General features: G+C 47.5%; 5 protein-coding genes across 11 annotated transcripts; 3 read left to right on the forward strand and 2 right to left on the reverse strand.

Annotated features, from left to right (window-relative positions):
* Positions 1–520: 520 nt before the first annotated feature.
* Ephx2 (epoxide hydrolase 2) lies at positions 521–37,231 on the reverse strand. The gene is made up of 19 exons (XM_041669942.1): positions 37,019–37,231; positions 31,484–31,568; positions 27,437–27,596; positions 25,930–26,120; positions 25,183–25,305; positions 23,338–23,406; positions 21,724–21,819; positions 21,184–21,262; positions 18,887–18,921; positions 15,936–15,962; positions 14,866–14,951; positions 13,285–13,396; positions 7,899–7,973; positions 6,485–6,518; positions 5,163–5,265; positions 4,410–4,479; positions 1,336–1,416; positions 906–964; positions 521–734 (listed from the first exon to the last, which is right to left on the reverse strand). The coding sequence occupies exons 1-19, from the start codon at positions 37,117–37,119 to the stop codon at positions 656–658; spliced, it is 1,665 nt and encodes a 554-aa protein (XP_041525876.1). The 5' UTR covers positions 37,120–37,231; the 3' UTR covers positions 521–655.
* An 18,184-nt stretch (positions 37,232–55,415) lies between these two features.
* Chrna2 (cholinergic receptor nicotinic alpha 2 subunit) lies at positions 55,416–66,470 on the forward strand. The gene is made up of 6 exons (XM_041669484.1): positions 55,416–55,488; positions 56,535–56,686; positions 57,095–57,139; positions 59,889–59,998; positions 62,347–63,370; positions 64,494–66,470. The coding sequence occupies exons 1-6, from the start codon at positions 55,416–55,418 to the stop codon at positions 64,617–64,619; spliced, it is 1,530 nt and encodes a 509-aa protein (XP_041525418.1). The 3' UTR covers positions 64,620–66,470.
* Positions 66,471–66,744: 274 nt separating this feature from the next.
* On the reverse strand, positions 66,745–189,333 carry Ptk2b (protein tyrosine kinase 2 beta). 4 transcript variants are annotated; one of them, XM_041663506.1, is made up of 31 exons: positions 189,168–189,333; positions 125,715–125,955; positions 105,526–105,704; positions 104,940–105,027; positions 103,217–103,296; positions 92,870–92,932; positions 92,624–92,678; positions 92,075–92,215; positions 91,741–91,815; positions 91,107–91,208; positions 90,081–90,198; positions 89,615–89,654; positions 89,180–89,226; positions 88,293–88,343; positions 87,789–87,886; positions 86,751–86,835; positions 86,331–86,431; positions 85,962–86,077; positions 84,882–84,982; positions 84,628–84,717; positions 83,656–83,860; positions 81,156–81,264; positions 79,538–79,603; positions 77,252–77,377; positions 72,517–72,663; positions 72,375–72,410; positions 72,033–72,057; positions 70,730–70,776; positions 69,997–70,134; positions 69,678–69,758; positions 66,745–67,744 (listed from the first exon to the last, which is right to left on the reverse strand). In XM_041663506.1, exons 2-31 carry the CDS (start codon positions 125,916–125,918, stop codon positions 67,529–67,531), a joined length of 3,030 nt encoding a protein of 1,009 aa, XP_041519440.1. In that variant the 5' UTR covers positions 125,919–125,955; positions 189,168–189,333; the 3' UTR covers positions 66,745–67,528. The 4 variants fall into 4 exon arrangements, with proteins under 4 accessions (XP_041519440.1, XP_041519434.1, XP_041519457.1 ...); XM_041663500.1 differs by having other exon boundaries at positions 72,015–72,057; XM_041663523.1 differs by lacking the exon at positions 77,252–77,377.
* Positions 189,334–204,290: 14,957 nt separating this feature from the next.
* Trim35 (tripartite motif containing 35) lies at positions 204,291–218,359 on the forward strand. The gene is made up of 6 exons (XM_041673580.1): positions 204,291–204,780; positions 208,245–208,340; positions 211,009–211,239; positions 213,968–213,990; positions 214,766–214,884; positions 215,669–218,359. Exons 1-6 carry the CDS (start codon positions 204,346–204,348, stop codon positions 216,268–216,270), a joined length of 1,506 nt encoding a protein of 501 aa, XP_041529514.1. The 5' UTR covers positions 204,291–204,345; the 3' UTR covers positions 216,271–218,359.
* Positions 218,360–250,579: 32,220 nt separating this feature from the next.
* Stmn4 (stathmin 4) lies at positions 250,580–266,334 on the forward strand. 4 transcript variants are annotated; one of them, XM_041675440.1, is made up of 8 exons: positions 250,580–250,712; positions 259,277–259,367; positions 260,519–260,614; positions 261,183–261,263; positions 261,603–261,811; positions 262,575–262,766; positions 263,409–263,461; positions 265,732–266,334. In XM_041675440.1, exons 2-7 carry the CDS (start codon positions 259,355–259,357, stop codon positions 263,427–263,429), a joined length of 612 nt encoding a protein of 203 aa, XP_041531374.1. In that variant the 5' UTR covers positions 250,580–250,712; positions 259,277–259,354; the 3' UTR covers positions 263,430–263,461; positions 265,732–266,334. The 4 variants fall into 4 exon arrangements, with proteins under 4 accessions (XP_041531374.1, XP_041531370.1, XP_041531389.1 ...); XM_041675436.1 differs by lacking the exon at positions 263,409–263,461 and having other exon boundaries at positions 250,581–250,712; XM_041675455.1 differs by lacking the exon at positions 261,183–261,263 and having other exon boundaries at positions 250,581–250,712.
* The last annotated feature ends 20,879 nt before the right edge of the window (positions 266,335–287,213 follow it).

Raw genomic sequence — 287,213 nt, forward strand, 5'->3', positions numbered from 1 at the left:
AGCCATCTTCCATTTGACAGGACATGCAGTCAGGAAAGGAGTCTTTCATATAGGTCACATTTGGGACCTTCAAAGATAAAGGGACATCCAGGCTCAGAGAACTGCCTTTGTTTTGCGTATGTATATAAACTGGAAACTTTGCAGAAAGAGAACAGCAGGAGAAGAATAAAGAAACGGATGCAGAGAAGTACATTGTGGAGACTTCATTTCACCTTCAGATTTAAGTCCCGTGCTTGCTGTGAGTCTTCTTCTCGATCCTGAAGGGACACCGAGGCTAGCACTCAGAGGTCCCCAGTACCCTCTCTAAGCAGTTGCCCGGAGTCTCAAGAACACAGAGAACCAGAAGACCAAGGTCTTAGCTTTATTGACGGTCCCAAATAGGCTGCTTCAAAAGGAGCAGGGTTGGATTTGACTGCAAAGCTACCAATGAGGGGTGGGGGCCCCCGCCTTCCTGGCAGGGTGTGATCTCTTCCTCGATGGTGCTCTCATCCTCAGAGAATTAGCCACACACACTTTCTCCTGGATCTAAGATGGCATTGCATCTGATCACTTTTATTTAAAGAAAATCACTGGCTGGCAAAAGAACGACGTTCCTGATTCTGAACAAGGCCATGTCCAGAAACCAAAATGTGTCCCTAGCAGAGGATGCTCCTGGCTAAATCTTGGAGGTCACTGGCGGATTCTTGACTTCAGTCTCCAGCCACTTGATGAGAATCTCGTTCACCTCAGCAGGTCTAGAAGGGAAACAAAGGCACGTCGACCTGTCTGAACCCACTGCCCACACCAAGGTAGCGTGAGAGAAACAACCTGGCAGACCTGAGCTGGGCAGAATTAAGCCTGCCAAGCTCATTGGCCAGGTGACCAGGGAATCATGCTCTCCTCACCCAGGGACCCAGTCTCCTTACTTCTCTATCTGTGTCCAGTGACCACAGTCCTCGATGTGTCCCCTTTTCAGGTTAGGGATCTGAAAGAGAGCACCCCCCCCCCATGCAGGACGATCAGCGGCAGAATGCTAACTGGGCCAGTTTGGAGTCAGTGTGACGCACAGCAGACGCCATCCTGGAGGGGACCCCTTCCTCTATGATGTCCATAGACCATTCTTGGAGGACCCTTGTATCATTTAGGACAGGATTGAGGAATGGCAGTTTATCAGCGTAGGGAAAGGGAGTGTCATGGGAGGGGATGGGGATGTCAGAGTGAAGCTGGGTCAGGGCAGAGCTTTAGCTGGTCCCCATCCAGCCTTTTGGGGATGTCCTCCTCTTCTGCCTCCCTCCTGGGCACCTATGCTCTCTTCCGTGGCCACTGATGCCCACTATTGTGGGGCCATTCTCTCACCCAGTTTTCCATGTTCTTGGACATCTGAGGACGGAGTACAATGTCCTTCTCAGCCGTGACCATCAGGGCTGGGACCAGGATCTGGGGAAAACAGGTAGTAAGGGAAGCAGGCACTCAGCCACCCTGGAGCCACCTGTGCCTAGGGAAGGATGCCTTGGGCGTCTGCCACTAACAGCCCTCACCTCCACCCCATGAGAAGACCTTTGTCCTGCCCTGGCTCTGCTTCCACCAAACTTTAATTGGAGGAGTCATCAAAATTTGGATCTAGTAATGCAGTATGTGTGTGTGTATGAGAGAGAGAGAGAGAGAGAGAGAGAGAGAGAGAGAGAGAGAGAGAGAGAGAGAGCGGGGGGAGGTGCGTGGGTAACTGACCTTGTATCTCAGCTCAAAGAACCAATTTAATGGCACCAGGAAGGAAGCTAGGGATCCTCTAATGGAGGACAAGACTCCTTTGGATTTTAAAAAGATATGTCAAGAGCTAAAGAGATGGACCAGTGGTTAAGAGCGCTTGCTGCTCTTCCAGAGGATCCATGCTCTAGTCTAAGGACCTGATTTTGGTTCCCAGTGCCCTATGGCAGCTGGCAACTATTTGTAACTGCATTTCCAGCTGATGGGTCACCCTCTGCTTGCACTCGAGGGCACTGTGTACATTCGCTGCACACAGAGACATGCAGGCAAAACACTTAGACACATAAAGGGAAATCCCACCCCACCCCTCTTCTTAAGGAGAAGTCAAGATCCAAGAGTATGAGGGGACAGCCATGACAGTTATCTGTGTGCTACGAGAAGGACAGAAATGAGCCCCTCCTGTGTACTGACAGACACAGTGAACCGCGGGGACGCTGCAAGCAGGAGAAAGCCTCACGGTTTCTCTTCTCACTCTTCCGTGCTCATCATTTTCTCTTCCTGTCTTTTTCCTTTCAGAGCTAAGTGTAGAACCCAGAGGCACACACGCACACACACACACACACGCGCACACACACACACACACACACACACACACTAGCAAGGGCTCTGCGTGGAACTGTGGCCTCCCCACTCTTAACTTTAGTCTGAGTCAGGGTCTTGCTGAGTAGGGATCTCCCGCCCCAGTCTCTGACGCAGCCGGGATTACACGCATGCGCCATTCCCCTGGCGTTTCCTTTTACGTCACTTCTCAGCAGTTTTAGCCTGGCCTAGCCAAGGACTCTGCAGAATGCCATGCTTCTCAACACGCCTCCGGGTCCTGTGATGTGCAAAGGTGAGGCTGAAATGAATTGCACCTTAAAATCCAGCCTTAGCACGACCTGGTCAAGCCCACAGCATTCTCCTAATTTCCCACCACACCGTGACCACTATGGTCTATGGAACTGCAGCTTAGCCATATGTGTTCGTCACAGATGACTGTGATGACAATGACATTGAGCATTAGCTGAACAACCACTGAAGAACTACTCTGCCAGGACCCTCTCTCAGAGCTTCGAGCACATCGAGCCACTTCCTGATCACACAGCTTTCTGAGGAAGACACTGGCTGGTCTTGCAGTTAGTTACTTTGCTGCAGAAAAGACAAGGGAGCATCAGCCTGATGGAGTGACCTTCCATGGTCACTCAGGGGTTAGATCAAGCCCACCTGTAAACACTACATTGTACGTAGTGAAGGAAGGAGGTCACTGGGCTCTTGAGGGAGCTGATGAAGGCCTGGTTCCTGAACTGTTGTTGTGATGGTTAAAAAAAAAAAATGCAAGTTTTGATTTTTAACATTTAGGATGCAAAATCATTCTCTTTATGGGCCCAGAGGCTAAAAACCACCACCTGAGAGACAAATGAGGAAACTGAAAGTCAGAGACAAAGCCAAAAGGTGACACAGTCAGAGGCAAAAGTCACATGTGTGTAAGAACTCGGCGTGTCTCTGTGGTTTGGTGTCATTGTCCTTATCACTACCACAAAGGACCCTGGCCAATCTGTGACCCTGACCTGGGTTACTGCCAGGAGACTTACACATCCCATATAATGTTGTCATTACCTGACCAGGACCCTGCTCGTCCTCAGTACCAGAACTCACCATTCCAGGGGTCTCACCAGCAAGAAGCTCTAACAGGAAGTAGAGTCCACCCCAATCTCAGAGGAAAGGAAGAAGCCAAGGTCCCTGTGCAGGACCCAGGTCCTGCCAGGTGGGAGCAACAGGAAGCCTTAAAGGCAGCTCTGTGAGGCCAACGTGTGTGTGTGGTGTGTCTTGTGCATATGTGTGTGTGGTGTCTCTGTGTGAGATGTGTGTATACACGTGTGTATATCTGGTGTCTGTGCATGCATGCATGTGTCTGGTGCATATGTGTGTGTGAATTTGGTGTCTGTGTGCAAGATGTGCATTTTTGATGTATATAAGTGCATGTGAGTATACATGCGCATGTCTGATGTGTATGTGTGTGTGTGTGTGTGTGTGTGTGTGTGTATTTGGTTTTGGTATCTTTGCTTGAGGTGTTGGTGTGCACGTAAACCTTGTGTGTGTGTGTGTGTATGTGTGTGGTGTCTCTCTCTCTGTGGTGGGGTCTGTCTGTGAAGTGTGTATGTTTGATGTATATAAGTGCATGCATACATACATATGTGTGTATGACTTGTGTGTGTGTGCATGCACGTGTATACATATATGTATCCAGTACATATATGTGTGTATTTGGTGTCAATGTGTATATTCTGGTGTGTGTATGTGTGCACACATGTGTATATGGCGGGTATGTGTGTGTGCATGCATGCGTGTGTCTGGTGAAAGAGTGTGTGTGTGTGTATGTGTGAATTTGGTGTCTGTGTGCAAGATGTGCATGTCTGGTATATATGTGTGTGTGTATGTGGTGTCTTTTCTTGAGATTTTGGTGTGTATGTAAGCCTGGTATATGCGTGTCTGGTGTCTGTGTGCAAAGTGTGTGTTTGGTGTGTGTATGTCTGGTTTGTATGTGTGTGTGTAGGGTCTTCATTCGAGGTGTATCTGTAGTTCTGGTGTGTGTGTCAGGGGTGTGTGTGTGTGTGTGTGTGTGTGTGCATGTGTGTGTGTGTCAGGGGTGTCTGTCTGTGTGCATAGGAGGAAGCCGCAGTGCTCACCTTCCGTCCCACTCCCTTACAGCCCCACTTCCAGTTTCTTTCTGTGTTCCGATACCAGTTCAGGGGACCTCTGTGGAGAGGGTCAGACAGTAAGGAAGGTGAGCTTCCAGGAACTGACCACTGTTGGCCCGCAGTGACCCAACTGACCCATGCTACTCAGACACACTATGCCAGGGAGGGTGAGTGCCGCAGGGCATGAGCGGGGGTCCCCAGACACACGATTCCTATCCACACCTGCTGCTTCCTCAGCAAGGCCGAATGCAAGAACTCTGTGCCACTAGGCTGGTGCCTATGAGGGGCTTTGGGGACCAACAGAAGCTGACCCTACAGCTTATCTTCATCCACGCCCAGAAGCCACTCTCCTGCCCCAGGAAACTCAGTGGGAAGGGACATGGTGGAAGAGAGATGGTGCAAAGGCACCAAACTGCGTGCACATTTGGGTTTGCGTGGTTTTGCTTCTCAGAAGACAGAATGCAGAGCTGTCTGATCATTGGAGGATCTGTAAACGCAAATCAATAAAAACCTCTGCCTTCTCGGGGGGGGGGGGACCCATAAACACAAGAAAGAACAAGCTAGTTACCCGCCCCTGCAAAAGGAAGCTGCCCAGCATAAGTGGTGAGCCTCCTGGCACTGGGGGCATTCAATCACAGACAGGTCACTGTGGTGCCCACAGGGGCTGTGGTGAGAGTAACTGCCCCATCCTCCAACAGCTGAGCACCCCATCCCCCTGTCTGGGGTTCCCTTCTTTTTTACCTGAAGCCAGTTTTCTTGAACTGCTGGACATAAAACTCGATTTCCTCCTCAGTAGTAATCTTGCTGAGGCTGGGATTTTCTGGGGTGTTCACAAGGAGTCCCCCTGCAAAAAGACACCCGTGTCCTTTCCCGCTGTGGGCTGAATGGTTCTAAAGCTGGTGTTACCAGCTCAGGCCGCCCCATCTGAACTTGGAGTGAAGGGATTGTATGTCTTTATGTCTGTCCATCTGCCATCTCTTCACTGACTTCCTCTTGGCCAGGAGGAACACCAACCCATGGGGCTGGGATCTTCCTTTCTGTGGGGTTCTCAATATAGAATTTCATATCATCTTAAGAGGCATGCAGTGTCCTGGCAGCGCCCTTAAAGGCTCCTCAGGGACAAACACATCATTTTCATTGTACAGTCCTTGAAGTAAAGGGTGCAATCACCCCAGGCTTCAAGGTCAAACGTCTTAAGAAACCAAGATGGTGCTTCCTGCCCTGCTGGGTCCTAGCCCCATTTGAGCATCCTGCCCCCATCTGCATATCTCACTTCTTTACTGCTCATCTGCCTCCCTGCACCACCCTGAGCTCTCTGTGGGCAGCACCACAGCCCAGGTCTCCTCAGCCGGGTACTCAGAACATGGAATCAACAAACTAGTATGGCACCGAAAAGAAAAGAAGGGAGGCAAGGAGGCAGATATCCTCAGAGGAGAAGACCTCTAGGGTCAGACCCCAGTTCAGCCTATTTGTCATCGAGGGGGCATATGAGAGGTCGTAGGTCAAGCACTCAGAGTGTCAGTGATCGTTGTAAAAGAAGCAGATGAATAATGGCTAGGAGGCCATGCTAGGAGGGAAGCAAGCATTTGTGGGGCCAGTCCTGGATGTTGGGGCATCAGGGATGAATCCAGACCTGATTTCAGTTAAATCCCACCCAGCAGGATGGTCAAGGTGGTCCTCCTGAGCGGGGACAAGAGTGACCAGAACAGAACCTCAGGGTGGAAGGGCAGTGGAGATTTATGTCTGTCTAGTGCAACCTGCCTTATGCACACTGGTGACTCTACAGCGGCCACCACTCCATCCTGGGACGGGTCCTTACAGAAAGGGGTGGATTGCCCCGGATACACTCCCCAAAGCATCTTAGGACTTTGACACTCAGCTCCCTGTAGGGCAGACTAGGGTAGTATCATTAATTGTTTAGGGGACCCCTGTTGGGCAAGTCAAGGCTCAGAACAGCAAGGCAAGCTTAGGGCTTCTTCAGGAGTAGAAGGGATAGACATCCATGAACATTCTGCTGATGGGGCCTGCTACTCCTCCCCTCCCCTCCCAGGGATACCTCTTACCCATTTCGGTGGCTTTATGCACAGCAAGCATACCCTGTGGGAAGAAAAGTTAGGGAGGATGTTGGGAATGAGGCAAAGACAGAAGATGACAACTCAGACCCCCATGACAGGACCTTCAGTGCACAAGGGCCATGGGAGAACCCTTTTGTGTGGGGATATGTGCTAAAATATACAGGCATTGGAAACCAAGGAAAGCACAGGGCACTGGATGCTGTACTCTGTGCATATTCTGTAATCAATGCCTATGATAATGTTTGATTCATTAATGAGGCACTACCACGAGATAACCAGAAATGTTAGCCAATGCTGGAGTAGAATAATTGCTTACAGCATTGCTGTCATGAGACCCCCCCCCCCCCGTGTCGATAGAGAGCAGATTCACACCGGTAGGCTGATGGGTGATTTTGTTATACTTCTCATTGTGGTGGACAATTTACACTGTACTTAGACACTATCTGTAGACTTTCCCCTTTTGATATTGTTGGATCATGGGTAACCAGGAATAACCGAAATCACAGAAAGTGAAATAGCAAATGGGGCTCTCCTATAACACACACGCGAATCTTGAAAAGCAGCAAAGGGGCCTCTCAGGGTCAGAGAAGCCAGCTGAAGCTTGCATCCCCAGCTGCTGCGGACACTTGCAGATCTGAGGAATGGCTTAGGCTTGTCAGCCAGTGTGAACAAGAGATGAGAACTCAGACTTATAGGAAGTGGGGAATTGGAGCAAGTGGCTCCCTGCCCTGACATAGGGGCAATCTGACAACCTAGGGAGGGCTCCGTAGTGTGCAGAAGCATCCATGAAAAGGTAAAACGAAAAAGTCTACCCATGACAGGCAGATGGAAAATGTATTTGCTTCAGCTCGGGACTAAGAGCAAACCGAAAGGTCCCCCTCCAATTCCGTCATCAGAGGCCTGCCTTCACAGGCATGCACATTTGATTTCACACTGTCGTGGGAGCAGGGAACTCCTGTGGTGTGAGGCAAACAAAGAAGTGAGCATGGTTTGTACTGGCAGTAGAATGTAGGACAAGAGAATGGGTCCAAAGTCCAAACAAGCAGGCTGCTACAGGTTAAATGTCACTAAAGAGGAGGTCATAAACCAAAATTATAACACACACACACACACACACACACGAATGCGCACACATGCACAAACATAAACACATGTGCGTGCACACAAGCACGAATGCACACAAACATACTCACATGCATGCATACACATGCACACATATGCACACACACAAACATACTCACATGCATGCATACACATGCACACATATGCACACACACAAGCATACTCGCATGCATACACATGCACACATATGCACACACACAAACATACTCGCATGCATACACATGCACACATATGCAAACACACACACACACATACATGTGCCCCATCTCCCATCTCTTACCAACTCATCGCTTGCTCGGAAGAAGGTTTTGAAAGTCCGACTCATGTTCTTTTCCAGTTCAGCCTCGGCCACTCCCTAAAACAGTCAAGAAAGCAAAGTTAAAGATCACGTCAAGAAGCCCTGGAAACTGTAGTGCTCTCCCACGTGACCAAAGGCCACGAGGCCCTGGTCTTCTGTCCCACCCAGCCCTCGTTTTGTTTGAATTATAATCCTTGGAATTTATTTTATTGTGAAATGTGTGTTAGAAAAAAAATTAGATAGCATATAAGATGTTAACGGCTGCTTCCAGGGAGGTGGGTTTGAGGATAATGCTGTTTTTATAATGCTGGGATTCCTGCAATCAGGTATGATTTGCAGGAATCAAGGAGGATGACCCAGATTTAAGGTGGCAGACAGGCTCCGAGAGGACACACGGTGAGACGTCTCTGTCCACAGCTTCCCTTCCCGGTTCTCAACTAGACTGTAGTAACTTCAGCCATCTTCTTCAATTGGGTCCTAATCATCACAGCCCTTTGGAATGCTATCAGGGCTGTCTCCCCAAGGACAGGGCAGCAAATTTCCTTTGTCAGGAGCTGGGGCACACGTCCTTGGTGGTAACAAATTGCCAGGTTCTTCTGTCTCGAGAGAGTGTTATTACAGATAATTGCTTATCTATTATAGGCTACAACAGGCTCTCTGACACCATGTGGTCTGGATGCCAGGCTGCAGGAATGAAGAATAAGTAGGTAGAAGGGAGCACAGAGGTCCACACCTCCCAATATCTCCTCTACTTACTTTCCCTCTGTATCATCCTTTCAAATATAACAACCATAACTATGAGCTTATTTTTGGCAAAGCAGAGATGTTCCTGTAATGTGGATGAGGGATTGGTCGCTGCAGAGACAGTCACACGTCAGAAATAGTACACCTGACGTTTCTTGGGAGTATCCATGTTCACTAACTCATCTTGTGACTGCTGTTTAATTCCATGATGTGGCAAAGGGTTCTTGGGGAGTCTGGCAGGTGGCAAACACCCTGAGAATAAAGTAGCAGGGAGGGTGGTAAAGGAAGTGACAGTTCATCCCGATCATCCAAAAGGCACCAGCTTGTTTCTGCTGAAAGGAGAACTCTGGAGCAGGCCTGGAGATGAGTGGGACTCGGCTGTGCAGATGGAGGAAGGGTATTCCGGCTTGATGAAAAAGTCCGGCGCACAGACTTGCTGGACTAGAGAATGGATGCCATGTTGAATGTTATGTCTGGAATGTGAAATGCCTCTCTCACCAGAGGGCTAAAGGGCCAGTTTAGCTGATAAACACTTGTCTTGAAAGAATGAGGACGTGAGTGTGATGTCTAAAACCCATACAAAGACGCAGAATGCAGCAACACACATTTGTAAGCCCGGTTATCACAAGGTGGTAGCAGTATCCCTGGAGCACACTGCCTAGCCAGTCGGTAAGCAAGTCCTGGGCCAATAAGATGAGAAAGAGGGGCTCTGAATAAAACAGCCAGGCACACTTAGGGTATCTTTCAGAAGAAGTTCTAGAACATCTTGGCATTGCCACAGAATTGGGTGTATGCATGACACTTTCTGGGCAAGAGACTGCAACTTTTGCTAAATCCTCCATAATTCAGTGGAGGCTTGATCCCAGGCTTTGTTGCTCCAGGTTTGGCATTGGGAACATCCCTTCTAGGGTCAATGCTGAGGATGCAGGTCCCCAGGAGCTCCACACAACCAGACTTCATTTTACCAACATCTCCAGTGCCTGCACCCCAGGTGCTAACGATGGTGCCTGCTCAGTGCAGAGGATGTCACGTGCTATCTGGCATCCACCACGCACCCATGAGTTTCAGTCCAACGTGAAGTCTTGATGCAGAACAGGAGCAGAAGGTCGCACTGGGTCACAGAGGCATAAATAGCCCAGCACTGGCCAACACTGACCACAGCTGATGATGTCATACAGTTCAGCACTGGCCAACACTGACCACAGCTGATGATGTCATACAGTTCGGCACTGGCCAACACTGACCACAGCTGATGATGTCATACAGTTCCTACAGCTGCCCAGGAATAAAACTAGCACAAAACAGGACCAACACCAAGGGCATGCCTACGGCTAAAGACTCTCCCCACCACGGCTGCCACATGAAAAAGGAGGTGACCTTCCCATCAGACACACAGGGACAGGACAAAAAAACTCGATTTTTGAAAACCCAGCTGGAGTCAACATCCCCTTCGTATTCCTTCCTTATATAGTTTCCGCTCCTACCTGCTCTGCTTTCCATCCACTGAGCCTTTTCTGGACACCTATTGACACCTTGCTTCTTCAGTAGGAAGGAAACGTGAGAATGGAGCAAGGGGGTGGGGCAGCCTGAGACAGGATGAGACAGAGAAAATGAAGGGGCAGAAAAGAGGAAAGAGACCTTCACTCCAGACCCTGGTTTCTAGTTCTCTTTGGCTGAGAGTTAAGAATGTCACCCAAGAAAACAAAAACAACACCACCCTCCAAAACCCATGGTGAAGCTGCCCCTTCTCTCAGAGACAAAAACAAAAACACCAGTCTCCAAAACCCATGGTGAAGATGCCTCTTCTCTCAAAAACAAAAACAAAAACATCAATCTCCAAAACCCACGGTGAAGCTGCCCCTTCTCTCAAAAACAAAAACAAAAACATCAATCTCCAAAACCCACGGTGAGGTGAAAATGCCCCTTCTCTCAGAGACAGCCCAAGGGAGAGTGCCAGGCCAGCTAAAAGACCCTGCCTACCTAGGGCCTCAATGCAGTCTTCAAGCTTAAGCTATTCCACGTCTCTGTCGTTCACAAACATGACTATGCCCTACACAGCCCACCTCACAGTGTCACTGACAGAAGGGCATTCTTAAAGATAAGAGGAAGGAGTAACCAAATCATTTTCATAAAAGCATTTGAAATTTAATTTTTTTTGAGACAGGGTTTCTCTGTGTAGTCCTGGATGTCCCGGAACTCACTTTGTAGAGCAGGCTGGTCTCGAACTCACAGAGATTTAGCTGTCTCTGCCTCCCGAGTGCTGGGATGAAAGGCGTGAGCAATTACACCTGGCTTGAAACTTACTTTTCAAAGTCCGCTTAATATTTGAGCCGGTTGTAAATTACACTTGTGACTATGTATAGACATTCAGCTGTCTCCCTCGGAACGTCTCTTTTTGATAAATCCCAACTCTGTTTCATTCTGACCAGGTGAGAAATTCTAAGGTCCCTAAGTCCTCACTCCTCAGGCTGCAGCTGACCATACTGGTTTGCATCTCCTGATAATACTGAAAACAAAAAAAAAACTCAGCAATTTTGGTGCCATGCCGAGCCTGTGTGTCTTGTCAGCACGATAAGAAACAGGCAGCTCTTTGCATCCTCACGAACCCCCATGTGGCATGACAGACCAACCCAGGCCTCGGAGAGCTAAGGTCATAGTCAGTACTGGGGCTTGAGCTCCGTGCATTGGGTTCTAAAGGCCACCCTTTAATGCTAGGCTCAGGAGCACAGAAGGGGCAGTCAGGACACTTACCTTGCCCTTGTGAAATGCAGCCTTTCTCTTTGATGACTAGAATAAGATAACACAGCTGGCGCATGCCCAGGAGCACAAGCCCTTTTATCCCCTCCTCTCTGGCCCTCACCTTTACACCCCTCCCTGTCCTCAGGATGGACTTTCCTGTCAGTGGGCAGAGCTATTTACCCACGCGCTCTCTGAGTCTGACCACCTCCTGGCATCTGTTTACTCTCCTAAGCGCCAGGTCAAAGCTCTGTGGAGTCCTCTGCAGGCCCCCGACACTGAAGTGCGCCCCTGTGCTCATCAACAGCAGCTGCTTTGGGGTGAGGTCGGCTCTCAATAAATAAGAATCCTGACCGAGGTCGACTCACAGGCAGGGCAGGCTGTCATCCATCACTGCGATCTACAGCCTCCCTTTGCTATTTCTTGCCTGGCATCCATCACCTCGCAGAAGGCGTCCATCGATTTTCCATTGTAATTGAATCTTACAAACGAGTGGGCTCGTAATTAACAAGCTAACATGGCTTTCATCAGAAACCTCCAACTGCAAGTTCAGCATGGGGGTGGGGGTGATGATCAATGTCTCCACATCTTCCTTGCATGGGCACAGACCGAGGGTCAGCCCACCTCAAGAGGCACAATGTGCAGAACCAAATGAGTAGACCTCTCCAAGAGTCCAAGGGCTCAGGGTCATGGTCAGCACGTGGCCTCTTGCCTGTGGCTGTGGGATCCTCCTTCCTGATAGCATTGGTTCAGCTCTACAGTACCCCAGGCATCTACAGATGCTGCAAGAGCAAGGTGAGCCAGGAGCACACACACAGCAACAGCAGGATCAAAGGCGCAGAGCTGTTTGGTGGTGGTGGAGGGAAGCAGGTCCTGAAGGAAGAGTGGCTTCCGGGGGGTGGGGGACTCCAGACTTGCTAAAACCATGGAAATGGCAAACAAAGTGCCTGCTTGGTTCAGAAGTCTTCCCACAATCCAGTTCAGCTGGTGCTGGGCTGTGTTGCTCATTGGTTAGAGTGCATTGTGAACGGACTCTTGTGATTTCTGCCCAGAGAGTTCCTGTCAAAGGTGGTGTCAGACCCCATCACCAGGATCAGCACAGTCCAGGGCTGTCTTTAAAAGGCATCTTTGTGGGACTTGTGCTGTACCCCCAAAACCCCCACTCTTCCAGTATTCTTGAAGTCCTGCTGTGGGGCTCTTTGACTGTTGGTGACATTTCACGAGACTCAGTTGTCAGTGAGCAGAGTACAAGGTCCTCAGCAGGAGCCTGAGGGCAGCAACTTCAAGAGAGTGTCCGGTTCTTGCTGTGCTATTTGCAGAAGCCAGTCTGGCATCATCCCCTGCTCCTCAGCCAGTCGCTACCCAGACAGACATAGGACACGTTCACCTACTCACAAAGGACATACTGGATCTGTGGTCAGGAGGCCTGAGCCTGTTTGCAATGTCATTTCTAATTAATGCCTCAGAATATTTAAGGGGCAGAACTAATCTGAAAGAGAGAGGGGCAGGGGAGAGGGAGAAAAAGAGAAAGAGGAGAGAAGAGAGGAGAGGAGGGGAGAGGGGAGGGGAAGGGAAGGGAGAGGAGAGGGGAGGGGAGAGGAGAGGGGTGGGGAGGGGAAAGGAGAGGGGAGGGAAGGGGAGGAGAGAGGAGAGGAGAGGGGAGGAGAGGAGAAGGGAAGAAAGGTGAGGGGAGGGGAAAGAAGAGGGGAAGGTGAGGGGAGGGGAAAGAAGAGGAGAAGGGAGGGGAGGGGAAGAGAGAGGGGAGAGGAGGAGAGGAGAGAGGAGAGGAGAGAAGAGGAGAGGAGAGGAGAGGAGAGGGGAGGAGAGGGAAAGAGGGAGGGGAGGGGAGGGGAGGAGAGAGGCAACAACTTTGGCGTCCCACACTTACTGGTTCCTGGAAGTACAGTTGATAATTGAAAACCGGGATAGATTTGATAACTTCCATAGGCGGCACCTCAGGATTTGCTGGCATTAACGGAGTGTTGAGACTGGCCACGGCTCTGCAGGAATGAGCAACATCAAAACAAAGAGCCTGTTGAGATGGACACGGCTCAGAAAGGGAAATGACACGCACGGGTCTCACTCCGGCCATGAGTGAGAGAACGGGATTAGAACTCAGGCGTTTTCATTCTTACCCTAGTAGGGTTTTCTCACTCTGTTGCCTTACACACACACACACACACACACACACACACACACACACACACCCTTCTGGGAGTGACTAGAAGCAATCTCTACAGAACTAAGGGTTAGAGTGCCTGAGACAGAACAAGGGGGGACCTGGAGATCAGGGCATGCTGGGAAGTCTCAGGTCTGATGCTATTCAGTAGAAACCTCCTTTCTGCCAGTAAAATGTTTCTAAATGTTTGCTGGGAAGAGACTAAATTGAGAAAAATAGCACATATGACCTTCCTTAAGCTACACATCCTGCTCATGGCTATATTCCCATGGTTTGTTTTCAACAGCATGTAATATGCTCATACAGTTACTTTTTGGTGAACCTGATTGTTTAAAAATTGTGGTAGTTTAAATGAAAATGGTTCCTTAGGCTCAGGGAGAGGCACTATTGGAGGTGTGACCTTGTTGGAGCAGGTGTGGCCTTGTTGGAGGAAGTATGTCACTGGGGGCTGGCTTTGAAGTTTCAGAGGCTCAAGCCAGGCCTAGTGGCTCACTCCCTCTTCCTGCTGCCTGCGGATGGAGATATAGAACTCTCAATTCCTTCCCCAGAACCATGCCTGCCTGCACGCTGCCATGTTTCCCGTCCTGATGACAATGGACTAAACCTCTGAACTGTAAGCCAGCCCCCAATTAAATGTTTTTCTTTATAAGAGTTGCCTTGGCCATGGTGTGCCTTTATAGTAATGGGAACCCTAACTAAGACAAGAATCAAACTCTTATTTTTGGTTTAAGTGAAACAGGAAAGAGAGGGAAGGAGGGAGTAGGGATGGGGGAGGAGAGGTCTGCTTGTAGTTTTGTAGTTGAAGAGACCAAGGGCTAGGAGGTGGTATGACTGTCACTGGTCACTTCAGGACAGAATTGAAAGCCTCTCTTGTTCTTACTCTCTTGTAGCCCAGGGTGACCTCAAACTCATAATCCTCCTGCTTCAGCCTCCTGACTGCTGGGATCATATGCCATGCACCACAACACCCAAAGGGCTCATTTTCTCACTCTTGGTCCAGGGTGAATGCTCTCCTTCTGTCTAATGCTGGGACACGATCACCCCTTATCACCCCTTTATCCACTCAGAGCCAGCCCTGTGCTCCCACAAGGCACCTCTGGCTCTGAACTACTTGCCTTGTTGTCGGTCATGGGGTCAGAGCTGTTCCTAGGAGTGCAGTAGGCCCGCCTCTGTCTGTTCACCTTCCCGGTTACATACTTGTTTCCTGAAGTTATGCAGAGCCGAGGTGCCTGTAGCAGTTCACGCAGGACTCTAAGCCCAGCCCGCTTTGCCAATCCTTACGCTGCTTACCTCACTCTCTCAGGGTAGAAGAGAGCCATGTTCCACACCAGGACACCAGCCCAGTCATGACCAATGAACACTGCTTGAGGGATCCCCTAGAGAAACAAGAAGAGACACGGTGAGGGTGGATTTCTGAGATGCAAAGGCCCCTTCTTGACAGCAGAGTGACTCCACCTGGAACCCCCAGACACTCCTCTGAGGCATGTGTCCTTATTAGCTCCACCTCTCACATACAACCCCTTCTCAGTCTCCACAAATGACTAGGCTTGAATTTCCTTGGAAGACAGGACCACTAGCCACAAGTTCCTTCTCTCTCTCTCTCTCTCTCTCTCTCTCTCTCTCCTTCTCTCCCTCCCTCCCTCTTGCACGCACACACACACATATGCACAAACACAAGGCACAGACGGCACTTCCTGACCCAATTCCATAGAGTGCAGACAGCCATCGTCCTCCCCTGTTTCCTGCACAGTGCCTACTGCTGAACCAGAAGTTAGTCGCCCGGCTTTCTCTCCATCGTATATCCAGTTAATAAGCTAGGCCGCACTGCTCTGGGGCTCTCTGTTCTCTCTCTCCATTGCCATTAGCCTAGAATATTCCTTCTCTCCAGTCTGCCCTATGATCTTTGCGTTCCCTTCCAGCCAATGCCATGAGGCAGAGGGCATGGCAGAGAGGTCTCGGGAATAGTACGTGTGCCACACAGTGGCCATGGCCACTTTCATTCCTGTGACCGAGTTTGATCTGAGATTGTCGGAAGAGACTTGAGTTTTAATGAACTATGAAGAACTATTTTCCCACACCTTTCCCTGATATTCAAGGTTCCCTTCCCTGGATGGAAGCCAACAAAGGCATCTCCCTTCACTTTCTTGAATGAACAGCAAAAACACCCTCTCTACCCTCCCCCTTGCCTATCTTTAATTTTGGGACCACCCCTTCCTCCTTCCTGCCTGAAGCCCATGTCTCCCCCTGCCCTGGTCCTCTCTGCTCATGGTCACCAACAGCTCCAAGGCATCCAGCTCTCCTTTCATTACCAAGATCCACACAGAATGCTCCAGAGAGATCAGCTCGAGGGAAAGACTCACCAGCTTATCCAGGAAGGACACCATCTCCTAAAAACAGAGCACACAGACTCGGCATCAGATGGGCAGGGTGGACAGAAACAGCCTGCCACAAGCCACACACTGTCAGGACAAGCCTCGGGAAAACGCCATTTTGAAGTGATGGGCTGTCACTGAGTAGATGATGTCATGAGCCCTTTCCTGAACCACAGCTTTCCCTCTGTCTCCCGAGACCTCTTGCAGTCTCTGATAGAAGCCATGGGTTCTCTCCTGGGGAAGCACACACGAACACCACTTCATACTCTGCCCTCACTTCTAGGAATTCAGGAGCTCCTAGAGATCACAGCAGCATGGGCGGCACACCCAGATGAACTACAGGAAACACCTTTTCACGTTCTAGCTCATCGGAGAGGGTTACAGTGAGTGCAGTGTCCTCTCCAGACTCTGTGAGCTGAGAATCATTCTTGGATCTTAAGGAACCTTGGAAAGCATACAGCCCCAGTCAGCCACTTCATCTTACACCTGAGAGCATGACCTACAACGGTTAAATCCCACACCAAAAGCCCCCCCCCACCAATATAAGGGTCGGTTGGGTGTAGACACATCTCCAAACACCACCGAACTTTAAAAAATATTATTGCTATGTTGCATCCAGAATTCTCAATTTGGAATATAAACATGCAGGAGGTTTATGGGACAGAACACAGACTCCCAATCTAAAATAAAAACCACTCATGTTTATTGCAGCATATTCATGGAAGCCAAAAGATGGCACCAACCTAAGTGTCCCCCGGTTGGTGAAAAATGCAGAAAATTAGGGGCCCATACACAAAGGGGCACAAGTCAGACACAAAAGGGTAGAATCAAGAATTTGTAGCAACATGGAGAACATGGTGCTATAAATGAGACGAGCCAAAGGAGGAGGCAGGTAGTGTGTGAGCTCATTCTCACGAGGTCTAGGGCAGTTATCTATGAAGCAGCGTTGAAGGACGGCTAGCAGAGGCAGAAACAGTGGACACGAGGAGGATGAGCATGGGCTTGATCAAGGGATAAATAATTACAATCTGAGAGGGAGAGGCGGGCTTCAAGAGCCCTGCTCCACAGCAAAGTGACTAAAATTAGTGGTGACATATTCTTGAGAGCTGTGGGGTGAGTGTCAGGTTGTCAGCATAAATGATGATGGCATGAGGTCACGCCTCTGTCAGGTACCTAGCTGTGATCATTGCAGAACGGATATTAAACATCAAAACACCTCGTTATGCATCTGTGTGAGGTCACGCCTCTGTCGGTTACCTAGATGTGACCGTTCTGCAGAGGATAGTAAACGTTTTGTGATGCATGACAAAACACATTACTTGTCAATTAAAAATTAAATAAGAGAAGAGTCCAGCTTCAGTAAAACTAAGGTTATGTGATGAACTGCCACCCAGATTTAGGAGTTGTGGTTGAGGGAAATTGTTTTGCAAAGTATTTGGGGAGTTATGATGAGAAAGTTTTCCAGGCACTTGAAGACAAGCGGTGTTATGGGCCTTAACTTCATTTTTTTTTTCTAACCTTGTATTTGAAGCCAGTGTCATCTTTTTAAATACAATTTTATGTTTAAATTATTGTGGCGACTTTTTAAAAAGAGCATTATGAATATAAGTCACATACCATTTAGTTAGCCCCTCCAAAGTCCACACTTCAGTGGGTTTAGTATAACCAGACTTGTGAAACAATCACCATCATACAGCATTAGAAAGTTTTCATTGCCATAAACATTTTAAACTTTCCAGGCTGGAGAGATAGCTCAGTGGTTAAGAGCACTAGCTATTCCTCCAGAGGTCCTGAGTTCAATTCCCAGCAACCACATGGTGGCTCACAACCATCCATAATGAGACCTGGTACCCTCTTCTGGTGTACAGACATACATGCAGACAGAATACTATATACATAATAAATAAATAAGTCTTTAAAAAAAAGTCTTAAACTCCCCTTTAGGCTTAATCCATCAGGCACCACTCTCTTTTCTTGTTCCCCTGTGTCTTGGCAGCCACTAATCTGAGCTCCCTCTGGATTGCCTGTTCTGAACACTCCATAGAGACGGAGTTAATTGGTATGCGGCCTTTTGTGGCTTCTGCTTGATGTTGTAGCTTCCAGATTCACTCACAAGGGGTTGTGCTCCACTGCACCATGGCTCTTCATACAACCTTCCGGGGCATGGATCGTGGCACAGAACCTGTCTACTCATTAGCGGATGGTGTTTGAGCTGTTCCCACTTTAGGTACTATAGATGGGGTTGCTTTGAATAGTGGGTTTTCTCATCATCAGGTCTCCTGGGCTAGTCTCTAGTAGCGGATGTACTAGTGATACTTCAAAGACACAAGGACAGAACTGTTCTCTTCATCTTATTCGTGTTGGTCTCAGGACCCCATGCAGGAACGCGGTTCTGTAAAGCACCCCAATGCACCCGCTGAGACCAGATTCCAGCAGAAATAAGGTGAGTGGGTGGTGGTGGGGTGCGAGAAGCTCCTACAGTGAGTGACTGGGAATTTGGTGGGGAGACCTGAGCAAGATCGGGAATAGGAGGAGAATCACAGCTGGGAAACAGGCAGGAGAACAGTCCAACCTAGAAGCTGGGCTTTTCTTTGAGCTTTGTGGCAGAGAAGCCATGGTTTACATGCAAAGCTGCTGATTGAAGACTCTCGGAATTGGATGAAGAGTGGAGAGTGGAAGGTTTCAAATCTAGGTCTACTGGCTGTCAACCTTGGGCAGCAACCTTAGGCTGTCCAGTTGTATTTGGAATCACACTTTATGCTTCATGCATGTTGGCCAACATTTAGAATTATCACCTTCATGTTCAGTGAGAGTCAATACCCAAAGGCTGTGTATTGTGCTTTCTTATGATTTAAATGGACACCCAAATTTCCGGCTTAGGCCAGGGAGAAACTCAGGATGGAAACGGCATTGTAGGTGCTACTGAAGAGGTTTCTTACCTTACATAACACTTCCATGGCATATTCCTCTATCTCTGTAATTAGAAATGAATGAATGAATAAACAAACAAATAAATAAATGCCAGGCATGTTTGTAGATACCTATAATCCCCAGTATTAAGGAGATAGAAACAGGCAGATCTCTGTGAATTTAAGGCTCTCCTGGTCTATTTAAAGAGACTCTGTCTTAACACACACACACACACACAAACACACACACACACACACACACACACACCCCACAGAGATATATAATGTGATTTTTAAATTTACAAACAAAAGTTCCTTTTACACAAACAAACAAACCAACCAAAAGCCGTAAAACCCTCCCAATATATTGATTCTGTTTACTTTTTAAGTCTATTTTGAGTTGGGTGTTGAATATCACAAAAGAGAAAAGCCCAATTTGATTTTGTTGGGTGTTCCTTACTGTCACTATTGAAGACCTAGGTCCTCCTTGAGGTGTGGTCCTGGCACCCTTGTCAAAGACTGGTTAACAGTGTGTGTGTGTGTGTGTGTGTGTGTGTGTGTGTGTGTGTGTGTATTTACTTCCAAGCTCTTTAATCTGCTCTACTTGTCTGGACCTCTGTCTCCATTCTGATATCACACCGCTTAACTTCTGTGAACTTGGAATAGTATTTGAAATCACAACACTTGATTTCAAATCCCTTCATCTTTGTGCTTTTTCTCAAAATGCGTTCATTTCATTGTGGATTTGTGTTGTTCTGCATGAAATGTAGAATCTCTTATTTCTGTCTAAAAGTATGCCATGGAGCACTTGGGAGGCGGAGCCAGGGAGTGAATTTAAGGCCAACTGAGTTAAACAGCAAATCCCTGTCTTGGGGGGAAAAGAAGCCATTGAACTTTTGATAAGGGCTGCAACGCCCTTGAAGACTGCTTGGGGAGTAAGTGGCTCTTTCTAAAACCAATCACAGCGATTCCAGTGAGCACAAAGAAAAAGAGATTTAAAAAAAAAAATCCAAATGGCGGAAATGTCAGAAAAATAACAAAATCAATCAATAAAAGTTCTAATCCTTCACTTTTCATAAGCTCCACTGAGGATGCGATGTTGCAGTGTTATCCGTGGCAGACTTTACTGAGCTAAGTTGAAAGCAAGTATTCTCATCATCAACCCTGAAAAGCAGATTTCCCCGGGCTCTACAGAGAAAGCCACCCTTGAGTCTACGCTCCAGTTTCGTGTCATCCAGGAGGCAAGAGTCACTGAGCCGACATTGCCACACTTAGGGAATAACCCGCCATGCACTCCAGGACAACATGTCAAGGGACCTGGAGGGTGGTTCAGTGAGTGGCCAAAGCCCCAGCCTAGGTCAGCAGGCTTCAGCCACGGGAGCCCACCATGTGATCACTGGAGTTAGAGGGTGTGAGAAGCAGCTTAGGGAGCCCAGCTGTCAACTGCAACACTGTCTTCTGGAGGAGCTGTGTTCATGTCTGGCTGCATCGTGCCCCTGTCTCCGCACCTGGGCTCTGCAGACCTCTGGACTAAGGATTCATTTGAACCTGATAAGAATGAAGAACTCTTCCTACCAGGAAAAAAATGCTCAGAACCCTACAAATGGCCTCAGGTTTGAGAGGCTATGTAAAGTTTACTCTTGGGTTCTGCAGCCATAGGGCTCAGATCTGACCTACAAGTGCTGCAGAATCCAGCAGTTCTAAAGAACGGAAGGAAGGGGTGTGCAGGTGTTGTGCACACGCCCATGTCCAGAGCAGTGCTATTCAAAGTAGCCAAAAGATGAAGTAATCTGGTATTCTTTGGTCACAGGCAGATGGTGGTTTGTACTCTGTGAGAACATTCATCCTGAAAGAGAGGAGGTGCTGCAATCCGATAAACACTGAAGTCACCATACTAGATGAGATCCTCCAGTCGTGAAAGGGGAGCTATCCTGTGAGCCCACTGACACGAGGTATCAGCAGCCACCTTCACGTGGAGAATGGGTGTGGCCAGGGCAGAGGGGAAGAAACACTGAGGAGCTGAATCTGGTCTTTCAGCTAGGTAGAGGAAAACCTTTCTAGAAATAGATGGTATGTTCCACATCCCGAATGACCAGCAGAGGGCTGCTTCTGGCTGGAGCCTGTGGGCCTCCTGGGTCCCTCAGAGTGTACAGAGCAGCTGTAACCCAAGCCCAAAGGGACAGAACACTGCAGGAGAGGATCAGGGCTTCACAGATGTGCTCAACCTGGACAGAGCAAGCTCATTGGGGCTGGAGAGCTCAGGGGCGCTAGAGATGCCAAACAGAGAAGCATGACAACACAGGACGTCTATAGGACAGTCAGCTCACCTGGAGGGGATGATGAGTCACCATAGCCTTTCATGTCTAAAGCCAGAACCCGGAAGCCCGCCTGGGCCAGAGCGGGGATCTGAAAAACAAAACAGTCCAAGGGCATGGGGGCATGGCAGTGTGGCCTCACCAGTCCTTCGCTAGTCTCCTTGTTTGCATCCCTTCCTCCCTCTCTCTTGTGAATGGATCCACCCAAAGTGCCATGTGGCACCTGTTAGTCTCCTTCCCATGGAGAGAGATGAAGCCCATCTCATAAAACTGCCATGGGCAGTTGCGGGGTTGTACACTGCAGCAAAGCCACATTGGGCAGAATATCCTTTCTGACAAAGTCCTTGCAAATTTCTGTGTTCATTACTAATATTTCCCAGCAAGAGGTGAAGAATGTCCTCAGGAAGTGGCCGCAGGATTAGTATGGCCCCAAGGCTGTTGAGGCCTTGTGGTCCCAATTTGCAGATGATTCGTCCACAACACCCCACGCTAGCCCACAGCATCTCTCTCTCCTCACCCTGACTGGGGAGCACCTTCCACAGTTTCCCTTACCTGGTACCTCCAAGAAAACCAGCTCTCAGGAAACCCATGGCAGAGGCACACGGCAGGGCCAGAGCCCATCTCCACGAAATGCAGACGGCTCCCAGGCTGTGAAAGAGAGTCGGGAGTGATAATAACCTTGATGCCAGGGTAGGCAGAACAGGGCTCACTTATGTAGCCGGTATTCCAGAAGCCATTGCAAGGGACAGCCAGACCTTGCCTGACCCAGCCACCTCAACTTGAGACCCAAAGGCTAGGTAACAATGGCTGGGGACTGTGAGTGACCCATGTGGGTGACACGCCAGGCAGTTTTCTCTACAACGTGAAAAGGTTATGCAGTTGGGAGCAAACAGAATCAAAACAGTTTAGTTTCCTCTTTGGCAATGTGCAGAATACTATGTTTATTTTATGAGAAACTATTTGCTTCGTGTGTGTGTGTGTATGGGCATGTATGTGATAGAACATATGCATGTATGCATGTTTGACACCCAGAGGTCAACTTTGAGTAATCTTTCTGTGGTGGTCTGAATGACAAGAACCCCCCAGAGGCCCATGTTTTTAATTAATTGGTCTCTAGTAGGTGGAAATGCTTGGGAAGGATTAGGAGGTGTGGCCTTGTTGGAGGAGGTGTGTTACAGAGGGTGAGCTTTAGGGTTTCAGAAGGTTTGGGTTATTCCCAGCATGCTCTCTCCATCTCCCACTTGTGGACCAAGCTGTGAGCTCTCAACTGCTGCTCCAGCCACTTGCCGCCCTACCTTTGTTCAACTATCAAAAACTCTAACCCTCTGCAACTGTAAGCCCAAACAATGTCTGCCTGCTATAAGTTGCCTTGGTCATGGTATTTTATCGCAGCAACAGAGTAGTAACTAAGACACATTTTCTAGAGCTGTCTACTGTATTTGTATTTACTTAACTTTAATTTGCTTGAGACAGAACCTCACCAAACAGGTTATCCTTGTTGGTCACCAAGCCCCAGGGATCTGTTTGTTTCTGCCTCCCAGCGATTGTGATGGCAAACACACACCGTCATGCCTAGCTCTGTGTTTTACACAGTAAGTGCTCTACTCACTGAGCCGTCTCCCCTCCCCAGAGGTCTGCTTCTTAAATAGGAATTGTTTGTACAGTCCTTTAGGGTGACTCTGTTGGCAAGATGACCCTGAGGGCTTTTAACGTCTGCATTATCCCTTCTCCCTGGCACATGCTGGCATTTTCTAGACATGCCTCCCCCTGGCAATAGTGATGTGGTCACAGGACAGAGTCCTGGCCCATCAGAAGACATGAATGCTGCAACAAGGGCTCGGTCACTCACCATGCTTTGTTCTCTTCTGTTTTTCTATCTGTGCACTGACGACTCAATGGCCCTCGCTATTCTGCATACACGGCCCTCGCTATTCCGCATACATGGCCCTCGCTATTCTGCATACACGGCCCTCGCTATTCTGCATACACGGCCCTCGCTATTCCGCATACACGGCCCTCGCTATTCTGCATACATGGCCCTCGCTATTCCGCATACATGACCCTCGCTATTCTGCATACATGGCCCTCGCTATTCCGCATACACGGCCCTCGCTATTCTGCATACCGTTTTACATGTTGTGGTCAGAGAGAACGTGGCTGACTTACCTTCACGGTTACATACCCATGGCTGACATCATTTGGATTGCAGGGGACTGGTAGAGGGGCCTCAGGAAACTGAAAGTATGATAGGCACAGTGTGAGACCCCAGACATCACCTCTGCCACCCCTCCTGAATGCGTCCTGGTGGTCCTCATGAACCAATCCCCTCCAGTTCGGGCATGGCTGGACTCCATGGGTTGTCTCAGTCCATGGAGTCTTGTGACTGAGTTCTGGCCAATGGAATGCAGACAGGAGTACATAGCCCCCTGGTTAAGCCAAGAAAACTCTCATAGACTCTCTACAGCACCTCATCTCCCATCTTTCAACTGGGCATCATGTGTGATTTTGAAAGCCCCCAGTGGAGGAAGTAGGCCCTCTAATAACTGGCTATATTCCAGAAAGGCCCTGGGGCTCCCAAATGAACGTTATATGAGCCAGAGAAACACAGACTTATAAATCTTTATGGATTCAGTCCATGCTTCACAGAAGTCCTCAGAAAGCTCAGGCTCAGGCCAGGCATAGCCGCTGTCTCTCTGTGATGCTCTGTCAGAAGGGGGTCTCCCTTCAGTCAGCTGCAGCCCAACTCTGTGCCTGTCTTAAACTGTTCAAGTTCCCACCGTAGAGTTCCACGGACTGGGCATTGTCAACAACAGACTGCTATCTCCTCAGTTTGGGAGGACAGAGGCCTTAGATGAAAGGTGTTAACAGGGCCAGTTAGTTTCTCCTGAGACCTGACTTAATGTTTATAGATAGCTATTGCCCTCTGTAGCCTCATGTGTCCCTCTGGGGGCCTGTGGCTTAGTTTCTACTTCTTTTTTTTAATGTTATTTATTTATTATTTATACAGTGTTCTGCCTGCATGTATTCTTGCACACCAGAAGAGGGCACCAGCTCTCGTTACAGATGGTTGTGAGCCACCATGTGGTTGCTGGGAATTAAACTCAGGACCCTTGGAAGAGCAGGTAGTGCTCTTAACCACTGAGCCATCTCTCCAGCCCTAGTTTCTGCTTCTTACATGAAAGGACCATGTCATATTAGGTTGCTGTTCTCCCTTCTGGTCTTCTGTTGCCTTAATCACCTCTTCTAAGGCTCTGCGTTCAAATCCAATCACATTCTGAGATACTGGGCATTGCCGTTTCAGTATATGAATTTCTGAGAGCCCATCCCATAACAGCCTGTGTCTTGGGCCTTGTCCTTGTCCACTAGAGACCTTGGACCTGTCTTTGGATAACATCTATGTAAGGAGGAAAGTTCCAGAACACTCTCTTCTTTACCTTACTGGTGTCAGTTCCCAAAGTATCAATAGCAGAGGATGAGCTACTGAGAACATGGGCCAGTCAGTCTCCTCCTGACTGAGCCCCGACTGCACAAGCTACACCTGCCGTCTCGAGTGCAGATGGGCCCACCTCAGAAAGCCGTCCTCTAAAGTGGGGGCTTAAACTCTGGAATCTAGTCCCCCTTGTCAGAGAGAACAGCTCAGAAAGTGAGTCCCATCCGGGTTATGCTACACTCTAGATGAATCTTAAGGGCATTACACCAAAGGGGAAACAAGCTAGAAATGAGAAGTCACACACTGTGTGAGCCTACGTATCAGAGGCACCTGGAAATCAGACTCATAGAAACAAGAAGCAGAGTGTAGATTGGGGGCCGTGTGAGTCGTTAATTAATGGGACAAGGTTTTGGTTTTTTTTTTTTTAAATGGAAGAGTTTGGTAGCAGATGGACTGGGCTCCACACCGTTCTGAACGTACCTAATGCCTCTGATCTCCTCACAGAGGAATGAGAGAGCACCTCGGTCTCCTTGCTGTCTTTTCCCCAAACACTACAGAAGGAAGCTCAGACATAAAGTTACCTGTGTCCCTGTGACCTTCTCCAGTTCTCTCAGAGCCGTGTCTGTGTCACGGACCAGGATGGTGACCATCCCCATTTCTCGGGCTGGCTTCAGATTGCTCCCAAAGTCATCTAGGAAAACAACCTGGACCCAAACAGTATGATCATCAGCCAGAGGAAGCATCTCGAGTGAGCAGAACATCAGAAGGAAACACCTGTGAATGGCTCCAGGGACAATCTCCTCAGGGATGGGGCTCTAGGTTTGTTTTGAGCATCTTGTGAGGTGGGTCCAGCAGGAGGAATGAACTTTAGTCCATGTGAAGGAGAGGGACTTTAGTCCAGTCAGCCTTTAAGATGAGAGAAGGTGAGCATAATACAGTGTTTCAGCAGAGAGACTCTCAGGACCCTTAATAAACAGAAGGATTCAAGTAGGCCAGGATTCTTGGACAGGGAGACTATGGCAGAAGGAGACCCACTCCCAATCACTAGCTTTGTGTTCTTGGCCAAGTCTCCCGGGGCCTCTGTTTCTTCATTAATAAACCTGGGAAGCTGCTCTAACATCATCTGATGGCATTGACACCGCACAAAGGGCCACATCAATGGTATGTTCTAGACTGAGCTATGGTCAAAAGCATCCCTCCTGACACAAGAGGATGGGCCTAAGACCAGGCTTCCAGGCCTCACGTGCACCCAGTCTGTCAGCTCCATCAGTCCCCTGTTGCAAGATCTCTGTGACACCCTTTCCCCTGAAAAGGGAGTGTCTACTCACCTCATTGGGTTGGGCCTTCAGGGTTTCCAGTACAAACTTGTAGATCTGAGGCTCGGGTTTTATCAGCCCAACCTGACAGGACTCGATCAGGAAGTCGAAATGCTGGCTCAGATCACACATCATCTGTGCCAAGCTGCCTCGCTTGCCACTGTCATCCAGCCAGTTGTTGGTGACAATGCAGGTTGTGAATCCTGAGCGGGGAAAAGGGGTTGCCAGGGAGGGGATCAGCTATAGGGAGCCATATTCTGGACGCTTCAAAGGGGTCCACGTGGTTGAGATAAGGATAAGTTTGGGGGACTCAAGTGTGGCTGGACCCTACAGATGGCACAGACCACCAGGCTATTAACTACATTTATTCCCAGCTTTCTGGGCAGAGAAGACGTATCCATCCTCCTGTGAAGAGACAACCTTGTGTGTTTAACACTCTTGGTTCCCCTAGTGCTTATCTGTGAGGGCAAAGACCTTGTGCCCTCTACAAAAACAAAAATGCCTGCCCTGAGCATTGTGAACTGAATTCCCATGTCAAAACTGGAGAGACAAAGACAGAGACGCATCATCTCCTGGCTCTGTCTACACAGCCAAGCAAGAAACAGGAGGTAATGGAAGTGAGACAGATGAGCCTATGGCGAGCGAAGAGCTCTGGATGTGGGATGGGCTATGGCTTGACTGTGTCTCCTAAAAGCTCGCGTTGCAAACTCAATTCCTACTGTCATAGTGCTAGTGGGCAGAGGTCTAACAAAATAGCTGGGTCACGAGAGCTCCGCCTTCATGACGGAAACCAGTGCTTGTTGTAACATAACAGGAGCTGCAGGTGAATATCTTGTCTTTCAGGCATTCACACTGTGTTCTGCCCTTCTCTTTCCCAGCCTGATGAGACACAGCAGGAAGACCCTCACAGATACAGCCCTCTTGATCTTGTGCTCCTTTGTAAACTCTCTAATCCCAGGTCTTCTGTTACAGCAGCACAGATGGACTGAGTCAGATGTCTTGACCACAAAGACATGAGTCTGATGTGATAGTTTCACTGATGCTCACGAAGAAGAGGCAGGCACTACAATAAAATGCCTGCCCATGCATGGATGTAACTTCGCATCTTAGACCGCATGACATCATCTCAACTCACACCAGTTCATAGCACGACTCTGACACCCAAAGACTGGAAAAATCAGAGTTGCTTAAAAGTCTCATTTTAAAATCTGTGGCAGAAGTTTGGCCATTTGGATAATTATTGATAGTAATTAGTAAAAATGAAAGGATAGAATTTTGTTCATAAAGCAGTAACTGATCATTGCTTTAATATATAAAATTATATCATTTCCCAGGGATCCTAAGAGTAAGCTAGTTAATAAGAGTTTTCTCAAGTAGTAACGCTGGTTCTGGAGGCTTGCTTTAAGGGTGTGTCAGATCTGTGACCTTGAGACGTACTTAGCTGTGTTCTAACCTCAGCTTTCCCAGGGCTCTGGTGTAGCCAGGCCACGCATGGAATGGGCAGCATAGAGTCTCTTACCTTTCTTTCTGAGAGCAATAGCCGCCTGGAGCATGGGGCGGTTGATGCTTCTTGCTGCCATGGCTTGATTGAATATTTGACTTATGGAGAAATCCTCAGGTAGGCTGGTTCCAGAGGCGCTGGAGCGCTTCCTGCAGCTCTCTTCTATGAGTGGGGCCCACTGTAAAGCAAACAGATGTGGGAGGTAAGCAGGGTCAGTGGTTGCAGCCTTGGAGAAGGCTCGGCAGCACCACGAAGTTGAAATGTGTGCGTTCCAATCCTGGGAGCAAGCTCCCCGAGAGAAAGGACGAAGGTGGGCTGCACTAGAATAACAGGAGCTGGGGAGCTCAGAAGCTGGCTAAACTCCTTCCCCCCAATTCTGAAGTCTGTGACGGTCAAAGTCAAGATGCAGACAGAATGGTGTCTGTTTCATAGACGGTGCTGCCGCTCAAAGGAGAAGGACCTAAGTAATCCTCTAGGGTCTCTTTTCCAATCTCTTCCTGAAGGGCTGTACTTCCTGTGAGTGGTCAGAAGCTTAACATACGAATGGGAGAATGTTGTGAAATATATGTTAAGTAGGCAAAGGTGTGTTATATTTGTTTATGCTGCATTTGTTCAATGATGAAAAGATGTGTTACATTTGTTTATACTGCAGTTGTTTAATTATGAAAAGACATGTTGCTGCTTCACCTTGCCTGCCTAAGGCGCCTGATTGGCTTAATAAAAAAGTTGAATGGCAAACAGCTATGCAAGAGAGGGATATGTGTCAGAGAGAATAAGTAGAAGGAGAAATCTAGTTTCGAGAGAGAAAGAGAGAAGAAGAAGAGAATGAGGGAGAAAGAGAGGGACATGCCTGGGGCCAGAAACCAGACATCTGCCAACACTGGACATCCAGCCAAACACTGGAGAAAAAAGGAAAGTAAAACATAAAGCAAAGACCTGAGGTGCAAGGTAGATAAAGAGAACCAGGTTAATTTAAGTCAAAAGAGCTAGCCAGAAATAAGCCTAGGCTAGGTCAAGCATTCATGACTGTTGGGACCAATTAAATCCTGGCCTTCAGCTGCTCTTCCCTGCTAGAGCCTTCTAATGGAAGTTACTAAAAGCTGTGTTTTGCCTAGAGGATCAGAGGATGGGATGTTCACCTGTTGGCCATTGACTGCAGGGTATTTAAGCCTCCACGGTGCTATTAAAGAGGTGCTCTTGTACCAGCGATTGGAGGTCCGTGTGTTGGTCTGTCTCTGTGTGTGTTTCCTCAACCTCCAGCCCCTTGCCCGAAGCTCGTGAACTGGGTTCTAGCGCATAGAGCACAGAGAGGGGGTGTGGTGCGTGGCACATGACTAATAATAAGTCCCCATGTGATGATCTGGGAGCTGGTTGGTGACTCAAAAGAAAGCCTGCCACAGGTCACAGACATTAAAATAACAGCCAGCCTTCAAAGAGAAACTACACTCGTGACTACTGATATGGTCTGAACAAACAATGTCCTCTCAAAACCGGAACATTGAAGTCCTTGAATCTTAGAATATGACTTTGGGGGACAACGGCTTTAAAGATGAGGTTTAGGCAAAATGAGGTCACTAGGATGAACTCTAACTCAATAAGGTGTACAACCTTAGAGAAGGGGATAAGAAGAGGCCGTGATGCTATCATTTAATAGCAGTACTAGCCTCCAAGTTTGATCCAAAGGGCTGCATTATTGGCGCCTTTGGGAGATATGGGGGTGAGAGGTCCTTATGTGATTGGGAGCCTATGCTAGGGATGGTAGGCTGGCAACTGCCCACCCTCTCTCTCCTAACTGGTCCATAAGCTGTGCAGCCTAAACCAGATGCCCAGCACTATGGAGCTGTCCAGTCTTGGACTGGACTCTTCTCTGTGAGATAAATAAATGTTTTCCCTTTGTAAGTTAATTGCGTCCGATATTTTATTCTAGCAACATAAAGCTAATCCACAGAGGGAAAACCATGCACTGATACAGCGAGAAACTGGCTGTCCGCAAAAAGAAACCCCAGAAGAAACCAATCCCTTTGTAATTCTAATCTAGAACTTTTCAGTTTGTTTCAGCTACTCAGTCGGAGGCATTTTACTATGGCAGTTTATGACGGACTAAATGTCTTCATCCCACTAAAAACGAGTGTGTTGAAGTCTTAACCTTCAGTGTATATTATCTGGAGGTCGGGGCTTTGGAAGATGACTGAGTCATGAGAGTAGATTCTCCATGCATGGAACCTTAAAAAGATATGGGAGCTTGCTTTTTCTCCTACAGGAGGAAGAGGGATTACTGGAATCCAGAAAGAGCACCCTCCCCAGGTACCTTGGGTTCTCTAGCCTCTAGAAGATTAAGAAATGAACACCTGATATTTGAGTCACCCAGTCTCCTGCTGTTTCTTTACAATAGCAGCCTAAGCTACAACAGAGCCCCAGTAATCTCACTGCAGAATGAATCACAGTATAATACCCCACTGCTACACTATTCATGAGACTCTCAATCTAAATCTGCCCAGAAGCCCAGCAATCTCAAGATACACAGAGTAGGGCACATGCATACAGTGGACCCCCAGTGAGCCCCAATAGTTGAAGAATAAACTATTGCTGCTAATGCCTGCAATAGCATCTATGAACACCACATAGACAAAGCCAAGCGAAATATGCCAAACAGCAAAGTTCCCTTTGTCCAGATGCTAGCACAGGCAAGAATGATGGAGGTTAGGACTGAGGCAGCAGCTGCTTGTGGAAAGGTCGTGTCCACAGGAACATAGAGAGAGGGTCCCACTATGCTCCCCATGTGTTTTGACCTGGTGCTAAAGTATGAGTGTGTTCAGTTTGGAAATCGTGGCCAGAGCTACATTGTGTGCACCCTTCTGTTCTCATCCTGCACACAAATGAAGTGAAGAGTCCAAGCTCACTTCTGCATTGGTTGGTTGTTTTTTTGTTTTGTTTTGTTTTTTGTTTTTGTCAACTTGAGACCAACTAGGTCATCTGGGAAGCGGGGGAACCTCAGTAAGAAAATCCCTTCATCGGGCTGGCCTGTGTGCAAATCTGTGGGGCATATTTTTGATTAATGATTGATGTGAGAGGATCCTGCCCACTTCAGCCAGTGCCACCTCTGGGCTGGTGGCCCTAGGTGCTACAGGAGAGGCAGCTGGTGTAGGCCCTGAGAATAAGCCAGTAAGTAGCAGCCCTTCATGGTCTCTGCTTCTGTTTCTACCTCCAGGTTCCTACCTATGTTTGAGTTTCTGCCCTGACTTTTCTCAGTGAAGGATGGTGACCTGTAAGCCACATAAACCCTTTCCTCCCCAAGTTGCTTTTGGTTAAGGTGTTTATCCCAATAGTAGAAAGCAAAGTAGAACAACTTCCAAAGAGAATTTTTTTTTTTGGTTTTTCAAGACAGGGTTTCTCTGTAGCTTTGGAACCTGTCCTGGAACTAGCTCTTGTAGACCAGGCTGGCCTCAAACTCCCAGAGATCCGCCTGCCTCGGCCTCCCGAGTGCTGGGATTAAAGGCGTGTGCCACCACCGCCCGGCGAGACTTTTCTTTTTTTAGAAGATTTTTTTCTTACTTTTTATGTGTATGGGTGTTTTGTCTGAGTACCATGCACGTGCCTGGTCCCACAGAAGCCAGAAGGGAGTATAGGATTCCCTGAGACTAGGTGACAGATGCTTGTAAGTTGTCGTGTGGGTCCTGAACACTGAACTTGGGTTCTCTGGACAAACAGACAATGCTCTTAACCGTAACCACTGAGCCATCTCTCCAGACCCAAGCTTTTTCTTTTAAAGAGTGTTGACATTTATATTTTGTTTTTGGCATTTGTCAGTGGCTTTTTTTTTAATGTATATCACAGGTATTACTCTATTATCCTTTTCAAGATTAGCTTGCAATTTCTTTTTCCAAATTTACTACAGTGCTGTCCAAAACACACTGTCCAGTGTCTTGCTGTTTTGTAAGTTATAGGAGGTTGTGTGGGGGGGGGTGACTTAACAAAACATGACCTTGCTCATGGTGAGTTGAAGGCCAGGTGGAAACTCAGTAAAGCATTGAGCCTCCCAAAGGGGTCCACACAGTGTGCCCTCACCTGGGAGAAGGTGATCTTCCCTCTCATGAGTTGCTCATTGGGTCCTTCTGGGGATTCCTTCTGGAAGACATCTATCAGGAAGCCTCTGGAAGACACAAGGAATATCACCATCACCAGCCGCCATTTACATTCACAGACAAACTGTTGTCAGAAAGACAGGAAGAAGTAAGCCAAGGTCAAGTTTGTCCACATGAAACCATCCTTAGCTCGCATTTTACAAAAGGAACAAATTTTTTTCCTGGAATTTACTATGTACATATAGTTCCCACTTTATCTTAATCTCTCATTTCTAAAAATATTTCCTGTGTTAAGGTCTGAAGTAGCTCACCTTCAAAATCCCCATGCTGAAGTTTTACCTTCCAGTACTTCACAATGGGGCTATATTTGGAGATGAAATCTTTAAAGTGATAATGAAGTTAATGAGGTCCTAATTTAACACAATTGGTATTCTAATAAAAAGAGGTTATTTAGACACAGATGCACACAGAGATGGTGCTAGCTTCAAGTCAAGGACAGATTTGTTGGAGGGAACCAACTGTCACAAATATAGAATGATATTTTGGATTAAGAATCTGTGGTTTCTGGTCAGTTGGGGCTGAAGAATCAGATATGATTAACAGGAGACCAGAATCACTGAGGTTAAATCTTCTGGGAGGTATTTCATCAGGGTCAGTACTCAGAAGCTTTTACTGGGGGCAGGGAAGGGCAAGGCTGCATCTCATACTGGCAACCAAGCCTGGCAATGTGTAAGAGTCTCCCAGATGGTATTAGTTTTGATGACATAAAAGCTGCAGGATTAAAGGGGCCATGAAAACAACTCAGCCTCAGTACTGTGTGGCAGGGTCAGCAGGGAGACCAGCCTCCATTGTAGTAGAGACGCCAGCATATTAGAAGTACCTGGACCATGCTACACCGGCCTAGGACAGCGATGGGTGTGCAGTGGAGCCAACCTGAGCCTGAGACAAACTGTGTGTGCTACGTCTGGCAGCACTGGGGAAGAAGAGCGTTTAAACCCACGGGAGCCCAGGAGATCATGAGTGAGTCCCAGATGTCAGAGACTGAACTCTTCACACTGTTGGAGTTTGTGTTTTCTTTGATCTGATTATACTGTGCTCTGGTTCTTCTCTCTTGGAATAAGAAAGTTATGTAAGTTGTTTTTAACTTTATAGGAGCTCACAGTTAAGAAATCTCTCGATTTTTAAAAAAGATCTTTAACTTTTAAGTGTTGAAAGATTTGAAGACTATGGGACTTTTAAAAGTAAGACTACATTTTATATTGTAATATTAACATGGAGATCTGGGTACAAGCCACGAAATGGGTATTACTCAAAGGGACATGCTTGTGCGTCAACATTGACATGGGGTAGATGAAACTGTCATAATTCGCTTTTGCCAAACTGGCACAGATCTAGACACATCTGGGTGGAGAACAGTTCAGTCGAGGAGCTGCCTCCATCAGACGGACCTGTTGCCAGGTCTGTGGAGCATTTTCTTGATTATTGATTGGTGTGTGAGAGTCCAGCCCACTGTGGGAAGACCATCCCTGGGCTGAATAAGAACAGCAGCTGAGAAAGTCAAGAATAGCAAGCCAGTAAGCAGCATTCCTCTGCTATTTGTGAGCCAGTTCCTGTCTCCAAGCTCCTGCTCTGAGTTCTCATTCTGGCTTTCCTAGGTGATGAGCTGTAACCATCACCAAACAAGTAAGCCAAACAAGCCCTTTCCCCCCCAAGCTGCTGGTTACCATGGTGTTTATCACAGCAAAAGAAAAACAACGAGAAGATCAACTTTTCTGAAGCCTTGGTCTTGGCCTTCTACCCTTCCAGAATGCTCTCCTACTAACCCAGCCAGTTTGTACTGTTGGCAGCCCTGATTAATGGACATACCTCGCCTGTTATCAGTTGCAATGCCAAGCCCTTTGCAGACATTTACCATCCCCAAGTGTGAGAATGATTATCTCCTACTTAAGAATTTTGTTTTTGATTATAGTGGAGGACTTTTTTTAAAGCAGATTAACCCTCTTTCAGGTAAAATCACCACCTCTGAGTTATCTATAAAAGACCTGTGCTTGAGATCTGTGGCCTTGTCCAGCTTCCTCGTAATAGTAACGGTTTCTGTTGTGCTTTGGACATAATATTTTCTGAACAATCTTATTAAGGTACAATTGACATCAAATTTACATGTTTTCAACATGTTATTCGATAATGCATAGTAAAGTCAAAGCGATGCAAATGTCACCTCACTCCTGTGACATAGCATTGCCGTCTCCTTACTGAGATTCCCCAGAGCCTTTAGCAGCTGTGCTGAAGTTTTAAAAACCAGAGTGTAGTTAGGTGCCACAAGCTTTTATTAGACAGCTAGGACGCGCAAGGCTGTGTGTTACCTGTGATGTAAAAGACGGGAAAATAACAATCCCATCCTTAGGAAACTCACAGTGACAAGTAAGCAGATAGCTGTATTATATGACCAAGAAGAAGAAACTAAAATGACTTATTCCTGCCTGAAGATCGGGGATTGACTAAAGAAGAACACCTAGGAAAAGCGTTGCTGCAAGAGGACATTGCTACATTTATACAGCAAGAGCAAGCAGGACTTATTTTGAAGTAGAAGCAATTTGACAAAACAAGACTATTCTTACCATTGGAAAACATGAGCACGATTTTTATTACATGTATTTATGCATACGTGTGTGTACTTGCACACTCATGCCACAGGGCACATGTATGGGTCAGAGGGCAACCCGAGGGAGTCAGTTCTCTCCCTCCACCATGTGGGTCCTGGGGATGGAATTCAGGTTGTTGTGTTTGGTGGCGAGCACCTCTGTCAGCTCAATCATCTCGCCAGCCCCTGAGCACTGTATTTTAAGATTGCGGTGGTGGCGCACGCCTTTAATCCCAGCACTCAGAAGGCATAGGCAGGTTGATTTCTATGAGTTCAGGAGAGCCCGGTCTACAGAGCGAGTGGCCGTACAGGCTCAAAAGTTACAGAGAAACCCATCCCGAGAAACAAACAAACAGACAGAATGCTTCATCAAGGCAGTGAATAGTGAAAGGCTCATGACAAAAAATGAAACTGGTGAATCAAGAGATACGAGAGGGGCTGGAGAGCATCAGCTGCTCATCCAGAGGACCTGGTTAGAGTCTCAGCCCCCACATGGTGGTTCAGTTCCACCTGGGACTCCCTTTCAAAAGGTTCTGACGCCCTCTTCTGGCCCCCATGGGCACCAGGCACGCACATAATACAGAGGTATACACACAGACAAAACACCCACAATATACAACATAAACAAAACACAATAAGAGACACAAGAAAATTCCCAAGAACTTGGTACTTCTCAGGGCACGGCTGTCAGCATGAACTTTGGTGGCCTGTGTGGGAGGAGTTGTTACATTTGCTGGCAAGCATGCTGAAAATACCCAGGGTGTGGAAGACGCTTTTTCTTCATTTGCTACCAGATTAGCTCACACATCTGATGAGTAAACAAACGCAATGCTTGCACTCCGACCTCCCACGTGCGGCTAGTTTTGTCATAACCTATTCTAGGGCACCCGAGAACAACCCTAACCACGGTCACAAAGGAACTGTGTGAGGGTGCCATCCAATGGTATTGCTCAGGGCACCACTGCAGGCATGGAGAACTTCTGTAAATAAAGGTGTATCAAAAGCACAGCTGCCCATCCACTTTCCATAGAAGCTAATTTAATCTTCACTCAAGATTCCTAAGAAAAGGCAATGTCTCTTAGGATGGTTGACAAGAAAGACAGGTTAAGCACACACCTGCACCCCTCCACACAAAGCATCCATCCATCCCCTCACACAAAAATGGCACCCACCCATGCACAAACTTCTTGGAAGCAAACTAATCATTCCTTTCTTATAACTCCCACTGGGCAAGCACAGCTTGGAGGTGGATGGCTTTTCATTTTCAAATATTGTTCTCTGTCAAATTCTACTTAACTGCAGTGTGACCACCTGATGGTGTACTTTGTAGTCTCTTGTTTATTTTTGCTTCTCAGTTGCTGGTGCATTTTATTTATTCACCCTAGACAGATACATTTCTAGAAGACATCCAGGGCAGACACAAAGGCACAGGGATGCAGAGAGAGAGGAACCTGCACTGGGTGAAGGAATACTGCTCCCAGAGCCACCAAGGGAATCTCCCCGCCACACCCCAGACTCTACATCTGAGAAGGTGCCTGCTTCTCAACCTTCCTAATGCTGCAACCCTTTAATACAGCTCTTCATGTGGTGGTGACCTCCAACCATAAAATTATTTTTGCTGCGACTTTATACCTGGAATTATGCCACTGAACGGTGTCTCGGTTCCTAAGACTATCAGAAATATGTGTTTTTCAATGGTCGTGACCCACAGGTTGAGAACTGCTGTTCTAGACATTGAGTCTCCTTTGGGTTGGCTTACATGATTTATATAGTATAAAAGATAAGCCCTGTTGATGTCATAAGAATTCTAGATTCATCAAATGAGGCACATTTCCAGATCACAGGCTGCCACTATGCTTCTTCCTCTCAGGGGTGGAATGACCCCTTCCTTCTTTCCTTTGAGTCCTACCGGAGTGACCTTTTGTCCTTTTTAACTTTTTTGTTTTGTTTTGTGTTTCGAGACAGGGTTTCTCTGTAGCTTTGGAGCCTGTCCTAGAACTAGCTTTGTAGACCAGGCTGGCCTTGAACTCACAGAGATCCACCTGCCTCTGCCTCCAGAGTACTGGGATTAAAGGCGTGCGCCACTACCGCCCAGCTCCTTTTTAACTTTTAAAAAATAAATATGCTTTCCTCCTTTCTGTTTATAAAACTCTTGTGAATGGAAAGAGAAACGTAGAGGGGAAATCATTCATGAGCTCAAGTACCATTAGTAACGTCTGGATCTTTAAAATACTTATTTTATTACTTTTTATATTATGTGTGTTTGTGTCGTCATCTGTGAATACAGACTCCCTAGGAGGCCAGAAGGGGGGGCGTCAGATCCCCTGGCACCATCTGACACGGGTGTGGGAAATCAAATGTTATTAACTGCAGCCTACCCTCCAGCAGCTTGTCTGGATATTTTGATATATTTTTTCTAGACATTTTTTTCTACAGGCCCCTGCTTCCTCCCTCTGCCATTTGAAACCGAGCCATTACTTTTGGTGTCAGCGAGTGCCTCCCAGCTCCTCACTTCCTCGGGCTGGGGGCCATTTCTCTAAATTACTACTGCGCTGGCCCTCTTGTAATGCTGGCCTTTGGACAGAACTTTCTTGTAAGTCTCAGTGAGCATTTTAAAGACCAGGTTCAACAGAATTAACCCCGTAGCAAATAGTTTAGTATCGCCTCCTTTTGCAAAGGGCAATTTTGAGGTTTTTAACAAAGCTTAATTACTTAGCATTTAGAAGGGCAATGGTATTTAGTACCAGACAATGATTTTGATCTTGCCCAGGCTCATCAGGAAAGCAATTTGAAACCTGAGCTGGATGTGTGGGCAGGACACCAGGCGGCTGGGGACTGCCTACTTGCGACACAGACCTAGTGCGCGGGTTCCCTTACCTGGGCAGCGCCAGGGCCTCCTCAGCGCGTCGGAGGGCGCCTGCGAGAGAGGGAAGGGCCAGCACTCCGTCAAGGTCGAACGCTGCCACACGCAGCGCCATGGTATCCTGGGCTGCAGGGCTAAGCAGACACAAACGTGGAGCTAGAAGGCTGCGGCCTTCACTGGAGAGAGTGGCTTAGGGACCTAAGATCAGAGTCTGCCAGGCTCAGCACAGCCCCCGCCACGCCCCACCACGCCATACCACGCCCACTACCAACGGAGCCCTGCCTACTCACCCGGTCCAGACTGGAGCGTCCAGCTGGAAGTTCCACCCAAGTGTCAAATCTGATCTTAGCCACTACCTCCTGCCTAAGAGCCCGTGTGTGTGTAAGACTCCCAGCTAAACTACCAACCCCGGTCTCCCCGATTCCTGGACTTTGACCTTTCTTAGGCTTGGTATGGGGGAAAGAGGGTTGATCTTGATAGGGGGGGGGGGGGGGAGAGGGACATAGTAAACATTCTCTCCTTCAGTATTCTGTCTTGTTTGACATCCCTTCTCTAAATGCTGCACACATCTTTGCAAACCCTTTCCCTCTGCCTGCTTCTCCAAGCAGTCTTCCTAGAAAACAATACAGCCCTCCAGTCATAGCGTGCCAACCCAGAGTACTTTCTTTCTTGTGGCTTAGAAGAAATAAATCGAGTGTGGTTCCCCTTTGAACGTTGTATTTGAAAGAACATAAAAGTGAGCTGGGCCTCTGGGAGTTTCTGGAAACCTCCTGCCCCTTGGCCCAGTGTTCTCCCTAGTTAAGAGGGAAAACAGAAACCTCATCCTTTAAGGAATTCAATTAACAAATCCACCGTTCAGTCCATGACTGTTGTGAAAAACTGTCTCCCTTATTGCAATGGGGAATTGAAGTCTTCCTTTGCTCTTGCGGCTGCCAGGTAGGAAACAGGCTTATGGTGGATTGATTTTTGTGGTCCTTTCTGGCACTTCTTCCTCTTGCCTCTGGTCTTACCTGGGACACTTTGTATTTTCTGAGATTTACACTTAAGAAGCAGAAAGTGGGTGAAAATGTAGGATGTTGCCCTTTGAACAGAAATGGCCTTTTGGGAGCCTTTGCAGTGGAGTTTTGGAGAAAGATGTGAGATGCACCTGGGCCCAGAGACAGGAAGAAAAGACAATATGAACTGGGTATCTTCCTGCATGCCTGTAATCCCAGCCTTCTGGGCACAGAAACAGAAGGTTCCAAGGTTCAATATCATCCTCAGCTACAAACCAAGTTCAAGACTAACCTGCGTTATAGGAGAGGCTGACTCACAAGATAAAGAAACAAGCAGGAAACACACACGCAGACTGAGACAGAGACAGGTAGAGATTCAGAGAGACAAACAGACACAGAGACATATAGACAGACATACAGATACACAAAAGACATACACAAAGGGAGACAGAGACAGACAGACAGACATACACACACACAAACACACACACACACGGACAGTGATTCTCTTCTTGGTTGTCAACTGACTGCATCTGAAACCTAAGTGCCTGGGTATACCTGTGAGGGACTTTTCTTAGTTAAATTATTTGAAGTAGGAAGACTTTTAATCTGGATATTTTGAGGTGGGAAGATCCATCTCTTAAATCTGGACCATGCCTTCTGCTGGCAGTCTATATAAGGATGTGGAAGAAGGAAGCTTGCTCTCTTTGCTTGCTTGCTCTCACTCTTGCTAGTTATTCCTTTGCTGCTTTAGAGCCTACGTCTTCAGGATTCCAGCCTATGCTGAAGACCAGCTGAGACACCCATCCTTGTGGTCTGAACAACTACTGGAATCTTACATTAATAGACAGCCATTGCTGGCTAAATTGAACTGTAAGCCATTCTAATAAATCAGGATCTTTTTTTTCTCTAGAGAACCCTGACATATGCGTGCGCGCACAGACACACACACAGACACACACATAGAGACACAGACACACACACACACAGATACAGACAGACAGATAAATAGTCACAGAGAAACATACGCAGACAGACACACACAGCAAAATAATTTTTTTAAAGCAAGTAATAATAAAAAGAATATAATATAGAACTCTGATTAACACAGTGGTCTCAAAAATAAAGTTGACTTTTTCCTTTTAACCAATGAATCAGATTGCATAATCTCTTAGCTATGAACCTGATTGATAGACTTTCCTTTGGGTTCCAGCTGTGCACAGCTACCTTCTTAGTGCCCACCTTTGCTTGACCGTGTGATGCTCCTCCTGACTAAGGCAGAACTCTGCTTTGTTCTGCTTTCAACAACTGCTCCTTCCAGGAACTTATGATTTGGTCAAGCCTCCTCCAAAGCCTTGGTTCTCAACCCATGGCATTATTAGGAGGTAACAGACCCTTGAAGACCCCATGGGAGGTCTTTGAGTCACTAGAAGTGTGTCCTTTGAGGGTGTATTGGGACTCTGACCCCTCACCTTTCCTCTCCCTTGCATCTTCTTTGTCACGGCCACCCTCGACCCCCAAGGATGACGTGAACACCGGAGCTCTTCTTGCAGCAGTTTTCAGGACTTTATTCACGGCAATCTATCTCCTCCTTCTTCTCTTTCTCTCTTCCCCCTCTCTCTTTGACCTCTCTTCCCTTGACCTCTCTCTCTGGGCAAACCTCTCTCCCTCTCCTCTTGACCTCTCTCCCAGCCCTTAAGTAGGCATGGGCTGCCAACCCCGAACTGCCAGGTGGGCACTGCCCATAGGTTCACGCATATGCAGGCAGCTGATAATCATTGCGTGATCATAGCATAGGTCAGACTTTAGCCATCTCAGGAGTTGATTATACATCTCCATCAGTTGTGATTCCACGCAGCTCGCTACACTTCTTCCTGAGTAGACTGCTTTTGCTATGTGCTGTTGCTATGGGCAATGGGACCAACCAATCACAGAATGACACCTCCAAATCTGTGAGCCAGACTAGACCTTTTCTCTTCCCAAACTAATTACCTTGGGTGCTTACTGCGGCAGTGGAAAGCTGACTCGCAAACAGGAGGTCCCTGTCTTACTAAGTAACATAACCCTTGGTTCAGCTGCTCAATCCAGAGACCTTGGAGTTGCTTGTTGATACCTGGCTTCCGACTGAGCCAAGTGCTCTGAAACTTTGTTCCAGGGCTGGTCAGCCAACTGGGGCAGAGGTGGTAGCTTCTAGATCCATAATGGTGTTTTTTCTTAAAGGTTTGGCTGCCTGGAAACAAATCCTTTCAGAGATTTTATTGGCCCGCCTCATTCCTCATACTTAATATGTTTGCCCCATCACCCATATTTAATACATCTGCCTGTTACTCATATTTAATCTGTCATGTCATCTCTTTGTAAGAGGTACAGTGATTTCTGTTGCATACATCTGCATTCTGACTGGTGGAGTGTTACTGAATCCATAAATGTGTTTATGAAAGTTACAAAACGAAGAAGAAAAGCGTGTCTACAAAAAATGGACTTCACAAACCATCTCATAAAAAGAAAAATATTAAGCCTTGAAAAATGGAATTCCACCTCCAAACAGGAATCACCCTTGGTTAGTGTGACGGTTAGGTTCAGCTGTCAGCTTGGCAGAACTTAGAATCACCTGTAGAGTGTTGCAGTGAAGAGTTGTTCTCATCAGGTTGGACTGGGGGTGTGTCTGGAGGGATTGTCTTGTCATAGTCGTTGAGGGGAGGCCTACCAAATGTGGATGGCCCAGATAAAAAGACACGGAAGGGCAAAGGTCAATGTTTTGGCTGTTGGCCTTCACTGTTGAGCAAGCTCGTCTTCCCTGTTGTTGGGGCTTCCAACTCTTTCACTAGAACGGAACCAGAGGCTTCAAGTTTGCCATGGGGACTGAAGACTTCTCTCTTCAGCTCTCCAGGCTCCTCAAGGGATTCGGTTTTGTCCCTCTAGAGAACACGTGACTGATACAAAGAAAGCTCCTTGCTGTCACACCTGCCTTTTGTTTATTTCTTGTGACCAGCTTGGCTCTTCAGTGTGTTATGACTCTCTGCCTTAAGTCATAACTCAATTTTATCCCTAGATGAATGAGCTCAGTTACATTCCCCTGTACTCTCATGGGCCACCCCATGTCAATGTGCCCCTTCTGTTTTAAGTCACCAAAGGCACAGGCAAATGAGTTGCTAGGTTTCTCCAAAGGATAAAGAAATGAGATTTCTTTTTGGGTTTAAAATGCTGATCCTCATTTCTGCTACGTTTAATGTTCATGTATGCTTTAGAAGCTAACAGAAAATATTATAAAAAACCTGGCTGGTACAATAGTGACATTTCATAAATGACACCAGGTGTCAATTACTATATTCCTAACAATTGTAGAGAGCTGTCTTAGTTAGGGTTTCTACTGCTGTGATGAGACACCGTGAACAGTGCAACTCTTTTAAAGAAAAACGTTTCATTGGGGCTGGCTTACAGTTCAGAGGTTTAGTCCATTATCATCATGGCGGGGAGCATGGCAGCACACAGGCAGACATGGTGCTGGGGAAGGAATTGAGAGTTCTATATCTCCATCCGCAGGCAGCAGGAAAGAGACTGTGTACCACACGGGGCCCGTGAGCTGTGCTCGCTTACTCAGGCGCATCAGCCCAGCCTCATACAGGACTGGTGAGCTAATGGAGGACATGGGAGAAGGGTCTCAAGGGGAAGCTTCATTCCGCTACCCTGCAGGCAGGGATGGTGCAGACCCCATGGATTCAGCAGTCAACTGCATGCAGCATTGTCATGGGACTGGTCCTGTGTGCCAATCTGGGCTGTGCCTATTACTCTTGCGTGGTTTCTAAGTTCAGTTCTCCAAGCTTCCATGGGCCCACATGGATATTCTGTCATGGCCAACAAAGACAGGTCTTACTCATGATCAGCACCCTACCTACCACACACACACACACACACACACACACACACACACACACACACCTTTCTATGGTATCTTCTGGGTCTCACTGTGCCTTCGGGAACTTCAGGACCATCATTAGGAAAATCCACCATGCCCTTGACCTTTCCCCTCTTCTTCCCCTCCTGTCACTCCCCCTCCTCCATTTCTCTTATTGCCAGCCTTATGGCTCTTACCTAAGGAACCTGCTTTCACTGAGGTTCCCTGTGTGCCCCCAGGGAGTGTGTGTGTGGGGGGGTACAAACAGGTGTGTGTCTGGATCCTTACCCTTGCTCCAGACCCCCAAGACACAGACATTAATATCACATCATCAGACTCTACCACTCCCAGCTGACCAATTAGCTATTACTTTTCTCTAATGTGGCTCCCTCTGATCTCCCAGAAGCCTATGGAAGCTCCCTTCCCTTCCCAGTCCCCAGGACCCTCTTGCTCTCAGTCAGTGCCTTTTCTTTCCTTGTTGTTTCGTGGAAGAGATTGACACTCCACCGCCTCCCAGGGCTCATCAGCCCACCGACGTCCACAGTGCCAATCTCCTCATTTTCTTCCTGCATAACCTTTGTTCAAGTTCAAGGCTAGACCTTCCAATGTGCTAGAGCTGGCACCCTAGGGGGGGGGGCACACAGACAGTCCTCTCAGCTCTCTCCGTATGGGTTTCCTAATCCCCACCCTGTAACTAAGCCAGAAACTGCAAAGCTTCTGCCCCCGCCTCTTGAAGTTTTAACATCGAAAGGGAACCATTTCGAGAAACACAGTAAAAAGACACACTGACGACCATCCAGATGGCTGAAGTCCAAGCTTGCATTTCAACCGCATTTCGATCCCGGGATTCTCTCCCTTGTTGCATTAGTTGAGTTCCCAGCTCTGACTGAGGAGAAATGAGACGTCAGCTCTAGGAAAATTGCTGTGAAGAATGGAGCTTGACGCCGAAAGCTGCTTCTAGCAGCCCTGGCTGAAAAACCCATAGCCGTCTCCTAACTCACCGTCCCTTCCTGTCTCCAGACCTGAGGATCTGTCATCAGATCCTCTCACGTCCCAGCAGACAGGGTCTAAAGAGGCGGCACTCAATAGCCCCTGTACCTACAGGACTTTCTTGCTTCTGCCCACAGTCTGGTGAGTGTGTATGTGCACAGATAGATTCCTGTGCTCTCAGACCCGGAAGGTTTAGCTGGTGTTTGGGGGGAACAACAGACAGGTTTTCTAAAGCTTTGGGGGTTAGTCTGTATGTTTGAACATCTACGTTATGTATGGGCTGGTGAGATGGCTCAGCTGATAAAGGGGCTTGCCGCTAAGCCAGACTTCTTGAGTTCAATATCTGGGGCCCCATGGTGAAAGAAACTCCTGAAAGTCGTCCTCTGATCCCTGCGTGAGTGCTGTGGCCTGCGCACATGTGCACACGTGACCAGACACGGTGTGGATGTTTTTCGTAGAGAGACAACAGCAGTAAGTTATACAGGTGACGGAAGACTAACTTTCTGTTTGTAAAGTCGGCTTCCCTCCCTGCTGACATAGAAAGAGCCCAGAGGGGCTTTCTCTCCAAAGGCTGAGAGGTATCCCGGCCTCCACTGGGACTGTGAGAAGTGCTTTTGACTTAGGGTGTTGAGGTTTAAACTAAGGGCATGCTATGTTCGGCTTAAGTGTTCCTTTAAGGTCCAACTGTAAAACCATGGTCCTCAGCCTGAGGAGGGGTCCTGAGAAGGGGTGAAAATTTTGGAAAAGTAGAGCCTAGTAGAAGGGAATTGGGTGGCTAGGGTGCACCCATGGAGGGCTATTGGACCATGGGCCCTTCCTGCTTTTCTCTTTGCCTCTCAGACTCCATGAGGTGAGCAGTTTTCTACACCACAGACTCCAAAGCAACAAAGCCAACCAACCAACCAGGGGCTGGTTGTGAATCAAGATTAACCTTTTTTTCTTAGATGTTGCTTTCCTCGGGTATTTCACCGCAGTAACCGAAGTCTGATTACTAGGAGATTTCGCAGCATATGAATTTTTATAGTCCTCAGTCTGCTAATGGAAGACCTTGGGTTGAGTTCCTTCCCACTCAAAGTAGTAAAGCCTAGTCCATGTCCTTGGGGTCACTAGGGTTATGGCCCATCTAGGTCAGTATAGGACCCTGAGGGAATGAACGTTTTATGGAGAGAAGATCATTAATAATAACAAACTGGAAGAAAAAACCAATACTCATTTGGGGGAATTTACACAAACAAGGCCCTGTTTTTACATTAACACTTTTAGCTTTGGAATGCTGTGAGTTTATTCATTCAAGACTGTTCTTATTTGAATTGGGAAAATTGGCTCTGGACTGATGACCCAGGACTAATGGCCCTGGTCTGTGTGCCTTTGATCTGCGTGGCCCTGGTCTGCATGGGTCTGGTCTGCATGGCCCTGGTCTGCATGGGTCTGGTCTGCATGGCCCTGGTCTGCTTGGCTCTGGTCTGCATGGCTCTAGTCTGCACGACCTTGGTCTGCTGGTCTGCATGACTCTGGCCTGCATGGGTCTGATCTGCATGGCTCTGGTTTGCATTACTCTGGTCTGCATTTTCTGGCCTAAAATGGCTTTGGTCTGCATGGCTCTGGTCTGCATGACTCTGGTCTGAATGGTCCTAGCTTGTGTGGCCTTGGTCTGCATGGTTCTGGTTTGCGTTACTCTGGTCTGCATGACCTTGGTCTGCATGGTTGAAGTCATGTAACTGGCAATTATCTGCACAGCAGCTCACACCAACTTTCCAGGTCTGTACACCACCTAGCCTGGCTGTTCTCCTTCACGGGGCATAAGTGGCTTTCAAGAAACTGTATCAAAGCTCATCCTAATTAAGTAGTGCGTCTCCTGCGTGGAGATCCTGTAGCATGTTGCCCTGTGCCATGGATGCCGTTGTGACTACTGCCTAGTCCACTGTCCTCCTAAAATTACCCCAAGGCTAGAATGAGCATTTTGTTTGTCTGAGGGATGTTTGTTGGAGTTCAATATTTTCTTCCATTACATCTGGACTTCACAGTCATGGGCAGACTGCAGACATAGCTGATGCTGCCTGTTGGCTGAGGCAGGCTCACACTGTTAGCTTTTTTTATACAGTTCATTCCCACCACCTGCCTGGGATATGGTACCACATACAGTGGAGTGGAACCTCCTACAGAAGTGAACAATCAAGACACTCCCCCAGCACAGACAGACAGATGGACAGACAGACAGACACACACACACATAACACACACACATGAAGCCAATCTGATGCAGGCAATCTCGCAAGTGAGACTCTCTTCCCAGATCATTTTAGTTTGCGTGAAGATAACAGTTAAAGCCGTCCAGGAAATGGGGCCCTCACCTTTAACCCCAACACTCCAGAAGCAGAGGGAAGGCAGACAGATCTCTGTGGGTTCTAGGTCTTGTCTCATTAAACACAAACAAACAGAAAGCAAACAACTACCCCTCGGAATCTAAACCTGTCTAGAACGGGGTGGGAGGTGCTTGTGAGCAAAGGCTTTCTCCTTTGTATCCCCTCCCTTCTGCCTACTCTGGCACCCTCCCATGCAGATCCATGTGGCCCACTGTGCCTCTTGTGTGCAGGGATCTATGAGTGTAAACTGTCTTGATGGTGGTCGTTCCCAGAATTAAGCCTGTATCTGACCAGGCTTAATTCAAACCAATTCCGTGTGTGAGTCTTTCAAACAAGCAGGGTTGAGTGGTTTTCACTGCGTGGCTGTGGAAAACTATGTGTATCTCCACACAGAGGGAATCTCTCATGGGGTGAAGGGCCTTCCCAGAACTTTACTCCTTTACATATTTTAGGAACCCTCCCACCAGTGAAGATACAAAGCTCACCTTCTTCCCAAGAACCTCCAGCGCAGATTCCTGCCTTATCAGCCTTCCTCACACCCAGTTCATGGGCACACAGTCAATTGCATGCACTTATCCTGACCTTTGTGTGAGGAGGGAGGGAGAGGGGAGGATTGATTGTGGCAGCAGCCACAGCAGTGGTGGCGGCAGCAGCAGCGGCTGATTTCCAAGGACAGCTGAGACAGCAGTACCAGCGATGCTTTGAGTTTGGATGCCTGGCACTGTAGCAGAGGCCCAGCAGACAAGCAACAAAGCTGCTCTGGACTGAGATGGAGCTGATGCCTCCCAGGCTCCCACCTGGCCTCCAAGAAGGCCCTCCAGCTTTGTAAGTGCTGCTGCAAGCTGCCTGCTGGCTTCATCTTCTTTATTTAAATGATGGTTGTTTCTATTGATTAGAGCCAATGATCTTGACAGATAAAATCTGATGCTTTCTTTCCCTCCATGCTTTCCCCTCCCTTCTCCTTCCTTCCTCCTTCCATCTCTTCCTCTTCCTCCTTCCCTCCATCTCTGCTTCTTTCTTCCCTCTCTTCTTCCTTATCTTTCAGTTTCCAGAAAGCGAATGCATGCAACCAGCTTTATTTTACATCTGCCAAGATGTTGCAGCAACATTTTCAATCATGGTTAGTGAGAATATCCTTTATGGTTTTAGCAATCAAATAAATGCTCAGCAATAAGTGTGATGTGTGCCAATGTTTGTGTCTGTACAAACATCACAGACACTCTCAATCTTGGAGGCAACTCACAGTGCTTGTACTCATGTCCTCCTCAGTGAAAGTCTATGGTGAGCCACCATCATTCACACCCTCCTTTGACTTGGGAAGAAACTGAGGCACAATCACCTTTTGAGACTTGCCTAAGGTCACAAAGTCATGTCTGAGAAGAACTGGAAGTCTAACTGGGCAGCTCATGCCCAGCAAAATCAGAGAGCTGACAGAATGAGCTATTCAATGGGGAGAGCTTGGAGTTGCTGGGATAAGAGGGGCTGAAGGGAGGGCACAGTGAGGAAGGAGGAACGAAGGCTCGAGAAAGTCTGTAGCTATTTAATGCGTGGGGATGCCACGGAGATCACAGTCAGCCTGGTGCACAGCCCTGGCGGTGATAACCTACAAACTGTAAAGGCATCAGAGGTCTGATTGTAGATTTGACAACCTGACGTGTCTAGAACGGAGGGTGAGAAGACATGCCCGAAGCCAAAGCAGGCAGGGTCTATCCCTGGCATCCTCAGACAGTGGCTGGACTGGGGCAGATAGCTTGCAGCAACTGGAGGGCAGAGGAAACTCTCAGCTGGGTGCTCCGTGGCTCACTCATATTTTGCTGATGACTGTGCATTGTTATGACAGATCGACCCACAGTTTTAGAGGACCTAGTCTGAGGTGTGTCCAGGGTTCCAAGGACACTTCAGGTGACAGTCCTGGAGTCTAGGGTCCTTCAGAGCCAGGAGCAAGCCATCATAGTAATTGTCTGAACAGAAGCCAGAGCTGCATCTGTCATCTGTCTGTACTGGACACAAAGTGGAAAGCCATAGACATAGACTCCTCCTCCTTCTAGTGTGTGTGTGTGTGTGTGTGTGTGTGTGTGAGAGAGAGAGAGAGAGAGAGAGAGAGAGAGAGAGAGAGAGAGAAGAGAGAGAGACAGAGAGAGAGAGAGACAGAGAGAGACAGAGAGGGACAGAGAGAGGGGGGGGAGAGGGAGGAGAAAAAGGGAGGGAGAGAGGGATGGAAGGATGGGGAGAAGGGGGAGGAGGGAGAGGGATGGAAGGATGGAGAGAGAGATGGGGAGAAGGGGGAGGAGAGAGAGAACAGAATGAGAGCACAGTATGAGATGAGTCTGCTTGCTTGCTTTGCCAGAGGTCTCTCCCAGGGCCAGGCTTGGACTTCACCTGAGGAAGCCCCGGAGCTGGTGGTTCTCCAAGATCGCCCCTTCAGTGGCACCCACGTGAAGCCTTCTCTGTCTTCTGGGGCTTCACAGCCCCAGGAAAACTGACCACTCTGTTGAGTGCCCCCCCCCCACCTCCAGGAAGCCAGCCTACATCCCTCATCCCAACAGTGCCTTCTAAACCCTCCGGGTTCTGCACCTGTGCAACCATCAGCTGAGACGGCTGAGCTCTATTCCACACCTGTCACTCTGCTTCCCAGGGACCCTCATCAGCTAGCCAGAGGTCTCCCAGCCGGTTGCTTTCCTGCATGCGTTGAGTGGCCTGTTTTCTTCTATGACCACAGGTAAGTAAGCAAGTTAATCCTGAGGCTTAGAGGAGACGTGCTGAGCATGCTGGGGAGACCATAGGTGTGAGCTCAGAAGGAAGTTAGCAATTTGTGAGTGCTTAGGAAATGGTCATGTCAGAATGCTAGAGGTCGCTTGCTGCTGGGCAGAGTTCAGCCTCCTGGTTGACCTTGCTGGACCCCTTCAGAGCATTGGGGAAGCAGAGGGTTGGAGTGACTATGGAGACTTCTGTCTTGTGGCATCTACTACTGTGTCCATTCTCTTGTTACTTTGTTTATTCACTCAGCCAATATTCTGCACACTTAACGTAAATCAGACACTGGCTAGGTGGGGGGATTTACTGATCTGAAAGGTAGCATGTCCTCACGGCTTGTGTGTATCGAGGCTGGAGTTACTTGACAGGGTACTGCATCAACTGATGAAGGTGCATGACCTTCAAGATTCCACCTGACCTTGAGCGCTCCTGTTAAGCTCCTGTGATGAGCAGGTCACTGAGCAGAGAAGCCGTGGAAGCAAAGAGTATGTTCTTCATCTCAGGAACATGACAGAGCAGTGTTATTTGGGAAAATGAACTCTTGACAACATTTCCTCTAACCTGGGTGTCTCGTTGGTGGAGAACTGGGACTTCCTGTGTGGTGTTGCATGAGAGGTTTCTGGATGGCACTCGGGAGGGGGAGCTAAGCATGTCTGGGGGAAGAGGCAGCACTTCTGGAAAGGGTAGACTGTGTTCTGATGAGTGAGCAGCTAAGAAGCAGCTGTAGTAGGAAGGCAGGCAGGGAAGAGGGTCCTAGTTGCACTGGTTTTAGTAGAACCGGACCTAGGCAGATGAACAAGGCTGCAAAGAGCCCCAGGGCAGTGGAGGGTGTACCAGACCCTGGTGAGCATCACCCCAATAGGAACGTTCACACCTGAGCCCTTTACACTCGCAATAATTTTTGTTTGTGTTTTCATTTGCATGGGCATCATTTACCCAGACTTAACACACAGCGACATCACTCTGCTGTCATCCGTATCCCAGAACTGCTAATTCAGCCATAGTGGGGCTCATGGTCCAGAGCTTTTCACTTTAAATATCTCTGTAACTAGTGGTGGAAGGTAACTCTAATTACTGCTGATTACCTGGAACAATTTCTCCTTTTGGCTTCCGGGTACAAATTAATGAAATGATCACAGTGGGCTAATTACAAAAGGTGGAGCTCGGAGGCAGCTCAAGCACATCCTCTGGAGTCAACTGCATCCCATTTGCTCATTGCTCCAGACGGCCCCTAACAGACATCCTCCCTGGATCTCTAAACAGGACAACTTCAGCATGGCTGCACCCCTGGCCTCAGTAATAGAAGGGAGCAGATCTTTATTCTGTGTGATACCCTCAGACCTCATCCTCGGAATCTGCAGCCTTGGTATCATTTGAAAGAGCCAGGGACCTGCATACACTTTGGATCCAGCTGAGCCCAGCTTCAGAATGAACGCCTCGTCTCTCACAGACTCCAGTCTCGATGTGGCTTGGCAGTGGTGGTCATAGCGTCAGGGTTTCTAGCACACAGTCAAGTACTGGTTGAGCTCTTACATGGTCACCCCTGTAGTTGATGGCATCGCTATATGACTTAGAAGTGGAGAGATTGCGTTTGTTCCCAGTTGTATCGATTTGAGCTCTGTGAACTCAGGTTAAGTCTGTCGACTTCTCTGAGTAGCAGCCTTTTAATTTCACACAGGAGACATTAGTACTCTTCCTCCACACCTTCCCGGGGTGATGTGAGTCCACAGGAGGGCAAGGGTACCACAGTGCTTTGTGAACCCGAGGGACATCAGTGGAAATTGTTCTCAGGAAGACCTTCTAGGAGTTAGCATAAAGGGAGACCCTGGAATGGTCCTTTCCAGCACGCACCCAGTCTGTTTCCCAACACAAGAACAAAACAGTGTGTTTTTATGCCCATAGGGTGCTGAATATAAGGGACTGAGGTTTTTAATTTTTTTATTATTTATTATTTTATGTGTATAACTGTTTTTTGGGCACGTATGTCTATGCACCGCATGCATGCCTGATTCATGCAGAAACCAGAAGAGGAATCAGACCCCCTGGAACTAGGGTCACAGCCCATTGTAAGCTGCCTGGTATAGATGGGTGCTGGAAACTGAACCCAGGTCTCAGCCACTGAGCCATCTCTTTGTGTCCAGGAACTGAGTTTTGTAACTGTTCTTTGTAACCCCTGGCTGGTTATGACAGTGGACGTGGGGCCTAAGTCACTCACACGTGCAGGTGCATTGAAGGCCTGGTGACCTTGAAGTCCCCCCACGGTAGAGAGAGAGGATGGGAGGAAAAGGACAAGCCACATACTCCAGGTCTCTCAGCTTAACCCAGCTGATGTCTTTCTGAGGTGTTTGCACAGAATCGGATGTAAGGAAGAGCTCCCCAAGCCGGAGGAACTAGGGGCGTCCCTAGATGTCTTTGGAACCAACAGGGGGACAAACAAACAAAATATATCAGGCAGCACACCAGGGTGTGCGTGACTGCTAAGTTATCTAGAGTTAGTCTCTCTTGTGGTCCCTCTCTGTCTTCCAAACGACTTTGTTCTCTGTCCCTACTACTCATTGTGCGCATTGCTGGCCTTGGCAAAGTGAGAGGTGGGGGAAAGACATGAATAAGGAAGAGGTAATTAGAAAGCCGGGGAGATGGCCTGATGCAAGTGTGCAGACTGGAGTTCAGAATCCAGGTAAAAGCCAGGCAGCTGTGGAGGCTGCTTATAACCCCGGCACTTCAGCTGCAGAGACCTGCGACCCCCGAGGGCAAGCTAGATATAGACTAACTGGAATTGGCGAGCCTCAGGTTCAGAGAGAGGCCCCGCTTCAATAAATAAAGTGGAGATTGATTGTGGGAAAACATCCAGTGTCAAACTCGCACCTCCACATGGATAGACACACGTGCATACACACGAGCAAACACATACAATAAAATGTACACATACAGAAGTGACACATGAGTTAAGTAACCAGGTTATAGCAGTGACCAGGTTATAGCAGTAACCAGGTTATAGCAGTGACCAGGTTATAGCAGTAACCAGGTTATAGCAGTAACCAGGTTATAGCAGTGACCAGGTTATAGCAGTGACCAGGTTATAGCAGTGACCAGGTTATAGCAGTGACCAGGTTATAGCAGTGACCAGGTTATAGCAGTGACCAGGTTATAGCAGTGACCAGGTTATAGCAGTGACCAGGTTATAGCAGTAGGTATTTCCCCTGGCCACATTCCCTAGCTCCAGTGGCAAGCCTTGGTCTTCCCCATCAGCTCTCCTGGCCTCCGTTCTCCTCAGGCACATTTTACAGGGGCCCAGAGTTAGCTGAGACCTTGGTCTTCATTTCCATATGCAAACTGGAAACAGGGCTTCTGAATCCTCACCCAAAGGAGGGACTTCACAGTAGAATTCTGCTCTACTTGGAGCCTCTGCTACCTTTGCCCCAGTTTTGGGGGCATGAGAGTTCAGATTTCTTAAACCTAGTGAGATTACAGATGGACCCAGATGGACTTTCGCTATTGTGATAAAATACAGGTTGTGTACCACGCCCTCAGCCTATCGACAGCAACATGGTGTCCTGCCATCACCTGTGTCTCCAGAACCAATGATGCTCCAGACTGTAAAGACTGGCTCCTCCCTCCTACCCCACTCTAGATTCTGTCTCTGGGAATCTGATGTCTCCTAGAAGTGGGGTTACTCAGTGTTTGTCTCCTTGGGTCCATCTTATCTAAAGTAGCATACTCTACTCAGGGTTCAGCTCTGACACAGCAACGCTCGGGACCACCCTTTTTTTTAAGGCTATATAATCATTCTCTGTCTGCACAGATGATATTTTCTTTCTTGTGTCTCTTGGGGACACGGGTTATTCCTCCCACCACACAATTCACTCTGATCGTTTATATCTATCCAGATGACAGACTGGAGTCTACGTTCTATGTGAATTTTGAGCGAGGCCACATCCGTGAGGCTGGAGGAGGACACAGACAACACACGGTGGGTGCTGTTCCATACTAGAAAGGCCTTTCAATGTTATGCTGAAGGTAGAAAATTTGGAAAATGTAGAAAAATGTCAAAACATTGTAAATGTCTCTAATCCTGATACCCAGAAGACACCAGGTGGCTCCAGGCCCATGGGAGAAAGACGCTGGCCCAGATCCTTTCCCTGGAGGTGGAGGAGCTGGGGCTGGGGAAACAGGTCCAGCTCTAGGCTGCTGTCACCGCAGAGGTGGCTGAGGATGGTGCCATGTGTGAGGGTGGCTTCCCTGTAGGGGGTGTTGTTCTGAAAGAGTTTTCCAGAGCTGATATCTTTTGGGAATCACTAGCCTTTTCTACCTGCTGCCTGGGGATGTTTGGGGAGGGCTCAGGACAAAGTCAGGCTCCAGAGAGAGAGAGAGAGAGAGAGAGAGAGAGAGAGCGCCTGTGTGTGGTCATGCTGTGTGCAACATACCACTGACATAAAAGTAACCGCTGACCAGGACAGTATTCTCCCATGGGAACAGAGGATAAATGAAAATGTCAATTTTTAAATTTTTTTCAAGATCATAATATAATCACATCATTTCTGCTTTCTCTTCCCTTACTCCAAACTTTCCCAAACACCTCCGCCCCTCATTCTTTTCCAAATTCATGACCTCTTTTAAAAATTGTTGATATATATTATATACATTCCTATATACATTAATACAACCTGCCTAGTCTGTATAGTGCTACATATATGTATGTTTTCAGGGCTAACAATTTGGTATGGGATAACTAACTGGTGTGCTCTTCTCAGGGAGACTATTTCTCCATCTCGGAAGGTTCCTTAGCTGTCTGTAGATCTTTGTGTAGGGAAGAGACTTCACGGCTTTTCCCCATCCATGTTGGCGTGTCTATCGTGGTCATCCTTGTTCAGCTCGTGTTCAGGCAGCCATGCTGGCGAGACTTCCTGAGTGTAGCTTCTGACATTTCTAGGAGACACAGTCTCAAGGCAAAACCCTGTTCCTCTAGCTGTTACAATCTTCCCACCCCATTCCCAATGGTCTGGCGCCTTAGGCCTAGGAGATAGATAGTCACAAATGTATCCGCTGTCTCTGCTGGGACCTGATGGTCTCTACATGTTGCAAAGAGAAATTTCCTTGATGAGGTATGGGCTAGATTGCAGAATCTGACTGCGTAAAGAGGTTGGATGTGGTGTGGGACGGACCTGTGGGTCAGGAGCTGAAAAATCTCCATTTTAATCAGTTTCTGAATTGAAATCTTTTGTGAAAATCAATGCAGGTGGATCTTTCCCCTGAAACACATCCGAAGCTGTCAATTATAATAGCAAATATTTCCCAGAAACCGCATCATGTTGACACTTTCCCTTGCTCACTCTTCCCTTACTTGGCACAGTCGCTTTGTATTGCCACTGGGTCAAGGTGCGTTGACCCTCACAGCAGCAGCCTAGCACCTGGCCCTCCTCTTTAGTGTTTTGGAGTTCACATATGGACACCTATGACCCCAGTGGTCTATGTACCTGTTCTGGGAGGTTCCAGCTATCCTACAGTTAAGCTGATTTGCCCTGGTGCTAGTGACATGGCCAGGAAGCAAAGTCATTTTGCAGACGGGGTAACAAGGGCAATGCAGAGGGATGACAGTATGGAGGAGAGACTGCAGCTTGCTGTACTGCTAGACTCTCTGCTGGTTCTTTGGGATGGGACAAGATAGACCAGAGGACAAGGACCAGAGAACAGTAGCTTCTCAGTTCCCTTGGTAACCGTTCTGATTCCTGCATGGGTGTGGCCCCTTCTGTGTTTCTATGAATAAGCAACCTGTTATTCATGCTTTTTGAAGCCATGGTTAAGTACACACAATAGGAAATTTACTGTTCATGGCATTCTGGGCTTTAAAAATGCTATGCACCTATCACTATTCTAAAACATCCCAGAATTTCCAAGTATATTTTCATTACTGTCAACAGGAAATCCCATGTCTGTGCTAAGAGCCCGAGTGCTGTCTCCAGGTCATATACACACAGTACCCCATGTGAACATTTGCATATATAAACTCTGTGTGTGTGGTGGTGCACATGTGCGTGGGTGCACATGTATGCACACATGTTTAGTGACCCAAGGTTGGCCTCAGATGTTCTTCAGATGTTGTCACCTTTTACTTTATTTTATTTTTGAGATAAGGTCTCTCACTGGGACCGGGGCTTGCTGACTAAGTTTGGCTGGGTGACCAGCAAGTCCCAGAGGTCACCTGTGTCTACCTCTCCTGTGCTGGGATTACAAGTGCATGCCCCGACACCCAGCATTTTAAGATAGGTACTGGGGCTCAAACTCAGGTCCCTGTGCTTGTAAAGCAAGCACTTCACCAACTTAACCATCTCCTCAAGACCTAAATATGTAAACTTTTAAAGGCAATAATACTTAGTGTCATTGTGGTCGTGTGATTGAGCCCTGTGCTATGCAATATAATTTACTAGTTTAGGATTCTGCTTCCCTCCAACTGTCAACTGTGTGAGACATTTTTAGCCATCATGAGGATCTGTCTTCCTCAGACCCAGGATCTTCCTGCATCAGCTCCAGGTTCACCATCCCAGAGCCAATAGAAGATAGCCACATCTTCCTAACCAAGAACATTTTTAAATAACAGTTTTTTGAAATATAATTCATCATGTCAAGCACAAGAGTTGTTCAATTTTATTGTGTTCACAGAATTGTGCAACCATCTCCATTACATCATTCTAGAACCTTCTCATATCCACACCCCACCCCTGAAGACAGCCCGTTGATCATCAAGATTCATTTCAATTCCCTGCTGAACTCACTCCTCCGCATCAAGTTTCCAGATCCACCTGGTCTGGAATACGCCCATCAACAAACTCCCGCAATATCTGGCTGGCTTCTTTCACCTCGCATGTTTTTGAAATCCATCCTGTCAATCACAGATGCCATCTTAGTACTTGATTTCTTCTCATGGCTGCCCTGTATTTCACTGTTTAGATATCCCATCCTTTGCTCAACTGTCCATCGCTCACGAGCACTAGTTCACCTGCATCATTGGGTCCTTGTTCCTAGGGGCCGTAGTCTTCTGCTGACCGCCCTTTCCAGTATGATTATCCCCACTTCGTAGATGAGGAGTTGAGGCCACCATGGAAGGAATGTGGTCCCTTCCTCTGTGAAGGTCAGTCGTGTCTCAGCTTGTCAGCGACTGAGTGACTCTGGAGAAGAGGAGAAAGAAGCTGTTCCTCTATGAGGCAGAGCAGCCAAGAAGCCCCGCACTCCAGCAGGCCTGTTGACAGCCAAGAGCTCAGCTTTCAACCCTTCCTGGAGTATGAAAGACAAAGACACTGCATGCCACATCACATGACCTAAGAGTCCTCCCCTCCCCCTATTCAATTGCAGAGGAGAGGCAGGGGCCTCACTGAAGCCAGCCCTAGTGGTCCAAGGGAGACCAGGACCCTCCGAAGCCATGAGCCCCTCCCATCCTGCTTTCCAGTCCTGGATATATCTTTCTCTCTGGGGTCTCCCTCTGATGCCAGCAGGTGAGTGGGTACCACCACTATCACTAGGACTTCATCTTACCCTTGTGCCCTCACAGACCACATGGTGGACTTTCCTGAAGGGCAAGTCACTTCATCTTCAGGGCTACATGGGACATTCAAGGTCATTTTCTGGGTGGCCAAAGGGCAAAGAAGACAAGGGGGTGTCTCAACTCTATCATGAGCAGCTTTGTCATCTTGAATGCCCCCAAGCCTTTCGATATTCTTGTCTACACAATGCAAATAGCATCATGGAACACTCATGATTACTATGGGGATGAAGGAAGCTTGCACCCAGCACATAGGCTGGGGCAGGTCTGTGGAGACACACATGGTGGCTGTGTGTGTTCATTGCTGTACTTTCTGTCTTAGCGGCTGCTGGCTGTAGGGTCTTTTTTTTTTTTTTTTTTTTTTTTCTGTGTAAGGTCATTCATTGCCTGCTCAGGCAGCAGAGCCCCAGAATGGGGAAGCTATTATGCAAAAACACAGTGGAAAGGGCATGATAAATTCCAGCAGACAGTTTGGCAGAGCTTTGCCCAGTGGATAAGAAATGGTCAGAGCTGGCGATTTAAGAGCTCAGGCTGGTACCCTGCATGGGAGATGTTCTCATGGACATCAGTAGCTTGTTGGAAGAGTGGATGGAAAGGAGAAAAGTCTCACCACCCGCCAGACTCACATCGGTAGCTGAAGCCCCTCTCAGCCACCCCTGAGCCCCCTTGGGGCTCTTTGGTTCTGGCTGAGACTGGTTTCTAGGTCTGAGCTTTCTTACTTGGCTGCGGGAGCCCTCACTCCCTGACTCCTCACTTGAAATCAGGAAGACCCTGCAAGCGCCTGCCTCTTGTATGGTGTCCTTAGGGCTGTATTCACCACTAATACACACTCATCTATGCAATCTCCAATGGTGTTTGAGATGTACTTCCTGTTTGCCTCCCCATACGAGGATATACAATGTTGAGTGTCTCTGCTTTGATGGACAATGGAAAGAAAACCACGGATTCAGCTCCTTGGCCTCATGTAGACTCTTTTTCTCTCCTATTCCTACTCCGCAGTGTTGGCCCAGCGAGGCTCACGCACCCAGGCTGAGGACCGCCTGTTCAAACACCTGTTTGGAGGCTACAATCGCTGGGCGCGGCCAGTATTCAATACCTCCGATGTGGTCATCGTGCGCTTTGGACTTTCCATTGCCCAGCTCATAGATGTGGTGAGTCTGCCCGCTCACTCTGTGTTCCCTTGATTAGCCCCCCAGCCCACTTACTTTTCTCATGGTCCTCCCTGGATTCGGCTCAGTCCTCTCCCAGCAGCCCTCAAAGCCACCCTAGCTACAGCTTGCAGCTACCTAGCCAGGTTAACATGGTGCCTTCCTTCCCAAGCCTTGGAGTCCCTAAGAGAATGGGCTGTCAAAAGAAAGTTTCTAAAACACATGTCCAAAGTCCTCCCTCATGCCCAAGGTGATCCTGAGGAATCTGAGTGCTGGTGACTGAGCCATGGGAGATGTCTGGGCTTGGGTGTCCTGTGAGTGGTCCCCCAAAGTACCTCTTATATATTCTGCTTTCTGGGCTGGCTTGTCAGTCACCCCAACTGCTGTTACTTTCTGTCTCTGCTACCCTAGGATGAGAAGAATCAAATGATGACCACCAATGTCTGGCTAAAGCAGGTAAGCCTTCCCTTGTAGGAGCTGACAGGAGTGTCCCCAGTCCTCAGCCCCTCCTAGGACCCCACTATTGAGGGAGCATGGAGCAGCAAAATGCTGAATTCATGGGTTGTGATCAGTAGTCAAACTTAAGGTTTGAGGTAATGCAGGATGCTCTCCTCGGGGGCTGATTTTGTATGGCCATGCCTTAGTCCACTGTCCTTGCCACCCATAGCACCAAGAAACCCTTTTCTAGAAGCAAGCATTTCATAGTTCTAGGTCCTGCAGCAAAGTTCACAGGACAGCTTACTGAATTATTACCCACTACCTCACAGAGCGAGGGGGTATTCAGATGTGGCCAGCTCCAAGACCCATCTCCTTCTGTGTGTGCTGCCTGACAAATGACCCCAGAGCTCACAGACATAAAGCAATGACCATTTACTTTATCACAATCATTTGTGGCCTGACGCTTAGTCAGCTTTCTTTGCTTTGAATGGTAACCAAAATACCAGTGTCATCTGGGCCAGTTGGGGTTAGTCCATTGCTGTCAAAAATGGCTTCCCTTACATGTCTGTCCCTTACAGAGGTGTTTGGAAGGTTCTGAAAGATTCTGAAAAACTTGGTTAATAGCTCTTCCATGCACACCCTCAGATTCCTTCCCTGGTGTCTCTGGGAGGAGAATTGATGGCTTTTCACTTGGTGGTTCAAGATTCCCATAGTGAAGGTCTTCCCAAGAGACAGAAAGTAGAAGTTGATAGTCATTTATGGCCCTAAAAAAGCCTCAACCTTATGCTATTCTACAGGCCCAGTCAGTAAATGAGCTGGAATCAGGAGGCGATAAAGATACCAGCTCTCCATGGAAGGAGAGCTGAAGAGTCTGTGGAGTTCTGGGAAGGGCCGCTGTTGGGCAGACTCAGGAACTAAGGCCTGATTAGAGCTGGAAGTCTACCTTACCCCTCCTGTCTGCCCAGCTAACCCCAAGGCCTTCAAGTGGAGATAGCAGATGAACATGGGAAAGGGAAGCTAGCCCCTGCCCCCAGCTTCTTACTCTGGCCCCTTGGGTACCTGACTGGTCCTGTCTCAGAGTTTAGCATGCAGAAAACCACAAGGACCAAGATGGTGACATCTCTAAGTCATTCAAATAGATCTCTTGCTCGCTGTGGGTGTCTTGTGCACAACCCCCAACTCACTGGGTCCTGGGTTGTGTCTGGTGTGTGATAGCTACTTCTAAATTAGATGCTTGGGTCAGAAGTTGCTCTGAGCCAATCACTTCTGACACTGTTGACCCTAAGAGTCATTAGAGGTTCTGTGTCTCATCTCTGCAGATGAACCAGTGGGAACCAGGTGAGGAAGAAGATTGGAAAGGCCTATAGTCATGTCATGGAAGGGGGAAGGTCCAGAAACTAGGTCACCACTATTGTCCTGGTCACCTGTATCAGGGCTGGTATAGGAGGAGAGGCGAGTGCACTGTGGTAGAACCAGGCCTTCTGTAGTTGCCTGGGACTAGCCTGAGATGCTAGAAAAGTTACTAATCTTCTGGGAGCCTCAGTTTCCCTATCTGTTATAGACAGAAGTCTCTGTCCTGTCTATTCAGTCCCAAATAAACACATAGAGGCTTATAATAATTATAAACTGTTTGGCCTATTGCTCAGGCTTATTACTAGCTAGCTCTTATGACTTAAATTCACCCATAATTCTGGTCTATGTTTAGCCATATGACTTGGTACCTTTTCTCAGTAAGGCATTCTTATCTTGCTTCCTCTGTGTCTGGCTGGGGACTGACTCTCTTCTGCCTTACCTCTTCCCAGAATTCTCATAGTCTGGTTTCCTCACCTATACTTCCTACCTGGCTACTGGCCAGTCAGCATTTTATTAAACCAATACGAGTGACAAATGTTTACAGTGTACAAGAGCATTATCCCACAGCAAAGTGGGTGACTCATTTACCATATGCCTATGATATTCAGATGTCCCCATTTGATGCCAGTGTCCCCAAAGGTATGAACCTGAAATCCTGAAGGATGGTCTAAACAGAGAATGAGAGCTCTGTTCTGGGAACCAAAGGGTATAACTTTGTTTGTTGCCATGCTTGCCTGCAAAGCCCTGGGCTTAATTCCCCAACAACCATCTAAGTTGGGTGTGGTGGCTCATGCATGCAGTCCTAGTACTTGAGAGGTGGAGGCTGAGGAGTAGAAGTTCAAGGTCATTTTACCATTGTAGCAAGTTGGAGGTGAGCTTGGTTCCTTAAAACACCAATAAACAGAACAAAACAAACAACAACAAACCACAATGAATCTGGCTTTAAAGCCCACTTGGACCCGTTCTGCTGCAAGCATAGTTGGGACCTAGAACATTCTCTTCCTGCTGGGAATCCAGGACTAGGAAGGTCTCTGGAGCATGATTTGAAGGTCCCAGGTAAGCTCCTTGCTTCACTGTCTAGTTCTGGCAGGCCCTGCATTGGAAATGAATGATGTTTAACAGATTTAAGAGGTAGGGAGTGTCAGAACAGGAACCAGAGGCAGGGCTAGAGTGCTAAGTGTGCTGGCTCTGGCATCCTGGGACTTTGGCTACCAAAGTCAGCGCAAAACAGGCTGGTTATCAGAGACGGCTTGCCTGGCTTCCACGTCAGAGTCTTTTTCCTGGCGTCATGGCCTCTTCTAATTCTGTGGGGCTAGGGGAGGGACTTGGCGACCTCTGATCCCACAGCTCGATTTAGATCATCTTGAGGCTCCCCATGCCGCAGTGCCCTGATGCGACCCCCTCCTCTGAGCAGGAGTGGAGTGACTACAAGCTGCGCTGGGACCCAGCTGAGTTTGGCAACGTCACCTCCCTCCGGGTCCCTTCAGAGATGATTTGGATCCCAGACATCGTTCTCTACAACAAGTAAGAAGCCATTTGTTAATTAAAATACATGTTAGGGAGATGGTTCAGTGAGTAAGAGTCTTGGCTGTAAAAGCAAGAAAGATCTGAATTTGAACCCTCAGCAGCCACATAAAAAGCTGGAAATGTGTGTGTGTGTATGTGAGTGATTTCATATATATATATATATATATATATATATATATATATATATATATATAGAGAGAGAGAGAGAGAGAGAGAGAGAGAAAGCCGGGGAGACAAATGGATCCGAGAAGCTCGTGCCCAGTCAGATTAGCCAAAATGGGAAGTCTAAGAATCTTGAGATCCTGTCTTAAGAAATAAAAGCAGGCTGGGCATGCCTTTAATCCCAGCACTCAGGAGGCAGAAGCAGGTAGGTAGACCTCTGAGTTCAAGGCCAGCTTGGTCTACAGAGTGAGTTCCGGGACAGCACTAGGGTCATACAAAGAAACCCTGTCTTGAAACCCCCCCCCCCCCACACACACAGAGGATGGAGCAAGATCAAGGAAAGGCACTTGACATCAGGCCCATATACACTCAATTATGCACCAGCACCCCCAACTTGTGTGCATACTCCACATACATCCACACATGTGCACCAGCACCCCCACATATGTGTATATACACCACACACACTCATACATATGTGCATAAACGTGCACACATATAAACAGTCTCTCTCACACACACATTTCTCATAAAAGAAACTAAAACTTGTTCTTTCCTTTCTGCTTAAGTAGGGTTTTGCTGAGAAGTCCAGACGTTCACACTTAAACAGAGGCAGTTTCTCCTGCTAATTCATGTCTAAAGCAGGTCTCTGGGACACACTGCTATTTTCTTGAAATACAAATGGTCATGGAAGGTTCTCGGTGGGGACAGGGAGAGGTCACATAAGTTTGGATAGCATTGTCAGTCACACCAGCACCCCCCGCTGGCAATCAACCCTCAAGTAGCTGCTGTTTGCTGTTGCTGCAGAGTCATGCCACCCCAGCCCCCACACCCCATCTCTGTGCCCTGAGCTGGACCTAGGATCCTTCCAGTTTCTGCTTCTGAGAGACAGAGATCAGGTGCAAAGTCCGAGCGGCGGGCGCGTCTGGGTTTTGAGATTGCCAAGATGTTGGTCACTGATCCCTGATGGCAACAAGAAGGTCTTCTGCTAGAACAAAGTCTAGTCCAACTGCTGTAGGCATTTTAAGTGTGTGCCCCATAAACACGCCTCCGGGTTAATAGGCAAAAGGTCAATGAAATCACTTGGTCTCCTGCCCCAAATGGGAGTCTGTTGCCATCTAGTGGTAGTTATGTGAAATGACCAAAATCATCACTACAGATTTGGGTTTAATATAGGAATTAGGGATGGAGTTTAAAGACTAGAATACATTCCCACCCAGGGAGACCCAGACTGAAGTCCTGCCTGCCAGTCTCCTCCTGTGAGCCCTTCTGCTTTTATACCCTTGTCTCATCTCCCAGCTAAATCCTACTGCCGTTGACAAGCCAAAGCCTTTTAAATGACTGCTTTTACCGCAACCCTGTTCAGCCCAGACGGAAGTCCTTCCAGGTCTCGGGAGTGTTCCAAATGCCCTTTTGTACAGTGATGCTGTGTGAATTCTTCTCATTTCCAGGTGGTTCCCCAAGGCCAGGGGTCACATTTTACATCCCGCAGGTACAGGTCCTGGTAGATAAAACTGGCCTCAAATACTCCGCAGAATGCACAGGCTGCAAGGAGTTTCCCCACTAGCCAAAACGTTAGGTCTCCTCTGGAAAGGAGCAGAACTTGGTGCCAAAGCCAGGGCCCTCCCCTTCTGGAGTTGACTTCCCATTGGCCAGTGACGGAAAACCCTAAAAGGTCATCCCCCTAGTCAGGTATGGTGGGGCATACCTGTAACCCCAGAATGTAGGCTACTGAGGTCAGAGGATCACAAGTTCAAATCCAGCCAGCAAATTGTGGACCAGCCTGTGCTTCGTAGTGAGACTGTCTCATAAAACAACAACAAAACCCAGAAGAACTTCAACACTCTAAATGGATAAAAATAGGGGTTCAGACTATAAATGTGCCGTGATTCAAAACATGTACAGTGGAAGTACAGTCCTTATGACAGTCAGATATGTAAGTACAATGTCAAAATGGCAATGATGATTCTTGTTTAATTCTTTAAAATTTTTGTTTCTGCAATTAAAAACAATGGTATTTGCAAAGACGACTCATGATACATCTGTCTACAGCAGAGATGCCCACACTCTATGAATAGCCCTACTTAGCCAGTCAATGGCTGACTTTGTTTACCCCGTTACCCTGCTGCCAGTTTCCTGAAGGAGGTAGGTATGCAGGACCCAAGCTTGTCTCCTCTCCTTAGTGCAGATGGGGAGTTTGCGGTGACCCACATGACCAAGGCCCAAATCTTCTTCACGGGCATCGTGCACTGGGTGCCCCCCGCCATCTACAAGAGCTCCTGCAGCATCGACGTGACCTTCTTCCCCTTCGACCAGCAGAACTGCAAGATGAAGTTTGGCTCCTGGACCTATGATAAGGCCAAGATTGATTTGGAGCAGATGGAGCAGACGGTGGACCTGAAGGAATACTGGGAGAGCGGCGAGTGGGCCATTATCAACGCCACGGGAACCTATAACAGCAAGAAGTACGACTGCTGCGCCGAGATCTACCCTGACGTCACCTACTACTTCGTGATCCGCCGGCTGCCCCTGTTTTACACCATCAACCTTATCATCCCGTGCCTGCTCATCTCCTGCCTCACCGTGCTGGTCTTCTACCTGCCCTCTGAGTGCGGGGAGAAAATCACCCTGTGCATCTCGGTGCTGCTCTCGCTCACCGTCTTCCTGCTGCTCATCACGGAGATCATCCCGTCCACCTCGCTGGTCATCCCGCTCATCGGCGAATACCTGCTCTTCACCATGATCTTCGTCACCCTCTCCATTGTCATCACGGTCTTCGTGCTCAATGTACACCACCGTTCCCCCAGCACCCACAACATGCCCCGCTGGGTGAGGGGGGCCCTGCTAGGCCGGGTGCCCCAGTGGCTGATGATGAACCGACCCTTGCCACCTATGGAGTTCCATGACTCTCCCGGTCTGAAGCTCAACCCTGCTTATCACTGGCTAGAGACCAACATGGATGCTGAAGGAAGGGAGGAGACAGAGGAAGAGGAGGAAGATGAAAATATTTGTACATGTGCAGGCTTCCCAGATGCTTCCATGGGTATCCTCTATGGCCATGGCAGCCTGCATCTGAGGGCCCTGGAGCCTGAGTTCAAGGCTCCCTCTCAGGATAGCGAGATCGTGCTGTCCCCTCAGATACAGAAAGCACTAGAAGGTGTACACTACATTGCTGACCATCTGAGGTCTGAGGATGCCGACTCTTCGGTGAGTTGGGTAGAGGGAGGGATTTCCCACCCCCCACCCCCCATGGGCGATTCTGCCAGCTTAGTAGGGAACAGTCCCGTCCCAGGGCATCAGTTTCGATAACCCCTTCCTTCCTGTAAGCACTTGTCTTCCCCAGTCTTTGTCTGAGGAGTCTAGACAATCACGAGAGAGACGCACTCTAGCCCGAGGTTAGCTGGTCACTTCCTGGCAGATGGCAGGATACCACAGGGCACATTGCCCTCTGCCCAACCTAACTGGGAGAGAGTGATTAGAGACTGCTCAGCTCAGCTGCTGGTCCCCCTCTGCTTTGACTTTGCTAATCAGCTTTTCGGGGGGGGGGGTAGGGAACAAGAGACAGAAACCAAGTACAAATGCATCAACTCAGTGCATTGCTGGCCTCCACACTCTCCTGCCATAGAAGGTCTCCTTCATCTGGGCTCTGAGCAGTTTGTGACCTTACCCTATTCACTCATAAGCCCTGCAGATTCTCAGCTGAGCCAGGGGGCTCCCCTCCCCAGTGCTGCCTATAGTACTTAGTGTTCAAAACCTGCTTATGTATGCCCTTGCCAACCAAGCGAGGGGTGAAAGACCTGAACTTACAATGGGGTGACCTTTTGAGTAGGTGAGAACATTAATTGTTCATTTGTAAATGTCTAAGAATTTAGACACTCTGGTTTGGCCTATGAGTGGAGGAGCCCCAGAACCCCAGCTCTTCCATGCTGGCCTGCCCTGGGCCACAAACTGCTTCTTCTGCCCCCTGCAGGTGGGTGGAAAGGTAGCATGGGATTTGGCAGCTACGTAACTACTGTGAGTTACATTTAAATTCTTCTGATTTGGAGGGTCCATGCCCTCTTGGTGGGCCTAGCACCTCCTTGTGTTCCTCGGACTCCTATACCTGGGAGCACATGGACATAGGGAAGGACAGAATGGGATTCCCAGGGATGTGTCAGCCTTGAGCTAAGCCTGTTTCTCCCTCCACCCATCTCTATGCTTGGGATGACCTCAACTGCTCAAGCCTTCAGTAGAGCTGGTGATGGCTGCCTCCATAGGGCTGGACATGGGAGGGACACATCCTCTTCCCAAAGCCTGGCTTTTGTTACTGTAAGCCTGATTCTAATTTCAGGTAAAGGAAGATTGGAAGTACGTGGCCATGGTGATAGACCGGATATTCCTCTGGCTGTTCATTATTGTCTGCTTCCTGGGGACCATCGGGCTCTTCCTCCCTCCATTCTTGGCTGGGATGATTTGATCTCAAGTCCCTTGTGTTGGCTCCAAGATGACTTCTGGCCTTCTCTAACTGAAGCCATCTCTAGAATGTTCTTTTGGGTCAATACCATCTGTCTGCAGTTTCTCCGAGGCCCCCAAACTAGTTTAGACTTTACACCCTCTTTGGAACAGCTCACAGTGATATTGTTGTGCCACGTGCTGAGACCACTCCACATGACACCTGCTTAGGGATGCTGGAGAACCAGAAACAGCGAAGACATTTGCTTTAAAGAAGCTGACAATGTGGTGGTGACATGAGGAAGAATAAGATATTCCTGAAAGAGGAATAGGAGCCATATATGACCAAAGGATCAAACAAAGGGACGGAGGGGTCAGACCAGGGCAAAGGGAATTAGAACACCACCCCAAGGATGGGCACGTGGGGACAAAGGGCCTGGTGCAGGAGAGTTCTGAACAGCACTTTGGATTCAGAGTGTCAGTCCAGACAAGCAGGGTGGGGAGTCTGGGAAGGCAGGGTGGGTATCTTTAATCCAGACCTCGGAAGAAGTTCGGGGTCTTCTCTGAACCTGTCTCCGTGTGCTTTGTGAGGCAAATATCAACAAGACAAGACTATTTCCAGAAGGAGTGAGGCACAGAAGTCCCCAACCTAAGGGTCTTGACCCCTTTTGCATATTAGATATCTTATATAGCAGGTATTTGTATTATGATTCCTACCAGTAGCAAAATTATAGTTATGAAGTAGCAATGAAATGATTTTATGATGGGGGGGTCATCACAACATAAGGAGTTTACTGTATTAAGGGTCACAGTACTAGGAAGGTTGAGAACCACTGGTCTAGAGGTCCTGGTGGAGGCTTGCGGCAGAGGAATGGCATGTGGCTGGGTGGAAGTGGCTGGGCTGTGATTCATCTGAAAGCACCTTTGAACCCCAGGTTGCCCTCAGCATCATGTCTCACGATTCTGTGCCACAAAGAGGATTAGTAATTGCTGCCAGGGATCAGGGCCACCTTCAAATCATCAGTGGACACACCAAGAAGTCAATCTCCACTGGGGGTACCCTCTTGTCACCCAAAGGCCCTGGTCTCCAATTCCCTGCTCTGTCAGCATGCCTTGCCTAGGAACTGAAGGTTTGCTTCAAGCTCTTTAGATTACACACTCCTTTAGGGCAGAACCTCTGCTTCTGTTTTCTCTCCAACCCAGCCCCACGCTGGGTGATGGAACTCAGCACCTGGACCATTCGTTCTGAGTAGTGGAAAGAAACGAGCCTGGCTACTCTGGGCCCCAGAACCACTGGATACCATCCAATGTTCAGGGACGTTTCTTCCCCAAGCAACCGTTCCGCAGTCCCATCAGGTGGCTAGCCGGCTCTGAACTGTTCTGTGCAGTTTACTCTTGCACTTGGAATATTACAAGGCCCTTCACTGCATAGGAGCCCAGGGGATCGGGCCTCTCACAACACTGTCCAGTCCCTGAGGAGTCAGACCTCAGAAGCTTACAGCAATGACATCCCTGATTGCTAATAGATATAGAGACCAAGGCAGGAAGCAGAGTAGGGCAAGCTTCTGGTGTGTCTGTCTCAGGGTATTCTCCTTCTGAACCCCACACACTGTGCTTTGACAGACCCAAGGGAAACCTGCTCACCAAAGGCCTCACTGGAACACTCTGCTATCAGTTCCCATGAGCCCCTAATCAGTCACTAATTCAGTTCTTGGCTCTTCCTTCCTCCAGTGAAGGCAGCCTGTGGCCTCCCGTCTACTTGTTCTAAGCCCTTGGATGTGATTTCCTGATGGGAGATACTTTGTTGCATGCTTGTCCACATCTCCCTCCTCCTTGCACGCGAGTGAAATGCTGAAATAAAGCTGAGATGGTTGCTCTCAAAACTGTCATGCCTTCCTGCCACCTCAGCTGTCACTGGCATCATCTAGTCCCCTCAGAGTCTAGGTGGTTTGGGGACAGTCTCAGGGGAGAAGTGTCCCACAGAGTGAACTACACGGTGTCTTCCTGGAAAGCTTCCTTTGGATGAGGTGCCACGACAGCCTACGTGGAGCAAAGGGCAGGAGGCCACCACCCACTTCTCATGGCCTGTGGTTCCAGGTCAGCTTCCTCCTACAAAGAGCAGATCCATTAAACAACACAGTCAAGCTAACCACAAAGCAAATGGCAATGATTTTAATTCAATCACAGATCAAAAAGAAGGGAGGTAAAGGAATGTTCTCCACAAACGTACGAGGAAGGAAAGGAGCAGGTGTGAAAAGGGACGAGAGAAAAAGAGGAGTAAGAAAAGAGGGGAGAAGAAAAGAGGGAGAAGAGGAAAGCAGGAAGGGCTCAAAGTCCCGTTCTGACCTCCGACTCTCTGCTTCTTCCCTGAGGCGCTGGGTTTGATAAAAACACAGAGCCCTGTGGCCAGAATGGTTTGTTCCTGGACGAAGGCCCATGGCTGTCCGTCCAGGCCAAACTCACATTAAATAAATTCCAATGTACACTGTACAAGAGAGCCAGGCCCAGCCCTCATCTCACCAGCCTCTCTACAATAAAGCCCCTCTTTGTCCCCTCTGCATCAGGGGTCCCCTGAGGGATAAAGAGGAAGAGGAATACTGGCTCTCAAATGTCCATGCAGAAAGCCATCATGGCTGGTAGGGGTACAACTGTGACCCCAATGGTACGCCAGCACCCAGGCTGGGGTAGGAGGGAGTGTCTGGCAGTAGTACCCCTATGAACTATGTCACCCCACCCTGTGTCTGTGCCCAGAGTCTTCTCTGTCCAGGTGCAGCCGGCGTAGCACAGTCTAGGGTGGGTGGGGGAAGGGGGACTCGTGCAAAATGGTGAGGGGAGGACTCTTCTCAGCCTTCCCTAGAGGACCAAAGGCAAGGCAAGGAAGGTACGCCATGACAGGTTGGGACAGAAGGTGCAGGCAGGCGGCCCCTCCCTCGATCACTCCGCGGGTGGATGGGCCAGGTTGGCCAGAACCTTGGCTTGGTCCACAGCATCCAGCAGGTTCTTGGCATCCACAGCCAGGGTGTGGGAAGCTGTGAGCATCTGGCGCTTACAGTCCTCGCTCAGGGATGTCACAGCATTCTGCTGAGCCAACCTCATCTTGTTGATGAGCTCTGCCAGGTCTTTGTTGAGCAGTTTCTGGGTCCCTTCGATCTGGCAGGCAAGCAGACAGGACAGGTTGAATGAGGGATGGGTTGGAAAGGCTAAGGCATCAGAAGCTCCCTGGGAGCCAGTTACTCCCCAACCTGGGCTGAATTCACCTTTCTGCATAGGCTAGAGTTGGTCTAGAAAGATCAATGCAGCAGATGCCCCAGACCCGAGCCAACCATGCGCCAGCCATGCCTGACTGAACAGGGGAGTGCCCTCCATTACAGCGGCAATCCCTGCATGCTGGGCAGAGGTCAAACACATTCACCTACTTTGATGGATAATCTTCGTTATCAAACTTATGGCATTGCCAGGCGGTGGTGGCGCACACCTTTAATCCCAGCACTCGGGAGGCAGAGGCAGGCGGATCTCTGTGAGTTCGAGACCAGCCTGGTCTACAGAGCTAGTTCCAGGACAGGCTCCAAAGCCACAGAGAAACCCTGTCTTATATAAAAAAAAAAAAAAAAAAAAAAAAAAAAAAGCAAACTGATGGCATTTAGAGTGACCATGGAAGCAAACCACAGGGCGCATTGGTGAGGGAGCTTCTAGGTAGAAGTGAGAGCCTCCTCGGATAGGGAAGACCACCCCCCACCCCACCCCCCGCCGCCCAATGTGGTGGCGCCATACCATGGGCTGAGGTCTGGAAATGAACAGACTGGAGAAAGTGAGTTGAGCACCAGAGTTTACCATTCTGCCTTCCCCACTCAGCTGTGATGTGAGCAGCCACCTCACACTGCGCCCACCGTACCTTCTCTACCACGACAAGCCAGATAAACCTTTCCTTTCTCTGGGCATTTTTCTGGAGTATTTGACACACTATGCTTTGACTGTCTGTTGTCAAGGTGAGAGACCAGATCCCATGTTTATTTACTTAACCATCGCATCGCTTGTGCTTAGCATGACGAACACACAGCACTATCGTTGTAAGCTATCTCCCAGCAGATCTGCACTGGGAAATTCACCCAGTGAGCTGTCCAGGTTCTCAGGAGCCATCTCAGTCCTCTGGTAGCACCTGCCCTGCTGGGACTCCTTCAGGTCACTGTTGCCACCCAGAGGATAGCCAGCCCTGCCCTTGTTCTGGTTTGCCTTAAGCAACCACAGGGAGAGGAGATCACACGATAGAATTGGCCACATAGATGACCGCTAGAAGTCAAGGCACCTATGCACTGCATTTGTCTAGACAAGGAACTGATCCGGTTCCCGTGGCTACAGGAAGACAGCTGTGAAAACTTTGCGTGTTCACTCTCCAACAGTCCTGGAGGTCAGAATCCTGACATGGGTCCTGTGGCGGGTCATCAACAGAGCTATGCTCCTGTTAGAGAGTCCAGGAGAGACTTCCTTGCTTTTTGCAGCTCTGAGGTTACCATCCTTAGCCATGGCCTCTTTCCAGCACTGGCATCCCTCTGACTTCAGCTGCTGCCCTCCCATTCCCTCAACTCTGACCCCCTCCCCATGGATACTCCATCATATCCTCTCCTTCTGAGAACCCTTAATTTTACCAGCTCAGTAAAGTTCCTTTTGCCATGTCAGATACTCTGTGTGTGGGTCCCATTTTTGGGACATTACTCTGCCTGCCACAGGTATCCTTCCATCAGAGAACCAGGACTTGCCCTTGACTTTAGCAGTAATGTGCTATCTATAATATATATGCCTTAAGCTAAGTGCAGAGGGTTGCTAGGTAAGGGATGGTGGCAGAGGAGAGAGGAAGGAGTGCTCCTCCATGCATCTACCCACTGAGACTATTTGAGACCTATACAGGGGTTCTCGCTGGGAACCAGAGCAGGTTCAGTTCGCTGGTGCTAACCACTCTGACACTCTGCAGAGGCAACTGTTGGGAGAAACGAGGCTTCCCAGGGGGCCTGCAGTAAGCCTCTGGAGGGAATTACAGCCAGGGACAGGAGGAGGCATAGGAGGCATGGCTGGAAACCAGGACACTCACCTCTGTTCTAGATGATGATGGCAAAGAGGGCAAGAGATCGTCCACACTACCGATGAGTTTCCGCAGGTTCAGTCCCACATTCTAAGAGAGCAAGAGCCGGGCAACTGTTCACTTGCCCTTTGAAAAAGCTTCTCCTCCGCACCCCAGGACTGCACTTGGGCATCTGTCCTCTGAGACTGCCTAGGACTGGATTCCCTAGGGATTCCCTTGTTCCTCTGGGGTCTGTGGGACTGGACAATGGGTGGGGCATAGGAGTTTTCCTTCTAGGGCCAGGGTGGGCAGCCCTACCTCCCTGACCCGCCCCCACCCTGTCAGTCACCTTGACCACCAGCACATAGTCCTCAGGGGGCAGCTGGCTGAGCCTGTTCTTGAGGTCCAGCACGGCCTCCACCAGTGTCATGACATTGTGGTACACGGCGTCATCGGTCCTGTCCAGGTTGGCTGTGGGCTGAATGGACTGAAAGGGAGGGATGGATGGCCAGAGGCCCATGGGGAGCCAGAAGGGTCCCCTATCACTATAATTCATTCCTGGGAATGCACAGATATCAACCCGTGTAAAGACCCCTGCTTTGCAACAAGCACTCTGTCCCAGGGGTAGAGCCCCCCCCCCCTTCTGCCTCTGGGATCATCGTTCTTCAACTGGGGAAGGCAAACAAAATGCTGGTGTGTTAACAAGACACAAAGTCACACCAGCTTGGTTTAAACATCGTCTGGTCTTTGGGTCCACACTGTCTTAACATTTCTCAGACGATTTTTCCAGTGGATAGTAGGATGCTGGAATATGGGGGAGAGCTCAGGAAGAGAAGAGGCCCTGATACTCCTGAGAGCAGACTGGACCAATGAGACCTTTTCCCTGGTCAGGGAAGAAACCAGGAACTAAAAAACTGGTCCCCTTTCCCCATTTTGTCATGAATTAGCTACGAGGCCTTAGGCGAGGTGCATCTGCTCTCTGGGACTTATCTCTGCAACAATGACACTGGACTGGATTATCTCCAAGAGCCTCTGAGCATCTCAGGTCTATGGTTTTGGGCAGTTGTAACCCCAATACGTACCTGTGCACCGAGCCGTGGTGGCTTCTGTGGGGGCCCTGTGAACTCCACTACAATAGGAAGGACAGGGAGTAAGTGAAGGTCTCAGTACCTGGTCTTTCTTTTTTTCTACTTTCTTATAATCAAGCCAACTGCCCTTCTCTACCATCAAGAGATCCCAAGAGTATAAAACCCAAACTCCAGGAAGATGACCAAGGAAACAGCGTCCCAGGCCTTCCTGACTTCCCAGTAGCTGGGGACAAGATCTGTCTATGGCATAGAAAGAAAAAGTCAAGGCAGGGAATAATGAATGCAGTAAGTATGGGAGACTCCAAGGCTTGATGTGCTCCCTCCAAGATGGGCAAGAAGCCCACAGTCTGCAGGCGGCAGCCTGTGCGGTCCACCCTGGTGCAGTGATTTAAGACTGTGTGATGGCGTGTCATACTGTTGACTCTCCTCTGAGGAGGAATGGCACATACAACCTGGGGGAGCTCTTGTGACAGGGAGCCAAGATGCAAGCCAGTAATCTTGCTTCTAACCACCACACAGGGGCTCATTCATCCAAGGCAGCCGCTTACACCCCCCAGTCTTAGTTTTCATCTGGAGAAGGAGCTCGTTGGCTCTGAAAGGACCTTTGAACCCAGAACGGCTGGTCTCAAATCCAAGCTGAGTTAATTAGTAAGTAGTCGGGTGCTATTAAACAGGCGGCTTCATGGTGGCAAGCCTCTGATTCATCTGTGACAGAAAGAGAGACTGCACCGGCCCCATAGTGTTGATAGAATACGAAGTAGTTTAACATTTGTGAGTGACTTAGGGCTGTGCTAAGTTCGTTGTGACTAGCAGCAGCAGCAGCAACAGCACCACTCTGCCCCTCCTTGCCTTCAGTAGAGGCTTCTGGAGAGGTCTTTGTGACTCTGACATTTCGATCCCTCTGGCCTGGAGAAGACCAGGGTCTGGGAAGGTAAGTCTAGACCTAACGAAGGGCTCCCCATAGGGTGAGTGGAAAACAGAAATGGGGAGGGCGTTCCAGGCTCAGTGAAGAAAGAAGACGGGAGGTGAGAGGAAAGGGGGACCAAAGGAGCTGCCAAGTACAGAAGCCTAGAAAGGGCAGAGGCTGATAGAGAGTGAGGGGCTGGGTGGAGCTGAAGGGGAGTCTCCTTCCCAAATCCAAGTGACTCCACACATTCAAAATAAAACAAGGTAAATGGTGACTTTTTCTTCTTAAATGTCAAAGACAGCCCTCTACTCCTTGCAGGACAGTGAGCAAGGCCAAGGCCAGACCCCCAACACACCCCAGGTGGAAACTGACCCCCAGGGAAGCACTCACTGTAGCCAGCCTCCTTCTCGGGGGTCTGTAAGGAAAGGAAGAGAGAAGGGAGTCACTACTATGCACAGGGAACATCTTATTTCCATCATCACATCCCCCTTCCAGTTTAGCCATTAGAGCCATGAACGGGGGGGGGGGGGACCCTAGAGCTCCTGACCCCAAATAACCTTTCTAGAGGCCCAAGACAGCACTAATATGAGTCCCACTGACTTTCAGGTGAAGAGAAGCATGGGTTCAACCTAAAGGGCAAAGACAGGCAGACCCATAGGTCTGGAAAAGGGGACCTGGGTGGATAAGGCTTTTGTAGGCTGTGGCTCTGACAGGCCTTTCATGGTAACTTACCAATGGGGACTTGTCATTCATATAAACCATAGGGTCCTGCAGAGAACACCAAAGCAGAGGACTTAGGGTCCAGAGTAGAAAGTCTGGAGAATGCTGGGGGAGCATCCCTCCGCCTGGGTAGGAAAAGAGGGGAGCCACTCACCAAGCATCTCTCCTCCCGCCTCAGCCACTGGGAATCTTCCACCATCTGCTTCTGCTGGCGGTCTAGAACCTGCCGCATCTTGACCTTCTCTGCCTCCCAGAGCTGCTGGGCCTCTTCTCGGCTACTGGGCCGGATAAAGTCCTCTTCCTGTGAGGACAACAGCTGCAATGAGCCCCGTCCTTGGGCCTGGACCAGCGAGGATCTGCTGAAGGGTCTCGGGGGAGCCAAACCTTGGCATTGCCTGCTGCTCTTCTCTTGTCTAGCCCTTACCCCACAATCACGGATGCGAATGCAGAGAGTTTTGCTCTGGTCTCAGCCTCATCCACACGCCTGGCAGCAACAGGATGCCAGATCCCAGAGCAGTGGGTTCAGACGGTCACATGATCTGTTCATTTGATTTTCAACCATCCACCCCTTTTCTTGGCTGGCATTTGTGGTGGCTACTGACATTTAATAGACGCAGAAAAACAAAGCCAGCTCCTAAACCATTTGGAATTCGTTTCCCCCTAAGCACTGTGATGGCAGGTCTGGAAGCTCCTACCTACAGTGGGGCCACCATGAGCTCCAGGCATACAGGACTGTTTGTGCCCATCAGCCATGCACTCTTGGGTAAGGTAACAGCTTGAATAGTATGACCAGAGGTTAAAAGAAAGGAATGAGCTAAGAGAGAAGGTGGATGATGGACCCTTCAGAAGCATGACTCCACAGACACAAGATGACGGCTGCTTCCTCCCCGCTAGTCCTAACCCCATCTTCACTCACCTGTGGGGCTTTGGACTTACTCTTGGTCTTATCACCCTATGTGGGTGTTGATGTTTCCTACTTTCCCTCAGGCTTTTCAGGGTGCATTTGTATAATTCTTTTCTCCGTCCCTCTGAACTACTTTGTGTTTTATCTACTGTGAGTGAGCACCTTGGCCTCTTGTGTCTACTGGAGGAAGAAGGCTGTGTGTGTCCTCTGCATGGCAAAACCCTGTACCAGTGACAGGGATCTTTTGTGACATGAACACCAGAGGTTCCTGCCACGGCTTGAATGTGGCCGCCCCCTAAAGTTCACGTGTCAGGAACTTGATTTCCAGTGCAACATTGCTGAGAGGTGGGGTGACTTAAAGATATGGAGGTGCTCACTTCTTGAACAAGTTAATGCCATTAACACATGAATGAACTAGTTACCCAGTCTCAGGTATCCTATTATGGTGAATCCACACAGCCCCTTCCCTTTGACGTGGCCAGTTTATAGGTCACTTAAAGAAAATGCTAAGTAAAAAAGTCATATATACTTAAACAAGCCACACGTCTACCAGGCCTCTGAAGCGTTCTCCACTAAGCCCTACAACACAGGCCTGATTGTTACAGTCCAGCTGCAAATAGCCATGCTGGGGTATGCTGCCCATCACTCAGGCAGATTTAATGACTGATGTACATTTCTTACAATAGTCATCTAAGCCAGCAGTTCTCAACCCGTGGGTCTTGACCCCTCTGGGCGGGGGGTGGGGGGAATCAAATGAGCCTTTCACAGGGGTCACTTAAGACCGCTGGATAACACAGATACTTACTTTATGTTTCATAACCATAGAAAAATTACAGTTAAGAAGTAGCAATGAAACATTTTATGGTTGGGGGGGTCACCACAACATGACTCTATTAAACTGTATTAAATGGTCACAACATAAGGAAAGCTGAGGATCACTCATCAATCCACTTGGCAGCTGTCAAGTAGCTATGTGGCAGCCATAGAGCTGGATGCTGGGAGAACAGAACTTTTAAAAACCGTTATGTCCCTGTTCTCACAGACAGAACATGGAATTTATGTCCCTAACACGGTGCTATCTACCATGATATAATGTGGCCAGGAAGCCCTCAGTGGAGCCCTGTGGGTGCCTGCCCATGTTCTTAGCACTCCAAAACTGAGCTAAATAAACCTTTTTTCTGTGTGACGTTCCAGCCTCAGGTATTTTGTTATAGGAAAAGAAAACAGACTCTAATGAAGGCAAACACTTTTTGTTTTGCTTTCGAGACACGATTTCTCTGTGTATCCCCGGCTGTCCTGGAACTCGCTCTGTAGACTAGGCTGATCTCAAACTCACAGAGATCCACCTGCCTCTGCCTCCCGAGTGCTGGAATCAAAGACATGCACCACCACTGCCTGGTAAAAGTAAAGTTAAAAATGTCTCCAGCTAAATCCAATGTGGGTGACTGTTAGGGTCTATAGCTACCTCAGGTTTTTAATAAATAGTGGGGCTTAAGTGTTAAAAGTTCTAAATACAGGGTTAGATACATAGACTGAATGAGATTAAATGATGATAGGGTGAGTTGCTGGAGTCCAAATCTACATATAATCTTACAGGTCTTAAGAGATTCCCATTGGGTATATGTGCTGTACGCCCCGGAGTTGACCTTAGCAAAGGTTTTAGCAAACACATGCTGAAAAGCTTGTTGTGATGCCTTATAATGACATAAAACAGGGTAAATGGAGAACCTGTTTGCTTTATCCTTAATCTGTGTAAGTATGTGCATACATGTCTGTATGCATGCTAGGAGTGTGTTACAGGAGCACACATGTGTGGAGGCTGGAGGTGGAGATGCCCACCTTCCTGTTGTTCTTCATATCCTTGAGTCATGGCACCTCTCTCTCTCTCTCTCTCCTGTACCAAGAGCTCATGGAGATGGGCTAGTCTACCAAGCCACCTAGTTCCTGGGATGCTCTGTGTTCTTAGAGCCAGAATGACAGGGGGGCCGCCACATCCGCCCAGCATTTTAGTGAGTTTAAGGCTCCAAACGCTGGTCCTCAGGCTAGTATGGCAAGTGCCTTATCCCCGGAGCCATCTCCCCAGCTCCAATACTTCTAATAATAGCAACCTCGAACCTCTTTACGCTGCAGTTTGGTCGAAATGCATTCTGGGTACTCTTCCTAGGCGACATACACCTACACTTCTTGGAAGGAATCAGGAACTTGGGCTACAGAATAGTGTTCACGAGTTCTTCTCTGTAATTTGCTTATGCCTCATCCTTCCTGCCTCATTTACACCTCCACATAAAACCTTCCTTGTTCTAGCAAAACAGTGCTCCCCCCCCCATAACTTTTTTCCACGGTCTTGCTGTTTTTTTGTTCATCCCCTGCATTCCAGTTTTTCCCTGTCCAAAGCTTCCCCGGGAGCAATACAGGTGAGTTTGCACCTGGGCCTGGAAGGCAAAGCCTCCCGGTTCATACTTCAGCACCCAGGACAGCACGCTGGTCCACCCTTCTGAACTTCATTACTGAATTGCAATATACTCAGGGAAGGAGATGGCTACTGTCATCCCCATGTGAGGTGCCACAGACTCCCAGATGAGCCGTGCTATAGAGGAAATCATTTTTTTTTTCCATCTCCGAATCTTCGTTAGATGCTTTTGGGAGTTCCATGGGAAACCTGTCATCTCTTGTCAGCAAGCCGCTAGAAAGATCCATTCTCATCTATACCATAAAATGGCGTTTAGACTTTTAACTTCTTTTCTTTAACTTACTTAAAGAAATTTTCATCATGCTCTTTCAGGCAGAGCTCCTGTAGGACAACCACTTCTAATCCCCTGCCACAGAAGGCTGCACAGGCTGCTTTTATGGAACTGAACAAAGTCCTGGCAGCGAAATCACAGTCAGACAAAGGCCGTGCTGCCCCTCACAGGCACTGAATAGCCTCTTTCCAAAAGAACGCCACTTTAAACAAAGCTTCCAAAACTTAATTAACTATAAATAAAGGGTCCAGGGTGGAGGGGGGGTGAGGTGAACATTGCCTAAATTATAACACATTCTCAAAACTGCGGGTTAATTATGATTAAGAACATATGAAGTCAAAATTTGGTTAACTTAATGTAAGAGAGAAAAATAGAGTGAGTTTGGGGAACTTTGATTTCATAACAGATCTTACTGCTTGGAATTCTAAATTATGCCCATTTCAAATTTCCACTAAATTAAGAATAACAGCCCAGAAGCATATCAACATAATCGCCTATGTTTCTCAAAGGTATTGGAATAAACATACATTTTTTCCCACATAGAGTGTTAGAGTTATGTCTCTTGAGTCAGAAATGTACATACATATAGAGCAAAAGCTAAAATGGTGTTTCAGTCTGTTTCATAACTTAGTAAAATATATCAGGCGCTCACAGCAACTGACCCACAAGGGAGATGGCTGGTGGGGGTGGACATCTGCTCGCAGGCAAAGATGCTCTGCACAGAAGACCGGACCATCTGGTCCATGAAGCCTTCAGGTCCTCAGCAGTCACTGAAGAGACAGAGGCTGCAGGGAGTGGACTCGTGAGCCTGTATCCACACCAGCCTCTACCCTTCACACCCACAAGTACCATTCACAGAAGCAGCAGGGAAAGCCACCGTGAGGAACTCTTTCCCCCAGGGATAGACTTCGCAACCACAGTAATCAGTCAGGAATGCAGCCCAGGGGGCAACCTCCAGGATCCTTTTATTCCACAGCAGCCCCAGGCCCTGCTATGCTCTGCCCACTGCCTGGAATACCTGATTCCTGGGACTCAGGAAAGAGAGACAGTCTGCCATCATTGGCCGCAGCACCAGTATGGACAAGAGCAGGTCCTGTCTGGCTGATGTATTTGCAAAGGGAAGAGGGCCACAGAAGCCCTCTGGAGTCTGCCTGGCACATGGAAACACAGAGCGCTTCCCAAGCCACCTCCCTCCAGCAGCCTCCTTGGCGAGACCGACACCCAGCATGCAGAGTCCTTCTTACCCGCATGCTGTGGCGCTTGAAGACATTGTGCCGGTGGAGAGGTGGGGTGTGCAGCGAGTTAACAGGAGATGGGTACTCCATAGGGCTGGTAAGTGTAGGAGAGCTGGCACACAGACCCTCAGGGACCTATTCATGAGAAGCAAAGAAGCACAAGGCACAGGAACAAGGCAAGAGGGTAGACAATTAGCTGCTACGAACAGGAGCACAAAAAAAGGACGAACGTGAACCATGGGAAGGAAGACTTGCTCCATGGCGGCGGATAAAGGACGGGGTGTGCTATTTTCCTGGTCCTGATGAAGAGGTGTGGCAGAGCAATGTGGCCTCTCATCTGCCAGACACTCCTCCTGCGCAGTGCTCTTCACACGGGGGGATGCTCACAGCCAACTCATCTTCTGAGACCAGGGGTGGGGCCTCAGGACCCTTTGCAAAGGGTTTGTTTCATAGTTGTGACATAGGTTATGATAAGTCTGTAGATAAATGAATGCACACGTGCGTGCGTGCACACACACACGTGGTTAGTCCTCAGTGTCCTAGGGATGTGTGGTTCCGGGATGTACCATAGATATGGAGTCCCTTAGTATAATGGTGTTATATTTGTCTATCTACAGCTGTCCTCCGATGTATTATAGAGCACTCTAGATTACTTATGATATTTAATACTATAGAAAGGCTATGTGAATGGCACACTATAGTGTTTAGGGAACAATGACAAGAAAAATCTGTACCTATTTCATGCAGATATGGGCTTTATTCTTTTCTTTTTTTCACATTTTCCATTATTGGTTGGTTGAACCCACAGGGTCAAAACCCAGAAGTGTGTGTGTGTGTGTGTGTGTGTGTGTGTGTGTGTGTGTGTGTGAATATGTCCTCTCTTTGTGTGTCTGGGGTATAATTATAATTATTTTGGTTAAAAACTTATTGTGCTTGAATTGTGTGCATTTGCATATTATTTGTATATGCATGTGCTCATATATTTGAATTATGCATGGAGGCCCTGGATTGATGTCAGGAATCATCCTTAATCACTATTCCACCTTATTCACTGAGGCATGGTCAAACTCAGAGCTTGTCTCAAAACCCTCCAGTTTGCTCTGGGAATTCCGCATCTCTGCCTTCTAAGACTGGAATTACAGACAGCCTCCATGTTCACCTGACATTTACGCGGGCTCCGAGGCTTCAGACTCCAACCCTCATGCCTTCCCAGCAAGTGCTTTAACCACAAAGCCACCTCTCCAGTCTAACAATAATTGCTTTAAATTTTTTCTTAAAACTTTGTGTGTGTGTGTCTATGTGTGTGTGTGTGCGCGCACGCGTGCACGCGCATGTGTGTAGTTACATGTGTACCATATAATGATTGTAGAGGTCAGAGGACAATTCTGGACATTGGATTTCTCCTTCCACCATGTTGGTTCTGGGGACCAAACTCAGGTCATCAGGTTTGGCAGCAGTGCCTTTACCCTCTGAACCATCTCACCAGCTCATATAGATATAGATATAGATGTATAGATATAGATATAGATAGATATGGCATGTTGTCACCTCCTACAAGACATGTCCATTTTCGGTTGGGCTTGTTTTTAACCCAGGGCCATCTCCCTGACAAGGAAATCATGGTTGGGGGCTCACTCCTCCTGTGTGGAGCATCAGCCGAGCTAACATTGATACTTGTTCCTTGGGATGCTCTGTTCTGAAGCCACAACTCTATGCTAGGGAAGGTAGGGACAGGAAAGGCAGGAGGCTGTGCGTATCTCACCCAGATGCAAGAGAGTGACACAGGGCAGGGGTACATGAGTCACACGCTACAGCCTTGGGCAGATTCAAGGCTGGCAATGATGAATGCAGACAGCTTAGATGGGCCCCCGCTCTCTTTTCACTGGCCACCTAGGTCCTGTCCAGAGCCTCTGCACAGAATCTTGGGAGACACTCAAGTTTACGGGACGTCATCCATCCCCAGCACCCTGGAATTCCTTCACAGAGGCTCTGTTCAGGGTAAGAGGTCAGGGAAGCCAGGGACACAGGAAGGCAGCTGCAGGCAGGCACAGGAAGCAGCAGACACTGCAGATGGCTGGACTGGGCTGCAGGCAGAACTTCTGGAAGAACTGAATTTCTGTTCTTTTGATATCAGTTGAAATTCTCTCTTGGCTACCAAGAAAGAGCCAACCCAGGCATCTCCATCCCCTAAGCAGGTGTTTGCTGCTGCACCCCAAAGGTGTAGGCATGGGACTTCAGGAAGGACCTTGAGGAGGGTGGAGTGCAAAGCTCCCCACTGTCTAGTTACACATTTACCTGGAACTGCAGCTTAGGAGCAAGGAGGTTGGTCTGCGGAGGGGGTCTATACTTGGGTCGGCTAGGCTAGAAAGAGAACACAGGGCGATGTCAGTCTAACTCTCAGCTTCAGCCAAAAGGATACACCAAAGCAACCATCAGGCCTGAGGCAGCTCTCCCTGTTTACCACGGAAAGACGAGAAGAGAACTACCCTTGAATTCACTTTGCAGCCATACACTGAGCATTAGTTACTTGGCTAGTGGTAGGCAGGAAAGAGGACAGCACATGCAGGAGAGACCACGAGAAAGGGCCTAGAACCAGACTGGGTACTTATATGGAGTCATCCTTTGCGCCCATTCCCAACTGCGCCTCTTTGTATACTGGCATCTTACCTCCCAGTGTGACAGTGTTATAAGGCACTGTCTTTGAGGGAGGAGTGAGGTCAGCCCATGATGGGATTCATGTACTAGAGACTAAAAGAGTCCTTCTCATTTTCTCTCATCTTCCCTGACAAGTGAGGCTATGGCAAGAACCATCTGAGAGCTAGGAAGGGACACCGTGACTGTTAATATTGATGGTCAATTTGACAGGTCCAGAATCCCCCAAAAGACAAGACTCTGGGTATGTCTTCTGGGGGAGGGGGGGTTCTATATTAAATTAACTGAGAGAAGATTCACTCTAGACATAGGGACATCATTCTGTGGGCTGGGATCTTGGACCACATAAAAAGGCAAAGTTACCTCATAGGCAGCATCCACCTCTCTGCTTCCTGACAGCAACTGTCATGTGACCTCAGACTGCCATGCCTTCCCTACTATTATAGACTCTAATCTCAAATGTAAAGTCCAAATAATTCCTTCCTTCCTTTGACTATTTTCGCTGGATGCCTCACCACAGCGATGAGGAAAACAGCAACCACAGACCCTCCCCAGAGACTAAGGCTGTGGACTTCCAAGTTCCTGATTCTGGGAGGGATGGATGTGTGTTATTCAAATCATTCTGCCTGTGGCATTCTGCTTTGTCAGCTCTAGCTAATACAGGATTGGTTTCTGGAAATCCAAGCATCTGGTGGTGGCTGGTAGGGTCCTGGATCCTGAGTCCAGGTTATCACTACAGGCTTGGACATAGAGCCTGTATCTCAGGAGCTCAGGCGATTCCCCTTCCTTGTTATACTGGGCTCTTGATCTGCCACCCCAGAAGCACACAGGCTGCCACAGGGAGCTCTAAAGGACAGCTCTTGAGGGCTGGAGAGATGGCTCAGTGGTTAAGAGCACTGCCTTCTCTTCGAAAGGTCCTGAGTTCAATTCCCAGCAACCACATGGTGGTTCACAACCATCTGTAATGAGATCTGGTGCCCTCTTCTGGCCTGAAGGCATACATGGAGGCAGAATATTGTATACATAATAATAAAGAAAACATTTTAAAAAATGGTTAAGGATAGCTCTTGATTCAGCTTCCCCATGGGCTGTGTGCTTGACTCAGCTCTCTCTTGCTGGGACACCTGTGGATGGTTGGTGGTTGGGTCCAGAGCTGAAAGAGGAGTACAGAAAAGCCAGCTCCTTGTGTTAGGAAAGGGCAGTTGGGCCACAAAGGGCTCTGCTGTGGCTGCAGGACTAACAAGACCCAGGCTTGACTTACCTTGGGTGGGGGTTCTTGAAAGGCAGTGGGCTCCAATATTTTGGGGGGTCTATAGCGAGCATTTCTTTCCTGCTCTATGGCGATGTCCTTCTCCATCTGATAAATGTCACTGTCAAGGAGTCCAGGCAGAGAGAGAGAAACAGGGTCAAAGGGGACACACTGAAGCCAGTAGAGGCTTAAATGAGAGCTACCAGATCCCACTTCCACCTACATGTTCCCCACTGAGAAGACTTGGGAGACCTCTCTGAGAGAGATTAGGATATGGATTTTGAGTTTACCCTTGCACCAAGGTTTGAGAGGATCACGTGAATGGACAATGGATAGAAATCCTTACAGAGCCAGCCCAACAGGTGGTAGAAGCTGGCTACAGAGCGACCTTCCCCACCTCCAGCCTTCCCGCATCTGCTATTGGCAACAAGCTCTGTGGATATTTCCAACGTCCCATCTGAATTTATGACCTGGGCCCGGATTTGCCATGGTGTTAGATACTCCCTGTCTTCCTCTGTAGCACACTCTGGGGCTGCAGTCCTCTCAGCTATCATGAAGTCCTGCCTTTCTCTCCTAGTGAAGTGCTTCTCATCCCAGAGACCCTTAGAATCACTGCATGATCTTCAAGTCCATGTGCTCAAAGGAACACTAAGTATTACATATTGTCAAATGTATACCATGTGGTATGTGCCTTCAAATTTACACACACACACACACACACACACACACACACACACACACTGTGTCCATATGTGTCCATAGCCTACTATGTATTTCATCAATTAGAAGATTCTGAAAGTTCACTAAGGTTTTGTGCAAAGTTCTCAAAGCTTGACACAAGACTGGGGAGTGCTAATTGGACCCTTTCTGAACCTGGAGGAAGGTCCACCATGTTGTGCCTGAAGGAGGCATCTGAGCTCTTCTAGGCTCCCAGTCTCTTCAAGTAGTGGGAGTGAGTGTCTACCCGGAGACAGGCAATGACCAAGACTCTCTGTGGTTCTCAAGACCCCACCTTTTCCCACCCCAGACCTTCTGTCTTTTCAGATTATATCTTTCAATTAATTTGGCTTTCTAAATCTTCCTTGGGAAGGACCCACAGCTGGTTCAGAACTATTCAGGAGCATCATGGAGGGAGGAGGCAGCAGATAGGTGTTCTAAGATTATGGTTTCACAGATCGTGTTAGAGACTTCGTGGCACAAACAAATGCAGGCTCATTCTCACCTGGGCATTCTTAAGTCTCTCCCTTCGGCCTCCCATCAGATTTTTAAATAAAAATATTTGTGCTGAGAATGATCTTGACCCTACTGTCTATATTTTACAAGTGTTGGGATTATAAGCACGCACTGCCTTGTCTTGCCTGTCGCTTATTTTCTTACCCTCATATAAAATCATTTGAGTTGGGAGTGTAGTTCAGTGGTAGAACTCTTGCATAACATTCGCCAAACACTGGGCTTGAACCCAATACACACTTACTCATACACACACACACACACACACACACACACACACACACAATGTTTGCTACATTATCTAAGATCATTAATCAAGCTTCCCTATGACAAAGGTCAGCAAATGGTGGCCACAGCTAAGCCTGCCCTCCTACCTATTTTTTGCATGGTCTCAAATTAATAATGGCCACCATGTTTTTTCATGATTGAATTTTGTAAAATTTATGACATGTAAAAGTATTGCCAAGTTTGGGTGTATGCAGATGTAATTTTATCAGAGACAGCCAGCTTCTTCCTCGAGCAGTGCTTCTGACTGCAATGGTAGAGACAAGTGGTTGCAACAGAGACTTTCACAGACTGCAAAGTCCCAAATATTTACTATCTGGGTCCTTAAAGGAAGTGTGCTGATCCCCACCCTAAAGGAAACCAAAACAAGTTGGGCCACTCATGAGTTGCAAGCAGAAACCCTGAACCTCTAAGAAGAGGGGAACCCTGAACCCCCAAGATAGATGACATCCTCCCACTAGTGACCCCCCGGCACTGGAGAAACAGCAGCTGGGCACTGAAAAGAAGCCAAGCCTTAGGCCACTGATGCCCAAACAAAACAGGCAGGCAACTCCTGGGGCACAGTCTTAATAACAGGTCAAAAGTACCCCTCTCTCTCATGACTGGGAAGGAATATGGAGTGGAGAGGAGAACAAGAAAGGTCATGGTCACGAGCAGTCTGCTCCATGAGGGATCTGAGTGAGCAAGGCTTCCCCACGCTGGCCTCATCTCTGAGCTTGCATGGGGCAGTGAACTTGGTCTCAACTTTCTGTCCTCCAACACTTTCTGGTACCCACCACACTTCTATTAAAAGAGAGGGCACCTACCCTGCAGTAATCAGGAGGGCATTCTACCTGTCACCACTAGGGGGTCAAGTCACCAGCTTTAACCTGAATTCTCCTGGCTGACAAGGGGGAACAAGGGCGCCCACTGCACAAGGCTAGAGGCTACAGCCCCATGTAACGTTGAAGGGCAGAAAGCCTCAGCCTCCACCCATAGCTCCACACCCTATGCTCACCTGAGACTGCACACGAGCTCCGTGAAGCGGGGCCGGTCGCTGGGGTCATAGTCCCAGCAGCGGGTCATGAGCGTGTAAAGGACAGGTGGACAGAGGTCGGGCTTGGGCAGCCTGTCCCCTTTCTCCAGCACCCCGATGACATCCTTGTTTTCAAGCCAGAAGAAAGGCTGCTTCCCAAAGCTGAGGATCTCCCACATACACACAGCTGAGAGCAGAGGGGGACGGCTCAGGGGAGGGGTCAGCTTGCCCTCCCCAGGGATAACTGCAGCCATTGAGATTGGTCCCCGCTGGAGGAGAAGCATTCTCCTCTGAGGGCTTGTCCACCGCAATGATCCACCCCAGACATCCATAGCCTATACTTGTAGTAAATGAACCGTGGTCTACTCCCAAGAACCTTCCACATGGAGTTACTAGGGTTCTGGGGATCCAGAAGAGGGCATATCTGGATTGTCAGAACTTTCTCATAGTGAAGTTATAAACTTAGTACAGACTCGTGTTGCCTGTGTGATCTTGGGCACACCCCCGACTCAGCTAAGTCTTAATTTCCTCAGGGGGAAGATGGGAAGGACAATGAGTGTCCCAGAAACAGCGGCAGGGCCAGTGGATCTTATACAGTGCGCTGTGTCCATCAGACCCAGCAGGGCCTTCTCTCTCCTTGGACATCTTCATCAGAAGAAACTGGCCAGTTTTCTTTGAATATCCCTTGAAGCTTTTCCCACATAGTCCTTAGGCATGGCAAGTGTAGTACTTGCTTGCCACGTGCGTTTACAAGGGAGATAAGCCCAGTTTGGCTCAACCAGGCCTCAGCCCTGTCTCTTCTGCTCTCCACTGACACTCTACCTTTGGGACTTCTCAGTGCCCCTGGGACCTGAAGGACACGTGTAAGACCTTCGTTCCCTGTGCTGTCCTCCTGCCCAGGTCACAGACAGGAGAATCATCACTTTTCTGGGTCCCCCCCGAATCACCACTCACCAAACATCCAGACATCACTGGCGGTGGTGAAGCGGCGAAAGTTGATGGACTCGGGGGACATCCATTTGATGGGGAGACGGGTCACAGAGGCTTTGCATGGACAAAGGGGTTTGCAGGAATTATTTAAGGACAAGAGATCTAAAATTGCATTTCTGCTCTCCCGAGACCACTAACCTAGGCTGCCTGAACCTCAGGCTTCCTTGCTCTGGGATTCTGAATTCTACGAACCATCCTGGTACCTGGGAAGCTCTCACCTTTGTAATAGTCCTCATCCTCGATGTACCGGGAGAGCCCAAAGTCCCCCAGCTTCACACACTCAGGGGAGGCCACCAGGATGTTCCGGACAGCAATGTCCCTGAAAGAAGGATTGAAGATTAGCGTGAGGCCCTGCCTTGGGACCCTGGTACAAGCGAGGAGAACCAAGCATCTGCCGGAAGGAACATCTCAGCAGGTTTCAGACAGGAAGAGAAACATAACTCCCGAAACTCCTAGGCGTCTGGCTCTGCTTGAGGAGTGCCTGTTGACACCGGCCACTTTAGAGTCACTACCAACCCCAAAGGCCCCACTTGCTTCTCACAGGCCATGCCACTTCCTGCTGCTTCTGCTACAGAAAAGATGGTTTTTTTAAAACACCCAACTTCAGCTAAATAAAGGAAATGACGCTAAGAGCACACAGCCTTGGCCCCCAGGCCATGTGCATCTCACATTTGACCTTCCTGCTTTGGAATGTGAGTTTTCCAAAGGGAAACATTCTTATTTCTCTTGACCATGGCTTTCTCCTATGTTCTAGAACACAGGCTGGTGCCGAGTGGATGCTCCACGGGACTCACTGGAGGCACGAGGGAATGTTTGTTTGGATCTCCTACATGGCCTGACACAGGCTCAGACTCAAAATCACACAGGCCTTGATGGTGGCATGCCGGACACCTTGGGGTGTTGAGTCTCCTTGGGGGCTCACAGTATCAAGAGAATAAGAATGAAGTCAGGTGGTGAGTCGGGAGGAGCCAACTACAGTCATAGTTCAAGCGGCTGGGGGGTGGAGGGGGTGGGGGTATTCTGGAATGAGGGTGGAGAGTGACAGACTCTCTGATGTTCCAGACACTTCTCCAGCCCCCTTCCTTCTTCCTAAGCCATGTGTCACCCAGTGGGCAAAGGGGAGGAGATGGAGCTCTGGGCAAGAGGGCAGCCATCCCCCGGCCCTCGCCAGAAGACACAAAGCTCCGGTGGGACCCTAGGGTAGGTGAGGAAATGTTCCATGGAGACTACCCACATGCTGAGGGCTGAGAGTATGCTCGGTTGCAGGCACAGGCCACGCTGTCTCTCGCGGTCCCTACCTGTGTACACAGTTGATGCTCTCCAGATAGGCCATGGCTTTGCACACTTGTAGAGAGTACAGGACCAGAGTGGGTACCTTCAGGGAGTTCTTATTTCGCTCCAGGTAGTGGCCCAGCTGCAGGAAGGGAGACCTGGCATCAGAACCACTCATTCTACCGCAGCATGGCACCAAGGCACCGGGCTGCCAGGAGCCAGTGACCCCTCCTTTCCATTAGGGGGGCAAAGGTAAAGGTGGCAATATGTTTTGGCAATTTCCTCTACCTAGCAGCTAAATATGGAAGGCAGGAAGCTGTGACGATGTCTCCCGTGACCTGCTCAACTGCAGCCCGGTTGTCACGTGGGGTTCCTCCTCCTCCCCTTGAGCTCACCTCCCCATAAGGATACAGTTCCATGATAATCCACGTGGGCTCCTCTTCAATGATGCCCATGAGCTTCACGATGTGAGGGTGGTCAAGTTTCTTCATGATCACTGCATGGGGCAAGGGGAGGTAGAGCAGGTCAAAGGTCATACAGAAAGTATTTGGTTTTCCTTCCTTGGTGCTGAGGATCAAACAGGGCCTCATGTATACCAGGCAAGTGTTCTACCACTGAGCTACACACCCGTCCCTGCCATACGAGAGAAAGGCAGTTTCCTGCCCCAGCTGCAAAGTATGCACCAAGAATTCTCTTATGATCAGGAGGGGAGATGGGTTCCCATTACTGTTCACACCCTCTCCTTCCCAGCCTCCAGGGCCCCTCATCCTTGAGGGCTGGAGCATCTCAGGGGCCCCTCCCCAGGGGACGCCTACCTGCCTCGCTCATGAACTTCTCCTTGTTGTCCTGGGTGCAGTCTTTCTTGCAGGTCTTGACGGCCACATTAATTTTTTCTCCTTTCTGCAATAGGAGCATATGGTCAAGGGCTCTGCCACGTTTAGAGCGAGTGTCCTTTCCCTATCCTCAGCATGACCGATGCGGCACTGGCTACCACCCTAGGGAAGGCAGATGGTGTAGCCCTTCCATGGCACCTCACCCCTGCCTACCCCACACCCCATTTTTGTATCTTTGCTCAAGCACTCCTCCTCTTTCCCTTCCTTCTGGGTCATTCTGTGTCAGAGCTAGAAAGGGCTTCAGAGACCATAAAGCTCAGTCCCTGTGTACAGATGAGGATACACAGTCACGTGATCTGTCCAAGGCCAGCAGGTATACGACAGAACACACGGGCTCCTTCAGAAGAAAGAAGGGCCTCCTTCTCTGTCCTTACTGTTGGCTTTCAACCATACTGCTCCCCTTGGGCTCTGCCTTCTCCAGCCTGCTGAAGTATAGCCACATAGGCAAGGCTCACCCAGGCTTCAGTGACCTGGACGCCAAGTCCTGCTGGAGCCACGCAGGCCCTGATCTAACTGCATCTTACCCTATTTCCCCTTCTGCATTCTCCCATCAGCCTCAGAGCCCACTGTGTTTCCACCCCTAGGATGCTGCTCCCCAATCTTGGGAATGACTTTTCACTCCCTGGGTGCTCCAGATACAGTCCTGGGCCATGTGGATGAGGCCCCACTGTGTATCAGACAGAGGTGAAAGAGGACCCACTGTGCATCAGCTGTGAATGAGGACCCACTGTGTGTCAGCTGTGAATGAGGACCCACTGTGTGTCGGCTGTGAAAGAGGACCCACTGTGCGTCAGCTGTGAATGAGGACCCACTGTGCATCAGCTGTGAATGAGGATCCACTGTGTGTCGGCTGTGAAAGAGGACCCACTGTGTGTCAGTCACCTTCAACCTCTCACCCAGCTCCTCTCTCACCCTTCAGACAGACAGATGAGGGATGCCAGGAAAGAGCCTGGGACTCACGTGATTCGTGTAGACCCCTTCATAGACCTCCCCAAAGAAGCCTTCACCAAGAATACGATTAAGAACCACATCTTCACGGGAAACACCATACTGTGGACCTGCATAGAGGGAGAAAATAGGGGTGGGGGATCCCAGAATCCTAAGTCCAGCTGGCCTCCCCAGGGAGCTTTGCAATGTGCAAACAGCAAAGATCTAAGGACTTGACTGAAAAATGACATCTAAATTGTCCCATTGTCTCAGATCCAGGGATATGTATCACCCTGCTCCCTGCTCCCTGGATTCACATTTTTAAGGCCCCCACTGAGCTACACAGGTCCACGTTAGGCTGATCTGCATAGAATCTCAGTTTTCAAACCAAGGGTCCCTCGGGTCTTCCCTGACAGAGCACATGCAGATGAGGATGAAGGTTCATCCCAGAAGTCCTTGTGATGTCACCTCCTGGGGCCCCGACTATGGTCACAGTGGTGGTAGGGTAACCATCCTCTTTAAGAACCCGGAACCTACCTCCTGGCCTTCGCAGCGTCTCATCGGGAATCTCTGCATAGATGTCTGATTCTGTAACGACAGAAAGGGGCCCGGCCCATGGGCCCAGTGTTTTTATTGAGCACAGCCAGGAACTAAGCCATGACTCCTACTTGGAAGCCAGGACAGGCAAAGGAGTGAGTAAAGGTGGGCCATGCAGGAGAGGCCAGGCTCTTGTACCAGGAGTCAAGGAAGACACCTCAGTTTGAAGCAATGCACACTCTCTGTTTTGCCAGTTTCAAGTAATGCATTACCCCTTTGACCTTATTATTAACTTGATGTTTTCACCTCTCCCAAATCCATATGCTGCAGCCCTATCCTATGGTACGATGGCTGGCGTGGGTCTCTGGGAAGTGATGAGAGTTAGGTGATGTCATGAGGAGGGGACTCCTATTACAAATTAGTGTTCTTAGAAGAAGAAGTGCTAGAGTTTGCTCTCTCTACCATGTGACCACACAGCAAGGAGGCACACACAGAAGAGAGACCCCACGAGACAGAATCTACAGAGGCCAGCCCTGCCAGCCCTCCAAAGCTGAGAGAAATAAATGACTGGTTTTAAGTCATTCAATCTATTGCATTATGTTTGTACCATGAGAGCTGACCAAGATCAACACAGTACTTTCGTAGGAACTATTCTGCTACGCAGTGGTGGCTCATGCCTTTCATACCAACACTCGGGAGGTAGAGGTGGGTGGATCTCTAAGTTCGAGGCCAGCTGCTAATGGTATTTTGAGCATCATTGAGAAATGATCGGGAAGGTAGTTCCCTGTGACTTGCAGAGAAGGCTTGGTAACATCAGGAGAGGAAGCAGAGGCGAGGAGGAAGCATGAGGAAGGGGCAGAGGCCAAGGTTACAGAGAGCATGCTTACCTATGCTACAACTCTCTGAGAGCTGGGACCGCCGAGCCTCCAGGTTTCTATAGTAGAAGAAGGTCAAAGGGCAGGTTGACCTCAGAGCCCTGCAACATTCCCCTCAGGCAGCCTCACTCTGCCTCCGTCCACCCACCCAGCTCTGGCTGGATCTGGAAAAGCAGCCGACCTGGCTGTCAGTGAGTTGGGAGTATAGCCCAGGACTCCAAAAAGCAAGAGTGGAAGGAAAGACAGAAGCTGACATCTCAAGACAGCATCAGGTGGAACAGGGACTAGCCCCACGCTTGTGTACGGAGAAGGAACACACACCACACTGGAGTGCCGAGACTCCAGTGTTCTCTTAGGAACAAGGGAGGTGGGGCTTCACCACGCTCTTTCAGGGCTAGCCTAGGGTCTGAGCTTAGGTCTCTACCCTGGCAACCCTCTCATACTCACAGCGTGGGGATCTGAGGCAGGCTGTTTCTTTTCTCACCATCTAGGAGAAAAATAGAGGAAGGGAGGCTTGGAACCAGGGACGTATGGGCCTGAATGGATGGTGGATGGGGTGCTGCTTCCAAGGCTGCACGACAGCACCGTAGTGGAAACGACTTGGGCTGGAACTAGAACCCTCCTTGTAAACTTCCTCCTGCCAGTATCACATGCTCCAGCCTTGCCCATTTCCTGAGCAGTCCCCAATCAGGGTCATGCAGAACAGAACAGTCATAAGCTAGCCAAGGCTCCTATACGCCAGCAGCGGCTGATGCAGCGCCTCCAGAAGTTACTTCCGGCTGCTGGCCACAGAGAACTGACTCGGTAGCACCTCCCCACCCTCCCAAAATCTTTGCTTCCACTCAAGGGCAAACGCCTGCCCTTCCCTCCGCTGTCTTCTGCTGGGCTATTCTATGTCCAGAGAGAAACCTACCTTTCTTGGCATTCATGATAAGAGAACCTTTGTGTTCTCCCTGCAGCCTGCAGTAGCCGTCTATGAGGTCAGCCATGTTTTCAGCCTCTGCCAGGGACGAAGTTTTGATGGACAGGGACTGTGGAGAAGAGGCCAGCCACCGGTGAGAAAGAAGAGCCTCCGCTACAGTCCATCCCACAAGGAGGAAGAAGAGGTTACAGGATCTGACCCTACCTCAGTGGGATTCCGCCCACACCTTTCCGGAGTTTTGTGTGTGCGTTGTTAGAGATAGCCACCAGGGGGCACACTGGCCATCCCTTCTGCTGGCTACCCAGGGCTCTTAGCTGCAAAGCTAGTTCTCGGTCCCTCTTCTGATCTCTGAGTAGGCAGCACAATGCCTTGTGTCTGGGGAGTGCTCAGTTTGTATGGGCAAAAACTAAGAAGTGGGAAGTGGGTAGGATTGGGGGCTCAACACAGACTGGTGAATGGAGAGAGACGAGTGTTTGGTGGTCTGAGGTCTCTCCTGTATTTCTACCTACAAATAAACCCCAGGTTCCTCAGGTCTTGATGTCTAAACCATTGCTAATTTGTTAAATGTTCAACTTCTGCTGTGTTCCTTATTTTCACTCACCTCTACCTAAAGCCTTTTCTACTACTTTCTTGATAAAGACATAAGTTTCTTATTTCCTTAAATCTTGTCACTATCATAGAACCTTGTTTGCATACTGGGTAGAGTTTTAGTTTGGTTTATACTGACTTCCTTATTAGGCGGTGGAGAAGAGAGGCCACCAAGTTGTCACTGTGTGAACATGGAGGTCAGAGGAAAAGCCACACAAGTCATTTCTCTCCTTCCACTATATGGGCTGGGGCCGGGGGATTGAACTTAAATTATTGGGTTGGTGGTAGGTGCCTTTATCTTGCCAGGCAAGGGTACAGTTTTCTTAACAAGACCCTTCAACAGAAAACCCCTAGTCCCTGTTGTACTCAGAGAGGCCAGATTGAATAAATTTCAACCACAGAACTCCCAGGTCCCCCAGAGAAGCTCACCTGGGGGGCGCCCTCGATGCCCAGTTGCAAGACCGCCTGGCCCTCTTCCAATGGGAGGCACCTGATGGACTTGATCTGCTTGAACTCAGCCAGGCAGGTAGGCTGTGAAAGAGGCAGGGAGAAACTGAAGGCCATTCAACCCCAGGATCTGACCAAGGGAACTGGTCAGGATGGGGGTGAGGAAGGATGAGGGGTGGGGAGTGGGCACTCTCTTTTGAGGATGGAGAGAATAAGGCTCGAAGGTCCCTCTCAGATGGCAGAAGAAGAGAGGGAGGTCCTCTTGTTATGCTCATGTGTCAAGTCGGCGGTAGAGCCGGAACTGGACCCGGGTCCCTAGGGAGTCCTGGGAGAGGCTCTGCCTTGTGCACTACAAGAATGGCAATGGCCTTCCTTTGCTCCTCACCCCACTTCCTGCAGCAGCGGCAACATGGCCAATAATGAACCATCTGGCACATGCTGCTAGCCCCAGATCCTCTCAGCAAATGTACACCAAGGGCCTGGCCTTATTAAGACTCTGCCCTGAGCAATGGGGAATGGGGGAGAAGAGCTGATGGGGAGACCGGAGGGTGGGCAGGGAAGAGGAAAAGACCTCTGGGCTGGAGCTACGTGAGACTTGCTCTCCGGCCCTCTCTACCTTTGTATCTTGACTTGTCAGCTGACGGATGCCTCTAGGGCCAATGACCAGGTCCACGGTAATGTTCCATCCTTGCTGGAATAATAGGAAAAAGGGGTCTGTTTCCTGTGCCACCTACCCACTTTCAGAAACTTAAAAAAAAAATCATATTAAGGTAGACTCAATACCGCCATCTCTCCCTTCCCTCCATCTTAAACCCCACCATACAGTTCACCTCTTCCCATCACTTTTCTCTCCCTACCACTTTCCTCCCTCCCCCACATTGGCCCCTTGGAGTCCTATCCCAGAGGCTTGGAGGTCAGGCAGCGTGAGGTTAAGAAGAAAAGGCCATTACAATGAGCTCGCAGCGATAGGTCTCTTGGTCGATGTTAGCAAAGCCTGCCAGGGTATTGAAGAACTTCATGACGCATTCTTCCTCCCGGAGTGAGGCATACTGCTGGAAGGTCTGCTGGATCATCTTCCGGAACTGCTTCGGCTGGAAGGGGTTGGGCAGTGCTGAGTCAGTTCAGGTTTCTGCCTTAGGACTTAGGGAGAGGCTGCCCGTTGCTGCAGCACGGCTTGCAGGGTCCCCACCATGACAGAAGCCCCAGATGTGTTCCCTAAAGCCCACAACTGTCTACAGAAGTTCACCCTCACCCTGGGAGGGAAGGCAGGAGACATGGAATCTTAGGACCCAGGTCATAAAATGAATCAAGCCACCGAGGCAGTCTTGAGCCAGGTGTATCTCATCCTGATTCCTGGAGAGCCTACCACACACACACATCAGCTGTCTTATGTCTGGTAGCCTAAGGCCATTGGTTCTCTACTCCCGTCACTACAGCTCTTATCCCAGGACACACACTGAGCAGGGCTTACCAGGCTCCTTGCCCTCTGCTTCCCTCACCTTTAAGTTTTCCTGCATCTGCTTCGGGAAAAACAGGTCCAAACCCACTTCTTTTCTGAAAGAAGGGAAAACAGAAGCTGCGTTTGACAGACACACTGGACTTCTGGCGAACCAGAAGGAGTTAAGAAGGCTTTGGAGTCTAAGGAAGTGGGCCCTAGGGCCCTGGGCTAGAGAGGTGGACAGGTGGACAGGACAGCAGGAAACTGGGGGAAGGGTGGGGGAGGCCATGCCCAACATGGAACTTACTCCAGGAGTTCAAAGTTGGACTTCTTGTCCAATGCATTGTGAGGCATGTCCTTGAAGAATCTCCTGTGGAGAGAGACAAAGATAGCCTAGAGAAGAAGGGCAGGTAGCTGGAGAGGGAAGCCCTCTGAGTAGGGCCTCCAGTGCCCATATGCTGGCCTGTAAGCAACTTTTTCTACCAGATAGCGGGACCACAGGGGTGGAGGTGGGGGGGGGGGGCAGATTCAAAGAGCAATAAAACCAGATATTTATGAAACTGTCAGGAAAGAGGAAGCCAGCGAATTTCATTCCTGGAAGACTCTAGCCTTTGCTTTGGGGCTTGGATTTCACAGTTGTACAACCAAGAGAGAAAATAGCTCTATCAGCATCAGTAGAGACAACCAAGCCTTGGGCTCTGAGGGCAACGGCACTTGCCACCAAGCCTGAGGACACACGGGATAGAAGGAGAGAACTGACTCCAATAAGTTGACCTCTTATTCCCACCACACACACGCATGTGTACATAGGAAATGTCTAAAAGCCATAATCCACAGCAGCTTTCAGCCCAGGGACATCATCCCCCAATGTGGGTGTGTGTATGTTTGCATTTCCATCTAGATAATTAACTGTCGTACATATAAAAGTTTAGAATTCACAAGAAAAAAATGAAAATAATAATTCTATTGCCAGGTACTGTAAAATATTTCCCATCTTTAAGTCATGCATCTATACCATAATAGACGCTATATGACTATATGAGGTAACGAGGACTACGCTATAAACAATAATGTGGAATATGATAGTATAAATTATAATAATAGCTTATTTGTAGCAATTGTGGTTTTAATGTGAGATGAAATAGACAGTGCCCCCAAGTACACCGGACTTCCTACACCATCAAGGTCACTGTGACTAGTAATCAATCATCAGCTATTGTAGACACTGCCCTGCTCTTGGTCTTCTATTAAAGTCCCTCAGGGTCCCTTTAGTGCAGATGGTCACAGGTACCTGGCGATCCTTCTGCACTAACACTGCGAGCAGACAGGTGTGTGGGAACACAAAACGGCCGCCCCAGCTCACGGGGACACAGACATGCTCTAGCTTAGCTTCCATTTTATTTATCTAGGATCTGTGTCTCCGTGTGTGCTGGCGCATGCATGCATGCCCTCTGCTGCCTGTGGAGGCCAGAATAGGGTGCCAGATGCCTTTGAACTAGAGTTCCAGGTCTTCGTGGGGGACTCGGTACGGGCGCAAATGGCTGAATTTCATTCTTTGATAGAATAGTAAGCACTCCCAACTCCTGAGACATCTCTCCAGACCGTACAGTGTTTCTTGGAAGATGTACACAAGGCTGTGTAAAAACTCAGGACCCCATGTATTCCCACACCCTGGCTAAAGAAAGAACACTACACCATGAATCATAGGAGAGAATGCACCCCACCCCCAACATGCAACATGGGTTGCTCAATCCTTACTCAGTAACTTGGAATATACTCTCAAACATACTATAAAGTCATAGAAATGGTTACCTCTTGAATATTAACAGTAATTTTAGAAAACCAAATGCATTGAAAACCTTCTGGATAGAATTGCCTCTTGCTGAGGCCATCCCAGGTTAAGTGAATTTCAGGTACTTTTAGGGAGCTTTTTTCTTTTCCATTCCTGCATGTTCTTAGCATTCCATAGTAAATTAGCATTACTTGTTCACATGGAAAAAATTAAGGTAGTAAGTATCATAAGACCAGGGGCTATGTAAACCTCCCAAGGTCATGGTCTTGAGAGGAAGTCTGCCCACCATTACATATGGACTTCATGGATTGCCCTATTTCTTCCCCTTAGTGATACCCTGGGGCAATGAACACTAAGATCCACCCCTTTCTTAGATGTCAGATATCTGAAGGAAATGCTTTTCTATGAACTTCACCAAACGGTCATTTACACTTCCCTCCCACCTTACACACACACACACACACACACACACACACACACACACACACGGCCATTACATGCATTTGTTTTCACTGCTTGCCATAGAAGAATAAAAGTGACACAGATTGAAAAAGAGTGAGGGGAACGAGCCCATGGTGAGAGAGGCTCAGTGTGGCAGGAGCCTCACACCGGCCATGTTTAAAATGCCTCGGGTGGAATGGAGTAGAGAAGAAAATTAAAACTCTCTTATTTTTTTTATTCAATCAAGAAGGGGCACATTTGACTGAGTATAGTGTGGCCAGGACAATTCATGACTGCCTGGGGAATACCACTGAATTCTAGTTAACAACAGTGGAATAAACCTCCATCCTACCTTCTTCCAAGCAGAGAGAAGAGGTAGAAAGTCTTAAACCATATCAAATGTCTGGAAGCCAGGAAATGAAACAAAGAAATAAGGTTACACCTGGAATCTTAGCATGTAGCAGGAGGATCGAAAGTCTGAGGCTAGCCTGGACCATAGAGTGTGTTCCAGGTAAGGCTGGGGTACACAGTGAGTCCTTGCCTCAAAACTAAACTAAACTAAACTAAACTAAACTAAACTAAACTAAAACCTGTAGTTGTGTTGTATATGCTTAATTAACCAAACAAATTCCTTGCCTGGGCCTAAGTGCCCTCAATGGGGGCAACTTGACACTATTCCCTCCCTCCCCCAGCCTGAAATACTTATCTATATCTGGAGGTGCTTTCGATTGCTGCACGTGGTGCTGACAGCATCTAGATATGTGTGCTACAGCTTGTACACATGGAGACCTCACTGTGACAAGAAATCACCCAGCCCTAAGTGTCCCTAAATGAGCACTTAGAAAATGAAGAACCATGGCTCTTTCCCTCCCCCACTTCTCTCTTTGGGTTTGGATAGAGCAGTGCCTGGAAAGGTGGTGAGCCTATGTAGGGCAGGTCTGAAGGCTTAGAAATCACAGGATGACTGGGTAGCAGGAGGAACTTCAACTATGAGATATAACGGGCCTGTCCAGGGTGACTCCACCCTCCACCTAAGTGTCCCTGTGGTTAAGTTCTCTAAGGTCAATAGTGGAGGCTTTAAAAGTTGTGTGCCTGAGATAATGCACACACTGGCTTGCTTCACAGAGATGTGTTCTAATGGTACAGACATTGACTGTCAAGGAACCAACAAAGAGGATTTTAGTTCTATCTGAGATACCGTTGTGGTGGTTGGAATGAGAACGGCTCCCATAGGCCCATATGTTTGAATACTTGGCCCCCAGTTGGTGGAACTGTTTGGGGAGGATTGGGAGGTGTGGTTTTGTTGGAGGAGGTGCGTCACTGGGGGCAGGCTTTGAGGTTTCGAAAGACTCTCATCATTCCCAGTGTTCTATCTGCCTTGTGACTGTGGATCAAGATGTGTGAGTTCTCAGCTGTTCCTTCATTCTGCCATCATGGACTTAGCTGTAAGCCCTCTGAAACTGTTAACTCAAATTAAATGCTTTATTTTATAAGTTGCCTTGATCATGGTGTTTCATCACAGAAGCAATTAAAAAAGACTAAGTCAAACTAAGTTGGTACCAGGAGTGGAGTATTGTTATGACAGGCCCAGGTATGCTGTTTTCAAAGGAATGTGGAAGACTTTAGAACTTCGAACTAGGAAAGCAGTTTCATGCTTTAAGTGAAACTTCCCAGGCCATTCTAGTAGGAGCTTGGAAGACAATAGCCCTGAGAGCATTGTGGCCTAGGGAGGACCACCAGCACAAGAGGTGTCAGAGGAGAACAATATTGGGGATGTAGCTAGAGACCACTCTTGTGATAGCTTGACAAAAAAATAAGACTGCTTTCTTCCCTTGACCTAGGAATCTGCCTGAGGTTAAATTGAAAAGTATTGGATTAGTCTCCTTGGTAGAGGAGATTCCAAGATAGCCTAATATTGACTCTGCCACATGGTTATTAGTAAGGACTTGCATGCCGGTCTACAATGAAAAGGAGCAAGCATGACAAAAAGAAATACACACACATAGTTTAAAGAGAAAAAGAGGACTAGGAAATTTAATGTTGGAGTCAAGGCTTGTCCTAAAAGAGATAAGAAGAGGCTTGACATGAACCAAAATAAAGAGAGGATGCTTTCCAGCAAGACCCTACACAGTTCAGTGATGTAGGAAGGTCATCTGTCTATGTGTTACTTTCATTGGTTAATAAAGAAACTGCCTTGGCCTTTTGATAGGCCAGCCCTTAGGTGGGTGGAGTAGACAGATGGGAATTCTGGGAGGAAGAAAGCAGGGTCAAGCAGACGCCATGACTCTCCTCTCCGAGATGGACGCTGGTTAGACTCATGCCGGTAAGCCACAGTCACGTGGCAATACAGATATTAGAAATGGGTTAGATCAATATGTGATAGTTAGCCAATAAGGGACTGGAGATAATGGGCTAGGTAGTGTTTAAATGAATACAATTTGTGTGTTGTTATTTTGGGTGTTAAGCTAGCCATGCAGAAGCCGGGTGGGACGAAAAGCAGGCCTGCTTGCCTCATCACTACAGTTCAGCTTCCATCTCATAAAAAGAAAAGGTCAGAGGACTTTTCTGCTACTAAAAAGCAACAACAAAGAAAATCTTTTGCAAATGTGATTCAAGGCGCCAGGCTCTATCCACATGGGAAGTCGAACTTGGCAGTGATGTCACATGATCCTGGATCCAGAGTCATGGAGGATACATGTGTAAAGCGGCCATGGAATCTTGCTCCATGGTTAAGGAAAGCCACTGAGGTCAGGTGTGTCTCATGGGAGTTCCTGCATGGAGGCCACTGCATGAGGCTATGAAAGTGAAGCCTGGATTGCTCTGGAGATCACAACATGTAGGAGATTTGAGAGCCATGAGACTCTCTTAGGGAAAGAGCGACATACAGGGAGTGGAAACAACCCAAGAGAGCATGTTGTAGTCAGCAAATCCAGAGGGGTAAAGGCATCTAAGCCCTCTGACATTAGACACAGAGCAACAGGATTTGGAATTTTCCCTTCTAGTTTTCAGTCTTGCTTTGATCCAGTATTTTCTCACTGTGCCCTCTTCCCTTCCTTTTGGAATGGTAATGTATATTCAGCTCCATTATATGTCAGAAGTATATAATTGCTTTTGTATGTTATATGTGGTTACAGTTAAGAGAGTGCCTTGGGTCTCCAAAGAATCTGGACTTTTAAAACTGTGTTGAGACTGTGATAGATTATGAGGATTTTTGAAGTTAGATTAAACACATTTTGCACTGTGGTGTGACCACAAGCCTAAGGGGGCCAGGAAGAGGAGTGTGGGGTTTTGAATGAGAATGGTCCCCATGGGCTCATATGTTTGAATGGTCTCCAGTTGGTGGAACTGTTTGGGAAGCATTAGGAGCTGTGGCTTTGTTGGATGAGGTGTGTCACTAGGGATGGGATTTGAGATTGCAAAGCATACAAAAAAAAAAAACAAAAAAAAAAAAACAAAAACTAAGACACCAAGTCATTGAAGCTTTTCCTTGCCAGTGAACACAGAGCCGACCTCAAGTGAAGGGTTTGACAGATGCCACAGTTTAACCTGTGGGACAATGCATGAGCCAAGGGAAGTGGCTAGAAAAGGCTTCAAGATGGAGAGACTCTTGGGCTGACTCATCATGGAGTCAGAGTGACCATTTCCTTAAACAGATGCTTCCTAGACCTGCTTTAAGATTCCCTCTGCAGATAGGCAGGTAGCACCAACTCACGCAGTTTAAAGAACCCAAATATGGAAGCATTTACCTCCCCATCCCCGACTACCTTGTAATGTTAAAGTGTGAGAAGAGAGATACGCTCTGTGTTCTGCTGCACAGTGCGACTACCTTGTAATGTTAAAGTGTGAGAAGAGAGATACGCTCTGTGTTCTGCTGCACAGTGGGGTGAGTGAAGCTAATAACGATTTAATATTCCAAATGCAACAGGAGAGGATTTGAGGCATTCTGACCATAAAGAAATTATATATGTTGATGAATGCATACAATCCTTGTGTCAATCAAAAACAAAACTTAGAAATGGAGCCTTTCTCAGGCTGAAGAGGGGAATGAAAGAGTATGCCAGTCAGAGGGATGAACCCTCTGAAGAGACTGTCCTCCCAGAACAAGTATGGGTGGTCCCTTAAGGTCACCTGGAGGAACAGCCCTTGAGGGATGAATGAATGGGATTTGAGATTTGTGATGAAAGAGATGTGTACACAAAATACTTAAACAGTATTCTCAAGGAGTTTTGAACTGGGTGTGGTGGTGCACTATACCCCTGTTATCCCAGCACTCTGGAAGTAGAGGGATGAGGATAAGGAATTCAAGGTTGTCCTCAGATACTTAGTGAGTCTGAAGGTGACCTGAGCTACATAAGGCCCTGTGTCAAAAATGAAAAGTGAAAACATTAAGAAACCCCAAACTAGAAAATGTTTTAGAACGTTTCAGAACGTGGCGAATAGGACAGTACTGAATTAGGAAAAGGAGGCTCAGATAACCCCAGTCTCCTGCCTTGAGTTTTCACGGCTCACTCCTTCCATCCTGACAGCCCTGTAAACTGGTCTTAGAATCACCACAGACAGAAGCATCTAACTCGACTGTGCTTCAGTCCAATGCTTGGAGCCATCATATATCATTCAGAGGTCCTGGAGGGCAGAGACCCTGCTTTCCCCAGGGACTCTCTGCTGAGATCCTTCTGTTTGGGTGGCTGTCAAGGAACACCCATCACTGAATGAAGCAGCACCTGCTTGGAGTGCTTCTAGTGCTGGCTGATTCTCCCCAGGCTGAGCCTGCAATTCTGAGAAGCAAACACTAGATGGCAGTAGTCTATGTGCAGATTTATGACAGATCCACCCTCAGTCCCCAGGACTAAAGAAAACAAAGACGTGCAAAATCCACTTGGCACTAATAAAATGTTAACTTGCTATCAACATTTATAGGTTAACCACAAGGTCAGATTCTTTCTGAATCAAAGCAAGGTGAGTATTCTTTCTCTAATCCTAATCTTAACTCGTCAGTCACTACCTAAAAACTCCTGGGTGACACACACACTATGATTCTTTGGTTCAGAAAATTCTGTTGTTATGCTGGGTGTGGGAGGTACCCAGGACAAGTATAAGTATTCCTGGTAGCCTCGGGTCAAAGAAGATAAGTTATTTGGTATTTCTGACTAATTCTAGCAGACGGCCCATGAACTTCATATTTTAATTTGTAGTAGGATATTTACACAATGTGAGGTATTTGGCATCTATAATAAATAAATAAATGTCAATTAGCTCTCATTTCAGTCATGTGGCATCTGAGAAAGGCAACGCCATGATGGCAATAACAAGATGAGTGATGGCCAGGGAGGGAGAGGCAAACACGAGGTTCAGAGTAGTGAAACTCCTGCATGCCATTTCAGTAGTGGGCACATGCCCTGTCCACACTCACAGGATGTGCGACACCAAGGTGAAGCGTGATGTGAGCTGTGGGCTTTGGGTGACCCTAGGGCATCTGTGATGGTTGTCGACCATAGGAATCGTGCCGCTCTAGAGGAATACTTGTGATAGGGAAAGTTGTGTATGTTCGGGGCTCAGGATCCATGAGAAAGCCCTGTGCCTTCTGCTCACTTTTGCTATGGACCTGAACTCCTCTAAATAATAACAAAGATGAGTGAACTGAGGCTGAGGGGTCCGTTCCCATGCTAGAGTGCTGGCCTGGTGTACATGAGATCCTGGACCACAAGGCAATTAATTAAGAGTAACAAGAGAAGGCTCTAGCCTGCCCACTTGGCACAGAGATGGAGGTAGGCTGCTTGCCCCCCTCATAGTTTTCTCCCATTCTGCTCACCCTTCAGGTCCATGTCAGGGCCTGTGACCTCCTCCTGGTCCCTGTCCCTCTCTCCAGGACTTTCCAGATCCCAGACCCCATATAGAGTCAACAAATAAACAACTAATTCTAGACCGTAGGTCTCTGTCTTTGTTCTAAGGGTTCTGAATCTATTAACTACCTCGGGCTTCCCAACAGCCCTCCAAGGTGCTATTGCTGACATCATTCTTGCTTTAAAGATGAAGAACTCGAGGCACAGAGGGATTAAGTAACTTGTCAAGAGCAGTACAAAATGAAAACTCAAGAGTCCTGTCTGGGTACCTCACTTCAGAGTCTTTGTTCTTTCCAATCAACACAATTCTTCTCAACAGGAACCCAGTCCCCTGAGGTCTGGTGTCACCAGTCTCCTGCCCTATGCTTACATCATACATCTTAAAGCCAGGAAAGGATATGTTCTTTTCTTCCTGGTGATGTCATTTATCTGTAGGCAGCTTATGCAACCCTTGATCTTAGTAGAATGAGGCACTGCTAGTCATGATTTTCAACAAAGAACCATACTTCTATAAGGTTCTCCCTTGTTGTCTGATTTTCAAAACTGTGCCCTTCTCTTAGTGAGGAATGGTAGTAATCTGACTGTAAAGACCCACTTGCCACATCACCATGGAAACCCTGTATTCTACCTTTCCATTTGACAATCACTGGGCCTGAAGTCTACAAGGCTTACATAGATGCTTTCCACACCCACTCTGGAACATCACATCCCTAGCCCTGAGTCAGACAGAGCCTGACTCTCTATGAGGCTTAGGGCACACATGGCAGGGGATTGGGTCATGAAACAAAGGTTTGGGGATAACCCTAAGGTGACGAGGGAACAGACTCCAGAACGCCGTGCACTCTCAATGAGCCTGTCTTCAGAGGCCAACTCAGATACCTCTCTGGTTGTCTAGCCCTTGAGTGCCGTGCTTGGCATTTGGGCTCTAACCAAAACCAGTTTGGAGATGGTTGTTGAGAGTGAGCATATGAAATAATTTGCCAGTAGATCTGAACGGGGGCTTACTGGAATCTCAAAGTGAACCACAGTCTAGCATGGGCCCCATGAAGACAAAGTTCAATAGAACTGCTTTTCCAAATTGTCTCATTTCCAAGAGGAATCCTGTAGTGTGTGGTGCAGGCTCAAGGACTTCAGCTGACCCGGAAAATAGACAGGGGTACATGTAATAAACTTCATGACAGCTCTGGTGGGCCAGCTCTGAGCACCTAAGATGACAGACCCTTATGGTGATGCTGATGGGTCCTTGCTTGTTGGTACCACCTGCCACTAATTGTAAGGCTATGAGAAGTCCCTAAGAGGCCAATGATCTTAGCTACTCAAATCAATGAGGAACCTTCACCTTCTGTTTGCACAGTCTCTCCTAGGAGCCCATCACCCTCTCTCCAAGGCCCCAGTCCCACAGAAGTGAAAGCTGAGTTCTATCTTCAGTTAACTTAGAAGTCATGGGTAGGGGCAGAATTCCCCCAGAATTGGGACAACTGGAAGTAACACTTGGTCAGGGTTTCCCAGGCAACAGTCCTGGAAGTCTTCTGGCAATTCCAACGAGGCTACATCTAAACCACCTCCAAAGGTCCCACACAGGTCTTGTAAACCACGAGGCCAAGGGTGGGCCCCTAGTGTATCTACCTCCCAGGTAACCACAGTGTGCATGCCATCAGATGCTGAAGCCACTATTACACAGATGGGGGTGCAGAGCAGGGGAGGGAGATGGAGTGACAGATGGGGGGTAAAACTGAAGGCGTTGTGGCCTTGGTCAAGAACAGGCTAAAAGCGCAGGCTTAGCCATGGGATCCTCTTCTGCCTCAAATAGCAATGGGACCCAACAGCTAAGAGTTAAGTCTGGCTTCTTAGACTGTCCCTCTGTCTCACGCTAATGATGTCATTCTAATGGCGTCATCAGCCTGCCATCATAATAGTCATTGCTTCCACTATCTCATACCTTGTGGTTCTCCACCCAAAGCTTTTTGGGTCTGGAAATGCCCCAGTCCCCCCACCCTAACCCCACCCATTATCTTTCACTTCCTTCTAGGAACAGTTCACTTTCTTCTTCCTCGTCAATGTCTCCTGGTAGAAGACTGTCTGGGGCATATTCGTTCTGCCTTTGATTATAATTAACTATGTACACATGCCACCTCCATACACTGTGAACTGGAAGTCATGGGTGGACAGCATGTTAGCATATGTTCAGATTAAGAACCTATCTCTTGGAGTTTGAGATGCAACAATAGGCAGCCCAAATTGGGATCCCCACCTTTGGGAGGTGTTCTAGACCCAGGCTACCGTCTCAGAAGCACGTCGAAATCACTGAGTGATAGCCGCAGTGATGGGCAGGGGAGAGACAGGCAGCTCAGAGACAGGCAAGGTCAGGGCCAGGCCAAGACGGGGGAGGAGACCAGACCAAGCAGAAGTTGCCCTTCTCCCATGTCTATCATGGAGACCAGATGGTGAGGCCTTCAGAATGTTAGCCTCGTCTCCTCTTCCTGTTTCTCATATCCCCACTTTCACTTCCTAGAGGAGGGACAGGGCAAGGAGTCCAAAGCCGGCACTGTGCTCTCCCTGAAGAGGGCTCGCAGTTACCTACCTGAGCTCCAGGCAGCCCAGCTGCAGAGCCATGCCTTCGCTGACTTTGCTGGCATAGCGTTGCATGTAGTCGTTCCGGAGCTGATGGGAGAAAGGCCACGGGTCAGACTCAGGCCTTCAGTGTTCCTTCCCAGAGCATAAGCCCGGGGGGGGGGGGGGATGGGTTAGGAGGTGCAGTCTAGTGAGAGGAGGTATCACTGAAGGCAGGTTTTGATGTTTCAAAAGCCCAGACCATCCCCCTCTCTGCCTCTTTCCTGCAGATAAGACTTCAAGTAGCAGCTACTGCCCCAGTACCATGTCTGCCTGCCTGATGCCATGCTCCACACCATAATGGTCTTGGCCTCACCTTCTGAAACTGTAAAGCTGATAAACTCTTCTATAAATTGCCTTGGTCATGGTGCTTCCTTACAGCAATGGAAAAGCAACTAAGACAGTTTGCTACCATGGACTAGTGTCTCCATCCTCATCTCCCACTGCCGTTTTGGAGATAATAAAACTGAAGCCAGGCCTAGTGGTTCAGGCCTGTAATCTCAACTACTCTGGATGCTGAAGCAGGAGGAATGCAAGTTCAAGGTCTCTGTGGGCTACGGGAGTTTGTCAAGGCCAGCTCGATCAATTTAATGAGAACCAGCACGGTGGCACGTGTCTTTAATCCCAGTACTTGGGAGACAGAGGCAGATGACTCTCTATGAGTTCCAGGCCAGCTTGGTCTACTCAGGGAGCTCCAGGACAGTCAGGTTACTTAGACAGACCCTGTCTCAAAAACCAAATAAAATAAAAAGGAGATGATGTGGTGGTGGTAGGGAATGGCTGAGGATTCAGCTTAGTAAAAGAACAGTTGCCCAGCAGGTGTGGTGTCCTAAAGCCTTTAGTATTGTAAGAAAAAAATAAATAAAAGAGAAGAAAGGTGCATAGTAAGCCAGAGAGATAAGTGAAGGAAGGAAGGGAGGGAGAGAGGTAGGGAGGAAGGGTGAGAGGGAGGAAGGAAGATTTGGGGGAGGAATTGGTAACTTATCTAAGCCCATGTTGTTAAGTGGTTATAGATGTCACTCAGAGCTCAAGAAAAGCCTGGCTTGAGGTCTGGCCAACAAGAAGGGAGGTGCAGGCTAAGAGCAGAAAGAAGCTGGTGGTGCCTGCCCCATCCCTGCTGCTCGGAGCATCCTCTGTGCAGGTGCTATGTTGGGCCCTCGTGGAGTCCCACGGCATGAGAAAGAGGCTCAGACAGCTCAGGAGAGTCAGCTAGCACACTTGAGAAATTTCTGTGAGCTGCCGGGTGCCACGTGGTAGCTCGAAAGAGGCCATGACAGGAGCATTTACACCATGAGAATTGGTAAGAACTACAAGGCGTGATTGGTTCTTCCTCAGGCCAATTCACCAGCACCCTGCCGTGGACATCACTTGGTCCTCACGACAGCTCTCTAAAGCAGATGTCTTTATTATTATTCTAGACCTAAAGAGGAGAAAACAAACTCACGCAAATGAAGCCCCTGGGAATACCAGGGTGGATGCTGGCAAAAGTGGGTTGGAAGGCACACCTCACTGCTCATGCACCAACCTGCTTTTTCCTGCTTCACTAGCCAGGTACATGGTCACACAGAAGCTCAAGAGGAGCTGGGGGCATAAGAAAGAGCCTGGGGGGCGGGGTTTTATCTTGCTACCTCCCTTGCAGAGAATGGATGCAACTCAACATTTAAAGTGTTCTGGGACACCGGGGTGCTTTTCACCTGTTGGTAAAAGTACAGCAGTGTGGTCCTGTCTTCTTTCAGGCTCTCCATGAAGTCCTCTGGCAAGTAGCGGATCTGAAGGTCATACCTGTAACAACACAGACTCTGGTAGACACGGGAGAGCCGGACTCCCAAGAGGGGCCCAAACTACTCTACCCCTCAGCATGCAAGGGCATCCACGAGGCCTCTGCCCATGGATCTGGAGCAGTTTCTTCTTTTCCTGTTTTTGACTGGGGAGAGAACCATGCCAGAGAGGTGGCCAGCAGGCTCTGGGGCTTGTAGCTAGCTAGCACTGAATGCTCTCTTCTCCCCAATGGATACTAGCTTCCTTAGTTCAAAGGCCAGCCCTTGACCTGGGCTCTTCTCCCTTCCCTCCCTCTGTTCCTCTTCACCATAGCACCAACAGCATCTGGTCTGGGACTGTGCCTCGGTACTGTCCTGGGATGGGGATTCGCTAAGAATCTGGGTTAGAGTTTGAAAACACTTGCATCAGGACACTGTGGGACGACGAAGACTAGGAAGCCACTCCAGTTTCCTAGGAGATTCTGAGCTTTGGGAATGCTCGAAGGGAGGGTGCCATTCCTACCTCCACTCAGCTTCCACGTGTAGACATTCATACTTGTCCTGCACCTCGCCCACCGTCATCTGTGGGTGCAGCCAGTGGATCTCATCTGATTTCATGTGCTTCAGCCTCAGCCCATAGCACTCAGCCAGCTGGATGTTGGGCCCTATTCGCCCACTCAACAGGATGGAGGTGATGATCTCCTAGGGAGGAGACAAGAGGGCTAAGAGTCTGGGTACCTCCCGCTGGGCTCTCACAGGCTCCCCATGCACAGCCTCTAACCCTGTGTGGCAATCTGTCATGGGTATTTTTCATTTCGAGTTCTCTAGCAGCTAGCACAAGCCTTGGTACTCACTGTGTTCTAGCCGATGAATGAACAATTTGGCAACGTGAGACAGACATAGAAAGAAGTGGGAGGAGATGGCAGAAGTGAGGACAAGATGCAGAGGCTGAGAGCACAGATCAAAACAATTAGCGCCAGCTGAGCATGTGCCCCGTGACCAGCCCCTGCTGGACGGTTTCCAGTCTAGCCAGCAGGACGCAGTACAGGGCCAGGCTCGGCGAGGTCTGTCCCACACATGACTTCACTGAGTCCACGTGACACAAGGAAGCGCGTGCCACCACTGCATTGTAGCTGGTAAAGAAACCCGATGCTGGAGCTAAGCTGGTGTTGGGAGCCCTGAACCTTTGAACTCAAGTGTTCTGCTTTGCCAAGCTGACTCGGGGCATGGCAGAGCTGGAGGAGAGAGAAGAATGAGAACGACTTTAAGGAGCTGAGTGGCACATTGCCCACACATAAGCACGATCTCAGGAGAGCTGACAGAAAGGCACTAGCCTTCTTGTTATGTTTTCTTTTGGGAAGGGCTCTTTTTGTTCTTTTACCCACAGTTCCATACCCCACAATTCGGTGCCACCACTTTCTGGCCCAGACAGAGAGCATGAAGGTCCATGGCAGGGCTGCCTGGAAGCCCATCAGTAAGGCCCTGACTAGCCCACTTAGTGGTTGGTGCCCACATCTCTCACATGGGTCCACATCCAGTGAATGAGATGAACCCATTCCTGGCAGGGCAGAGTTCCCTGGGCACAGACTTAAAACCTCACAGGCACTGACCCATGTGAGCCTTGAGTCTGAAATGAATGATTACCCAGCATACCCTAGTCTACCCCAGCCTACCCTAGCCTACCCCAGTCTATTACAAACTGCCCTAGCCTACCCCAGCGTACCACAAACCACCCTAGATTATCTCAGCCTACATAGCCTACCCATCCATCCCATCCTACATAAGCCTACACCAGCCTACCCCAGCCTATACCAACCTACTCCAGCCTATACCAGCTGACACCAGCCACCAGCCGACACCAGCCTACACCAGCCTACCCAAGCCTGGAGGCTGCAGTCTGTCCAGAGAGAGGAGGGACACTCCTTTGTTTAGACTGTATGTTTTTTTAAACATGCCTCCCAAGAAGTTGCCCAATTTAGTAAGCAAAGTACAATTAATTCCTTTATTGGAATTAGAAGAAAGTGTGTTTCTTTTTCTCTGAAAATGTCAAGACTAATATTTAAGTAATGTTAGTTTAAAAGAATGTCCAATTTATGCAACGACTTGGACACCCTGGAGTCTCAGTCCATCTGCCTCCTCCCAATTCTCTTGAACTCCATGGACTGTGAACTAGAAGACCCTCAACCACAAAACTCCTTTCCTACTAAGATAATGTCTATCAGAGAAACTCCTTTACAATGGTCTCTGAGATGCACGGGGTTGGGGTGCAGGGGAGCAGAGCTCGGGCCAGCAACTGAACATCAGCTCTGAAATCAGAGCTAAAGCTGGCGGGGAGTGACACATCTCCAGTGGCTCCAGAGAGCGGGGCATGGATGAGCACAACAGGACAAAGCTGTGAAGCAGGCGGCTGTCATTATCTCCACCGGCTTCTCTTCTTGGCCTCCCGCTCATCTCCACCCACGTGGTCACCTTGATGCTTTACCCAGAAAGCCTCATATCGCCACTGAGTTCCACCTGAAGTTCCCTTCTCTGGCACTGGAATCCAGAAGCCCCCCGCCATTACCAAATTGAAATCTATTAAGCTAGCACCTCATTTTGTAATAGCTAGAAACCCTAAGAAACATGGAACTGAAAAGTCTCTAAGACGTGCAAAGTAAGTGCAGGAGTATATGAGCCCTCCTGAGCACGAGCCCAGTTTCAGCAATGACCAGATGTGGTGACTCACTCCCAAGCATGATCCACGATAGTTCTTTCTCCACAGTTCTTCTTTAAGGTAATGTGTATGTGTGTGTGTGTGTGTGTGTGTGTGTGTGTATGTATGTATATGTATGTATGTATATATACATATACACACATAAACACACACAAAGTTCTATATATATGCATATACATATATAATATATTATATATAAACATATATATATAATCTTAAAATAAACCTATAAATTTTAGCCATACAATACTGACATATAAATACACTCACATGACCCACACACCAATTAAGATCCACGTCTCCATATCTTTAGACAGCTCTCTGTCTGGGTCAGCCCTTACAGCTAACTCCCACTCCCACAACAGCCACCATCTTCTCTCCTAGTTTCAGTGAGTTTTGCCTACCCTACAATTTCATATAAATGGAATAATTGAATGTTTGTTATTTTTTCTGTCTAACTTCTTTCACTTAGCATAATGTCTAAGATTCATCCACATTGTTGATATATCGGTATGTAGTTTCTTTTAATTTCCACTTATTTATTTTTTGAGACAAGGTATTATATAGCCCAGAATGATATTGACCTAGAAATCTGCCTGCCTCAGTCCCCTAGGTGCTAGGATTACAGATATGTATATATGTATGTATGTATGTATGTATGTATGTATGTATGTATGATCACACTCTGCCAACGTTTCTTTCTCTCTTGTTTTGTTTCCTGGGGCCTTGTATATGGCAGGCAAGAGCTCTATCAGTGACCTATGTCCCCAGCTTCATTGTTCCTTTTTGGAGATGAGTGATGCTCTAATGTATCAACAAACAGTTTATTTTATATCAATAACATGTTCATTTAGTCCTCTATTTCTAGAAACCTAAGGAATTTCTGTATTTTTTTTTACTGTTGTGAAAATTTGCAAGTTAATGTAAAGTGTTTCTGTGTATAAATGATAGACTGGTATTTGCTTTCAATGATTCCACAAGAGTAGAATTACTGGGCAGAGGGTCTTGGGCTGTATAAGAAACTGCTGGGAGCCGAGCGGTAGTGGCGCACGCCTTTAATTCCAGCAGTCGGGAGGCAGAGGCAGGCGATCTCTGTGAGTTCGAGGCCAGCCTGGTCTACAAGAGCTAGTTCCAGGAGAGGCACCAAAGCTACAGAGAAACCCTGTCTTGAAAAAAAAAAAAAAAAAGAAACTGCTGGGGGTGGAGAGGAGGCTTAGGGACTGAGAGTGAATAATGAAGACAGGTTGAACAATCGGTTCTCTCTGCCTCTTTTTCTTCATTTTTACATTACTTCCCTGGGAATTTTGTCTACACACGTCTCCAAATTCAGATGTTTGCATCTAGATCAAGGAGGAAGTACCAGGGCCAGAATGAAGTGGTTTTATTACAAAGAGCTAAAACACTTTGGACAGTGTTTGGTTCAAGGTTAACACTTTTTTTTTAAAGCATTATTTTAACGCAGAAATTTCTTACAGGGTCTGGTTTAAACTAGATTATAAAAACAAAATTTTTGTTTTATCCTTCTGTCTTTTTAACCCCCTCCCTCCATTTACCCCTTTCTTTCTCTTATAAGTGGTGGTAGAGCCAATGGTTAGACCAGAAGACTGGGGAGCTGGCTCTAACAGGCAGTCCAGGGACAGAGATAACTCAGTGATGGTGGAATGGGTCACTTCCAGGGGAGCTGAGCAAAGGGAGACATGTATCGAAAGTAATGGGAACTTCTTACTTTAGGGAAAGTATTCAAACTGTGGGGATGGGAAAGCTAGGGAGGACCACACAATCAGGGATTGTTTGGAAATGGTGGCCTGTGTGGGTTAGAGGAAGGGGGGGCATGTTGTGGTTTGAATTGTCTTTCCTAAAAGGGCTTAATAAGCAATGAATGCCATGTTATGTTTCAAACCAAACCTAAGGTTTAGTTCCTAAGCCCCATTCTTCAGGGAAAGGGCCCAGGGCGCTTGTAGAAACAGGTGGTTCCGGGGCTGGGAGGAAAACACGCAGCACACGGTAAGTCTGAAACATCACTTAGGACCAGAAAAAAAAAAGGCTGGAGGATGTTGGGCATTCCTAACAACTACACACGATCATCCTGAAGTGCCCACATGAGGCAAGACTGAGACATTCCTTCCTGAGGGTGGATGTGGATGTTGCTGGGGACGACAACCTCATTGAATAGCATTCCCACCTTCCACCCACGTGACCAGCCTGATTACTGGGGTTGGATTATAGAGGATTTGGCTGGTCTTTGGTTCCAGGTGATAGGATTGACTTTGTTATCCATGCTGGGTTCTAACATAGTTTCAGAGGTGGGTAGGTGGGGTGGGGTCGGGGCACTGGCCAACCATGTACTGGATTTTCAGACTGTGAAGACCAACCATGTTCTTGGAAATTGTGCCTTTGATTCTGAGAGTTAGCCTGAGCTTGAGGGAGAGAGGGAAAAAAAAGGCCAAGCTAAACAATGAAACAATGTGGCCAAAGAGCCCACCCGTCATCAACTATGGCTTCTGTCAGAAGCCCTAATATGTTTCTGATCCAGGACGCTCACCTGGGAGGGCTGGTCATCCACACTGGTATGCCTAGCGGTTGGTGGATCCTGAGTTCACAGAGGCTTCCTGTTTTGGGGTTCTCTCAGAAGTTCTGTGTGCTTCTTCATTGGCTGGGGTTAATTTGTACCCATTAGGATAAAGCTACAGTTTTAAGCATGGCCCTTTTCCCAGTTCTTTGACTTGTTCTAATAAATTATTGAACTTGAAGAGGAAGTAGGAACACACCAATTTGTAGTAAAAGTGTGGGTGGCTCAAGAGCTGAGGTAAGGGGTTTCTGGTGAAGCGGGGCCCTTAACCTGTGAAGTCTGTTAGCTGTGTAACTGTGGAAACACATTGTGTGAGGACTTCATTGAAAATCATGTCCATCCTTCAGACATGGCCTGGGGAAATTAATTTGATGCTCATAACTGCATAGAAAAAGCATCGATAGGGTATCACACAAACTAGGGTGTGACCATGCTCTTCGGAAACAGGGCCCATAGGACCCGAGCTGGATCCGAACTGAAAGCCTTCTTTCTGAAAACTAGCTTTTATGGTACCAGAAGGCAGAGCACAAACTTTCAAAGTAGGAAAACAACCAATAATCTTATTCAGCTGATGCCTGAGATCCACAGCAACAACCAGCATGACTCTCTAACCTTGAGGGTGCACAAAAACCATGGTGGAAACCAACAGCTCTCTAATTCGACTTAAGGTCAGCACAATAAGAGAAAAATCACAGCTGATACTAGAAACCTAGTCAGCCACCTGAGGCTAGTAAAGTCATGGATCTTGGAGGAGACTCTGTAATCAACACTTTACTGACCAGTAAAAGCCCTAACTACACCCTAAATATGTAACCCTATACCCACAGGCAAGTGTAGCTATCACCCATCATCAAGGAAATCCTCTTTGAAACAAATGGAGATCATTACAGAAACTACAACCAATCAAAATGAAGTGTTGTGGTGCCCAGTCCCAACTGATACACTTCCAACACAAATCCTGTATCCAGAGCTCAGGGACCCTTGTGGAAGAAGGGCCCAACAGATTGTGAGAGCCAGAGGAACAGGGATTTGCTGAGACTGTGTCTCCTGGGAATGTCAGAGGTTACACTCATGGAGTCTCATGGACATGGCTGCATAAACACGACCTGAGCAAAGATGATACCAACAGACATGATAAAATAAAAGGGAATCTCACATAGCCTCAATTCTAGACAAGAAACTACAGGCCACTAAGGAATGCTAGGAGCAGCAGGAACCGTCTTCCCCAGGGAAGGGTGCACCAACTGGTTATCCAAAACAGAAGAGTCAGTTCTGAAAACATACATACAAGTAACACTATATGCACTTAGTAAGTATGTATTTATATATTTAGGAATACACACACACCATCACCAACAACAATTAAAGAAAAAGAGGTCATGAATTTGAAAGACAGCAAGGTGGGGTCCATGGGAGGGTTTAGGAGGAGGAAAGGGAGCAGGGAATTGATGCAATTATCACAAAAAGTAAGAATATATATATATATACACATATATATGCAATACATACATATATATGTATATATACACAAATATACATACATATACGTATGCATACACACCAAACAAACAAAAACTAGGCTGTGAATCTAGTTTTGACAGGACAGATCGTCCAACAGGGATGACAAACTCCCCGGGCCACACTGTCCCCTTGTGTTCCTCTACCCTTGCCTATCAAGCTGCACACAGTTCTGCATTCAAGCCCCAGCCACTATCTGCCACGTGTACACTATGAAGAGCTATGGTGCAATAGTTCCAGGGAGCACACAACCCTCAGCCGTGCAGAAGCATATGCACACAGGCCGGAGGATGAAAAGGCTTCCGGCTAGGGAGCTCATGTGCCCTGCACCACCACCAGCCCTACCTCCCCTGTGCTCTCTCACACACGCAAACAGCAGGAGCAGCAGTGTTGGTCCCAAGCCCCTAGCTCATCAGCTGCCTTTAGTGAGTCAATATTTCCTTTTCTCTCAATAAAGCATCCCTTAAAAATGACAGTACATGATGTTTCCCTACTCACTCAGTTGCCATATGGAACCTGAGTTTTGAACAAGTGCTGGCTCTTTAGAGAAAGAAGTCCAGGGTTCCTTTTGCTCCAGGAAGACCTTGCCTTCTTTCCATACCAGGACTTCCAGGTGCTGAAGGGCAGGCTTTCTAGCTGCCGTTGGTTGCAGCCTAGATTCTAAGAGACTTCTGGTACTTTCTTGCAAACATCTGTATTCCTAGAGTTTTCCTTCCTTCTTGAAGCATGTTGCTTTATTCAAATTATTAAGTAGTGTGAAGACTCCAGATGGCCATCCCCTCCTTCTCTGTTCTCTGACTTTGCCACTTGCAGGTCAGAAACAAAGCAGGAATGTGTCTGGATAGTTTGTCCCCAAACCCCAGAGGGTTTACAGTCAGGCATCATATGGGGACTTCTCCGTTGGTGATAGATCACATTCAGGAGAGAGGTCCCATAAGATGACATCATCAGTGACATCATCACCAGCACAGTTTGTATATATCTGCTTTCTAGTGTTCGTGGGTTCGTGTGTGGCATGCATGTATGTATGCGTGCCCACATGGGTGTATGTATATATGGAATTAGAGGTTGATGCCATGTGTTTTCCACAACCCCTCTCCACCTCACATGTTGAGGCAAGGTCTCTTGCTTGAACTCTGAACTCTCAGACTTTGCTAGTCTATCTAGCCAGCTTGCTCTGGAATGCTGTGTTTCTGCCTCTAGAACTCAGGAATCAGAGGTGGGCTATCATAACTACCAGTTTTTATGTAGGTGCTAGGAATCTGAACTCCAGTCATCATGACTGTGTGGCAAGCATTTGGCCTACTGACTCATCTCCCCATTCCCTCAAGTTTGAGATTGCAGAATGATGCAATCCTCCCACTACTAAACAATCCCACAAAGATCATCCAAGTATCAGACCTCCCCCCTCCCTCTTCTTCCCAGTACCATCCATCCCAGAACCATCTCAGCGACCTCTCTGTTTTCGTTATGTCCTCAGGCTTAATTAGTTTAATAAATATCCAAATTTTCCTAAAGTTTCTTTAAGCTTTTTCATATTTTTGGCCAGGTTATTTTAAATAACAACAACAAAACCCAATGTGATAGCTGGGACTTTCCCACCACCCACCACCAAGATAGCTTGGCCCCCACCCTCCTACACCAAGATAAGTTGATCCTCATCATCCTCCATCAAGATAGCTTGGTCTTCACCATCCTCCACCAAGATAGGGTAGTCTTCACCATCCTACACCAAGATAGCTTGATATCCACCATCCTCCACCAAGATAGCCTGGTCCCCACTATCCTCCACCAAAACAGCCTGGTCCCATCTGTTCCACTGGTTCAGTTTCATGTTCTTTCCTCCCTGCCATGCTTGAGGAGAGTCCTTGTCCATGTCATTCCATGCAGACCTCTATCCTGCACGCTGCTGATTCCCCAGAGCTGAGAGAATTTTAGGTTCCTCCCCTGGATTCCTAGGAAGCATGATGAGGGTCTTTGTGAAGTCATTCCTTACTCTGCTGGATTGACAGGGCCTTTGGTTCCTCTACGGACTCCAAAGAACTTCAAATGTATACCCAGCAGCATATTGTTATGAATTGAATTTTGTTTTTCCAGAAAGACATGCTGGAGGCACAACCTCTGCTTCCTTTTCCAACCTTGTTGGGAAATAGAATCTTTGGGGACTAGTCAAATTAAAATGAGTTCAGTTGGAATCCCACTCCCATCTGACCAGCATTATTATAAAGGGGGATATTAAGTCACCAAGAGAGACATGCACACAAGAATGCAAATGACAGGCCTGGAAGAAACAAGATTTGAGTAAAGGATCTGTAAAGCCCAAGAATACCAAAGGCAGATCACCAGGCCTGGAGAAAAGACAAGGAAGGATTCCTTCACCAACTTCAGAGGGGGCATGGCCCTACCAACATCTTGATGTTGGCTTTCGAGACCTCAGAACTACGAGACAACATCTTTCTGCACGCCACAGCCACCCTAAGTGTGGTATTTCATGAGAAGACTCCTCGAAACCTAATAAAGATGCTGACAAATTAGAACTAAAACAACTGGCTGACCTTGGATCAGATGGGCATAGACCATCTTTGAGTTCTAACTGGCAATTGGTTAAGGATTCCAAGAGACGCATCCTGTCTCAAAAACAACCTTCCAGTGACAGCCCTCTGGAGACAAGAGTGCAGATTTAAATCTATTTCCAGCTCTTTTAAGATGACAGACTAATATTTCTGACATGTGTCGATTCCAGGTACATAAAGATCTCAGACAATGCTTAGGATACATTAGGCACCCAGTAAATAGTAATTACCATAAGGGACAGTAAGCAATGATAGGATAGCATGAGCAGGTGTGGATGCTAGCACAGACAGAAGGAAGATGATGGATAATAAAATCAGCCCCACGATGATTAGGCCACACCCAGAGTTGATCTGGCTACACCTGCCCTCTGCAAGAAAGAGTGCGCAAGAAAATGACTTCATTCTGCTCGGAGCAAAGTCCTGGAAGAGTTTTAGGGCCTAAGACTCAAGCGCAATACTGCAGTGTCTTTCCTTTTCTCTTTTGTTCTACATGAAGATGGAAGGTAGAACGCCAAGAAAAAGAGTTAAAAGGCTGAGGCAGTGACAAGAGACTTATCTTTTCTTTAACTGACTTAGAACATAAGGGTTGTCTTCAAAAATAAAAACACTCTGTTAAATATACACCCAGTCTATTCAACTTCTGATTTGTTAATATGTCACAAGGACATCTCTTAACGCTGAGATGAGCTTCAGGAGGAAGAAAGAATAAGAAAAGACAGACAGGAAAGTACCAGGCAGGTTAATATATTTTTTTTACAAAAAAAATGTTCTCCCTACTAAGATATTTTTTAAAGTTATGATTTTATAATTGATTGTGAAGTTGGCCTGGGTGATGGGTCAGAATTAAGGCGCGAAGAAAGCTATTTGCTATGGAGGATGTCCCTAGAGTATTCACTTTTGATATAGTACTTGATGATCTGTATCAGTGAGTGTCAATAGTTGACATTTGGAGATTTGCTGGCTAGTTCCATGTCAACTTGACACAAGCTAGAGTCATCGGAAAGGAAGGAGCTTAAATTCAGAGAATCTCCTCCATAAAATTGGACTGTAGGCAAGTCTGTAGAGCATGGTTAAATTAGTGATTGATGTGGGAGGGCCCAAACCATGAAGGGTGGGGCCATCCCTGGCTAGCGGTCCTGGATTCTAGAAGAAAGCAGACTGAGCAAGCTATGAGGAGCAAACCAGTAAGCAGCCCCCACCACCACCGCCTCCTCATCTGCTCCTGCCTCCAGGTTTCCGCCCTGTGTGAGTTCCTGCCCTGACTTCCTTTGGTGATGGACTAGGATGTGAATGAAAGTATTAGCCAAATAAACCCTTTCCTTTTCAACTTGCTTTTGCTCGTCGTGTTTCATCATAGCAATAGGAACCCAACTAGAAAAGGGCAAACGATTGTTTGCTATGTGTGGCTGTTTAACACTGATGGCCACATCCCCACTGAAATCCAAGTGTCATGTCCTAGTCATGGTGACAGTGACACAGTAGAATTCTAACTAGTTTCTAGAAGAAGAGATTCAAGAGATGATGATGAGCTTTGAGAATTTGCCCAAGATCTGGACACCCCGTGAAGATGGAGAGTAGGCAGGTGAGCAGGAGAACATTATGGAAGACTATAAAACCACATTGAAAATTTGGGTACCTCTGAACTCAGCATCACAAGCTGAGTATCAAGATCATATGTATAGGAAACATGCTTATATTAATCTCTGAACATCTGTGTGCATTCGCTGTACATGTCTGAATGGAATACCAGTGATCCAAACACATGGCTAATAGGGCATTGAGCATTCCAGGAAGACATGCCCATGTTCTCAAACTTAGGTCGTATTTGAAAAAAAGGGGTCTATATAGATATGATTAAGTTAAGCAACTCAGTGAACAGTCGTTCTGGACTCGCTGTGTGTCTCTTAATCAAGTGTATGTTATAAAAGCTATGAAAGAGAGGGCAGTATGCAAAGAGAGGTAGGATGGGGGAGATGCTATCATACCAAGAGTCATCAGACACTGAAAGAGAAGAGGACGTGAGGCTCTGACGCCTGGCCTTGGGACTTCCAGCCTTTAGAGCTACGAGAGAACCATTTTTGTCATTTTAATCGTTGGTTTCTAATAATCTGTTAAGGCAGGGTTAGGAAACAAAGACAGCAGCTATGTAAGTTCCGAGTCCTTGGTTTGTACAACAGCTAATTTTCAGAGTTACTGCAGAGCAAAATACTAAAGTTTGCATAACTTATCACTCCAAAAGCATTCATTCCAAAGTGATAAGAGCTCTAAGGAGGGCATTCAACCATGAAACCATCAGATCAAAAATAGTACAGCCGCACAGACACCTGACTCCTCATTTGCAGACGTCATGAGTCTATGCACACAGATGAACTCTAGCTGGTCTCTACCCATCAGGCCTCCCATCTTCTTTGTCCTCACTGCAGTGAGTGCCCGCATGTGCGAGGGGCTGGTAACACACACAGGAAATGAGAAGGGGCACAGAGAAAGAGGAAGTGTGTATGAATGTGCCTCTTTTTATGTCACAGTGTGGTACCGTTCTGTGGTTTCCTGACTGGCTCTTTCCTGCATGTTTCATGGGCTGCTCTTATGTGAGGAACTAGACTGATGTGGGCCAAGCCTTCTTTTAGGAATAGCTTCTTCCTTCTTCCTGTCATGCCTCCAACCTTAAGGCATTGCCCTTGTAGCCTCTGAAGAAGGGAAGAGAGGAACGCTTAGGCAACAAGAACCTCAGTCAAGATGGTGCCTGAGCTCAGTCTTCACACAGCAGAGTGGTCTCTTCAATATCTTTTTAAAATATGGTGTTTAAAGTTTTATTTTTAATTATGTGTATATGGGAAGAGGAGATGTGTACCTAAGTATAGTGCCCGTGGAGGCCAGAAGAGGTTGTCAGATACGCTGGGACTAGAGTATAGGCAGTTGTGAGTCACCTGATATGGGCGCTAGGAACTAAATTTCAATCTTCAGTAAGATCATATGCAGCCTTCACTGCTGAACCAGGTCACTCAGCCCTCAACTTCTTCTTAAGCACTTCTAATGCCATTCATGATTTAACCACCTTCCCAGAGGCCTCTCCGTTCCATGTTGTCAGATTAAGCATTAGGTTTCAGGATAGGTATTTTGGAGACACACACCAACATTCAGTGCTAGCATTTCCTAAAGGCTCTTGTCTTCATATCAATCATATTAGGGATTAGATCTTAAAGATATGCATCAAAAGATGTGTAAACATTCACCCATAACACCCTGTGTTTAGTTAGGTAACAGGTCTGAACGTGAAGCCCCTGGGATAACTGTCTTCATAAGTATAGAGCAGGACTGTGTGTCACAATACCTGACTCTCCTCTTTCTGGGGATTCTGGAAGGCTTGTGGGGGTTCACAGGTGATGGTAGTGAGCAGAAGTGGGTGCAGAGCAGGCTGCTTTGGGGAAGCACCTGCCCTCCTTACCTGCCAGGCAAGCAGCACCCAAAGAACCCCTGCCACCTGGAGAGCTCACTGTGGGTGGAAAGGATACATCTGGACAGGGTAGGGAAGGTTCCAGAAAGCTTCGGTTCAAGACAAAACTGAGATGAATTCTTTCCTTCTCTCCTTTTTAATTTTTTTTAAAGATGTATTTATTTTGTGTGGTCTGAGTGCTTGTCTTGAATACATGGATGTGCACCACAGGAGTCGCTGGTGCTCACAGAGGCAGAAGAAGGAGTCAGATCCCTTACAAGTTTTGTTGCAGACTTGTGAGACACCATGTGGGTTCTGGGAATAGAACCTGCAAGAAGAAGCGCTCTAACTACTGCACCATCTCTCCAGCCCTGCTTTCCTTTAAGACAGAGTTTAGCTTTGTAGCCCTGGTTAGCCCAGAACTTATTAAGTAGCTCAGGCTGGTATCAAATTCACAACAATTCTCCTTCCTCAGCTTTCCAAATGCTGAGATTACAGTAATCAGATGCTACACCTGGTAGGAATAAATCTTGACCACTTATTTCTACCTGGGAGGGGCTGAAAAACAGATCTAGGATGAAGATGGTGCCAGGCTCTGGTAACTCTTGAGATACATTATATCAATACATGGGCTCTGGTGATTCTTGAGATACATGGTATCCCAGGCACAAGCCTACCCTTTCCTTAAGACATTCCCAGATGAGAAGAAGATCAAAGGATGGGCAGAGCTGAGCACAGAATGGATCAGCAGGCGTCAGCTAGCCCTTCAGTGTGCTAATCAGAGAGGAATGTGACACTTAGACCTGAGTGATCGTAAAATTTATCCTCCAGTTCATGGTTGGATTGGCATTAGCAGGACACTGCTAATCAATCCTGAACTGTGCATACACACTGAGATACAACCCAGGACCTATGGTCATGCCACCTGCAAATGAGTTGGAGATGGGTTAAGAGAAGAAAGAAAGGCAAGGAGTATGAGAGGGAAGAGAGAAAAAAGGTTCCCAGCAGCTGACATCCTTGCTACTCGTTTGCAAGGTGTTGTCTTAACCCCTTCCCCAGACTAGCAAATTAGTACGTTAAAGGGAAATATAATAGCATAAGCCTCCATGGCCTCCACCTGCCATGGAGAGTCAGCTTCCAATGAACACAATTTTCTGTGACTATCAAAGCAAAGGGAAGCGGGGATTCCCTTTGGGGAAGGGTGGAACACACTTCTCATCCAAGCACTGAAGGTCTTTTTAGCAGCTGTCTACTGTCTGCGAAGACTTAGGCACCAAGGCCGGTGATTATTTTCAGACCTGTTCTGTTCTAAAGACAGGGTCTCACTGTGTAGCCCAGGCTGGCCTGGAACTCACTATCCTTCTGCCTCCGCCTCTGGAGAGCTGGAATCACAGATAAGCCCTGCCACGCCTGCTTTGCCATAGCTTTGTTTCCACACAGAGAGAAGGTGGTGAGGCATTCACATTTATACAGAAGGAAGATGAGAATCTAGATTAAAAACTTGAAATCGCTGGGGCTGGAGATGGCCCAGTAGGTAAGAGCACTGACTATTCTCCCACAGGACCGGGGTCCAATTCCCAGCACCCAAATGGCAGCTCACGGTTGTGACTCTAGTTCCAGCGGATCCGACTCCTTCTCAGGGAAAACACAATGTATGTAAAATATAAATAAAAATTTAAGAAAATCTTTAAATTTGCAGTCTGCTGCAGTAAGGATGCTGTGGAACCACAACACCAACTTGCATTGTGCGGAGCAAGTCTCTGCTGCTTCTGCTGCATCACACACAGCTAAGAGAGAGGGTTGGAGCTGCAGCACTGTTTTTACAGAGGAAGATGTGCTTGGCAAGTCGCAAAGGGCTGGCAGCATTTTGAGAACTGGAAGGATGGTGATGAGACAGAGAGTGAAACAGAAAAATTCTCTGAAGTCAAGACCACATAATGGGGGAGGAGAGCATAGGGCTAGAAATCAGGGGAGGAAGAGACCAGTAACTTCAGGAGAATCCAAGGCAAGGATGCTGGGCCTGGACCCTATCCCCACACACCCTGGGGACTATGTACTCAAATAGGCACTGAGCAAAAATTGGTCCTTGGTACCTGGATCGAGGCAGTACCTTGATATGTCCTCTGCATTGCACGCTTGCCCAGGTTCTGTTTCTATCTATCGGACCACTTTTGCATTGTGTTTTAAAGATTCGTTCACGGGCATGAGTCAATATCATAGCCTTGGTCAGGAAGCCCTACAAGAACAGGGAATTCACCCGGGTTTGGAGAGTGCCAGTGTTCCATGCGCAGGTGTCATGCACTGGAGGCGCCCAACAATATTTGTGGGATGGAAGAGAGAATATGCAGGATGCTTTTCTGTGTGTTCTGATCCACAGTCAGGGTTCCATTCAGTTACCATCTACGACCTGACCAGTCCAAATTCTTTACCAAGCTCTTTCCAGAATCAGCTACCAATGGCGTTTTCACTGTTGCCACTTGAAACTAGGAAGGCCCCTCAACTACACTCAAAGAGACAAAACTGGGTGGAGGATGCCCCGCTCCCCAGCCCATTTCCTCCAGTGTTGATCTCAGGGAATGGAGTCTTGTCTACCCGAGGCTGGCTGCAGCTCTTCATGTTTCCTCCGTGTTCTTGCATTTCTGATCCATCGCCGGAGCCTCTCCCTTCCAACCCCTCTGTTCTCTGAGTTGCAGTCAGTTCTTTCTGTAGACTGAACTGGTTAAGAGTGTACACTCTGGAGGTGGATTATCTGGGTTTGAAAACAAAACCCACCACTTAGCTAACAATTTGCTTAACTCCTCTGCGCTGAGTTGCCTTAAATAGAAAGTCGCGATAATAACAGTATGTGCTCCAGAGGGGCCTTTGGAGAAGTCAGTGAGATAACATGTATGTGGGGGTTAGCTTCTATCAAACGAAAATGCTAGCTTCTATTATTGCATTCATCACCGCTACCGATGTCACCACCATCTTCATCGCCATCATCACCATCACAGTTGCTGCTATCACTACTATTGTTACCACTATCACCACGATCCCTGCTAACACCATTCTGACTATCACCACCACCACCACCATTACCAGGACCACCACCCCATCATCACCAATACTACTACCATCATCAGCACCATCATCACTACTGCCACCATCGCCAGTATCAATACCCCATCATAACCATCATCACCATCACCACCCCACCACCACTGCCATCATTCCTAGCATCATCAGTATTATCATATCCATGGCGATGCCATTACCATCTCTCCCCAGACCTCTGCCTACAGCCCTACTTGCCTCCCTCCCATCTCTACCCTGTAACCTACATCAGCCTTTAAAATAGTAATTTCACATCATACATTATATCAATGTTTCCCACGAGATGGGGTTAAAATAAAGTTATTAACATGGGTTTAACTGTCCATTTTGGGGCACTCAGGGCCTCACACCTGCCATGTGGCTTCTCAGTTTAACACTGTATGATAACCCTTTGCTGGTAACGGTGTTACTGTCTTCCTCTTTCCTTCCTTTCATGTTCAGAAGTACTCTGCTATATTGGCTAATTCTCTCTCCGTGTGCCAAAGGCCTCCTGTGATGAAACTGCCCAGAAAAAATTGTCATCAATGACATGCAGTCCTGAAGACAGTGAGTCTATTATTGGCTTTATCTGAAGACTTTCTTTAGTATCATCCCACACTGCTAACTACTCTTGTCCTGGGCTCCCTCAGCTTCTGTTGATTTCTCTTTTCTTTGCTACCCTTTCTCCCTCAGCTCTTTGAAATCTGGCTTCTGGAACCCTAACTGGAACCCTTCTCCTGCTTAACACATTCTTCATAGATGGCCAGGTAGTCTGGAATGCCACCCACTGCATGGCGGTACCCAGATCCTCTTGTCTAGGTGCTGTCTTTCTGAGCTGCAGGCCCGCCTTCCTCCATAGGGGTGTTTCCAAAGGATTCCAAACACAGCACATGAGGCTGAAATCTCAGGATGTGCTTCCTCTCTCATTCCAGCGCATGATGCCAGCACCCATTCTGCTGCCCAAGCCAGAGTCTGAGTCATCTTTGTCTCCTTCCTTTCATTCCCTCCCCACATTTAATTAGTGATCAGTTTCTGTTGACTTCACCTTCCTGATGGCCACATATCTATTGACTTATCTGTTCCTAAGAACACTCTGTTCATGCAAGTCCACGTTTCCCTCCCACTGTAGTTACCCACCCCCACAGCCCATCTCCCACACTCTTCCTCTCTCAGTCTCTTCTGCTCTGGTACAGAGTTTAGGGGTCACGGTGTGGGGGAAATATTTGTTAGTCTTGCCACAAAATTAACAGGCCCTACATTCAAAAAGAGGATTTCTTTAGGCAAATGAAAAATGCCACATTGTAGCCCTGTCTTCGTAATTCATCAGGCAAAACAGCCCACTGAGGGTTCTGAGAAGTCTTGCTGTAGAAGAACGTGCTTGTGATGTGCAGGGTAGGGCTGGAGGTGGATATGCTCTCAGGATAGAACCCAGGGTCTCCCTGTTATAGGAAAATGCCCTACCGCTGAGCCACAATCCAGTCCTGGACATTGTCTAACCAAGCATTTCTCAAGCATCTTTGAGCATAAATCTCTTCTCCAAGCCCACCTGCTTTTAGATGCCCTTTGCGTCTATCCCCTTTTTCCTCTTTCTTCCCTCCTTCCTCCTTCTTTCCCTCCCTTCCTTACCTCTCTTCATCCCTCCCTCCCTCCTTTCCTCTCTCCTTCCCTTTCTCCTTTCCTCCTTCATTTTGTAGTACTAGAGATAGAAACCAGTATCTCTTATGCCAGGTAAGTAATCTCTTTTGCCACACCCCCAACCCTGGGGCATACTCCTTGCAGAACACCATGTGCTGTTTTAAAGTACAAATGTAGTCATTGTCTCAATTTGAAAATAAGACATATGAGTGGATAAATAAAAAACAGATATTTTCCTCCCCTCTCAGAAATTAGCAGCTCTCAGACATAGCTGTGCAGGGCAATGACAGGACAGACAACCAACAGTCCTGCTTCCAGGGACCTACTATGTGCTAGATACTTCTCATCTATCATATAACCAACAGTTCTGGGTCCAGGGACCTACTATGTGCTAGGTACTCCTCACCTATCATATAACCAACAGTTCTGGGTCCAGGGACCTACTATGTGCCAGGTACTCCTCACCTATTATATAACCAACAGTTCTGGGTCCAGGGACCTATTATGTGCTAGGTACTCCTCACCTATCATACAACCAACAGTTCTAGTTCTGGGACCTACTATGTGCTAGGTTCTCCTCAGCTATCATCTCTAGTCCTTCCAGCAAAGCAAAAGCTGGGCAGGCTCCCATTGGGAAAATCTGCACACAGATTCATTAAGTACTCAGGTCCAAGCCCACACAAGCAACCCAGATGGAGCTTCACTTGACTGAAGTCCAAGGGGCTTTAAAGTCACAGATTGTAAGGACAAAATGATATTAGAAGGTGATGTTTTGCCCATAGCAAGCATTGTGAGCAGAAAAAGTCAAAAGGCTTGAGTGTAAGTTCCCAGAAGAGAGTTATCCTCCACTGTCCCTGTGCCCCTCTAGACACTCTTAGCTGTTCTTGTGCTTGGGTCTACTGCCCTTCCCATAGGCCTGCAGTACACTCTGCCCTTAAATACCTGCAGAGCTTATCTTATGGAAATGTTCAACATCCTTAGTCATCAGAGAAATGCAAATCAAAACAACTCTGAGATTCCATCTTACACCTGTAAGAATGGCCAAGATCAAAAACACTGATGACAACTTATGCTGAGAGGTTGTTGGGAAAAGGAAACACTTCTGCATTGCTGGTGGGAATGCAAGCTGGTACAACCCCTTTGGATGTCAGTGTGGCGATTTCTCAGAAAATTAGGAAACAACCTTCCTCAAGACCCAGTAATACCACTTTGGGGTATATATCCAAAGGATGCTCAATTGTGCCACAAGGACATGTGCTCAACTATGTTCATAGCATCTTTGTTTGTCATAGCCAGAACCTGGAAACAACCTAAATGCCCCTCGACTGAAGAATGGATAAGGAAACTGTGGTACATTTACACAATGGAGTACTACACAGCAGAAAAAAATAACGACACTTGAATTTTGCAGGAAAATGGATGTAGCTAGAAAACATTATATTGAGTGACATAACCCAGACACAGAAAGACAATTATCACATGTACTCACTCATAGGTGGTTTTAAAACATAAAGCAAAGAAAATCAGTCTACAATTCACAATCCCAGAGAACCTAGACAACAATGAGGATCCTAAGAGAGGCATGCATAGATCTAATCTACATGGGAAGTAGAAAAAACTAAGATCTTCTGAGTAAACTGGGAGCATGGGGACCTTGGGGGAGGGTTGAAGGAGAAGGGGGAGGCAGGGAGGGGAGCAGAGAAAAATGTAGAACCCAATAAAAATCAATAAAAAAATAAATAAGTACCTGCAGAGCTATCACACAACCCCCAGGAAGAACTCCCCTGCTTCAGAACTATGTGTGGATCCTGTACATGTGGAGTACTAGCACTTGAGAGGCTGAGGCACAGGGATCCTGAGTTCAAGATTAGTCTGGGCTACGGAGTGAGTGTGAAGCCAGCCTGGGCTATGCAGTGAGACCCTGCCTAGAAACCAAGCCAACAGCAATCCTATGCTCCTCCCTACCTCCTGCCCACCTCCAGATTGCCCAGGGGAGTGTTCTACACCTCCCATTACTGTGGCCACCTTTCCTTTGGACATCTATAAATATATCTCATGCTGCATGTGAAGCCCACTTATTCACTGAGACAGCCTTCTTGCCATCGTCCACCATTTCGTCCCCATGGAAATCGTGTTAACTTTTGGATGATAAATAGATGTGTTAAGCTAGCACTGGCTGGCATCAGCTATGTACAGAAATGGTACCCCCAAGCGAGACTCTAGTGTCAGCCGAGGAGGGAGAAAAAGCCCCCCCCCTCGTAAGGTGGGCAGGGCTTCCTCTCGAACGGGCTCACACTTTCTCATCAGAGACCATGGGAGGAGGGGGCTGGAGAGATGGCTCAGCAGTTAAGAGCATTGCCTGCTCTTCCAAAGGTCCTGAGTTCAATTCCCAGCAGCTACATGGTGGCTCACAACCATCTGTAATGAGGTCTGGTGCCCTCTTCTGGACTACAGGCATACATGCAGACAGAATATTGTATACATAATAAAATAAATAAGTAAGGTGTTCACTTAGAAAATATTCCAGCATTTAAAAAAAAACCCATGGGAGGAGCAAACAAGACCCTTCTCAGACCAGACACAGGACACAGAAGTCCACGGAACCCCAACAAGGGTGCTCACTGGAAGGGGTGGCATGCTCCGTTCTGGTGTGTGAAGTGTGGTGTGCTCTGTGAGAGACAGCACAGTGACCCCAGCAGCCTGGACCGCCACAGATCTAACGAAAGGAGCTACAGGTGAGGTTCATGAAGAATTTAGAGCTGATGATACAGAGCCAATTTGGCACCCTTGGACCCGGGGAGACCTCCCCAAAGTTCCCAAGTTCCTTTGTTCAGATTGTGAGCCCTCTGGGGGAATCTTCAGAGGAGCAATTTCTCTTCCCTTCTCATTATGATGAAGGAGTGTTCTGGAAGAGGATTGGTGTGTTCTCATTGTGTCCATATCACGTATGTTGAGAGGCCGACAACACAGACTCATACAGTAAGTGCTCAATAAATACAGGATAAAATCAGCCAGTACATTGTGATCCTGCACAGCTGGAGGAGGCTGGCACAGCAAGCTGAAAACATCTCTCCTGGTGCCAACCTTCCCCCTGCCTAGAGAGTGCTAGAAGAGCCCGCTGGGCTCAAGAAGGGCTGCTTCCCTGCCCAGGATGTAGGAGGGCCAGACCAGCTCAGGAAAGAGCATCCTCCACACTTACCTGGATCTCCGTCTGCACTGTACATTTGACCAGCTTGAAGTTCTTGCCTGGATTGAAGCTGTTGCTGTAGAAGCAGACCTTGAGGATGCGCACGTCCTCCTTCTCAACATCGACTGGGACCACCACCATGGGCTCCGGGGGGCCCTCGGGCCGGCGTAAAGTGCCCACTTTTACTCGGCTCAGGGGCTCAGACACCCCGGACATCCTCTCAGGCAGCAGCTAGGGCCGGCACATTGCAGTCCTGCAGAGACAACAGAGACAGCCCCAGAGTGAGCTCCTAAAAGCCACAGGCCTCATCCCCCAGGCTGGTACACCCCTAAGCTCCATGACCTAGCCTGTTCTCTTGGTCCCAAAAATTCCCTGAAAAGGCCCCCCAGCTGCCTTGACTGGGGAGGCTGTGGTGTGGAGGAGTCAGTTGCCAAGTATCCAGGTATAAAATCCAGACTCAAGGCTCTGTCTTCTAGGGGACCTGTCTCCCGCCCTGTTCTCCTCTGACACTGGCTGCCAGGCAAGAGGCCTACACTTAGCACATGCAGCAGCTGTCGGAGGAGGCGGCTGCAGCATGACACAGCACAGCAGAAAAGATAGGGAGGGAGACACTGACAAATGGGAGGAGGGGAACAGGAGTGGGGAGGGAAATCTGAGAAGAAACAGAACTTGGGACTAGGTGACCCCAAGGGATTGAACAAAGAAGATGGCAGAGTCCCCAGATCACGACCAGGCCATTAGCTGGCTGGTCTGCCCACAACCTTAATGCGAGTCAGGATTTTCATGTAGGATGCTTGGATCTCATAGAAACTCATCATGTGGAGTACCCAGCATCACAGGAAGGTCCAGCTTGGGGGGGGGAAGCCCCCACTCCCCACTGTTTAGTGTGGAAAGTTGTTTCGCATGACCGATGGGGCTAGCCTGGGCTTCTGCATGATGCAACCAGTACTGACAACAGCCTGGCTTGACACAGAAGCAAACTATGAATCCTTGTAAGCTGTAAGAATCCTTCTAAACAGTAACTCACCCCAAATCTCAGCTGTGCTTACCCTAGCCTCTACAGGCCACAGAACTATCAAGGACTTACTCTGCTGATCGGAAGCCATGCCACATGCTCCATCCTCAGTCCCACAAGGCGGCATGAGAGAACTGACTCCAGAAAGCCATCGTACTCTGCCATGTGCGCCTGCATATGCACATGCGCATGACACACACACACACCACACACACACACACACACACGACAAAAATGACATCAGTGAGATTTTAAAGCAAGGGAGGAAAGATGTAACTGCATCGGCGACATTCGCTGAGCCCCATACAGGGGTCCCCTACATACTTCCAGGCTCTGTCCCCAGTGCTGGCATCGAGTGCATCTGTGATCAGGACTTGGTGTTCTTAATTTCCAAAATTTTTCTAAAACAATCACTCTGAAGTTGGGCATGATGGCCCCCACCTGTCATTTTGGCATTTGGGGAGCCGGCCGAGGAAGAGAGATTGCCATAAATGTGCTACAGAGACTTGTCTCAAAACAAAAGACATCCAGCATGTTCCAGAATGAGATAGGCCCTAGTACTGAGATGCAGAGACAAAAGGTGCCCCTTTTCACATGAGTGTGGCTTTAGGGGGAATTGCCTAGACCAGGAACTGGGGCAGGGGCAGGAGGACACACACAATAGAGCTGGCAGTATTACAAATACAGAATTGAGTATTTTAGAAGCGGAACGTGACCTATGGCTATTTATTTATTTATATTGAGCCTGGTACAAGGGAAGAGTTGATCAGCCATTAATGCTAAGGAACTACACCTTTAAAACAAAATAACAGAGACCGGGAAGGTGGCTCGGTCAATCAGATGGTTTCTGTGCAAAGATGAGTGCCTGGGTTAAGAGTCCCAGCACCCTCGTAAAAGCCAGGCATGGTAGTGCGCTCCCATAAGCCCAGCACTGGGGGCAGCGGGAGAGAAGCAGGCGGGGTCCTGGAGCTTGCTGGCCGGTCTAGTTGAACCACGAGCTCTTCATTCAACAAGAGAGCTTGTCTCCAGGAATAAGATGGAGAGTGAACGAGGAAGACATTCAAAGTTTACCTCTGACCTCTACTTGTGTGCGCACACATACACATCCCACATGTACATGTGTATAGACCCCCACAAAAGTGTGCATATAACATTCACACGCATGACAACAACATAAAAGGAGATTCGTTTAGGAAGGGACGAAGGAGGTGGCATAGGATGTGGAAAGAAACAAGACATGCCTCTTAGGTCAGGGCAGGCAGAAACGGGGAGCAGAAGGCTCAGCGCTCACAAGGGCAGCTACAGCTTGGGACAATACTGACAGAGAGGAGAACTTGTGTCTATGTTCTAGGAGTCTATCTGTATTTGCACACCCCTTTCTATCTATATATTCTGGACCCTAGTGTCCTGCTCTGCTAACAATCTATCTGAATTCTCCTTGATCTAGAAGGAATCCAGAGGTTATTTGAGGGGTCTCTGCAGGAAGCACCCCTGGGAATATGAGAACAATGCCACACGGAAGGGGGACAGACAAAGAGGGGCTGGGCGCTGAGGGTGCCCTTTGAGGAAGCCCAGTTTCAACCTGCTCGGAACTGGAGGGCCCCGATGGAACAGATCTCACTCGGAAAGGGGGTATCTGGGAGCACCTATTCCCACTACTCACGCCCAGTGTCCCTGGCATTTCCGGTCAGTTCTGCACAAGGGAGAGGTCAGAAGGTCTTTCTACAATGGTGCAGAGCTGGCAGCTGGAGATGAGAGGGAACACCGAAGAGGCAAGGCCTGAGGGGATCCAGAAGGGATGCTGGCAACGCTGCTTTAGGACTGAGAAGAGGAACATGCTTTGTCCCTAAACAGCATAGTCCTAGTCGGGAATGCAATGAAACAACTGCATAGGATTCAACAAGTAGTGCCGGCCTGCCGGCTGCAGGGTCTGTTAGATCTGACAGACATCTATTTGTATGTTGTAATTTGTAATTTGTTGAAGGCTGTCACGAGGAAGATTCTGAGACAGGCATCTGAGCGGGGAAGTGGAGTGACCTATGACACTTGACCCCAGGGACCTGACCTTACCTGCAGGAGACTGAATGCTCGCAACTTTTATGTTCATATGCTCAAATTCTAACCCCCAAGACGCTGTTATGAGGAGGTAGGAATGTTGGGCTGTCGAGCCTCAGTGAGTAGGATTAGGGTTCTTTCGAAAGGAACCTGAGGGAGCTTTGTCACCCTCTTTCTGCCACAGCAAGAGGTCAACCATGTGTACCTAGAAAGAGGGCCTCACCAAAATCTGACCATGCTGGCACCTCAACCTTGCCTTTGAGCCCCCAAACGTTTTGTGTTTGGGAGTCAGCCTGTCTTGTTAGAGCAGCATGAGCCAATAGAAACAGAAATCCTAGTGCTAACTGTGAAGACCAGCAACTGGATCCTCGCGAGACCATCAGGAAACCTGGCACACAACAGACAACCCCCTGCACCCGTAATATAGAGAGCAGGGCATGTCCTAGTCTTTGGTAATCCCATGGGGTGTCTTTTCAGACTAAGTAGCATCCTCATCCAAAGGGCCACAACTTCAGAAGGGCCATCCTGGATACCCCAGATGCCCCTGGAATGCTGGGGAATGGTATGAGGGACTACTTAAATAGGTCTAAGGTATCGGTAAGATTCAAGCACTAATGGTGAGGACTGGGGACCCCTCCACATCCATGGGTCATGTGTGAATCGGATCTTCAGGCAGTCTTTGTTTATCAATATACAATTGAGATGCCACTACACACGTGTGTCACTGACTGATGAGAAGAGTGGAGGAAACAATCCCAGCTTGGAGATAAAGCAGGGAAGATTGAAGCCTGAGCCTAGACAGGACCAGGGCCAAGTGGCAGGGACTTGGGAATGAGACCTTCAGATGGTTCTGAGCCCAAGCTACTACAGCCACTCAAATAGCAAGAGCTAGCCAAGAGGGTGAGAACATGGGGACCCTGAATGTGGCTGCCAGTTTTCAGAGACAGCCTTGCCATCTCTTATAGAAGGAAACATGTTCTTACAACACCATCAAGGGACTGTGCCCCTTGGTATTTATTCAAAGAGGTAGAAAACTTAACAGCTACACATAACACCTGCTTGTGGAGGTGATCATCTGGTGTGGGATAATTCTGTATTCTGTCAATTATATTTTAAATAAATGCTGACCAGCCAGTAGCCAGGCAGGAAGTATAGGCGGGACAACCAGACAGGAAGTACAGGCGGGGCAATGAGAACAGGAGTATTCTGGGAAGAAGGAAGCTCTTCCTGCAGTCCTGTCTAGACACCGAAGAAGCAGGATGTGACCTGCCCCTCTGAAAAAGGTACTGAGCCATGTGGCTAACATATACTAGAATAATGGGTTAACATAAGTTATAAGAATTAATAAGAAGCCTGAGCTAATGGGCTAATCAGTTTTATAACTTATGTAGAGCTTCTGTGTGATTCTTTGGAACCTAACAACTGTGGGAACCGGGCAGGACAGAAACCCCAACAAGCAGGCCCTCATGTCACACTCATGGGTAATTGCCAAAGTGTGGAACTAGTCAAGATGAATGGATATGCCAGAAGATCCCTGGGGTTTACTGGCCAGTCAGACTAGCCTACTTGGTGAGTTCCAGGCCAATGAGAGACCTCGTTTTAAAGAAGGTAGATGATACTCCATTGTTAGGATCAAATCTCTCTATGCACATGCACACTGGTACATACATACTCCCACACACATGTGCCACCTCCTTTATATGAACATGCGCACGCACACCTACACAAACGCACACAAAGAGAGAAGAGTTGTCAAACCATGAGATACATGGAAGAACCTTAAGTCTTTTGATTTTTCTTCGAGACAGGGTCTCAGTATGCGTGCCAACCTGACCTCAGACTAGCAGAGATCCGCCTGCCTTAGCCTCCTAAGTGCTGGGATCCAAGTTGGTCCCATACCCTGCTAAACGGATATGTTTTTTAAGTGGGAGAAGACTCGACCTACATCCTCTGTGGCTCCAATTGTGGAAAAGCAAAAGTCTGGAGAGAGTTTTAAGACTGGCAGTTGCTGACATGAGGAGAGGGGGAGGGATGAACAGACAGCTCAGAGGATGCCAGGACAATGGGAATATTCATTGTGATTCCATAATGGCAGGCAAGGGGCTTTCCACACCTGTCTCTCTCACAGGAGGCATGCGAAGGGTGAACACTGACATTAAACTGCAGAGAAGGCCACAGCGGCACCAGCAGATCTTTACCGGCCGGAATGACCATCCCACCTTGGTGTGAGATGCTGGTAACGGGAAAAGCTGCGCATGTGGCAATGGGCGGCATTATGGGAATTCTTTGTACTTCCTGCAATTTAGCTGTAAGCCTAAAACTACTCTTAAAAATCAAGTATATATATATATTAAACAGTATACCAATGGGAAACCACAGCATGATGAACCTGAGAACCACACCCATCTCCCAACTTGACCAAATAGTGTCTAGCTCAGTGAACATCTTGTCCCCTACCCTGACCATGACCAAATAAGAAGAGTTTACCTCTTACCGACCAGCACCCACACCAGCTGGCAAGTCATACATTGCCTGTAAGCCCAGAGGATGTGGCTATCTGATCTTGAGCAGCTTCCCCTGGCCCAGCAGGCTTGTGGCCCACAGAGCTCTGACAGAAATATTTTAGCAAAGTCATTCTGGTCACCCACAATCTGCTTTTACCTTTAGGCTCCTGTGGGTCTCTCAGTTCTGCATTTTGTCCCTGAGAAAATATATTTGCAGTAGGGACTGCCAGAATGGCTATGGATTCTAGAAAAATTTTAACACACACACACACACACATACACACACACACACACACACACACACACACTTTGCCTACCAATCCTGACAGATGGGCAGGAACAAAGATGCCCATTTGACAGGTGGAAAAATATATCTGAGATGGTTTAAGATGGTGGTCAAGAATTCATGTCTGTTAAGAAGTGACCTTGAGGGCTGGAGTTCTTGTCCAGCGTGTTCAAGGATCTGGATTCAGTCCCTAACATCACACACATACACACATGTGCACACACGCACTCACAGAGGCAGTACCACCCCAAGGGTGACAGTAACTCTACAAGCACAAAGGTGCCAGCCAGCATTTACCAACCCAGAAACAATCCTGAGCCTCCCTGTGAGACGCTGTCTCTACTAGGCCTAGGAGAACCAAGAAGGAAAACTTAGGATTTGAGTCTAAAGACCCCAACCCACAAGGCAGTGCCCATATCTCTCTTAACACACGACTGTAGCCTGGACTCCCCTCAGTAGACAGCAAACTACAATGAATTACTATTCCAAAGCAGAGTGACTGGAAGGTATAATTTAGGGAAGCCAGTCCTCATAGCCTGAGATTCACCCTTGACTCTCCAGTCTCCCCTGCTCCCTGTCCCTGTCCCAATTTCCAAGATCCTATGAAACAACCTAACTTTTCTCTACCTCCAACATGGAGACAATAATACCCTGCATCCTTCCTAAAAGACTCAAGAAGATGAAGGAAGAGAAGTAATGAAAACTCATTGTTAACAATAGGACACAAAACGAAGCTGCCCCATGGCTGTCCCTTGCCAATATAGGGACAGTCCAAACTTTTACGCGACTACAGCATTTCTGTATTTTGTTCATTCCCCCTGTAGCTTTCTACGGGAGAAAGTTTTTGTCTTCCATCTACTCCCCCTCCACGGTGTAACTATTCCCACCATGGCTGATTTCAAGCTACCAGTGTGTATCCCTGAATTCCAAGTCAGGACAAGATAAGAACATCCCACCAGAGGCTCCCATCGCGGGCCATGAAACTTGCTGAGCCTCCTGATGGCTCCAATTTCTCGTCGGTAGCCTTAGCCTGTTTCTGGCTTTCAATGATGGCAAAGTCCTCTGACCCTTAGCTCCTGAGCCAAAGTCCCACCCCTTTCTCCAGACCTCTTGGCTCTCTTAACCCTGGTGACCACTCCACCCTGTGTCCTGGTCTGTCCCTGGCCCTCCAAGTGCTGTCTAAGGCATGTCTGTACCATGGCACCAGTGAAATTCTGGCTCTGAGCCACCCTAGGCTTCAGCACACCTCCCAGCCCCCAGAACTGCCCAGACCACAGGCAAAGAAAAACAAACACAAGGAAATGGGCCCAGATTAAAACAGGAAACATTTTGATTGGCCATAAGGACTTTTTGGTCCAAACTTTCAAAGGGTACTCCAGGGGCTATGCAGTCTCCGAGTTCCTGATAATCTTCTGGAGAAACTCAATTATGTTCTCCCCAAATGGCAAGCCAGCTACCTGCCCAGAGGAGGTGAGACTGAAGTGGGATTTACATTCCTTTCAGATGACTTAGCCATAGAACCAAGCTCTGTGTTCCCAACCCAGGGAAGGTTTAGGGATCAAGGGACACAAATCACAGGGAAAGAAAGTCCTCTGCCTGGTGGACATTGTCAAACAGGTTAGCTGTCTAGTGAGCTCTTGGGACACTTGTCTCTGCCCCCGCATTGCTGTGATCACAGACACACACAGCCTTGCTCAGTTTTTCCCAAGGATGCTGGGGACTCCAACTCCATCAGGGAGCTTCCAACCTCAGACTCTTGATCCTCCTAGCCCTACCTCTCTAGATCTGGGAGTACGGGTGTGTATTAGCATGTTTTTGTTTGTTTCTTTGTTTGAGACATGTCCTGGAACTTACACATGGCCCAGTCTAGCCTTAAACCTGCACAGTCTCCTGCTTGGCATTCTGAGTTCAGGGGTCACAGGAATTGGCTACCACTCCCGGTGTTTAATGTACTCAAGTTTGAAAAAATAGCCTCTAATTCTCACATCACACATTCTCCCCTGTAATTTATAATGGTCATTCATTTATGAAATGCCAGCAGTAATGTTTTGGTAATTTTGGTCTGAGATCTCTGCAGCTTACAGTTATGCTATCTGAACCAGGTGATGTTTCTAGCTCCCTGTTTCCTCTACTGGGATATAAAGCTAATGTTTTCTATCTACACAATCTTTCTGAAGAATCAGAAGCTTTGCAATAGTGTCCTTGGCTCTTGTATTCCCTCTCCCTCTCTTTCTCTCCCTGGGAATTAGCCAAAGAAAGAACTGAAAACCTAGTTTAACAGCAAGGCCCGATTTTCAAAACTCAGATCAGTGGTAAAAGAGGTGGCCTCCACAGCTCTCTCGGTTTCTGCAGCGCAAAGACTGCCTTCATAACCAACTTTGCCTTCTTCTGCCCATCTGCCTACCTGGAAAGCCTCCCCAACCCCCAGTTCCCGCTCTGCCCACACAAGTTCCCCTGCCTGACCTGAGAACACAGAAGCATGTTCCTTAGGAGGAAACCCCACGGGAGACAGTCCAAGCGCCAGCCACTCAGACCAGCAGAAGTCAGAATGTCACGAGAGACATACTTTGTTTCCACTCTGTCTCTGAGTCACTTCCCCTGGCCGTTTCCACATCAACAAAATGGGGAAGGCAGGCCTTTCCTATCTTGGGCCTGCTGGGCACAGGCACTTAACTAATTGCAATGACCTCGCAGTCTTGGGGAGCCATTCTTGAGCTCCTGGGCACGGCTGGGCCCCATGGACTCCATGCTGTACACACTAACTTTGGTCCTTTCAGACCCCGGGTTCCTGCAGGGCCAGCGTTCTACAGCTCCAGGACCCCTGGCCTGTCATTTAGTTAATCTCTTCCCTTCTTTTCAGGGAATGAACCAAGAAGGCTGTGATTACTAGCAGCTATAATTCAGGGCAATTCAAAAAGCATTTGAGGCTCCACCACATTTTCAGCCCCCCACCTCCACACCTATTACCCACTTGGAGTCTTCTGTTACCAGCACCTGCCCCTCCCCCACGGGTCAGCGGGCTTGGGCTGGCTCTCTGGAGGGTAGGGAAAGCAGCAGAGACAGCACCTTACTTTCCTTTTAAGGGAACCTCTGGTCTCCCCATTAGCTCAATGCTTGGTTCTTGCTGCTGACCAGGTTCCTCTCCTTCCCGTTTAACCTCTGGGTTCCGCTGCTTCCCACAATCCCTAGCGCTCACAGTGGTGCCTGCCTGTGATTCCAGCACCCAGAGAGAGGAGGGAAAAGCGCAAGATGGGGAATGAGACCTCCCCTAAAGCCACTCAGGAACTGGAGAGAGCCTAGTTGGTGCTTGCAGCACAAGCATGAGGATCTGAGTTCGATCCACACACAATACCAGACACACAGTTAAAATTCCAGCACCGGGAAGGCAGAGATAGGAAGACCCTGGGGCTCACAGCCTAATAAAGTCAGCAAGCTCCAGGTTCACTGAGAGACTCTTCCTCAGAAATACCAAGGGTACTATAGGATGGCATCTGAGGTTGACCTCTGGCTTCTACATGGGTGTTCCCATATGAGCACATACAGCTGCACACACATGCTCAGAGACATACAAACACAAACACCAAAATAATAATAATAATAATAGCAATAAGGATAATGAAGTTTGAGAATCACAATCTACTTATTTGGCTAGCATTCCTCCTTCCTTCTCTCCTTCCCTCCTTCTACTCTTTTTTTTTATCATCTTTTCTTTCATCTTCTTCCCTCCTCTCCTCTCCCTCTTCCCCCTCCTTAGGGCTTGATGACATGGAGACAAGCAGAAAAGAAAACGGAGAATTTAGCATGTGTGACACACATAGACACAGACATTCACACACAAAGATACAGACACACACACATAGACACACAGACACACTTAGACACACAGACACAGACTCGCACAGAGATACACACAAACAGACACAGCATACACACAGAGACACACACACAGATACAGACACACACACATAGACACACAGACACACTTAGACACACAGACATAGACATATACACACAGACTCACGCACAGATACACAGACATACACACAGACACACACACATAGACACACAGACACAGATGTATATACACAGACTCACACACAGATACACACATACAGACACAGCATACACACAGAGACAGACACACACACACATAGACACACAGACACACTTAGACACACAGACACAGATGTATATACACAGACACACACATACATACACACACAGACACACACACACACATATACACACGCCTGTCACAGCATGATACAGGCCCCAAAGTATCCCTAAGTGTTCTGCTACACAAAGCCTGAGCAGGACCTGCCCAGTGGACTTTGGGAGTCTGGAAAGTATGACCCAGAAGATAAGGAAACAAAATGACGTACTGGACTGGGGATAAGAGTGGGAGAAGGGTCACTGAGAAACAAGCCCAGGAGATGACAACATGTTATTAAAGAATTTGAACTTCATATGGTGGGGAGGACTTTATCTTTAATCAGCACATGCCTGGTAATAGGGTCACTCACTGAAGGGACACTAGCCCACTCGGTTGTGGCAGGCCTTGCCCTTCCCCCTTTCCCCGCCATGCTAAAAACCATTAGATTACATTCCTAAAGCTAGCCACCGAGGTCTATCCCCGTATCTAGCCTCTTCTTCCTCCTGAGGCTGACTATCAAGGTCCAGCAATCAGAAGCCCTCTTTGGCTCACCTAATTAACATGCCCAATTAAAATTAAACACCTCATCCTAACACAGGGTTTCCCCTTTTACCTTCATAAACGCCATTTTCCTATGTTCATGTCTGTCTCCTTTCTACCCAGAGGCAGTCCTTTATCCACCAGGGAAAATGTCCCTTCCCCTTCTCCCTCACCCCCCCAGCTCCTTTACCACCACACCCTAGCCCGTTCTCACACAGACCTCAGCTTCTTTTCCTCTTAAAATTACATCTGCAGCTGGGCGGTGGTGGCTCATGTCTTTAATCCCAGCACTCGGGAGGCAGAGGCAGGCGGATCTCTGTGAGTTAAAGCCCAGTCTGGTCTACAAGAGCTAGTTCCAGGACAGGCTCCAGAAGCTATAGAAAAACCCTCTCTGGGGGGAAAAATGACCCCTGCAAGGTCATCCGCTGCTGTTTTCTGCTGAGTCAGAAAGCAGCCACTTTAACTTCTCTTCCCAACCTAATAAAGGATCTCTCTGGGAAAACAGGTGTTTGGGTGTGGTTTGTGTCTAGTCCAGGGTCCAGCAGAGAGCCCCCACTGTGGGACTGGGGGAGGGCTCCTTCCCTCACAGTGTGACCTCAGAGGCAACAGGAGCAGTTAGAGTAAAGCCTGGCTGAGCGCTGAGGTATAGGCTGGGCACAGGGATTCCTTGTTTCACAGCATGTGCCAACTTCTCTGGTGTGACCATTTCCATCATGGCCAATCTCAACTACTGGTATGATCCCTCTGAAAGCGGAACTGGGGAGAAATCGGTGCCGCTGGCTCATGAGAATGCAGTCCAACCTTCCCCTGTCTGGAGAGTGTAAGAGTGGGGTGAGGAAGACAGTTTTCAGGGTTCCTGGCTGCCAGCAAACCTCTGACCTTTGACACCCATCCTCCATCACGCAGTGGTTTCTCTGCGCAGCACTGCAGGAGAGACAAGTGCCAGGTGCATGGAAACACAGGGTGAGCCGCAGACCCTCAGAGGAGCTTGCTGCTCTCTCTGCACTGGAAGGCGGTTCAGAAACCACACTCTCTGTCATCTCCTGGCCCAGACTTAACTCTTCCCTGACTGCTCCACTTTCAAACAGGTGGAATAAATAAATAAATAAATAAGTAAGTAAGTTCTTGGGTAGAAAAGCCTGGCGCTGTAACCAACCAGAGTTTTGTCTGGACATTTGACTGAGTTCTGACCCCATCTTCTTGAGAGCTTAATGAGAAGGCCAGATGATAATGGTGTGTGTGTGTGTGTGTGTGTGTGTGTGTTTGAGTGTGTGTGTTTGTGTGTATGTGTGTGTGCTCTTGTTGACCAAATGCTCACAAGAATCTGGTGGGGGTAGACTATTGTTCTAGCTGTAACTCCACCTAGAGAGCTTATGACTATCAAAGGAGAAGCATCAAGTTGAGATTGAGAGAGATGAATTTACAAACACACCAAAAAGGAATCTTGCAGGGTGGTTGAGCAGGGTAAATCAGTCAGTTCAGTACTTGCCTTGCATGCATGAGGATCAGAGTTTGATGCCCAGAACCTGTGTTAAAATCAACAACAACAACAAAAACAAAAACACAATCCAGGTATGTGATGATATGGCCTGCGATCCCATTGCTGAGACAAACCAAATATTCTGGCCTAGTTGGTGAGTTACAACCAATGAGAGATTCTGTCCCAAAACACAAGGTAGACAACACCCAGAAAATGACACCTGAGGTGGACGAGTTTCCATCTCAGAGCCCACCTTCCTAGGTGTGTACACAGGTGTGTGTGCGCGCACACACATGTCCACACACCTGTACACTCACAAGCACACACACAAAAGGACTCTCAAATTCCCCCACAGACTTGCAGGACAAGGCAAGTTTAACTTGTGAAATAGGATAAACCCTTCTTACTGATTAAAAAAATAAATTAATCAATTAAGCGGGGCATAGTAGCACACAGCTATCATAAACTCAAGAACAGATGCCAGATGATTATTAAGTTGAGGCTAGCTTATGCTACATAGAAATAACCTGCATAAATAGTTAAATAAGCAAAGTCTTCCCCTCGTGGCATAGGGAAGACTGGCCTTAGCAGCTCCGTGGATTAGAAATGCTAAAACTCACTGTGGTGTAATTCACTGGCCGACCCAGTAATGTGTCTATCAAAAGTTAGTGCACAGTTGCACTAAAGTAGAAAACCTCTAAAACTCCCCGCACTGTACCCGGGCTTTGTACCTATGTGGCTATAGCTGGGTTCTTATCCACGAAGGGCCACAAGGCTGTGTTATAGAGTGAGGGGGCCTCTGACACAGGGGACAAAGGTCTAGATCCTTGAGGCCCAGGAGAGAAGAGCCACGAAGATGTAGGGTTGATTTCAGGTGGTTATAGGACTGCATGTAAAAGATGAACCAACCCTTCAGCCAAGATTTAAAACAGTGGCGGGAGGAGGGAGGGGAAGGATATTTATCTTTGCATGCAGGCATTCCTCAATGTCCTCAAGGAATCCATTCTAAGGCATTGCAGATGTTGACATCTAAGGATGTTCTTACCCCTCCTATAAAAGGCATGGCACCTGTACCTGACCTATCCTCTCTAGGTTACTATACTTAATACAAGGCAATCAATACACTCAAACAATACACAATGCTTATTTTATCCTATTACGTTAGAAAATGAAATGAAACTAAATATTCAGAACAAATAGCCTATTTTTCAAATATTTTCCGTCTTTGGTTGGTAAATACTTAGATGAGGTGCCTTCTAGGCTGCACACGGTTCCCTTTCCTGATGTCTGCAATCTCACTGTTTCGCGAAGGTCTCCCAAGGCAGATGTCCCTGCCACTTTGAGGATAAGGAAAACTGATTGAGGCCAGCCACCCTAGAGCCCCCCCCCCCCCACACTTTTGTTTTTTACGAGGCAGAAGCTAGATGAGAACTCATTTTCCCTTCTTAACCCAGCACACATAGTCTATACACAGTCGAGAGGCCAGTCTGGGGTCCACACCTCTGGACTGTGTCTGTGTGTCAAAGAATAGCTTGGTTGCACATTGCTTTTCTGACAAGGCTCCTAGAATGCTGATTAAAAAAAATCCTCCCCATAAGTTCATCTCTTGATAACTATGTGTCCCTGAAAGGAGCGCAGACTTTCAGCAGAGTGGGGTGCGCAATAAGAGGAACACAAAGAATTTTACTTAAGGAGTCTTATGTGAGCATTTAATGAACAAAACATGGTAATAAAAAGAGAATCCAAGTACTTAAAGAAAAAACAAGACTGGAAAGTAGAAACACAAGACATTCGGCACGGACATTGCCCTCCCCATCCCTTACCACCTTAAAAACAACAAAAACATCCTCTTGAACAAGCTCCCACCTGCCTGCCTCCACCAAAGCTCTGCATCAAATAAATAGACACCAAGACCATCAAACAGCATGATGTCCCCATCTGTACGCTACAGCAATCAGCCTTCCAATGTGAGTGGAATAAAAACAGCAATCTAGATGCCCATCAAGCAAACAGGATGGCATCTGTGTGCGAAAAGACCTAGGAAATTAAAAATAGATAGAGAAACCCTTGTGGTTAAAAACACGAATGGAAACAATGTTAAGAAACCGACTATAAGCTCCTCAAAAGGAGCCAAGAGACCTTTAGGAAAAAAAAGTGAGAAAGGGAGGGGGAGAGAGAGAAGGGAGGTGATGTGGGATTCCCCTCTGTATGCTGTGAATATCATTAGTTAATAAAGGAACTACTTTGGGCCTATAGCAGAGCTATAGGGGAACGGAGGTAGGTGGGGAAAACTAAACAGAATGCTGGGAGAAAGGAGGTGGGTTCAGAGAGAAGCCATGAAGCCTCCGCCAGAGTCAGACATGCCGAAACTTTAGCCGGTAAGCCACAGCCACATGGCAATACACAGATTAATAGAAATGGGTTAAATAAATATGTAAGAGTTAGCCAATAAGAAGCTAGAGCTAATGGGCCAAGCAGTGATTTAATTAATACAGTTTCTGTGTCATTATTTTGGGGCTAAGGGGCCAGGACAAACAAGCGGCCTGCTGCTACAGAGAGGGAGGAAGGAAGGAAGGAAGGAAGGAAGGAAGGAAGAGAGGGAGGGAGGGAAGGAAGGAAGGAAGAAGGGAGGGAAGGAAGGAAAGGAAGGAAGGAAGGAAGGAAGGAAGGAAGGAAAGGAACTTGTGTGGTTGGGGTGAGTTACCCAGAACTGTCTTTCTGGTGAGCAAGCTTTTTGAATACTAAACAACTCACACCTGTTAACCTGGTTTGGGCAACACACTCCATGTTCTAGTTTTCTTTTCTATATCTGTGATAAGAACACTGACCAAAACACCAACTTCAGGGGCAGAGGGGTTTATTCGACTTATACTTTCCAGGTCATGGTCCATCATTGCGCAAAGTTAAGGCAGGCATTTGAAGGCAGAGCTTGCTGTTCCACACAGCATTACCTTCAACCAAGGAACTAATGTCACTGCCAGAGAAGTGTGGCAGGCACCGTGGGGGATGCTGCTTGCTGGCTGGCAGGTAGGCTCATACCCAGCTAGCTTTCTTATAAAGCTTAGGACCACCTGCCTAGGGAATGGGGCTGCCCACAGTGTGCTGGCCCCTCCTGCATCAATTAACCATTAAAACACCCCCACACAGACAAGTCCCAGGCCAATCTGATTGAGGCTAGTCCTCAAATGAGAACTGCTTCCCAGATCATTCTAGGTTGTGTCTGGTTGACAAAGCTAGCCAGGACAGCCCCTGGGTTTAAGGTGAGGGAAGTGGATAATTTGTACAAGGATGTTCGTTGCTGCGCTCCTTACTACGGGGACATGGTGAGAATCAGAACAAACGGCTCAGAAGGAAACCTCGGCAGTATCAATACCATAGAGATGAAGCATGTTAAAAATACAAGAGTAGTAGTACATGGAAGGATGTATATAAAAATGTTAAGCCACAGAGAATGGAATTTGCATACTGATTTGTAACTACATATAAACACACCCACATTTAGAAGCCCTCGCAGCTCCACGATTCTAAGCTCTCTGGCTGCTATATTGGATCCATGTATTTAAAGCTATGTACCGTCTGTCCCTCATGCAGAAAGCTGTGCCTCTGCCTCGAGCCCCTTTCCTTACGGTCTGACTTCCTGCAGTCTCCACACAGACCGGCGCAGAGCAGCCAGTCTCCTTAGCACAGAGCCCAGCTAGGCAGCAAACAGCATCTCTGGATTTGATCCAGACTGAAGCTTGGGGTAAACAGTGTAGGCAGGCAATGGATGCAGCCTGGTAAGAGAGACCCGGAACCATGGAATGTCATACTGGACTCTGAACACTCTAATGGAAGATCTGTGTCTGGTCAGGTCTCAGAAGTGCTTTGCTCTCCTGTGCCTTCCCTTCCCTCCAGCCCTGAGATGTTGAGCGCTCACCAATCCCCTCCTTCCACTCCTCTGTGCTTCCCGAAAGAGATATTTTTGAAAACAGCATGGCTAACAGAACCTTCTCAGTGTACTCCTCCACGGGCAAGCAGTGCATCCAGAGGACTGGCCCATTATATCCTAATAAAACCCTACAGTACTATTACCGCCCTCCTCTGGCACACCCCCACGCACGCGCGTACACACACACACACACACTACCACCACCAATCTCATGCATGGAGCCACTTACTTAACTATCCACACAATTAACTATCCAAGGATCTCATGCAGATGGAGAAACGGCCAGGATTTCAATGGAGTTTTGGACTAGGCCTAGACCCTGTTTCTTTGCCACCAAACCCTGCAAAGATGGCAATAAGCCAGAGTCTGGTCTTTCAGTGAGGAGGCTCCACTCCCAGACACACCCAGGGTAGTGTCTCCTGGGGCTCTGTGTTCTAATGGTGAGCTCAGTTCCCATTGGATCAGTACCATACCCTCAAACAATGTCTGGGTCCTTGTTCCTTCACCCTGTCCCTGTGCACACAGGTACCACAAGGACACATCTCTCATGCCTTCACCCTGCACTCCCTAGAGAGGACGTGTGGCAGTGGGGCCCAGCCATCTGTATTTTTTCAGAATATTCTAGGGATTGTAAAAGACAATTGCTTTAAGACAAAGTTGCTATGGTGTCTCAGCAGACCTCAGACTCTTAGGTATAAGTGATCCTCCTCCCTGTCTACCCCTTGACTAGCTGGAACTGAAGGTGTGTGCCACTGTGCACAGCTTTGATTCTTTTTATTTTTATTTTATTATGGCCGAGCTAACTGACATATTCATTTCTTTACATGGTTACCATTTAGGGGTGAGGGATGGCAAGTAAAATACGCACCCAGCAGCTATCAAGTATAAGATGCAAGACTAGTCACAGCTTGTGAGGTCTCTGGAATTTATTCACTCTGTACTAATGAAACGTTGTCCCCTGGGTCCAGCATCTGCCTGTTTCCTAGTCCTTGACACCCCAGGTAATTCTAACATCTTCCTAGGAAGGGTAAGAAGCCACAGTTATGGCCTTTGTCTCCCTGGTGAGAACTGAATTTAGGAGACTAAATGGTGTGCCAATCAGTGGGGTCCCAGAACCCCCAGTTCCCAGGCCATAGGCCTCTCTTTACCAGTGTGGTATTCATTATAGCTGACCTGTGACCCATCCCAGCGGGTTACAACTCATAAATGCTGACCTCCCTGCTGCCTCAGGGCCTCATTTCCCAGTGCCCATGTAGCTTTCTATTTTAGTGTCTTGTTACTCAAGCCTTCTATTGGGAAATGGGTACCAAGAAAAGAAACAGGTAGTTTCGATTATTCAGAGCTCAGAAAATTTGGGGGAAATTTGGCCTTCTACTCCAGCTATGAGAATTCAAAGCAGGGAGGGCCTATATGCAGATGCAGACCCATCCCTCCCCATCCTGCATGAACTCTTCTAGAGCAGCTTCCTGGCTTCTGCTCTAATGCTGCCAGAATTCTCATCCCTGCTTAGAAACTCAAGTCAAAGGCCAGGAAAGCCCAACTGGAAACCTTCACAGCATGGAAGGTAGCAAAGGAGCCATGACAGAAAATGGTCGTATGGTCCTAGAGCCAGGCTTAGGAGTGGGGATCCAGGTAGCCCAGGGGAGGACAAAATAATCTACTTCCCAGTCCCTTGGGGACCACAGTTTAAATAGCAAAACCCTGCAAATGGGGGTTTGTGGAGAGAGAGAGAGATCAGAAATTTATCTGAAAAAAGAGAGAGAGAGAGAAAGTAAGAGGGCAGGGGAGGAGAGAGAAGAGAAATGGAGGGGAAAGGAAGAAAATGGAGGGGAGGGGAAGAAGGAGAAAAAGGAAAAGAGAAAATGATAAGAAAACCGATGATGTGGCTCCATTGTGCCTCCCTCCCACCAGCACACAGAGCCTCATTCCGACTCAACTCTTATCCATCCTAAAAAGGAACCAGCAAGCAACAATATAGGCATACCCTGTTAAACTAATACAAGGTCTCAAAGTTATACATAGCTGTGGTACAAAATGCATTTCCATGTTTACAGCTAGAGTGTAAACAGAAGAAACAGAGCAATGAACTCAGTTACTTGAGACAGCAGTTTTCCTGTTCTGTGTTGGATTGTTTCAACTGTGGATACTTCTGTAGGATTGCTTTGGCCACCTCTTAAGACACACTGACCCAAATAGGAAAATAATGAAGGTCTGGCACCCTACTCCAGTCCCCCTCAAGCTTTCGCGTTCCCTGTTCAGCCATGCTAGGGGAAAAAGTCAAAATCCTGGGTTTTACCTGTAAAAACTGTGACTCCAGCTTCCCTGTGTGGAACAGAAGGCTGTGTTTGGCCTACAGGGGCTTTCAGCTCTTTTTCATTAAGGTTTCTGAAGAGCACAGGAAGTTAGAAAAAGAAACGCAACTCACTTCTCTACAGCTCACCGCAGACATGAGGCAGGAAGGGACCAGAACGTGGCAGAGGGCTCAGGGGACTGGTATGGGCCACCTCCTCTAGCACACAAGGTGTGTGTATGTGGGGGGGAGGGGTGACACGTGGGAGCTAGTGTGAGGTTCTGACTCTAGCCAGGAGCTCAGGGTCTCTAAAAGGATTGTGTTCTAGTTCTCCCTTGATGACTGAGAGCTTGCTAGTGCACACACACACACACACACACACACACACGCAAGCACAGTGCAACTGCAGTTGCCATTCAGAAAGAGACCAAGATTATTTGTGGAGGACAGCACATCTTCTGGCCCTTGCTCATGTTTCATACAAAACCCCCAGAAGATTAGCTAAGAAAAATGATTTCCCAACAATCTCTTGGGCATGAATTTCCCAGTAGTTAAAGAGACAGTCAAGTTCCTCAAAGAACTGAAGGCGCCACTCCTTTCTAGGCCATTTCTAGGCCAAGAATCCCCAGTGAGGTGGTTCCAACTTGATGAAATCTAAGGGTAAGTTCCCTTGTCTAGGCCAGCGGCTTTCCCAAATGAACGCTGGGAGTTAAAATCATGGCCCCTGCAAGCGTCCTTTATGGAAGGGAAATGTGACAGCTGAGGGGGTAGAAGATGAGAGGAGAGAAAAAGACAGAGGGGCGGGAAGACGTTTTCGAGGAGGGCATGCAGTCATGTGTTCTATTTCAGAAAAGGATGACAGATACTGGGGACATCAGTTAGGAGGAAAACAATCAACTGCACAAACTCCACGGTGAGCGAAGGATTGCCGCGGAGAATCCCAGCTGGATTTTCACTTCCTCTGTTTTTTTTTTTTTTCAGAAGAAAGTAAAACTGAGGACAAAGACATTAAACAACTTCCAAAGACCCAGGCTGAGATGCCAGTTATTAGAAAACAAACCGAACCCAAAACTGTTGTGAAGATTAGCTAGACTAATATTTACAACCCATTTGTTATTCATTAGTAATCCTCCGGCCATTAAAACTGCCTATAAGATTTCTTCACAGTCCCAGGGCATTCTGCTTTTTTGGGAGGCAGGCCCTGTGCACCCCTGGAGCAATGCTATCTCTGTAATGAAACACCCTCCCATTTCTTCATTTGTCTCATTCCTGAACTCTTTCTCTGGTTTTTTTTTTTTTTTTTTTTTCGAGACAGGGTTTCTCTGTAGCTTTGGAGCCTGTCCTGGAACTAGCTCTTGTAGACCAGGCTGGTCTCGAACTCACAGAGATCCGCCTGCCTCTGCCTCCCGAGTGCTGGGATTAAAGGCGTGCGCCACCACTGCCTGGCTCTGAACTCTTTCTCTGAAAGTATCAAGCAGATGTCTCTGGTATTGGTCATGGTCTTGACAACAGATCCTTCCCTGGAGCAATTCCACAAACATTTTCATGATAATGTCTCTCTATCTCATCAAGAAAACCTACAACCCGCCCAGTCCACTGCTGGACCATTTTTAGTATCAATGGTTCTTCCTTACATGTTGAAGTTTTTCTCCATCTGCATTCAGATTCTAGCTCTCCCTCTGGAAGTCCAGCCATGAGCCTTACTCTGGCTTTGCAGTCAGTGGCCTATGGCTCTAGCACAGCATTGCTGGGAAGGTCTGGGCTATTCGTAAAGCTTTCCATACCAAGGTCACTTCCTATTCACATACATTTACCCCCTGTCTCCAAAACTCTGTAGTTCTCAAAATGAGCAAGGTCTGTCAGAACCAGGTATGATAACCAGGAACTTTGAAAGCTACCCCAAGAAGGCCAACTCAGTGGTCCAGGCCATATCTGCTGGGTGTGAACCCTGCCAGCAGGTCCCTGCTCTCTGGTTTAGGTCTTGGGTACTTAGAATTTTGGAGCACAGTGGGCTCTGATTGTCCTACAACTTTCCCCGTGGCCTCGCAGCTCACTCATTGGCTCCCATGAGACGTTGAGCACATTCTGAACTCTGTTCCATGCTCATCCTTCAGCTAAGGTGGTAACCCCAAACCCCTTCACCTCCACAGCACTAGCTGAGCAGATGCCCCTCCCACTCTGGGGTTCTGTTCTCAGCTGTCAACATTGCCATCACTTGTCAAGTGTCTCATTGCGTGGCTGCATGCCAGATAAGGAAAGGATGACCTTAGACCACGTGGTATGAGGAGGAAGGAGGACCTGCTGAGGGAGGAGCCTGTAGGGCAGAAGAAAGAGCACAGCTCCACGAGACAGAATACCTGCAGGGGTCCTGGCTTTCAGCCCTCCACTCTTGAAAACCTAATGACTTCAAATGTTCCTTTTGTTATCTGCCCCTGCCCTTCTCAGACTCTGTGGAGCAGTGACAACAATTTACCCGCTTGGACCAGACCTAAGTCAGAACATGATAGAATTCAGCACTAGAAGGGGTCTTAGAGATCATTTAATCTGCTGCCTTCTAGAACGTGTGTGATCCTTGGGAAACATCATTAAAAACATGTACGTGACCTACCCTTCACCTTCCAATCAGAACAAAGGGTTTTGAAGCATGCTATGAACGTGTGTAGTGTGTGTGTGTGTGTGTGTGTGTGTGTGTGTGTGTGTGTATAAAGAGAGATACAGGAGGAATAAACTCAAAGTACTTAGAGGTTGATAGGACCTCAGCACTGTGTCACAGCAGGACATCATGTGACCTCTCAAACAACAAAGACACAAGACCATCCAAAGCCAGCTGGAACGGTCATGGACTTGCTTCATCTTGCAGAACCCACTGCTCCCATCATGCACCTGATGTCATGACACATCCAAAAACTCCAGAAGAAGGACACAAAGTGTCCTACCACCTCCTCATGAATATTCCTTCCCTCCTATAAATAACCCTTCTTCCATTAAAGTTTTCATATCAGACTCTGTCCAGAAACCTGGGGTTTGCAGCTCTCTGGGGAAGCCCACCTCCCATTTGAGCTTTATATTTCTGTCTATAATGACCCCCCCCCTCCGGTTTCCTTCCTTTGCTTTGTCTCTGAATTCTTTCTCTTCAGAGGTCTCGATCTGGTCTCTGTTTCTGAGACCTCCCCACTCTTCTCTTGCTAGCCTCATTACAGGATCTTAAACAGGAACAACGACTTGGCTGTTTGAGCCTGACTGGATGACAATCAGTAGAGCTGATGCCAGAGAAGGGACAGTACTCGCCAGTTGGATCGGACCAAGGTCGGGACTGGACTGAGGTTTTCTCATCCCAACCTGCATCCTGGCTCTGACATCTTAGGTTCTTGGCTAAGCTTAGAACTGGGAGGCCTGGCAGGGATCCTGCTAAGGCTGCCACCGTCCTGCTGTCCCGGAGAACAGTCTTTGCTGCTGCTGCTGGGAGCATTTTTGAGCTCATGCTCTTAATGTTCAAAAATTCTTACAGACAGAGGCAGGGGTCCTGCTCCCTCTAGCTTTACCCAACTGCAAGGAATATGGGGAAAGCCTTGAGTTCTAGGTTCCGCTCACAACCACATTTTCGATTTCGTTTTGGTTTTGTTTGTTTGTTTGCTCGTTTGTTTTTGAGACAGGGTCTTATGTAAACCAGGCTAGCCTCTAATGTATTGTGTAGCAAAGGATGGCCTTGGACTTCGGAATGAGAATTGCTGAAAAGCAGCCATGCGTCTACAAAAGCTGATTAGAACGTCAACGGCTGTGGAGCATTCAGACTGTTTCAGCACCAGAGTTGATGACAAATTCTCTTTGGCTAGCTTTAGAGCCCCACAAAGAGTCAGACCCCACCTCTGTGTGAGACCTAATATCCTGAGGAACAGATTACCAAGCTCTGGAATGTATCAACAAAAACCCTATCCTCCATCAATGGGAAGGCAAAGAATTCTATCAGATACCATCTAGGACCTATAGTTGAGATTCTCACATCTTGAAGTGAGTTGTCCCAGGCTCTCAGGTTCTGGAATTACAGGTATGGGCCGCAGTGTCCTGTTTACACGGTGCTGAAGATTGAAGTCAGACCTTCTTTTACTGGGTAAGCACTCTAGCAAATGAACTGCACACCTAGACCAACCACGGGACTTTGATAAAAGTGGCTCCATTCATTGGGTTCAGGTCCCCTTTATACAAAGGGGGAGCAAGGCTGGGCTCTTGGGTCACTTCTGGGCCTGTTTACAACCTGGACTAGAAGAAAACAAGCATCAGCTAATCTGGTGCATCTTCCTGGGGCACTTGGAGAAGCTGATCTTTTCAAGCCTTAAGACAATATAGTGAAGGCCTTGTCAGGGCCATGGCTGTAGTCCAGTGGTCCTCAACCTGTGGGTCATGACCCCTTTGGTGGGGGTCAAATGACCCTTTTGTAAGGGTCACATATCAGATACCCCGAATGTCAGATATTTACATTATAATTCATAACAGTAGCAAAATTACAGCTGTGAAGCAGCAGTGAAAATAATTTTATGGTTGGGGTCCCCACAACATGAGAAACTTTATTGCAGGCTCACAGCGTTAGGAAAGTTGAGAGTCACTGGTTAGTCCCTGTATTTGATATTCTAACTCTTGGGGCTTTGTTAGGCCCCTAAGAGAAGCTGCTTCTGGGGTCAGACAGATCCTAAAAGCATGCTTTTCGTCTGCAAAACAACCAAGTGGATCCCAAGCTCCAAACACCTCTCCTAAGGATCTCTCAGACCCTGACCCATCCCTATCTGCCCTACACAGCCCTCAGCCAAAGACCAGGCTACCAAGGAAAGCCAAGCCCTGGCTCCTCAGAGTCTGCAGAGACAATGCTCAGCAGCTGATGCTCGCCTGCTTTTCCCATGGAAACCACACTAAAGGCTCCTGTTCTAGCCAAGCGTTTCCCTGCTTGGCACTGCATGACTTGCCGTTGCTCTTGTGCCTAAGGATCTACCAGACAAACTTCTCCCTTCAGCACCGCCGTTGCTGCACAAGTTTAAAGGATCACACCTGATTCAAACAAATCCCAAGGGCCTTCAAAATGGGCCTACCCCTAGCAGTGTTTCCTGAGAGCTCGAATTATCATAATAATATATAAAATATTAAATGTTGGCTCAAGTTTCCAAAACTTGATAAGACAAGGGGGAACTGCTCGCCCATTCTGCTGTTTGGCCACAGCCAGGTCCCTCTAGCTGTCTGAGTACTCCCTAGACAGAGGACAGTTTTCTTGCCAAGCCCCTTCCCCTAAAGAAAGAAAGAGCTAGAGGAGGGCTGTGGTGGTGACTGGGGTGGAGACACTTTAGACGGCAGCTGGTCAGAGAAGCTTGAGAGAAGTTCAGAGCGAGAAGAGGCCAAGGCAGCAGGACATCAGGTACACAGACTGAAGGAGGTGACCTGGGCTCCAATTCAATGTGTGTTGTCTGTGTGCTCACAGACATCTGCACTCACAAAACTGATTTCTTACTTTTCATGGGAAACTACACATTCAGATTTTAATGTGAACTGTTTTGATGTTGTCACAAATGAACAAAACATAAAGGAATCAAAGGATGCCCCTTGAAGTAGAAAAAGGCAAGATCTCCTGAGTAAATTGGGAGCATAGGGATCATGGGAGAGGGTAAGAAGGGGCAGGGGAGGGGGAAGGGAGGGGAGTGGAGAAAAATATATAGCTCAATAAAAACAAAACAAAACAAAAAAGAACAAAGTTATATCATTTGCAGGAAACAGATACAATTGTAAATAAATCGTATTAAACTAATTAAACCAATCACAGAAAAACAAAGAAAAAAAAAAGGATCGCCCTTTGTATTAGACCAAGCTCTAAATCAGAAGTGAAGAGCTCCTGTCTGAACCATGGGTGGGGTCCCCTCGCCTTCAGGATCTGGTTGCTGTCCAGCATAGCCCAGAGGTCTCCAGCTGTCCTACAGTCTCGGCTACTACCTCCCTGACCACTGTTCCTCATGATGGTCTTTTATTTTCTTTTCCCCTTGAGCAAATCAACCATGAAGTATCAGCCATCTAGTTAAACGTTATTCTGAGTGGATCTATCAGTACATTTCTTGATGGCATTGGCATTTGAATGGCAAAGTGCATAAAACAGACAGCCGTCTTCAAGGTGGGTGGGCTCGTGAAAGAAGCTGAAGACCTGAAGGGAACAAAAGAGCGAATCTTTCCAGAGTAAGAGAGCATCCTCCCCGAGGAAATCCCCCAACCAAAATGCGACTCCGGATTTTCCTGTCTTTCAAGCCAAGCTGAAGTGTGGGTTCTCCCTCTGTTTTAAGTCTTGCATTTTTAGACTGGAGTTTACCCACCAGCCCTTCTGGGTCTCCAGCATACTGGCTACAGAGCTGGAGTCGTAGCAGTCTCTGTAATCATATGAGCCAACTCTTCATAATAAATCTCTTTCAATACTTCCTGTTGGTCTCCTCCCTCAGGAAACCCCAACTAATGCTATCCCCACAACCGAAATGCAGCTACAGCCTTGAAGGAGGAGTGGAATGATTTGCTGGATGAAAACATGTTTTCTAGAGCCATGGTTCGTTCGTGTTGTGCTTCCAATGCTGGCTGTAGCAGCAGCCACCATCAAGTATTTTCTGTGGTGTTAAGCAACACAAGCAAACTTTCTTGTAGAATCCGTACAACATGCCATCTCTGATCGTAGCAGAATGCACAGGCAACCTCAGAACAGGGTATCTCATCAGCCTTTCGCAAGCTTGGTGCAGAGTAGGCGCACTAAATGTTGTGCTGAATTAAGGAATGAGAATTTCACAAAGTTGCGGGTCATCTATCTCAAGACCCAGCAATACCACTTTGGGGTATATACCCAAAGGAAGCTCACTCATACCACAAGGACATGTGCTCAGCTATGTTCATATCAGCATTATTTGTCATAGCCAGAACCTGGAAACAACCTAGATGCCCCTCGACCAAAGAATGGATAAAGAAAATGTGGTACAGTTACACAATGGAGTGTTAACCAGCAGTAAAAAATAACGACAACTTGAAATTTGCCTGCAAATAGATGTATCTAGAAAAAAACATAGTGAGTGAGGTAACCCAGACCCAGAAAGACAAATATAATATGTACTCATTCATAAGTAAATTTTAGACATAAAACAAAGAAAAATTAGCCTATGACCCACAACCTCAAAGAACCTAGACATCAAAAAAAGACCCTAAGAGAGACATACATAGATCTAAATAGGAAGAAAAAAAAATACAAGATCTCCTGAGTAAATAGGGAGCATGGGGGTCATGAGTCAGGGTAGAAGGGAAAAGGGGAGGAAGGGAAGAGAGCAGAGAAAAATGTACAGCACAATAAAAACAGTAAAAAGATGAGAATTTTTTTGATAGAGTTCACACTCCCATATAATAGAGAAATGGACTTTAAGAGACACTAAAGAACCAGCCCAAAGTCACAGGGCTAAGGCAGGAGAAATGAGATATACTCCCAAGTCCAGTTGAGTTCAAAATTCACACTTTCAACCCTTGCAATACGCCCATAATATGTCAGGCCTGTCTCCCAGGTGTGATCTTGGCATTCACACCTATAATCTCTCAACAAGTGGGGAGAACCAGTGCTGTCACTCAGAGCTCAGTAATCCCTGCCTTCCTCCATATGGACAGCTGTGCTACTCAGCTGCCCACAGAGGCTTCTATAGACTCATTCGGGACCATAACCAAGGATGGGTCTATCTTCATGACTGTGACCAAGCCAAGAGAGGAAACCCAGCAGAGGCATCTCATCACCCCCAACACCTCTCAGAGATGCTTCCAGGCAGCAGAAGAGCTTTGTGGTTCTGACCCCCAGGATGAGATGTGAGATCACATAGCAGGTGAGGATGACTGCTCCTGGCCTTGGGCAGGAAGGCTTTGAGGTGGTGGCTCCATCTCTCGGGATTATCATCTGATTGCACTCTACACACCTCCTAGGGACCCTGTGGGCTGAGATGCAAGGTCAGGCAGCAGCGAAGGGGCAAAGGGTGGATGCATTGGTGCACATCTCAGCAGGAGAGGGAAAAGAAGGAAGCAAGGGCTTGCAGTGAAGCCAACCCAGAGGCTCACCAGGGTTGAGTGCAACTCTACACGTCTCAGCCAGAGAGAGAAGAGGAAGCAAGGCCTTGCAGTCAAAATTGATCCAGAGGCTTGCATGATTCCCAGGCACCATCAAACCCACTTACCACATGAGTGGGAGGCACACAAGGGGGTCCCTGATGGCTTGGCCTCAAGTGATGCCACACACCATTCTGCTTATCTGTCCTTTAGTGATCATGTCTTCTATGGGGGCCATTTCCATCCTTCGCTGGATGACACAAATCTGCTTTGTTCAAACAAATCAGATTTATCCTTCTGTTCCCTCCAGCCCTGGATCCCTTCCCAGGGGTTTCAATACAACGTGATTTGGGGATAAACACAATGTAAGGGCAGAGAAACTCTGACGGTTAGAAGACTCAAGAGCCAGAACACAACAATCCCCAGGAATGTCATCTTGGTTGTGACATTCATGTCATCAGGAAGAAGATAGACCAGCCCTTGTACCCTTTGTTGAGAAAGTCTTTAACACATGCCGAGTATCCCCAGTCTGAAAAAGTCAAAGCCTGCAATGCTGTATGGATGGAGATGCTGTGTGTCATGTCCTCAGACAAATGACACACAGATAGGAAATTCCACTTCTGACTCCTCTAGAACTCAGGCGCCCTACAATATGGTATGAAACCACCTGGAGGTTATGTGTATGAGTTGTGCATGAGGCATAAATAATGTTTAGACTTGACATGGGGCCTGCCTTCAAGATATCTCATTATGTAAATATTTCCAAGTCCAAAATATTGCGAAATTCTAAGGCCTTTCTGGTTCCAAACATTTTAGATAAGGGATGGTTAACCTGCATATGAACTCTTGACATTAACCCTCGACATTAAATCTATGCAGTTTGAAACTTGCAGGACCCCTGCGCCCAGCACAGAACAGGATACACAGCATTGCCTGCGTTTATAGAAGAACCCCGAGGTAAGAGGTGTCGGTAGAGGTAGGGGTCTCAGGGAAAGGCTTTGGAGAAAGGAAGATTGGAAAGCACTGGAGAGTGCGGGAATCTAAAAAGACAGTAGGATTTCTTTCTTCTTTTAGCCCCATATCACAGCTCTATTTATTCTGAGAAGCACCCAGCTGTAGCTCCAAAATAGACATGCTGTAAAACGCCTCTAATGAGAGAGGAGGCTTTTGCAGGATCCCAGCTCAGAACTGCCCTTTGCGAGGGGCAGGAATACCAAAGAAGGGGACACTTCTGGGCATTGGCTGTTATTCCCTCCTCCTACGCAACTTAGCTGTGGTTCCTCTCTCCAAGGTTGCAGGGAAGAGGGTGTGGTCTGCCTCAGGGAGTCTGACCCTCTCTTTATTGAAAGTGCTCTCAAGGCCATGCGGGGCGGGTAGAATTTGGAGTGGACAAGGAGCTGGAAAGACCTCGTCAGGTTGGTTAGGCAAAGTCAGGGCCATCCCAGCAAGACCAGTATGCCCAGATTCTGCTGTGTACATAGGAGACAAACCAGGTCAACTCAAAACCCAGGACCTGGACAGTTAAGCCTTACCCTCCTCCTGGGGGAGGAAGATACTAAGGAGGTGGAGGTGCTGAGCATTGGGTCTGTGCTCAGAAAAATGAACTAGTTCTTGTGTCTGGCATAGAATGGAAGTCCTGACATCTTCTAGGCTGTGACTTGTGTTCCTCAAGACCAAAGAGCCAAGGTTCATTTCTTTGGGTTTCTGGCTTCCTGTTGATCACAGGAAGTGCCGTCACTGCCCCATTTAACATGAAGCTGAGGTGGATCGTGGCATGGCTGGGGAAGAAGACAGCCAAGCCAGGACAGACTAAAGTCCTCTCAGGTCTCAGTGTGGATGGTCCCGTGATCCTTGGTGTCTGGATTCTGCCTTGGAACTGCTAGTGTGATATCCCTTGTTATCTCCTATCTCCACCCACTGAGGACTTCAGATGTGGCCGGAAGGTAAATTACTAGCAAGTTCTGAAAAACAAGTCTTCATTATCAGGGTTATCTGTAATCTTCCTGGATGTGTACATTTTGACTTCTAGGAGGGAGAACATCCAGGAGTTGGATAATGAGCATCTACTGGATACTTTTAATCTTTCAGTCATACATGTTACTTTTTAACTCTCAAAAGGAAATGAAGATGTTGCTACTATTATCCTTCTGCCACCATGCATATGGAGAAAGTGAAGCACAGGGAGATTAAAGTAACTCAGTATCTCAGACCTAAGAAATGGCAGAGTTGGATTTTCTATTCTTATCTGCTATTCCTCCACATCCTCACCCAGGGAAAATATATGATCAATTTATGTTGTTAGGAAAGGAGCAGGGCTTGGGTAGGTCCTTGTTCTTCTGGAAAAAAAGAAAGAAAAGAAAGAGGGGGGAGGGGGGAGGGAGGGAGAAAGGAAGGAAGGAAGGAAGGAAGAAAGAAAGAAAGAAAGAAAGAAAGGAAGGAAGGATAAAATCCTATAGAAACGATATCAAGGTTAAACTACATGTTATGGGTCTCCCTGTCTCCAGCTTTTTCCCAGCTGTACTGGAGTTTACTGCTAGGATTGTGTTTGCCATAAACTTAACAGACAGTCAAGTTCCCACGCAGTAGGAGAACAAGAGAGAAGATACAAACATTACAGTCCGGGGAGGAATCGGGAACTTAGAGAGAGGAACAAGCACACTAAATAATGCCACAGGGCACAGTGTGCTTTATGCAAGAGAAGTGCAAACGTGATCACACGTGATCACACACCGTGAGCAATGCAAGCAGTGGAGTTAATCTTGTCTCACGGGAAGGGTGGGGCCTGGGCTGGGGCTTTAAGATTTGTGGAGAGGAGGAGGTGGCTGAGAAGTGAAGCGACAGGAAAAAGTCTGGGATTTGTGACAAGGTGCAAAAAAAGCCCCAAGGTTTACAAAGGTGTCTGTGCCCATAGCCAGGGGATAGTTAGATTTGTAAGAACAGACCCTGAGGGCAACAATTTGGTGGCCTGTTCACTGATGTTAGTGAGAATAATTTTACCCGAGGTACAGGCAACACTAAAGATAAAGGAGGCGTGGGTGAAGAGAGTTATCCCAAGGCGGAATCCGAAGGATCCAGAGCCAACTGGAGGGAGAGCTGGTGCTGTCTACACCAGCCAATGGGAGGAATCGTGCAGCGCTTCGGGTCGAGTCTGGGCTGGAATCTGCCTGGGCGTGGGACCATCGTGGGAGAGTAGAGAAAGAGAAAGTCACTAAGGCTTGTTTTGCAATAGCCAGAGAGTTCATGATAACTCTCTGCTTGACCCTTCTAGCACAGAGTGCAATCTCACCAGCTCATACCCTGCATCTCTGTCGACACAAATCCCTTTTGTGCACAGCCACCCCAGATGCCATTTTGGCCCTGCACCTTTTTTTATGCCCCCAATAAGATGAGCTCTCTCTACTTTTGTGGCACTTTTTGTTTACTATAAACCTGTTACGTCCCCTTTTCTGGCTACAAACTCTTGTGTGTGCCTGGGTGTTGTGAGTGTGCTTACACATGTGTTGAACATGTATGTGTGTGGAGGCCAGAGGTCAACCTTAAGTGTTGATTCTCGGGAGCCTTCCACATTTATTTGGGTTTGGAGATGTCTCATTGGTCTACGGCGCTCCACGGAGACTGGGCTGGCTGGACAGCAAACCCCGGGGATCCATCTGTCTCCATCTCCCCAGTGCTGGGAATACAAGTGCACTGAGCAAGCCCTGCTCTTTTATTTGGGTTCTGGGGACCAAATCCAGGTTCTCATGTTTGCACAGTAGGGCTTTACTGGTAGAACGATCTCCTCAGCCCTAGCCTGCGGGCTTTTTGCAAGCTAAGAAAGAAGGGAACACCCCTTTTCTGAAGTTGTATTTAGCATAGGACCTGGGATACGAGGAGTAGGGCATCATTCACCCAGGAGTGTTGTACTGAATGACTCTATCTATTCCTGAGACATCCTCTGCAGGTGCAGGGGCCTTCTTGTTTTACCTCTTGGTGGCATCTCACAGCATGGACAGAAAGACCTTGGGGCAAGCTCTCACTACCCCTTCTTAGCTATGTCACAAGGGCACTGCCAACTGTCCTGGTTCTTAACTTCCTCCCCCATGGCACAAACACGATACAGGTGTTGCAGGGTTGTAGTGAGACTGCAAAGCCAAGTTGGATGTATGTGGGATGGAGAATGTATGAAGATCCAGGCGCAGAGCCCTTTTGGAAGAATGCAGACATGCAATCAATGGATGTTCTACATGCACAAGCATGCTGGGGGGCAGGTCGCCAGGATCTCTAATCCGCCCTGCAGGGACCCAGCTGTTTCCTCACTTCCTCCTCTACAGCGCTAGAGAGAGAGCAATTGTAACCCACAGATCTGGGGGTGGTGAAATGACCCATGAGAATACACACACACACACACACACACACACACACACACACACACACACCACACGACGTGGAGTACCTGAATCCACTCAGTCCAGGGCAGACACTTCTGGGGCTTCAGCCAAGGCATCACATAGCCCCCTACCAGATGCAGGCCCAGGGATATAACAGGGTCTATATCACTCAAAGGAGAAGGTCTGTGATAGAGTGGGGACTGGCTACAGAAGCAAGCAGAGAGACCAGGACAGACTCCAATCCAAGTCACAGAGGCTCTCAGAAAAGAGCTGTGCAGGTCACTGGAACAGCGGCCCAGCCAAGCCCAGCCCAGGTCGCCCTCTGTTTGAACTGTTTTAGAGATAAGACACTCCTTACCTCTGCATCTTTGCCGCCTGTCCCATTGCTCAAAGAATGAGAAAAGCTTCCTCAGAAAGCTCAAGTGCAGATCTAGAGAGTTGCCTCAGGGCTTACAGTACCTGCTTTTCAACGACCTAAGTCCAGCCCCTCAGCACCCATGTAAAAACTGGACATGGCACTATGTGCCTGTAATGTCAGCGGTATGGGAAGGCAATGGTACTGGCCAGTCCAGCTAGCTGAGTTGCTCAAGGAATAAGGTGTAGAGCAATTGAGGAAGGCTTCCTATAATGAACTCTGGTCCCCACACACTTGTGCATACATGCTCATGTTCATACATGCAAACACAAACACCATGGAGAGAGAGAGAGAGAGAGAGAGAGAGAGAGAGAGAGAGAGAGAAAGAGAGAGAGAGAGAGAGAGAGAGAGAGAGAGAGAGAAAGGAGGGAGGGAGTAAGGAGGGGAAGAGAGGAGGGGAGGGGAGAGAAGGGAAGGGAAGGGAAGGGGAGGGGAGGGGAAGGGAGAGGAGAGGAGAGGAGAGGAGAGGAGAGGAGAGGAGAGGAGAGGAGAGGAGAGGAGAGGAGAGGAGAGGAGAGACAAGTGGAGCAAAACCCATCTCACCTCCACCTATTGGCTTCTTTCATGGTTGAAGAACAGTTTATGGCTCCTTCAGCTGCCCTCTACCTCAATGGGTCAACTCCTTCAAGGGAATATCACAATACCACCTTCAACTACAACACCCAAGAGCAGTTGGCTCAGGAGGCTCCTTTAGCACCAGACCCAAGACCACAGGAGTGCCATGGCCTATCAGGGTGAACTGGCCCTCCCCTACACCTTGCCCTAAGGAAGCCTCGCTTGACTAGTGAAGTCAGGCTTTTTCCAGTTTTCCACCTGAGCAGAACAGGAACCTGACCCACTGGGGAGCCAGTTTCATGGGGGCGGGGGGACATTCTCAGCCTACTCTGGCCATACAGTTGTCTCAGGAGATTTTTGTCACAAAGACTTTTAAAAGACAATGTCCCAGAACAGTGACTGGGCAGCACTAGCCCAACTTCCCTCTCACCAAGTGGTTCCAGACCTCTCCTGAGGAGGGCGTCAGCACCTTCTCATCCTGGGAAGGTCTGTCGACTGGAAATCAGTAATGATGGGGGATTGGGCTCCCTTCTCGGGTGAAGGCCAGGCTGTAAGGGGGACACTGGGGAGCATGATGAGGGTGGGAACCAGTTCTAGGGCACTGGTGTAAGTAGGGGGTTGGTTTGCTAAAGGGAAGAGGGGTGGGCATGGCAGAGTGAGGGGGAAAGATGAGCAGCCTGACGTTGGCTCCTGCTTTCCCCAAACTTCTCAGTGAGGATGCAAAAGCCCACCCCCAAACAGCTCATGCATCCCTGGAAGGATGTCTGTGGCAACCGTCCAAGCCCTATAAGGGTAAGGCTAGTGGAGGTGGGAAACAGTACAACACTGGGTCTTCTCAGAGTGAGGAAATGACACACACCTGCTCCCCTGACAGGAGCTACCTGTGAGTCACACCCGGGAAGTGGAGAAGGAGCAAGTTAGCTCAAGTGGAAGAGGTAGACCCTGGAGGTGCAGACAGAGGCTCTGACTCCAACTTAGCCCTGCCTTCAGAGTAACAAATAGGTTATCAGAGTCATCAGAGGATGAAGGTGAGACCTGTATTCATACCAGCCTGCTGGGTATTGAGCAGCCATGTACATCACCAAAAAGAAGTCTTCCATGAAACTCCAGTTGCCCATCCCATCTGCAGAAACCCGGGCTGTCCCTTCAGATCATGCTGAGCTGAGGCAATGGCAAAATAGATTTAAGGATGAGAAAAGTTCCAAAGGAGGGTGTTTAGATGACCAAGATTATAGATGACTCTGTGTGTGTTTGTGTGCACGCATGCATGCACATGAACGTGCACACACACCAGAAGGAGAGCTAGAGCTATGTCTCCCCCAGTTCTAGGATCTCTATCTCTGAACCAATGGGATCTTTCTTGTTGTTTTTACTTTTGTGAGAGGCAGAATCTTATGGAGCCCAGGCTGGCTTCCAACTCAGCTACATTATGTAGCTGAAAGCGATCTTGAACTCCTCATTGTCTGACCCCAGCCTCCTGAGTGCTGGGATTACAGGTGTGGACCACCCAGTCTGGCTAGGACCAATAAATTTTGTTTAGAGAATAGCTGAAAGCCCTTCTTCCTGGCTGCCATCCTAGTGGGGGGGTGGGGGGGACCAAATCTAGACCAAAGGTCAGGAGAAAGGTGCTTTTATCTTCACACTTCATTTCGTTCATCCAAATACATCAGGAGCAGTGCTCTGTAAAGACTTCTCCTCCTCCCTTTCTTCTTTCTCTTCTATTCTCTTTTTCCTCCCCCCGCCCCCGATCTTTCTCCTCTCCTCTCTTCCTCCTCCTCCCCACCCCCTTCTCAGTATATATGGTGTCACTGGAGAGTTGATGGCAGTTTGGAACATTGTGCTAGGGGAATTCCTGCCTTTCAGCACTTGGGGTCCTACTGCCTGATGGAGAGATGTTGATCTGGGTCCTATAGGCCTCTGGCAGAGCTGGGCCTTCCTGAGAGCATCCATTGCCTTCCTTCGTAGCCTTGCTGGTGAATTCATGTGTAGCCCTTGGAGGAGCAGTTCTCAGTCTTGGAGGATCACACATCAGATGCCCTGCGTATATGTACACTGCCATTCATAAAAGCGAAATTACAGTTATGAAGCAGCAGTGAAATTATGATCATAAACGTATGCACACGCAGACATAGAGTTGAAATACAAAACAAGCAGCAAATATCGAAAGAAATGACTCAGCCTGGTTGCTATGAGTGCTAACATACAGAAAGGAAACCAAGCCCCAAAGACACTGCGTAGCTTTTTGGAAGTCACATGATGCTAGAGTGTTGCTGTCATAATTCAGAACAGCTGATATAATCTCACCTGGGATTCCTCTTTCAATACATAAAACTCGGTCTACACCAAATACCTGTTCGATCTTAGTCATCGATCTCCTTGCCCAGGTGTCCTCTCCAGTGAGTCTCTCCCTAGCCTGTTTCCTCGCTGTGTCTCTTCACTAGTCAAGAGTTTGTAAGGCAGAAAGCTACATTCACACCAGATGACAGCATCAACAATGTCTCAGAGCACATCCAATCTCCTCGTTCCCTTAGTCGAGAATGATACCCCAGCTGTAGATAATGGGGTGGGCGGGCAGGAGGTACACAGCCAAGTCAGGGGAAGTGAGCTTCCACTCCCCTCTGCTGCCAGATGCTAGTATCACCTCCCTGTCCCATGTGGCCACGAGCAAACATCTGGAAGCCACAGGAGGACCACGAGGTACTCAAACACTAACTCAAATGGACCTGGATATAGTCGGGGTTTGAAAATATTTTTAGGAACAAAAGAAGCATTGGAGAAATTTTTAGCCTGTAGCTTTTCTTCTTTTCTTTTTCTTTTGAAATGGTTACAGATCGCAGGAAGATGGACAGTTAGCAGAGTCCTGTTCCTCGTGACCAATCTTTCCTCTTTCCCTATGATGACATCTCCCATACATTAGCAAAACCAGAAAACGGGCACTGGTGTAATACTGGGACTAACCTACAGTCTTTACTCCATTTCCACTGCGTGTGTGTGTGTGTGTGTGTGTGTGTGTGTGTGTGCTCGCGTATGCGTGTACATGAGGAGTGTGTTGAGGTTGGAAATGAATGTAAGTTGTCTGTCTCTTTCGCTCTCCATTTATTTTTTCAGGCAGGGCTCTTACTGAACTTGAAGCTCACTGATTCAGCTCGGCTGGCTGGCCAGCCAGACCCAAGGATCCTCCTGTCACTGCCTGTGTATGCTGCTGTGCCTGGCTTTTTATGTGTATTCTGAGGACCCAAAGTCAGGTCCACATATTTATGGGGCAGGCGCTTTCTCGGCTGAGCCATCTCCCCAGCCTGTTTTCACCATGTGCAACGCAAGTTCACTTGTTTACACCTGTGTGTTGTCCTGTGTCTATCATCTTACGCGTACATTCTCACAATGACAACTCTTTTACCAGGTGTGAATGGACTTCCCTGTGGGGTGACCCTTTTAAAGTCACAATCACATAATGAACCTCTTTGTCTCTAGAGCCTTGAACTTGTTTTGCATCTGCGCAAGGTTATCTTGCTAGGTTCAGTTCTTGAGACGGGGTCTTACCGTATGTCCTAGTATCACCTCTGTTGCTATGAGAGATAAATATCCTGACCAAAAGCAGCTTAGGAAAGGGTTTTATTGGATTTATGCTTCTAGATTACAGTTCCGAAACTCGAGGCAGGAACCTGGAACCAGGCCTGTTATTCCACACAGCATCATCCTGAACCAGGGAGTTCACCGCACGGCCGCAGAAGAGCAGCGGGAGCTTGGTGGTTTGCACAGGCTCGCGTTTAGCTAGTGGTCTTCTACAAGTGAGGACCACCTGTTCAGGGAATGGTGCTACCCCCAGGGGGCCAGGCCCTCCAGCTTCAATGAGTAATTAAGACAATCCCCTACAGATGTGTCTGCCCATAGCCAATCTCATCTTGGCAATCCTTCAGTTGAGATTCTCTTCTTAGATGACTCTAGGCTGGGTAAACCTGACTGTTAAAGCTGGGTAGGTTCTATGCATACTAGGCTGACCTTCTGCACGGGATTGTCCCACTGTCTCAGCATCCAAGGCCTGGCTGGAATTGTCTTTTAAAGAAGTTAATATCAATGGGCCCATCCAGCATGCAACCTTTTGAAACTGACCGTTTTTTGTTTGTTTGTTTTTTGGTTTTTTTTTTTTTTGAGACAGGGTTTCTCTGTAGCTTTGGGGCCTGGGGCCTGTGCTAGAACTAGCTCTTGTAGACCAGTTTGGTCTCGAACTCACAGAGATCCGCCTGCCTCTGCCTCCGAGTGCTGGGATTAAAGGCATGTGCCACCACCGCCCAGCTGAGGAAACTGACCTTTTTATACTCCCTACAATGCTGCTGAGATTCACCCCAGTCATGACGTACATTCATGATTCAAACGTTTTTTATGACCGGGTAGAATTTCATTGTAACGATATACCAGTGACCCACTGCAGGATGTTTGGGTTGTCTATTTGTTTCCTCTATTTAGCTATAATTCAGGGGTGGTTGATTTGCTCCAGGCTCCAGAACCTTGAGTTATCAGGATGCAAGTAGGGACTGCGTCTGTTATTGACTCGTGTGCAGATGGGGAAAGGAATGCCTTCTTTAACTTAGCTCAACAGCTACCCTCTGCTCCTACCAAGTCTCCAAATTCAAGTGGAAGGTCAGTATTTGTGAGAAATCTTACCATATCTGTAATCAACCATGTGTACCTTCCTATAATCCCACAAAAATCCTTAACTCTGATCCCCCACCTGTTGCCTGGTATATGGCATGGTCAGTAAGTCTCTTCTGAATCAGTAGATGGGACCGGCCATCATAGCCACTTTCTAATATACTCATCCATCCCCACATGCCATGACAATACACTGTTCAGAGAAACATCCTCCAGCGGACGGGCCATGAGCATAAGGAATATAGTCTCAAACTGTGCTGCAGTAAGGAAGAACACCCACAGCCCCCAGGTTGGTAGTCCCAACATTTTGTGCCACACACAATAACACAAACAGCTTGATATGTAAGTGATATACAAATTGAATGACTCAGTGAGAAGGCATTAAAATTCTTTTATATTTCCCCATTCATACCACCAACTTGCTTTCCAGAAAGACGGACGGATGTTTCCTACTGATGCTATAAGATATTACCATGAAATTCAGTAACTAGAACAGCAGGTGTTTATCTTATAGACTTGGAGTTGGAAGTCCTAAAACCAAGATGTTAGCCAGACTGGGGAAGAATGTTTTCCTTTTCAAGATTTTAGAGACTCTTAGCATACCTCTGTGCATGGTCCCCCGACCCCACCCCTGCTGCTGTCTTTCCATTTCTGTCTCTCCATGACATTGCCTTCTCTTCCTGGAACCATCAATCCTGATTCCCCCTTGTAAGGAAACCTACATATCCTGTCCAGAACACTCATCTCCTTAAAATCCTCAACTTAGGCCCTCTTGCTCAGCTTCCTTTGCTCTGTAGGATAACTCCCCCAAAATTCTGAGTCTAAGGTATGGAGATCTCTGGGAAGCCATTATCCTGTACCAGCCAGAAGAGGGTTAAAGTGTGAAGACTCTTCGAAAAAGAACAAAGCACAGTTGGGAGAGTCAAAAGGCAGACCCAAAAATAGCCATCTAAAAACATCATCTACACAAAGACTGGAGGACAAGGTGGCTCTTCAATTTCGGACATAAGTTGTGTGATATAAATATCATCTTTGAAAATCAGGATTGGTTCTGTGACAGGCTCCTCACTAATGCTGACCCTTGGGTTCAAGCCCAGGAAGACAGAGCAATGAGCAAAGGCATTGGTTGCTCTGGACAACACCGCAGCAGGCTTCTGCAGCTGGGAAGGCAAACTCTCCTGCCTTCTTCCTAGATCAGCTGCTGCAAGACAGCCCAGAAGGGTCCTGGGCTGCACAGCTCTGTACGAAAGACTTGCTGGTGGCTACCCCTCGACCTTCTCCCTGGTTCTTTCTGCAAGGTTTTAGTCGTCAGCAATTTCATAGCATAACCAATTTCCAGGCACTTTCAATACGATAATTTCCCACATTTGATAGTCCTTGCCACAGTCACAGAGATGTGTAGCTACCAATCTTAAACCACTACCCAACCCACCAGGGCTTGCAAACTCTTACAAGGGGCTCACCTGCCATGCCTCTTCCTACCCCTTCAGAGGGTGGGAGGATGGCTCTCACTTTCTTAGTGGGAATTCCCCTTCTTGCACACCCTTCATACCTGAAGTGGAGGCTGCCCATTGTGGTAGACCATCTCTTCAGCTTCCTCATCCCACTCTGCCCCCAGGATGGAACATATTAGCTAAATGAAACCAACATCTTCCTCCCACCTCCAGGTTGTGGGGATCATTCAGAAGTGGGCACATGATCCTAGCCAAAACTAATGCTTTTGAAACTTGAGCTTAAGGAAAAGAATTGTCTTAGATGTGTGGCAAGGCTGTTGCCACAGCAGACATTATTTTGAAAGAATAAAGCCAGTGTTTTCAAGAGCCCCAGGATGAGAGACCGGCAGAAGAGCAGACCCAGGTATGTGTGGCCATGTTTGAGGCCCTTGTTCTTATCTTCTTTGAATTCAGCCTTTTCTTGGATCTTCTCTACACATTGAGTACAGGGACCAGAAAACCCCTTTTGGGGTTTCTGTTGTCTGTAAAGCTGTAACTAAAAGGTAATATGACAATAAGTGGCCATGCAATGCCTTTTTATTCTTTCTTCGTCCATAGTAGGCCTTTTCTTGCTAAGCTATTTTCCATTGCTTTTAGCCATTTTTAGTCAACATTTCAAAATACCTAAGAAAGCAATTCATAGAGGAGGACTTATTTTGGCTCATGGCCTCAGAGGAATGGATCTATGGTCATCTCACTCCATTACTTTTATAACCATGGCAAGGAAGGAAGAAACTTTTGGAATGAAGGGCATAGTGAAGAAAAGTGTCTCACTCCATAGCATCCAGGAAGCAGAAGGGAAGAAGCAGAAAGAGTCAGGGTCACAATATTGCCTCAAAAGTAAATGTCTAGCGATCCACTGCCTCCAATGAGGTTCTGTTTTATATAGTCTTATTATTTTATATTCAAATTTTAAATCCATCATTGGATTAAACCTTTGGTTAGGTCGGAGTCATCATGATATAATGTTTTTGAAAATGTGCTCAGAGACATCCCCAGAGGTATGCTTTACTAATCTCCTAGGTGACTCTGAGTTCAATCAAGCTGAGCATCAACATTAACAATCACAACCACCCACAGCCAGGTCTAAGAGACCAGTAAGAATGATTACATTTGCGTTCCCTGGATAAACACCTTCCAGCAGCTGAGCAGTGAATCACACAGCTGAGAAGTTCACCCAGCAGTTCAACTGTGGGAAACCCTGCCTTTTCCCAGATCCTCTTCGTACCACCCTGAGAATGTGCCGTACCTGGTCAAACACTGCTCTGCTATTACTCAGGAGATCAAGAAGATCAAGGTACCCACAAAGGATATACGAACACATGAGAGAGAAAACACGTGAGGATGAAGTGCTGGGGATCTGTGTGCCCATACACACAGGTCAGTCTGTGAAGGAATGGTTAGGAAGCCAAGCTCTTCCTACCTCATGATAGCAAATTGTAGCAGGTCCTTTTGTATTTGTGTTACTTTCATTGGTTATTAAAGAAACTGCCTTGGCATAATTGATAGGGCGGATCTTAGGTAGGCGGGGAAGACAGAACAGAATTCTGGGAAGAAGGGCAGAGTGGCAGACACCATGAATATCCGGCCTGAGATGGACGTAGGTTAGAATCTTTCTCAGTAAGCCACGACCTCGTGATGATATACAGATTATTAGAAATGGGTTAAACCAAGATGTGAGAGTTAGCCAATAAGAGGCTAGAGCTTATGGGCCAAGCAGTAATTTAATTAATACAATTTCTGTGTGGTTATTTTGGGGGTTAAGCTAGCCGGGCGGGACAGAACAGAGGGCCCCTATGCTCTTCACTACAGAAAATTAAATGGAAGTGATGTCTAGGACTATCAGGCTACAAGTACTGCCCTTGAGATGCCCTGAAAAGTAGGGTTGCTCTCATAGAGGGAGTGCACCTTCCCTCAAAGTCAAGAGCTCTGCACAGTTTGCCACAGTCATTCCCTTCCATCATACTGCCCTGATCTAAAGTCTCTCGTGACCCACAGTCTCCAACACTAATAGCCCTGTCTGTACTGGTTATTTTTCTGTTGACCAAGACAACTTAGAGAAGAGTTTATTTGGGCTTACAGTTCCATAGGGATAGAGTCCATGACACAAAGTAACGGCGTGGTATTAAGAGCAGGAAACTGAGGGCCCACATCTTGAACCCCACGCACAAAGTAGAGACCGCAAGCTAGAAGTAGCTTGTGTCTTTAAATTCTCAAAGCCCATCTCTAGTGACATCTTTCTTCACTAAGACCACACCTCCTAAACCTCCCAAACAGCATCACCAACTGGGAAACAAATGTTCCAATGCCCAAGACTATGGGAGGCATCTTATTCAACCTATCACAGGCCCTACCAAAGAAACTCTTGTACTATCGATTTCTAGTGCTCCCTCATAGTAAATGCTAAATAAATCCTTTAAATAATGTAGCAAAAATGTTTAATTGGTTAAATAAATATTTTTAATTATAGCTTCTTTAATTCTGAGGCCAGGCTAGCAGGAAGTCTTGTGAACATGTGTTTCTCCACTTCTCTACATCTTGGGGGTGAGTGCACCCTCAGCCGGCCTGGGGAGAAGACCCTACAGTTCTGCATTTCATCCTGGGGGTGACTATACCCTCAGGTGGCCTGGGGAGAAGACCCCACACTTCTGCATTCATCGCCTTTTATTATTCTTGCAGAAAATGCTACTGTTCTTGTTACAAAAGCCATCCCATGCGGGTTTAGTAAATTGTGCATCCAGATAGAGAAAACTGCTATTATGGCTGGTGTGTGTGTGTGTGTGTGTGTGTGTGTGTGTGTGCGTGCGCACGCATGCGCGCGCGCACATGTATGTGGAAGTGAGAAGATAAATTTAGGTATTGTTCCCTAGGCCCCATCCGCCTGCTTTTTTTGTTTGTTTGTTTTGTTTTGTATTGTTTTGTTTTGTTTTTAAACAGGATTTCTCAGTAGCTTGAAACTTGTGAACACCAAGGATTCACCCGTCTCCATCTCCCCAGTGCTTAGACTGCAAGTGCACACCACCAAGCCCAGTTTTCTTTACATAGTACTTAGAATTGAACTCAGGTCCTCATGTTCGCAAGGCTGGGATTAAAGACGTGCACCATCACTGCCTGGCCTTTCTTTTTATTATTACTATTTTATGTGCATGAGTGCTATGCCTGCATGCTTATATGTGCACCACAGTCTAGTATCTATGGAGTCCAGAAAAAAAACATTAGATCCCCTGGAACTGAAGTTTCAGATGATTCTGAGTTGCTGTGGGGTGGGGGTCGGGGGGTGCTAGGAATCAAACCTGAGTCTTCTGGAAGAGCAGCCAGTGCTTTTAACTGCTGAGCCATCTTCTCCAGCCCTTGATATTTGCTTTTGTTTCTCATAGGAATCCATTGTGACCCTCACTTGGCCTTCCATGCCTCATACAGAGGAGTGGGTGGGTGTAAAAAGCACTTTGGCTTCTCACCAAGATCTATGCACAATGGGGTAGGGAAAGAGGCCACCCTAGTTCTTCAGGGAACATATAGAAAACTGGAGAAGCCAAGAAGAGCAGAGATCCCGTGGCAGAAGGGAGCCAGGCTGGCAGGCCAAAGAAGAGGCAGGCAGCCCTGCCCAGGGGCCCCTGAGTCACCCAGGATAGGCACCACAGAGTCAGCTCCCTGCCCAGAGGAAGTGGAACCCGAATATCAGACTGAGTCATGTTTATTGAAGAGACACTGGGAACAAAAGCTGTAGACAGGAGCCTGTGCGGGGGATGGCGTTCAAATTGCTTTTACCCACCCCATTAGCACTGTTTCCCTGCCTGCTACGTGGGATGTGGCTTACAGAAACCAAACTCACGCTCTACTTTCACATCAGTCCTGGGCGGGTGGTTTTTAACCCTACTGCAGCAGGTGTGTTTTGAGAGATCAGCTTACTACTGATATTTTATGATTAACATTTTCCCCATAGGCTCTGCCTATGTTTTATTCAGAAGATAATGTGTCTGAAATGATCCCGTGGCTCGTGAAGTGTTGACAATTTAATGTCTGAAGTGGCAAGGACTATGCTGGGATTGTAAAGGATCCTTTTGGAGATCCATTTCCAGCCTTGCTTGGAGTCTCGCTGGGATAAGAAGAGGTGTGGAAGTCAACAGACGTGAGGGATCTAGGCAGATTATGTCTCCATGAGATAGCAGAGCCTTGAGCAAATCTTTCCTGTTGTACTGCTTGGGTATTTTTATTTTCAGTGTTAAAATAACATTTAAAAAAGTAATAATCGCAATTAACCTCCACCTACATCTTGGGGACTATTTCCAAGCTGTGAATGGTTGGTAGATTGGACAGTTACTAGGGTCTCTCCTGACTTAACTTTGCCTTGGGTTATGACTTACTATTTTAGCTATCTGGGCAGAGGGTTGCTAAATCTCCCTCCCTACAGATCCTCACCAAATCCCTATGTGTGTTAAGAGCTAGCTCTAACGTGGTCAGTGGGGGACCTCTGTGCTGTATCTAACCTCTAGGGACTAAGAAGTTTTTGGCTTTCAGTTTGTTTACCAAAGAGCAGGAATTTTAGCAAGAAGCCCTGCTTACTTCCCCGATGGGATCACAGGACCAAGAGGTGAGGGTAAAGATGCAGGTCTCTGTCTTAGGGTTTCGAAAAGTGCCATTCAGTGAAAGCCAGAGCCTTGCATGTGTGCTACATTTCCCCCCTTACCTGCTGGGATCTTCCTTGGTCAAAATCCTCCAATTGCCTAAGGGAAGTGTTGGGGGAAAGTGCTCAGGCCTCTGGAATGTCTGTGCATTGTTGGCCAGACTCCCAAGCTTCAAGATTCATTACCACCCAAACTCTATCCGGCCTACTCTAAACACCTATGCAGTGTGCTTTAGCACCTCTTGCTCCCAGAAGCCTCCATTTGCAAAATTGCCTTTCACTCAGCTGCTACTCAACACAAAATTGCCATGGAAGGACCGGTGACACAAACCCCAAATGCTTACCTCAGGGGCTGCTCCCTCAGCACCTCTACGAGACGGTGGTCATGCTCTGACTCATTTGTTTTTTGTTCCCAAGCCAGAATGAAGAGAGGCCTATGAAACGTCCTTAGACTAAAGTTTGAACGAGGTGTCACCTGGCCACCTGAATCATGGGGCCCCAGGGAATAAAGGATGTAAGTGCTGCTGGAATTTATTCTTACAGCTTTGAGATAAAGCATCTTGGAAGGATTTGATGATCCAGACGAGGTCTATCGAGACTGGGTGGCTGTCGTGTCTCTGTTGCAGGCTTAGAAATCTCAGAATCTCTTTCCATCTCGCAGCAAACACAGGACCAGATTTGTCCTAGAAAATTCTTTTCTTAAAAATCTGCAAAGAGGCTTGACATGTAAAAGGACAGAGGCTTGGCATGTAAAAAGGACATTGGTGCATTTATCTTCTCTACGCATTGCAAGAAGTTCCTCTGTGAACAGGACGAGTCCTGCACTCAAGAGTCCATTTCCAAAGTGAAGGAAAGGAACACAGGGCTGTCGAGAACTGAACCTGCCTAGTTAGGCTCTGTGGCTACTGCAAGACCCTGAGCCCTGAGACTCCAACCAGATGCTAGAACAAAGAGATAGTCTCTTGGTGTCCTGATTAAAAACTGGGCTGTTAAGATGTCACTGGGGCTCCTGAGTGTCATGTATTAGGAAACAATACAGCCAGCCAGAGTCTGAGCCTGAACAGATAGCTTTCAAACCTGTGCCCATCTTGTGTGATATCTGGTCCCGAGGTTGAAGGTTGGGAGACACATAAATGGAAGATGGAAGGAGAGAGAGAGAGAGAGAGAGAGAGAGAGAGAGAGAGAGAGAGAGAACGAACATCTAGATCATGGGGAACTGAGACTGTTTAGCAGCACAGAAGTGTCTGAAAGAAACCCTAAACACAGGGAGAGCAATGGCTGACAGGTAGGTGGTAGGGTGTAGAGAATCACCTCCAAATCGAAGAGGATGTGGGGAGCACAGTGGTTGGGGGCAGGTGATGCAGGCTTGGTGCAGGGAGGGCTGCGTGGGAGCAGAGAGGATTCTGCAAGCTGCCCTGCCTGCATCACAGGCATCCTGAGAACAAGTGCAAGCAGAGAGATCCGGCCCTTCAAGAACCACCTACCCAGCCGCCCCCGCAAAGATATTACCCAATGCCAAGTAAAAAGCCAAACAGTAGCCAATTTAGGCCCCTGGATGATGAACACTATCTCAAGAGCGGAATGCTAGCCATCTCTGAAAGTTACCTTCCTGTAGCCGCGCAGAGAGAAATCAGGAGCTGTTTGTATTGTCTGCAGTGCTCCATGTACAATGCTGGGAGGTGTGATCACACTTCCTTTACTGGTTGCTAAGCATATTGTTACTAGGCGACGGCACTGAGATGATGCACAAGTTCTAGGAGCTGTGCATGCTGGAGAGCTGCATGCTGAGGAAGACGTGGAAGGTGAAGTGGGAAGCGGGCTCTGTTGGTTTTGCTTTGATGGGGTGGCCTTGGCAAAAGATCCTGTGTACGGTGCCTACCAGAGCTTGGGAGGCAGAAGCAGATCTCTGAGTTCAAGGCCAGGCTGGTGTACAGAGTGAGTTCCAGGCAAGTAAAGGCCCTGTGTTCAGGGAGGAAGGTGATGTTATACATACAGTGTTTTGTTTCCTGTTGGCCATGACTTTCAAGGCAAGGACAGAATCATTTCTCCAACACAGAGAGTAAGAGAGGCCATGTGTTTGAAGACTCCCTTTATGAAAGGAGGAAAGGAAATGACTCTTTATGTTACACTTAGATTAGAAAACCTTTGGGAGGGGAGGTCCCCTGTCACTAAGAGCCACTGTATGCTTCATGGCAGTTCTATGGGGACAAACCCTCCAGCAACAAGAGATATCCAATAATGAACAGTGTCATTGGGAAGAGACAATCCCAACAGTTGCTGAGGTTGAGGAAATCGTTCTCCGTAAAGACAGAGTTTGCACTCAAGAGTTGAGACCAGTCCACCCCATTCTCTCCTAAGATCCTTGCTCCATGGGGACAGCCCTAACAAAGGCAGTGTGGCCTCTTGAGTTGGTACAGGACATTTATCTGACCCAGGCGAGAGGAGGTCTAGGAGGTCTTCCTGAGGATGGATGGTAGCAAGCTAACAAGGCTACCAACAGGTGGAGAAAGAGAAAGAAGCCATGAAGACCATTTGGGATGAAAACCCAGCTCCCTGGTCAAGGAACAAGACACGAATAAGACTTTGGAGACCACGGTGTCTCTTGTAACCTGTGGCATGTCCTGCTTCCTGCATTCCTTGCGTGACCATCGGGGTTTTGGTTTCTTGGCCTTCTCTGTGGCAGGCATCATATAAGCAACTCCCTGCCTCACCTCTCCCTAAAAATTTTCAGATCTGTTGAAGGTTTCCTTTCTTTTCCAGGCCAGGAATCACCTGTCCATAACAGAATCTAACCATCTTCACCTGTCTCTTTGGTTGATGAGAAAGTCAATGGAGCAATTCTAGACAGACAAGTTATCCAGCGCCATCATCAGAATGCCAGGCTTGCAGCCAATGAAACTCATATATCCACCTCTTCACAAGCCACAAAACCCACTGGCACTCCACGCCTGGCTCAGTTTGCTTTCGGGGGCGGGGACTGTTTTGCTTAATGTGGGACCTAATGAGTCCTGCTCTGCTTGAGTACAACCACTCCAGCTCTGCCCTGGCCAGGCAGCTCCCCTCTATTGAGCCCATGCTTGCTTCAAGGTCACCAAGATTTAATCACCGGCCATTCTGTCTCAAAAATCTGATATCTTTATTTAGACAAGTGTCAATCATGAAGAGGGGATGGAAACAGAAGTCCTTCCAGGAAGAAAGCTATTAGGATGGAAATTGTCTCATTTGGTGACTGCAGTTAGAAGATGAGGTTCAGAGAGCCAGGGCAGGGAACCAGAAGACGGAAAAGGGGAGGAGAGCAGAGATATATGACTACTACATCCTCTAACCTTCCCTTTCCTTTCTCCCTCCATGTCTCCATGCAAAATGCAAAATCCTCATTGTTTCCTGTAGTCTGTGACATCTTGAGGTACTTGGGGGACCAAGTTCTCTGATGTGTCTTGAAGTGATGTAGCCAAGAAGAAGCAACCATGTAGACGGGGTAAAAAGCACAGGAAAGGGTTGGAGAGGGGGCTGAGAGGTTAAGAGCACTGGCTGCTTTTCCAGAGGTCCTGAGTTTGATTCCCAGCAACCACACGGAGGCTCACAACCATCTGTAATGAGATCTGCTACCCTCTTCTGGCATGCAGGCAGAACACTGTATGCATAATAAATGAATAAATCTTGAAGAAGAAGGAGGAGGAGGAAGAGGAAGTAGGAAAAGGAGAAGGAGAAAGCGGAGAAGGAGAAGAAGAAGAAGAGGAAGAGGAAGAAGGTAAAGTAAGTCTCAAATTGCCAGAGACCATGCTGAGGCCCTGAGTTGCAGAGCTGGGATTTGGGCTGAGTGCAGCCAGATTGATTGCCCAGGGATGGGGCTCAGCTGTCCCTTCAGCTCCACACACTTGTGTCTTCTATAAATGTTTCCCTGATACACAGAAGAACTAGACAGACCAATATCTATGACATACGATGTACCATGCAGAGTGCATTAAATACATACAGATCTACCTTCTTTGAATCTTTGCAATGGCCTAGTAAGGGGAACACTGGCTGTCAGTGTTGGGCATGGGGCAGTGTGTTGGAAGACTGAGCTGGAGGATTTGTTTGTGGCCAAGAAACAGAGAGAGCATACGTAGAAACAGAGGCCTCAGTGTTCATCCTTGTGACCTGTGTCTCCAACAATGGAGAATTGCCTGTGTGCAGACCAAGGCTCCCCCTAGGGTGGGGGACACTGGAGAACATCAGCTTCAACCCTGCAGCTCCTCAGCAACTCCCTACTGGAGCTCTTTACCCCAGCCCTGTTTGAGTCTTGCTCTTTGCCTTGGCCCTTGCTAACAAAACCTTGGGTCTCTTAGGATCTTGGTGTCCGGGGCAGGGAAATGGGCGAGCATGCTCACCACTATCTTAAAAAGGAATGGAGCAAAGACCTGGGCTTGGGGGAGGCTTCTTTCTCCAAGCATTTTCTGGAAATGAGTGTGCATGGTAATTGTTAATGACTTACAGAAGACTGAGGAGTAGTTACCAATTGTGTGCAGCAAGAAGTTTAGCTGGGTTCTGGTAAGGTAGATTCTGGAGTGTCTGGAGGGACACTGTCATCAGACAGATATAAGCAAGCAGCGAAGGGAAGAACTTCACAGAGACAAGTCTGGAACCTTCCAGAGCTTCTGGGATTTATCCAGAAGTCATGGAGGCACCATAATCCTACGAGACACCAGGGGCTTTGTTAGCATGGACCAAGGCAAAGAACAAGACTCAGACAGTGTTGGAGGAAAGAGCTCCAATAGGGAGCTGGGGGAGAGCTGCAAGGCACAAGGGGAGATTCAGCTCCATAGGAAGAATGATTAGCTCCCCCAAAATTAAAAATTAACCAAGAGGGACTGATCGTAGATAAAATTCCTGACACGGTTTTTTTTTTTTTTTTTGGCCTGAAAAAAAATTTCCTGATATAGACATGGGGGTGGCAATTCCCTGGGTGAGATTGGTAAATCTAACTATTTTAAAGGCTGAGGAACCCACTGACTCTGGTCATCTCCACTTCCAGTGGGTCCAGCAACTGTCCCCTTTCCCCCATTGCCTAGGCCTTTGTAGATAGATCTCATCATCACAGGCTGCTCAAGATTGTGGGGATGGCTCAGATTGGTCTTAGTTTCTTTCTCGTCCCTTCCTGTACTACAGCAGACACCAGCCACAGGTTCTTTGTAACCCATCAAGTAGGACACAGGTGCCAAGGCTTCCTCTGGATTCATGAGCTCATTGAGGAAGCTGTACACGCAATGAAGGAGACCATAAAGCAGAAGGAGAGCCCTGCGCAACGAACAGCGCAGAGAAGGATGCTTTGGGGAGACAGATGGGGAGTCAGGCGTCGTGGTCCCGAGAAAGACAGTGTGGTGGATCAAGGGCAAAGCCTGGCCAAAGCAGCCTTGAAGTCAGAGTACCCTGGGCCGATAGCGGGTCATCTTGATAGCACAGTGTTGTTATTTCAAGCAGGGTTCATTGGGACCATTTTGGGAAGAGGAAGCACTGAGAACGAACCAAAGCAAAACCAAGAAAAAGGAAGCAACTCTTGCCCGGGTGGACAGATGCTGAAATGTTCACCAAATTTCGGGTAAGGGGTTTCTAAGATGCACCCTGAAGAAGCACAACCCCTAAAAGAACTTTTTGGGGGACTGTTCTGCAGAGTCTTTCAAAACGCTGTCCCTGTTCAACCTGAAAAGCTGCCAGAAGTGTGGTACTCAGGTTGCATCCAAAACAAGTGTAAAAGCCATGGCTCTGGAGCCAGGAGTTCAGGCCTCAGTGAGTCTGAAAAATTTGGAGTGAGGCCTTAGGAGGCATGACTCCATGCTATGCTGAAGGCTCTAAGGTCGCTATGTAGTCCTCACACAATCTTTCCATGGGTTTATTCTCCACTGGAGCAGCCATAACCTGGGCTTGGGAGCCTTCTGTGAGCTGACCTATAAACAGCAGCTAGCGAGATTCCATGTGTCCTGTTTTAGTCTGAGTCCCTCTGCGGCCCATCATTCCCAGAGGGGTCAGAGACCATCTCTGGACCTGCTCTTCCCTGCAGATCTTCTAAAGTCCCCCCATGTCTGACCAAATGCTCCCCCTCCCCACTGACTAAGAACTATGAATCCTGACATTTGCTGGATTAGGAATAGGAGACAGAGGACATGAAACAAGACCTTGGCCTTCCCACCGCTTCATTTAGCAAAGCATGTACTTGTGAAAAATAATTTTGTCTCTAGAAAACACGGGCCAGGCAAAGTGGAGTGGAGCAGCCACATGCTCTGGGAGAGGCCTCTGGGAGAAGGAGGGGCATGAGTGTCTGTCAGAACCCAGAACATTCCCTATGCCAGGGTCCTCTCATTCTGCGTACCCCAGACACTCTGGGGATCCTGTTCCGACTGTAGGGCAAACCCATGCATTTCACGTAGGCATGCTCTTCGTGAGTTCCCCATTCCTGGTGAATAACCTGTCTTCATCCTCTGCATCTCCGCTAGAGACAGGTTAGTTCTTGCTTGCCTGGCCAAGTCCTCTGTTGCCTCTACCCCACTCTCCTACAGCCTATACCAGTCCTGAGAGAGAAAGCAGGAAGTGGGCTCCTGTAGAACAGCCTTTGGGGACCACTGCACAACACCAGCTTCCCTGGAAGCCAGCAGTATGGGTAGCTGTGACATGGTAGATGCCCAAAGATAGCAGACACTGAGGTCTGTGCCCCCGGGGGGCTCCCACAGTGCCCTGATGTACATCAGCGGTGCCACAGCCTGGCTCATAGCCCTTGACCACACCCAGAATGCCTGTCTGCAAATCTTGTAGCTGGAGCCTTTCTGAGCTGGGCGCTAGAGTTCTGGCCTGGGATCAGAATCCTTCTCTCAAAAACAAAATGCTGAGTCTGTTCCCAGCATGAAAACCCATGCGGCCGAACGTGCTGCTCCTACACTTTCAGTGACTTCTGGAGAATAATGCCGAATGCCAAGCGGCCATGGCAGAGGACCGCTCTGCATGCACCCTGTTTGCATTGCTCATACCACAGTTGTGCTAAATCTTGATTCCTTGAGCTGCTCATTTCCCCATACCAGCCAGTCTTCCATGTCTTCTGCGTGGGAAGTATCTCACCAATCTTCTGTTGGCCTGATCCCAACCACTTCTGAAACCCTATCCTTGAGCTACGTCACCTGTGAAGTCTTTGTAGCCTCCCCTTAGTAGCATTGGTACTCTGGCCTTAGAGACCCAGTGACATTTGTAGCAATCGCTGGCAACTCATGTGGTGTGCATTGACGCTATCCTTGTCTGGAAGGTAGTTTCCGGTTCACCTCTATATCCACAGTGTTATCACAGCACCTGGCCACAATAAGTACATCACACCCATCACACACACCCACATACACACACAGTGACTACTAAGAGCCTATGGGATGGATCTGGAACCTTTCCTGAATGGTACGTATATGAACCCCTAATCCCAAAGCCACTGATCACCATCAACGAAGGAAGGAGTCAGGATTGGTGCTTGGGCTCAGTTGGTAGAGTGCTTAGCATATAAAGCCTTGGTCTGGCACTGATCCCTAATGTCACATAAGCTGGGTGTTGTGGCTTATGGCTGTGATCCCAGCCATCAGAAGGTAGAGGCAGGAAGATTGGAGGTGCGTGGTCATTCTTGGCTTCAGAGGGAGTGAGAGTCAGCCTGAGCTGTATGCCACTGTGTCTTGAGAGAAGGGAAAGGATGGGAAGGGAAGAGCAGAGGATGGGAAAGAAAAGGGGGGAATAAAAGATAGAGGAGGGGAGGGAACGGGGGCAGGAGGGGAGAAGAGAAAAGAAGCCCCAGTCCCACCCACAAAGCTCTCTACTAAATCTTGCTCCCAGAACCCAATTGCCACTGTACAACGTCTTGAGCGAATCTTCCAGGCATCCACCCTTCATGCTGTTACCATGAAGGTCTATCCACAGAGTACCTGCTACCTTTCCCTCTCCAGGATCTGAGGCTTTCAAAGTCATCTCTGCAGTTTTGGGACACATCTGTCACTTCTTCATGTAACTGGCCACAGCTTCCTTTCTTACCTTCTTGTCTGACATGCTTCCTCTTTCCTTTGCCTACAATGGGACCAGACACCAGGGCTTCGGTCACTAACTCACGTGTGTTTTCTGTCTGTGGAAGCTGGTGATGAGTCATTGGGCTTATGGTCTCTGGGTAGCTTGTCCCAACTGGACACCAGAGAAGGGACAGGGCCTTGAGAGTGACAGTGACCCGCAAGTCTTCACACTGATAGGGAAAGTGGTGACAGAGGGTCCTGAACATGATGAAGGATAAGAAGCCCCTGTACCGTGTCCTGTCCCTGAAAGGCCTGGGTGGTGACATAGAATTCAGAGTGTCTCAGTCACATCTACAAACCAAGCAAGGAAGACTACTTCCTGTTTTCAAAGAATACTCAAAGATATCCCAAGCAACAGGAAATATAGTATCCCATTTCAAATTTGTAATCAAAACCTCTGTGAAGTGTAAACTGAAAGCAGTGCTACTTTTCTGAGTGGGAGGAGACGATCCTAAGTGAAGTTGGAAAGATTGCTCTGGCTGCTTGATTGGCTGGGTCACTAGATTACATTCCTTCTCTGGTTTCCACTGATACACCTGTCCTTCTTCCCATCCATCCAGCCGTGTATCATTCATCCACCTCTCCACCTAGGCATCCATCATCCATCCATTCCTCATCTCTCCATCTACCTGTTTTTCATTCACCCACCCATCATCTCTCCATCATCCGCCCATCCTGCTGTTCACTGACCCATTTTTAATATCACATCTGCATGACTCTAAGTGAGATTTCTCCTCCCCCAAACTAAATCAGAAAAGAAAAATTTAATATCCAACCCTTTCCATGTCTTTCAAGTCATAAATTTCTCTTCAAATTATCATATTTCAAATAGAAGTCAACTGGGAAAGAGATGAGTCTGAAGCCACCTGCGTGGTTTTGCTAGCTGGGCATGCTTATAAAGGTCACTTAACAGAACTGCTTTCTTTTCCAATCAATGATTTAGAACAGTAATTTTTATTATAGGCATGGTTTCATAAACTAAGTGCTTTAGGAAGTCTTCCGAGGAGCAGTGAATTGGATGACTATACTGTGGACTCCTAGACGTGCTTTTCAGAGGATTTAAATAGCTATTTCTCCAAAGGAAACATCTTGAGTGTCCACAGGATGTGAAAAGGTACACAATATCATTAGTCATCAAAGAAATTAAATTGAAATTAGCAATAAGATACTCCATCCCCACCAAGATGGTTAAAGTCAAAATTACAGACAGTAACAAGTACAGACAAGAACATAGAGAAATTGCTTTAATTGCTGTTCTTTTGCTATGACAAAACTATGACCAAGGCAACTTCTAAAGTATTTAATTAAGGTCTGGTTTACAGTTTCAGAGGGTGACTCCATCACCATCATGGCAGGGAGCATGGTAGCAGGTAGATGCTGGAATAGTGTGGAATAGTGGCTGAGAGCCTACTTCCTGATCCACAGGCAGGAGGGAGGAAGGGAGGGAGAAGAGAGAGAGAGAGAGAGAGAAACTGAGCTTGATGTGGGCTTTTGAAAGGTTGAAGCCCATTTCCAGTGTCACACTTCCTCCAACAATACCTTACCTCCCAATCCTTCTAATCCTTTCAAATAGTGTCATTATCTGATGACCGAGCATTCAAATATGAGCCTGGGGGGCAGGGCTCTTAAACAAACCACCACATATTTGAACAGAGAGTTCTCAAAAGAAGAAATTAAAAAATAACTCTAAAATATCTTTTAAAATATTCAACATCCTTAGCAATTATGGAGACTCAAATTAAAACTGTTATTTAATATTTCATAGCTAAGATCAAGAAAACAACCGACAACAAAGGCAATGTAGGATTCAAGAATTCATTGACTGTGGCAATAATATCTAGGTGACAAGATTTGAGTGTGTAGTTGTAGTACTGCTATCTTGGGATTAACCAACAGCCATCTGGTTGGCACTCAATGGGCAGGAACTCAGACCTGGTGATGTACACAGAATTAAGAGTCCATGGCTTAAGAGGTCATAGACCATAGACGAGAACCTGCTAATATCACTTTACCAGATTGATATAGTATTCAACTGCCTTTTAAATGCTTATCCTTATATTCGTAAATAATGCAGCTCTCGACCCTTTGTTAATGAAGCTTCTTTTTCCAGTTTCTTTTGGGGACTTTACAGAGAACCACAGCTGGGCAGAGTGCAGAGAATAAGTGACAGTGGGTGCTCAGACCCACATGGGATCTGACATATAGACAGAGTCTATACCCACGACTCAGGGATTTGGACATCCATAAGACAGAATCTATACCCACGACTCAGGGAGCACCATGGAAGAGGGGCCAAAGGGATTGCAAGAGCCGGAGAACCAGGAGGTGCTCATAGACACAATATGGTTGTCTGCACAAGATCGCACCAGTTAACATGCCAACATTGCCAACATAAAGGGGGAGGAGGTCTCAAGGCTCCACCCCTAACTAAAGAACTAAAATCAGTCAATAGCTGCTAGACCTGATTGATACCCAAGCCCTGAGATCAGCTCTACACACTTGTAAAGAGAAGAAACACTAACTGGACTGTGTGTGCATGTGTGTGTGTGTGTATGTGTGCGCGTGCATACACACACACTATAGAGGGAGTTTGGGGGTACTCAGGAGGAGTGGGAGAGGTTAGAGGTATGGATAGAAATGATGTAACTACAGTGTACCTATGTGCGGAATTCTCAAACACCATTTTAATGTGGCATTTAATGTGATATGTCCATACAATAGAAGATTATACATCAGTGAAAACAGAACAAAGACTAGAGATTTGACAACATGCACAGACCTTCAGAGCATTTTGCTAAAAGGAGGAAGCAAATCACAGAGGCTATGACTCCACTTGCATTCTGTCTGGAAGACAAAGTCCACACAGGTAGAAAGCATACTAGCAATGCCAGGGAAATGGTGGAAAATGACGGCTCATGGTTCAGGGTTTCCTTCTGGAATAACAAAAACATCCGTGATTGGCATTAGCAACATCTATACAGATGTGTGAACATAAAACTTTAGAAGTTCATTGAACTACGGATTTAAAAGGGTACATCTGGGGCTGGAGAGATATCTCAGCAGTTAAGAACATTGGCTGCTCTTCCAGAGGACCCAGATTCAATTCCCAGCACCCACATGTCAGTTCACAGCTGTCTGTAACTCCAGTTCCAGGGGGTTTGATACCCTTACATAGACGCACCTGCATAAAATGAAAATAAATTAAAAAACATAAAAAGTAAAATTAAATTAAAATAAATCTTAAAAAAACAGATAAAATAATTTAAAAAAATAAAATAAAAGCGTACATTTTTTGATATTTAAGCTATAGTTTAAAAAGTCATTGTTGTAAAAAAGTAAAACATTGTGATGTAATAAAAAATAGCTACCTCCCCTAGCCAGTGGGATGGTGACCATTACAGGCCACAACTGATGAAGGGAGGCCCTACTGATTGGCTCAATGAAAGAGTTGGGGGAAAGCTGTATTTTTAAGTTAGCATACTATATACTATTTCATATAGTATGTGATATAAAATGTGTCACTAAAATAATACATGAACTATTATCCTAAAACCTGATATATTCAAATTAGCTTTACTAAAAGGTCTTCTTCACTGGGATCATAAATTTCTCAGGTGCATATGTGCACACAGCCCGTGCATGAATGCCCACCATATTTTAGTGCCATGTCGTGTCCTTAGAACGCAGCAGTGCCTCTCGGAACAGTGTACTGTGTGCTCCCTGGGCCTCCCATCTAAATTAAACAAGAGTCAACCATGAGGTCATGATTATGAGAATTCTATAAAACTGACAATAATACCTAGTAAGAATATGTCTTGATCTTAGTTAGAAATTATTTGGGGGCTGCATGTGTGTTCCCATATGGTACATGGTCTGTGTGTGTGGTGCTTACATATATATCTATTGTATAGGGTCCATGGGGAGGCTGGACAAAGGCCTCACATGTCCTCCTCGATTGCTCTCTCTCTCTTACTCTTTCATACAGAGTCTCACTGAACCAGAAGGTCTTAATTCCAATAGATTGGCTAGCCATCAAACTCCATGATCCACCTGTCTCTACCCAACCACAGAACGGCAGTTACGTACAAGCACTTCCAATCATGCCCAGCTTTTTCTGTGGGTACCAGAGGTTCCAAGTCAGATCCACTTACTGGTACAGCAAGTATTCCTAGCCACTAAGCCAGTGTCTTAATCTTTTTAGTGCAATGTTCCTTCAAGAATCAAGTAAAGCCATGAACTGTCTTTCCCTAAGCAAAGGTGTGAGTTCAGAGGTGAAAATTACACACCTTTCTGGGAGTTTGTGTGAGCAGCCTCCAACTATGCATACCACTGACCCAAGTTCCCCATCCCAGAGCAAGGCTCCTCAATCCTTCAGGCATCTCTAGGTGTAGACATAGCTCAGGGGCTGAGTGTTCAGCTCAAACGTACAGAACAGCATCTTTCTATATAGTCAGGTCCCCACTAAGGGATGACAGATTACACCGCAAATAAACAGTTAACATATACAAGGTGTCCTCACCTCCAAGGACCACAGCAGCCAGAAGCTCAGAGTCCACGAGCACCAGAGATAGGCTTATGCCCACTGTGAGGGTGAAGTCCAAGCGACTGTACGTACGCTGATGATCTATCTCTGTTTTCTCTGGGATCCCTGCCAACCCCTGTCTTGTGGGTCTCTTTTGTTTACTTTTAATTCTTCACTAAGGCAACATCAATTCCCATTTTATGGCTTTCCTCGTTCGGCCCAGACAAGCTCAGAGCAAGGATGAAGAAGATGGTCAATAAGGCACTGTCTAGAGCATTTGGGAGACTCAAGAGTGGATTTGTAAAGGGATTTGGGGGCTCTTCCTCTTGATCCATGACTCCTCTTTAGGCTTTGGGAAGTCTCTGCCTTGAACAAAAGCATGGCCTTGAAGAATTCAAGAACTTGGTAATGTCTTCTGTGTCACAACCAGCGGTTATGGCTCCTAGGGCTAGGAATGAGGAAGAGCTAGTCTGTGTAGCCAGGTTCAGACAGGCATAAGAGTGCAGGGAAGGAGAGATGGGGGCATGAAGTCTTATGACTACGGATTCTGTGGATGTGTGAAGGACCGAGCGAGGAAAATCACTTCTCTGCCTTGGAAGAATTGACCCTGGAACTATGTAAACAAACTCTACAGATTAGGACAGCCAAGAAACCGGGAGGCTATGATGGGGGAGCACAGGTTTCCAAAGGGGATCGCTGACTACTGTAAGGAGAGAGAGAGAGAGAGAGAGAGAGAGAGAGAGAGAGAGAGAGAGAGAGAGAGAGAGGGAGAGGGAGAGAGAGAGAGAGAGAGAGAGAGAGATCCTATCAGCAATGGAAACAACTCCCCAAAAAAGGATCAAAAAGAGTAACCTATACAGCCTATGCATGCAAATGCTCCCAGAAGCCTTCATTGCAGCTTTCAGATTCACCAAAGAACCAACTGTGGCACTGAGAAAATCAACGCCTGGATACTCTCCTGGATGCCCCTCCCACCCCTTGAGACCACCCTGCACCCCACAGTTTTGTTCTGACTCTTAAGGTCTGGACTGTTAAAAGTCTACTCCCTGTGCAAGCTCAGGTTTTCTGCTAGCCCATCTACTCTGTACCCCGCTCCCCAATCTGATCACATCCCCTTAAGTACCGAACAGCTCCCAGCTGCAGCCTTCCCAATAAAGTCCCCTAAGTTCTCTCAACCATGTCCACAGTCTGCAGCTTCCAGGCCTTATCTCACTCATTACCTGTATTGACTCTTGTTTTGTTTTTTTTTGTTTTTTTTTGTGCTACCCTTGGCTCCACCCGGAGTGACTCACCCAAACTCCACCTTTCCACCCACCTCCAGGCTTCTATTTACGCTTTTCTTTGGACACAATCGAGATGCCAAGTTCCCACAGATGAATCCTTGTTTGCCCTTCAGAGCGTTTCCCAATACCACCTTCCCGGGAAGCTCTGTGGGACATCCCAGCCAGAAGTAACGTCCCTCTCCTCTAGTGTAATGTACGCCATGCCTTTTCCACAGTGCCACAAGTCCCCATCTTCTCTTACAGGCAAGTCTCCCCATGTGGTATCCTCTGCCTGACAGACTGTGAATTTGCTGAGGTAGATAGGAGTCTTCAGATAGGAGGAGTAGGACCGCCACCCCAACGTGGAGAGGGCTGGGGAGCAGAGAAACATCCAACAAATATGGGGACGGAATTCAAACAGAGAAACTGAGGCTCAGTAAAGCCTGGGAAGATAGGAAATGAGATAAGACTCAGATCCACAATCTTTCTGACCCCAAATCATCTTTCTTCCCTGGCGTGGTGCCTGTGATATTTTAAGGGACATGGTGACAGGCGTCAAGCATTTCTCCCAAGGATTCTGTCACACACATGGTACCACTTCTTTCTCAAATAAGAAAAAAAGTGGAGAAAGACTCTCAAAACTGTACAGCCAGTCATGGAAGACCTCAGGGCCCAGGCTCCCGAGCTCAGGTCTTCGATTCACTGAAGGGCTGGCTAGGCGGAGGCTCAGCTGCCCTAAGATAGAATTGAGAATCAGGGCTTAAACCTTCTCACAACTACCTCAGCTGATGACTCTGAAAGTCAGAAGCCAGCCAGCACCTGTGCCATGAGTAGAAAGGCCTGAGCCGGATGTTGTCACCGATGCTGGGGAGCCTGCCTGGAGGGACAACTCCCTGAGTAGGAAGGTGTGGAGGTGACCTGAGAAGACCGACTGGGAACGCCCTCACGTCAGGCTGCCACTGAGGAACAAAGAGTCTTGGGTGCTGGAGCAGGTGGAAAGAGGGCAAAGCTACGTTAGAAATCAGGACACAGTGTGCCTGCTTCGAGTCGCCAGGACCTCAGCTGCAGAAAGGAAACTGGGGGAGGGGTCAGATTCAAACTCCCAGCTGCCCTGAAAGGAACCGCTGAGCACCATGGGAACAAGAGACAGACCCACTAGGCCGGGAGGCCGGGGATTTGGGGGAAGGGGGTGTAGGATGTGTGTGTGTGTGTGTGTGTGTGTGTGTGTGTGTGTGTGTGTGTGTGTGTAATCTCAGACATACAGGCAAAGGGAAGGCTACCCTCAGCTTTCATGGGAGAAGCGAACCACTTTGACTGCTTTCTGAGACAAGCGTTAAGCCCACCCATGCTTCAGTCTGGACTGGGTGGTTTCCCTAGTGGTCTTCTCAGATTTTCTGTGGGTGGATTTTAGAGCACAAAAGGAAAGAGAGGGTAAATGTGTGTGTGTGTGTGGGGGGGGGGGGGTGTTAGTGAACTGTAGCTAAGACATTGGGAGGGGGGAGGGAGAAAACATCAAGCGAGCTATGGAGGTACCCGACCTTCCTGGGGCTTGGCGCTGGTTCTCTTGGCCTTAATCACTTTGATAGAGAACTTGTTAAGAGTCCTGGGCTCATTAACACTGGGCAAAAGGAAAACCTGGAGAGACCCAGAGCGCAGAGAGGTGCCCACCAGGTAAAGACCTCCGAAGTCTATCTGAAGGGTCTGTGTCTCAAAAACCAAGCTTTATGCTGTATCAGTCTGCCCATTGCATCTAGGTAGACACGCATCAAAATGTGCAGCCTGGAGTCTGCTCTCTTAATCAAACTGTCATCGTAAGTAATAATTATACCTTGAGACACAGCAGAGTGACTCAAAAGACTGCCCCTCCCCCCCCCCTCACACAGCTCAGAGTTTTGCAGCTAAATGGGAAGAACCTAGGAAGAATAGCCACCATGTACTGCTTGCCTACCCGATTAAATGGGCCTTCGGGCTCCAGCGCCTGATGGTATCAGTGGACATCATCTTTCCTGGCCTGAGAGCTAATTCAGCCTGGCTGTACTCAGAGCATGCTGGTGGCAGTGGAGTAGCTACAATAAGAACTGTTGAGTTTTTGCCTCTGGCACCTCTGAGTTGGCACTTAGGGCAACATTCTTCTGTGTTAGAAGGCGGTTTGTGACCTCAGGAACAGGAAAAAAGAGAAGCTGAGGTGCAACTCTGGTAGAGGGTGGCTGCTTGCCGTTTGTGAGACCCCGAGTTCCCTCCCCAGCACCAGAAAAAAAAAAGAAAGAAAGAAATTTCTGGGCATGGCAGTACATTCCTGAGATCTCAGCACTGGGAAGGTTGGGGGCGGGAGAGCAAGGTTTGAAGCCAAGCTGGGCTGCGTAGCTATCCCTAAAACCTTAAACAAAATAAAAGCAGGCAGGAGAGATGGCTCAGCTGAGAAAGTGCTCGGTTTGGAGAGACTTAAGCAGGCATATCCCTGGGGCTTGCTGGCTAGCCACTGACCAAGCAGAATCAGCAAGCTAACAGTGAGACCCTGTGGTAGCTAGAGTTCATTGCCAGCTTGACAGAATCCAGACTCTGGGGTCACCTGTGAAGGAGTGTGGTGATTGGTTGCATTAATTGAGGCATGAAGACACACCCACTGTGGGTGGCACCATCTGTGGAGTAAGGATCTAATGAGGCCAACTGCTTCAAGCTCCTGCCGCCTTGATGACCCTGCATGACTGACTGGACTTTCTCCTCTAAGCTGCTTTTTTCAGAGTATTGGTTCAGAGCAATAGGAAAAGAAACGAAGACAGACCCCTCTGGAAAAATCAAGATGGCATTCAGGGGAAGGATGCCTGAGGCTGACCTCTGGCCTAAACCATGGACACACCTGTGTTTGCACAGCACCCCTGCCCCCTGCCCCTGGCTGCAAACATGTATACTACACAGTCAAGCAAACTAATAAAAACCAGTGCTGCCCCATAGGTTCGGGGCAGCTCATACGTATCAAGACATGAGAGAGTTTGCAATTCTGAGTATCTACTGTGTCTATTGTGTTTTATGCACAACACAGGTTATTAAGTTGGTACATGAGCATACCCCCATAGGATGCTAATATTGAAACAACAGCCCATACTTCTGGGTACATGTCTATATCCCCAGTGCTCTGAAGGCCTGACTCCTCCACCAGACTACCAGTGCTCTGGCAATCACGGGGCCACCCAGCACAGAGGTGGGAGTAGGGACTCTCCTACCCTGCTATGGGTGATAGCCACTACCATTTCTATTTTATCTGTGTCCTGGCTAACATAGAGCACCTCACCTCACCCTCAAAAAGCCTGCTACCACCCCCACCTTACAGATAGGAAGCCGCAGCAGAATGACTTTCCCGAGGTCCCAAAGAAGGTCCAGTTAGAGTCATAAGTCTGAACTCCTGACCAATCAACTGCTTGCATAGAAGTTGCCTGTTAGGGTTACCAGGGCCTTGCTCGTCTTCCTTTGCCTTAGGACTGGCATGAAATATATGAGAATCACATGACTATATTTTTTTAACCTTGCTTGGGCTCCCAAACAATCTCAGCTGTGCCCTCTCTGTTCTCACTGCCTCTTGGCTAACCACTTTAAGCTCCCATTGCCCTGGGAAGTCAGGTAGTCTGAGCTGGGTAGATCCTGAGCCCTGAGAAAACTAGAGACTGAGGACCCCACTAAACAGGGTCCACCCCAGAGGGGCCTCCCCCCCTTCCCCTCTCCTCTCTAGCAGCTGTGCTTGCCCTAGCAGTGTTTGGCCATCTGGAACTATTGTCACCTCTGCACGGGGCAAAGTGCCAGACTTCTCACCAAGGTCTGTGAGGGGAAAGGCTAGGCAGCTCCTAAGGGAGATTTCAATCCCTGGAGAAAGGTGAGGCTGGGATGTTGCACACAAGAGTTCATTTCCTGAACACCTCTGAGTTGATCTCATCAACTATAGGATAAATTATATCCATCCTCGTTAGAATTACAGGGGGAACAATGACTTCTGATAGATCTGTGTGGTCTGCACCCCCTATCAGAATCCACGTTCTCTGTGTGTGAAATGCTAATTTCCCTTGAAAGCCTGAAGGGCTTGAATAGCCAGATTCAGGGAATGCTAAGTTAAGGCAGAGCCATGCTTGCCTTTTCTGCAGGACTTACCACAGCCTTGTCCTGCAAATGTGCACAGCATACCACAGAATATCTCTGATTATCTCTGTCTCAAGTGGCACACTAAGGGACTGACTGGGGACAAAGTGGGCTGGACTGGGGGACAGAGAGATTCACCACTGGAGAGGAGGACCATTTATAACTGAGCAGTCCACAAGGGAAACATACTTCCCATTCTCTCTCTCTCTCTCTCTCTCTCTCTCTCTCTCTCTCTCTCTCCAAATTCTCAACTCCTCCCAACTCTCCTTTTAGGAGGTCTCTAACGCCTTAGGAATGTTCTCATTAAAGTTGGGACCCATTTCACAAGGCGCCCTTCCTTCTTCTAGCCCCAGCTCGAGCTTTCTAATAAGGACCCTATTATAAACTGAAGAATAACGAAGATCTGATTTTATGGTGCGTTTGCGGGTGTGGGGCTGTGCTGGGTGTTTCTCGCAGCTCCTCCTTTCATCCATTCAGGTTTCTCTTGAACAACTCCTCTCTTTCCACCTGCCAGTCTCCAGAAGGAGTGCTGTTGGTCTCCTCTGCCTCTGAAATGGGCTAGTGGATGGGCGAGGAACCCGGAGGAAATAACTTTGTGTCCACCCTCCACTCCTCATCCCCGCCCCTGTCCAGAGGCTAACTTTTTCCACTAGAAGCAGGAACCAACCCTACCACACATTTTCCCTGAGACCTCTAGGCATTCTATAAACGCAAACAGAAATAGACGCACCCCAAGCAGTTTGTGGGTGCTCTTTCGGTCACTGTCTGTGAATATGTTATTTAAAATTAATATGTAGTACTTTTGCATAGCACTGGAGTGCAGATTTCCACATTGTATCAAGGATCCTACCCTAACACCTAGACAAACAGGCTCTGAGGCCGGGAGAATCGAGCAGCTTGACCCAGGTCTGTTCCTGCAACCATTGGTCCGATTTCTTTCCAAGGTACTGCCAAGTAACCTATTGCTTTCAGTTTATAGACACACACACACACACACACACACACACACACATTCAGCTCTGCAGATCAATAAATGGAGCAAAATGCTGATTTTCTTTTCCCAATAGTAATATCATGACCAATCACGGAAGGAGCCTCCAACTGGGTCTATCATGATTTGTCACAAAAAAAAAAACATGCCCTGAGCCTTTTCTGGGGGCACTGAGTTAGCTCTCAGTCTAGACTGCTCGGTAGAGCACCAACCTCCACTTCCCAGACAGACTCAGGACGTCCAATTAAGTTTGAGATAAACTGTGAGTAATGTCTGAGTGTTAGGTAACTCCCAAATACTGTATGAAACGTACTTAACACCGAGAACAAAATCTTCAACAAATTTGCTCATTTAAAATTCAAATTTGAATGCCCCTTGTTTTCGTTTGCTAAATCGGGCACCTCCGTCTCGGAGGGGAAGCACGCTGGGAAGTTTCAAGCAGCTCCAGGTTCCAAGCTTTGCTCCCAGAGGGGTTGCCATGGCAGCCTGAGCACGCCTTCCCAGGCCTTGTGGGAGGGGGAGAGCATCCTCTACTTACGGCTGCAGTTCCCCCTCCCCCTTGCACTCTAGGCTCCCAACACGCTCAGCTACTTGGCTGCTTTCAGTTCTCCGTTGTCTCTTGCTGCCCTTAGCGCTCTGACTTCCTTTCTGCCCCTTGCTTGGTTAATCCCTATTGATCTTCCGTTCTCACAGTGGTTTCTGCCCAAAAGATTCAGGATCTGTCCCTGACCAGCCTTGTCCACCCTCTGGCTCTGTATTGGTGGGACTCTGCCTCTTCCCACGGCAGCACCGCCTCTCCTGCCTCTGTCCTAGCCAACTGGAGCCATGACAGGCTGCTCCAAGTCTCCCCTCACCTGACAGCTGCACCTGGATGCGGGTGGGAAGCTCCTAAGTGAGTGAAGGTAGGCAGACTGTCCTACCAAAGTTAGGTCTTTCTCATGAATGTGACTCCTTCCTTCCTCCCAAGTGCCGTGAGTCACTTTTTTTTTCCTTCTCTGCATCCTTCTTGCACCGCTGCCCCCTCACCCAGCAGTTGTGAAAGGCAAGGGCTTGTCAACCTGAGCACACAGGGGCTGCCTGGCACCCCTACCCTTTCTATGCCATGCGCATTGTCTCAGCGGGCTCCAGTCGGGCTCAAGATCCGTAAGGTTCTTCTCCCTCTTGCTTTCAAGTCCTTCTTGCTAATGCCACCCCCCTACCCTTCAGGTCCAGGCTTGGTTCCTTCAAAGAGCCCAGTTGAATCTTGCTTCCAGTTTGGGGATGATGGGAGATGCTGGTGTCATATGGCTGAGGGTGAGGGCAGGTGGCAGGGCTTGGTGGGCCTCAGAACATCACCCATATGCTCACTGTTCACCCACCCAAAGCTTTGCCCACGCACAGCCTGGCAGCAGGAACAGCAGCCCAGAACTTAACCCTTGAGTAGCATGGGGAAAGCAGCTTCAAAATGAGCCCTTGCGGCCAGTGTGAACTTTGGAACTTTGGCACACACACACACACACACACACACACACACACACATACACACACACACACACACACACACACACTGGCATGGTTCCTCTGGAGAACCCAGAAAAAACGTCCCAGAGGTTGGGGATAGGGGTGGGAATGTGGCCACAGGGTTCCGAAGGGCACTGGGGAGAAAAGCGCGCAGTGCCTGGGCAGAGGGCTGCGCTGGTGCTGAAGTTGGATTCTGAAGCCCCGGGTTGGATCTGGGGCTTCCAAACCCAACCTTTAGAAACAAGCTGCTTCGTTAAGCCTTCTTCAAACCGTGGCCCCAGCCTCCCCTGTCTGAATGCTAACAGGACAAAACGGGGGATACACCCTTTAGTCTCAGAAGAAGTCCAAAAATAGATCCCTTCTCCCCCAGCTCGGGGCGGTAAGCTCAGCGTGAGCACCTGCTCAGCAGCTCCGACTTTCTGGGTCTTTGGCCCCCTTTCCAGGAATTCCCAGCCGCGTCCAGGTTCTCCGAAGGACCAGAACTGCAGCCCCCCTCCGGCTTTCCACCTAAGTCGAACGATTGACGGGTCCCCGACCCCGGCGCTATGTAGCGACGCACAGGACTCACCGCGGGTGAGGCGCGGACTCGGGCCAGGGCTCCGGGCTGGGCCAGGTGAGTGCGACCGCCGCAGGTAGGACTCGCGGCTCGGCCCGCCGCCCGCCAAGGCTGAGTAAGAGGCTGACAGGTTGTTTTCCCCCCCTCCTCCTCTCGGTCGTTAACCACACCCCTGCTGCTCTCCTCCCTACTTCCTTAAAGGGTGGGGTGTGCTGTCTGTGTGTGTGTGCAGGCTCCAGCCTCTTACCATAAACTCTGAAATAGACGCCGCCTGCAATTCCCAGAGCTACCCAACTGACCCGGGGACCAGGGCCATTGCCTTAGGGCCCCACAAGGGGTCCTCAGGTATATCCAGCTTCTAGCAATTGGTTGACCACTCCCCCCACCCCAGCTCCTACCTCCCCTGGCTTCTTCCACCTACCCCTCTCTGCAGCCTTTGGTCATTAGACCTTTCTCAGATTCTCAGTAGCTGTGGCCCAGTGTCCCCACACATCGAAGTGGGTTCCAGCCCCAGAACCAACGGGCCTAAGTGTAGTGGTGGCTATCTTAAGTTCAACCCTCTGGAGGCTTAATCTCTCCACTGAGGAGGACAAGAAGTTCTAGGTTGTTCTTGGCTACGCGGTGAGTTCAAGGTGAGGCTAGGCTGCAAGAGATTATGTCTCAACAAAACAAAACAAGACCAGAAAAAGAGAGAGAAGCCCCACAATTGTCTTCTGGGGCTCTCTTCCTATACCAGTATCACTGCCCCTCTGAAGAGGCTGGTCACCTCTTTACTCAGCCATTAAGGTAGCGGGACTTGAGGCAGATCAAAGGCATTTTGAGACATTCCTTCCCTAACCCTGGAAAGATTCTCATTTTCTCAGGAGTGGAAGTCAGTGAGCTGGCCTTAGTGGATGACCCCCTGCAGACATCTTCATCCTGTGCCTTGTAGGGTTCTGGGTCTAGTCAGTCTCTGACAGTAGCAATCCTGAGACTGTGTGACATCAGCCGCACGGTTACCTAAGCCACGATCTCCACGACACTCTTTCACCCCCCCCCCACCTCTAAATTCAGCAAATGGAGGACGCTAAGAGCTATCAACACCTGCCAGAGTGGTGGTGACGGTTTCTCGAGAGAAAACGGAATTAATTAAATTAATAAATTCAGCACTCAGGAGGCAGAGGCATGCAGATCTCTGAGATCGAGGCCAGCCTGGTCTACAGAGTGAGTTCCAGGACAGCCAGGGCTACAGTGAAAAACCCTGTCTTGATAAGCCACCACCAACCACCGCCAACAACAACAATAATAAAATCAACTAAGGCTATAAAGTTCATGTTTCTTAAGATGTAACAAAATGTAGATTTTAGTTGTAGATGCCATGTCTACTAAAAACCCCAGTTTGAAGCCAGAGTCACCCACCTTCAACTGTAACAGCACAACAGACCCTACTACCATCTGCTGGGCCAGCTGGACCCCCTCTATCATCCTGAACCCATTTATCTATCAATCATCCCCGCGCTCACATGCAGGCATGGAGGTGGTGCTGATGGCGGTGAGGTGTCAGAGGGGGCCAGGTGGGATTCTTCAGCTAGAGCGTGGAGAGAAAGGACAAGCCGAGGGGTAAAGTGGGGGAGCAGTGAAGACATGGGAACAGTGTCTGGGGTAAATGACCACGTGGCAAAGAAACTCTCTGAGGGTGTTAGCAGCAGGGTGGCTTAGGGTGTCAGCAGGGGGTGGCTTTCTGAAGTCTTACGTTTGGGAATGGGTGGGTGACACAGTCTTGGGGTGTGGAGGGAAGATCTACCTGAGGGAAGGGCAGAGGCTGGCTGTTGGAGAAAGGCTGAGTTTGTGTGTGCTGCCCCTTAGTGGGCACACACATGAACTACATCCTGCACCTCTCAGTTTCTGTGCTCACAGGCTGTATTCTGTGCCGGCATATTCTTTCCTCCAAACTTCTCTGAGCAGTTTTCTCTTTTTATTCTGAAAAAATACATGTTTTGGAGCTGGAGAGATAGTTCAGCGGTTAAGAGCACTGGCTTCTCTCCAGAGGCCCAATTTTTGCCTCTCCTACCTCCATCCCATCCCACCCCTCTGTGGCCTACAGATCAGAATATAACTCCCAGGAGGGAAATGGGAGGAGGAGAGGAGGTGGAAATTTTTTAATTATATATATATCTTCCAGCTACTGCTCCAGTGTCGTGCCTGTCTGCCTGCTACCATGATGATCATGGTCTAACCATCTGAATCTATAAGCAAAGCTCCAAATTAAATGTTTTCTTCCATAAATTACCTTGGTTATGGTTATGGGGTCTCTTCACAGCAATAGATCAGTAACTGAAACACCAAGTAAGGAAAACCCACCCTAAACGTGGGTAGCACCATCCTATGGGGCCCAGACTGAATACAAAGGGAAAAAGGAGAAAGCCTGTTGAGAACCAGCGTTCATCTCTCTCTGAGTCCCAACTGAATGCATTCATAGTCACCTCATACACCCCAAACATTATAGTCCCTCAAATCATAACCCAAACTAAATGCTCACCAAGTTGCTTCTTCGCAGGTATTTAGTCATAGTGTCAATAAAAGTGACTCATAAAAGAGACTCTTTTCTTAGTGCCTCAATATTATCACTTGCTATAGCTATATATATATATATATATATATATATATATATCATAGAGTTATATAATACAGAGTATATTGTTTATAGCTTCCTCATTTAATTTTTGTAGACATCATGTGTCTACAAATTTACCCATTTCATCTCTATTTTCTAATTTTCTGGGATAGTTTTTCACAGTGTGCTATCACGGTCGTCTAGATTTTCAGTGTTGTCTCCAATAATGCCCCCTTGCCATGCCTAATTTTATTAATTTGGTTAGTTAATTAATTTGGTTTAATTAACTTGTTGGTTTGGCTAAGGTTTCCTGATATTATCTCTTCAAAGAAACAACAACTCTTTGCTTCATTCATACTTTGTATTATTCTTTTTGTTTGTTTGCTTTTGAGACAGGATTTCTCTGTATAATAGATATGGCTGTCCTGGAACTCACTTTGTAGTCCAGACTGGCCTTGAACTCACAGAGATCTGCCTGCCTCCGAGTACTCAGATTAAAGGCATGCACCACCACCACCTGGCTTTTGCATTATTCTTTTAATGACCATTTCTTTAATTTTCTGTCTATCTTTATCATTCTTTTCATCCACTAATTTGGAGTTCAGCTTGTTATTTTAATTATTGTTTATTTGTATTCTTTATAGTTTTTAAGATTTATTTTTATTATTTTTAGTTATGTATATGTGGTTTGTATACACGAGTACACACTTCCCAGGAAGCCAGAGGAGGATTCCCCTAGAGTTGGAGTTTCAGGTGGTTGCAAGCTACCTGACATAGGTGATGGGAACTGGACTCAGATTCTCTGCCAGAGTAGTATGTGCTCTCAACTGCTGAGCCATCTCTCTAGACTCTCAGATTTTCTTTTAAGTTTATACTCTCAGAGCTATAAACTCTCACCTTGGAACTGCCTTTTCTGCACTGAAAAAGTTCCATTCAAATTGTCTTGTTTCATTTGATTCTAGGAGCTGTTTAACTTTCTGATTCCTTCAAAGAGCCACACCAAGAAGGTATCGTTCATGCTTCATGTCTTTATACATAGTTCCTGTAGTTTTTATATCGATTTTCTTTATTAATTAATTTATTTATATTTTCTGTATGAGTGCTCTGCATGTATGCCTGCAGGCCAGAAGAGGGAATCAGATCCTATTATTGGTGGTTGTGAACACCATGTGGTTGCTGGGAATTGAACTCAGGACCTCTGGAAGACCAACCCGTGTTCTTAACCACTGAGCCATCTCTCCTGGCCCCTGATTTTCTTTATATTCCTTTATGATCAGATTTTTTTTCTTATTAACTGGTTTTATGGCATAAAAACGTGATTTATATGAAGGGAAACTCCATGAATACTGAGGGGAATGTGTATTACATGGAGTTTTCCAGAGAAGTCTGTGAAGGCGACTTGACCTACAGAACAGAGCAACTCTGATGTTTCTTTGTTAAGATTTTTTGTTTGAAAGACCTATTACCTGATAAGTGTGGGCAATTGAAACCATCCACTGTTATTGCATATGAACCTGTTATTTTATGGTTAGTAATGTTTATGAAATTAAGTACACCCCTGTTTATGTTTTCTTGATGGACTGTTCCCTCTGTTAAGATGGACCAACCTTCTTCATATGTCTAATTTTAATTTAAAATAAACTATGTGAAATATGAATATACCCACTCCTGCTTGGTTTTGGCTTCTACTCACTTGGTATATAGTTTTCTATTCTGTTTTTGTCTCTGACAGTTAGGTATGTTTCTTGCAGACAGCAAACGGTTGGATCTTGGTTTTAGTGCACTCAGCTAGTCTGCGTCCTTTGATTGAAGAGTTAAGACATTTATATTAGGATTATTATTAAAAGGGATTTTTCTTATTTCTATAATTTTATCAACAGTTTTCTTAGTTGGTTCAAATATTGTTTCTTCTTTCTTTTTTCCTCTCCACTACTCCTTTAGGTCCTTGCCAGTTTGCTGAATGGTTGATTCTTTCCTAGTTCTCATTTGCTTATCTCTTCCTCCCACAGAGCTTACCCCTTGGTGAGCTCTTGTGTTCACAATTCTTTCTTTTTCCTCTGGGTGTAGGAATCCTCCAACTGTCTTCTGAAAAGTTGGCTCAGTGGTCACAAATTGCTTCACTTTATGATAAGCTTGGGAGATCTTATTTCCTCATCAATTTTTAAAGTTCACCTTTCCGCATATAATGATTTTTGTTGACAATTGTTTACTTTTAGGGCTTGGAATATATCATTCCATAGGTTTCTGCCAAGAGGTTAGATATTCTGATGAACTTGCCTTTTCAATCTTCTCTAGCAGATTGTGATATTGTTTCTTTCCTTTTTAGGATCAGCATCTTAACCACATTGTGTGTGTGGTGTGTGTGTGGGGGGGGGACTTCCTTTTCTGTCATGTGTATTTGGGGTCCTAAATGCATTTTTTGCTTGGATGGCCATCTGTCTCCCTAGACTTCAATGTAAACTTTTATGAAATAAGTATTATATGCTTTCTGTTTACAACTCCTTCAATCCCTATTTGATCATGTCTAGGAGTTCTTGAGTTCATGATCGCATTTTTTCCTTACTGATACTTGATTATAGTATGTTCTTCTTGACTGTGTCTTCAATTCTTGAGAAGCTTTTCTTTAAATTTGATCTCATATGATGATGATTTTCAATTCATTTTAAATTTGATTTACTGAATTTTTTAAAATTTTTAACATGTTTCAAGTGTTTTGTTTTTATTGGTGTTGTTGACTTTCTTATCCAAGACCTGAACTGACAAGTTTACTTCATTCTCTTTTTGTTTGTATCTTCTTTGAAAGCATCGATTGATTTATAATTAGACTTTTAAAAAAAACTTTAATTTTTTTAAAAAAATTATATATATTTAAATATAAATTTATAGAAATTATATATGTATATATGTATCTGTATGTATGTATTATGTATGTGCCTGCGTGTGGGTATGTACAAGTGAGAGTAGTGTTTCTGGAGGGCATCAAATCCCCTGCAGCTAGAGTTATAGGCAGGTCTGAGCCATCTTTCCAGTCTCTTATAATCAGACATTAGAATCCTTTTCACATTTTTAAATCATCTCAGTTTCTTTAGACACAGTTACTAAGGGACTATGTATGATCTTTTGACAGAGTTTATTGCATTAATTTACGTGCTTATTATGTTTAAGTGTTATGATTTGTGCAGCAAATGGAATGAATCTCTTCCACTTTCTTTTTCTTTCTTCTTTCTTTCTTTCTTTCTTTCTTTCTTCCTTTCTGTTTGAGACAGGGTTTCCAGTCTTAACTGTCCTGGAACTTGCTTTGTAGATTAGGCTGACCTTGAACGGCATCTGTCTCCTGTGTGTGGGATTAAAGGCTTGCACCACCACTGCCTGGCTTGTTTTCTTTTGAAGGCCTTTTTAGTAAGCAATCTTCCATTGAGGACTCAATCTGCCAGACCACTTAGACACTTACAGAGGATAAAACAATACTGTAAAAGCAATAACGTCAGCCCCACCCAGGTAGAGAAATGTGATTGAAATTGATTGGTACCAACAGCTGCATCACCAATAACATTAGAAAATAAAATGGCAAAATAATCTAGAGTAAAAGATGAACTTAAAAAGTATGTCAGATGGTGTTGGTGCACACCTTTAATCCCAGCACTAAGGAGGCAGAGGCAGGCCAGTCTCCGAATTTGAGGCCAGCCTGGACTACAGGGAGTTACAGGACAACTAAGGCTACTGAGAGAAACCCTATCTTGAAAAATATTGAAAACAAAATAGGTATATATAGAGATAGATGATTGATTGATTGATAGATAAAATAAAAATGAAAGTAACAGTAAAAATAAGAAAAGAATAAGGAAAGGAAGAGGCCAGAAAATAGGAGCAGGAGTAAGAAGAATCAAGTTAACAAGAGAGAGTGAGCACAAGAGATAAGTAGTATAATTACAATTATGCTGGTCTGCTCTGTCATCTGGGTACCCTATCCCTTTAAGAGACAAGCTTTGCCCACTCCCCCCCCCCCCCGCCCCGCGCCCTCTCTCTCTCTCTCTCCCTCTCTCTATATTTCTGCCTCTTAACCTGCCATATTCTCCCATACCCACTAAATAAAACTCTACACCCAAGCCCTCTCTGCATGGCCTTTCTGTCTGTCTCCCACCCACCGCAGTCTCTCCCTGCAGTGGGACCTGCCAGGGTCATAACAATAAGTGAATTCACAATAGTAAAATTATGCAAACAAAGATAGGTCAACACATGGAGTTAAACTAACATCAAATGCTAAAAAATAAAAGATACTAAATGTCTACTCAGTAAAGAGAAAAAAGGAGAAATAGAAATAATTTTTTAAAAAAGTAACAGAGCACTAGAGTGTCTTCCTTTTGAGTCCTTGACACTGGTGTCTGTGGGGTGGAGTGGATGGCTAGCTCAGGTTGGGGTCTTGTGTCTTTTTCTCTATTCAGGGTGGTGCTGAGCCTAGCTTGCACCAAAGCCCCTTACCAAGGGTCTGCCTGTCACTTCAGGTTAGGAGCTTCCCTTCTATGCATACATGAAGAGGAGTTCCTGGAGAGAAAGACACCTTACACTGAGCCTCCTTCCTGCACAGTTAGTTGACTGGAAGAGCTTTAGCCACTGTGGAGGGGTTAGAATATTTTCACTTAGCTTCCTTCTAGCGCCCCCCAAGCAAAAGGCCAAGCTATTGTCAGGTAGCGTATGAGGCTGATAGTTGAGAATTCCAAGCTGTGTTTTAACCTGTCTACCTGATGCTCTCTCACCAACATATCTGAAAAGTGCTATGACTTGTGACTTTTTAAATTTTTCTGTGACTATGAAAACTTCACAAAACTGTTTCTGTGATGAATTCGAACCAATTTGTATCTGTGTTCCTGGGCTGTGACCACTTATATTTGGTTCCAAAAGGAACTAACTTTTCTTCATTTGAGGTGAGAGTTATATGTTACAAGGAGAGGCCCCTTGTTTGTCCCGGCCGCCCAGCTAGCTTACACCTAAAATAACCACACAGAAATTGTATTAATTAACTTACTGCTTGGCCCATTATTTCTAGCCTCTTATTGGCTAATTCTTACATCTTAATTTAGCCTATTTCTATTAATCTATGTATCACCACATGACTGTGGCTTACGGCAAGATTCTCACCAGCGTCTGTCTCAGGCAGAAGATCCATGGCGTCTCCCACTCTGCCCTTCTTCCCAGCGTTCATTTCTGTCTTTTCTGCCTACCTAAGTTCTGTCCTATCAGGCCCAAAGCAGTTTCTTTATTCATTTAACCAATGAAAGCAACGCATAAACAGAAAAACCTCCGACACCAGTTATATGTTTGCATAGACACGTATCAGAAAGTTCCTGGACAAGCTGACTTTTGTGGATTCTGCAAACTCCATCTTGCTCCAGGGTCTCCAGTTTGTATCCCCCTGAGGTGGCTAACAAACAGTCCAGGAAGGGTCCTGGAGTCTGATAGAGAGTGGAAGAAGCACACAGCAGCCAGCCCTACCCTTGTGGTCCAGGCTCAGCACCTGTTGAGCAGGATCCACACTAAACATCTCACAGGAGGGAGGAGGATGCAGCAATCAGGTGTGCCTGTGGACCAGTGCTTTGGCATTCTGAGTCCTACAGCAAACCCAGAAGAGAGGCGACTTAGAAGCTGAGTTACCTACTGACCACGGATTACATCTGTCTGTCTCCATCACTGTCTTCAGGTACTGTGGCTTCTCACTACAGAGACACCAGTCACCATGCCCATTCCAGCTGGCAGTCACCTGCTACTGGGCTTCTCAGCCCATGTCGGGCTCTCCCCCATCCACAACTGTTTCACACAGCTACTGGTCACTCAGACACAGGTATCCCCAGGGACGATGACTTGCGACTGTTCCTTATTTTCACACATGCAGTCTTCCAACAAAAGACTCCCCCTTCAACATGGCCCCGGCTTTGCTCTCAGAGGTAGGGAGTGTGACCAAAGGGATTTCCTGTCGTGAGTGTCACCCTCAAGACAAATCCCCCAGTGGACTGAAAGCTGTGAGAACTGCAGGGTGGGTCCTGTGACTGGGGTTGCCAACTCTGTTCACCAGCTCCGCCTAGCTTAGGTGGTGCCCATGCGGGGGACCTGGGATGGTTTTCTCTGCAGCTCTTGGCTCCTCTGTGCATTTGAGCTCTTGTGGTTTCTGACGCTCTTCCTTTTTTCAGAACAGTTTCTCTCCTTTGTTATTCTGATCATTGTCTTTCAAGAATGGCACAGATGCAGTTTCTTGCCCACAGATGTCCTCCAGACGTCTCTTTGGCCTTCAGGACAGAGCAGCTGGTGCCGTTAAAGCACCCCCAGCTGGAAGCAGGTGGTGGCGGTTCTCACTAAATGGCCCTCTGGCCCTCTCATTCTCCCTTTAGCCCTTACCCTCACGCATACTTTTTTGGCCTCCCTGTGTCCCCCTTTAAATAGCAGGCTCCACGAGGGCATGGTCAAGAGTCATTAGTCTTCCTGATGCTTTCCTTATTCATCTTTTTCTCAGTTCCATCATATCCACCTCCGACCTAACACACTGGGACTGGGGCTTACTGCGGCAGCTGAAGGGGCGATCAACTTCAGGGTGGGATTTGAAGCCATGGGGATGTGTAGTTCTCAGCTTCTTAAACTGTGTGTCATGACTCCACATAACGTTGTTTAATAAAATATGGGGGTCATAAAAACCTCAGTTTAAACATGCAAAGAATCAGGCATGTTTCTAGTAGACTCGTGTGTGTTCCATCACATGGCTTCATTGCAACCTTGGTTCTGAACACACAACATGTGCACCTTGCCCTGTGCATGCTGTCTGCCCACGCAGCTCTTCATCAAGATCAAGGTCAAGGCTATAGTAGGTCCTTGTCTTAGTTAGGGTTTCTATTGCTGGAAAGAGACACCATGACAGCATGGTGGCCACTCAGAAATATAAGGGACAATGCATGTAGCATATCCTCAAAGGAATGCAGAAGTGTCCCGAAGGGGTCTCTGCATTCATACTCACAGGAGTATTCATTAATAGGAGCAGCCAGGAAGTAGGGGCAGCACAGCTTCCAGTGATGGACAAGAGGACAAACAGGCCGAGCAGGTGGTGGCGCACATCTTTAATCCCAGCACTCCAGAGGCAGAGACAGGTGGATCTCTGTGAGTTCAAGGCCAACCTGGTCTATAGAGTGAGTTTCAGGATAGGCTCCAAAGCTACAGAAACCCTGTCTCAAAAATAAGAGAGAGACAGAGACAGAGACACAGAGAGAGAAACAGAGAGAGAGAGAGAGAGAGAGAGAGAGAGAGAGAGAGAGAGAGAATAAACAGAATGTAGTTCATACATGCAAAGAATGTTTATGCAGGGATAAAGCTCAAGGTGTCCTTGGGGCTCCTCTTACTGGTGCCCCACTTTGCCAATGCCATCTGTGTGTGTGTGTGTGTGTGTCTGTGTGTGTCTGTGTGTGTGATGTTTCATGCTAGCTATAAAAGGGCTAGCCACAAAAAGTACAAGCCCAGTGTGCATCCATCCACTGGCAAAAGGTACGTGGAGTGGTCAAGTGCATAGAGACAAAAGTACAGAGGTGGTTTCCAGGGAGCAGAATGCAGGGACTTGGTTAATGTGTGGATGAAAAGCTCTGTAGGTAATGGGCTCTGCACAGTGCTTGCATAGCAATGAAAAATGCTAAACACTGCCCAGGTGTACCCTCAAGAATCATCAATGCACTTTCCACTATGTACATTATACTACAATCACAAATTTTTAATGCAAAAGACAGAGACAGGAATCTAAATTTTTATGTGAAGTCTCTAAGTTTGTAAGTGGTGACAGTTGTCCCGAATCTATACTTAACTGCCCAGTGATGAACTGCCCCTCTTTGGTAGAAAAAACAAAGGCTGAACTGTATCTGGATGACCATTCCCTACCATGTGACTCAAGGCAGTTCTGATTGGTTCAGTTTCATGATAGACTAATGAGCATTTTTTGTTTGTTTTTGATACCAGGTCTCATTATACAGTCCTGGCTAGCCTCGAACTCACAGAGATCTGCCTATCTCTGCCTCCTGTTAAGATTAAAGATGTGTTACTACCATGCCTCATGAACCAATAAACTTTGAGGAAGTCTGCTGGAGGGTTTTAAGAAAGGGTTTCTTAGCATGTGCTTGGGCCCTTTCTCATTATTGTTTTCTCTCTGGACAAGAAGAATGGCACTGGTACAACCACTCTCTGAAGCCCTAGGGGAGACCAGAAAGATAGTATGAGGCCTAGTTAATAACTAATCTCGGGGCCTTACATGTGTTTATAGTTTAAAAGATCATAAGTGGTACCCATAACAGGCCGAATCGAAGATGTCTGGGGTCCCGATCCAGAGGCAGGTGGCTTTCTACCCTTGACACATCCCTGGTCACTTGCATTGCTCATCATTTGCTAGGGGCAATCTCCCTGCATCACCCAGAACAACTAAGTACCCTTCATCTTCTTTCCCAGACTCTAGACTTTAGAGAAGGTCTAAGCCATGGAGCCTTCACTGAGAGCTTCAGGTCACTGTGCATTCCGTACAGGTTGCCTGGCAACTAATGAACGAGCTCTTCTGGGTCTGCAGCCCTGGCTGCCTGTCTCTGAAGATGCTATCAGCGACTCTCTTGCTGAACTGACCTTCTGGTGTAATACTTTCTATCCTCTAGCTGCCTGTCTCTGAAGATGCTATCAGCGACTCTTCTGCTGAACTCACTTCTTCTGCGGTAATACTCTCTGTCCTTATAGGGACAGAACCACAGCAGCAATGAACACTAGCCTTTTCGCTCTGTTTACTTGTGCTACTTGAAGGGCTGTTTGTAAAGGGGATTCCTTGTAAACAGTGCATAGTTAAGTCCTGCTGTTTTTATGCAATAGAGCGGTGCTTGCCTTTATTTCTTGTTCACTGCATTCCTTCTTGCTAGGGTTTCAGCAGAAGTTTATGCCTTGGGAACTCAATCCCTACATTCATGTTGCTATTTGAAAAGAGGCTTTTAGGAGGTTCTTAGGATGAGGTCACGAGGGTGGGGCCCCGTCCTTGTTTACTTTCTATTCCCCTGATGAAGAAAATGACTGTGACCAAAAGCAACCTGGTGAGGAAAGTATTCATTTGGCTTAGATATCCTGGGTCACTCTCTGTTGAGGGATGCCAAGGCAGGAAAACTCCAGGCAGGAACTGAAGCAGACAACAGGGAGGAGTGCTGCTTACCAGTTTGCTCCTCATGGCTTGCTCAAAAAATGTTTTCGTATACAATCCTTGAACACCTGTCCCAGGGGGCACAGCCCACAGTGAACTAGACCCTCCCACATCAATTATTCATCAAGAAAATGCCCCCAGAGACTTGCCCACAGGGCAATCACATGGAGATACTTTCTCCAGTCAGCTTCCCTCTTCCCAAATGACTCCAGCTTGTGTCAAGTTGACCACAACTAACCAGCACAAGCTCCCCTAACAGCGTCAGTGGCTTTATAAAGGGAAGAGAGATCTGGGCTGGCACAGTGGCCTGTCTGGCTGTGCGACGTTCTCTGTCTCATCGTGACGCAGCAGGAAGGCTGGCACTCCACTCTTGGACTTCCCGGCCTCCAGAACCTCTGTTCTCTGGAAACCATCTTGTCTGTGGTTCTAGCAATAGGAATAGGAAACAGGCCCAAACACTGGCTCTTGTCTCAGCTCCTAGTGATGGTTTATCTAGCGCAGCATTTAAAAAATATATATATGCTTTACATGATGCCAAGGAGTTTGGAAATCTGCAGAGCCTGGCTTGGTGTGTGTGCTGGGAGAAGACAGAAACAGGAACTATGTCTGTAGCTTAGCTAGAACGGAGGACATGCCATTCAGTGAGTGCCTCTGGATAACACTCTATCTAACAAAAGCAATGGCCAGAACTGGTGCCAGATTGGCTAATAGTTAGCAAGACTTATTTTTCTTCATCTCTTGATAAATACGAATGAGTCTCTTCCTGAAATTATGCAAAGAATAAAACAATTCCAGAGTATTTAACCTGGTAGGAACTTGAAACAATCAGTTCCATCTTTTTTGTTGTTGTTGTTTTTATTTTTGTTTTTTGAGACAGGATCTCTCTGTGTAGCTTTGGAACCTATCCTGGAACTCACTCTGTGGACCAGGCTGGCCTCCAACTCACACACCTCCACCTGCCTCTGCCTCAGGCATGCTGGGATTAAAGGCGTGTGCCACCACCGCCTGGCGGCAGTTCCGTCTTTCTTAATACAGTGGAGAAAAAGGAAGGCAGGGAAGCAGGACAGTGTGCTCCAGACTGCATCCCAGCTCACTGCACAGCTCGGACCAGGCCCCTTCGTAGTTCCCAAAGGACTGCAGACCTCACGGGCTTCATGCTCACTAATGTGCTGTGTTGTAGTTGAGTCGCCTGTATTAGCTTGATGTGGTGGGACATGCTTTTAATCCCAGCTCTTGGGAGGTAGAGACTGGTGGGTATTTGTTAGTTCATGCTGGTCTGTCTACAGCAAATTCAGGCCTACATCCTGAGCTCCAGGTTTTAACTCTCTAGTCTCTGTTTTGTGGACCTCCTCAGAATCACAAAACTAAGAAAATTAGGTGAGAACAAATGGAATTCACAGAGTAGTACAAACGGCCCACACAGCTGGCACTCATAGGTGAGAGAACATGATGGAAGATGATGAGGTTCTGCCCCAGGGGCCTAACGGTTCAGGCACTAGTTTCCTAAACCAGGGGTTGTGGGTTAAAGTCTCCCCTAGGCTACTGAGAGGCCCACTACCTTTGGTTCCCAGGAAATGTTTTGGAGGCTGAGGAGATTGCTCATTGGTTAAGAACACTGGCTTTTCTTCCAGATGGCCTGAGTTTGATTCCCAGCACCTGCAGGATAGCTCGCAACCATCTATAACTCTAGCTCCAGGAGATCTGATGCCCTCTTCTGGGCTCGAGGTACACAGGTGCTGCACAGATATACAGAAAGCAAAACACCAATACATGTGAAATAAAATAATAAAAAGTTTTTTTAAACGTTTCAAGTTATTATTAAGATGAAAAAATCTTTCCATTACATGTATCTATAAATTCATCATAGGCCATAAGAAAATAAATAAAAATCTATATCTTTAGGGAAGGAAGGAAGGACATCAGTCAGTCCCTGGGAAACAAAAGTCTGTATAATCTTAGCATGCAAGAGGTTAAGGTGGGAGGATTACAAATTCCACAGAAAAGTGAGATCTTGTTTTGTAAATCAAGCGCTGGAGAAAGTAGTCCCTGGTGAAGTGTCTTTGCCTAAGTCCCCTGGTTCCAACTCAACCCTGAAACAGAACAGGATAGGAACAAACTCAAACCTCCTGGGTGACTGACTACAGAACATTACGGGTTCACACCATACATCCTCAGAAGACAGTATGAATTGATGGTGTCGATCCCAGGAGGTAAGGACTATTGCAGAGTGTGGAAAGATATGAGTTAGGGCTGTAAAAGATCTGACATTTTACTCTACCTGCAAGCTACTGACCCTAGGGCCATAATCACTAGCAGAGACAACACTCTCAGTGTTTCTCACCGGGCCTGTTTCCTGTGTGACAGGCAGGCGCTACAGAAGAGAAACCTGAGAATTCCGTCGTTTCTACATCTCACAGCTATTCAAGATGTTTAGAAATGCCCTTAAAAAGGCTGTCAGAAAAAGTCGGTCGGTCTCGTTTCTCAAGTCTCTGTTTACACACAGGAGTCACCTTTCCAGGCGGTCCACCCCGCGAAGATATTCCATAGCGGAAGGCTACCAAATAATCACAACGAAGCAGGAACCGGCAGTCAGGGAACATTCAGCTGTCATTCTTGGCAAGAACCCAGCGTGGATTTAAAAAAAAAAAAAAAAGTCCCTGAGTAACCCAGACTGGCCTCGGGCTCCTGATCCTCATGCTTCAGGGTCTCAAGTGCTGAGATAGCAAGCATGTTCACCACGATTTTCTCATCCTGCTTTTAATGGAGCTTTGATGCCAGAAGCATGCTCCCATATTTATTCCTCTCACGCGCCCTTTTCACGGTGACCACAGTTTTACGAACCGAACTCATTTATCTAACCACAAGCCAAAAATCGCAACTTGTCAAGTCTCAGGGCTACCTCGAGACTGCGTTAAGTCGGACCAAAGTCAGTGAACGACCTATGTGATGGTTTTGAGAAACCATTCTCAGTGCTGCAAGACCCAGTCACTGCTTTGGAACCGGGTTTGAGGACCTAAGGAGGTAAAACACGAACGTTCACTTCCACCTATCTTGGGAGTCTGAGACTTTGGGAATTAAGTAAGGATGGCGGCCCTCGGCTGCACCTTCTTTCCATCTGACAACATAGGTCTCGCAGTCCGGTTGGGAACCAAGATCCTTACCCGTGTACCTACGTGGATTGCCCGGGAGGGAGCGGGGAGCGGGGAGCGGGGAGCGGGGAGCGGGGAGCGGGGACCAGACCTCTTCCGGGAGACCCCGCACAGACCGGAAGTGGGCGGGTCAGCTCCCTTAACGCGCATTCACCATAGGTTGGAGTCGCGGTCGCTCTCCGCTTGTCGAGGTGGGACTACGCCCACAAGCTGGTCCTGAAGTCGGCGCCGGTGGTGACCACGGCGGCTGCTGCTCCTGCGATGGAGCCGGGCCCCTCTGTGTCCCCGGGACCTTCGCTCTCCTTCAAAGAGGAGCTTCTGTGTGCTGTATGCTACGACCCGTTCCGCGACGCGGTGACACTGCGCTGCGGCCACAACTTTTGCCGCCGGTGTGTGAGCGGCTGCTGGGAGGTGCAGACGACGCCCTCGTGCCCGGTGTGCAAGGAACGTGCGGCTCCCGGGGAGCTGCGCACCAACCACACGCTCAACAACCTGGTGGAGACCCTGCTGCGGGAGGAGGCCGAGGGAGCGCGCTGGACAGGTCGCCGATCCCCGCGCCCCTGCCGCACGCACCGCGCTCCTCTTACTCTCTTCTGTCTGGAGGACAAGGAGCTGCTGTGCTATGCCTGCCAGGCTGAAGCCCGGCACCAGGAGCATCGCGTGCAGCCCATCAAGGACACTGCACAGGACTTCCGGGTGAGCAACGCGCCACCCACTCTTGGGGACCCCGGGACTGCCCCCTCTCCCTTCCCCAGGCCCAGCCACCTTCGTGTCCGCCGTCCAGGTCCCCGTGTGAACTATGCCGCAGTGGCACCGCCCTCAAACTTTCGGGCTTGTCACGTTTAGTTTAGAAGGAGGTCAGGCCCTAGCTCGGATTCTGAGGCCTTGAGATTTCCCATTCCAGCGCCCCCGCCTCTTCCTCCCCCCCCCCCCCCCCCCCGAGTTTCAGAGCCGTAGGACAGGCCTGTGGCGCTGACCTGCTGCTTTTCTCCGATTACTCTTTTAGCATCAAATTTCAGGAGTTCCAGTGGCTATAATTAACCCAAGAGCAGCGGACACAGCAAAACTAGCGTGGGGAAGGGTGGGTGTCGGTGCTGTAGGGTTCGAGCACCTCCGGGCAAGTACTCTACCACGCAGCTGCATCCTCAGCCTAGTTCTGATTTTGAGCCGAGCTCTTAAATTAGCCAGGCTGGCCTTGAACTTGCTCTCCGCTAGCCTCAGCCTAAGTGGCTGAGATTACAGGCCTGTGACTCAAGGCCCAGTGAGAAATCTTTGTTCTAAAACAGAAAAAAAAAGTTGTTGTTGTTGTTTTTAAGTAAACAAGGTCAGACATTTTCAAAAACCTTTGGCCTAATCGCTTAGAAATGCTCCATTGCTTTCCAAACACTCATACTGGCTTATCAACTGACTTTTTAAAAGGGCCTTTTATCCCAGCACTCGGGAGGCAGAGGCAGGCGGATCTCTGTGAGTTCGAGACCAACCTAGTCTACAAGAGCTAGTACAGGCTCCAAAGCTACAGAGAAACCCTATCTCAGGGGGGAAAAAAGGTGTGTGTGTGGGGGGGGAGAAGTTCTGAAATGTGCATTTTACTCTGGCAGTGTCTTGTAACTTTTATGTTTTTTAAAGCTACTGATGGACTCAAACAGCTAAATTTATTTCATCAGCTACTAATATATGGGTCAGACCCACAGTTGGGAGGGCTGAGGCTAGCTGCTAGGAAGCCCAGCGTAGAGAAGAGGAAGCACCGCAAGAGCCCACAGCGTCTGATCTTCAGACACCCTTCCCACACTGTGAGAATCAGCATGGCTGCAGTTCCGTACAGTGTGGAGGGGGGGCAGGTGGATTGGATACCATCATGCATGTTGCTTCAGTCTTCGCATTTGCTCAGCGGTCGTTCATTCTTGCTCCCACTTCCACCCGCAGAAATGCTAGAACCCTATTTAGCTTAGCCGAAGTGGGCAGTCCGTAGGTTTGGGTCCTGATTTGAATTCCCCAAGGCTGGCAGATGTAAAGATTAGCATGGGTGGTGTCTCCAGAATGGGGGCGGGGACCAAGCCTCATTCTGAAGACCAGTGAACCAGGGGTCAGGGAACATAGGTGTTGCCCACGACACCCGTCTGCACTGTATGCGCCACCATACAGTTCGTGATCCCGGCAAGGGGCTGGAGATTGAAACACACAAAGACACACAGACAGAGACAGAGACACAGATCATCCTTGATACCAAAATGCCCCAAGAATGTCCCCTTTATTGTGTCCAGGGGCAGCTTATATAGGGATAGCCACATCCCAGCCAAACACACCAGAAACCATTCCCCTGCCATCACGAACTCCTGGGGGTGGGGGGTGGGGTCTCATGCTCAGAGCAGCTGTAGGCACTCAGATCAGGGGAAAACAAGTTGTTTACAAGAAATTCAGGATCTGGGGGTTCACTGTTCCCAACACATAGGCTTGGAAACAGCCTTTTGTTCTTGTTCTGGGAGGTCTCCGAAACACTGAGGAGATCAAAGTTCATAATTCCTACTCTCATAGAGGTAATCACAAATATCTGGAGGATGTAGAGGCCATAATCAGGTGAGGGAGGCCCTGGGAGCTATTTGTAAGCAGATGCTACAGCATGTAGAAGGTTCTAGAAGAGAGAAAGCATTGGACACCAGGTGAATCCAGGAGACCCAAGTGTTACCCTTCATTTTAGAATGGTGGTGTGGTGCCCTCCAGTGGGTGCTCAGCGTGAGTCTAAGAGCTGGGAGTGGGCTAGCCTGAAAGATCCAGGAGAGTGCACGCTGCCGTGCTCAGATGCTCTGTGGCCCATTCGTGTATTTGTTTGTGAAAAAAACACACTGAGGACCCATTGTCTGCTGCACTCTGGTGGCTTAGGTCCCTAAGACAGCCTCTCTGCCCTAGTTCATTGCGACTTGACACAGCCTAGGGCCATCTGAGGGAATTTCAATTGAGGGATTGCCCTGAAGGGATCAGCCAATCCAAGAGATTGTCTAGTTGGTGATTGGTGTGGTACACTGTGATCCTGGGTGGTATAAGAAAGCTAACTGAACAACACGAGCCTGGGAATGACTCAGAGAGCAGCGTACCTCCCTGATTTCCGCAATTTCTGTATTGGTTCATGCTTGATTTCCTGCCCTGACATCTTCTGGTGATGAAGTGTAACATGGAAGTATAAACCAGAATAAACTTTTTTTGGTCGTCATGGCAACAGAAAGCAAACTAGAACACTCTGTTTCTGGAAGTTGACATTTCAGAGGAGCGGGCGAGGCAGTTGGTAGATGAGCATGGTTCTGTGTGGTTGGATATGGGTGTGGGTTGAGGGAGCAAGCAGCATAGGAAGACCCACCCCCAAGGTAAGAGTGGGGGCTGATAGAGTAAGCACAGCCCTCCTGGGGTACCCTCTGGCATCCCCAGAGGAGCACTAGTGCTGATATCCAGCGGCACTAATCTTTGAGGACTGACTTACTCTGTGCTAGATCCCCTTAAGTATTGACAAAATTTGATGTCCACAGAAACCCTGACGCTGTGTGATGGTTAATCTTGACAGTGACAGTAAAGCCCAACTCCTTGAGGGTCTGAAGGTGTTCTGAGAGTGAGACCCTGACCCTGTCAATGAGTGCCCTCACGGGTTCACCTTTTGATGGCCTCGCTGGTAGGTGGTAAGTTAGGAGGTGGGGCCTAGGTGGAGGAAGGCAATTTGTCAGGGGGTGTCCTTGGGGCCTAGGTGGAGAAAGGCAGTCTGTCAGGGGGTGTCCTTGGGACTATATCTTGTATCCCTTTCTCTGCTTCTTGGCCACCCAACCGTGTGATGGATTGAACCAACACTTCTGAAACTGAGCAAAAGGGAGAATTCTTCTCTTTGGTTGTTCTGTTAAGTTTGTGTCCCACAGCTCTGTAGAAGTAATGAAGGCCATGTGTGTTGGTGTTTTTATTATTGCTGCCAAGCAGATCCGTTCTGAAGACACTGACGGGGTTGCTAATGAGCTGGGACTTTGCCCTAACACAGTGGGACCTAATGGAAGGGCTGACAAGATTTAGAACACGTCATAGCCGACCAACCAGAGCTTATGGTTGGACTCCACAGTGTGATTCCAGCTGTGCTAGTTCCCCGGCCTGACTTCTAGTGCTAACTTGTCTCTCTGTGTTCTCCACGTTAGGCCAAGTGTAAGAACATGGAGCACGTGCTTCGGGAGAAAGCCAAGGCCTTTTGGTCCCTGAGGCGTACCTATGAGGCCATCGCCAAACACAATGAGGTAAGTGCTGGAGCGGGTGGGAAGTTTGGGAGAATTGAGAGGTGCAGAAAGATGAGTCCCTGGCTTTGGCCATGCCCTTGGATGCCAGTGGGGCCCCTCTGACACTGATGAAGGGCATGGTCAGGCAAGCAGCCGCAGGAGTGCATCCAGAAGACACCTTCATCATCTGCACTGTGATCTGTGGTGTCACACATCACCAGCTCATGGACAAACCAGTGGTGACCTAGGGCTCCTTAGAGAGCATACGATACCTCCAAGTTCTCCTTCCAGAATGATCTGTGGCTGTCAAACTCCCCACCCCACAGCTGTAACTCACCTGGCCTTCCTACCTGCCTCAAGTCCCCTGCAGTCAGTGTCCAGGCACCTGAGCGAGCATTCTTTGGTAAACCTTATCAGCCATGGCATGCTTGTACTTACACCGTCCACTGATTCTAGTAGCTTCAAGACTTTCTTGCCTATATCTGCCCATCTGGTGGCCATCTCTGTTCCTTTACTGGTCCCAGTTTCATCAGGCCCGCGCACTAAAGTCTCAGTTTGCATATTCCTTCTGGAGGTGCTCCTTGAACACAGTTCCCAAGATGGCCATACCTCGTTACTCTACCGCATGTCTCCCTGGACACTCAACCTGCAATTTACTTTTCTATTTTACTTTTTATCTGCTTCTGTCAGAATGTAAAGAATGCAAGCACATTAATTATTTCTAGTATCAGAATGTTCTAGGCATAAGCTTTTGGCTGGTGTAAACGCCATAGCAAGGCACAGTGAGGCCTTGACCTTGGGTGCACACGTACTGGAGGGTCCAGAGAGTTAGGAAGGCTACATCAGGTGACAGGCTAGAGCTAGATAGACCGTTAGAAACATTTCGCGAGCTGGCAGGACAAGGACTGCAGAAGCAAGCTGTGGTAGTAGAACCAGCCCAACCCTGAGTGTCCAGGAAGTCCCTTCACCCTACCAAGTAGGAGAAGTCAGCCTCGGGCAGTTTCTCTTTAAGCCATCAGAACTACTCATGGAAGCAGCAATGGAGAAAAGCCTTTCGTGATGGCTCAAGCTGACTTGAGTCTTTGGAAATCAACTTGTCATCTGTGTATCAGTCAGGGTTCTCTAGAGAAATGGAACGTGCCCCCCATTTCTGGATTCCAGATAATTACAGCTGCGGTCAAGTTGACAACCAAGTGCAGCCATTACAGGATGTCAGGCCCTGAGCGTCCTGAACCAAGCACAGCCGTCACAGATGTCAGGGCCCTGGGTGACCTGAACTGGAAGTCCAGTCCAAAAGTGGAACCTGTTGCGGCTGCTGGAAGACTTTTCCAGGTGTTTAGGTATTGGTCTTTTTGAGGCAGGGTCATGCTGTTAGTCTGGCTGGCCTTGAACTCACAGAGATCAGCCTGCCTCCGCCTCCCGAGTGCTGGCATTAAAGCTCCTTTCCGGTTATTTATTCTTCCTAGGAAGTGAGGGTGGATTGCATTGATCATATCTTCAGTGAACTGGATTTCTGTTATTTTCATTTTTCAGCAAGTCATTTCGTCATTATCGTCTCAGAGCCGTAGTGTGAGTCCCTGCATTAGAGGACAGCCTGCTGTAGCTAGAGCATGTGGTCTGAATTATTTTTCTGATAATCACCCTGGCATTACATATATGAATTTCATCTAGTTACTGATTTTACTGCATGTTCTAGCTCGGGGTTTTGTTGCCCTGACAAGCTCCATGACCACAAACAGCTTATGGCAGGAAAGAGTTTGTTTCGGTCTGTAGGTCCCAGTCTATCATTAAAGGACATCGGAGCAAGGACCTGGGCAAGCCTATCCTGTAGAATACTACCTCTGACCAAAGAACTTGCGCCACCTCCAAGAAGTACAGCAGGAACCATGAGGATGCTGTTTGCTTGCTGGCAAACAGACCAGCTTTGAGCTAGCTTTCTTCCAGACTTCGGGACTACCTGCTGAGGGAGCGTACTTTTCATAATAACCTACATTATTAACAACCCAGAGTCCCCCACAGATGTGCCCACAAAGCCATCTGATCTAGGCAGTTCCTCAGATGAGATTTTTAGTCCCAGCACTGAGGAGGCAGAGGCAGGTGGATGTCGATAAGTTCAAGGATAGTCTCCTGGTCTGTGCAGTGAAAGTTGTGTTTGCACACTTCGTCCTATTCTTTCTGTGAGCCTTCGGGGTTTCATGTGCTCAGTGGTGATTTTCTTCGTGCACAGACAGGTATTTCTTTGCCTTTCCTCTGAGGCTCTGCATAGTTTGTCCTCACTGCTTTTGTGGTTGTGGCATGGAATGTGGGTGTCATTAAAATAAATACTTGCAGCTGTGTGGTGGTGGCAAACACCTTTAATCCCAGCACTTGGGAGGCAGAGGCAGGCAGATCTCTATGAGTTCGAGGCCAGCCTGGTCTGCCTACAGAGTGAGTTGTCAGCCAAGACTGCTACACAGAGAAATCCTGTCTTGAAAAACAAATATATATAACAACAACAACAATAATAATAAAATACTTGCCACAACTATACCAAACCATCTGGACCAATAGAGGTACCCTGATCTTTATCTTTAGAGGTTCCTCATGTCACATCTAGAGCCTTTGAGTTGCTTTGCTGAAAGTAGTCACCAGCTAGGGGCAGCCCAAACCTGACTCCTGACCTTGTGGGCTTCTTCCTGCTCTGTTGCAGGTGCAGACAACTTGGCTGGAAAGCCGCATCCGGGATGAGTTTGACAAGCTCCGGGATTTCCTGAGGGTGGAGGAACAGGCCACTTTGGATGCCATGAAAGAAGAGAGCAGAAAAAAGCACTTGCTGGCTGAGGAGAAGATGAAACAGCTGGCAGAACAGACCGAGGCACTGGCTCGTGAGATTGAGCGGCTGCAGATGGAGATGAAAGAGGATGACATGACCTTCCTCATGGTGAGATGCTCAGGATCGGATCCGACTGTGGGAGCAGGGTCGGGGCCAGCAGCTAAAGATCCCCAGTCCATTCAGCAGGCTTCCTGTGGTGCTGTGAGGACCTCATTGGCGTGGCTTGTGCCAGAGCAGTGGCTTGGCAGCTTTGAATTATCCTCCTACCCCTGCCATCATTTCCTACTAACTTTTCTCTTTCCCGATCCCAGATGAAATAGTCTTTTTAAATTGTGCAATAATTTAAAATTTTTAAAAAATATATAATTACATTTTTATTTGTTGTAGGTAGGTGTCTTAGGGTTTCTATAGCTGTGAAGAGACACCATGACCATGGCAACTCTTATAAAGGAGAACATTTAATTGGGGCTGGCTTACAGTTCAGAGGTCTAGTCCATTGTCATCGTGGCAGGAAGCATGGCAGAGGACATGGTGCTGGAGAAGTAGCTGAGAATTCTACATCTGGATCACCAAGCAGCGGAAAGAGAGGAAGTGAGCCCCTGGGTCTGGCTTGAGCTACTGAAACCTCAAAGCCCAGTAAGGCCACACCCCTGATAGTGCCACTCCCAATGAGTCTATGGGGAACATTTTCATTCAAACCACCGCAGTGGGTATGCATTGCAAAGGGCCTGTGTGGAAGTCAGAGCAGCTTATGGTAGTCAGCCTTTTACTGTGGGTCCCAGACAGCAACTATAACCTGCTGAGCCGTTTAGTTGGCCCCAATTTTTTATCTTAGTATTCTCTCTCTCATCTCCCCTTTCTCTCTCTCCTTCTTCCCCTACCTCCTTCCCTCCCTTTGAATTGGTGGCTGGAAAGCCTAGGCTCTGTGCAGGACAGGTGCTCTTAACTGAGGCACATGTGTGTGAGTACCTGAGCCTGCACACAGACACAGAAAAGGAATTCTGTTCTTCCTTTTCGCTGGGTGTGGTGGTGCACACCTTAAATCCCAGCACTCAGAAGGCAGAGGCAGGCAAATCTCTGTGAATTCAAGACCAACCTGATCTACAGAGTGAGTTCCAGAACGGGCTCTAAAGATACACAGAGAAACCCCGTCTCAATTTTGTTTTTCATTTTCTTTCATCCTTTTATTGATTTTTGTCCTTCCGTGCAGAGAAGTTTCTGTGGCTTGAAAGCTACTTTAAAATAAATCAGATCCAGTGGGAAGGTGGTCTCTGTGCTTTAGGCACAGTGAGGTCTCTGGAGAGTCTTGCAGTGGTGTGAGAAGGGACAAGAGCATTTCCATGTTCAGACAGTGGCCTCACGTTGAAGTCTTGAACAGGTTGTCCTGTACCCAGATTGCTCCTGGGAAAGAAAACACCACTCGATGGTTTCCAAAAGCTGTGCTCCTTGCTTATCCTTTTCCTTCTGATGAACAAATTTCCCTTGTATGTTGTGTTTTACACTATTCGTAATGTAATGTAATTCATAAAATAATTTTGTTATTCATCCACTGATCCTTATGTAAGTTATTTCTTTTGCTTTTATGGGGAGTGGGACTCCAAACATGTATGTGCTGTTTTAGTGTGGACATGTATTTACTTCTGGTTCTGTACCCGAGAGCAGATTTCTGGGTTATCTGATGATTCTGCTTTGCCCATGAAAGGGCTGCTAGGCAGTTTTCTAAAGCAGCCGTGCTGTTTTCTTCTCCTATCAGCCGAGTACGAGAGTCAAGATTCTATACCTCTCAGCCACTTTTCCCATTCCATAGCCTTCTTATGAGTGGGGCGCTGTCTCACTGTGCTTCTCTTCATTCATGTCAGGTGCCTCTGGATCATTGGCAGCTCTTCTGTAAGATATCTATTTAATTTCTCTATACAGTTTTTTTTTCTTTTTTCTTTTTTTTTTTTGTGGGAGTGGGTAGGGAGAGGTGCAGAGTTTCTCTATGTAGCCCTGACTGTTCTGAAACTCACCCTGTAAACCAGGCTGGCCTCAGACTTAAGAGATCCACCCGCTTCTTCCTCCTGAGTGGTTGGACTACAGGTGTGTGTCACCATGCCCTGCTGTGCAGTTCCTGTCAGGTTGTCTTTTCACTGTTTAGCTGTGAGCAGTCCTTTTATGGTCTAAGTCATTTCTCAGTCTTAGCTCTGTATTTAAATCTTAGACTTATTTTAATTGTTTTTTTTTTTTTTAATCTGCTACACGGCAGAGGCATGGCCTCTTCCTGTTGCTGTGACGCTTTTCGGTTGTACCCTGACCATTGGCTAAAAGACAGTCTGCCAGCTGACCTGGGTCCCCTGCAGAAGCTCTAAGCACGAAGCTTCCCTTATCTAGACTGTGGTCCTGTCCCCGTTGTTAGACTGTGGTCCTGTCCCCGTTGTTAGACTGTGGTCCTGTCCCCGTTGTTAGACTGTGGTCCTGTCCCCGTTGTTAGACTGTAGTCCTGTCTTTGTTAGTTAGTCTCACCACTCCCATCACAGTGGCTCCTGTAACAGTTGGAAATTGGGGAGCAGGAGTCCTCCACCTTGGTTGTTTCTCAAGGTTGCTATTCTACATTTCCTAAAACTCTTCGTGAATTTTAGGATCAGTTCTAAGTGTGGCCCTGGTTTCCCTCTGCTGTGTCCTCACCATGGCACCTGGGACTTGGAAGGGGCGACATTGAATCAGAGAGGAGATCTACATCGGGTGTGTGACATCTGAGTGACACCAGGTCTGCTCGCCCATGAGTGGGGCGCCTGGCCACTCTTCTTCAGAAATTCCCTGCACTTTCTTACTCTGTCTCTGTCTTTTTTCCCCCCAGAAACACAAGAGCCGAAAGCGCCGGTAAGTTATTAAGCTGATGGAGGGGAGGGGGCGGGCAGACAGAAAGCCAGGGCTACTCTCTCCAGTGGCTGACAGGCCAGGCAGCTGTCATGCCCAGCTGGGTGGGATCCAGAGGGAGAGGTAGAGGCTGGCCAAGGGGAACTTTTTAAAGGCATTCCAATGCCGGTTGCCATGAAGGCAGAGTTGTTTGGGAACATAGAGGTTCACTAGTCTCCAGGGATTTACAGAACCAGGCACATGACTTGTGTTTCTCAGTTATCAGCAGGCCTGGTTTTTGGCTGGCCTCCTTCCTCCGACAGCCTTGGCATTGCGTTGTGGGCGGATGCTCTGTTGTGGGCGGATGCTCGCTGGGCTCTCCAGGATGGATAAGGAAGAGATATGTCCTGTCTGAAGATGGGAGTGAGTGCTCTAGGCTGTAATGAGTTCCCAGTCTCTGCAGGCATTCAGCAGAGGCCGGTCAGCACTGTGGCTCTTTTTAGATTCCAGCTTGGCCCTCTCATGAGCTGGTGACTCAAGTGTGATTTCTACCTATGAGGATGGCAGCTAGGTTGGAAACCTTCCCACTATGTCTCCCAGTTGTTCAGGATTGAGCCTTCCTGCTGAATCCTAAAGGATTGTGGCAGCCCAGTGGACTTCTTGCTCAATCCAGGTTTGTCTTGGGACAGATGGCCACGAAGCTTAGGTATGAGGCAAGGGAAGCAGTTCTGTTGTTTGTAGTAGATTCAGTCAGGCATGCCTGCTCGGCCCCAACCAATGCCCAGCCTTCCTTTTCCAGACTCTTTTGCACCGTGGAGCCAGCTCCTCTCCAGCCTGGCTTGCTGATGGATGCATGCAAGTATCTGGAGTCCCTGCAGTACCGTGTCTGGAAGAAGATGCTTGGGTCTGTTGAATCTGGTAAGGATGCAACGAGGTGCTCCAGGCCAATGGAGACCATCTTGTGCTTCAGGGACAGCAAGCTTCTCAGCTTTTCCCCCTGCATACCCTTCCAGGCATGCACAAGGCCCCTGGTCCTCCCTGCTCTGCTGCACTTCAGAGAGGCTAACACTCCTTTCTATATTCATAACTCTAACATTCAAGATGGAAGACCCAATTCTAGGTCACCTCCCCCAAGGTCACTCAGACTCTCTCCTGCCAGTGTGCCCTGGTTTCATGCCTAGAAATGGCAGTGGGCCAGGGGAATGTTACTTGAATCTCTTAGGTGTCCGGGAGCATGTGAACCTTCGTACTTCCTAGTCATGTGCTGGGTTAGTCTTCCATGGCTGCTATGACGGAGGACCACAAATTGGCTTAAATGACCAGTCTATTCCCACAGCTTGGGAGGCTAAAAGCTTATTGCTAAGAAATGGGCAAAAACATGGCCCTCAGATCTGTGGGAAGGCCCTTAGATTCTGGTGTTTGCTGGCATTGCTTGGGTGTCATTGGCTTGTGACTGACAAATGTGTTTCTGCTTTGGTTGGTCATATGACATTTCTTTCACCGTGTCTATATCTCTGACCCATTCCCAAATAAGATTACATCCTGAGATACTGGGGCTTGGGACTTAACATTTATCTTTTGGGGTGGGAGTAAAGTTTGACTTTGGCCACCCCAGCAGCCCAGGACAGTTCCATGCATGCATTGGGGGCAGAAGAAGGGTGTCCAGTCTGCTGACTTTCCCTTTCCCTCTCTCTCTCTCCAGTGCCCTTCAGCTTGGATCCCAATACAGCTGCCGGCTGGCTCAAAGTGGCTGATGACCTCACAAGTGTCATCAACCATGGCTACCGCGTGCAGGTGGAGAATCCTGAGCGCTTCTCTTCGGCGCCCTGCTTGCTGGGCTCTCAAGTGTTCTCGAAGGGCTCCCACTCTTGGGAGGTGGATGTGGGTGGCCTGCCGAGCTGGCGGGTGGGCGTGGTGAGGGTGCAGATGCACGTGCAGGCGCAGGCACAGGCTGATGTGAGTGGCGAAGGCCACACACACAGCTGCTACCACGACACCCGTTCCGGCTTCTGGTACCTCTGCCGCACGCAGGGTGTGGACGGAGACCACTGCATGACTTCAGACACAGCCACAGCCCCTCTTGTCCAGGCCATGCCACGCCGGCTGCGTGTGGAGCTGGAGTGTGAGGAGGGTGAGCTGTCCTTCTATGACTCTGAGCGCCACTGCCACCTGTACACCTTCCATGCCCACTTTGGGGAAGTGAGGCCCTACTTCTACCTGGGGTCCTCTCGGAGTGATGGTCCCCCAGAGCCTCTGCGCATCTGCCATCTGCGTGTCTCCATCAAGGAAGAGCTGGACATCTGAGCTGCCGTGGTCTGCTGGACACTGGACTGGGGACCTCTTTTGTCCCAGTATCTTCTGGTAGCCCGCTATTGCCACTCGTGCAGCATCCTGTATTCTGTTTGTCCTTTCTGTAACTCCATGTCCTTCTATGCCTCTGTCTTTGTTTTCAGTCCCTGTCCTGCTCCAAAGTTAAGAGTCATCCAGGAGAGCTTGGTGAGCCTAGGCACCACTTAGAGTCGTGGCACCTTTGGGATGTAGGTTTTCTGACTCCTTTGCTGGTGAAATGTTTTCTTGTAGAATGGGCATTTTAAATATAGGTGGCTGTTTTTAGAGACGATTAGGCTGCCAGTCAGAGATGCCTCTTGTTGAGTCAGTTGTCACATTTCCCAGGAGGAAAGCCTCGTCAGGCCACATACACACACGCACTCCCTAGGATTGGTAGAGAGGAGTGGGCAAAGCCTTCACCCAGGCTGTCCTACCCCAGTAGGACAAGCTAGGCATTGGCCAGCCTAACCGGACAGCGTGGCTTTTGGCAGTTGGTCTGAGGCCCAGGAGTCCCCGTTTGCCCAACACTGACTGGGATGGTTAGGACAGGAAAGTCCTGGCCTGCTCTGTGGGAACTGTAGGGTGTGGGGTACTCTGGAGTGCAGCTCAGTTAACGGAGGTCACAGCAAAGGCAACTGTAAGGCTGTTGGCAGTGGCTAAGGATTGGCCAGTTTCTAGTCAGTGGCCTAGAGGCCAAAGCACCAGAATGCAGTGAGAAGGCAGTCGATACTGGCTGGGTCAGGAGCCCGAGCTCTGCTCCTCAGTCTCAGGCGGAGCTTCTGGTTGGCATGGAATTGACCCTGATTCATGCTTTGAAAGTTTGTGGGATCCGGAGAGTCCTGGCCCTATCTGCCCTTCTCATTGGCTTCAGTCCACTTGTTCTTGCTCTGCTCTCTGCCAGGTTTCACCCCAACTTCTCCTTTGTGTGTACCTCTACATTTTCTTTCTCAGTTTTGACTATAGATGGAGTCTGATTGCCAGCCGCCAAGTCCCAAGTGGTGTTGTAAAGAGACATGTCTTCCCGGGTGTACTGTCACAGTCAGGGACACGTTACTGACCTAGGACCTGGCATCCCAGTTTCAGCCTGCACCCCACATTACATAAGCCTGATGCTTTAAACCATGCCGCTCACCCACTAATTGGCTATAAATAGGTCATATACGTTGCTTATCTAACAAGTGGGGCCTCAGAAGAGACACACTGTAGTGCAGGCTAGGCTGGATGCAGGAACAGCATTAGCAAACCATTACCTTGTGGCAGATGCTTAGGCTCTTTGGGATCCAAGTAGGTGTGAAAGGGTACGCCCTTGGTGCGGGGCAACTAGTTTATGTGTGAGAAGCTTTTTCTGAAATCACTGTTACGATGAGCTTTTTATTTTCACTTTAATTTTTTTTAAATAGGGAAATTTCAGTGATCTAGGCTCCTTTAGAAATATTTAACACACTACCCATAACAGACTATGTTTTCTTTCAGTGCTTTTGTAAACACAAATTTCTATTGAACCTAACTTGTACCTGACTTGATGCTTTTCATTGTAAGATTTTATGGTGTGCAGTGAGTGTCCCATTTAGTTAGTTAGTTACTGCTTTTTTAGTTATGAGTATAGCTGCTATGAAATTTGTGTGCAACTTTTGTGTGGATGTGTCTTTTTTTTTTTTTAAATCCTCTGTCATATACCTCAGAGTCTGTTTTCCAGGTCATATGATAATTGTATTAAACCCTTTGAGGACTCGCCAAACTGTTTTCTAATAGAGCCATACCGTTTTCTGCTCCCAGTGGCAGCAGGTGAGGGCTGGGTTGTTACACATTCTTGCCAGCACTGTCTGCCCTCTAACTTAGCTGTCCTAGTGAGGAAGAAGAGTGTCTCATTTGGCCTTCAGTTGCCATCGCTGCTAACTAAAATGGAGCATCTTTCTCGTGTTCGCTGTGTGTCTACCTAAGAGGCGTAAGCCTTTGCCCATTGGGTTGTCTGTCCTTCCTTTCATTATGAAGTTTTATGAGTTTGTTATGCATTCTAGATAAAAGTTTCTCTGTCAAATAAATTACTTATAAAATTTTCCTCCTATTCAGTGAGCTGTCTTTTTACTGTCTTTAAATGTTTTTGTTTTTTTTAAGGGGCTGGAAAGATGGCTCAGTGATTAAGAATTCTTGCTGCTCTTTTCAAAGGACCTGAATCCAATCCCCAGCAGCCAGCGGTAGTGGATCTGACATCTGGTACCCACATGCATGAAGAGCAGGGTGTGCTCTTAACTGCTGAGCCCTCTTTCCAGCCCCCTTGTACTGTCTTAGTGATGTTCCTTGGAATTCAGGTGTTTATAGTTGTGGTGATGTCCAGCACATTGGCTTTCTTTTCCTTTCTTGAATCTCCTTAAGAGCTTGGGCATTGGCCGGGTGGTGGTGGCGCACGCCTTTAATCCCAGCACTTGGGAGGCAGAGGTAGGCGGATCTCTGTGAGTTCGAGACCAGCCTAGTCTATAAGAGCTAGTTCCAGGACAGGCTCCAAAACCACAGAGAAACCCTGTCTCGAAAAACCAAAAAAAAAAAAAAAAAAAAAAAAAAAACTTGGGCATTTCCCTGAATCACGTACAACACAAGACCTGTGTTTTGGCTCAGAAATGGAGCAGTTGTGCTGTTGACAGGCCCTCGGCCAAGAGTCTCCCTTCTTTCCAGCTCTCTCCTATCTTCTTGTCCTCTTTTAAACCTTCACTACGGCTAAAGGTAGTGAGAAGTTTCTGCACCCCGATAAGCCTCTCTGCCCACGTGGCAGTATAATCAAACCAAAACAAACTGAGTTAGGAAAATCCCAGGTTTAAGGATAAAATGCTCCCGGATGATTTTCCAGCTCCCCAGAGAGGAGACAGGAAAGGAAGACCAGAAAACCACACGTCTGTTTTCTGGAAGGTGGTTTAAATACCCTGTGGGTGTGGTCTTGAGCGTCTCTGGGAGAGGGATCATCATTTGGCGGGCTTTCTGAGATGTGAGAGGGATTGGGTAGGGGTCTTGGGATGGACTTCCACCAGAACAGGTGGCACCTGTTCAGTCTCCCCTTTCAAACTCATCCTGTCTTGTTCCTAGAGGAGCCATCCACTTGGTCACCGTAAGGGGCTCCATACTCAAACCTGGGTGGATTTCTCCAGTGCTGTGTTCAGAGGGCATATTGCCTTTGTGACCAAGGTTCTCTGACTCCTACACACAAGATTCTAGCTGGGTGAAACTTGGTATCCTTCAGACATGCCACCTGGTACATACAGGGGCATTTTCATGACAAGGACCTTTAGAGACTGGGTCCTTGGGGCATTTCCCGCCTGCCCATGTTCTCTCCTCTATAGCAATGGAGAGTGTCCCAGCTCCTCAGTCCAGTGCCACCTGGAGGGTCTTTGGGGCAGAGTCCTGACAGTGGAGCTTCTGCACACCAGGGGACAGGAGAACCCCTACCTAGTCATGTTTGAGTGTTCAGAGGCTGTTTTCACCATGCTTCTTGCTTCTGGAGGATGGAATGTCAACAGAATACGGTCTTTGGTTCAATATCAGGACAATAGAACCCTCTGTAACTGGCTAGTGATGAGACAGGGCCCGGATTTGTTTATTTGAGATAGAGTGTCACACAGGTCTCATGTTTAGCCCTTGCCAGCCTGGAACATGCTGTGTGGACCAGGCTGACTTCACAGAGATGTATCTGCATCTGCCTCCCAAGTACTGGGATTTGTGTGCAATCACACCCAGCCCAAGATTTGTTTTTTTATATTTGTATTGTTTATGTTTGTACGTATGTGCCTACAGGGGCCAGATGAGGGTGTCAGATCTCCTGGAGCTGGAGTTGCAGGTATTTGTGGGCTGTCTGACATGGGTGCTGGATCTGAACTCCATTCTCATAGAGCAGTGAGTGCTCTTAGTCACAGAGTGATCTACAACCAGAGTTTTCTGAACACTTTAGGAACGTAACTACCTCTCCCAGAATGCTCCTGCTCCTTTGCCTCCATTGTCTCCATGACCTGGAGCTCCCCTGTCCACCACTGTGACTTGCCTATCTTGCTAGTTTCCATGATGAGTGTAGGAGCCACATGGCCACCTGTCCAACCCAAAATCCAGAGATGTCATTGGACCACTAGAAGGCTATTGTGTGATTATACAGTTGGGTACCACTTTTGGGTGGCCTGAGGAGACGAGCAATGAATTCATCCCAGATAGGGCACAGACCACAAGGACGATGACAGCTGCCGGGGTAATGACTTCATTGGGATTACTTCCAGATGCCTGAGTAGCTCCAAGGTACTTGTACCACCTTAGAGTCTGTCCCAGTGTGGGTAAACGGCCCCAAGCTGCATTGCTGGAACTTCCTGCACAGCTCATTGGCAGTTCCACCAAATAATGTCCTCCCCAGCAATTGCTTGACGCGTATACCACCTTGGCGAGAGGAACTTAGGATTCTTGGTTCTTGAACTTAACTGAGTGCTGAAAGGTTCTTTTAGTTTTAAAAATAATCTTTTAAAAATTAAATGTATTGATTTGGTTGGCTGAGTGCATGCCACAGCACCTATTTGGAAGCCAGGGGACAACTTGTGGGGGTCCTGTCACTATGTGGGTGGTGTAGGAGGTTCTTCTGTTCATATGTTGCTTTCGTTTGTTAATGAATAAAGAAACTGCTTTGGGCCTGATAGGGCAGAACTTAGGTAGGAGTGGGAGAAGCCCTGGATCTTCTGCTTGAGATGGATGCTAGTTAGAATCTTGCTGATAAGCCACAGTCACATGGTGATACACAGATTAATAGAAATGGGTTAAATTAACATGTAAGAATTAGCCAATAAGAAACTAGAGCTAATGGGCCAAGCAGAGTTTTAATGAATACAGTTTCTGTGTGCTTATTTCAGGTGTAAGCTAGCTGGGCAGTGGGGTCAAACAAGGGGCCACCTCTCCTTGTAACATGTGGGTCCTGAGAATCAAACTCAGGTTTGGCAGCAAGTGCCTTTACCCACTGAACTGTCACCACCCGCTCCTGTGAGAGCTTTCTGAGAGGCCCTGCACCTTCTAGAAGGAACTATTTCAACTTGTGGGAAATGGCCATTTCACAGCCGCATAAGGATATTTCTGTCAAAGATGGGTCGCGAGGGAAGGTCCTGTAAGATTATTAATGGACTAAAAATGTATGTCCAGACACATCTTGGGGTGTCATTCCTTAGGAGTATGGGGTATTTGTTTTGTTTTTTTTGAGACTTCTCTCACTGGCCTGGAACTCACCAAGTTGGTGGCTAGTGAGCCCCTTAGATCCACCTGTTTCTGCCTACCCAGTTCTGAAGTTCCAAACACATGCCACTGTGTGCAGCTTTTTATGTGGGTTTGAGGGATCAAGCCTGGGTCTCTGTGCTGAGACAGCAAGGACCTTACTGATGGAGCCCCTCCCCAGCCCAGGACGAAGAAGTTCTCACACTGTGGTGTCCTCCCTATGCCTTTTCCGTGCTTAGCCACATGACTGGCTACTGTCTTAACAGTTGCTCTCAGGATCAGCACAGTGACGGGAGTGTGAACAGAGCAGCGGTCTGCTGTAGCATCTGGGGGTGTAGCAGATGGCATCCGGTTTTGCGTATTGTCCACACAAACATCTCTGGAGGCTGCATCTCAGGTTGTGACCCCGTTACTAAGCAATGTGTGGCTTGTCTAGTTGTCATGCATTGTGGGTTGGAAATTTTGTCCCCAAAAGCTCCATGAAACAGGCATCAAGCCTGTTGTGTATACCTTTAAACGCAGCACTCAGGAGGCAGACAGCCAGGACTGCATAGTGAGTCCATCTTTTTTTTTTATTATTATTTTTATTAAATTTGTTTTTTCTAAAAGGAAAAAAAAAGAATCTTTTCTCATTTTACACACTTATCTTGGTTCCTACTCCCTCCCTGTCTCCTGCTTCCCCCACGTTTCTCACCGTCCCAGCTCCCCCCCCCCCCCCATTCACTACTCAGAAAGAGTAAGACTTCCCAAAGGGAGTCAACAAAGTCTGACTCATCACTTTGAGGCCCTCCGCTCCATATCTAGGCTGAGTAAGGTATTCCTCCAAAAAGAATAGGTTCTAAAATGCCAGTTCAAGCACCGGGGATAAATCCTGGTCCCATTGCCAGTGACCCCACAGACTGCCCCAGCCATATAACTGTCACTTATATTCAGTGGGCCTAATTTGGTCTTATCACCACCCCCACACCTCACCCCACCCCTGCTACCAGTCCAGAGTCAGTGAGCTCTCACTAGCTCAGGTCAGCTGTTTCTGTGAGTATCCCCATTATGATTATGACCCCTTTGCTCATATTATCGCTCTTCCTGCTCTTGGACTGGTCTCTGGAAGCTCAGCCCAGTGCTTAGCTGTGGATCTCTGCATCTGCTTCCATCAGAAGGTTCTATGATGACTCTTAAGGTAGTCATCAATCTGATTACAGGGGAAGGCCATTTCAGGCCCTCCCCGCTATTGCTTAGAGTCTTAGCTGGGGTCATTCTTATGGATTCCTGAGAATTTCCCTAGTGCCAGGTTTCTCGCTAGCTCCATAATGGCTACCTCAATCAAGATTCCTCATTCCTTGCTCTCCCTCTCTGTCCTTCACCCATCTCAACCATCTCATTCCCTTATGTTCTTCCTCCTCTTCTCCCCTCCCTTTCCCCTTCCACATTTACTCCCCCTCCCCCCAACTCCCAATTTTCTCAGGAAATCATATCTAATTCCCCTTCCCAGGGGGATCCATGTATGTCTCTCTTAGGGTTCTCCTTGTTACCTAGCAAGAGGCAGGCAGGTCTGAGAGTTCAAGGCCAGGCAGGACTGGACAGGAGTCCCTGTCTTAAAAAACAAAACAAAACAAAACACTGCTATCCTTCATTTGGGGAAGAGAACAGCACACAAAATCTGAAGTTCAGGAGCCTGGGTCCAGGTGCCAGCCTTGTGATGGACAAGCTATCAAGTCTTTGCAGCATTTCCCACGAAGACCTGCGGATAACAGTATCTGCTCTAGGCTGCTAGAGGATTCGCTGAGGTGGCTTACAGTAAAAATGCCGACTGCTCTATCTTAAGCCTTGTATAGGTTTCTTCTGTGTCAGTTAGTTCTTCAGAAAGTGGCAGATGCTACATTTTGAAATGGTGATTTCTCAACAGCGAATCCCAGAGACAAGGGAGAAGTTGAGGAATGTACATTGTTGGAAGCCCCCCCCCCCTTTTTTTTTAAATGTTTTTCCCTTTGAATTTAACAAGAATACATCCAGAGTCTGGAGGTATAGGCCTGTGATCCCAGTTTCTGGAGAGTCTGAGGCAGGGGGATCATAACTTCAGGGCTGCTCAGGCATCTTAGTGAGACCGTCCAAATAAAAGTGGAAAGCCCCGTGGATATAGTGTGGTGGCAGAGTCACTGCCCAGTGAGGCCAAGCTAGTGAGCCCCTAGTGATCCCTATTACTACAAGAAGGTTCACATTTCAGGAACTGACGAAGCTGTTAGGCTGTAGTAAAAGTAGAATCCAAAGTTAAGTATACAGGCATGCAACTTATGAAAACACTAACACCGGACAGCAGCGGTACTTGCCTTTGATCCCACACTCGGGAGACAGAGGTAGGAGAATCTGAGTTTGAGGCCAGCCTGGTCTACCGAGTGAATTCCGGGACAGGCAGGACTATATGGAGAAACCTTGTCTCAAAACCAAAAGAACAACCACCTTCCACAAAAAAGAGAAAACACAAACTTCTCAAATTGTATACTCAAATTGTATTATATTATGATCATGTGGCTGGAACCTCAAAGGTACAGAACGTGTTAGAACAGTCTATCAACGTGATTCTCCTAGACAATCCATGGCATCAATTTTCTCCTTAATCTTCCAAGAAATTTTGTGCGTGGCACATACTCTATTGATGAGTGTGTTCCGTATGCACATGGCACACACCGTAACTTAAGAGCACACTGTCCTGCCCCATATCTCTAAGCAGCCAGGCTAGGAGCAGGAAGCTCAACATGAAGAATGCTATGTAAGTGAAAATATTCCTTCTCTGTGGGAAAGGATGGCCCTGTCTGGTTTCATACACGCCTCAACTGGTAGATTGAATGCTCTCTGCTTAACTAACATACCTTAGCGTTTTAAAACGAAAAGGAAAGGCTTATGCCCTTTAAACATGAGACCTTAAGACACATGTTTCAATTCCAGTCCTCACAGAGGAATCCCGTAAGTCCAGACACTAGGGTATGGAGTTGGGCTGGACAACCTGAGTTCAGGTTCTGCCTCCACATCTGTCAGACCTTGGAAGAGTGACTTCTTCCTGCCTTAGTTTTATTCCACCCCTAGTGCTTAAGGCGATGAGGTGGTGTGTGTGTGTGTGCATGTGTGTGTGTGTGCATGTGTGTGTGTGCATGTGTGTGTGTGCATGTGTGTGTGTGTGCATGTGTGTGTGTGCGCATGTGTGTGTGTGTGTGATGCCTTAAGAAGTGTGTTTCAATTCCAGTCTTCACAAAGGAGTCCAGAGCCTAGGATATGGAATTGGGATGGACAACCTGGGTTCAGGTTCTGCCTCAACAGCTGTCAGATCTTGGGAGAGTGCCATTCCTTAGAGGCTGTCTATCTTGACTTCGGAGGAGGGGGGAAGAGTCTCACTGGGACCTGGGCCTTACTGATTAGTTAAGGCTGGCTGATGAGTGAGCTCCAGGAGTCTGCTTGTCTCTTCCTTCTGGGCACCAGGATTAGGAGCTCACCGCCAAACTTCGATTTTAATGTGTGTGTGCTGGAGACTGAATTCAGATCTTCATGCTTGTGTGGCCAAGCATTTGACCAAGCAAGCCACCTTCCCAGCTCCTGGTTGTGAGGTTTAAGGTGAGTGAATGGGCACCATTCTGCACAGTCAGCAGTAGAATTTACCATTATTCTACTTGGCGGCAGTCATGATGTCAGGTAAACTGGGACACTTGTAATATTTTTTTGCCAGGTAATTTTCCGTGCTAATGCCTTGTGACCCATAGCTGTCACTAGTAATCTGTGTCTTTGCTGTGGATGGGACTGCAGATTCAAGAACCTGGGTGTGGTGCTCCCTGGAGGCTTTGATTTTTGTTTTGAGCCCAGAGGGAAAAGACTGCCTTCAGCAGTTCAGGAATAGCTAGAGAACAGAGGGGCACAGAACTTGAGAGTCTGTGCATAAGGTGAGTGGGTCACACGGGATCAAATTGTGCTGTCATTTCTGCCATGGCTCATGAGTGCATGAGCTGAACAGTAATACCAGATGCTGCCTCCTGCCCACTGGAGGAGCCGTCCTTACACTAGTAGGGCTGCTTGGATCCGACAAAGACCATTGTTAGTGATGAGAGATGCTGGAATCATAGTCTCCCCTCCAGATTTCAAGAGAGAGCATCCCCTGCTTGTGGCCCATCACCCCCTTCCCCCAGCCACACAGAAGGGCTGAGAAGATGGTTCAGTACTGACAGAGACTGATGGCCCAGGGCACAAGGAAGCCTTCCTGCCATTTGTCCTTGTTTGTGGTTGTCACTTGGGTGGGTTTCTTCTGCCAGAGAACAGGCTGAGGAATTCGGGAGATGTGGTTTCCATGGAAACTGGGCTGGCTGGTATTTGCATAATTCAGTTTGGAGAACAGACAGTCTGGGAACAATGGGGACCCAGAGGAACATGGAGGTACATAGGAAAGTGTCAGGGCTGGGGAGCCAGGCTCCACCTCACCCCTTTTGCATGGGTGTATTTGAATCTGTATCCTCTCGGCTTCAGAGCCTGTGGCAGCATGGAGCCCCAGAAAGAAGGCAGGTGGAGCATGACCAGCGTCCCCACAAGAAACCAAGGCTGGCACACACTGGGGCGAATCAATACTGACTCCCTCCCCAAAGCCCCGGTCATTGGCACAGGCTATTCTCCCTTAAAAACTAATACGCTAGGACAATTAAAACAGTATAAGCTGTTTGTTGTTCTAGCCCCCCACCTCTCAAAATGTCTGTCAGCTACAGCTACAGGAAGCCTCAGATAAGGGTGACCTTGGGTCTCTAGAAGGCCCTGAAGCAGCTTTGGTGTCCTCAGTAAGCCAGAGCAGGGTAAAGAGTAGAAGGCTCCAATACGAAGAAAGTTGGTGACATCAGGCAAGACAAGATGTCAACCTGAAACCTGCAGAAGAGACCTCCAGAAGTCTAGGGGAAACTGAGAAAATTTAATTAAAATCCACAGCAACAAAAAAAAAAAAAAAGAACTTGGAACTAAAATGACAAATGTTTGTTAGGTTTAAACCGTGGAACAAATGGCTGAGGTTCCTGTTCAACACAACACAGTGGACCTGGCGGCCAGGTTCTCCCTACAGCTCCTTAGTCCCTGCTAATGCACCCTCCTGGCTTGCATACCTCACCCTACCCTAAATTTCTCCAGCTCAGGGCCTGGGCTGCTCTTCCGTATATAATCCAAGCATTTTTGTTACCTCCTGACTGTTGCAACTGAACCCCCTCTGCCCTCTCCCTCCTGAGAAGGACCTTGGCGGGTCCCCTGGCTGACGCTGCCCATCATTAAAGTTTACAGTCACCGTTACTGGCACCTTGATGATTTCAGTGTCCTGAAGGTTCATAGGATGACATCACCATCACCAGCTTTTTCTAAAAATGCCAACACCTTTTCTATCAACAATATCTATCAGAAAGTAAAAAAATCACATCACAATATCTTTACTTAAGTTTTCTTTAAAAAAATGTGTGTGTGTGGGGGGGGGGGGGTACGGAAGATTAAACCTAGTATGATGGTTTGCCAGGCTCGTGTGTTTAAACTTTTGGTTTCATGTTGGTGGTGCTGTTTGGGAAGCATCGGGAAACTTTAGGTGGCCCCTCTCTGGAGGAAGCCTTCAAGGGTTTATAGCCTTGTCTAACTTCCTGCTTTCTCTTTCTGCTTCCTGTGGACAGACAAGAATCTGACCAGCTAGCTTCCTGCTCCTGCCACCACGCCTGCCTGTTGCCTTGCCTTGCAGCCCTGTGGAACCATAAGCCAAAGAAACTCTCTTCTCTACATTGCTATAGGCCGTGGTGTTTCATCCCAATGGTAGAGCAGTGACTAATTCACCCAAGGACTCATGCGCACTGCAGAGGGCTGCATCCCCAAACTAGACCCACAGCTCTTGTCTTTTAAAACTTTATTTTGAGTTAAAAATATCCATAAATTTCCAGGCTGGCCTTGAACTTCAGATCCCCAGCCCCCATCTACTAAAAAGCTCATCTCCCAGGTGAGCCCCACCCATGCCTTGCTGAATCAAATTTTAAAGCAACTACAAAACCTTCCTCGAATGTCTAAAACAACATATCAGAACAAGCAGACAGAGCTGAATGCCTAGAGGTTTTTGAAACCAAAAAAAAAGGCCATTTTAATTTAACTGGAAATAACATGAAAAGGTAAACAAAATATTTTAGGGAAATAATAACTTTGTTATGATTGTATCAAAGGAAACATTTAGCTATGTACGAAAGATTCATTCTTGTTCATTACAGGTTTAAAACAAGGAAGATTCAAAAATAATGAAATATCCAAGGGTAGGGGAAATAGTTATTACTTGTGCTGGAACATTATGGGGCCATTTAATAAAACCTAAGAATATTTCAAGGCAGAAGAAACTGATTATTTTGCTGAAGCAAAATTTACAGTAATAATCAGTGCACTGCCAAATAAATTCGGATGCAAGGGAATAGACAAAATAGTTATAATGGATGCTTTGTTCTTTTTTTTTTCATCCAGACACACACTTTTCGATTTAATAAGTTAATTATCTATTTCTTTAGCATACCCAGCGATGAGGTTCGCTGTGGCATCCCCGGACACGCATATCCTGGATCTGTTGGTTACTCCTGACTTTTGCTTCCTCTCTTTCCCCTACTGCACTTGGTCATTGTGATCTAAGTTGAGAAATCATTACACTTAGGGCCAGAAAAAGATGACCAGAACCGGAAACAAAGGTGTGAGAGAGGGCGATTGGACGGTGGCGAGTGGCCTTGAGACACGTGGTCTTTAAGGCTGGGAGGGGACAGGCTGACCACCAACTAGAGGGGCGGATCTTCTGCAGAGCCCTAGAGCAACAGGCTCAGAGAAAAAAACAAAAGCAGCCCCGGTAGGGAGCCACCTGAAGAAAAACACAACGTAGGTCCCCGCTGTGCTCGGAGGTACTAGAACACGAGGCCGGCAGAGGGGCGGGGCTAGGGGCGTGGTTGCGGCTGGGCAACACCCACTCTCCCGGCACAGTGCACAAAACCCAGATCTGCAGGGGCACAGGGGACTGCAAACAAATCTGCTGGGCGAAGTGTGCATCCCCGCAGAGCTGGACAAGCCCGTAAACAGGTACAGAAGGGGCCCAGAGGCCTCACCCCGGGATCAGGGCTTAACTGAGTAGGGACGCCATTATTGGCCACAGCTACCGGTATGATGTCATTATCACCCAATCTGAAGTCAGTGCCCCTCCCAGACTGGAGAATTAATTAGGAGTTAGTTAATTAACTCGTCTTGCAAAGGAGTCCGACAGAGGGCCAAGGTTTTGTAGGGGTTTTGTGGGGGGGGGGGGGAGGCATAAATGTATGTTTATTCAGAAGATTATTGAAAGGAAAATTCAGGATACTATTAAAGGTTTTGTTCTACTTTGTGTGTGTGTGTGTTTTTGAGATAAGGCCTTGCTATGTAATTCACACTGGCCTAGAACTCACGATCTTTGCGACTTCTCTTTCTAAGAACCAGGATTACGACCCACTGCCGCTACGGCTCCTGTATTTAAACTCAAAGTGTGAGATGCTTTACTGAATTTTGCTCACATACTTCTGGCAGCCTCTTTACTTTATGGACTGTGAGACAGTCCCTTTGCACCTACCTATTCTTAAGATGCCTATTCTCGAGAGGATGCAAACCCGACACTCCATAGGTTCACACCCCACTTTGCAGCATTTCAACGTAGGCCCTCCCCGTATCATGTATGTGATGGTTTGTTTTTTAAATGCCAGGCTGAGTGCTATAAAGTGAACTGGAATGAGCACAGCTGCATATACACTGCACTGTAGGACGTCTGTCCCGTTACTCCTTTAGGATGACTCCCTAGAAGACAACTTTGTCAAAGATGAAAATGCATGTTGGCATGAGCTGGGAACCCAGCACGTGCCCAGCATAGGTCCTAAGTTAGAGCCCAGGAAGAGAGAGAAGGAAAGAAAAGAAAACACACATAAACAGACTGCTTTGCAAAATAATTTAATTGATGAGCGTCTCTGATTCTTCACATTCTAATCCAATGAGCTAATCTCCCGTATGAGGAGAGTCCATGTGTAAGCTTTAGCTCCTCATTTCCTTTATTACCCGGATTTCCACTGCTTTTGCCGTTCTATCCGCCTCTTGATAGTTCTCTGGATTGTCTTCGTTCTTTGCCCACTGACAGTCAGGGTGGCTGTTGTTTAGTAATCTGTTTGCAGACTTTCACTTCGGTCTGACCATGTTTCATTTCCTCGACTATTTTCACCTGTGCCTCAGTGCGAGGCTGATTGCTCCTAGGCTGTCTGCATCCTCGGCCTTTTGCTCCTGTGTCCTGTGTTGTGACAGGAGGGCACCTAGACAGTGTCTGCTGTTCTCTGTGTCACACAGTGTACGCAGCATGTTCTTGGGACATTTAGAGGCTCACAGCCATCCTGGCTGCTAACCCTGTGACCACGTTTAGAAATATCTTACACGATTATTAGTCGATCCAATTAGTTTCTTACTATAATTTTAAGTTTTAATTATTTTTCATTCAAGTAATTAAGGTTTTAGTTAAGAGTTTATCAAGATTTCCTTACCAAAAAATGTTAAATTATTAATACTCACTTGGGCACAAAGAGAAAATTCAAGGGGAGGATGGTGGGAAGTTCGCCTGGCTCCTATGTCTTCAGCTACTTAATTCGAACAATAACAACAATAACTACTGGCTTAGTGTGGAATTTTTCCAGAGATATTATACTGAAAAATTGTATGTCCACTTGACACAGCTAGAGTCATTTCAGAAGAGAGAACCTCAGCTTAGAAAATACTCCCATAAGACCGGCCTGTAGGCAAACCTGTGATGCATGCTTGATGCGGGAGGGCCCAGCTCCCCACAGGCAGGGCCACCACTGGACTGGTGTCCTGGGTGTTATAAGAAAGCAGACTGAAGCCGGGCGGTGGTGGTGCACGCCTTTAATCCCAGCACTCGGGAGGCAGAGGCAGGTGGATCTCTGGGAGTTCGAGGCCAGCCTGGTCTACAAGAGCTAGTTCTGGGACAGGCACCAAAAGCTACAGAGAAACTCTGTCTCAAAAAAAAAAAAAAAAAAAAAGAAAGCAGACTGAATAAGCCGTGACAGCAAGGCAGTAAGCAGCTCCCCCTGCATACCCTCTGCTTCAGTTCCCACTCCAGGTTTCTGTCTTGGGTTTCTGCCCTGACTTCCTTTTGAGATAAATGTGATGCAGAAGTATAAGCCAAATAAGCCCTTCCTTCCTCAAGTTCATTAAGGTCCTGGTGCTTAATCACAACAGTATAAACCCTTAAGCACGACAGATATTCTGAAAATAAGCATGCCATTTTTTGCCATCCACAAAATATCAAAGATTATAAATATTTTTGCTATGCTTTAAAAAAAGACCCAGCATCTCTTAGAGATCATGTCTTACTCAATACATACATGGCTAATTCATTCTTTTTAAAAGCCGTTTGCTAGCCGGGCGGTGGTGGCGCACGCCTTTAATCCCAGCACTCGGGAGGCAGAGGCAGGCGGATCTCTGTGAGTTCGAGACCAGCCTGGTCTACAAGAGCTAGTTCCAGGACAGTCTCCAAAACCACAGAGAAACCCTGTCTCGAAAAAAAAAAAAAATTTAAAAGCCGTTTGCTGTCCCAGGGTATGGGTTTGATCCTTTCCTTGGTTAGGCAATCACTTTGTTTTTGAGGGAAATTAATTATTTCTAATATTTACTATTATTACCAATAAAGCCACAGTCTCTGTCCTGTGTGTATCCATCAAATCTGTGAGTTGTTTCTTGAGTAGGTTTAGCCTGTCTGTAATAAATGTCATAGCGGACAAGCCTGGTGACATCATGCTGTGTCAGATTTATCTTACAGCTTCTGCTTGGATTGCTTCTTTTGATATTTCATATTTTGCTGTGTGTCTGTGCCTGTTTTATTCCTGGCTGGTGTTTCTTCTAAGAAAGGGGCTATTTGGGGTCCATGGTTTTTGTTTTGTTTTTTTTCTTCATGACTGTAATCTTCAGTTAAGCAGTTTTTGTTTTCATTGAAGTCGAAGGATGCAGCCTTATATAGTTTCTGATTGTTGCAATTGTTCGTGTTTCTTTGTGGCACTGCATATAACCTAGTTTGTTGTTTTCCTTGTTTGGAAGTGGGAGGGAGTCCAGGTCAGGGAGGGGAGTGCAGAGCCTTCCAAACAGTAGGGTGAATGCTCTACCACTGAGCTACACTGCCAGTTTTTTTCCATTTAATTCTGAGATAGTATCTAAGTTGCCCAGGCTGACCTTGAACTTGTGATTATGGACCTGTGGCACCTTCTCTAGCAGAAAAGTTTTAAAGAGTCATGTTTATGTGTATGAGTGTTCTGCCTGCAAGCATGCTTGTGCACCACATGTATGTCTGGTGCCTGTAGAGGCCAGAAGAGGACATCGGATTCTTCTGAAACTATAGGGACAGACAATTGTGAGCTGCCATGTGGGTGCTGGGAACTGAACCCAGGTCCTTTGCAAGAGCAATGAGTGCTCTGAGCCTCCGAGCTATCTGTCCAGTCCCGCCCGCCCAGATGTCTTAAGTAGGGAAGTATAAAATATTTCTTGCTGCCACTTTCATGTGTCTTTGTCTCCCCTACTCGATCTTTACTGTGTACAGTATTTTCTTTGTACATTTTCCCTCTAGAAATCTGAACAGTATTTATGTTCTTTGTGGCTTTAGGATTGTTGTCTTTATGTTGGGAAACAGAAGAAACACTCTTCAGTGTCATGAATTGTAGTGCAATACCTGTGAGGGTCATCATGAGAAAAGATCATTATGGGGCTGGAGAGATGGCTCAGCGGTTGAGCACTGCCTGCTCTTCCAGAGGTCGTGAGTTCAATTCCCAGCAACCACATGGTGGCTCACAACCATCTGTAATGAGATCTGGTGCCCTCTTCTGGCCTGCAGGCAGAACACTGCATACATAATAAATAAATTTAAAAAAGAAAAGATAATTATGAGCTACTATCATTCGTAGCTCAAAGTTTCAAATGGAAACAGTAAATAGTGAAGCAAATTCTGCACTGTTTAAAAACAGCAACCAGGACCTGGTGGCGGTGACACATGCCTTTAGTCTTAGCTCTCGGAAGGCAGAGGCAAGCAGATCTTTGAGTTAGAGGCCAGCCTGGTCTACAGAATGAGTTCCAGGGCAGCGAGGGAAACATTGCATAGAGAAACCTTGTCTTGAAAAACAACAACAACAATAACAACAACAACAAACCCCTAAAACAAACAAACAAACAAACAAAAAGCCTGTAGCACGAGTTCTAGTATATCTTAATAATAAAAGCTCAGAGTCAAATATTGGGGGAAATGCTGAGAGATCAGAGAGACAAAGGAGCAAAACCACAGCCACCTTACCTCTTCAACTTTCCATCTGAAAAGAGACTGGGTTCCTGTTTCTTCCTGCCTTCTCACTTCCTCCCTCCCTCCAGCCATTCACTTCCTGTCTGTCTGGACAGATCTCCAGACCTCTATGGTTAGCTAGTGGCTAGCTCTGCCCTCTGATCTTCATGTAAGCTTTATTTGTACAAACAAGAAATCACCACATGAACCAAAACCAAAACACAAACAACAACAGCAAAACAACAACAACAAAACAGAACAAAAATCAGCAACTAGGTTGGGTTTATTTTCAGGATTTACTTCAGAAAAAAATTCTTTTAAAATTCAAAAAGCAATTATTAACCCTGAAGAGACAGCTCAGTACTGTGCTCACCTTCAATGCATAAGGCTCCCAGTTTGATCCCAGAATTCATGTAGAATATTGGCTGTTGTGGTATATTTTTTTATTTCTGTGCTGGGGAGGTAGACAATGACAGACCTCTGGGGCTCCCTGACTAACCAGTGTAGCCTGTTTAACAAGTTCTGGCTAAAAAGAGAGACCCTGTTTCAAAGAAACAAGGCAGATGAAGTTTAACAAATGATACTCAACATTGTCTGTCCTCCGGCCTCCAAACACATGTATCCTCCCATGCACCCCCCCCCCAACACGTACATCTGCCTCCCCCACAAGTACGTGCAAGAGCCAGAAAGGGGTAGGGGGGAGATTTTGGGGGAACCAGAGCCTTAGTCATAGCTGGTAGCTTTGTGTCTACACCAGGATGTCATTGCTGTGTGCCACGGTCCTATCAGGCGCAAGCTGGGCCTGGCGCCACCTCAGAAACTTTCCTGTTGGCTCCCTGCTTTCTGCTTGTGGGCAGGTCGCTGGATGACTTTCATCTTCTAATTTTATAAAGCCCTATCTCAGCCAAACCACCGTGACAAATTTATATGTCACTTATGAATCAGAAAGCAAAATTATCCGTCTTTTGGGTGTCTGGTTTTGAGACAAGGGTCTCACTATGTAACCTAGGCTGGGCTTGAACTCATGGAAATTTACCTGTCTTAGGCTCCTAATCACTGTGTCATCATGCTGAGATAATTAAGAACAATTTACAATTTTTCATGAAAATGTGCAAAGCTGCACAGTTGTGCCAAGTGGGTACGACAGTGACTCTCCCTCCTTCAAACTCTTCATTCTCCGCTCGGCAAACACCATCACCACTTTAACCATTCCAGCTTCCCTTAGGTCCCACGGTAAAAACTGCCACCTCCACGTGTTATTTATCAGTGTCGCCCTCATGTGCTTTGGGACCTGGATGAGATGACTGTTTACTGTGGCAGAGAAGGTGACTCGGGGGAGATGACTCTGTGCACTGGGAAGTCACAGAGGAGCTGGAGATGGCTAGAGAGGCCAAGGATGTCAACCCGGCTATGAGAGATGGTGGTGTGCGTGGATGTGGGCAGCAGAAAATACTGAGGCATCTTGGGAGAGTCTGCAGGATGACTCTGCAGACCAGATGTGGGTTCCATATGCGGGGTGGGCAGAACATCCGACGGAGACCAAGTGAAGAAGGCCTGTCCTTGTCAGTTCTGTTGAGAGCCCAAGGTGGACACAAAGGTGAGAAAGGGTGGACTTCCTCTCTCTCCTCGAGCTGGGACATCCATCTTCTCCTGTCCATGGACATTGGAGCCTCTCTTCCTGGCCTAGGGTTTGCAGCAATGACTTCCCAAGTTCTACATACTGACTCGGCGCAACTATTCTGCCCTTTGCCGGTTCTCAGGCCTTCCTCCAGACTGACCTCTGACTCGCAGACTGAGGACCCCAGGCCTCCTTAGCTTTCAGAACCTCATGATCTATTTTTTTTTATTCTTCTTTCATACAATACATCTTGGCCGCAGTTTCCCCTCCCTCTACTCCTCCTAGCTCTTCCTCTTTCCCCCCAGATCCACATCTTCTCACTTTCCCTTCAGAAAAGAGCAGTCCTCCCGGGGATAGCAACTGAGCATGGCATAACAAAAGGCATTAAGACTGGGCACATAATCTCATACTAAGGCTGGGAGAGGCAACCCAGTTGGAGGGAAAGGGTCCCAAGAGCAGGAAAAAGAGTCAGAGACACCCCCACTCCCTCTGTTAGGATTCCCACAAGGACACCGAGCTACACAACCATAATGTTTGAAGGATCTAGCTCAGCCCCATACAGGCACAGTGATTGCCGCTTCCATTTCTGTGAGTCCCTATGAGCCCTGGTTAGTTGATTCTGTTGCCCATGTTCTCTTGGTATCCTTGACCCCTCTGGCTCCAACATTTTTCCTTTTCTCTCTTCTGAGGGGTTCCCCAAGCCCCACCTAATGTTTGGCTGTGGGTCTGTGCCTCTGCTCCCATCAGCTGCTGGATGAGGCTTCTGATGACAACTGGGCTAGGCACTGATCTGCTTTTTTGGCTGGAATGGCCTGCTGTGTTCTAATTTTTATAACGAATTTTAGTTCTATCCACATCTATAACTACATCCTTGTCTGTAACCTATGATTCCATTTCTCTGAAGAACCCAGTTCACACAGTGTGTCTGATTGCATATGGCAGTAGCTGGGGACAGAGGGGAGAGTAGTTTCCACAGATGGCCTTGAGGGTTTGAATTTTTCCCTGTAGTTGCTGGAGGTTTATTGAAGGCCTTAAAAGAGAGCCAAGGTGTGTTTTGGAACATATTTCCTTCTTTCTCTTTCCCCAGGCCCTACCCTAGTGAAGTCAGCCTCTGTGTGAGGATAGGCTGTGGTAACAGCATACTCCACAGACCTAAAGCTGCTGGGCCCCTGGAGTACCTGCCCAGTCTCCCTTGGGGGTTGAGAGGATCTCTGGAGTCCCTAACACCTTAGCCTTCCAGGATGAAGTCATACCAAATGTCACCTGCATTCTCTTACCCCAGAGAAAAGGTCCTCAGACAAAGGGCATGCCTACAGGCTGGGGAAGCAGGGGGTGAGCCAAGAGTGGGGTTTTGGTGTGTTCCACTTCTCGAATCACTTCTGGGAGGAGACGGGGAAGCATCATAATGGCATCAGGCCCTTCTGGTTCAAGCTAGACTCCATCAGTCATGATAGTGAAGTTACAAACCAAGAACAATGGATTATGGTTGTCCTCTACCTCTGTGGGTTCCACATTGCCAGATCCAAGCATCTGTGGATCTAAAATATGTTTTTTTCACATTTCCAGAATGTTCCAAAAAATGAAACTTGAACTTGCCAAGAGTCAAATACTATAACGAGTGAAACAAATGCAACGAATTGATGTGGAAGCCCTGGGTAGCTATCACAGGAAATCTAAAAATAATTAAAATGACACGGGCATGTGGATTCAGGTTGTATGCCCACACTGTACCCTTTTATAGCAGGGACTTGGGCATTGTGGATTTTGGCGTCTCTGGGTGTTCTGAAACCAGTTTCCTATGGAAACTGTGGGGTGACTGTAAACGGAACCAGATAGGGAAGACAACTTGTCTCTTCCTGATTCTTGCTCATCATGCAGTTTTAATCATAATGCCGCCTAGAGACACCTTGTAGGTCTTGTTCCTTTTGGTCCCATTGGTTAGCCCTCCTGCCATCTGCAGACTGCGGACTATGTGGGAATGGACCTTAAACCACAATACACTGGGATCACCCATCCCTGTGGGGAAGCCATTGATGCTCAGGGCTTGAAGCACAGTACCAGAAGGTAGTTTGCTGTTATGTGAAATAAATCCCACCCAGGTCCTGAGAGTTCTCTTGGTGACTCTGTTTCTTTCTTCTTGGGATAATTTCCGCATGTTGTACCAGCCTTCTAGGCACCCAAATGCCCCAGCCTAGTCTATACTTTTGTGCAGTACCCCATCCAAGGAAAAACGGGCTGGCCACAGTGGCTGGAAGCTCTTTTCCCTCTGCATTCTTCTTCCTGGCCCCTGAAGGGCTTCTGTGATGGCCCTTGAGATGTTCCACTTTGGCTCTGCCTTTTTCCAGTTGGAGACACACACCCTGGCTCTTCTCTCTCGCCATCCCAGAGAACTCTTAGAATACCACACATGAAGTTCTATAACTGTATTCATGGACCTAGTGTAGCTATTCAAAACTGGTAAATTATGTTAATTTATTTTTAATTTTTCCAATACCTTTTTTTTTTTTTTGAGACAGCACTGGCTGTTCTAACCCTCTATGTAGACCAGGCTGGCCTTAAACTCATGAAGATCTTGTGTCTCCCAAGTGCTGAGATTAAAAACATAGACCACCATGTCTGGTCTAGTACGCTTTAAATTCCTTAGTTTGTAAGCCTCTGCTGGGCACTGAGATACAGGCAGGGGGATATAAAGTTATTATTAGAGGCATGGTGGCCTCTTGCCTCTGAGGACCTCACAGTCCTCAGCCAGGATAGGGGAGATATAGTGTGAAAGTTTAGTGTCAACATTCACCTCTAAACCTTACAGTAGTTCAGGAGTGTGGGGAAGACAGAAGGAAGGATGAACAGGAGAGAAGGAAAGAGGTTCTCACATGCCCGTCTGGACTGTGAAGCCTTGAAGGCTGGAATAGATGCTGTGTAAACAGTCTATCCCTGAGTCGAGTGCAGTCAAGGCCCAGATCCAGAGAGCGTTGGTCCACTGCCTACCCCCATTACAGAGCAAGGTGATCCAGGCCAATTAGTTAACACCATTGAGACTTGGTTTCATCATCTGTAGAAGAACAGTCGTCATTCCCCTACCAGATGGGCTTTTTGGGAAATGAAGGATGACAACATCCAGCAAACTCACCGCAGAGAACTGAACCCGTGGAAGGATCAGGACACAACTGTCTCAGGCTGAGATTCAAAGGCAAATGTGACAAACCCCTTTATTTAACAAAATGAAGAGTGGGTCTCTGAAGCACTGGGCTTAAAGAGTGCTGTATCGGTTACTTTTGCGTTATTATATCCAAAATACATAATGGAAGCAATTAAAGAAAGGAAAGATACATTTTGGCTCAGGATTTGAGGGCGTTTTGGCCCATCACAGAGGGAAAGACATGCCAGTATTCATGGTGGTGTCCATGGAGATGGAGATTTATAGCAGAGGCCTCTCGCATCATCGTGGACCAGGAAGCAGCATATGAAAGGAAACGGAGATTGAATATCACCATCAAAGGCCATTTCCTATATATTATATTATATTATATTATATTATATTATATTATATTATATAGATAAACAAAGGGGATTTATTGGAATGACTTACAGGCTACAGTCCAGCTAATCTAATGATGGCTGGCTGTAACTGGATTTTTCTTGGACCACCAGTGCCCAAATCATGACACACTTACTATTAATTATCAATGTTTGGCCTTAGTTTAGGCTTGTTTCTAGCTAGTTTTTTTCTTTTTAACTTAAATCAACCCATGTCTATTCATCTGTGTGCTTCCCTGAGGCTTATTCACCTCATCTACATACTGTTTGTCTGCTTTCCTGCCCCCTCCTTATCTAGCTGACTGGCTGGCCCCCAGCGGGCTGGCTGGCTCCCCCTTTCAAACTCTGCCTGCCAGCCCCATCTATCCCTCCTCTGCTTAACTATTGGCTGTTCATCTTTTTATTAGGCCAACCAGGTGCCTCAGACAGGCAAGGTTAAATAGCAACCCCTCTTTACCTCGTTAAACAAATGCAGCGTAAACAAAAGCAACACATCTTCAGGTAGTGACACAATTATTCTGCAGCACAAACCAATGAAACATGTCTCTGCATAGTTCAGTAAATATTCTGTTCCACGAAAGCTGGCTGTGAACATAAAGTGCAAGAATTCAGTAGTGGTTCAGTCCATAAGGCTAGATACCTTGCCTGGTCTTCAGTGGATGCTAGAATCCTGGCGAAGTAGGCGGTATTGCCAGTGAAGGAACAGATGTGTTAGCAAGGTGAGGGCAAGCAAGCAAAGCGCCAAAACTTCCTCCTCTATGTCCCAATATAGGGTTCCAGCAGTAGGTATGACCGAGAAGGTGCGTCTTCCCACCTCAAGATCTGTACCAAAGCTGCGTGTCTTCCTACCCCAAAAGTCCAGGCTAGAAGTGGATTCACCTACTTCATACCAAGCAACAATAATCTCTCACAGGTATGCCTTGCATTTCTGGGAGGTAGTTCATTCCAGACGTAGTCAAGTTGACAAACAAGAGTAGCCACCACAGCTAGGCACCGCTCTTTAAAGGTTCCATTGCCTCCTATGACCGCACCACCAGCTGGTAAGTCTGTGGGGAGCATTTCAGACATGAGTAGTGGGGGTTGGGATCCTTGTCTGCATTTCTCAGCTGGGCTTCTACTCTCTGAGAACTTGGAAATCAAAGGCAAGGGGATCAGAAGGAAGATCTCTCTGAGGTATGTATCACTTAGGCATTCTGTGAATCCCATCTTCCCTCCCAAGGCCTCAACCCCCTGCTACTCGCCACCCTGAGCATGCATAAGTCTGGTGACAAAGGACATGCCTCTCTCCTATGCCACGGTTAACGAGCCACTTGGAGTAGCTCCTGTGTGACTTCTGGAGCTGGGAGGCCACCGTGGACTGGCCTGACAGATGTAGCACTTGACTGACAGCTCTGTTTCAGAAGAGAGAATGCTCTGAGGATCAAGCAGGACCTGTGAGATTCATCCTGGAGCTGTCTTAGATACTGCCCATAGGGCAGGAGTTCCTAAGAGGAGAGGACTTACACCATGAAGGAGCTGGCATATACCCTCATCACGGACAGGTGCTAGCGAGAATTCTGATCAACAAGACTAAATGTTCTCACCCCTCAGCCCTAACAGTGAAACGGCAAGGGAGAAGGGCCAGGAAATGGAGGAGAGGGCGGGGAAGACCTCTAGGTCAGCTGTAGATACCTAAATGCACCTGGCCTGGAAGGGGAGAACGTGGTGCCCTGTGACCAGATGGACCTCGGGTGGAAACACTGGTCACTGATCTGTGGATGCTGAGACCACCTGCTATTTGAATGGAGGCAAGGCCATGAGGTGTACCAGAGCTTTCTCTCAGGGACAAGGCGATCTTACCAAGATGTCATTCTGTCCATAGTAAGATCTCACACAGCTGCTCTCGGCTGGGACAGCTTCCTGTCTCTAGCCACCAGGTGAATTCATGCTCTTCTTCCATCCAGACGGGAGCCAGTTGTCTCTTTTTATCATCCTCCCCTTGTAGAGGCATAATTACACAAATATATTTGTGTAAGCTTGAAGCACTCAGTGTGGTGAATGGGGGCCTATCTGTCATCGAGTGACAACTGGGAACAGATTCATTAGCAAGTTCATCGCTTTAGGTACCATATTCACTTTGCTGGTGTGAACCCTTAGGATGAACTCTCATCTTCAACGCCACAAATCTGTAATCACCGCACCGACCGTTCCATTCTCAGCACTTTCTCCCATTGACCCACAGCGCCTCACCCTTGCCTGAAAACCCTGTATTCTCTTTTGACCCAGGCTCTTCTACTTGCCTTTGGAAGAGAAAGAAGAGTACACGTATCCTTCCAGGAAGACATGATGTACCTGCCAACACTTTCACTGTTTTGGGGCAACTCTATTCTTTTAATGTTAGATGTAGATGTATGTAATGACATAGACATATACGTATAGACATACTACACTATGACATAGTGTTTGATTATTTCAAAATCATAGAGCAAGGCCGGGCGGTGGTGGCGCACGCCTTTAATCCCAGCACTCGGGAGGCAGAGGCAGGCGGAACTCTGGGAGTTCGAGGCCAGCCTGGTCTACAAGAGCTAGTTCCGGGACAGGCACCAAAGCTACAGAGAAACCCTGTCTCGAAAAACCAAAAAAAAAAAGAAAATGTATAAGAAAAAAAAATCATAGAGCAAGCTGAAGAGGTGGCTCAAAAGTTCAGAGCACTGGATGCTCCTCCAGAGGTCCTGAGCTCAATTCCTAGCACCCACATGGTGGCTCACAACCATCTGTAATGAGATCTGGTGTCCTCTTCTGGCATGAAGGCATGCATGTAGGCAAAACACTGTATACATAATAAATAGATAAATCATAAAAAAATTCTTTAAAAATCAAGATTTGTCCCTGCTTTCCACCACACCTAATGTATTCTTCTAATGTCCCTCCTTCTCTTTCTGCCCCTCCTGTCCCTCTCAGGCCACCATTCAGCCCTTGCCCATGTCTGGTGGCCCCTGATGACTACGGATAGAACTGCGTCTCCTGGACTAGTGGTCCTCAAGTTTCCTAACTCTGCAGCCCTTCCTTTAATTCAGTTCCTCATGCTGTGGTGACCCCCAACCATAAAATTATTTCTGTTGCTACCTCATAACTGTAATTTTCTACTGTTATGAATCTGTGTGTTGCAATGGTGTCAAAAGGGGTCATGACCACAGGTTGAGAACCACTGTTCTAGACACTCACAGAAATGGAATTATACCCTATAACTCCATTTTTAATCGACAGTGATCTGGACACACTGATTCATGGCCTTTCTGATCACAGTCCCATTGGCTCATAATCATGCGACTCCCCGCTTGTCACTTTTCTAACATACCTGTCTCTGGTTTTCTGTTAGTGCCTGGTTTATTTTGCTAGCACAGGAAAATGCCATCGGCTTTCTGCACATGGACATTTCTGATTTCCTCTGGGTTTTGTATACTGATTGCTTTATCATAAGCAAATGTGTCTTTAAGTAAATCATCATTGCTTTAAACTGGTTTTGCAGCCTTCGAACTGGGTGGGACAGACCCTAAACTGCACAGGAAGGTGGATGAAGACAGAGGTAGCTCTTCAACGACCGTTACGAGGGATTGTATGTATTTTCTCCTGCACCCTTAGTTACAGTTTCCTTTCAAGTTCTTCTGGGTCCTAACTCTCTACAAACCTTTAGTCTAGCAGGGCTGTTCAACCCTTTGACTTAGCCAGGATGTCATCATCTGTACTGGGCCACATTCATAGCTATCTTGGGATGCTTGCAGTCATGGGCTCTGGGTTTGTACCTGCCAGGGAGGGGTCTAAGTCAGCCTCTCATCTGCAGTCTACCTGAGGTTCTGAGCAAGTCAAGGAAGGAATGTATCAAGACGACCCCAGAAACGACTCCAGCTCATGAGTTCCAGAATATTCCCCTCAAAGAGACGCGTACAGCACATAGAAGTGGATGGCTGAAGAAGGGGGGCCCTCATTTCCTACCCCCAACTACGTATAAGTTGCCAGCTCTGGCATTTCTCGGGTGTCTGCCCCCAGGGACTCTGCTGTGTGTCAGAGGCGACTCTTCCTTTAGCCAGCAGATGCACGGAAGCCACTACTTTCCTGTGCACCTGTCTTCATCCATTTGGTCCAGCTAAATCCAAGTGCTGCACCACCAACAATGGCCTCTTGCTCAATGACATTTTGGTAATGAGCACAGTATTGTTTTATTCTAAGTTGCTAACCCTGATGGACCACACACATGGGAATTCAGTAGCTCTTCACTACACACAAACACACACATCCTGTGGCCAAGATCCTAGGCACCATACATATACTTGTTCTAAACTGGGCTGGGTAGATTCTCTTACTTTGAAATTTTGGAATTGGGATAGAGAGGGACTAGTCTGTGATTCTGTCATCAAGAGACATGGGGTGGGTATGCTAAAAGGCAGAGGGGGGAAAGAGGGAGGGAGGAAGGGAGGGAGGGAGAGAGAGAGCATGCCTTAAAGTTAGAAGGAAATAGCCTTTTAAATGTAGTTACAGAATGGGGGTAAATGAAGAATAGGGGAGGGGTTTCACAAGCAAGAGATTGAGAAGGTAGTGCGGACTAGATTTCCAGATTTTGTTTGATGACACCCCTCTAAACTTCGTGAAATTCTTGCTTTAGTTTCCAGGGGTTTGGAGAAGCTTCTGGTTCACCTATAGCAAAGTGAACTCTGAATAAGATGCAGCCTGCCATCAGGAAATCGAATTGCACATGACCTCACAGCTGGCCAGGCAGGGCTGTGGGGACAACAGGATTCCAACCAAGCTGGGAATGGAAGATGACTGCCAGTGGCAGGCAGCTGGGGGTAGCCGGCGCAATGGGCGTCAGTTGAGTTCTAGAACTTAGGTAGAGAAGTCAGGTTTTGCTGGAGTCCCCCAGGGGTTCCCGCAAGGTGCACAAGAGAGATACCCTTTCGGAGGCTGACAGGCTAAAGTAGATGAGAAAATCAGGTCGGTTATGCAAGCTCTCTCCCGACGGCCCCTCCTGCTGGAGGTATAGGATGGAGGGACCACTCAGAGTCTCTGCTCTAGAAGTTAATCACAGGACCGACTGAGCTGCGGCAGTGACACCCTGCAGCAACCTACATCGAGAACTAAATTTGGCGCACCACTTATGAAACAGTGAGGTTCTGGCAATTGGAACAAGGACATCGGGGCAGGGCCAGGGGAGTTGGGGAACCCTGTGCCTTCCCAGTCGCTCTCCAGTTCATTCTTTGGTGTTACAGGAGGGTGGGATGCCTGCTCCTGCCGCCCAGCCAGGAAGCACACTAAGACTCCGCTTGGAATCTCCCTGTCACTAACAAGATTGGCATGGAATTTCTCCACTGCAGTCCCAGGGAAGAATGCATTATGCAGACATGTATCCATCCCTCCAGCTTCTGTCAAAAAACTGAGACCCACAAGTACAGCTTGAACAACTATGGAGAGATACCTTTCACCTAAGGTGGCCTCCTTAAGTAAAACTGATGGATTGTTAATTAAGATTTTTCTAGGTTTTGTGCTGTGAGAAGAAGGTTAGCCTGAGGAACAGGTTTTTGTTTTTGTTGTTCGTTTTGTTTTCTGACTCGTATCAATGACTAGAAGGTAGGCTGAGGCCTGTGGGTAAAAATGCAGGTCCAAGCCCAGAGGCTGCCAGCTCCCCTCAGAAGGCTCCTGTGAAAACAGCCAGTTACTCCCCATCTCCCAGGATGGCCCGGAGGACCCCGGACGAGGAGATATCTTTGCATTAACCCTGAATCATGCTACTGGCTAACCAAGGAAACAGTTCCAAGTCTAGCAAGGTTCACCACCATGCATTTGGCTCAGTCAAGGGTTGAGCCTGATGTAGCTTGTGCTTCCAGTAGGAACAACCCATGCAATGCTGGCTTGAGAATCCTGTAACGTAACTATGTCCGGACTGTTCCCTGTGGTTCTGTGGCAGATAGCCCCAGGTAGTGGGTCAGGCTGGAGAAGAAAGGGTCTTACTCGTGATCACCTCCCCTGGTGGCACAAATGAGAAATGCCCAACTCCCAGAGCCTTGGGTGTTTTAACTTTTGAGTCCCAGTTGGTGGCCCTGTCTCGGGAGGCTTAGGAGTTGTCTTATTAGAAGAAACATATCCCTGGGGACAGGTTTTAAGAGTTTCAAGTTTGCCTTCTCTGCTTTTATGCTTGTGGTTCAGGACGTGTGACCTCAGCTTGTTGCTCCTGCGGCCATGCCTGAGGCTTGCTGTCATGGTTCCCCATCAGAATGGATTATTATCCTCCTGGAATCATAGGCCTTCCGTGAGCTGCTTTGGTTGTGGTGTTTTATCACAGCCACAGAAAAGTAACCAGCACTCCCCTGTAGTGGGAGCTGGTGAAGGAATTGTGCAGGGGGGATGGGGGGTGGAGGGTGGGGGTCTGTACGTGTGACCATACCTCCAGGGGTGAGATGTGGACTCCTGTGCTGGGTAGGGCTGGTTGATTTGTTTTTTCCCCGAGTTTAAATGGGATCCTAGAGATAGATAGTATATTTCCCTCTGTGGTCCAACACTGAGGACATCAGTGCCACAGCAGTCAAGAATGGATGCTCTTTGTTAGGCAGCAAAGAGGATGACCCGCAGAAAGAAGAAAGTGTGGCAGCAGCTTGGGGGATAGAGGGAGAGAGAGGAAAGGGGGATGGTCCATTATTTCTCTCCTCTTACTTACCCTTGCTTCCTTCCCTCTTTCCTTCCCTTCTTCCTCGAGATAGGCTTTAATATAGCCCAGGCTGACTTTAAACACTCTGTAGATATGGATGACCTTGAACTTCTTTTTTTTTAATTTTCATTTTATGTGCATTGGTGTTTTGCCCGCATCTATGTCTGTGTGAGAGTGTTGAATCCTCTAGAACAGGAGTTACAGATAGTTGTGAGCTGTTATGTGGGTGCTGGGAATTGAACCCTGGTCCTCTGGAAGAGCAGCCAGCGCTCTTAACCACTGAGTCATCTCTCCAGGCCCCAATCTTGAACTTCTGATTCTCCTGCCTCCACCTCCCACCTGCTGGCTGGGATTGCAGGCCTATAACACCAACACACCTGATGTATGCAGCACTCAGAATGGCACCCAGGGCCTCAAGCTTGTTCAAGCCACTGAGTCTCATCCCAGCTCCCACCTGTGGATCCCTCTGCTGGTTTTATGAAACAGTCCTGACTCATTTCTTCTTCTTTCCTTTGTCTTTCTTTAGGAACTTTTGATTCTTAAATAGAGATTGGGAAGAATTTGCAGAGGAAGCAGAGACAGACCCACATTCCCTGAGCTCATTTCCAGCGACTACACCTTAGCTTCCACAGCACAGTGCCCGAGCTGGGACACTGACACTGGTCTAAGATGTTTGTGCAGTTCTTGCCCTTTTACCATCGCTGTTGACTTTCATAGCAATTACCACACTCACGATGCAAAGTTGCTGGATTCCATAAGGATTTATTTTCCACCAATGCTGTTCCTAGTCTCTGCTAACTGCCAATCCTTTTCCTACTTCCGCAATCTTGTCATCATGTGACTAGCTCATAAGCAGAATCATACAGTTTGTGGCCTTTGGAGATTGCTTTTTTTTTCTTCTCTTACTCGGAATCATCCCCTAAAGATCCACTCAAGCTGTGCCAATGGTCTATTCATTTTCAGGGCTGAATAGTAGTCCATGGGTTGACTTCCCCATGGTTGGCTTGGTCTTCACCTGCCGAAGACATCTTATTTCCACTTTGAGGCTATTATCAAGAAAACTTCCAAGCATATTTTCTTGTTTTTGCAAGGTATAAAAATACTCCAAGTCATACTTTTACAAGAATATGACTTTCCATCCTCTGGGGAACCATGTCCAAGAGTGCAATTGCTTGGCTCTCTGGCTAATGTGTGTTTTTACTTAAGAAACAACCAAACTGTTTCTGAAGGAATTTCTACCATTTGACTTTTCCACCAGCAGTGTATGAGAGATCTAGTCTCTCTTCGTTCTTATCCTTCTTATCCGAGTTTGGTGTTGTTTTTTTTTTAAAGCATTTGTTATTTATTTATTATCTGTAGTTGTTTGGCTTTGGTTTTTTGTTTGTTTGTTTGTTTTGAGACAGAGTCTCTCTACTTAGCTCAGGCCAGCCAGTCTCAAACTCAATATCTTCCTGTCTCAGCGTCCTGCATGTTGGGGTTGCAGGCATGCACCACAACACCATCAACTTTAGCTGTTTTAATAAGTTTATGTGCAGGGTTGGAGAGACTGCACGAGACTTAAGAACATCTGCTATTCTTGCAGAGGATCCGAGTTTTCACCACTATCTATAACACCTGCTCCGGGTGATCCCAACAGCTTCTTCCAGCCTCCACGGGCACCTGCACTTAGTTGTGTGTGGACATTCCCCCTCCTCCCCCGCCCCTCCCCACTCGCCACAAAATAAATCTGTTCGGGAAAAATTTAGATGTGGCCTTGATGGAGGAAGTGTGCCACTGAGGGAAGGCTTGAGGTTTCTAAAGCCAGTTTGCTTTCTGTTTCCTGTTTGTGATTCAGGATGTGAGTTCATGGCTGCTCCTGCTGCCGCCATTCCCTGCCACAATAGACTCTATTCTTCGGGAACCGTAAATCCAAATAAACCCTTTCTTCTGTAGGTTGCCTTGGTCATGGTGTCTTATAAAGCAACAGAAAAGCAACCAATACCCCAGAGGTCTGTATATTTTCACTAAAAAAATATATCTTAGTAGTTTCTGTTCATTTTCTAGTTGGATTGTGTGTTTAATAATAAAATAGTCTACTGTTAAATTTTAACAAAAATGTGTACGTGTGTTTTTCACAGGTTTGAAGTGAGTTTCTGTTTCTTGTGGGCCAAATATTCATGGTTCATCTGCTGTGTAAGGACCGTCCTAAGAGCTGACATTTCCTGAGGCCATGCTTTGCCAGGTGCTGTCCCCCTTGACACACAAGTCTTAGCTTCCTTGAAAAGGGCAGTTTTAATAAACACAATCTGTGCTGTTATAAACATGAACTGTTCTGACTTAGTTTACAAACCCAACAGTCTGCATAAACCAGCGGCTCCCGCCCTCCAGCAAGGCTTCAAGGTGAAGGAACTGAGCCTGTGTCTCCGCCGGCTGAAAGAGAATCTAAAGTGTCACAAGGGCCCATGAGTCAGAGCAGATTCTCTTCCAGTGAGACAAGCGTTCACATTTAACAATGACATCATACGGACAGGTTGCTACTCACACAGAGACACTCACTGACAACATCCAGTTCTGCAAAGTCTGTATGAAGCAACCCTCAGGGCTTAGCCTCCTTGTAAGCAAAGGAAGACAAGCACCACCCACTTACGATGTAGAGTTTTAGCTACTGCACTTGGTGCAAGCCAAGGGGACACAAGATTTCAGGTCTACTGAATTCTCGTGTCAGGCTAAGATCCTATTTCCTGAGTATTGAAAGAGATGCAAGTTCCCCATGGATCTTTAGCAGAACTACCCCAGCTGTGCACAGCGGTGACTGCGCACTCTTTTACGACAGGGCTGTGACTCAGTTCACTGAGAGGCACCTGCCATGGGATTTCTGGCTCAAAATAAATGACTTGGGTCTCCAGGATGCAGCCAGGTAGCAGGTGGAGATCTGGGGGCTGAGTGTCCTTGTCATGTACAATCTGAGCTCTGACAGGTGGCACTGCAGAGACCAGGGTGCAGATCTGTATATCTTGGGCCCTGCAGCCTTTGCCTGAGGCCCAGTTGCTGCACTGGTCTTTGGCTCACAGGGAAGCTGGCTTGGCAGGCCTCTTGTGACAGCCTCTTGTGACCTGTCTTTCTCAGCTGAACGGTGTGAAGAGCAGTCTCCAGCCAGCCTTCTCCGCCAGTCCCCAGCCTCAGTCTCACCCTGCTAATCTCCTTGCTCAAACTCTGCTGTTTTCTTTAGTGGCTTTGGCCTTCTTTGGACTTGGGTGCTTGGTATATTTTCCTACAATAACCTAGTCTTTCTCCTTGTTTATCATTCTGTTTCAGCTATTCGCTGAGACTCCTGACAGGGATTCTACCTGGCGTACCTTCTCTTTCTAACACTATTTTTCTATTCTCTGTGCCTCAAAATCCAGATGGAGGCCTTTCTTCTTAACAGGTGCACTGAAGTGTCTTTGTTATACATGAAGTGGATAATCCCCTACAGAGTGATTGCACGTGTGCGTGTGTGCGTGCGTGTATGTGTGTGTGTGTGTGTGTGTAGGGGTGTGGTCATTATAGCCTGTCACTTGAGCACTAGTTAGATAATTCTAGAAAAGGAGCAGGGCTCCATTCACTTCCCTTCTCCACCCGTGTTCTTTGCCTTGGGTGGTGATGACCTGACTTTTTTCATCTCACCCTTTTCCTCCCTCTACCCTCCTTCCCATGCAGGGCGACTGAGCCCACCTTCCCCTCTTTTAGTAGCAGCAGATATCTGATTGGGTACCATTGTCATGGCAACCCACTCTCTTTGCTCCCCCTTCCTCCCTCCTCTTCCAGAACTAGCCAATCTGTGTGTGGAGGTCCAGACTCCCCTGGCTGGGAAGAGCGGACTGGGGGAGGGGAGAGGGCAGACGGTAGCCACGGAGCCACATGTTGTGGTCTGCTTAAATTTGGGCCTCAGTCTGGCATGCTAAGGGACGCCCTGAGCCTGAACCGGAGACTGGGGGGTCCTTGTGGCATGTGGCGATGCTTATTAAGTTTCAGCAAGGATGGCAGTCTTCCCTGGCTGCACGGCTGAGGATAATGCCTCAAAGAACAGCCAGATGTGCTCTGCAACCCAAAGACACTCCTGTCTCAGCCACTTCCAACAGCATAAGATTGGTCTCTCCTCCTGATGTAAAGTCGGGGCTTTGGAGAGGTGTGTCGGCAAGGGGCCCTTGCAGAACAGCACGGGGTGATGAGTAGAGAGAAACCAACCTGTGTATCTCGGTTGGGGGGGAGGTGTGTGTGTGTGGGGGGGTGAGGGGTGAATGCCAGGGTCAGAGTCTCTGCTTAGTTTCTAGGACAGGCTACACAGTGATCACGTGACATGTGTGCTGCATACTTTAGCCACCCCCTCAGGTGTTTGCGGGTGCTATTGCTGTTAAAACCTCCTCTCAAAACTGGGCGTGTGGCAGTGCATTCCTTTAATCCCAACACCTGTGAAAAGGAGGAACAGGCGGGTCCATCTCTATGAGTTCAAGGGCAGCCTGGTCTACACAGAGATTTTTCTCAGCCCAGTCAAGGTTATATAGCAAGGCTGTACCTCAAACAACAACAGAAAAACAAACAAACAAACATACAAATAAAAAAAACCTCCTCCAAGTCTGAGCTGAATTCAAGGTGATTTGTGTGTTCTCAGCATGTGGAGTAGCAGAGGAGGAGGATCCCCACAATCGATACTGAACAAACCTTCCTTACAAAGGATGAGCCTCAAAGACATTAAAGCGTGTGGATGAAGGAAGTCTGCCACAGGGGGACAGATGTCGCATGATTCTCTCACACTAGGCACACAGGATAGGTAGATTTATTGGCGGCATAGACGACAGAGGTTGGGAGAGGTGGATTTATGGCTTAAGGTTATGGATGAAAGTTAGGAGGGACGGAAGGCTTCTGAAGATGGGCAGTCTTTACACAACGTGGCAGCTGTACAATGCCGCTGAACGGTCTCCTTGTAAGTAGTTGAGAGAGTGAACCTTACATTTTGCACATCTTACAACCAAATATGACACCCTTCTAAGGAAAGGGAGTGAAACAAGGCTAGGTGGTAGTGTGTGCAGACCTGGAGGCTGAGAATGCATGGCAAGGGGCTTCAGAGGGAGAGGCACTTGGAGGGAGTGTCTTGCTCCACAGGGTGCTTGTCCTTCCCACTGTGCCTATGCTGACAGGCAGTGTGTGAGCAGCTGATGGATCTGGACAGAGGATTCCCTCAGTCCCCAAGTCCCCGAGGAAAGCCACCACCAGTGACCTGTCACTGCCCTCCAGGAATCCGCCTGGTATAATGGTCTCCAGTTTAATTTCCTACCTGTGGCTCTCTCTGGTTGGCTCAGGCCGACTGAATGGCCTGCAAGGACACAGTAGCGCTAGGTAGATTCTGCAGAAGAGACAGAGCAACGTGTTTTTGAGGGAGGCCAGAGGGAAACCCTGCTCCCCCGGGACACCTGTAAGGCTGAAGCCCTCACTCACTCCTGGACCTGGGATTTCTGCAGCCTTTCCCCGCCACATAAAGCATGCTTTCCATGTGTCAGCTCTTCTGAGGGAGCTGGGAACAGGCATCGAGTTCTCGGGGGGGGGGGCTATTTTTAGGGTTCATCTGTTCTTCCTATTGCTCCTCTAGATTCCATATTCTCCCTCCTCCAGATCTTAAGAGCTAAAGATTCAAGTCATTCATCCTTCCCCTAGCTTGCAAGCTGTGCTGGCGCCCCCACCTCGCGGTACCACACCCTCTCTCTTGCCTCCTGGCCATGCTCACCGCCCCCCCTTGCTTCCCCAGCCCCACAGGCAGCAGGGGAAAGCAGGTTCTTTGTCTGACATCATCTTCCACTCCCCAGCCTGCTAAGAGTTACTCACTCAGGCAATCCCTGCTCCACCGGAGGAGACCGTCCAATTGCCAAGCAACCCACTGCTAGCCAATCAGGGAGCTCGGAGGTGATGTCATGGCGAGAGCCCAGCAGTGGTGCTGATGTTGAGAGAAGCCCAGGGTACCACTAATTGAGGGAGTGAGAAGAGAGCAGCTCTCTTCGGAAACCGGACTGCAGGTAAGTAGAACTCAGATGCGGATAATCGGAGGGCTTCTCAAACAAAAGAAAGAAACAAAACAGCAGCCAGAGAGGGGGAGAAGCGAAGGGGCTTGGTATCTATTGTGTTGCCTTTGGCACTCCGTCGATTAAACTTTGTCAAATCCTGAGGGAGAAGCGGGGTGAGGCAAAATGATGCCGCCTAAAGAGGGGTAAGGTGGGCTCTGGACATCGGTTTCGTTCCAAATGAGTGGGACATGTCGGAGGTTTATGTTGAATTATTTCTGCATAAAAGATGTTCTGCTTTTGAGAGAGGAAGGTTTGTTGGAGCTCAGCTTCCTCTGAGGCTGTTCCGAATGAAGACCCCAGTCTAGCTGAAGAAGCTCTGCTTTTGCCATTTTCATCTTTTTTTTTTCATTGTTGTTCTTGTTTTTTTGGCTCTGTCTTTTCTTTCTCCTCTACCTCCGTGCAGTCTTACTTTTTCTCTCTCCGCCTTAAGGATACAGTGAGATCATCCCCTCTTGCTTGCCCCGCCCCACCCTGAGGTCAACCTAATTCTAACTGGCTCCACCACTGGCTCTAAGGCAGAGAATGCAAGCTTGTAGGACCACACCCAGGTTCTCTGATCCTTGATCAGTTACAGTTAGCCCACCAACCCAGGGAGGAATTTTAGCATCTTTTCTCCCCATCCACGGATCCAGAGCTCTGATGTCCAGCACAGAGCTGTGTCCCCACGTGGCAGTGCTGTCTTTGTTTTATTTCTCCCAAGATCACAGGTATCTAGGAGCCCCACGGTTCTCAACCTGGACAGTTTGGGGGGATACTTCAGAGGACAGGTCAGACAGCCTTCGGTCGTCCTGTCTGAAGACCCCAGACAGGGATGATACCCTAGGTCCCAACACCAAGAGGACAGCGTATGGGACGACCTGGCAATGACCTGCTGGAGTTCTGAGGGGCAAAGGGTAGAGATGGAATGTGGTGGAATCTGTCTCCCCTGAGGCTGGGGCCCCTCAAGGAGGAGGGTTCTCCCTCAGGTGGGTGCTTGGGGGATGAGATCATGCACCAGATGTGGAAATATGACAGCAGTGGAGGGAAGCAAAGGCAAAGGGGGCAGGTCAGTGCACACCCAGAAGACAGTCGCGACCTCCCAGTCCCCTGCCCTTGTCTCTTGCTCCCTGCCTTGCAGATAGAGCTGTGTTCTCGGTCCCTTCCCCAGCTGCCCGGATCCCTCAACCTGGTCCCAGACTTCTTCTTTTCCCCATCTCCACCTAGTTACATCTGGAACAACTGGGAAGTGACTTGGGGGCTTTACCTGCTAGGGAGGTTCATCACAGAGCCTACTGCCTTGTGGAAAGTGAGATCCCTATCACTGATGGCATTCAGGGGAAACTGGATGGCCGTGCCACAGAGACATCCTGGACATCTCTGTATGGTTGTGGAGGTTAATTCAGACCAGGGCCGTTGAACCAAAGCTGAAACCTAACTAGTGGGTAACAAAATCTATTTTGTAGAATGTAACTGATATTTAAAAAAAAATAAAATTAGACAGCACAGAGTAGGAAAAAAAAACACACCTCGTATAATGGCTAGTGTTTCTTGTGCCTTTTTAGTTCTGTATTTTTGACTAGGTGTATATTTGTTTATATATGTGTGTGTTCTATTCAAATACACATGTATGCTCCTGGCCTGGTATTCATATGTTGGCTCACACATAAAATCTAGCTTTTATTGTGGATTCCAGTCAATAAATAGTTGAGAATCATTAGGCTAAGTGACTTTTGATTGTCTCTTCCAGCCCCAAACCTACACATTCATGGAAAATTTACTAGGCTGAACTTTTTTTTATTTAAAAATTTTAATTGTAGCAAAATGTAATCAGCACCAAAATTGGCTGTCTTCATTATTTTAAGTGAATAATAAATAATGTTTTCCATGCAATGTTTAGGTGTTTTTTTTTTTTGTTAGACAGAATTTCTCTGTAGTTTTGGAGGCTGTCTTGGAACTCACTCTGTAGACCAGGCTGGACTTGAACTCACAGAGTCTCCGCCAACAGTGCTGGGGTTTAAGGTGTGTGCCACCACCCAGCCTTCAGTGGACCTGTTATAGTCCCACTCCTTACCACTATTGCCCCATTGGCATACCTCACTCACTTTCCACTTTCGAATGTGTCTCCACCAGGCGCCTCCTAGCAAGGGACCTACTCATTATTTTCTGACTTATTTTACTTGGTATGCAGTTCTCCGGTTTCTATCCATATTGCAGATGGTGTGCCCCTGTTCCCAGGCACCAGATAAGTGACCCAAAGTTACAAGGAAATCTCAGTCTTGTTTAACCAGAAAGGCAATGCCATGTTCTGAAGGATTCCTAGAACTAGAGAATTTTGACCTTATAGCATGCACACTCAGAACATTGTTGAACAGACATACCACAACCGCACCCTTATTCACGGTTTTGCCTTCCTTTGTCTCAGCTACCCAAGATCCATTACATCCAAAAATACTAAATGGGAATTTCCAGGAAAAAAACAATTGAGGAATTTGAAGTAAATTTTTACCAATATAATGTTATTATTGCTTTATTTTTTAATTGCTGTTGTTGGTCTTTAATTGTGCCTTCTGTATAGATTCTATTTTATCAGAAATATATATATATATATATATATATATATATATATATATAAAAGTGAGATATGGTGTATTAGATAATTCAGCATTGTCTGTGGTTCTCGACATGCCAGGAACCTCTTGGGATGTATCTTTCACAGATAAGAAAGGAGGAGGGGAACTGGGAAGTGGGAGTGTCTTCCACTTAGGTTTGGACATTTAATAAATAACCATATTTGCTTTTTAGGAGGGAACTGGGTTGGCTGATGCTTAATCAAAAAGGATGAAGTTGTAGGGATGTGGTTCAGAGGTAGAGTGCTGTGAACCAGGCACAAGGTCCTAGGTTTAGTTGCTAGTGTTTAATACAAAACAAAACAAAACCGAGCATCAGAGACTATGAACAGATACAGAGAATAAGATGGTTGAACAACAAAGGCAGACTATGGGACAAGGAAAACAGAGCAAGTGGGAGAAGGTAAGGAGAGGGAATGGTCTCTGCACCAAGCCAGCCATGTAGAGAGAAGGGGAAAACCCAAACTTACCTGTGGTCTTGATTTTAAACACCTGGATACCGAATCATCAAGATCATCACCAAAGAGAACCTGGTTTTATTTTTCTCCCTGAAACACAAAGATCCTGTCTTTGTGTCCCACTTGGCCAGGACTTCAAGATCCAGTCCCCCAGACAATCCACAGAGACTCAGCACTCTCTCCCACACCCTTCTGTGCCAGGTCCTTCCTTGTGGAGGCTGTCACAAGTCAGGCCAGTCACACCCAGGCTTCTGCCCCTTTGGGTCTGTCTCTTTTCTCTGCTCCTTCCCAATCCACTATTGTCCACACGGTCAGGCAGTAGGACCCTGTGGGAGGGGACTTTGGAAGAGACTCCTGGGTCTGACTCTGCTGAATGAGGAGGCAATGTGCCTGTGTAGGAGTATGGTGGGAGAGATAGAGGGGGAGATGGGGAGGGACATATGTGTGTGGGTGCGTGCATAGATCTCTATGGCTTCCTTCTTCCTGTTGGGTCTAGAATGTAAAAGTCTAAATTCTAAAAACAAAAAACAACCCCCACCCCAAAACCAAAATCAAATGCTTTTTTAAAAATGGCAGGGAAGGGTATTTTCTTCTTTGCTCGTTCCTCGCCCCTCCCCCGGATGATCATCTTGTAAATGGCTGTCTGGTGTCTTTATTGCAGGATTCAAGGAGGGTAAAATGATTCTAAGTATGTGATAAACTTGGGGTGGGGGTGGGGTAGAAAAACCCCAGAGGGAAGTTCTGAGAGGAGGAAGGAAAGTGGTAGCCTTCAGGAGTGAAGAGTCTCTGTTCCTTATGTGCAAAGTTAATGCCATGTGACCCTGTGTACAAAGGGTGTATATAGATACCCACTGTGTACAAAGGGTGCGTATAGATACCCACTGTGTACAAAGGGTGTGTATGGATGCACACTGTGTACAGAGGAGTGTGTATAGATACACACTGTGTACAGAGGAGTGTGTAGAGACCCACACTGTGTACAAAGGGTGTGTATAGATACCCACTGTGTACAAAGGGGTGTGAATGGGTACACACTGTGTACAAAGGGGTGTGTATGGATGCACACTGTACAAAGGGGTGTGAATGAATACACACTGTGTACAAAAGGGTGTGTATGGCTGTGCACTGTGTACAAAGGGGTGTGTATGGCTGTGCACTGTATACAAAGGGGTGTGAATGGCTACACACTGTGTACAAAGGGGTGTGTATGGATGCACACTGTACAAAGGGGTGTGAATGAATACACACTGTGTACAAAGGGTGTATATGGCTGTACACTGTGTACAAAGGGGTGTGAATGGGTACATACTGGGTACAAAGGCGTATGTATTGATGAATGCTCTGTAACACCTGCATTGCTGCTGTTAGGAATGAGGACATGCGTGTTGCTCCCTGCACAGGTGCCTGCAAGTGTCCTTGACTCCTGGGCCTTAACATGTGTCTGGGCCATACTCCCAGCATTCCAGCTTGCAGGCCTGAATGGAAACTCCTGCCCTGGACTTGACTTCTGGCAGTGATTTCTCTGCATGTATTGAACTGGGAATAAAAATAGCCCAAGATATCCCTTTACAGCGCATTATTTGGGACTGTACATTTTCTGGCTGTGGTTCCCCATCCCCATCTTGCCTCTCAGAAGGGCTGCGAGAGCTCTCGAGGCCTTTGCAGACTCAGGTTTCCAGGCTTCTGCTGTAAACTGGGCAAATGTCCTGGAAGCCATCTGAGACTTCCTCTGACATCTGCTATGCTATGCACTCTCTAGGAGTTCTTGACCCATGAGCCTGGCAGCGCTTCCCACCAGAGCCTTTAAAAGCCCTCAACGGGTGATTCACCAGTGACAGTCTCCAAAGCCAGTCACTCATACTGTGTTCTGTCTACCAGGTCCCTTCTGCATGGCCTACTTGTCTATGCTTGGTGGTGCTTTCACCCTGTCTCCCTAAGGAATCAGGCTTTGCACGAATCTGCCAGAGGCCAGCAGTGCCCCTGTAGAACTCCCAGAGGTCCCACCACTCAGTTTCCCTCCAGCACCAAACAATCTCTGGTCATTCTGGTACCTAAGAAAGAGCTTGGCACAGCGTTAAATATTCAATAAATAGTGTGGAAAGAATGAAAACCACGTTCGTGAAAAAAATAAATGATCTCCTTTTGATTTTTAAGTACAAATAAAACACACAATGACAATCAGAGCCTTGGGACAGCAGGAAGTAAACAAGGAACCACAAGGTTCCTCTGTGGGAGCATGACTTCAGCCCAAAGTGAAGCTACATGAAGCCTCTATGGCAGTGCATGGAATCAGGACGTAGAAGAGTGTCAGCCTGAAATGGCCTCTCCTGCACTCTTGTGGTTAGAGGAGCTAGGCTAGAATTCATTACACCCACGCCCACGAAGTTCCCATCTTGAATGGGCGCCAGAATTCCTATATTTGTCTTCTAGAATCCTTGCCAGAGACAGCTCTATTTAAACCACTTGGACACGCATTAACTGCTGATCCCTCAGAAACAGCCCATGTGGGTTTCTCTAAACAGTCCAGTAGCAATAGCCAGGGATTTATCACAGCAACAAAGTACTTATCCACTCTGCCCCCTGGGTGGGCAGTTCGAGACACTCCAGGGTTGGACATATGCAGGGTAAGCGGCCACATCTCTCTGGAGCACTCAGCACACTGCTGTGGTTCCAGGTCACTAGCTGATCCCAGAAAGCCTAGAGCCTTGGTGCCGCCACAATATCCTACAACGGTGTCCCTTCTAGGAACCCATTTCTACACTGAGGGCAGCTCTGTCCAGTGTGGGCTGTTGTCCCATTCAAGAAGGCAAAAGGGGCCCAGGACAAAGGTGGAAAGGCTCACACACTGGACCCCAGGACCTTACATTCTGGTTCTTCCTCTACCAACAGCTCACCGCGTAACCTCAAGATCCCTTGTCCCCAGTGAACCCAGGATTGACATCTTGGGCAGAGTCAGTCTGGGTAGTCAAGTGCAACACAGTATCTTGGGCCAACCTAGCTTCTTCTCACCAAACCCTTCTCATCTAGCTGTCACTAGGAGGTCTCAGACGCCCCTCATGGGGAGCTATCAGCCTTGCAATTGCTTGTTTACCTGGTTTCTGGTATCATGAGAAGGACTTCATCTATCCACTTTATCTATCTTTTCATTTTTCTTCCAGCTAGAAGGTTCCTCTCCAGTCCTCAGCCTTGGCTCTGCCTCTTCACCATCAACCACACCCACTTAATTTGCTTCATGTGTTGTGTCTAATTGTGTTCTTGGTTGCCTTGTTGCTTGGGTGCTCACAGATTTACTCTATAAAGATGTTAGTGTTTTAATCCAACAGCAGAAAAGTGAGATTATTTGTGTTTCCATACACAGTTACTTAGATACTGGCATTGTGTGGGGATCAGTTTATAATTGGGGCAGTAGCATTGGGTGTGACTCCAGAGTGTGACTTGGTCTAGGCAGGTCCCCAATACTCTGACCTTGGCCATGGCTTCCAGTCACCCCTCCTAGTCTTGTCCCTAAGTTGATATGACCAGACACACCTCTTAGCCATAATGTTAGATTCTAAAAACATGGTGTGAAGCCAGTTTCCTGCTGTTCCTTAGGGGCTGTTGAAGGGCTGGGATTGGCCTCTGCCTTAACAGCAAGAATGGGAAGAGGCTTGGGATGGGCCTGGGGGGTGCTTAGCTTTGGGGCTGCCTTCTGATGCTCAAATGCCTGATGTCATGGTTAATGACTCTTCCTGATAGGTGAGCTCTGCCTCGCCCCTCTGCTGGCCACCATTGCCTCTTCCTCCTGCCTCCATGCCTTCTAGCATTCTGTCACTCTGTCACCTCCCCTGATCCCTGCCCTGGTCTTTCACTGGCTCTCCAACATTCTTTGTGTTCCAATGACTCATAGCCCAGGTTTTCCCATATGGAAAGTACGTGTGTACATACTTGGAAAAAATTAATTCCCTCCCATCTCTATGTTAGACTGGCCTTTTCTGTGTCCTTGGGACCACGAGGGACAAGTAGCAGAAGTCTTGCTCTTTCATTTGTCACCAGGGAAGAGTTTATAATTCAGAAGCTCTGGGTCTGGACCCAGGCGGATCCCTTTAGAGCTCTGTGACCCTGGGCAGGTGTCTTAACGTCTGAGCTGCAGGTTCTTCCTCTGATTCCAAAGATGATTGCATCCGCCTTGTTGGTACAACTTTGGCTCATGTGAGGATCAACTGGGAGAAAATTTACAGTGTTTTATGTGTCTAGGGTCTTGTCACTTCAGCTCAAACCAAGAACAAGCCCCCACATGACTGCATCTGCTCATCCCTCTTCTTTCTTGGATGGGTGTTTTCTTCCTCTTCTCCCTGTTCCCACCTCCCCTTCTGACCTATTGATCAAGGTCCTAGATCTCTGCCTACCCCGGCCAACATTTCTCATCTGGTCAATCTCCTCTTCAATCACTCTGAACCTGAATGAATGCTGGGCTCATGACCAAGGACTTTGTCCCCAGGCACTAGGCCTGTCTCCATATTCAGGGACTCACTGGTACCATCAGGACCAGCCTGACACTATAGAGAAAGGCCTATTGTGTTGGCAGAAGAAAGCTTTGGCAAGGCCTTTGGCTGGAAAATGGACAACAGAGTCTTCTAAGGGCAGCTGGGTTTTGCTTCAAATCTGTGCTCGATTACTCTCTCTCAGTCTTGACAAACAGGGCTGGGGAGAGCCACCCTGATACAGTGGGCAGAGGAAGGGTGTTTCCTGGTTGCTGGGTGCCAGGTGCCGGGTTCTGGGTGCTGGGAAGAGTTTGTCCCATTTCACAAGTGCAAGTCTGTGCAGAATAAAGACTGTGAGCACAAGGTTTAGGTGTGCAAAGTGACAGGGGAGGATGGCACTTGTCATCAACTCTGCAGCTGTCTGGTTTTGAGGCTGGAACTGGACCCACTACCCCACCCCACCCCCAGGACCTCCTGTCTATGTGGGCCTTAATCCCTAGAAGGGGGATAGACTCACTACCTAAATAGAAGGATTTCAAGTCCCTGTGTCTCCTGAGGATGAAGGGATATAGTATTAATCTTAGTCTCTTGGCTCATATCACTCTGCCCTGGCACAGTAACCATCAAAGGTGGTCAAATACCAAGCAGTCTCCATGCCAAGCACTCATCACTGGTCCTCAGTGGAGCCCTGTTCCCTCTCATCTCCCAGGTACTCCCAGGCAGTTACCCTGCACAGGGAGACAGATAAATACCCCTGAGAGGTGACGTTGGGGCAACCCATATTTACAAGCCTCGAGTCAGTTGTGAAGGGATCCTTGGTGTGTGAACTCAATCTGCCTGGGCAGATGTGGAGGAAATGGGGGGGGGGAGTGAAAGCTGGAGAGGGGAGACGGAGGTCATAGCAGATACAGTATCCCCAAGATTCCCTTGGTGCTTAAAAGGGCGGTCTTTATGGCAAGAGCCCGTCAATTGAACTGGTCTCTCTTTTTCAGGGTTGGGATCGTGTTCTGAGGTGGCAATAGACATTTGCTGTGACTTTTGGTCAACACAATCACCAGATTCCAGCCACCATGACCCTCGCAGGTAGGTACATGCATCGCTCGGTGATGGACACTATAGTGCAAGCCATTTGTCTGTCGGCCTGCCTGTCTGCCTGTCTGTCTCTGTGTGTGTGTTCCTGTGTCCTGAGATGCATGTGTATATGTGACACTTTTGCGCATGGCATATATGTGTGTCCACAGGCGTGTAGAGGCCAGGGAACAATGCCAGGTGTCATTTCTCAGGATCCATTCATCTTGCTGTGTTTAGAAAGGCTCTTTCATTGGCCTGACACTTGTTGATATGGATAAACTGACTGGCCAGCGCGTGCCAGGGGTCTTCTTGTTCCTGCCTCCCAGTGGCTTTTACATGGGAGTGTCAGAAATCAAAACTTGGACTCGCAAGGCAAGCGTTTTGCCAGCTCCCCAGCCGCTTTCTCTGTGCATGAGCTCCTACAGATGCATAGGAAGAGAGGGTGGCGAGGCAGAGGCAAAGTCATTTCTGGGCATCGAGTGGGATCCCAGCTAAATTTTCTTCCTCATTTGCTCATTTGCATATTATTTAAAATGTTAAAATAATATCTTTATCATAGTGTTGAAACTAGGCTTTCAGGTTTTTAAGAGAAAATGAGCACCAGCATATGGTGGGGTTTGTTCTCAGGGGTTCTCGCATGTTGTGCATAAAACAGGGTTCAGTGGGGAAGGCTGGCAGGGGCTACCATGATGACCTGTGACCTCCAGAGAGACTTCTGCTGTCAGCCACTGTGGACATTTTTCCTCTGTGGACGGCCACTCCCCTGGTTTGATTCCTGTGCTGGGAAGTTGTAAGGAGACTGTCAATCTGACTTCCTCTAGAGAAGGCCTGGACCCCAAAGAGAACAGGAAGTCCCCTCTATTAACTGCTTGGCCCTTTAGGAAGCCATGCCAAATACTTTCAGCAGAATGAAGAGTCAAGGACCTGGTCTGTCCCTGGGTGGAAGTAGGAGATGGCGATGGGGACCAGGGTGGGGACACTGGCCCCTGGGGTCTTTTCTAGAGGGTACTTTGCATTTGGTATTGACAGAAGAATGGGGCCAGCTGTGTGAATTGGAAGGCCAATTTCAAGCCTGAGGGGTACTTTGGAGCCAGAAAGCCTGGGCTGACTCATGGAAGCGCTGGTTTCTAGGAACTCATCTTCACTGGTTTGCTCACTCGTAGCCTACAAGGAGAAGATGAAGGAGCTCCCGCTGGTGTCTCTGTTCTGCTCCTGCTTCCTGTCTGATTCCCTGAATAAATCATCCTACAAATATGAAGGTGAGCGGGGGTTCGGCTGGGAAAGGGAAGGGCAGAGGCTTCTGTGTCCTGTGTTTGTGGGTGCCCCCCATTGACCCTTCCATCTCGTAAAACTGTCCTGGTCATAGTGTGTCTTCTTTCCCAGAGCCTGAGGGGGTCCAAGGCCAGGGGGTGTGGCCTGGGGTGCCAGGTAGCAGCCAGGGGTCTGGATTGGGCCCTCTGGAAGCACTTGCTCTTATGGTCCCTTTTGCACACGCCTTGAATGAATTGATGCCACAGAGGTTGCAAGGACAAGCATAAAGACACAGAACAGAAAAGAAAAATTGGTGTGCTCAGCGGGACTTCCAGGGACAGACAGAGATGTTCCCAACAGCCCCGAGGTGGAAAGAGCACTTCCTGCCTGGTGACAGTAGCGATGTCAGAGTCCCCATACCCTGTCACAGAGTACTGAATGGCCACACTCTCACAAGGAGTGGCCAGGAGTCAGTCAGGTCATCTCTTTGTTTCCAGTTGCAAGGAAGGGGTTGGGTTTGTTCCATCAATGAGAAAGGTGGTGTTTGGATGACCTGAGATCATTTTTTCCATTTAGGCTGGTGTGGGAGACAGTGTAGGAGAAAAGGTCAAAGCCAGCGGAAAGGCAGTGCTGACTGGAGAGAAAGAAGAGAACAGGGTAGGCGGGAGCCAGGGGAGAGGTCCACAGGCCATCAAAGGGACCAGGGCAAGGAGGGACTGGGGGTGGGTGGTGGGTGAAATGAGCTGATGTCTGTCACCAGTGAGGAACGGCAACCGCTGGCCTTCCTGCAGCCCCTGGGATCCTTGCCCAGGGATCCCCAAACCTTACTCTGGCAAAGTCACTGGCCTTAGGGTCCGGTGTTCAGGATCTCCCAAAACCTAGTTGTTGGTGTGCCTTGGGACCCCAGCTTCCCTGTGTCTGTGTGCATGTGTGCATGCTCGTCGGGTCCCCAGTTGCTCCTCGGCAGATAAGCAGCCCCAATTCTGCCCTCTATAGCAGATACAGTGGACCTGAACTGGTGTGTCATCTCTGACATGGAAGTCATTGAGCTGAACAAGTGCACCTCGGGCCAGTCCTTTGAAGTCATCCTGAAGCCACCATCCTTCGACGGGGTGCCGGAATTTAATGCCTCCCTCCCCCGACGGCGAGACCCATCACTAGAAGAGATTCAGAAGAAACTAGAAGCGGCGGAGGAGCGAAGGAAGGTTAGCGCAAATCTTTTTTATCTTGCTTCCTTTCACCCCAGTGTGAGCAGGGAGGAGGAGCGACGCAGTGTCTCTGAGGTGGGTAAGGACGGACAGTGAACCTGAGAATGTTTAGACAGCACATCCCGAATGCTGGGCGTAGGCTGAGACACTTGTACCCTGAAGGAGACAAGACCATGAATGTGCACTGGGTGAGCTTACAGTTTGCTTAGTGGCTTGGGTGTCACATTCCTCTCACAGCTGACCTTGTATTCAACTTCTTTGTTTCCTGTTGATTCTCAAGGCTCAACTGAGATGCCATCTTATCATGAGTGTTTTTTTCACCTTTTAAGAAAAAAAGTTATCCATTGAGTTCTGCGGCCCCTCCCTTTACCTCCAAGGCATTTATCACAGGCAGGGCTGGGTTTCAGTTATTTATAAGAAGCATATTTATGTCTACTAGGCTATTTGCTCCCTTCCTGGGGTGTCTGGAGCTATGAATGACTTGAGGTTAATATAAGATTACTTAGCATTTGTAAATGAATGAATGAATGGGTGAAAGAACAAATAACAAAAAATGAGAGAAAAGATTCTGAAGCTATTTAGAAAAGGGCTAAGAAAGTCCAAGATGATGGAAAGCTTTGCAGGTGGTCCCAAGGCATTGCTTCCTGTTCCTGGGCTAGAGGACCAGGTTCAGGGATGGATCTCATTTGGGTGTGGCACTGTTCAGCCCTATGGGAGAAATCCACCCTAAAGCGTCTTTCTCTTTCTTGGGCTCCCCTAGTACCAGGAAGCGGAGCTCCTGAAACACCTAGCAGAGAAACGGGAGCACGAGCGAGAGGTTATCCAGAAAGCCATCGAGGAAAACAACAACTTCATCAAGATGGCAAAAGAGAAGCTGGCCCAGAAGATGGAATCCAATAAGGAGAATCGGGAGGCTCACCTGGCCGCCATGTTGGAGCGGCTGCAAGAGAAGGTAAGCGATCCTGGATTGGCAGGAGGGTCCTTGGAAGGCAAGTACACGTGACCTACATCACTCTGCAGGAAGCAGCCTCTGCAAGATGGAAATGTTTCCATCAGGCAGGGTCCTCGTCGTTCTAGGAGTAGGATTCGGGAAGTCACAGGCAAGAAACATACACCATTCCTTGGGTGTCCTCAGGGGGGATTTCCTAGGGTTTTAAAACTGGTGTTTATGACTGTCTCAGGAGCTTGCTGGCACCCTACTTTTCTAGAGAAAGCCTGTCTAGTGCAAGTATCTACGGAGGGACCTATGTCTGCACATTTCTGACTTCATCCTTGAATGGGCAGATTTGGCTTTATGAAAGATGCTTACTTGAGCATGGCTCTGAGCCAGGGGCACAAAAAGCTTGGTTGCCAGTGACACAGGAAAGAGGATTCTCCCCAGAGCTCTTGATAAGGGCCAGAGAACAGTCGGTTTTCCCCAATAGTCTGCCTTTGTCAATAACCAAAGTGTCACCTGCATCCGAGGTGTGAGAGACTGGGGTTGGTCCTCCGTGTCTTTCTCTGGAAGACATGCTGGCCTCATTCTCTGAATCCCAGGCTGCCTCAGTCTCTCCTGCAGCTCCTGGGAAGCTTTAGCTCTGTGTTTTATTTCCAGGAGCCGCCTGCTGCGCGGTGACTCCAGGGACCGATCGGTGGCCTCGTCCCATGGTGAGCAGCGTGGTCCTTATTCCTTCCCGCCTACCCACCTAGAACCTCAGGCCCTTGGCAACATTTACTAGAAAAGATCTGGCTTCATCCAGGAATGTGAGCTGCCCAGGTTCTGGAGTTGGCCAGCAGGTGGCAGCCCCATGCTCTGCCAGTCAATTCCTCAAGAGACAGCAAGACTTCCCTTCTTTCGGGAGGGACACAGTCTGGGTCTGACTTAGGGCTGTTGCGGTTAATGAGAGATACCGTAGGAAAACCTAACAGCGCCTTTTCTTTCTCATACCGTGTCTCACGTATCCAAGGCTGGCTTCAAACTAGCTATGTAGGTAGCTGAGGATAGCCTGGAAATTCTGATCTTCTTGCCTCCATCTCCCAAGGGCGGGGACTCCATGTGTGTGCCACCAAGCCTGTTTTATGGAGTGTTGGGAGTTAAACCCAGGTCTATGTGTTTGCAAAGGTAGGCACTCTACCAACTGAGCCACAGCTCCAGCCAGCCCCAAGACAAATTCTTGACGAAACTGAAGTTTGGATGGGAGAGTTATAAGCTTACAGACCCAATCAAAGCAAGTTACAAAACTAGATTGTATTAGAGTTTGTTTATAAAACTCCTTAATTTTTATTGCAACGCGGTCATCACAAGTCTATGAGGTAAGCAGGATAGGCGTCATTCTTAGTTCAGATGAGGAAGCCATTCCTGAGGTCAGATGATTCACTGAGATGCATACAGCACACCAACAGTAGCGTTGGCCTCGGCCCCTTGTCAGCTACAAGTAGCTGCTTTCTTGCCTGTCTCGGAGAGATTATCCTAGTTTTGCCTCACAAGCTTGCAACAGCAAGGGGTTCTTTGGAGACCACGCAAGCAGAGGCCAGAAACCTAGGGCTCTGCATAGCAACCCCCTTGGAAACAGAGGTGGAGCTGGAGGTGGAGACAAGGCTGTCTGAGGAACGACAGCTGTGTACTGCAAGAAGATGCTAAGAGTTAAGATGCTAGATGAGACATTTGACAGGACATCTTTCCTCTGGGACCTTGGTCCCCACTTGTAATTACTCACAGGAGGAAGCAGGAGGCAAGGTTGAGAGCTAAGCATGGGGTTTCCCACTACACCTCTCAGTTCACGGACCAGGGATACCTTCAGCATCAACAACGCTGTCTCTGTGTGGGTATTATGACCAGAATTCCTAGGCATTAAACATCCAGTCCAGACTTACTACCTGGCTCTCTAGAGGCAAAGTCTGAGGAATGTGTGGGCTTCAGGTCATGTGATGCACATGAGAGTTTGAAACCGGACCTACTGCCTCTTGCTTTCAGCCTGTGGAAATTTTTAAGACCTCTAGAGGGATACACTCGTAGGTGAAGATGTATCCTAGGAACCTTAGTGGCCTTAGTGGGTCTATTACATGTTATTCTGCCATCCAGATGTGGTAATACCAGATCACTGAGCAAGGACCCAAATATTTGTCTACTGAGCTGGGACGATGTGGAGGGCAGGTGTGGCGTGGTCCCATGAGTAGACACTTGTCAGAGTTTGGGAGGGGAACCGGCTGTGCGTCCTCATCCCCATAGGAAAGATCCAAGAACTTGACGCCTGGTTAGATAAAACAGTCAGCTAAGGCCACACAGCTGTCTGGGGACAGCAAGGCAGAGCTTGTCTTTTGGCCGAACTCTGCAGGTCCCACAGCTGGCTGGGGATGGGATGGGAGGGCAAATCTAGTCTTTTGGCTAGATTTTGTTATGAAACAAATGAAGGCTGTCTCCCAACACGTGTAAAGGAGTCTGTTGTCTGGCTGGAGTCAAGCACTATTTCCCAACAGTTCTCCGTCAGTATGTAACCCGAGAGTCCACCTTCAGTTAGTAGTCTAAGACAACGCCAAAGAGAGGCGAGAGGAATAACGCATCTGTGATGTGTCAGGGATGCTGGCCACGGGCTGATTCTTTTCCCATTCCCCCGAAACTGGCTGTTCCAAGTGGCTCCTTATATTTAGTCAAGTCAAGTGGCCATTTCAAGTGCCAGAGTGACCAGTGGAAGTAGAAAGGGCCTACGTACGGAGTCATACATGATATGGGGTCTCACTGGTCCATAGGCTCTGTGTACTTGTAGGCGTACACACCTGTGTCTTGCATCTTACTTGCCTCCTTCCACCCCTCTCAGGATGGCTTCGCCGACAGCTCTGCTCTGCTTGTGGTTACCAACCTTTGCTTTCCCGTTCTCTTGCCCTCTAACCTCCCCTGGCAGCCTTGTGTGACCTGCCCTTGTCCCTCCCTTCCTTCCTAGGACAAGCACGCAGAGGAGGTGCGGAAGAACAAGGAGCTGAAGGAAGAGGCCTCAAGGTAAAGCCCAGAGGCCAAGGAAGCTTCCAGGACAGCCGGACGGCTCCCACAGCAACCTGGTTCCAGCAGCCTCTGCTGCTGGCTGCTCTCCCAGCACTGGGGTTTGGGGGGAGGGGGGTGGCCAAGGGGCGTTTCCTCTGCTTTTGGTGTTTGTATATGTAAAGATTGACCAGTGAAGCCATCCTATTTGTTTCTGGGGAACAATGACGGGGTGGGAGAGGGGACAGAAGGAGAGAGTGTCGAAAAGGAGGTAGAGATGAGCCCATGGACATTGTGACACTGTCCACTGACTGAAGACTTGGGCCAAGGCCCCCGCTTTTCACGGCTCTGCCTGGACACCAGCCTCCAGGTTCTGAGTGGAGAGAAGATGAGAACCGAGGCGGAATTTCAGAGTGAAGGGCGGAGTCCTGGTGGGGTAATGGCTGCAGGGCCAGCAGGACAAGCCCATCTGGATGGAGTGAGACCTGCCCTTCAGTGGGTGGTATAAGGTCTGTGTGTGTGTGTGTTAATTGTCATCTTTTGATCATCATGACCAATGAAACATTTACTTCAAGTCTCCAGCTCTTTATTTCCTGAATTTGCTCTTTGCAAATGGGTGGAATGTTCTAGAAATTTGGATTCCCCCCTATCTGATGGCAGGTGTCTTCGATTTTTTTTCCATCTAAATATCCGATGCACTGAGTGAGGAGGGTTAGTTCAAGTTAGACATTGGAATTATTAGAAGTTTTCTTTTTCTCTTTCCTTTTAAACCCATTTTGTGGGCTGTTCCTTAGTGATGGAGTGCATTGGAGTGATGAGAAAAGAAACGGCGCCTTTCTTAGCTACCGACTAACATCCTACTATAGTCCAAAGGATTCACTGTACGAAGAGAAATCTTAGCCCGTGCAAGCTGCTCTAGCAAAATACCTTAGGCAGGGCAATATGTAAACAGCAGAAACTTACTGCTTACAGTTCCTGAGGTGGGAAGGCGGAGAGTAATGTGGCTGGTGAAAAGCTACTACTTTCTGCTGAGAAAATACATGGTGCCTCCTTGCTGTGTCCTCTTGTGGTGAAGGAGTGAAAGGGCTCCATGCAGCTTCTTCTAGAAGCTTCCCATTCATGAGGGAAAACCCTGACCCAATCCTCTCCTAAAGGCTCCATTGCTTGATATCATTTATTTGGGTATGATGTTTTAACTTTATCATTATTTGGGGACAGCAGCATTCAGACATAGCAGAAGCCCTCACCAAGGACTTGACTTGAAATTCCAGACAGATCACAGAACACCAGTGAGGAAAGGTACTGTCTATTAGAAGAAAAGCAGAAGGCCATGTTCTCTAGGACACTGGACCAAACTGCAGGGGACCCTTCTGACTATCTTCTGAAAATAGGAATGGGGTAGAGTCTGTATGAACCAGATCCCAGTGTATCTCCACACCTTGCCTTCTACCCTGTGTGGCTTTGTTCAGCCTTGCAAATAAACTCTTTAGTGTCGCCTTAATATTCTCTTGGCAGTGCTGTTATAAGTGAGCTTCAAATTAGGGTAGAATAACCGGTGGCTCAAAGGTGGTGGTGATGATGGAGATGGTTGGTGATGGTGGTGGTGGTGAAGGTGATGGTGATGATGGTGGTGATGATGGAGATGGTGATGATGGTAGTGGTAATGGTGGTAGTAAAAGTGATAGTGGTGATGGTGGTCATAGTGATGGTGGTGGTGATGGTGGTGATGATAATGGTGATGAAGATGGTGGTGATGAAGATGGTGGTGATGAAGATGGTGGTGGTGATGGTGATGGTGGTGATGAAGATGGCGGTGATGAAGATGGTGGTGATGAAGATGGTGGTGATGATGATGGTGATGATGAAGATGGTAGTGGTGATGATGGTGGTGATGATGATGGTGATGATGAAGATGGTAGTGGTGATGATGGTGGTGATGATGATGGTGATGATGAAGATGGTAGTGGTGATGATGGTGGTGATGATGATGGTGATGATGAAGATGGTAGTGGTGGTGATGGTGGTGATGATGATGGTAGTGATGAAGATGGTGGTGGTGATGATGGTGATGAAGATGGTGGTGGTGATGGTGATAATAATGATGGTGGTGGTGATGGTGGTGATGATGATAGTGGTGATGAAGATGGTGATGGTGATGATGATTGTGGTGGTGATGGTGATGATGGTGGTGATGGTGGTGATGATGTTGCTCTCAGCTCATTCTTTTAGACAACACCTATTAGCTGCCTTTTTTTTCTAGACTTTCACATGTTTTTGATCTTATTCAATCTTTGTACCAACTGTGGGAGAGAGTTGCTGCTGTCATCCCATTTTTCAGACAAAGAAAGTGAGGCAAAGAAAGAATAAGTCGCTTGCCCGAATCCCCACACATAGTAAGTGGGAGAAGAGCGCTTGAATTTGCATCTTGTTCCTAATGCCTGTATTTGCAGCCACCCACAGTATCCCTTTCTGGCGCATCTAAACTAGGCTGCCAGTCTCCAGGCAGGGTTTCTCAGACTGAGCTGTGACTCACTGGACAGTGAGACCAACTTTGTGGTCCCACTCAGTCTTCTTTTTCTCTCTTTCCCCTTCTGTCATGCTGGGAAGGAAGAGCCATGGGAACAGAGGGAAAATTATTTTCTGCTCAGAATTGACATAAAATTTTTTTTAAAAAAAAATAAAGAATAAACACTGTGAACAGATGCTCAGAGGGCAAATTCTCAGAGAAAGAATCATTCCTTATAGCAAGGGATTCTTATAGGAAAGGATCCTTACAGGAAGAGATCCTTGTAGCAAAGAATCCTTGTAGGAAGGGATTTTTACAGAAACTGCTCCTTATAGGAAGGGATTTTTGTAGGAAGAGATCCTTACAGGGAGGGATCCTTGGGGTAAGGGATCATTAAAGGGAAGGATTCTACAGGAAGGGATTCTCCCTTTTTTATTATAGTAGTTTTTATAACTCCATTTGTCTTTCTCAAGGCTGGTCATTTGAATGAAGTACCAGGGGTCTTGGGAGTTAGGCTTTATTTAGGGCAGAAGGCATCACAAATCACTGTTTCAGCCTCTAAGCAGTTAATGTCTCACTGTTTGAATATTTTGGTATTTTTCCTTTTATTTTTGCTTTTTGGTGTCCCTTCCTTCCTTCCTCCTTTCCCTCCCCCTTTCTTATTGGTAGGACAGAAAATGACACATCAAAATTAATTTCAGCAAATTGAGGTATGTTTTCCTGGAAACTGTCAATTTTTATTTTGTGGCTATATTTCCAGGGCATAGCACAGAACCCATTTCCTCCTGAGGGTGACAATCAAAACCCTCTAATAGGTGCTGCTTTGGAATGAGGTTAAAGACAGGGCTAGGCTGTCCAGGCTGCAGATCCAAGGGCTTTAGGAATCTGTTGTGAATGCCATTGTGGAAGACTGTGGCCATGACACCAGATTGAACTTCTTCTGGGCAAATAAAGACAAGAGAATAGTCTTGAGGGTCTCATTTCACAAATTGACTCCATCAGCATCTTCATCCTCCTCTGTGGACCCAAGGCCACAATTAGTTAGCTAATGTCACCTATTAGACATGACCAGGCTTATGAATCTTTGTGTCTCCAACAGTGGGCATTTGACTAGGGTGGAAATAGGAACATCAAGGTGACCTAAAGATAGGTGACCTGGGACAGCTTCCTTTGTGTAGCCCTTTTCTTAAGCCCCGTGTAGAAGACAGAGATTGGAGATGGCTGATAGCCTTGGAGGACGGCTCAGTTGCTGGATATGCAAACATGAGACCTGAGTTTGGATTCCTAATACCCATGTAGAAGCTGGGCATGGTGCAGTGCTGGAGAGTTGGAGAAAGGAAGATCCCAGAGGCTGGCTGGCTGGCCAGTCTAGCTAAACTGGTGTAGTCACAGGTTCAATTGAGACTCTGCCTCAAAAAGTAAGGTGGGAACCAGGCGGTGGTGGCGCACACCTTTACTCCCAGCACTTGGGAGGCAGAGGCAGGTGGATCTCTGTGAGTTCAAGGCCAGTCTGGTCTGTAGAGCGAGTTCCAGGACAACCAAGGATCCAGAGAAACCCTCTCTCTCCCCCCAAAAAACAAGTAAGGTGGGGAACAATGAAGAATGATACTTGACATTGACCTCTGGTCTCCAACATACACATGTACACATTTGCCCCAACATGAACACATGCACAGAGGGTTGGAGGTGACTGATCTGGATTAAGCAGGAGGCTAAAGTCCCTCTCCAGGACAGCCTGTGTCTTCACCAGTCCTCAGCCCTAGACAGGAAGGACTGAGCACACTACTGATGTGTGCAACGTGGGACATCTTCCAAGTCCAGGACACCGGTAAGCAGTTCTTGCAATAAAAGTTGTTACCAGCCCAATGTTGCAGGAGGAGCTGGAGCAGGAGGATGAGTCTGTGAGGGACATGTGATTCTGAGGTCCTCGTCAGTGACTTTCTGTGGGAAGTGCTCCATAATTCGGAAGCAGCAATTCGGGTTAAGGCAAGGAGAGGACATGGTGCTTTCTTTGACTGAATGGAGGCTAAGAATGACAGATGAACACTCAGGGGCATCCCATTCGACTCCCAAATATAAATTAGCAACCTGTTGATGGTCATCTAGCGTCAAGGCCAAATTATTGCACATAGAAACAGTTTTCCCAGAGATTATCTAGGAAGCTGTGTATCTTGCTCAATACACAGCCCTCCTCTGGTCAAACTTCACTGAATACTGAAACCTGAAAATATGGAAGAAAAACACTAAGGGAATAGACAGAGTTCAACTAGGCTTGAGTAGGAGTTGGGTGGAGACAGTTTCCAGGGCATTCTGGGGATGGCCCCAGAGCAATAGCAGAGAGAAACGTGGAAAGAGACAGATACCCCATGTTCAAGGGACCACAGCCCCTCATCCTGTACATAATTGACAAGTCTAGAGGACTAAGGACCGAGCATAGCCCACACCCACAGCACATCTTCTCAATCTGTGGGTAATGACACTACTCTTGTGAGATCTACAGGGAAAGCAGGATGGTGTGGGAGAATTGTCTGTATTCTGTCAATCACGTTCTAAATAAACACTGATTGGCCAGTAGCCAGGTAGGACAACCAGATAGGAAGTAGAGGTGGGGCAATGAGAACAGGAGTATTCTGAGAAGAAGGAAGCTTCCTCCACAGTCCTGCCCAGACCACCTAAGATGCAGGATGTGACCTACCCTGCTGAAAAAGGTACTGAGCCATGTGGCTAACATAGATAAGAATAATGGGTTAATATAAGTTATAAGAGCTAATATGAAGCCTGAGCAAATGGGCTTATAACTTATGTAGACCTCTGTGTGATTTTCTTTGGGACCTAACAACTGTGGGAACCAGGCGGGACAGAAACCCCAACAAGCAGGCCCTTGTGTTACAGCAGGAAACTCCAGCATCAGTACAGTGCACAGCGTCGAAACGTAGTGACCCCCAAAGGGACAGCAAAGTATGGGTCCAAGCACACTGGACATATTCACTGTCTCAGCATGGTATCTCAGGACACAGCATCAAGAGAAGGCCGACATCTGCGAAATAGCTCTCGTTTAGAAGTGGAAGAGATACCAGCCCATCAGGAATCTATTGTATGTATTTCCCAACATGCACATATGAGACATGTGAAACACGGGGGCCTGACTCCTCCCAATGTGCAGAATTTTTCGGTGACTGACTCCAAAAGCATTGAAGTGGGTTGATGGTTGTAGAAGGAATTAAAAAATGATGGTTCTATTTCCTTTGTCTTATTTGTAGAGCTTTGGGCAGAACACAGGCTCCTGTGCTTGCTATGCATAGGTTCTCACTGTGTAGCCGAGGCTGGCCTCAAGTCCATAATCTGGTAAGAAGCAGTGGCCTCTTCCTGAGTGCTAGGATTGCAGTCATATAGCACCATGCCCACCTCAAAAATGATATTATTTAAAATGAATGAATTCAAATAAAATACAAAAAAATAGCCAAAATGAATTAAGGAAGACAGTATAGAATGTGAATGAAAAGTTTGATAAAAAGAGCTACTTGGAAAATGAATCGAACAAATTTTCAAAATGGAAAGCTCAATAAGTCAAGTTAAAAAAAAAAAAACCTCAGTGGGAAGCCACACCCATCAGATTAGATAGATTATGTGACAGAGAGGTCAGAACTCAAAGGCAAGCTTGATAAATAAGAGCACTCAAACAGTAAGTAAGAAAAAAAATGAACAGGCAAGACCTCTGGGGCGTGATTAAAAGACACAGTTTTGATGTGGTGGAAGAGGCGTTAAAGTATATGTTAAATGAGTGGAAAATGTATTCCGTGAAATAAAGCAGGACATTCCCAACATCTAAGGAAAGGTGTGGATACAGGGGCGCCTATAATCCTAAGCAGGGTGGCTATGTCGTAGTTTAAAAAGGGTGACATCAAATAATGAAGGAAGATTATGGAAAGCTGTGAGAAATGCCAGCTCACTTCTAAAGGTGACCTCGGGCAGAAAAACAGCAGATTTCTTTACAGAAACTCTAAAGGTCAGGAGAGGTTGGGGTGAATTTATCGTAGGCCTTGAAAGAAAAGAACGGGCAGTCTGGATTTCTGGATCCAACAAAGCTGTTCTTGAGTTGGACTTCAGGCTAAGCACCCTTTAAGATGACCAAATGTTAGTCCTTTGTTCGCACTCCCTCTGGGAAGATAGTAAAGGAATCCCCAAGCAGAGGTGGAAGAGAAACATGACCCCCCAAACACAGGGAAAGATAAATTTCAACGTGAGCACGTTAAATATGCAAATAAAAGTTAGGAAAGTGTTGAACACTAGAAAAATCCCAAAATGAAAGGAATTAATACAGAACTCTAGATTGTAGCATTCAATGTAAATGGCCTTCATTCTTCAGTTAGAAGCCATGGCCTCACTTATTGTATGAAGCTTGAGACTGAATGATCTGCCCCGTGTAAGGAGCACACCTCACCAGCAGGGGCCCTTGCAGATAGAAAAGGAAAGGGCAAGAAAGTGTTATTACAAGCAAAAGGAACTCCCAGACATGCAGGAAGAGCTACAAGAAACTAATCAGAAGCGATAAAGAAGGTCTTGACACACAGGCAAAGGGATCGACACACCAAGAAGATAGTACAATTCTGAATACATGCCTAATGATTGTTAATGTAGCCACACTCTGCAAGTAAATTCTAGGGAACCTAATGGGAGAGAGAGATGGCTGGCTGGGCAGTGGTGGCTCACGCCTTAATCCCAACACTCAGGAGGCAGAGGCAGGCTCTCTGAGTTCGAGATTAGCCTGTTCTACAGAGTAAGTTCCAGGACAGCCAGGGCTACATAGAGAAACCCTGTCTTGAAAAACCCAAAGAGGATGTGCGTGTACAGAGAGGCCATATCCAATAATAGTGGCTGGCTTTCATATATAGGTAGTACAGACACAACCTAACAATGAGACTTCAGGGTTAATTTACATTGTGGATTGTGGATTCAATGGAGATTAGAGTTATCTAAGAATATTCCATCCAACAACTATATTCTTTCCAGCAGCTCCCATGACTCTGTCCACAATAGAAATATCTTAGAACACGAGGGCAATCTTAATAGAAACAAAAACCAAAGTCATTTCTGGAGTTGTATCAAACTGTTATGACATACAAGCAGCAATAAAAAGCAAGAGAAACTAGAGAAAATATGCAACAATCACATGTGGATTGAACATACATTTTTGAATGAAAAGTGGACCATTGAAGGAATCAGAGGGTATTTAGAGTCCTGTATAAGGACCTAACAGCACCCAGCGCACAGTGCTCCATAGATACCCAAGCTGGTGATGGCTTCTATTGCTCTCAAGAATGACCACAGAGTCTGCTTCCTTCTCCTAATGACGGAGCCCCAGATGCAGAAGATTCCTTGTTGTCTTCCTTCAGGCACACTGTTCAGGTGCCTCCAATAACGGCTTGTTTATAAAGATTCACAAATGTCATTGCATATAAACGCCCTCCATCTCTCTTCCAACACGAGATACAGGTCAGCCTGTCTCTCTCCCAGTATGAGATGCCTGCTTTCACCCTGTGTGCATCCAAGTGGGGCTGGCCTTTTTGGCAGCACAGATTATGGCCTTAAAGTCCCATACTCACTGTTGAGCTTTTCTCCCTCTGTGAATTCAGCTTCTAGGATCTATCCTAAAGAAGTGCTCTGATAGCCAGGTGGTGGCGGCGCACATCTTTAATCCCAGCACTTGGGAGGCAGAGGCAAGAGGATCTCTAAGTTTGAGGTAAGTCCAGTCTACAGCCAGGGCAACACAGAGAAACCCTGTCTTGAAAAACAGACAGACAGTGCTCAGACACACGAAGAGTGCTAAGTATGTTACAAACACACAACTCACGCAATGTATAGCATCAGAGAGCCTTTTCGAAGATATTTATAAAAACATCAGAATGGATGGTGCTTGTAGAGCCTTTGGGAAACTTTCAAAAGTTTATTATTTAATTTTGAAGGGAGAGGCTGGGAGTAATGGAGTAAGGACCAGGGGATAAAAATATAAACAAAGTAGGAATTTTTTATAATAGAGATGAGGTCTTTAAATGGAGCCTTAAAATATTGCAACAAGTGATGTAAGGAAAACATTTGTGTGAGGAAGGAGTGGAGCTGAGGGAAATGGGGCGGGGAAGAGGAAGGGAAGGGGAGGGGAGGAGAAGGGAGAAGAGGAAAGGGGAGGGGAGGAGAGGAGAGCGGAGGGGAGGGGAGGGGAGGGGAGGAGAGGAGTATAGTTCTCTAGACAGCAGCAGCGGAGTACACAAGGGAGAAGGCTGTCTGGCATAAGAAATGTGACAATGACTTCACTAAAAGAGAGATGAAGTGTGGAGTAGTCAGAGTCCTCTAGAGGGACAAAGTCGAGAGAATCGATTTATATTAGGAGAGGATTTCTTAGGTTGGCTTCCATGATGATCGGCGTGGTCGGATGTCGGTGAAGGAGTAGCAGGGGCAGCCACCACCACAGTACACTCCCTCACCAGCAAGAGGGGAGGCAAGTTTCCTCTGACTTCTGTATACCCGAGTCCCTGTCAGAAGATGCCACCCACTCTAAGGGAAGGCCTTCCCCACCTCAGGTCTGGCAAATGCAGGCACACCCAGAGGCATGTCTCCCCATGGATGGCAGCTGACAATGAAGACTAGCCATCACAGGACACTCCGGTGGCTCTCGGGAGGTACAGCTGAAAGGGTCATAGCCTCCAGTCTCCCCCCCCCCCCCGCCCATTTTTATAAATCTGTGAGTGCTGAGAGAGGATTAGAGCAGGCTAGCTCTACAGTAGAGAGTAGGCAGGGCCGTGCCCAGAGAAGCTGGGCAGATGGGCAGAGAAGGCACAAGTGGCCAGGTAAGGTGAAACTAAGGCATGAAACGTCTAGAGGGGATGGGGTGATGGAAGGAGAACAGGTAGGGTCAGAAGATCAGGATGGGGTATGGAGAGACCACAGGTTTCTGGTACAGATGACAGGTCACTACTGTAGGGAGAGAGATGTGACAACAGGGGGAGCGAGGTAGGAAGGAGTCAGCATGGGCGTGGCTCTCTCTCTCTCTCTCTCCCTCCCCCTCTCTCTTTGTTTCCTCCCCTCCCCTTTCTTTGTGCGGTGTATGCCTCTGATATGTCCCTGTGTGCACAGGTAGGTGTTCATGCGTAGGAGCAAATGAAAGCCAGAGGTCAATCTCTGCGTCTTCCTCCGCTGTGCACCACCTTATCCCGTTGTTACTTGCGGTGGGCACAGAGGAGGGTATCGTCAACCTTCAGGGCTGGGGAGACATCTGGGCTGAGGTAGCACAGCAGGGTAGCCCGGCAGTAAGTAGAGACCCATGTGCCAACGGGGCTTGGCCGGAGACATGTAATGTGAGCAAAGGCAATGGCGTATGTGGCTCCTAGGCAGTGTTCTTGGATAGCTGATGTGCTCAGGGAAGAGGATAGTAGGCAGAACAGGTGGAGTACTGGGAACCATGTGGCTGGCTGGTAAATATGGCGTACTGGCTGCTTGGGAGGACCCTGAATATCAGCCTAGGGATTTGGGCCTCTTCGTAAAGCCATCACCGAGGCCGTCACACAGTTCTATGGTCACAGCCTCTTACCAACACAATATCAAAGGGATTCCCTGTAGGAATGCATCATTTCAGGTTTGTGCTGAAGGACCCAGAGGACTTTATGGACATGAGGTAGAGAAGAAGAGAGAAGCAGATACAGGTGCATGTGTGTGTGTGTGTGCGCGTGCATGTGTGTATGTATGCACACACATGTATGTAGGTGTGTGTGTAATAAAGAAAAGGAAACTATAGACTCGAGATGGAGAAGGGGTTGGAGGGAAGAGAAGGGACGGAAGAAATGACATAAATGCAGTGCACACATATGAAATTAAAGAATAAATTTAATAAAAGAGAAGAGTAAGGTTTCAGAGGAATGTAAAGAAGATAATTTGAGAAGTCAGTTCAAGACTCTGGAATCTGCAATTCACCTGCTTCAGGGAAGGAGAAAATTGTTTCTCGATTTATTGGTAATGAGGTCGTCACACCTTTTCCTTGGTCTGCTTATGTGTCTTCTCTGTAGGGTCAGCAGAGATGGATATGAAATGACTTATTTGATTGAATTTCTAAAAGTGTTACATGTGGTGTGTATCTAATTTGAGATTTATGCTTTATTAAAAAAACAAAGAGAAATTATATAATTTTCAAATTGTATTTAACAGCAAGTTCAGAGGAAGACACTGCCTGTGATGTGACTGGCACCAGCCCCTATTCTCCCTTCCCCGACATTTGAGAGAATGTTGCAGAGGAACCCTCCCCCATTTCCCCCTCCCCCAGTTCCCTTCCAGGGAACCTTCTACAAGGCAGATTAACTGTGTAGTCACATTGACTGTAGAGAGGTTGGAATGTTGCGAGTCCAGGCACTAAATTAATTATAATTTTCTTAGGCAATCTTTAATCTCGTAAGTAGCCGTCCCTTGCCCACCTGTGTCTCACCTGATATCTTTGTGACTAACATACAAAACTTTTGAGATGTATTGACTTTAGACCACCCACCTGCTGGTTTCACAGTATGCTTGAAAAGTGCTTCTGTTTATGACTTTCTTAGCCCTGCGACTCTAAACACTTGGTAAAACTCTTACCACATTGGAATATGGAGTTTAAGGTCACCCGAATCTCTGTACCTAGGGCTATGGTCACTCATATTTGGCCCTAGAATGGACTTTTATCCCATTTTAGGTGAGAATTGTGTTTGTACATTGCCACAGGTGACCCAGAAGCCTGGTGACAGCTGCTCCACTGTCCTCCTATCTCCCCAGGGCCAGGGCAGGTCAAATGTCTCCAATAGACGCTTCTGGTAGGTTCTAGGGTATCACCGGAAGTTCTACCAGAGATGCTGGCTCACCTACACTTACCACTTCCCTGTGCGCAAAAGCCAAGGAATAGAACCAGTCCATGCTCGCCAGGGGAGGAGCAGATGATGAACGTAGAGCACAAAGAAGAGGGAAATTGCGACACTTTCAGGAAACAGGTGGAGCCATAAATCCTTATCGCTTGTGGAGGAGTATCTCAGACCCAGGGAGACAAACGCTGTTCGCTAGCTCTCATAATTTTTATGTGTGGGTCTCAGTTTAAGTGTGTGTGGGTGCCATAAAACTAGAATGGGGACCAAGAGAGGGGAAAAGATATTAAGGGAGGGTTAGGGAGGATGAAAATAAAAAGAAGGTAATAGTACCCCCCCCTCTCTATATACACACATACATACATACATACATACATACATACATACAATGAAAGAGGAAAGGGGACTGCTGAGAAGGAGGGGGTTGGGACTGGGCAAAGGAGGTGAGAGAAGAGGGAAGAATGGGGGAAGGAGGAAAAGAGGGGGAGAAGAGGATGAGAAATGGGGTTGGGGAGGGAACAGGACAAGGATTAACATATCTTTATATCTGCGGGATCCCACAGTGAGACCAACCACTTTGTGTACTAACCAAAAATAAATAAATAAAATAAAATCTATTTAAATAAAACTAAACTAATGAAAAATGCAAATGAAGGCCATATTTCCTTCCCATGAGAAACTTCACCAGCTGTGGCGGTTTGTGTGTGTGTTTTTTTTCCTTGTGCCCTTTTCAAGATTCCTAGATGGCTCCCCACTGGGAGCTCCAAGTGTCCTTCACTTCACTGAGGCCTAAGAATTGGCCTGAGTTCTCTCAGTTTAAGAAAGGTTGAGCCTGAAAGCTCCTAGGGTTTTAGCAACAAATGAAACAAAACAAGCAAACAAAATCAAAGACAAGGCCACAGCTGGGAAGCTAACATTTAAAAGCAGCCCAGGATCCTCAGGAGGACTTGTGGCTGAATCGCAGAGATGATGAAGCATCAGGGTTCTATAGGGTTCCTTTTTCTTGTGCTCGCCTCCTCTCCTTCCCCCATTTTCTGCCACCTGGGCTGTGTGCATGGCTGGGTGGTCATGCTAGTGGTTGTCACTGGCTGTGCAGCTGATGACCTGTGAATCTCCCCCAGACAACCAAGGGCACTGAAAGGGCTGAAAGAGGATTTTCCACCTCAGGGCATAAAACTGTCCTTGTTCAAGAATGTGTTAAAAGGGGCCCAATACCACTGCATTCTCTCTCTCTGTCTCTCTGTCTATCTCTGTCTCTCTGTGTGTGTGTGTGTCTGTCTGTCTGTGTGTGATCCCAGAGACCCGATGCAGCCATTTGCCTCTGTAATCCCAGCACCCAGAAGGCTGGGCCAGATCACAGGTTCCAGCTCAGCCAGGGCTACAGAGTGAGACCTGGTCCCCAAAACACCCAAACTAACAAGCCCCAAACCAATCAGAATTGTGAAGAAAAATCAAAGCACTAAAGAAAGGTTCTCCTTCCGCTCAGTTGCGCAGGAATGCACGCTACTGCTGTGAGAAATGGCAATTATCATAAAAAAAAAAAGACAAAGAAAACCACTGTCCACAGCATCTACTGTGCGAACCCAAGAAGCTGCGGAGCAAATCGGAGACAAAGGATGACAAGAAAGCAGACACAATGTGGGCTGAGAGGAGCAAGAGAGGAACAAAGGAGCTGATGTTGGGGAACACGTAGGGAAAATAAAATGTATACCAGAATTCTGACATGCATAAAAAACCAAATATAGAAAAAAAGTGATTTTAGCTAATAAATAATACAAACTCAGAAATTCTTTTACTACAGAGTAAACAGGAGAAAAAATGAAACAGATAAACAGAATACATGGTGTGTTAATAATATCCTTTAGCTGTAGATGAAAGAGCTTTATGTAAGGGAGTTTATGGGCACACCCACCACGAGGGTCTGGGCTCTGGGCTCTGGGCTCTGGGCTCTGGGCTGTGACTTTTCATTTCCCTGAACTGGTCCATGACAGTATGATGTGTCTTCATATCTTATAGTCACACTTACCAGTTTTCTAAACACTCATTTTACCATTTAAATGTATGTAATAGGGTCTTGCTACATATCACAAGCTTATCTGGATATATATAGCCCAGGCTGGTCTCCACAGTAGCTCCCCCTGTCTCAGCCGTCCAAGTGTAAGGATTGCAGGTGTGGGTCCCACACACAGCTCCGAAACATTCACTTTAAAGCAAGTCGACAATTTAATGCATTGACAGCAAGTCTTTGCCTGGAGTCCACATGGCCTCATTTCTTAAGACCAAACACACTGATGTTTTCACATGCTGATTCTTATTTTCCTGCCTCAGCTTTCTATCGTGTTTTGGAGATTTGTCACTGTTTTTAGGACCCTTATTTTATTAAGACGAGAATGAAAGTTAACTTTCGTGCAGTTTTCCATAGTCACGCTCTTCTGCCCTCATTTCTGGAAATTATGATTCTTCCTTGCTCCCCCTGCTGTTTCTTGACTTTGGCTTTTGGGCCTGAGAGTCCGCCGGGAAGTCCCGCAGTACAGGGATATGACCAGCAGGTGGTGCTAGTGCTGTTTTTACTCCGGGAGCCACAGCACAGGTTCTGCAGGACAGCTTTGCACAAAAGAGGCTTCTGCAACCTCGCTGTTACAGTTGGTAATTAGGGATGAGGTTGCCATGGTGACGAGGGGTCTTGGGATGTTTATAGCTTTGCAAGCACCGATGCCAACGAGCTATCGGGTTGCTTCCTTTGATGGTAATGGCTGGCCTAGTGAGCTCATGCAAACATCCCAAGACGGTGCAACCTGCATAGGATGTTCCACTGCTACTGCAATTTATGGGGTAAAGGCATGCTGTTGCGAGGAAACACCACACACACACACACAAATATGTATGCACATAAGTAAACCATGTTTATGTTATTTCATATTGATTTGTTGCCATTTTCTGTATGTCTTATCTCCAGTTCCCACATTTCTCAGTGTGGTTTTCATTAAAATTCTCTGAGAAGAAAGGCTCCATTCATCTAACAAGCCCGGGAAATATTGCACGTTCATGCTCTCAGACATTCACAGTACACACAACCTGCAAGCCTACTGAAGTTCTGTTTCCCCCTCATTTGCCTTGTGAACCCATTTACATGGGCCATTCATTGACTCATAGGCAATCATTCCTCATCTTGTCCCCAAGATGTTAATTGATACTCATTAAGTGTAGCTGTAGCTGTAACCTCATGTTTATATAGGTGTCTCCGGCAAGGTGCTGAGCTCCGTTAGGCTAGTCTGTAAAAGTGAAGTGTGTGGACGAGACTCAATGGGTGTCAATGGCTGTTTATGAGCTCCTAAGAAATGGTTTCGAATTGAGTGCTCTATCCACAGGCACCACCGATGGAAATTACTCTCTGTTAATCTCTTCATCCATAACTCCTATTGGGGGAAATGAGGCCACCACCCATCCACGGCCCACAGCATTAATCAGTCATTTCTAGCTTAGCATAGAAATAGCATCACACTTTAGAAGCAGAGAAAAGTTGGAGTGTATTTGCCCCTAATCACTGTTTCTTTTGTATGTTGTCTCTGGTGCTTTAAATTCCATCTGCTGCTGGTGAATTTTTCGGAGCGGTAACCCCCCTCTCCCGTGAATAATCATTTTGTGATTGATGATAAAATAGAACTTAATAAATGCATATTTTTTTTAAAAGAAAAGAAGCATTGAGTATTTGCTCATGCATGCCTTCTCTCCAGGGGAGTAACCCTCTCCAGCGCTTCATTGTGAAAAGAGAGGTCTCATAACTGCCACAAGGAAGGAGGTCCGGTCCTCTCAGGTTATGGAGGGAACAATTGCCTGGTCACCAGGACAGCCACTGCCAACAGGTTTTGGAACCCAGCCAGTCAAGGCCCTTGCTAGATTTAGACAGTGTTTTGAGTCTAAAATATGCTAGGCCCACTCCTGGTGTTGAAATCTTTTTCTATGACTTGCCTGTCCCACACTCTAGAAGGCCATTATTGGATTTTATTGCTAGGGACACTGAGAGAAGAAAGAACATATAAAGGACAGGTAAGGGTAACCAAGGGTGCAACTCCTTGTCAGCCACTCTGTTGTTTATTGAATCCTTGATCAGTTTGAACCTTAGAGCCTGAAGGTGGGTTTTACCCACCCTGTTTCATGAAGAGGAAATGGGTGCTGCTTCCTATTGGGCAACTTGGAAGGCCTAAGGGAGACTTTGCAAAGCTAGGTTTGTCCAAAGCAAAAGTCAAACAGAGACAGCAGTATCTGTACAAGAATCAAATTCTCCTCAACAGAAGGTGGAGGAGAAAGAGTAGAGAAAGAGGCGGAGGAAAAGGAGGAAGAGGAGGAGGAGATCAAGGAGAATGAGGGGAGCTGGATGAGGTGACAGTTTCTTCTGTGGAAGGTGCATACATTTGATCAAAGGGCCTTCTGTCCAGCCCGGTCATAGGCTTCCACCGCAGTGTCTGCCCCAGTTGCATCTGTGTTGGTTACTGTCCCTGTTGCTGTGGTAACACACCTCAGCAATGTGACTGGTGGGAAAAGGGTCTGTTTTAGCTCGCACCTCCGGGTCCGCCTATCAGGGTAGCGAAGTCAGTACGGGAGAGCACGGAGGTCGCTAGCCATGTTAGAAGTCACAGTCCAAAGCAAAGGGCGATGAACGAAGGCAGGCAGGCTACCACTCAGCATCTTTTCTCCACTCCAGTCTGGGAGGGACACCCCCACCCTCACACAGTGGGGGTGTCTTCCCACCAACCTGTGCCATTAAGAGACTCTCCCACTGCATGTCCAGAGGCCTGTCTTCCAGGTGACTTTAGTTTGTCAAGCTGACAGTTAAAGCTGCCACCCCTGCCCTTTTCCAAGTCCTGACTGAGTCACCAACTTGTCTGGCATCTCTTGTGTGGGCTGAGCTTGTATTGGCATTTATTCGCATTTTCTTAAAAAACGCCTTCAGTCAATCTTACACTCACAGGTTCCTTTCGATCAAGCCTCCAGCTATTTTAAAAGCTGGCAATTGCCTCCTACTTAGGTTCTTTTCATTACTCATGACAGTTTGTCTTAGACTCCATTGATAATCAATGCACTACTCTTTTTAATACTTAGTGAGTCAACTTAATGGCTTTAATTACCAGCCCACTGGAAAGTCAATGGCCGACATATTCAGCTGTTTCAACAGTTTATCTGGCTTGTTAGTCCTTGGGTAACACTTTCCTTTTGTTTTAGAACGCTTGCTCCTCTAGGTCAGTGGCTCTCAACCTTCCTAATGCTGTGACCCCCCCCCCCCCCTTAACACAGTTCCTCATGTTGTGGTGACCCCCAGACATTGTTGCTATTGCATAACTGTAATCTTGCTACTGTTATGAATCGTAATGTAAATATCTGATATGCAAATGGTCTTAGGTGACTCCAGCGAAAGGGTTGTTCAATCCCAAGAGGTCATGACCCGCAAGTTCAAAACCACTGCTTTTGATATAGATTTCAGCTTTTATACGAGCAACTCCCAACGTGAATCAGGAAGACATCTGGGATCGTACATATTGGGTTAGCTGTTGCAAGTTCACTGAAGTCTGACGGAATGTGAGTATCCAGGTGGCAAGTTGGATGTGTGTGGTATTTTGGTATCACTTGTCCTAAGCCTCTGTCTCTGACTGTGAGGTCCTTCATCTGGGTCCCTAATCATGTGCACTGCTCACAAAGCTCCTGTAGGACGACACCCAGCTCCCGTTGTCACCAGCAGTTAAATATTGATCAAATAAACCACTGCATCTGGTATCCGTTTCTGCTCACTTCCACTTTCTGGGCTCAGTTTGGGGTGACTAGCTCCTCTGGGCTCTGGGAAAGGAGGGGTCTCTCTTTGGACACTTAGATTGTTCCTCCCTTCTACCAAAACACGTTGCTGGCGGTGAGCCTGTTCCAGCTCAGGGACTTTGGGAGTTCAGTCGTGGTCTCTGGGTACACAGTGCCCACTGGGTGATTGTCATGGTGGCTTCTCTCCATTCCTCTTTTCTTAAAGTTCCGAAGAGTCAACGCACTTTTAAAATCTTCCACGTTTTCCAGCCCAGGGTTAAACATTCAGCTGCCTTTTCCCAAATGACTACCGGCTGTCTCCAGAGTTTATCCGTACAATCCCTCTGGTCATCGCCAGGCTTTAGGCAAACAGCAGCAGCATCACTATGGCTTTCTTTGGGTGCACCTGTCACTCCGGTAAAGTGGGCGATCAGAGGCAACTTCCTTACAAGATCAGAATGAGTGTTCAAGATGCAGTGGGCACAAAGTCTCTGACTTGCCCTGGAGGCACACTGGTTATTCCTGTCTTTTCCTTCTGTCTTCTTTGTTCCTCTTTCCATGATCTTTTTGGTGTTCATACCAGTGCTGAACAAAAACCACTTCTACTTTCCTTTCCATCAACGGAGATTCCACTTTTTAAAACAAAAATTCCAGGGACTAAATTCCCTTGGTTTTATTCACGTTTTTCATTATCACACTGTTAAGTAGGTTAAATGCAACTTTTGCATTGTGTCTCTTTCTTTGAGAATTTCGGTTACTATCCTATGTTTATTAGGTTTTGGGCTTGCTCCCCTTGTTCTTATCTTTTGCTCTTTCTCTTAACGTTGTGAAGTTGTAGCTTTTGGATAAGATTTGGAAGGCTCATGCCCCAGTTTTCTCTATTTCTTTGTTGTCTTGGGGGCAGAGATATTTAACATTCTCACAGAGTAGGGTTGATGACCACCTTCCTTTAAGGTCTTTGCCTTTGATATACCACTAGGAAAGTTCCGTGCTACCACAAAAGCCTCAGTGCTTACCCAGGCTTTCTTCTGATTCCTTTGCCGGCTATTCCAGCCTTGCATCATTAGTGTATGGGGGGAGAATCTGTGGGATGTTAAATTGGATGCTCGGTTTGAGGTAGGCTGTTGATTTTGAGTTCTTTCTGACGAGTTGTGGGTTTTTGTTTGTTTTGGTTTTTCAGGACAGAGTTTCTCTATGTAGCCCTTGGCTGTCCTGGAACTTGCTCTGTATACCAGGCTGGCCTTGAACTCACAGAGATCTGCCTGCCTCTGCCTCCCAAGTGCTGGGTTTAAAGGTGTGCACCACCACTGACTAGTAGTTTTTATACTCTTCCGTGTGTGTGTGTGTGTGTGTGTGCGCACACGTGTGTGTAGATGTGCTGTACATCGCCATGTGGAGGTCATCCGGTAGAAAGATGTCAGGTATCCTCTCCTTATTGCTTTGAGACAGGGTCTCTCACTGGACCCAAAGTTCACTGTTGCAGGCAGGCTGGCTGGATAGGGAGCCTCTGGGGTCTCCTTGTCTCTACCCCAATCTATGGTACTGGGACTGCGGAATGTGCAGCCATGCCTGGCATTTATGTGGGCACTCCTGTTTGAGCCCAGGTTCTCTGGCTTTTATGGCAAACACTCTTACACACAGAGCCATCTTGCCAGCCCTCATACTAAAGTGGACAAGCCGATTCTTCCCACACTGAGTTGTCTAACATATCTTTAACACATGACATGTTTTTGGTCTACAGTCCTGTTCCCGGATTGCCTTTCTGTTCCATTAATCTATATTTCTGATCCTTGCTCCAGTGCTATTTTAGTAGGTACCACTTTTGTATTTTAGATGAAAATAGAATATTCTCAAATGTTTTTTTCCCCTCTGGCTCAAATTTATTATAGCTAACTCATAAAGTTTTTCTTCCAGAAGTATTATTAAAAAAAACTTTGGACCTTGACATAGGTGCTGAGGCAGCGCAGGTCCTGAGATACACAGGGCTGGGACAACTGCCCCCTCCTTTCCACTCATCTTGCCTGCTCTTGAAGCCCATGCTGCCCAACATTCATCCCCTTCTGCTCCCTGTATCCCCTTCCCCTTTGCTCTGGTGGCTTTCCTGTCCTCCAGCACCTGCTCCAGTGACTTTCTCCTGCATATTTCACCTTCTCTGCAGTGGGAGCCAGATGTGTGCCTGTGGGAAATCCTAGCAGATGTCACCGTGCAGTGGACGTTTCGTGGTGACTTGTGACTATGGGCACAGCCACCTTCTCTTCTTTGCTTGTAGAACTGTGATGCTGTTTTGGTTTTTGCTTTCTCTTTTTGGTAGACATGTCAGACATTTCTTTCCAGGTTTGGTTTTGAAGAGCTTGGATTTACCCTGACCCCACTTCCTTCAGCACCAACAGTCCCTTTAAACCTGTCACCTCACTTGCAGACCCTGGCTGCCGACTCTACATTCTGCACAAAGGGTTCAAGTCCTCTCCTGTGATCCTTTCTTCTTTGCTTACTAATGACAAAGACATCTAAGCATTCCCTTTCCCTTTTGTGTTTGTTGGCTTGAGACTCATCAGTTTTGACCTGTCATAGCCTCAGTGTTCTTTCTTTATCTAATTGTTTGCTTGCTTGGTTTCTTTTATTTTCTTTTGCGAACACAAAGTTTTTCTGCAACAACCTGGGATTACAAGTGTCAGCCACCACACTCAGTTGCTTGCTTTAATAACTGAGATCTGCAGTTTTTCTCTCATAATTTATTTGTGGGAGGGTATTTTTACTTAACTATTGGTTATTGGTTTCTTCTTGAATTATAACCTTTACTGCAATAGTTTTAATATCATTAATATAAGAGTTGTAAAACTCTTTGAATGTATTGAATATTTCATACATTCATTATAATACTTTCATACATTCAATACAATACAATTGAATATTTCTGTGGTCTAGTATGTAATTGGATGCTATAATTTCCCCTGAGTCTTCCCTAACAACAACAACAACAACAAAAAGTATCTATCGAATGATTTAATATGCAGCATAGCTTTTGAGTCACTTTTACCAATAATATTACCCGCTCTACTCTTTTTCAGTTTATATTTCTAGTTATATTAAATTTGTCCTTCTACTATTTTTAAGATTTGTTTTTATGCTTATTTATGTGTGTGTGTACGTGTGTCTCTGTGAGTATATGTCTGTGGAGGCAGGAAAAGGGAGTCAGATGTGCTGGAATTTAAGTTACAGGCAGTTATGAGCTCTCATGGGGATACTGGAAACTCAGTTTAGGTCCTCAGTAAGCATAGTACATGCTCTTTACACTGAGCCATCTCTTCAGCCCCCCTTGTACTATTCTCTGTAAACTTTTCTTTGCACTTCTAATGTAATTTAGTTGGCTCATCCACTCACACGTCCACTTCAGACACTTCACTGAGTAACCAGGAGGCGTCAGGAACTTGATACAATTAGTCTCTTAGCAACACAGCCTGTGAAATAGGTCTGGCTGCCTCTGGACTTGGATTTGCATTCCAACAAAGTAAGATAGACAATAAATAAGACACACACACACACACACACACACACACACACATACATACACACAAACAATAAAACACATAGTGCAGTAGATGGGGTTAAGGGTTAAAAAAGTCAGTACTTAAAAGAAGTACTTGAGGGGTTTGGAGAGATGGCTCCGTGGTTAAGAACACTGGCTGCTCTCTCAGAGGACCTGAATTCTGTTCTCAGCATCTATGCCATGCAACTCATAAACACTTATAACGCCAGCCCCGGGTGATCTGATGCCCTCTTCTTCCTTCTGAGGACATCGACACACACACATTCACACACACACACACACACACACACACACACACACACACACAGAGAGAGAGAGAGAGAGAGAGAGAGAGAGAGAGAGAGAGAGAGGAGAGAGAGAGAGAGAAACATAAACAAAAATTTAAAAAAATGGGGATGTGAAGTTGGGAGAAAAACGTATTAAGTGGCAGCCTAGGAATAAGTAGAAGAGAATGGTAGACATGTTCAGGATACATTGTATGCATGTATGAATTTTTCAAAGAATAGATTTTAAAAATATCACCACCAGGCAAGAAGTAGAGGCCAGTTACCAGAGAGAAGCTACAGTGAGTGGACCAGCTGGAGGAAGCCTCCCTGGTTGTGACATATCTGAAGGGAGGTAAAGGAGACAGGATTATAATCATGTCAGGGAATAGCATGGTAGGGGAAAGACAACTAAGTACAAAATCCCCGAGGTAGGATCCTGGTGTAGGAGGTTCTTCTGTTTATGTGTTGCTT

This window comes from Microtus oregoni, unplaced genomic scaffold (genome assembly GCF_018167655.1).
Source record: "Microtus oregoni isolate MIOR12 unplaced genomic scaffold, Mior012 000001F_ref0000356, whole genome shotgun sequence".
Taxonomy (NCBI): domain Eukaryota; kingdom Metazoa; phylum Chordata; class Mammalia; order Rodentia; family Cricetidae; genus Microtus; species Microtus oregoni.

Coding starts and splice junctions, on each gene's coding strand:
- Ephx2 (XM_041669942.1), bottom strand. CDS start 37,119: ATGGCGCTGCGTGTGGCAGCGTTCGACCTTGACGGAGTGCTGGCCCTT. Junction 15,963..18,886: donor CCATGGAAGTGTTATGTAAG/GTAAGAAACCTC, acceptor CTCTGTTTTTAG/GAGATGGTGTCCTTCCTGGA. Junction 965..1,335: donor CCAAGAACATGGAAAACTGG/GTGAGAGAATGG, acceptor GCTCTCTTTCAG/ATCCCTAACCTGAAAAGGGG.
- Chrna2 (XM_041669484.1), top strand. CDS start 55,416: ATGAGCCCCTCCCATCCTGCTTTCCAGTCCTGGATATATCTTTCTCTC. Junction 55,489..56,534: donor TCTCCCTCTGATGCCAGCAG/GTGAGTGGGTAC, acceptor CCTACTCCGCAG/TGTTGGCCCAGCGAGGCTCA. Junction 59,999..62,346: donor GACATCGTTCTCTACAACAA/GTAAGAAGCCAT, acceptor TCCTCTCCTTAG/TGCAGATGGGGAGTTTGCGG.
- Ptk2b (XM_041663500.1), bottom strand. CDS start 125,918: ATGTCCGGGGTGTCTGAGCCCCTGAGCCGAGTAAAAGTGGGCACTTTA. Junction 92,933..103,216: donor CTGGGCTGCCTGGAGCTCAG/GTAGGTAACTGC, acceptor CTCTCTCCACAG/GAGATTCTTCAAGGACATGC. Junction 92,216..92,623: donor AGATGCAGGAAAACTTAAAG/GTGAGGGAAGCA, acceptor AACCCCTTCCAG/CCGAAGCAGTTCCGGAAGAT.
- Trim35 (XM_041673580.1), top strand. CDS start 204,346: ATGGAGCCGGGCCCCTCTGTGTCCCCGGGACCTTCGCTCTCCTTCAAA. Junction 204,781..208,244: donor ACACTGCACAGGACTTCCGG/GTGAGCAACGCG, acceptor TCTCCACGTTAG/GCCAAGTGTAAGAACATGGA. Junction 208,341..211,008: donor CCATCGCCAAACACAATGAG/GTAAGTGCTGGA, acceptor GCTCTGTTGCAG/GTGCAGACAACTTGGCTGGA.
- Stmn4 (XM_041675436.1), top strand. Junction 260,615..261,182: donor ATCATCCTACAAATATGAAG/GTGAGCGGGGGT, acceptor TTTTCCATTTAG/GCTGGTGTGGGAGACAGTGT. Junction 261,264..261,602: donor GAGAGAAAGAAGAGAACAGG/GTAGGCGGGAGC, acceptor TGCCCTCTATAG/CAGATACAGTGGACCTGAAC.